Source organism: Camelus bactrianus, chromosome 21 (genome assembly GCF_048773025.1).
Source record: "Camelus bactrianus isolate YW-2024 breed Bactrian camel chromosome 21, ASM4877302v1, whole genome shotgun sequence".
NCBI lineage: Eukaryota > Metazoa > Chordata > Mammalia > Artiodactyla > Camelidae > Camelus > Camelus bactrianus.
In genome coordinates this window covers 4,268,353-4,546,772 of record NC_133559.1, presented here as the reverse complement: position 1 = coordinate 4,546,772, position 278,420 = coordinate 4,268,353, and the positions used below count along the sequence as shown (strand labels likewise).

The 278,420-nt window shown below is 45.5% G+C and overlaps 19 protein-coding genes, 2 long non-coding RNA genes and 25 other non-coding genes across 70 annotated transcripts in view; 23 read left to right on the top strand and 23 right to left on the bottom strand.

The window, feature by feature from the left end:
• OTUD7B (OTU deubiquitinase 7B) overlaps window positions 1–32,823 on the top strand; it is a 49,661-nt gene extending 16,838 nt beyond the window's left edge. For 5 of the 6 annotated variants that reach the window (XM_074349358.1, XM_074349357.1, XM_045519215.2 and 2 more), the window contains 11 exons: window positions 10,249–10,398; window positions 14,846–15,034; window positions 16,783–17,010; window positions 18,419–18,520; window positions 18,801–18,928; window positions 22,670–22,782; window positions 24,413–24,540; window positions 24,841–24,990; window positions 25,787–25,901; window positions 26,850–26,934; window positions 27,909–32,823. In XM_074349358.1, the coding sequence (XP_074205459.1) occupies window positions 10,314–10,398; window positions 14,846–15,034; window positions 16,783–17,010; window positions 18,419–18,520; window positions 18,801–18,928; window positions 22,670–22,782; window positions 24,413–24,540; window positions 24,841–24,990; window positions 25,787–25,901; window positions 26,850–26,934; window positions 27,909–29,111 (2,526 nt within the window). In that variant the 5' untranslated portion in view covers window positions 10,249–10,313 and the 3' untranslated portion in view covers window positions 29,112–32,823. Of the gene's footprint in view, window positions 1–10,248; window positions 10,399–14,845; window positions 15,035–16,782; window positions 17,011–18,418; window positions 18,521–18,800; window positions 18,929–22,669; window positions 22,783–24,412; window positions 24,541–24,840; window positions 24,991–25,786; window positions 25,902–26,849; window positions 26,935–27,908 lie in introns of those variants that run through there. The other variant, XM_045519216.2, reaches the window with a different exon arrangement.
• On the bottom strand, window positions 25,546–25,618 carry TRNAP-AGG (transfer RNA proline (anticodon AGG)). The gene has a single exon. It is a non-coding gene; the product is annotated as a tRNA-Pro (tRNA).
• Window positions 32,824–32,965: 142 nt separating the features above from the next.
• Window positions 32,966–42,900, top strand: MTMR11 (myotubularin related protein 11). Its single transcript, XM_010958516.3, is given in 18 exon segments — window positions 32,966–35,606; window positions 35,958–36,048; window positions 36,448–36,569; window positions 36,803–36,863; window positions 37,031–37,173; window positions 37,631–37,709; window positions 37,839–37,974; window positions 38,199–38,286; window positions 38,443–38,531; window positions 38,617–38,741; window positions 39,200–39,266; window positions 39,496–39,566; window positions 40,083–40,249; window positions 40,562–40,735; window positions 40,996–41,178; window positions 41,609–41,902; window positions 42,231–42,365; window positions 42,367–42,900. Coding segments are annotated over 18 exon segments (2,142 nt in total). The 5' UTR covers window positions 32,966–35,540; the 3' UTR covers window positions 42,418–42,900.
• LOC123617881 (uncharacterized) lies at window positions 40,571–43,678 on the bottom strand. 2 transcript variants are annotated; one of them, XR_012501271.1, is made up of 3 exons: window positions 43,577–43,678; window positions 43,285–43,412; window positions 40,571–40,707 (listed from the first exon to the last, which is right to left on the bottom strand). It is a non-coding gene; the product is annotated as an uncharacterized LOC123617881 (long non-coding RNA). The 2 variants fall into 2 exon arrangements; XR_006726166.2 differs by having other exon boundaries at window positions 43,569–43,672.
• SF3B4 (splicing factor 3b subunit 4) lies at window positions 43,667–47,938 on the top strand. 2 transcript variants are annotated; one of them, XM_074349360.1, is made up of 6 exons: window positions 43,667–43,810; window positions 44,284–44,412; window positions 44,672–45,214; window positions 45,525–45,731; window positions 47,183–47,356; window positions 47,543–47,938. In XM_074349360.1, the coding sequence occupies exons 1-6, from the start codon at window positions 43,777–43,779 to the stop codon at window positions 47,728–47,730; spliced, it is 1,275 nt and encodes a 424-aa protein (XP_074205461.1). In that variant the 5' UTR covers window positions 43,667–43,776; the 3' UTR covers window positions 47,731–47,938. The 2 variants fall into 2 exon arrangements, with proteins under 2 accessions (XP_074205461.1, XP_074205462.1); XM_074349361.1 differs by lacking the exon at window positions 43,667–43,810 and adding an exon at window positions 43,820–43,847.
• A 4,296-nt stretch (window positions 47,939–52,234) lies between these two features.
• On the bottom strand, window positions 52,235–66,875 carry LOC123617867 (uncharacterized). Its single transcript, XR_012501269.1, has 3 exons — window positions 55,468–66,875; window positions 54,693–54,805; window positions 52,235–52,469 (listed from the first exon to the last, which is right to left on the bottom strand). It is a non-coding gene; the product is annotated as an uncharacterized LOC123617867 (long non-coding RNA).
• A 204-nt stretch (window positions 66,876–67,079) lies between these two features.
• SV2A (synaptic vesicle glycoprotein 2A) lies at window positions 67,080–81,493 on the top strand. Of its 3 annotated transcripts, none has more exons than XM_074349352.1 (13): window positions 67,080–67,220; window positions 70,735–71,709; window positions 72,997–73,177; window positions 73,984–74,135; window positions 74,252–74,385; window positions 75,031–75,120; window positions 75,369–75,479; window positions 75,668–75,756; window positions 76,434–76,598; window positions 76,902–77,035; window positions 77,900–78,106; window positions 78,673–78,832; window positions 79,254–81,493. In XM_074349352.1, exons 2-13 carry the CDS (start codon window positions 71,088–71,090, stop codon window positions 79,435–79,437), a joined length of 2,229 nt encoding a protein of 742 aa, XP_074205453.1. In that variant the 5' UTR covers window positions 67,080–67,220; window positions 70,735–71,087; the 3' UTR covers window positions 79,438–81,493. The 3 variants fall into 3 exon arrangements, with proteins under 3 accessions (XP_074205453.1, XP_074205454.1, XP_010956821.2); XM_074349353.1 differs by lacking the exon at window positions 67,080–67,220 and adding an exon at window positions 68,969–70,117; XM_010958519.3 differs by lacking the exon at window positions 67,080–67,220 and having other exon boundaries at window positions 68,969–71,709.
• On the bottom strand, window positions 78,698–84,539 carry BOLA1 (bolA family member 1). Of its 3 annotated transcripts, XR_012501268.1 has the most exons (3): window positions 83,589–84,393; window positions 81,600–81,705; window positions 78,698–78,715 (listed from the first exon to the last, which is right to left on the bottom strand). XR_012501268.1 is itself a non-coding variant. In XM_045519219.2 (2 exons), the coding sequence occupies exon 1, from the start codon at window positions 84,040–84,042 to the stop codon at window positions 83,629–83,631; it is 414 nt and encodes a 137-aa protein (XP_045375175.2). In that variant the 5' UTR covers window positions 84,043–84,393; the 3' UTR covers window positions 81,529–81,705; window positions 83,589–83,628. The 3 variants fall into 3 exon arrangements, 2 of the variants coding, with proteins under 2 accessions (XP_045375175.2, XP_074205456.1); XM_045519219.2 differs by lacking the exon at window positions 78,698–78,715 and having other exon boundaries at window positions 81,529–81,705; XM_074349355.1 differs by lacking the exons at window positions 78,698–78,715; window positions 81,600–81,705 and adding an exon at window positions 84,416–84,539 and having other exon boundaries at window positions 83,564–84,045.
• A 6,184-nt stretch (window positions 84,540–90,723) lies between these two features.
• On the top strand, window positions 90,724–94,111 carry LOC105071769 (histone H2A type 2-B). The gene is made up of 2 exons (XM_045519220.2): window positions 90,724–92,325; window positions 92,469–94,111. The coding sequence occupies exon 2, from the start codon at window positions 93,685–93,687 to the stop codon at window positions 94,075–94,077; it is 393 nt and encodes a 130-aa protein (XP_045375176.1). The 5' UTR covers window positions 90,724–92,325; window positions 92,469–93,684; the 3' UTR covers window positions 94,078–94,111.
• A 77-nt stretch (window positions 94,112–94,188) lies between these two features.
• On the bottom strand, window positions 94,189–94,828 carry LOC105071770 (histone H2A type 2-C). The gene has a single exon (XM_010958522.3). The coding sequence runs from the start codon at window positions 94,626–94,628 to the stop codon at window positions 94,239–94,241; it is 390 nt and encodes a 129-aa protein (XP_010956824.1). The 5' UTR covers window positions 94,629–94,828; the 3' UTR covers window positions 94,189–94,238.
• Window positions 94,829–94,913: 85 nt separating this feature from the next.
• H2BC21 (H2B clustered histone 21) lies at window positions 94,914–97,346 on the top strand. The gene has a single exon (XM_010958524.3). The coding sequence runs from the start codon at window positions 94,957–94,959 to the stop codon at window positions 95,335–95,337; it is 381 nt and encodes a 126-aa protein (XP_010956826.1). The 5' UTR covers window positions 94,914–94,956; the 3' UTR covers window positions 95,338–97,346.
• A 5,623-nt stretch (window positions 97,347–102,969) lies between these two features.
• Window positions 102,970–103,898, bottom strand: LOC141574347 (histone H3). Its single transcript, XM_074349349.1, has one exon. The coding sequence runs from the start codon at window positions 103,722–103,724 to the stop codon at window positions 103,314–103,316; it is 411 nt and encodes a 136-aa protein (XP_074205450.1). The 5' UTR covers window positions 103,725–103,898; the 3' UTR covers window positions 102,970–103,313.
• Window positions 103,899–104,809: 911 nt separating this feature from the next.
• Window positions 104,810–105,318, bottom strand: LOC141574348 (histone H2A type 2-A). Its single transcript, XM_074349350.1, has one exon. The coding sequence runs from the start codon at window positions 105,316–105,318 to the stop codon at window positions 104,926–104,928; it is 393 nt and encodes a 130-aa protein (XP_074205451.1). The 3' UTR covers window positions 104,810–104,925.
• A 364-nt stretch (window positions 105,319–105,682) lies between these two features.
• On the top strand, window positions 105,683–106,137 carry LOC105071772 (histone H2B type 2-E). The gene has a single exon (XM_010958525.3). It carries the CDS (start codon window positions 105,683–105,685, stop codon window positions 106,061–106,063), a length of 381 nt encoding a protein of 126 aa, XP_010956827.1. The 3' UTR covers window positions 106,064–106,137.
• Window positions 106,138–114,448: 8,311 nt separating this feature from the next.
• Window positions 114,449–114,903, bottom strand: LOC105071773 (histone H2B type 2-E). The gene has a single exon (XM_010958526.3). The coding sequence runs from the start codon at window positions 114,901–114,903 to the stop codon at window positions 114,523–114,525; it is 381 nt and encodes a 126-aa protein (XP_010956828.1). The 3' UTR covers window positions 114,449–114,522.
• A 364-nt stretch (window positions 114,904–115,267) lies between these two features.
• On the top strand, window positions 115,268–115,776 carry LOC105071791 (histone H2A type 2-A). The gene has a single exon (XM_010958546.3). It carries the CDS (start codon window positions 115,268–115,270, stop codon window positions 115,658–115,660), a length of 393 nt encoding a protein of 130 aa, XP_010956848.2. The 3' UTR covers window positions 115,661–115,776.
• A 1,024-nt stretch (window positions 115,777–116,800) lies between these two features.
• Window positions 116,801–117,614, top strand: LOC141574307 (histone H3). The gene has a single exon (XM_074349077.1). It carries the CDS (start codon window positions 116,863–116,865, stop codon window positions 117,271–117,273), a length of 411 nt encoding a protein of 136 aa, XP_074205178.1. The 5' UTR covers window positions 116,801–116,862; the 3' UTR covers window positions 117,274–117,614.
• Window positions 117,615–130,712: 13,098 nt separating this feature from the next.
• H4C14 (H4 clustered histone 14) lies at window positions 130,713–131,657 on the bottom strand. The gene has a single exon (XM_045519225.2). The coding sequence runs from the start codon at window positions 131,644–131,646 to the stop codon at window positions 131,335–131,337; it is 312 nt and encodes a 103-aa protein (XP_045375181.1). The 5' UTR covers window positions 131,647–131,657; the 3' UTR covers window positions 130,713–131,334.
• Window positions 131,658–138,505: 6,848 nt separating this feature from the next.
• On the top strand, window positions 138,506–138,974 carry LOC105071775 (histone H3). Its single transcript, XM_010958528.3, has one exon. The coding sequence runs from the start codon at window positions 138,515–138,517 to the stop codon at window positions 138,923–138,925; it is 411 nt and encodes a 136-aa protein (XP_010956830.1). The 5' UTR covers window positions 138,506–138,514; the 3' UTR covers window positions 138,926–138,974.
• A 136-nt stretch (window positions 138,975–139,110) lies between these two features.
• Window positions 139,111–195,341, top strand: LOC105071778 (histone H2B type 2-F). 14 transcript variants are annotated; one of them, XM_010958533.3, is made up of 8 exons: window positions 140,197–140,328; window positions 175,498–175,648; window positions 186,252–186,484; window positions 187,599–187,650; window positions 188,471–188,658; window positions 192,226–192,459; window positions 193,749–193,880; window positions 195,157–195,341. In XM_010958533.3, the coding sequence occupies exons 2-8, from the start codon at window positions 175,527–175,529 to the stop codon at window positions 195,234–195,236; spliced, it is 1,041 nt and encodes a 346-aa protein (XP_010956835.1). In that variant the 5' UTR covers window positions 140,197–140,328; window positions 175,498–175,526; the 3' UTR covers window positions 195,237–195,341. The 14 variants fall into 14 exon arrangements, 6 of the variants coding, with proteins under 6 accessions (XP_045375178.1, XP_074205448.1, XP_045375179.1 ...); XR_006726167.2 differs by lacking the exons at window positions 175,498–175,648; window positions 186,252–186,484; window positions 187,599–187,650; ... (2 more) ...; window positions 193,749–193,880; window positions 195,157–195,341 and adding exons at window positions 154,364–154,558; window positions 157,566–157,989; window positions 158,635–160,690 and having other exon boundaries at window positions 139,111–140,328; XR_006726168.2 differs by lacking the exons at window positions 175,498–175,648; window positions 186,252–186,484; window positions 187,599–187,650; ... (2 more) ...; window positions 193,749–193,880; window positions 195,157–195,341 and adding exons at window positions 154,364–154,558; window positions 157,566–157,989; window positions 158,351–160,690 and having other exon boundaries at window positions 139,111–140,328.
• FCGR1A (Fc gamma receptor Ia) lies at window positions 158,401–166,845 on the bottom strand. The gene is given in 5 exon segments (XM_074349960.1): window positions 158,401–158,738; window positions 159,522–159,806; window positions 160,935–161,186; window positions 165,368–165,622; window positions 166,815–166,845. Coding segments are annotated over 5 exon segments (1,161 nt in total).
• Window positions 195,342–204,306: 8,965 nt separating the features above from the next.
• On the top strand, window positions 204,307–204,379 carry TRNAV-AAC (transfer RNA valine (anticodon AAC)). Its single transcript has one exon. It is a non-coding gene; the product is annotated as a tRNA-Val (tRNA).
• An 818-nt stretch (window positions 204,380–205,197) lies between these two features.
• On the top strand, window positions 205,198–205,269 carry TRNAE-UUC (transfer RNA glutamic acid (anticodon UUC)). Its single transcript has one exon. It is a non-coding gene; the product is annotated as a tRNA-Glu (tRNA).
• A 1,472-nt stretch (window positions 205,270–206,741) lies between these two features.
• Window positions 206,742–206,815, bottom strand: TRNAN-GUU (transfer RNA asparagine (anticodon GUU)). The gene has a single exon. It is a non-coding gene; the product is annotated as a tRNA-Asn (tRNA).
• A 3,676-nt stretch (window positions 206,816–210,491) lies between these two features.
• On the bottom strand, window positions 210,492–210,562 carry TRNAG-CCC (transfer RNA glycine (anticodon CCC)). The gene has a single exon. It is a non-coding gene; the product is annotated as a tRNA-Gly (tRNA).
• Window positions 210,563–211,546: 984 nt separating this feature from the next.
• Window positions 211,547–211,617, top strand: TRNAG-CCC (transfer RNA glycine (anticodon CCC)). The gene has a single exon. It is a non-coding gene; the product is annotated as a tRNA-Gly (tRNA).
• Window positions 211,618–214,312: 2,695 nt separating this feature from the next.
• Window positions 214,313–214,386, top strand: TRNAN-GUU (transfer RNA asparagine (anticodon GUU)). The gene has a single exon. It is a non-coding gene; the product is annotated as a tRNA-Asn (tRNA).
• Window positions 214,387–215,858: 1,472 nt separating this feature from the next.
• On the bottom strand, window positions 215,859–215,930 carry TRNAE-UUC (transfer RNA glutamic acid (anticodon UUC)). The gene has a single exon. It is a non-coding gene; the product is annotated as a tRNA-Glu (tRNA).
• Window positions 215,931–216,748: 818 nt separating this feature from the next.
• Window positions 216,749–216,821, bottom strand: TRNAV-AAC (transfer RNA valine (anticodon AAC)). Its single transcript has one exon. It is a non-coding gene; the product is annotated as a tRNA-Val (tRNA).
• Window positions 216,822–224,966: 8,145 nt separating this feature from the next.
• On the bottom strand, window positions 224,967–225,040 carry TRNAN-GUU (transfer RNA asparagine (anticodon GUU)). Its single transcript has one exon. It is a non-coding gene; the product is annotated as a tRNA-Asn (tRNA).
• Window positions 225,041–225,756: 716 nt separating this feature from the next.
• Window positions 225,757–225,828, top strand: TRNAH-GUG (transfer RNA histidin (anticodon GUG)). The gene has a single exon. It is a non-coding gene; the product is annotated as a tRNA-His (tRNA).
• A 3,694-nt stretch (window positions 225,829–229,522) lies between these two features.
• On the top strand, window positions 229,523–229,596 carry TRNAN-GUU (transfer RNA asparagine (anticodon GUU)). The gene has a single exon. It is a non-coding gene; the product is annotated as a tRNA-Asn (tRNA).
• Window positions 229,597–231,485: 1,889 nt separating this feature from the next.
• Window positions 231,486–231,558, bottom strand: TRNAV-CAC (transfer RNA valine (anticodon CAC)). Its single transcript has one exon. It is a non-coding gene; the product is annotated as a tRNA-Val (tRNA).
• Window positions 231,559–236,740: 5,182 nt separating this feature from the next.
• LOC141574408 (NBPF family member NBPF6-like protein) lies at window positions 236,741–246,977 on the bottom strand. The gene is made up of 6 exons (XM_074349968.1): window positions 246,800–246,977; window positions 244,771–244,873; window positions 243,954–244,189; window positions 240,405–240,456; window positions 239,395–239,558; window positions 236,741–236,751 (listed from the first exon to the last, which is right to left on the bottom strand). The coding sequence occupies exons 1-6, from the start codon at window positions 246,975–246,977 to the stop codon at window positions 236,741–236,743; spliced, it is 744 nt and encodes a 247-aa protein (XP_074206069.1).
• A 2,282-nt stretch (window positions 246,978–249,259) lies between these two features.
• Window positions 249,260–249,332, top strand: TRNAV-CAC (transfer RNA valine (anticodon CAC)). The gene has a single exon. It is a non-coding gene; the product is annotated as a tRNA-Val (tRNA).
• A 6,019-nt stretch (window positions 249,333–255,351) lies between these two features.
• Window positions 255,352–255,425, bottom strand: TRNAN-GUU (transfer RNA asparagine (anticodon GUU)). Its single transcript has one exon. It is a non-coding gene; the product is annotated as a tRNA-Asn (tRNA).
• A 548-nt stretch (window positions 255,426–255,973) lies between these two features.
• Window positions 255,974–256,045, top strand: TRNAH-GUG (transfer RNA histidin (anticodon GUG)). The gene has a single exon. It is a non-coding gene; the product is annotated as a tRNA-His (tRNA).
• Window positions 256,046–257,922: 1,877 nt separating this feature from the next.
• Window positions 257,923–257,994, top strand: TRNAE-UUC (transfer RNA glutamic acid (anticodon UUC)). The gene has a single exon. It is a non-coding gene; the product is annotated as a tRNA-Glu (tRNA).
• A 1,045-nt stretch (window positions 257,995–259,039) lies between these two features.
• On the top strand, window positions 259,040–259,201 carry LOC141574411 (U1 spliceosomal RNA). The gene has a single exon (XR_012501484.1). It is a non-coding gene; the product is annotated as a U1 spliceosomal RNA (small nuclear RNA).
• A 2,409-nt stretch (window positions 259,202–261,610) lies between these two features.
• Window positions 261,611–261,681, bottom strand: TRNAG-CCC (transfer RNA glycine (anticodon CCC)). Its single transcript has one exon. It is a non-coding gene; the product is annotated as a tRNA-Gly (tRNA).
• A 2,435-nt stretch (window positions 261,682–264,116) lies between these two features.
• On the top strand, window positions 264,117–264,187 carry TRNAG-CCC (transfer RNA glycine (anticodon CCC)). Its single transcript has one exon. It is a non-coding gene; the product is annotated as a tRNA-Gly (tRNA).
• Window positions 264,188–266,596: 2,409 nt separating this feature from the next.
• Window positions 266,597–266,758, bottom strand: LOC123612219 (U1 spliceosomal RNA). Its single transcript, XR_006719431.1, has one exon. It is a non-coding gene; the product is annotated as a U1 spliceosomal RNA (small nuclear RNA).
• A 1,045-nt stretch (window positions 266,759–267,803) lies between these two features.
• TRNAE-UUC (transfer RNA glutamic acid (anticodon UUC)) lies at window positions 267,804–267,875 on the bottom strand. The gene has a single exon. It is a non-coding gene; the product is annotated as a tRNA-Glu (tRNA).
• Window positions 267,876–269,752: 1,877 nt separating this feature from the next.
• On the bottom strand, window positions 269,753–269,824 carry TRNAH-GUG (transfer RNA histidin (anticodon GUG)). The gene has a single exon. It is a non-coding gene; the product is annotated as a tRNA-His (tRNA).
• Window positions 269,825–270,372: 548 nt separating this feature from the next.
• Window positions 270,373–270,446, top strand: TRNAN-GUU (transfer RNA asparagine (anticodon GUU)). Its single transcript has one exon. It is a non-coding gene; the product is annotated as a tRNA-Asn (tRNA).
• Window positions 270,447–276,464: 6,018 nt separating this feature from the next.
• TRNAV-CAC (transfer RNA valine (anticodon CAC)) lies at window positions 276,465–276,537 on the bottom strand. The gene has a single exon. It is a non-coding gene; the product is annotated as a tRNA-Val (tRNA).
• Between the last annotated feature and the right edge of the window lie 1,883 nt (window positions 276,538–278,420).

The following is a 278,420-nucleotide window of genomic DNA, read 5'->3' as shown; positions in this document are numbered from 1 at the left end:
ATAAGTGCTTATTGAATGACTGAGTCAGGAGGTTAAAGTTTCCATTGGGGAGAATTGCGGGACCTCGGTGCTACTGTGGTGTTGGTGGCCTGTCCTGAGAGGAAGAAGAAATGTAGCTTTCCCACAAGTAAACATGAGTAAATGTGAATGTGGGGAAGGTGACTGCTTTGATGCTTCTGGGCATTTTACACTTCGGACAACGAGAAGTCATATGCTAAAAGCTGGTGCTTTAGTTCTCTCTTGGTTTTTATTTTGTATTTTATTCTGTTCAAAATTTAGTTCTTACTATGATTTCTTGATAGCGTATGAGAAGTATATTATAGCTTCAAGCTATCAATAGAAAAGAAAAAGAGAAATCTCTCCTTGTCACCCATAATTTTATAATTTTATAAAACTTAAATTTTTCACAGAGAAAAAAATGTGACAATGAGTGTGTATATGTAAAAAAAAATAAAACTTAAATTTTATGAAACTTCAGACTTTAGAGATATGTCTAGAAAAATACAGTATTTTCAAATCCAGTTTATACGTTTAGTGGTGACAAGCAAAACAAAAGTGATTTGATTTGAACATGCCTTCAAGGTTTTTTTTTACAGATGATTTCCCTTCTTTACTGTGGTTTGGTTAGGTGATTAAATTTCCTAAGTATGCGTCTTTCTTTGATGCACCTCTGTAGAAGTAAGAGATGTGGCTGGGTATCAGGAGGAAAGGCAGTTTTCATAGCTAAATCCACAAAGTGGATTACGTGGAGAATTGAAGTTATCAATATATGTGAAGTCAAATGAAGATTACTGCAATGAGAGTTAACAGATTTCTGTTCTACAGACAGTTTTCTCACCAGTTAGCTCTGTGACTTTGGGCAAGTCACTTAATCTCACTCACCTGGTTCTCAGTGCTCTCATCTGTAACTTGAGGGTATGGAATAAAATGATCTCTGATGTCCTAGTTCTAAAGTCTGTAATTCTAAAGTGTCAAACAAGGAAAACTGACTGACTTTCTGTTCCTTACCAGCAGCCTTGTTCCACATAAGCCCCAAATGTGAAATGTTAATTATGTAAATAATAGAAGCATATCGCCTGTATTCCCAGGTAGACTGGGCTTGTCATTGTGTTATATGCTGGTAACTAATTTTATGTGCCTAAGTATAAGAGGCTTGGTTGGTTTTTAAAAGAGAAATTAATAACACAAAAGGCACAACATATACAAATGAAAGAGACACAAATAATACTCAGGATACCCTGGGTTGGAGTTTTTGCTTCTTAACTCTAACCTGAAAGTAGAAATTTTAGTGGGGTTGATGGAGGGTGGCGGGAGACTAGTGGTGGTTGGTAGACAGCGTGGGTGAACCTAGGTAGTATTTTAAAAAGCAAAATATTAAAGTGTTCTTCAGCCTGTGGACTTTGCACGGCTAGACTGGTTTTATTTTGCTATAAATTTCTAGAGAACTGATACGAACCCTATATTCAAATTCAGAATACATAGGTCCAAGCTCTTTGCTATCTGGGTATCATTTAAGCTTTGTAAGCTTCTGTGTATGTGTTTACCATCAGAAAAGAGGGGATTAAAACCTGAAAGGGTATTTAATTACTAAAATTTTTATTGAATGAGGCCATATTTGTGAAAAGTGCTTTAAAAACAAAACAAGACAAAATTATGGGAGAAGAGAAGCTATTCTTAGTGAACAAACACTGTACGAATATATTCATATAGACCTTGCTTATGCATATCTATGGGTTGAATGGTGGCATCTGAAATCCCTAAAAAATTCACAATCCTGTTTTAGGTACAGATTAGCTCTTAATTACCCACATACACAGACTACCATGAATAACTTAGAGCCATAGATATTTGCTAGGCATCTACTATGTGCCAAGCAGTTTGTTGTTTAGAATTTTTAAAGGTACAGAAGAAAGGTGCCAACCTCCAGGATCTTAATTCTACGTAGAATGCATCTTGTCCTCTAGCCTGTGAGCTCTTACACATCCTAAAGACTCAGTCTGAAAATAGACAAACAACAAGGTTCTACTGTACAGCACAGGGAACTGTATTCAATACCTTATAATGGCCTATAATGAAAAAGAATATGAAAAAGAATATACATATATGTATATAGATAAATAACATAATCACTGTGCTGTACACCAGAAATTAACACAACATTGTAAAGTGTCTATACTTTAATTAAAAAAAAATACATCAAAGTGCAAAGCATGAAAAAAAAAAGACTCAGTTTGAGTCTCTAACCCATCCAGGTTGGGTCCATTGCTCTTTACCCCTCTTCCTACCCGACTGGGCACTTAAAAGATGTTTAGATTTCTCCCACCAGACTGGAGTGCCTTGAAGGTAGGACCATGGCCTCTCTTCTTCATTGTATCCCCAGGCTGTGACGGACCCAGCTTGGTGAATTTTAAATGAATGACTCATAGTCATATTGGAAGGCCAACTAATATGACAAGGCAGTATATGATGACAGCAAGTGCCAGTGAATGTTCCATACACTGTGCCTGTGGAAGTTCAAATGAGGTATAGATGTAGCCAGGAAAGATGGAATAGTGGAATTTGCAGATGGAGAATTTTAAAAAAGTAATAGTAGTAATAAAAAAAATCTTTCTTTGAAATGGGTTATATCATTTTATTAAAGGCCGATTTCTTTTTCTAATTGAGGTTTTAAAAAAATTAGTAGTTGTATGCTGAAGAAAGTTAATTTATCAGAAGAAATTTACAAAGTGAATTAATTTCCTGTGGATAACTAATCACAGATAGTACAGTAATTGGAGTTTTTTCCCTTCCACTATTTCTTCCCTTGAATGGAAGTTCTGTAATTGACAGTGAAATGACCAATAGTTAAGGATCAAGAAGCGGAGAGAAGGTTGTCAGCTATTTGAATATTTGAGGGTTGATTCTAGAGAAGCAGCGTGTTTTGCTGTTAGACTAGCCTCTGTTGATCTGTAGTATTTATTTTTCTCTCATGTCAAATGTTCAGCAATCAGAATGTTTTTAAGGGCTCAAGTAGAACTTACGTTTTTACAGGCTGTTCTTTTAAAAGTTGAATTTGTTGAGAATCAAACCTTGAGCTATCCTTGACTCTAGTTGAAAGGAAAAAGGAAAAATTTGCTGTGTGTGGCAAATAAACATGCTGGTCTGGCTCTAAAAAACCAAAAAATTAACATGATTTCTGTTTCTATTCAAGTTACTCTTGTTGTGCCAATATTATAATAATAGACTTTCTCTGCTCTTATTTTTCCAAAGGTCACTTCCATTGTACAAGCCTTCCAAATTAATAAATTTCCCAAATAACTATAATTCAGGGTGCCTTTTTCAGTAGCACTGAAAAGACAAATGCCAGTTCTTAAGGAGTTCTCTGTGAGCTTCTTCCTCGTCTGCATGTTAGCATTTGGCTGTTAATGGGATTTGTCTCTTAGAAATTCATTTTGCTGTTTGTAGGCCTGATAAAAAAACTAGAAATTCTTGAAAAAATAGTTCACTATTGGTCTGACACATACACATCCCAGTGGTAGTGATGAAGCCGGGGGCCCATTCCTGAGTCCTTCCTAATGTGTATCCACAGTAACGTGAGGTTTACTAATCAGCTGTTTTGGGAATGGTAAGTTATGTGATTGGGTTGAGTTTTCTTCTCTTAAGTTTGTTTTAGGGGGAGAAAATAAAACATTCCTTGAGTGTATACTGTAATGAAGGTAGAAAATATCCTAAAATTATGCAGGGTGAGTAGGAATGGATGTAAACATTTCTTTCCAAATCCAAGAACTAGACATCATGCAAGAGATTAAGTGGATATTATAAAAAAAAACTTTGAATCTGGATTGAGTGAAGTAGTAAGGGATAAGGGTGGGGACGTAGGACTGGTAGATTAGGGCATTAGAATTTCGGTAAATATGTGTGAAATTGCTGTTCCTGGAGATTTGAGGATGAATGAGTTATTTAGCTGTGTCTGTACATCTTGGAGAAGACAGACATTTTTCTTTTGCTGTTGTTTTTGAGGGACCATCTGGTGGAAGATCCAATAAAGGGAGTCCCTTAATGATATTTTCTTGAGGGCTTAAGGAGTTGAAAGACACTGGAATGGGAATGCTAGACCAGGTACTGTGTGTACGTGTGAAGACTGTGTTTTGGAAATGGTTGTAGGACTGGAGGGTTTTTGTTGGGAGGAGTAGAGGGAGCTTCTGAAGGAAGGATACAGAGGTTGTGTTGGGGACCAGTGGAGTGAGGTGGAGCGTGTGGGAGGAAGTTAGGTACAAAGAAGGCAACTGACGTTTTTTGAGGACTTATTGTGTGCTAGGCACTGCCCTAAAGGCTTTTCATATCTTAGTTATTTAATCCTAACAAGAGGTCTGAAATGTCAATATTTCCCCCATTTTGTACATGAAGGAACAGAGGCACAAAATGGTTACATCACTTAGCCATGCTTGCACAGCTGCTAGTAGTAGACTGGGGATTTGAACCCAGATCTGGATGAACCCAGAGCCTATTCTCTGTCCAGGTGGAGCTGAAAGGAGTTGAGGCAGAGAGGGTGGACTTCCACGTGGGTGGACTGCCTGTGTTTCCTCAGTCCTCCTCCCTGGAGTAAGTGTGGTCGAGGGTGAGTGGTCTTGGGAGTCAGAGAGGCTGGACTCATAACAATCCTGGTTCTACCGCTTATTACTTGTGTGACCTTTGGGTAGATTATCTAACCTTTGTGAGCTTTTTCATCTGCATCTACAGTGTGGGGTTAACAATACAAACACACCTCTTAGAGTTGTTTGGAAGTTTAAATGAAATAATGTCTAATACTGTAACACATATTGCTTCCTTTTCCTTCTTTTCTTCCTTTTAGACCCATCTTATCTCTGGGTTGTAACATTTAGTGATATGTAGGTCTTTTTAGTATGGAATTTGGTCAATTCTCTTTTTTCTAAGGCTATATTTTGTTTCTTGGAAGGACGCATTTTAACTAAAAACAATCTGCCAAGACAGTCTTTCATCTCTCCCACCCACCAAATCAAAAATTGTGTGAAATTCTAAGGGTTTCTGTCCCTTGTCTTTCTCCTGTCTGGATTCCTTGGGACTGACATCATAGACGTGGAGGAGTCTCTGACCTTTGAAAATTCTTGACAGTCTTGAATGTTGTGGTTTTCCAATGAGTTTTGGGAGGAGTTGGAGAGCACTCAGACCCAGCTGTAATGCATCAGTGGAACTGGGAGAGTGGGGATAGTGTGAGAATGTGGACACTTTGGGGGATGATATAGACAAGAGAATGCAGGGTCAGTAGTTTCTCACGCATTTTAACATAGCTCTATTGTCTACAATCGATATTTAATTTTGAGTCACTTTTCTCTGTTACTAAATAATTGGGAACTCAGAGCACACAGAATGATTTTAATATTAATCTGAGCTTAACTCATTTAGGAAGAGAAATCTGTTGCAAATAAGATCATATAACAATCTTAAGCAGATGTCTTTGAGATGACCACTGTTTTAGACTTGCCTTAAAGAAAGAAGAAAGAAGAAATAAGAAATAAATAATAAGAAATAATGGCTGGAGAGAGGAAGGAGCCTGTGGAAGGTGTTGGATGAATTTGAGAATTTTTTAAGGTGAAATTAGTAAACCTTAGTCAGAGACTATTTGTGAGTAAGCATAAAGCAAGAGAGAAGTCCAGTGATGCTCCCAGGCTTGTGACTTGAGTGATAGGGGGGTGGGTGCTAGAACAGGCAGTACTGGAAGAACAGCTTGAAAGGGTGGGGGACAGAGATGAAGAAAGGGCTCATATTTTATGTGCTGAGTTTGAAGTGTCTGTGGGATGCCCAGGTGAGTTGGAAAGAGCTGGGGGCTGTGGATGCATTTTGACTCATCAGTGTTTGGGTGCTCAGGGGCGTAAATGAATTTCCTCACGGGGATGATATAAAATGAGAAGATGGAAGGCCTGAGGTTAGAAGTGTGGGTGAACTAAACTTTGGTGTAGGCACAGAAGGAGGAGCCCACAAACGTGACCAAGACCCAGAGCCAGAGAGGCAGGAAGAGTGGTCAGTATGTAACAAATGCTACAAAGAGGTGCTTTAGATAAGCAGTAAGGAGGAGGAGGATGATCTTGTCTGTAAGTCGGTGCCGTTGTCTTTCTGTAGAAGCCCATTTTGGTAGGTTGAGACTGCACGGAAGGTGAGAAAGCAGCAGACTGTGGTGTGTTGTGAGGAGCTTTTCAGGGAAGAAGAGAAGAGCAGCCAGCAGGTAGAACAGGGGAGGAAACCTGAAGGAACTCCTCTTGCTTTGTTTTGTAGTTTTTTCTGTGAAGTCAGAGGCAAGGTCATCTAACAGGAGTAAGGGAGGTGATAAGGGTTTAGTAGGAGGCTCAAGGAGAATGGTCAAAGTATGGCATAGTAGCTGAGGAGACCGGTTAGGTACCAAAGTCAAGCAAAAGACAGCAGTGTTTCATTGAAAGGAATGAGACAGGGTACCATGTATTACGTGAACTTGTCTTGCTCAGTAGCCCCATTTAGTAGCAGAGAAATTGAGTGCAGGGTTCATCCAGGCTGGGCAGATGAAACGGAAGGATAAAGGAACTAGGTTTTTACTGGAAAATAATTAACGTGATCACTCCCTGGGTTTATGTTCAGGTAGACAAGAAGGGACAAGGTGGAATCTATCCATTTTTCTCAGTCTTCTCAGCTCTCATCCTCATCCAGCTCACCATCATCTCTTATGCAGTAGTTTTCTAAACTTATCCCTAAATCGACTTGTGCTCCCTACAAACTATTCTCGCTGCAACCAGGGTGATCTTTCAATAATTTAAATCTGATCGTTCCCTATCCCTGCCTACAGCCCTTCAATGGCTTCTTACTACTTTTAGGATAAAATCTCAGTCTTTAATATAGGGTCCACTAGCCCCTCTCTTCATCTTCATCTTGCACCATTTTCACCTCTGTGTTCCTCTCTACCACGGAGTGTTGATGTTTCCTCTGCTCAGAGCATTCTTTCTTTCCCAATTTGTGTCTTCAATTCTTACTCATTCTTCAGTTCTTAGATGTAATATCGCTTCTTTGTGAAATCGTTTCCTGACTCCCTTTAAGATGTAACATTCCTCCCCCCAGTATTTCTTTATTATAATTATAATAAATTATAATTGTTGGTGAAATTTTGTGTTTTTTCCTCCATAATAGAAGCTTTGTGAGGAATAAGATTACGTCTAGTTCACAGTTGTGTTCCTAATCCTGACCACAGTGCCTCACCCACAGTAGGCACTCCATGAATTTTTGTTGAATTAATGAATAAGATAGTTAAGGAGTTGGATGCCTCAGTCTGAGTTGTGGATGCCTGAGGTGAGAGAACGAATTTAGTAGTAGAGATCAAAAGCTGGAAGGAGATGAGATTGTAGCCAGAGTAAGACGTTGGGAATTGAAGATTTAGAGGTGGATGGTTTCAGAGGATGGCAGGGTCCAGGGCTGAGTTGTTGGAGTGGAGAGAGGTCTTTTTGCATTTGACGAGATAATGAAACTCTAAGGCAGAAATGTTGATGGATTGTGCAGGTTGGTGCTTGGGAAGATGGTAGGGATTTGAACTGAGAAAAACATAAGGCAGGTCTTCAATAAACATCACAGGCACAGCCCTTTCCTATGATGAAAGAATTAAATGGGTGAGAGTCAGTGCAGTTCTGGGAACCAGTAATGACCTAGCCCCTAGGGAGGCAGTAGGATACAGTTGGGATGATGGTTTTCGTTGGCCTCTCTCACTCAGAAGCCTGTATCTGGCTGGGAAGTTGCCTGGATGCCTGTGGCTTAATCAGCTCTTCTCTCTTCTGCTGAGCACCTTTTTGTTGATTGCTGTTTGTGTGCTTATTGTGTATTTCCCACATTCTTTCAGTTATTAAAGCGGCTTTAAGTAACTCTGCATGTTTTTAAGAGAGAAGATTGAAATTCATTTTGCAGCTGTGCTCTTGGTTTTGGATTATTCATGTGTTAGGTTATTTGGGTTGCTACCATCTCCTGTGACCAAAGATGGTGACTAAAATGAGCTCGAGGAAGGCATTCTTGTCTGTATTAGAGGCAGAAGAAACTACTCATTCATCTCTGAGTTCTGAAGGAATTTAATTCTTAAGTATTGTATGCAAGGAACTAATTTATTTTATAACTTAACGTTCTGAATTTGAGGTATCTTAGGCCCAAAGTTCTTTATGTATTGGTAGTCTTTTCTGACAATTGTGATATTGAAATGGAAGTAAATTAGACTTTGATAATATGTACATGAAACGAGAATGTAAGGATCATAGTTAATGAGGCTGTAGTGAACGGAAGAAGTTCATGTTTTAAACCTGGAAAGGATCTTAGAAGTCATCAAATCCAAGTCTAGGATATACAGGAGGCAACTGAAACCCTGTAAGTAAGTTGACCAAAGTCACCCAGCTAATAAAATATAGAGGTGAAGGTAAAAATCATATGATATGAGGGTGGTAGAAGTAGTGATGATATGATTGATGTCTGTCTAGAAAGGAGAGTTTCTAAACTTCCAGAGGTGGATTGGGACCAGCACAGACCATTAGAAACAGAGGGCTGATGTGAGGTGTGAAGTACCTTTGAATTTCTGATCTGCTGAGTTAAGCCTCACACTGATTGGTCTGGTGGTGGGTGACATGGAGGTTCAGTTAGTCATTCAGTCATTTATTCATCAGGTGCTTATTGACTGGCTACGGTGCTGTGGATGCCGTGCTAGATACGGGGGCTACAAATGCGAGTAAAACAAGTCGCTATACTCACGACCTCTTATACTCCTGGAACAGTGCAAGGGAGAGTACTTTCTAATTTGCCGCCTCTCTTACACACACAAGAATTCTGTGAAGTTTTTAAGTTAGTGACTTACTGGTTTCATGACCCACAAACCACTGCTGTTTATTTGCCTTAATATTTTTAAAGACTGCAGAAAATCAGGATCTGATAATACCACTAAACAGCCTGTGTCCTGGGGCCAGGGGAGGTGTGATGGAAAAGTACCTGAGAGCCTCCCTTAGAGTCTATGTTGTTTAGGAGGAGATGTTTCTGAAGAGACAGTCACTTGAGCCACCCCATTACCTTTGAGAACTCTACTTTTGGCCTTCCCGCAAAGCTGGGCACTGATGGTTGTGGTGGGGCAGATGTGCCTGGTGACTTCATGAACAAGTCCTCTTCTGCAGAGAACTGTAAACCTGTCTGAAGTGGCAGATCTTGGTGAGAGATTGTTCCTCACTCCGTTACTGCTTCTTCAGCCGGGACTGCTAACTTCAGAGGAATGTGGATTGGTGCCAGGCTGACAGGTCAGGGACACAATTTCTGCCAGAGTCACGCCTGAAAGAAGAGATCTTTTTCAGGTGAACTTACTTGGCAAGTCATTTGTCCTGGGCGGAGAAAGCCAGGTTTCCTGGTTTCATGAAGTTGGCGGACAAAGATTGACCTTTGTTTTGAACCTTTGGGATCGTCACTTTGCTTTGCATAATAGCAGATTGTTTTATTTGAAGTCGTTTTAGCTATCAGTTTGCTCCTTCCATTTCCTCAGCTAGTGTCAGAATACTAGTCAACTCTAAAGTTATTCAGTTTATAGCATGCATTCATTCATTCATCAAATATTTACTAAGGGCCTGTGGGCCAAGCACTGTGCCAAGTGCCAAGGGATACATGCTGGGGATACATTAGTGAACAAGATGCACAAGCTTCCTACTTTCAAGAAACTTACATAATGAAGGAGGAGGCTAGACAGCAACTAATTGAAATAATTTCAGGATGTATCAAGTGCCAGGAAGGAAATAAACAGGGTGCTATGTTAGAGAGTAACCCTGGTAGGGAATTCTTCAGGGTGATATTCTGCTGCTTCCTTCCATTAGTTTAGATAAGCGAACTGATGGGTAGGAATGTAATACTCTAGAAGGGGAGAGGAAAAGCATTATTCAGAGTGGTATTACGGTTTTGTGGTTAATGCGGTAGCTGAGAAGTTAATACAGGTGAAATGGGTTGACCTTATGGTAATGGATGATAATTAGACTTGTGATGGTGCTCACTGCAGTGTGTACAGATGTTGAACTATAATGCTGGAAACCTGATACTTACATAGTAAAAGGGAAAAAAACTAATATTAATGAGAAACTAAGAAACTAAATGCTATTCTTCCTAATGAATTAAACTGAAATGAATGAGCTAGGATGAGTAGTTTCCCCATTTAGTTAGGAGGCTGCTGAAATGGCTATGATCACCTTGTTCCAGTGTAATTTGGGCCTTATGTGTTTATTTCCTCCTCAGGTGGAGGCCTAAATTTTGATCTATGTACTCCCTACATCAGCTGCTTGAAAGGACTTAATGATCACATGACCCTGGACATGGATGCTGTCCTGTCGGATTTTGTCCGTTCCACAGGCGCAGAGCCAGGGTTGGCTCGAGATCTCCTGGAAGGTAAGGAGCCTTTGGAGGAGAACGAGAAGAGACAAAGTAAAATGGGAGATGTGATATTTATTGTTAGGAAGGCTTGGAATATTTAAGGTGATCAGAAAGACACTTTGTGTGTGGTAGGCCTTACATTTAAGTTATTTCTAATAATCCACTTCGTGTATGACCCACCATAACTTTAAAATGCAAAATTCCCTTTTTACCTTGAATTTTTAGGTAGCTTTCACCACTGTCAATTTATGCTCAGGTAATGCAAGTGAAATTTTACATTAGTCCACTAAAAGCAGTTTTAGAGCTGTGAGACTTTGTTTTTATATGTAAGTGACTTGGATTTTCATATATGGGATCATCCATGGCTTTCTTCTTTCCTTCCCTAACTTGTGTGGGTCATTCTGTGTGAAGTGTACTGATTTAATGCTTTCATTTTGTTGCTTTTGTTTACTTATATCTGTGTATATCTGTATATACACATAAGTGTGTTCTAGATTTTAAGGTCCTTAAGGCTTGTTGGCATCATGTCATTAGCAATCTTTGGAGTCATAATTAATAGATACTTTTTAAAAAATACTTTTTAAATTGACATATATTTGATTTACAATATTGTGTTAATTTCTGGTATATAGCATAGTGATTCAGTTATATGTGTATATATTCCTTTTTATATTCTTTTTCATTATAGGCTATTACAAGGTATTGCATATAGTTCCCTGTGCTATACAGTAGGACCTTGTTGTTTATTTATTTTATATATAGTGGTTAGTAACTAAAAATCCCGGAGTCCCAATTTATACTGCCACCTTCTCTCTTTCCCCCCTGGTAACCATAAGTTTGTTTTCTTTGTCTGTGAGTCTGTCTTTGTTTTGTAAATAAATTCTTTTGTGTCATTTTTTAAGATTCTGCAATAAGTGATCACATGGTATCTTTCCGTCTCTTGCTGGCTTACTTCACTTAGTACGACAATCTCCAGGGCCAACCATTTTGCTGCAAATGACATTGTTTTATTCTTTTTTTATGCTGAGTAGTATTCCATTGTATATATATGTATACATATTGTATGTATATATATGTATATTATATGTGTGTGTGTGTGTGTATACACACCACATTGTATGTATATATACACCACAACTTCCTTATCCAATCAAGAGATGCTTTTTAATGATGAAAATATATAATGACACAAATAGGTAAGCCTGTGGGGGAAGGGGGAAGTTCTCAGCATACACAGGTAATTTTTTAGATTGTCAGCCCTTAGTAAGGTGTGACAGTTTGACATATACTTAGCTACCTGTGAGAATAGTGTTGGTTTGGAAACAGAAAATCAGGGTTTAAATTCCAGTTTGCTAATTCAGTATGGCTTTGCCCTTAACTTGCATTTTCAGTTTTATTTCCTATTACCTTCTCCCACAGTTCCCGTGCTCCAGCGAGGCCTGACTTGTTCCCTTTCCCTGATCATATTAAGTTGTCTCTTAAGTCTGCAGTGTCATTTGCTCTGTCACTCTCCTGAAATTCTCCTCCTCCTTCTCGATTCAGCTCAAGTGCGTTCTCTTCCTCTTGTAATGTGTGTTGAACACCTATATGTGTTAATGTGTTTGAGGTACTTGAGATATATTGTTTTATTCTCACAACCATTCTGCAAAATAGATTTTATTATCCTAGTATTACAATTAAAAAAAAACTAAGGTCTAGGAAGTTGAGTAGGTTTTGAACGTAGGCAACCTAGTTTCAGAGTCTGTCTCTTAACAATTATGCTACAAGTTAATGCTTGCATGCGCTCTCTCTTCCTCTTTCTCACATACACACCCATGTGCGCACACACCCATGCTATGAAAGAAGTTGAAGGTGCTATGAAAGTATAAGGAAGAAACCAAATTAAGATACAGAGTGCAGAACAGCCTTTTCTGAAGAAGTGACATATGAGCTGAACTCAGAAGGTTGCATAGAGTAGCAGGACAAAGGGATGTAGAAGAGAGTGTTATGCAGAAGAAGGTGAAAGAGTTTGGCACATTGGAGAAACTGACAGTGAGCCAGGTAGGAGGAGCGATGCCACAGTGGTAGACGCTGCTTAGGGAAGCAGGAGGCAGAATACCGGGGGCCTTGTAGGCCCTGGCAAGGGGTGTACGTTTCATTCTGTGTTCAGTGGGAAACTGTGAAGGACTTTAATCAGGGGAGTGAAATGATTGGATTTGAGTTTTTAAACAGTATACTGATTAAAGATGTGGAGCTGATTGGACGGTGGCCAGAGATGAAGTGGTAAAATCAGTTAAGAATATTGCCATAGTTTGGATGAGAGATGATGGTGATTTGGGAGACAGTAGTAGAAGTAGAGTGAGAAATAGGTGAGTTTAAGTTATAATTTAGAAGGGAAATCAAAGGGCCTGATCCTCACTTTCTGTCTCCGTCTTTCCCTCTGTCTGTCTTTCCCTCTGTCTCTGTTTTTCCCTGTGAAAGTTGACTCTGGTTGTAGGATAAGGAACGAATTGCAGAGGGGTGGGATGAGGAGTAGAGAGACTAGAGAGCCCCCTCCCAAAAGACCAAAAACCAGATGAAGGTATGAGGACCTGAACTGGGGCAGTGACAATAAAAATGGACAAGAAAGAATAGATTTGAAAGGTGTTTCACGGGTACAAAGAACCCTGAGAATTTAGTAGATAGTAAGGGGAGGTGGGGGGGAAACAGGAATAGAGAAGAGCTGGAATGACTGTAGGTTCTGGCCTGGAGGGATTGTGATGCTGATTTAGGGAATGTAGGTGGACATTCAGTTTGGGGCATGTTGATTGTTAGGAGGACCTGATTTTAAGGAGTTTGGCAGAAAATTGGAAGTACTGATAGAATGCTCAGGACAGATGTCATTCATTCATTCATTGGTTCAGGACAAAAGTCCTCCATTTTTTCAACAAATATTTTTTGAGTACCTACTATGTGCCAGATTCTAGATCCTTGACCAAAACAAAACAAACATAAATCTCTGCCCTTACATTCCAGTGTAAGAGATAGGCAATAAGCAGTAAACGTGATAATCAAGTAAACTGTAAAGTACTGTGTTACAAGGTGTTAGGTGCTATGGAAAACGGTAAGGGGAACGATGAGGTGGGTTGTGATTTTTAACTGTATAGTCAGGGTGGGCCTTATTAAGAATGTGACATTTGAACAAATACCTGAAGGAGGTGAGGAGTTGTCTGTGTAGATACATTGAGAAAAGAGCCGTCTAGGCAGTGGGAATAGTGAGTGGAAAGGCTGTAGGTGGGAGCAGTCTTAGCAAGTTTCCGGGAACTGCAGAGAGGCCAGTGTGACTGAAGCAGCGTGAGCAAAGGGAGTTGGAACAAATGGTGAATGTAATGGCTCAGAGGTAGATTCACCCGGCGTGGGTGATTAATACGGCTTAGCTGGAGAAGTGTAATTATGACAAGAAGCATAACAGCAATGGCAGTGAATACATATGTAAGGCTTTCTGTGTACCAGGCATTGTTCTAAGTGCTTTCAATTCATTTAATCTTCATAACAGTCCTGTCTGATATCATTTCCACTTTCATAGACAGGGAAATTGAAGCACAGACGAAAGGTTGGAAAAGTAGGCCGGGAAGGTCTGGATGTCAGGCAGAGGAGCCTAGGCTTTACTCTGTAGGCAGTGGTGAGCCACTAAAATTTTTGATGATGGAACTGAAATGATCAGAATTGTGCTTTAGAAGAATGAATCCCATAAGATCCTTTAGAGTGGATTGGAGGCAGGACATTAGGTGACAGGAATTGAATTAAGGTGGTGACATGAAACAGGACAGAAAGAAGTGTGAGCAGTTATGCCATATGTCATTTATTGACTAATTTAACTGGAGAAAGTAACAGAAAACTCTGTTGTGGCACATCTGTCATTTGGGTCTTTTCTTCAGTGAAGTAGTGATTCTTAAATTTGAGGGGAATTAACATTTCCCTTTGATAATCTGATGGCAGCTGTCAGCTCTTTCTTTAGAAAAATGCACACACCTATAACTTTGTATTCAACTTCAGGTGGTTTAGGGCACCCTAAGACACACTGAGGCAAAGAACTCTCTGGGTCTCAGAATTAGGGGACCTGGGCTTGTGTCCAGCCGAGCCCCGGTACGAACTAACTGTAACTTTGGGCAAGTAACTCTCCTTGTTGAGGTTTCATTTCCTTTATCTGTAAAATGAGGTTACTAGGCCTCCAACGGCCCTTTCAGTTCAGAGAGAGAAATTCTCTGTGCTCATGGGGCTTACTTAGGAAATAGATGGTAAGTAAATAAAGAAATTGTGATATTCCAGAATGAAGTATTATGAAGGACATTAAAGAAGGGAAGGAAAAAAGAATGACTGAGCTGTGTGTGAGTACACGCTTGCTGGTTTGCTGCTGAGGCGCTTAGAGTCATGGTTCTGTATCTTTCCTCAGTTTGCCCATACTCTGAGTGCCCAGTTTACTTTTTGCTTTGTCTCCTGATAGGAAAGAATTGGGATGTGAGCGCAGCCCTCAGCGATTTTGAACAGCTACGTCAGGTCCATGCTGGGAACCTGCCTCCACCCTTCAGTGAAGGGAGTGGTGGCTCCAGGACCCCTGAGAAAGGGTTTTCTGATAGAGAGTCTGCTCGCCCTCCCCGACCCACCCTACAGCGACAGGATGACATCGTTCAAGGTATTGGGGTACTGAGGGGTGTTAATGTATGAGGAGTAGAAAGGAAGGGAGGCGACTGCTAACCGGAGTGAGGGAGTTTAGCGATCCTTCGGAGATGTTTCTGTTCCTCCCCTACCTCCCCAGCCAAACCAATCAGAGGTGTCCTCAGTCTCTCCAGGTGCTGGAACCTGTCACTGTCTGCATCTTGAGTGCTATCCTGTATAAAAGCCTTCTTTAGGTATTGTGAAAGAGACAGAGGAAGGAAGATAACAATTTAATTGTTGAGATAAGACACACATAAAGATGGAATTCAAAGGATCGCTATCATCTACCCCTTTGGAGCATTTTGTTAGTATTTGTATCTATCAAAATTTAAAAATGCATGTATACTCTGATTCAGCAATTTCAGTTCTAGGAATTGTATCATATGCATGTTATGTGCATGTGTGTATATATCCTTTTAAATAGATACATACATGCATACATAAATAGACACAAATACATATGTAATGTAAAGCTTGAAAGTTAAAGCTTAAAAATAACTTTCAATGTCCATTAGTAGAGGAGTGGTTAAATAAATTGCAATCATCCATGTTTTGAAATACATCGCAGCCATTAGAAAGAATTAAGTAGAACTTGATGTACTGTTTTGGAAAAATCTCTAAAATCTATTGAGAAAAATAAGGTGTAGTACAGTATATGCAGTATGTTCCTGTTTGTGTTTTTAAAAAATATTTTAAAAGCTCTGCGTACTTCTATATGCAAAAGAAATTCTAGAAGGATACAAAAGGTCGCCTCTGGGAGGGGATCAGGAATTTTGAATGAGAGGGAGATTTCTTTGTAACACTTTAAACATTTTGATAGTATCTTGACTTTTTACCATGGGCATGTGGTACTTTTTAAACACCTAGAGTTTTAAAAAATAATATCACTATAAAATAACTTTAGACAACTCTTTACTTTGTGCATCATCTCTGGCAAATATTATATTGACTTGCTACCCAATGTGAGTTTTAGCTCTCTTGATGGGACTTCATATAACTCAAGCCATGCAAATAAATTGTAATACTGTACTGAACAAATTATGATCACAGTGAAATATCTGCTGAAGAATGACAAGTGCCATGTTTTCAAAACAAATGAAACAATTTGGGGCACTATCTACATTACTGTCTTCCTCTGCAGTATGTGAAGTAAGAATATACATTTTGACAAATATGAGTATCAAGAAAAGTTGTAGTAAATGATGTAAATAAATATTATTGATGATAGGTAAGAAAGTTCCCAATGCATAAGATTTGTCATGAATTTTCTGTAATGGAAATCCTTTTCTATATTCTCCAAGACCCTGAAAATTATCAGAGAGATTATCTGACTCAAGCTAGCTAAATGAAACCCCATGTCCCTTATTCTCTCTCCTTCTCACCAAACACTGACCACATTGCCAAATGAATGGGTCCCTATTATGTTGGGAAATGGAGGTGGAAGAAGACAGTGTCATGGCAGGAAGAAGTTTAAGACAAATTCCAAAAAGGGTAGAAAGAGGAGTGTATATTTGGTGCTAATGTGAGTGCCTGTGAAAATACCACTTTCTGTGTTTCTTCAGTTGTATTTGGCTTGAGAAAGAGGGTCGTGAAATTTGGTAGCCAGTTAGACTCACAGCTTTTCCCTGACCAGAAACCTTGTCTAGAGGTAACCGTCACCACGTGAGTGGAAAGTTCTCTGAGTGGGTTGTATATGTTCTAAGGTGACTCCATTTCTCATTGCAGAAAAACGCCTGTCTAGGGGCATCTCCCACGCCAGCTCCAGCATTGTTTCCCTGGCCCGGTCCCATGTCTCCTCCAGTGGTGGGGGTGGGGGGAGCAGTGAGCACCCCCTGGAAATGCCCATCTGTGCCTTCCAGCTTCCAGATCTCACTGTGTACAACGAAGACTTCCGCAGCTTCATAGAGAGAGACCTCATTGAGCAGTCCATGCTTGTTGCCTTGGAACAGGCAGGTCAGTGAGCACTTCCTTTCCCACGCTCTCCACCTATGCACAGCCATGCGGAGGGGCCGGGCGTGGCTGGCGGCTTCCAGTCCAAGCCTTTGGTCCGATCGCATCCAGACTCCACAGTCAGGCAGATAAACGTGCACTGAGCTAGGTGCTTCTTCAAGTTACAGAAAAGACATAAATTAGACGCTTTCCTCTGGAAATTTCCCATTTGTTAGAAGGAAAACCAGAAATACACCTAGGAATCAATACCTAAAAATCAATACATGAAGAAAAAATACAGATGAATTATAATTGGCTCTGGAAGACCCTTGGGAACAGAAAGAACCAGCGCTGTCAGTGATGTGCGGCGGTGGTTAATCCAAGTCATGTTTGTTTATTTGAACCTTTCCCAAAAGATTTATTTACTTTTACAGTTATATTTGTCTTAAGTTATTGTTATAATTAGTTAATATGATGGGGTGAGGCAGCTGGGATTTCTGGAAAAGCTCATAAGGTATTAAAAAATTCTTGTGGAAGGACTGAGGGGTGGGAGGTGGGGGCACGGAAGGAAGCTTTTATTTTTCATTTTGTACCCTTCTATTCTAACCATGTGCATCTGTTTATAATTTTTTAAGTAGTAAGCAGTTTATTTGGCAGGTATGATTACAGACCAGTTTTTGTTTCAGTAGACTTTTCAGTAATTCAAGAAAACTTTTAAGCATTCTTAAAATATTTTCCTTATGTAAATAATGGATTAGCAATTGTGGGATATCTACAGAATTGAGACTTACTTTCTTGGGTGTTTTAAGTGCTCTGTCTTACTGCTCATGTCTTTAAAGTCACACCAGATCCATGCTGACATGCTCACTGTTGCATATGCAGATGATACTTGCATGACCCTTTGAACACAGGCTTTGAGTTGTTTTTCTTTTACTGGTGATGGATTTATGCTGATTTTTGTTGCTACAGTATTTGCTGGTCTACTGACCAGAGTGAAGGAATCAGAGCCAGACCAAGTAGCCAACACAGATTTCAACCTACGACCTTGGCTTCATCATCCAACCCAGGGTTGTTCAAACTTAGTGCTGTTGACACCTAAGACCAGATCATTCTTTGTTGTGTAAGCTGCCTTCCTGGCTTCTACCCACTAGATGCCAGAAACATCCCCTCACCAGCTGTGACAACCAGACATAATTCCAGATGTTGCCAAGTGTTCCTTTGGGGACAAAATTGTCCCCACTTAAGGACCACTGATCTAAGCACTTGGGCTCCCCAGATTCTGATGAAGCAGATGTAAGTGAAGAAGATACATAGAGTAATAGAGTGATGGTTTTATTCCGAGGAGGTAAATTTGGAGTCTGTTTTAGAAATAGGGAAGTGGGAAGAGCTTTGTGGATAATATGCTTTTCTCCTTTTCCTCTTGTTTCTGTAGGGCGTTTGAACTGGTGGGTGAGTGTGGACCCCACCTGTCAGAGACTCCTTCCTTTGGCAACTACTGGAGATGGAAACTGCCTTCTGCATGCCGCCTCTCTTGGTGAGTCTTGCAAGTGGTCCTTTGTTCCCTCATAGAAAGGAAGCAATACGGTTAAATCTCATGTGCAGGACTTGATCCAGCCAACCTTGATCAGGAGGTTCTGAACCTCCCGAGTAGGAATGTCTTTTCTTTCTTAATTACCTTTCCCCCAGGTCACAGCAGGGAGTTTCTTTGAACCTGGGCTTCAGCCTGATTTCCTTCATGTCAGGGTGTGTATCATAATCAGTAAGTGGAACTGAGTCAAGGGAAGGTGTCTTATCATTATGTTTTCCTGCCACAGGGATGTGGGGTTTCCATGATCGGGACTTGATGCTGCGGAAAGCTCTGTATGCACTGATGGAGAAGGGGGCTGAGAAGGAAGCATTAAAACGGCGCTGGAGGTGGCAGCAAACTCAGCAGAATAAAGAGGTGAGGGAGCTTGGGTGGGAGCACCTTGCTTTCTCCAGTTACCCGGGAAAGTGGCCAGGGCTAGCGGTAGGAAGTGTCTCCTACTTAGGTGCTTAAGTCAGTGTTACTCCTTTTATAGTCCTGGAGGTTGTCTAAAATGCAGCTAGCACCACAGGGCACATGCCTCCTGAGACAGTTGTGAGAACGGGTGTGGGGAAGCCGAGAGCTGTAGAGGGGACATCTGACACTGTGCTTTTCCACCTGATAGGCTCTCACTAAGCCTTTAGTGGCAATCTTTTGCAAAACAAAGTATGTGTTCAAAGAATTTTTATATTGTTTTTTGCTTATAATAAGGCTAGGCCAGTTTTTAAGGACTTATTACATTTTTAACTCTTACAGAAATGCAAATGCTTAAAAATTTTTTGCCATATATACCATTTGTTTTTCATATATTCAGTTTGTTTGTAAAAAACTTTTAAAGGCATGAGTCTGAATGGTTAGCAAATGTTGAGGCTGCTTCTGTATAAGAAACTAACAATGAACTATTTGTACTTTCCATCTCTGTCCAGAGGCTGGACAAAATATGACTTGTGGGTAAAATCCCAACTGTTTTTGTTAAAAAAAAAAAAGTTTTATTGGAACACAGCACCCCCTTCATTCATTTACATGTTTATGTTTATGTAAGTGCTTTCCTGCTCCAGCAGCAGAATAGAGTTGCATGTGGCCCAAGAAAGTGTAAAAGATGTACTGCCTGGCCCTTCACAGAGAAAGTTTGCCGATTCCCTTCCCTTTAATAATGACATTATACAGTTACATAATGATAATGAGTCTCCCTGTTTCCTTTTGCCCTGGTTCTCTGTCTTCTCTGTTTCTCTCCTGCTCTTCGTGTATAGCTGCTCTTTGCCATGTGTATAGCTGGGCGTCTCTGGCATTAATGTGGGACTATCTCTTGAGAAACTTTCCTCTTTCTTCCCATCGTCCCCCCACCTTTTTATTGCTCTATAATAGCTGGCCATAATATAGAACTAAGAGATTTCTTTTTGTTTCAGTTATTAGAATTTTTTGCCTTGAAGATTTAAAATATGGAAGTAGAATGTGTTATATTTCTTTCTCAAAAACAAAGAACTCAGTTGTTAAAATAAGGATGATATTAAGATCAGAATCCTGTCTTTGATCAGCCAGTCTGCCCCAGAAGATTCCTGAGGGAAATAAATGCCCAGGGGCAAGGCCAAGTAAACAGCATTCTTTACTGACTTGCCAAACCCCCAGCTCCCTGGTGAGCTGAGCTGGACTGCGTGGAGAGCTTTTTTTGCCTGAGTGAGAGCCAGCCTAGAGTTTGCCTTCTTCTCTGTTGAATTCACACTGTACCTGAACCTTAGATTTGACCACTTCCGAGACAAGAAAAGGCCAGACCAGAGCGTGCCAGCCAGAAGTGACAGCAGCAGTCAGAGAATAGGTGGGCCCGATGCCAGCAGTCAGGCTACGATAGTTATTCTTTTAAAGGTGGGGTTAGGTTATGATGGTATTTAGCCTGGAGACCCAGAAATATCCAAGCTCTATTCTTGGTCAGCCACCTATTCCCTCTCAAAGTCCCCAAGGGGAAATACATGCATAGAGAATAGTCGCTGTGCAAGGAACAATCTTTTTACTCCTTTTGCTCAGCACATTGGAAGTTCTAAGTGGAAACCAGATAATTGTTTTAGCTCAGACCATTCATAGTATTATATCCCAGCGTGGGAGTCAGAGGAGGGGGTGAAGGACTGGACTGGTGCTGGTGGTGTTTGGTGCTCTTAGCCAGCACCAAACACCAAACTAAATTGGTTTTGATTTCTCAGGCCTCCTTTTGTTGTTGAAAATGGTGGTAAAACCTAGTAAGAGCACTTTCAGCCTAGAAGGGTGCACCACCTCGTGGCTGTGCTTGTAAAAATAGGAAGCAAACATTCGTGGGATGATGAGGGGGATGGATCCTCGTGAATGTGTATCATTTATCAGAGAGACCAGAGCACCTCATACGTAACCAGTGCATTGTTTTTATTTTTAGTTGAAAAAGTTTGTGATAGCATTTTACAAACTGAAAATAGCTGTCATTTTTTAAATGATTAAAGTAAAATGTGCTCACAGCAGCTCTTTAATTCCTGTTAAATTTGTTTCTGAAACTTCTCATGTTTCCAGTGTGTTTTTTTTCTACTCTGTCAGTGTGTGTTTTAAGTATAAACTCATTTTAACACTTATGTAGGTCAAATGTAAATAATAAGGTAGATTTTCTTCCAAATCATACACATCCTAAAGCCTATATGATATTATAAGATTGTTTGTACCACTTCTTCCTCTTTTTTGATAAAAACTATAGTTTCACTCAGTATGTGTGTTTTGATTACTGGTCACACAGCAGGTGCTGGGCGTAGTGCATAAGACACCGTGCTGGTTCTTAAGAGTAGTAGGAAGAGATGGACATGTAAATACATAATTGCCAAAACGGAACAGGTTGTGACTTCCGTGGTAGAAATCCATATAGCAGTTGAGGAGGGAGGACACAAAGAAAGGAGTGAGTGGTCGATCTATCAGGGAGATTTAGGAAGACCTTCATAGAGGAGTTGTCTTTCCTGACAGTTGAGAAATTATTCTCCAGGTGAATATGGAGTGGGCTGCTCTAAGCAGAAGGAACAACGTAGACAAGACTCAGAAGTATGAAACAACATGGTGCATTCAAGGAGCTACAGCTAATTAAATGTTGAATCAGAGAGGTGGGTTGGGGCCAGGAAGTGGACTCTGTATGCTATGCTTAAGGAGTTTGAACTGTATCTAATAGGCAATGACAATTCTTAAAAGAACTTGTATCAGGAAGCTAACATCATCAGATTTTAATTTTAGAAAAATCTTTGATAGCATAGTAGAAAATGGATCATAAGAATGTATGACTGGAAGTAGTAAAACCAGTTAAGGGTCCATTACAGTAGTTTGTGCTTAATAATTGTTGACTAAAGGGATCCAGATGTGGGATGGGTGAAAGGAGAGGAGTCTTAGATAAATCCCGGCTTCTAGTTGGGTGTTTGGTGATAGTGGTGTTCACTAAGGTAGAGATGTAGGAAGAGCGGGTTTTAGAAGAGGTGGAAGTCCAGTTTTGACCAGATCGAGTCTGAGGTAGTCATAGGCGGTGGCTGTCATCAGTAGGCAGCTGGATGTGAACACAGAAGTTCAGAGGAAGTCTGGGCAGAGAGGAAGATGTTAGAGTCCTGAGCATATAGACAGCAGTAGATGAGATGACAGTGGTAGAAGAGATAACCCAGACGGGACCAAGGCTAACATCACTGACACAGCTTCAGTATTTCTGAGGTCAACAGAGTTGAGAGAGGTAGGAGAAAGAAGGTTGTGCAGGCTGAAGGAGAAGAAAGTTTAAAGAGGAGATCAAACACCACATGGAAGCTAAGAAAGATAAGCACTGAAGAGTCCACTGAATTTGGCAATGACAAGGTCATTGTCTTTTGCTAGTTAGGTGAAGTGGTGTGTGGGGGTGGGGGCGAAGGCTAGAGGGCAGAGACGGAAGCTAGACTGCAACGGGTCAGAAAGGAGCGGGAAAAGGCCATAGACTCTTCTTTCATGGCTCTTGACTATAAAAGGGAGAGAGATTTGACTTTGTAGTGCAAGTTGTACGCCAGGTGCTAAGAGAGTAGGGAGTGGGGTAACGTGAATGAGTTGGAATGGCTATTGTCTCTTGAATCTAGCCTCTAATTGCTTGCTGTCCCCTGCTCGTCTTTCACACAGTCAGGACTGGTATACACAGAGGATGAGTGGCAGAAGGAATGGAATGAGCTGATCAAGCTTGCCTCAAGTGAACCCCGCATGCATCTCGGAACCAACGGAGCCAATTGTGGTGGGTAAGTATGTCTAAGTGGAGGAGCAGGAAATTATCTTTGCTGAGTCCTCAGTGTCCAAAGAGCTCTGTGCTAACAGGATATTAGAAAGAGAGAGAGAAGCCATGGCAAGGGCACAGAACGGGGTAACAGTGTGGCATGTTCTAGGAACTACGGGCAGTTCAGTTACTGCCAGAATACAGAGTGCATGGTGCACAATGATAGATGAGGCAGTGCAGACTTCTGGGGGCCACGCTAAGATTTCTCTTGTACAATGCTATGGAATTAAAATTGTATTCTCCAGACTTTGGGAAACTGCAGGACAAATGACCTGGTTTCCTCAATAAATAAAGGTAAGGATAATAAAAAGGAAAAGGACGCTTAAGAGACACATCAACCTGTTGGAATGTGTGGACATTTATAAGACAGTTGGGGAAATGTGAATGACGTCTACATGTTTGATTACTGTTAAGTTTTTAATGTGTGATATTGATGATATTGTAGTTGTTTTAAAAAGGGGTTCTTTATTTTTTAGAGATAGAAACAGATATTCATGATGTAATGATATGATATCTAGGATTTTCTTCAAAAATAATCTGGTGTGGTGGGAGCTGATCCCTAGGGAAATATATCAAGGTCTAGGTGAAACTAGATTGACCATGTGTTCATAATTGATGAGGCTGGGTGATGGATACATGAGAGGTAAGTATAATATTCTTTCTAGTTTTAGATATGTTTAAAATTTATAATTTTTCTATAGTAAAAAGTTAAAAATTATAACCTGTCCAAACTTTATTGTGTATAAGAATAATCTGGGAGATAGTTTAAAATGCAGACTCTGGACCTGCACCCTAAGGAAGTCCAGTTGAGTTGGACAGAGGTAAGGCCCAGAAATCTGCATTTGTGGCAAGCATCGAGGGTTGAATAACATTGGTTTAGGGGGCAGGAAGCCACTGAATCGTGAGTATGCGGGTGACAGGAGCACTGCTGTATTTGGACACACTGAAGTAGTAATCCGGGAAGGAGGGGCCGTGGGTGTGAGGAGTGGTGGTTCGCGATAGGCCAGAGGAGACAGGTGCAGGAGCCGCTTAAGAGAGGGACTTGGTCAAGCCAGGTGATTAACTGAAGATGAGACATAAAGAACAGTAAATACTTCAGGTTTCTGATCAGGCTGCGACGTAGACGGGTGAGGCTGTTCTTGAAGTAAGGGAACACAGAAGGAGGGATTTTTAGTTTCTCTTTTGGGAGGGGTAGGACATGATGCGTGTGGGGTGTGGGTGGTTGTGCTGGGTACAGTCAGCAGGATGAGGCTACACAGTTCTTGGGTGTTGAGCTACTGGATGAAGAGAAGGGGAAGATGGTTGAACATGATGAGTATGAAGAGAGGAATTACTTCCCAATTCCTGACGCTGCTTTATCCCCAGAGCCTTCACATTGCTATTCTTGGATTCCTCATCTGTGAAACGGGAGTAGGAACAGCCATGGTAGCATAAGATAATCAGCTACGTCGATGGCAGCCTTAAGACTGGAAAAAATGGAAAGGCATTTCTTTTTTTCCTCTTTGCAGAACTGGTCTTCAGGGGTCTCTTGTTTTGTTTTCTTCCCTCCCCCTTCCACTGCACCCCTTCCACTCTCTCCCCTCCTGCAACTCTAGGGTGGAGAGTTCAGAAGAGCCTGTGTACGAGAGCCTAGAAGAATTCCACGTCTTCGTCCTTGCTCATGTGCTCAGGAGGCCCATAGTCGTCGTGGCAGACACCATGCTGAGGGACTCCGGAGGGGAAGGTGAGTCAGTCCTCACTGTACCCTGAGCATCCCTGTCTGCAGAGCCTTGGGCTAAGCACTGGGAGGAGGGCAGGAAAGGGGATATGTAGACTCTTGGGGAAAAAACAAGGTATAAGTTAGAACAATGCAAAATTCTCAAGAGATTCAGAGTGAAGCAGCTGGGGTTACTGAACGAGACTTCTAGGAAGGAATTATTACACGTGGGTTGGAATGAAAGGGCTCCACTGGCAGAGTGGGGTGGGGCAGTGTCCTACTAGGCAAGAATATAACCTTAATAATCATCTCCATGGTTTCCTGCAGCATTTGCCCCTATTCCTTTTGGGGGAATCTATCTGCCCTTGGAGGCCCCAGCCAGCCAGTGTCACCGCTCCCCTCTGGTGCTCGCCTACGATCAGGCCCACTTTTCTGCACTGGTGTCCATGGAGCACAAGGAGAATGCCAAGGAACAAGGTGTGGGATGCAGTGTCTGTGTCTCTGGTGTCTTTTGGTCTGCTTTATTTTCACTTGGAAGAACTGAAATGAGGCAGAGTGTAGGAGGAAAGAATTAAGTGACATGGAAGCCCAGACAAGCATGTTGATACAGTTTTCCTAAGCTGTAAGATGATATACTGGGGTTTTAAAATTTTAAAAAATTGTGTTTGGGGATAACACAATAGCCTGTATTCCCTGTTCCCTGCTCTGCAATAAAAAGCTTATATATTAAGGTCATAGAAGCTTCCAAATGAAGGTCTTAATATATTTGTCTTAGTAATGACTTTAAATTCCCCGAATCTGCATTAACTGGCAAGAACATCATGGGTGCTGACTGGCCGGCTGGCTGACTGGTGGGAAGTTGTGGAGATCAGTGGCCTGAATTGTGTGCTGGTAGTAAGGGAAAACCTGCCTGTTAGTTTTTATTTGTTTTCTTTTCTTTTCTTTAAATTTTGTTGTTGTTTTGGGAGGAAACTAGGAACATTATTTATTTATTTATTTATTTATTTTTATTTTAATGTATTTATTTTTTAATGGAGGTACTGGGGCTTGAACCCAGGACCTTGTGCATCCTAAGCACGTGCTCTACCACTGAGCTATACCCTCCCCGTGCCTGTTAGTTTTTGATGCTGAGGTAATTCACGTGTAAGAATTGAGAAGTGGCTCTAGTTAGAGACCTTTGTTGTGGTTCAGCCTTCTTTTTAGTGAAGTCAGTCTGTTCAGTTGTGTTCCTCTCTCAAGAGATTCCTTGATCATGTGTTTTTTTCCTCCCCAGCTGTGATCCCACTTACAGATTCAGAGCATAAGCTGCTGCCCTTGCACTTTGCTGTGGACCCTGGAAAGGGCTGGGAGTGGGGCAAAGATGACAATGACAATGTCCGATTGGCCAGGTGAGGCAGGCCTAGCCTTTCGTCTGCTTTGTAGCTGTGGTCTCATCTCCCAGGGACTTTCCCTAGCCCGGAGGCAGAGACAGTCCCCTAACATCCCGGTGTCTCTGGGAAGGTGGAGAGGTGGGAGGCGGGCTGGGCAGCGGGACTCTGCAGCGCGCAGCTGCTGCTTCTCCCTGAGAAAGAGCCTGGAGTCCCGGGATCTCCTTACAACATGCAGGTGTTCTTGCAGGATCCCCAGACAGTGGTCAGAAAATCAAGATAATCAGATCACACTTCTTCTCCCAGCCCATGTAGAAGGGGTTTAAACAGTTGACCAAAATAGTGTGCTCTGGATTTTGCCTTGCTGGAATTTAAACAGCAAGAATAATGCGTTCTCCCCTCCTGCCACCTGCCTCCCAGAAGTTGGTTTCCTCCTGCCTCCTCAGCTTCCTGTGAAGATCTTATGAATATGAAAGCCCCTCCCTTACTGCTTACCTAGTGCCTCCTTCTTTGGGCTCTTGAAACTGATCCAACTGAGAGCATTTGATTAAAAAACCCAGAGTTTATGACTTTTTATGTAAGTTCTCACCTAATTGTCAAAAACTCCTTCCTTCCAAGTAATATTTACAACAACAACAACAACAACAACAATAATAGCTCCTGTTTAGTAAGTGTGTCCTATTTTCCAGACACTGTGCTGGGCCCTTCCCAAATACTATCTTAATCTTCACAATAGCCCTACAGGATAGATGTTACCCAGTGTCAACCCCAAGTGAGTTTCAGGAAGGTTGAAGTGAGTTGCTCAGAGTCATAAAGCTTAGTAATTGCTGGAGCTCTAATTCAAACCCGACCCCCTCTGAGGTCCCAGCTGGGTAGCCCTCTCCCAGCCTACCCCCAACTGGATCATGCTCCTTGGCTTTTTAAAGGTCCCAGTACAAGTTTAAATTCTCTTTCCCCTCCGTTTCCCAGTGTAATCCTGTCCCTAGAGGTCAAGCTGCATCTGCTGCACAGCTACATGAATGTCAGGTGGATCCCCGTGTCCTCAGACGCTCAGGTAAGGGCTTCTCCCCGCCCGCCCTTGCGTGTCCTCACTTTCCATGTTGGGGGAACAAGGAGATGTGGTGGTGGTCTCCTTCTGAGTCTCTGCTGAGCAGTGGCTTATGATTCAAGGTTAGGAATAACTGGGAAATACCAGGTAAGTTCCAAAAGACACTTTTCCCTGACTTTCTACCTGTTAGTGCCCTTTGTATCTTCTCTCCAACCAAGCTCTGCTTTCTGACACTAAAACACAGTCTTCAAGAAAAGTTTTCTGGACTTTCTGGTGAATTTGAGGTTGTCATTACTTTGCTCCAAGCCCTCTGTACATAGATCTCCGTGCTGGGGACCAGCGGAGACAGAATAGCTTAAAGAGCTCCTGATCTGGTAGGTTCTGATGGTGTCACTCTTAGCCGTTGAACAGGAACACAGGAGCAAAGGCAAACTGATGGACTCCAGTGCTGAATGTCTAAAAGTTGAGGGGATGCAGAATGGTTAGACTTGGGGTGATTATTTAAGACTTCCTTGAGATTAATTCTGGGCAGAATTGGGCATAGAGAAACTTATAGTAAAGGACATTCTAGTGTCTGTAGAATGTTCTCCCTCCTCACCCAGAAGCCATTTATTTGGGTAGTTGCGCATTGTTCTGGAAGAGCAGTCAGGCTTTGTTTTGATATCTCCTTATTACAAAAGGGAGTGAAATTGCAGGAAGTGAGGTAAAAGTTACATATTAGATACATCTTACCCAGTCCCACGGGAGAGCTGGCTGGAGTTGGGAAGGACAGTGTCCTCCTGGGGGACCCTTCTCCCATCATGACAGCAGCCCTTCTCTGGAACTAGGCAGTCACTCTGGGAAAGCATTTGCTACCACCCTCTTCCTCATGGCTAATTACAGGGAGCCCTGTGAGCCAGATGGATGGGCTGGAGGTTCCTGGGGGCTCCCCCCAACCCAGACTGTGGGATAACTGTCAGCCATGCTCTTGTCTCTTCCAGGCGCCCCTGGCCCAGCCGGAGTCCCCCACAGCCTCGGCTGGAGATGAGCCCCGGTCCACTCCCGAATCTGGGGAATCAGACAAGGAGTCAGTTGGCAGCAGTTCTGCCAGCAATGAGGGCAGCAAGCGGAAAGAGAAGTCGAAGCGAGATCGGGAAAAGGACAAGAAGAGAGCAGATTCTGTGGCTAACAAGCTGGGCAGCTTTGGCAAAACCTTGGGCAGCAAGCTCAAGAAGAACATGGGGGGCCTGATGCACAGCAAGGCTTCTAAGCCCTGCGGGGCGGGGGCGGGGGCTAGCGGTGGCACCGAGACACTGGAGAAGAAGAAGAAGAACTCACTGAAGAGCTGGAAGGGCGGCAAGGAGGAGGCAGCTGGGGATGGGCCTGTATCTGAGAAGCCCACGTCTGAGTCTGTTGGTAATGGAGGGAGCAAGTATAGCCAGGAGGTGATGCAAAGCCTGAGCTTTCTGAGGACTGCGATGCAAGGGGAGGGGAAGTTTATTTTTGTTGGAACCCTGAAGATGGGTCACCGTCACCAGTATCAGGAGGAGATGATCCAGCGCTACCTTTCTGATGCTGAGGAAAGATTCCTGGCAGAGCAGAAGCAGAAGGAGGCAGAGAGAAAGATCATGAATGGAGGGGTAGGGAGTGGGCCTCCTCCAGCCAAAAAGCCAGAGCCAGATGGTGGGGAGGAGCTGCTGGCTGCCCCTCCAGCAGAGTCCAAGGCAGTGGCATTTTCCACTGGCTACCCTGGTGGCTTTACTATCCCTCGGCCTTCGGGGGGTGGAGTCCACTGCCAGGAACCCCGGAGGCAGTTGGCAGGGGGGCCATGTGGGGGGAGCCTACCACCATATGCCACCTTCCCCAGACAGTGCCCTCCTGGGCGACCCCACCCCCATCAGGACAGCATCCCTTCTCTGGAGCCAGGCAGTCACTCCAAGGATGGCGTTCACAGGGGTGCCTTGTTACCACCCCACTTCCGCGTGGCTGATTCCTATAGCAATGGCTACAGAGAGCCCCCTGAGCCAGATGGATGGGCTGGAGGTCCCCGGGGGCTCCCCCCAACCCAGACCAAATGCAAACAACCGAACTGCAGCTTCTATGGACACCCTGAGACAAACAACTTCTGCTCCTGCTGTTACAGGGAAGAGCTGAGGAGAAGGGAGCGTGAACCGGCTGGGGAGCTGCTGGTGCACAGGTTCTGAATGGGGACACCTCGGTGGGCAAGGGGGCTACACAGAGTTAAGCTCAACTAATTGGCTCATAAGACCCAGCCCCATGTTGATGGGGCTAATGCAGTCATGTGTGTGGGAGCCTGGCTAGAGACTTTTAAGTGTGTATACTCTGGGGAGCTGCCAGGCTGGCAAGAGCAGGCCAGGGCTGGATGGTGCCTTGAGGGCTGCACTGGTCCTCTGCCGATCTTGACATGAAGGGACTGAGGAAGTACACGGGGGGGAAGGATGGTAATTCTGTGTCATAACCCCTCGAGTCCATCCCAGGACCTAAGAGAAAGTCGTCGGGGGGAGGGGGAAGCTTTGGTGTGTGAGGGTGGGGAGGTGGGTAGACGTGTTGGGGAGGAACAGGCAAAGGAGGTTCTCAGTCAATAAAAGAAAAAACAGACCAAAGTTCTTTTAGGTTGGAAAAAAGCACATGGTGGTGGAGTTGGGAATGTGGAGGGAAACTGGGAAATTAGACAGATTTGCTGTTGACTTGAATTAAGGCAGAAACTTAGGGTTGGATAAATTCTTCCTCCTGCAGGGTCTGGAAAGACAAGGCAATAATGTGTGCTCATGGGTGCTTATTAGGAGGGGGATAGCTTGAATCAGGTTAGTAAGATGGGAAAGGGAGGAACTTAAAAGGGGAATCTTTCCTCTTAAATTTTATGTCCTTCTGAACAGCCATCTGTCATCTGTTCTAGTTTGAGAGATGGCCGATTGATTGCCCCCTATCTTTTCCTCGTCCTTTTTGAGGGCTGAGCTCAGCTAAGAAGGTTGAGGGATTTTTAAGACTTTAATTTTATTAAAAAAAAAAAGGTCCCTCTGGGGAAGGGAAGAGAGTGGTGAGAAGAGCAGCCGTGTGTGTTTAATTTTCTCCAGGTGAATTGATGCAGAGGTGATCTTTTTTTAACTGCTTAGCAATAACCACACCTTAGGGTTTGAGGACGCCTTGGGAGGGGTGTAGGAGGACGGACTTTTGGCCAGACTGTTGGAAACAAAACCAAAAACCTAAATAGAGCACTACCATCCTCTGCTGCTGCGTTTCTGTAGAAAGCAACTTATTTTTTGGACTTTTTTTTTTTTTTAAAGGAAAAGGAACAAAAAGACCCCAGCAAGCAAAAACATTTTTAAAAATGATTTTTTTTCCCCTATTTAAGTGATTCTTTCTCCTTTCTCTCTACTTTTGGAGAATGAACTTAACATCCCGGCTTCTTTTGTTAAGCCATAGCTGACCTTAATCTGTGGTTAGTTTATTAAAATAATAAAAAATACTTTGTAAGCAGAGATATTTTTTATAATAGGACTGATGTTGAAACTTGGGGTGGGGGCTGGGGGCAATTTATAAAAAGGTAGTTAGAGAAATATATTTTAGTGAACTGTAACCACAGATCACAGACTACTCCCAATGAGCTGATCTGTTTTTGGACTTCCCCCTTTCCCTGACCCGTCCCTTCTCCCCAGGAGATGGGAGTGGGCTTGTGGACACAGCAGGGGGAGCTCCTTTGCATTTTGCACAAAGCCCAAGCCTGGACAGCCTGTGCTCTGGCCAGCACCATTTCTGAGAGCTTTAAACTGGAGGACCTATCCTGGGCCAATTTTCCCTTTTCTTTAAATTTTTTTTCCTGGGGGGAAAAAATCAACTATGCAATTGTATACACTCCTAGGTGCATATGAAGAAGGGGAATAAGTGTACTTAAGTGTCCAGAGTGTTAACTGGGGCTACCGTTCTGTATTTGGATTTCTCCTTTGAGGTATGTACTCATAACCCATCCTGTGGAATGTAGTCCCCACATCTGATCCAGGGCAGACCTGGGCTGGGTGTGTGTGTTGGGGGAGCTCATGTTTGCCATGTGTTGCTTCTGCCCAGTAAGGAAAGTTGTCATCCCCGTTGGTGACAAAGCCAGCCAAGGCTGTCCTGTTCATTGGAACTGCTCAGTTTAGAGTTTCCTTTCTCCTCAACAAACTTGAAAGTCACTTATTTTCTAAACCCGATTGTTGATTTAATCGCTTCCTGTGGCTGTTAATTTTTAGGCTTTTATTTGAAAATAGACTGGTGTTAAGGAAGCAACAAGGTCAAAGGAGACAGGTTCCAAAGGAGGGTACTTAAATATATTTCTGGGCAGGGCTGGGACTCATGAGACGAGGGCTCCCCTCAGGTTCAAAACTTAAGGGGGTACTGAAAAATTCAGTAATCAAGATAATACTGTTTTAATGCAGTGTTTTTAAAAATGATTGCAAAAAATATCCATAATGAACAAAATATCAAAGTCTTAAGACAGGATCCAACAGGACTGGGATAAGGGTAAAGAAAAGAAAAGCTGAATTGAGAAAGTGGGTTGAATCTTGTCTTTATTTAAAATTTTGATACTTTGTTCATTGTGGATTTTTTTTTTACATTAGTTTCGATTTTCAAAAAATACTGCATTAAAATAGTATCTTGGTTACTGGGGTTTTGTGCACCCCTTAAATTTTGTGCCCTAAGCGAGTGCCTTGCTCACCTCACCTTGTTTCTGGGGTTATAACAACACTGGTGAGACCAACACCTTATGAAGTTCTATCACCTAACATGCACCCAAACAACAGGTGGCTCAAACTCACACCTTGAATTTGCACAGCTCTCCTAGATTGCCCAGAGGCATCCATCTATATCATAGGATTTTGGCCTGGACCAATAGGAATGGAAACAGACCAGGAGTTTTCCCAGAGAATAAAACCAGGAAAGTTTTGATTCTCCACTGGACTGCTGTGTTTGGATATGATCTGTTGTTAGATTTTAGTTAATACTTTTGTTTTTAAAAACTGAGGACAAATGAACAAAACCGGAAGCCTTGTGTCATGTTTGTTTTTGTTTGATTTATAAAGTAACCAATCCCAATTCCTTTTGACTTCTTTTCAAATAAAAAAGGTGGAAATTCTGCAGGTGGCCTAGGGGTGAGTATGGTAAAATGGGGCTTTATTTAGGCCCTATAGCTTTTTATTAAGAAATATATATATATATATATATATATATATATTTTTTTTTTTTTTTTAATTTGGGAAGGTAACTATTGAGGCATCTTAAAAAAAAACTCTTCATTCTAAAGATGAGGGACCCTGAGTCAGTGGATGTTTTTCCGTAGGGATGAGTAAAGTCTGTTTTGCTTTACTCTTTGACAGGGTTGTGGCACGGGAGGGTGGTGAAAAAATAATGCCTGGGAAATGAAAACAGACCCTGGTTGGTTTGTGGTATTGGGGGAGGATGAGGGGGTGGAAGAGGAGAGCTTATAGAATTACTGTGCTGGGGAGAAGGGAGGACTGGTATGTGATGTGCACGCAGTGAGCCACAACTCCTTAGTTAAGGAGGGGTGTGTGGATGAAGAGGGAGGCAGACCCCATAGCCCTAGCTGAGGGGTGGTACCATCTCTCAGGCCGAAATAAGTGCACTTAGTTTCTTTAATCCAGGGCATTGGGATACCTACTGGGGTTTTTACTGGAGAGGGGAGATTTTCAGGGTTCCTAACTTTTCCCCTTTTGACTTAAGACAGTGCTCCCCCTCCACCCTCCACTCTCTACCCCACTGACGGAGCAGGTCTACTAGAGGTTAGGCCTCTACATTCCTCCCTTAATCTGTTCTGGTTTTATTGAGAGTTACAAGATTTAACCAAACGTTATCCCCTCATACTGGATTCTACCAACAAAATAAAAGAGTATATGAAGTTTTTTTTGTTTTGTTTTGTTTTGTTTTGTTTTGTTTTGTTTTTAAGATTCAGTCTCCCTTTTGAGTGCGGATGGTGTTAAACTCAGTGCTGTATAGGGCCTGGAGGGAAGCAACCTCCCTCTCCCTTTGGCTCAGTTTCTTCTCAAGTGAAACTAAAGCTCACAGGCCAATAAAGCAAGTTAGCAGACTGTATTGTACATTTGGGAGCTGATACTGAGCTGGTTCTGAATGACTTATGAGGACCTAGCTTTTGTTGTTCTTACTACTTTCTAAATAACGACATGTCTTAAGGTTCCAGTCACATTTTTTTTGTTCCCAATAAAGGAGATTCAAAGGTGACTGTCCCTGAGTTACTCGAACACCTCTGGACTCTGACCCCTTCTTTCTCCTAGGAGTCAGTGCCCCAGACACACAGCCACAGGTGAGAAGACAGAATTAGAAGTCCCTTCCTGGCCTGGAATCACTTGCACCCCAGGTTTTTCTAATTTCCTTTTCCCTCCAGGCCCTTCAACTGTAGCTCCAGTGAGGCATACAGGCAGTCTGTCTCTCTCACTTTGTTGATACCGGGTCTGCAAATCACAGTGTTTTACCCCCTGTATTTAAGTTGATTAACAAAATATTTATGACATTCCCCATTTAGACTTTCTCCATGCCACCTCCCTCTGCTGGCCACGTGGGTGAGGGGTGGTAGCAAACAGAACTGGAAGCTGGCTGACAGTGGCGCTGAGGGGCGGGGGTGGGGAGGACCTTGGCCTCTTTCTGTGCTTATAACTGGATCTGTGACTCATGTTGTGAGTCACTCAGCTCCACCTCCTTCCTCTAGCTGCCCCTCCCAGCAGCCTTCACTCTTGGCACAAACCTGCAACCAGACCAGGATCCTGAAAATGGAAAAATCTGACACAGCCTCTTGTCTATCCACCCTTCCTTTCATCCGTTAACCTCCACTGGGTGTGTGTGGGGCGGTGAGAGGTGGTCCTCCTGTTACTTAACCCCCAGCTGCTACCCACTTTGCACTCCTGGTTAGGTGCTGATCCAAGTCTCCCTTTTTTTCTGCCTCTGACTCCCCCATTCCCCAGATGTTTTTTCCTTCTGTATCTCTCTGCTGCTCCTACACCTCAAAGTATTAAAGAACACTTTTGAGTGAAGGGTGGAGGCGGGAAGAAAAGTGGATAATGGATTTTTAAATTGTGGTACACACCTCTTCCTATTGCCACAGACCTTGGGAAGAATTTTCTTCCCCCAAGTGATTGAGGCCCATGGAATGCAGGTGGGGGTGGGGGAGCTTGGTAGCTTTTAGAGTTTCTAGAATCAGGCTTCTGGGCCACGTTCCTAGCAGGTGTATGCTTCTTTGTTCCAGATCGACTCCCTGTCTCACAATATTTTCACTGTTTCCACAGCTGCAGCCAAGACAGGGAACTTTTAAAGCTGAGGCCGGAAGGGTGTATGTGTGCTGGGAGGAGAAAGTTGAGTGTCACTTTGGAAAACTGGGGCCCCCACCTAAGGACTGCTGCCTCTGTACAGACTCAAAATCAATAAAACCGCAGCTCATTAACTCTTACTTCGTATTTTATTTCCTATCTTGATCGTAGCTAAAAGTAGATGTTTGCATTCCTACCCCCAGTCACCGACAGCTACAGTTCCTTTCCTTCCCTCCTGGTGCCTCCTCACCCCCCTCTTTGCTTCTTGGGTTGCCCTCCTCACCCACCTTTGCTTCTTGGGGTGCAGTGTGCAGGGTGGGGGAATGGGACTGTTGCGCTGAGCAGAGGTTTCCAGCCCTCGGCTTTCAAAGTCCTTAACATGAATCATTAATCTGGAGATCTTGTGTCTGGGCTGGGAGAGCTCCGGTACCTGGAGTGGGCTCTAGTTTCCGCTTGGGTGGTGTGTGTATGTGTGTTTGATGGATTAAGTGGTAAGATCTTTTCCTGGGGCCTCCCGCCCCCGCCCCCAGAGCTTGCATGTAAACATACCTGTACCTGTGTCTGCATCCCGCAGGTATTTCCATTCCTCTCCTTACTTTTCCACGGCACCCTTCAGGATATACGGAAACACTAACTCGCCCCCACTCCCCAGTTTTTGGGCCTCCCCAGGCAAAAATTCCCTGAGGGCCAATTTCCATTTATTTCTTCACAACCACTTTTGTTAGGTCTGTCGGGGAGGCCTGAACTACTTTTACATTCCTCCTACCCCCTCCCCACCCCACCCCCTTTTTAGAAGATGTTAAAAAAAGCCCAGCTTCCCAGGGAAGCCAACTCTGAGAGAGCCCCGAGAAGTGGCCCAAATGACTCCAGTTTAGTACTTAGCATTACAGCTCCCCTCGGTCTTCAATGATCATGAACAGGCAGAGACCAGGATCTGGGGTTGGGGTAAAGAAGGGGATCTGGGTATTATCTCAGTTCCCCATTTTCCCTCACCTTTCTCAGGCTCCACTTTTCCAAAATTGTGTGCATTCTCCTTTAAGGGGCTGGGCATCTCTCCCGCCCTCTCCAGAGTCGACTGAAGTTTCCAGAGGAGCCTTCTCTAGCAGGCTGGGCACACCTTTTGAAAGACCCCAACTTGTGCTCTGTGCACCTCAAATGCTCCTTTTCCTTGAATCCTCCCCTTGCCCCTCTCCCTGACTTCCCTCCTCTCAACTACAGGATTCAGTCTCTCTCCCCGAGAGGCTTGAGCATCCTCGAGGCTTCCCACCCTTGACCGCTCCGTAACCGGATGGAGCCAGAGAAATGTGGTGGGGGGGCCGGGGCCAGAGTTTCAACATCGCCCCCCAGAAGGAGGAGCCAGAGATGGGGGTAAGGAGAAGCAGCTTGGGCTTGTGGGAGGGCGTTAGCAAGACGGTGTGAGTGGGGATGATGTGGAGGTGGAAAAGGGAAGAAAAGGATCTAGAAGAGAAGGAGGAGGGCGTGTCTCATCGACCTCGATTGAGGAGGCTTGGTCTTTTTCACAGTCTCAAGTTCATTGTCTCATTATCCATTAACCAGCCCCTCCCTTTAGTACCTGCCAACCCTGGTCCTGAGCTCCCTGCAGCCACTGATCTGTTTCCCCTGAGAGTCTATGAGGGTAGGCCTTCAAAGGTGGCTGCTGAAGTAACCCCAGACCCCAGGACTGGAGAGGCAAGGGGAATAACCCTACACCCTTTGCAGCTCTCTGGACCAAAGTCTGTCCAGGGGAGCGGGATGCCAGAGCCCGGGAGTCGTCAGCTTGGCAGTTGCCTGGCCTCTGGATGCCTCCCAGGTAATAATGCTCTTCCAATACTTCTGATCTCCAAAGACTTCAAACTTCGCCACGGATGCCTCTGTATTCTCCTCCTGGCTTAAGGTGCTTCAGCCTGAGGCTTGCTCTCTTCTCTGTCCAGGGCTGGCTGGGAGCTTGGACCCTGATGGTCCCTCTGCTTCTTTGACCTCGTTACTCCTTTTCTCATTTAGTTATTCAATAAATATTTGAGTGCCTACTACGTGCCAGGAGCCTTCTAGGCTCTGGAGCAAAAGAATACACATTCTCTCCTAAGCTTTCATTCTAGTGAGGTTAGGGCAGGATCTTAATCTTCCCCCTTTAGATCCTCCTGTCTGAGAGGAGTGGATGTGTGGGCAGCACTGCAGACAGTCAGACCTGACTTCCCTCCTTGCCCTGCAGGGGAGCAGATCCTAGCATGGGCCCCAGGGGTGAGGAAGGGGCTGGAACCCAAATTGCCTGGAACTCTGATCTGCACCAACTTGAGGGTCACCTTCCAGCCCTGTGGATGGCAGCGGAGTCAGGTGAGATGGTAGGACAGAGGAAAGGACAGCCAGCAGGAGGTGGGTAAGGGAGGCCAGAAGATTTAGACAAACATTACAGGAAGTGAGATAGTGAGAGTTATGCTTAAGGGCTGTCTTTTGTGAGTATCCGGGATAGTCCAGGGGGGGCTACCTCTAGGAAGGTGAGGGCTGCTGAACTAGGGCAACGAATGAGACTTCAGATGTCTTTGGCATCAGTCACGTGCTTCTTCTAGGAGACTCCCCTGAGCAGTGAGTATGATTTTTCCCTGGCCAACATTGGACGATTAGAGGCTGGTAAGTGTGGTGGTTTGGCAAAGGGGCTCACCGGGGGTGCTGGAACCCCTCCTTACCCTTCTACTCTCAGAGGACAGCCTGAGTGGATGGAGTGGGATGGGCTGGATGAGTTCCTCCCAGAGGGACCCAGATCCAGCGTTACACTGCTCTCTCACTCTTGACTTCAGTGAATGGCCTGTCTCGAGTCCAGCTCCTCCGTCCAGGGTCCCTGCTTAAATTTATCCCTGAGGAGATTCTGATCCATGGCCGAGACTTCCGGCTACTCAGAGTTGGCTTTGAGGCTGGAGGACTAGAGCCTCAGGCCTTTCAGGTAAGAGGCCTTCAACCCAAGGACCCCCTTCCCCTTAGAACCTTGGGATCTTTTCCCTGGCAATGCCCTGTAGCCCCCAATCTCCCAAGATCCCTCTCATCCATCGCTTCTCAAGGAGAGGCTAAAATGACAGTGTAATGAGAGTATTATGAGAGCAAGGGCCTGAATTCTAGCCCAGCTCTGCCAATCATCAGGAGATTAACTGCCAGCAAGTGCCTTCCTTTGAAAAACAGGGAGGGCTGGATAAGATTATTCCTAAGATTCCTCCTGGAATGAACATCCTGTGATTCTGTGGTTCCAGATGTGCTCCCCATGGCCCGTGGAAGTGCCTTTTGTTGGGCACTGTCTTCACTGTTCTCTGCTGGTGGCAAAGACAGTGGAACCACACCTGGGCCCCATTTCCCTCTTTTCACTTCTTCAGTCTGAGCCAAAGGATGGGGTGTTCTTTCTTCCACAGGTGACCATGGCCATTGTCCAAGCCAGAGCTCGGAGCAGCCAAGCCCAACAGTATGCAGGGATAACCCTGAGTAAGGCCGGTGAGCGAGGGTGCTTTAGGGTAAGGCAAGGGTAGAGTCTGAAAAAGCAGAGGCTGGCTGCAGACAAAAGAGCTGAGAAGCTGTCTCTGGCTCTTCTTTCTCCTCCTCTGTGCCTCCCTCCTGCTCTAGGCTGGAGTTCTGGCTCCAGGAAACCACCTATTCCCCTCCTGGAGACGTCAGAAGACTGGGAGACTGAGCGGAAAAAGCAGGGTGCCAGGGGCTGGAGGGTCAGCACTGTCAATGAGAGGTTCGACGTAGCCACCAGGTGACCCCCCGTCCACCCCCACCCCTGCTGCCCTCCCAATCTTCCCCTAGTTCTCTGATGCTCTAAAACTAGGACTTCCCACAAGCTCCAGTCTCCGAGGACATCCACAAAGCTATCCCCCTTACCTCAGAGAGATCCCTTCCTAAGTAGCTTCCTTGTAAGAACAGCTTTGCGTTATAATGAGGTCACTGAGCCAAGCTGTGACGTAACTCTCAATTTCACAGCCTCCCCCGTTACTTCTGGGTCCCTCACCGAACCCTGGACAGTGAGATCAGGAAAGCGTTTGGCCACTTCCATCAGGGCCGTGGACCGGTCAGTGTGAGGGTCAGGGTAACGGGTGGGTATTAGAGGGTCCTGGAAGTCAGGGGTCGATGTGGAGGGAGGGGATCCCCGTGAGGTCAGTGTAGGGGCAGGGGTAGGGTGAGGCTGGGTTTCTCCCACAGTGATCCTTCTCTCATCCATGTGAAGCGCCTGTCCTGGCATCACCCTGGGGGCAGTGACCTTCTCCGCTGTGGCGGCTTCTATACAGCCAGCGACCCGAACAAGGAGGATATCAGGTGAGGGGAGGGCGGGTGAGAAGAATCAAGGGCTAAATGTTCAAGGCAGACACCTTCCCTTACTTTCTGACTCCCTCCCCTCCAGAGCAGTGGAGTCGATGCTCCAGGCTGGGCATTCGGACGTTGTCCTGGTAGACACTGCGGACGAGCTGCCTGGTCTCGCAGATGTCCAGCTTGCCCACCTGAGGCTGAGGGCCCTCTGCCTGCCTGGTGAGATGAATTTTGGCCCCTTACCCCCACCCCTAGGCCTGCTGATCGTACCCTGCTTCACCCTCTTGCCTGCTATAGATGGTACCCCTTCAGGCCCATGATCCAGTTTTCTGCTCAACTCCCATCTCCCACAGACTCGCTGATTTCTTGCCTTCCTGACCCCAACACATTCTTTTTTTTAAACGGCTTTCTTGAGATATAATTTATATACCATAAAACTTACCCCTCACCCATCTTAAGTGTGCACTTCCATGTATTCTATTGTATTTACAGTGTGGTACAACCATCACCACAGCTTAATTGTAGAAATCTCATAGCCATCTACAGTTACTTCTCATTCCTATCCCGAGACCTACGCACCCACTACCCCACTGACTAGTAACCCTTCTTAACCCTGGATGCTGAATCCCCAGTTCTCCTGAGCTCTTTGCCCTCCTGACCCCTCTGCTCTCTCTCAGATTCATCTGTAGCTGAGGATAAATGGCTCTCAGCTCTGGAAGGAACACGATGGTTGGACTATGTCAGGTACTTCCTTTTTTTAGCCACGATTTATAATTCATCCCTCCCCATCCTTCTGTTAACTTGGATTCCTAAATGGTCTTCCATTAACTCTTCTCCTTGGTTTACCAAGAAGACTGTTCTTCGTTGCTCCTTAGAAGGAGAAGAGAATCTGCTTCTATTGTCTCCCATGACCCCTCACTCCCTTCCTCTGGGCTTCTTGTTCCCCTCTCCTCTTCCTCCCCTGCCCCTCCAGGTCTTGTCTTCGAAAGGCCAGTGACATCTCGGTCTTAGTGACATCCAGGGTTCGTTCTGTAGTACTTCAAGGTGAGTTTCTTGGGCCAATCTATTCCATTCCTTGTCTTTTTCCTTTACGCACCTGACTGGATTCTGCTCAGGGAGGGAGACCTATAAAGCTTCCCTGTCCCCTTCCAGTGCTAGCATCCTCCTCTTGTTTTGCTAGGAACTACCCATCAGCACCAACTCATCCTTCAGTGCTACCTCTGCCTCCCCACTAAGACTGTGGTCCCTCACAGAAGGGTTCTCAGCTCTCTGCTCCTGCTCTTCCATCAGTGGATGGGGATTGGGGTTGAGGTGGAAGCTGGTTTGACATTTATGATTCTGCTTCCTACATGTGAAGCTGGGGATTTCTACCAAGTGGACTGTATGAAGTGAATCATTCAAGGTCTTTGTTTTCTCTTCATTTCTATGTGCCCTCTCAATCCTACCTACCCGAAACTTTCTCTCTCTGTGCCCCTCACTTATTCTTTCCTTTTCTCACTCTCTTCTGTCCTAGTTTCTTGGCCCTTCCTTCTTTGTCCCTTCTCCCTCTTTATCACCCAGAGCGCGGTGATCGTGATTTCAATGGCCTCCTCTCTTCACTCGTCCAGCTGCTTTCAGCCCCTGAAGCCCGAACACTGCTCGGCTTCCAATCACTAGTGCAGCGAGAGTGGGTGGCAGCTGGACATCCCTTCTTGACCCGACTTGGGGGAACTGGGGCCAGTGAAGAGGTGAGAGTATTTGGGAAGGGTATTGGGGTGCAGGGAGCAGGTATTACTAAAGAAGTAAGCAGATGAGAAAATTATATATTATAACCCATTGGAGGTGAATTAGGTCCAAAGCGTTCTGACGTTGGGCTGAGCTTGAAGGGAGACCCAGATGAGTGAATGACCACAACCCCCTACCACCCTTAACTGGGATTTCTGTTCCCTGACCTCCTTAGTGTCCCCTGGTCCCTGTGTCCCTCATCCCCTGTCATTTTGTTACCCTCCCCATTTTGGTCCCCATAATCCCTTCCAACCTCTTAATTTCCATCTTCTCAGGCCCCAGTGTTTCTCCTTTTCCTTGATTGCGTCTGGCAGCTCCTCCAGCAGTTTCCAGCTGAGTTTGAGTTCTCTGAGTTTTTCCTTCTTGCTCTTCACGACAGCGTCAGGGTTCCTGACACCCTTACATTCTTGAGAGATACTCCCTGGGAGCGTGGAAAGCAGAGTGGACAGGTCAGTGACTTCCATTTTTGACTTGTCTTCCATGCCCCCCACACCCATTAAGAAGTACTCTTTGAAGTTTAGTCTTGATTATGAAAAGTGAGGTCTGTGCATGGGAAAGGGGGAAGTTGGTGCTCACTTTCAGGACTGGACTTTCATCCTACATCTGATTCTTGGAGTAAGAGATGAAAATTTCATGATTTCTTTCTAGACCTGGGAGAAAATTTTTATATTTTTGTTTAACCATCCTTTTTCTTGTTTCCTCCATTCAGTTCAACACTTACACACAAGTCTACAATGCAGGGTACTCCCAGCCCCCAGCTGGGAACTCTATTAACCTGCAGCTGTCTGTCTGGGACTGGAATTTACGCTACAGCAATGAACAGATACTACTATTCCATAATCCTGGCTATGACCCAGAACACTGCCCAGATTCCTGGCTCCCTAGACAACAGGTGAGGTGTTTAAGGTTCCTAAATTCCTTTGACTTTCTCATAGGCTCAAACTACTAGAATGGGGAGAAGTAGAAAGACACAGGGTCTGAGTTCCCCACTCCTCTTCTGTAGCTGTCACTTACAGTCCCTGACTGTCCCCAGGAAGACAGAAACCCTAGAAATCACAAGGGCATCTTTTCTGTCCTCCTCATTAGTCTTCCTGTCTCATGCACACATTTTTATGTTTCCCTAAAATCAACTTTTATCAGTCCTGAGGCCTAGTGTGAAGCCTAGTGAGCAGAGTAGATAGAGTTCTCAGGGGAAGGCTTGTGGTTTGATCACTCATGCAGTGCTGAGTGGGTGGCAGATGGACATACTCCTTCCTGACGGTTTGGGGAAACTAGGGTCATCCGGTTTCTAGGTTGCCAGTTGATTTCTCTTTCCCCCTCAGCCAAGCTTCATGGTTCCTGGACCCCCCAGTTCTGTGTGGCTCTTCTCCAGAGGGGCCCTGACCCCCCTGAATCAGCTTTGTCCTTGGCGGGACAGTCCTTCCCTGCTGGCAGTCTCTTCTCGTTGGCTCCCTCGACCTGCTATCTCCTCTGAAAGCCTGGCTGATCAGGAGTGGGGGCTCCCCTCACATTGGGGAGCTTGCCCTTTACCCCCGGGGCTGCTGCTGCCTGGATATCTGGGACCCCAGATCAGGCTCTGGAGACGCTGCTACCTGAGGGGAAGGCCTGAGATCCAGGTGAGAAGGGAAGACAGGGACTGGGAGTGGGAAAATGGGTTTGACTGCTGAACAAGATGTTCTAGGAGAAACGAGATGTTTCCAGAAGCTGGAAAGGCAAAGAACTGGGGTGGGGGTGGGGGTACTGGGAAGTGAGGTACCATTCCTGCTAGTATCAAAGTGGATAGGTTTGGGAGTGTGGGGAAACTGCTCACGGCTTATATCAAGTATAATCTAGGGCTGAGTTGGAGGGGGAAAAGAATTAAAGATGCCAGAAGTCATGGACAGATCTTAGAAGCAGACAGCAAGAGCTGCAATAATATTCCTCTGCCTCTCTTCACCTCCCCAGATGGGCCTCTCAGCTCCCACAATCTCTGACCTCCAGGATGAACTAGCCCATCTTCAGGAGTTATTAAAGAAATGGACACCAAGAATATCTCCAGAGGGTCACTCCAAGAAAAGAGACCCAGATACCATTCTCTCCCAATCCCGTTGAAATTCCTGCCTTTCTCATGGGCAAGGGTCGTCTCGGGTGAGGAAGTTCTGTCTGATCCTCCCATTTTTTAATTCTGGTCTTACTGCCTCAGCTTTTATACGCCAGCCCTTAAGCTCACGGACTTTCCATTACAGATGGGTGGTGCTAACCTTATCCAACTCTTACCCTGGCCTGTTCTGTTCCTCAGTATAGCTATATGGACAGCTTCTTGTGAGTTGAAGAATTAAGAAACAAAAACAATCCAGAATATGACTGCCTCTTTTTTTTAGGGCAGTTCCAGCCCTTTTGGATACTGAGCTGGTGAATTGTGAGATCAGAGATACCCTTTATCAGCGCCAACAAGATGGCCTACAGACCTCCTTCCTCCTCCTCTTGCTGCTTCTTTAATTCCAATTTCTATTTCTTCCCTTATAGTTTTCTATGGGTATGGAGTGGATATGGGCGACACTCTCTCTTCCAATTGTGTATTTTTGTTGTGACATTCCTATTTAAAGAGTTCATTAAAGCCCAGTATTTATACATAGTGCTGGCATTGTTTCTTGTGTCTGAATAAAGAAACCTAGGTAGGAGAGTGGTGGGCAGAGGGTGGGTGTGACCCAGGAGAGGGAAGTGCCCACCGTATTACTGCTAAGGAAATAAGGGATAGGTCTGCTGAGGCCCTGCAGAATTTGCAGGCAAACTGGGTTCTTTCCCGTGCAGATGGGGCAAAAGCAGACTGAAATTGTTGCTGGGGCCGAGGTGTGCCCTGGAGGCTGAGACCGAGACCTCTGGGCTTCACTGTCAGTCACCCTTCAGCTTTGGTCACAGACCACCTCTTGAGCCTCGGGTTCCTCTCAGCCCCATGTGCAGCGACGACTAGGCGAGCTCAGACATTCCGCAACCCCCTCCCTGAGGGAAAACGTAATACCTCAAAGCCCAGACCGGGGCTGTGAGGCCGCATCCATCCAAAACCCTGCGGGCCGAGGTGGACAGCTGTCTCCATGCCCGAGGGCAGCCCACGAGTCATTAGGTTGAGGATTTCTTCCCCGACCCTTCCTAGGGAACAAGGATACAAAATGTACGAAAAGTAAAGTTCTGTTCTCTTCGCTTTTGAATTTACATTTTTGGGAGCAGTGGGATCCTTTAACGTCTAGCATTGCGTTAGGAGGGTCCGAGCATTTCCGTTCCGCCCTCCCGGCCCAGGCCGCTCACAGCCGTACTCTTGGCACAAGACCAATAACCGAAGAACGCCGTCACCCCGACCACTTCAATTCTCCGCGGGCCCTAAGATGGCCGCGGCCGCTTCCGGCTCCTCCTCTGCCGCGGCCCCGCCCACGTCCGCCTTCGCCCCGGAAGTGGAAGAAGTGACTGAGGTCAGAGGGCGGAACAGCTGCCTGGAGACGGCGGGAGCTCTATCGCCATGGCTGCCGGGCCGATCTCTGAGCGGAACCAGGGTGACTGGAGGGGACTAGCCCGGAATGGGCCTAGGAGGTTTGGGGGGCCCCGACTAGGGCCAGCAGTGTTTCCGCCGGGGCGGGAGATTGGACCATCCCGGGGGGCGCGAGACCGGCTGTGATGCCGGCTGGGGACGGGATGGATGGGTGCAGGCTGAGGCCTGTAGGTGTAACTCTGTCTATCTCCCATCTGTCGCCTTCCCACTCCAAAAAAGAAAAAAATTAAACTACAAAGAGAGTTTGCACCAGAATTCTAAGTTAAACTTAAATCTGTTTTCTGTAAAGGAGGAGGTGTAAGGGTTTAACGTAATGTCTTTTTTTTTTTTTTTTTTTTTTCCTCGCCTTCTCTTTGCTCCTGTATCCCATCTCCACCCCCAATTTCCCTGCCTGGCTTTCATCTTCATGTTCCCATCATCTACTTCTTTCCTTTCATATTCTCATCCCTGCCCTAACCTCCTAATCCTGTCTTCCAGATGCCACTGTGTACGTGGGGGGCCTGGATGAGAAGGTTAGTGAACCGCTGCTGTGGGAGCTATTTCTCCAGGCAGGACCAGTAGTCAACACCCACATGCCAAAGGATAGAGTCACTGGTCAGCACCAAGGTGAGTACATGGCACGAAGTGCAATTATGTATATGGGGGGGGGGGCAGATTGCTTCTGGAGGGCCCCAGTGGTATTCATAACTTCTGGAATGAGCAAGCTTAAGATTTCTTTCTCTTAAGCCTAGCTCACAGTTTGTTTTTGGAACGATTTTCAGTTGAGTGAGATTATTATTTCTTGTTTTTTGCGCTACAGAAGGCGAAAACCCCATTTTGAGTCACTTCACTCAAATTCTTAACCTCTTCTCTTCCACTTCCTCAGGCTATGGCTTTGTGGAATTCTTGAGTGAGGAAGATGCTGACTATGCCATTAAGATCATGAACATGATCAAACTCTATGGGAAGCCAATACGAGTGAACAAGGCATCAGCTCACAACAAAAACCTGGATGTGGGGGCCAACATTTTCATTGGGAACCTGGACCCAGAGATTGATGAGAAGTTGCTTTATGATACTTTTAGCGCCTTTGGGGTCATCTTACAAACCCCCAAGATTATGCGGGACCCTGACACAGGCAACTCCAAAGGTTATGCCTTTATTAATTTTGCTTCATTTGATGCTTCGGATGCAGCAATTGAGGCCATGAATGGGCAGTACCTCTGTAACCGCCCAATCACTGTGTCCTATGCCTTCAAGAAGGACTCTAAGGGTGAGCGCCATGGTTCAGCAGCTGAGCGACTTCTGGCAGCACAGAACCCGCTCTCCCAGGCTGACCGCCCTCATCAGCTGTTTGCAGATGCACCCCCTCCACCCTCTGCTCCCAATCCTGTGGTATCATCACTGGGGTCCGGGCTACCCCCACCAGGTAAAGCTTTTGATTCAAAATATGTTTTGGGCTTGGGGGTGAGGGTGGAACCAGGAAGAAGGAAAAAGAACCTGGAAAAGGGAGGCACTGAGTGAGTAGGTAATGAGAAAGGGATTGAGGAATGATGATGGTGGTGTCGAGTTTCCCCAGAAGGCTGAAGTTGTTTGAGTTGTCTAACGTTGTTTCTGACTATAGAGAGTTGGGAGGAGGGGAAAGGAGCTCATCCTGCCTAGAGAGGCCAGGTTGGAACAAGCTCTCTAAAGACACTCTCTTCTCACTGTCATTAACTCTTTCTCCATTTTCTCTGTAGGGATGCCTCCTCCCGGCTCCTTCCCACCCCCAGTACCACCTCCTGGAGCACTTCCACCTGGGATACCCCCAGCCATGCCGCCGCCACCTATGCCTCCTGGGGCTGGAGGACATGGCCCCCCATCAGCAGGAACCCCAGGGGCTGGACATCCTGGACACGGACATTCACATCCTCACCCCTTTCCGCCGGGTGGGATGCCACATCCAGGTGGGTGTTCTTTGCTGGGAAGGAGAAGGATGAGCTTGGTAGAGGAGACACACTGCTTTCCTTTGTCCTTCAGCCGTAATAGATAGCCCCCAGGTCCTCGTGTCTTTCAGACATTATTTTATAAAAACAAACACTAAAAGCTTTGCTCTGTGTACTTTAACAACTACCACCCTATCGTCCTTTCTTATTTAAGTTTTACCAAAGAGTAAACTATACTTGCTGTTTTTTGTTTCCTTAGCTTTTACTTACATTCTCTTCTTTGACTTCTACCCCAGTGCCAAGTTGAGGGGACATCTCTGCTCCTTCTCTGGTTTGACCTTTGCTGTACTTGAAACTGGCCAGGTCCTCTTGTTTGAAAATCTTGTCTCTTTGGGTTTTTCTGGATTCTTCATCTATCTCTCTGACTCCTCAGTCTCAGCCACCTAAGTAGGCTCCCTTTTCTCTGCTTGTACTATGGTTTTGTGTTTGGTTCTCTTTTCTGCATGATTCCATTATTTCTGTGCCTCCCAGGTCTGTGTCTCTGTCCCATGGTTATTAACATCCCATACCCTTAATCTTGCTGTTTAATGGACAACTCCAGTTTTCTACCCTTTCCCTTCAAACTTACTCTTTCTCTAGTATTCTTTGTTTTTTGGTCTTGATTCAGAAATCTGGGAGCTATGTTTGACTGTTCCCTATCACCCCTTCTTAATACCAAGTCTCAATGTCTCTGGCCTCAGACCAGCCACCAGTGCCCTAGTTCAGGCTCTCATGTCCTCACTATTTCACACCTAAGGTATTGTAGTAATTTCCTAACTGACACTTTGACTCCAGTTATCTCTACCTTTGATCAACTTTCACAGAGTTTTTTTTCTAAAGTACACATGGTCACACACCCTTGCTCAGATTGTTCTGTTGCTCCCTTTCACCTACAGAGTAAAACCCAAACCTGGTACCATAGCATTCTAGGTTCTTCCTGACGTGCCTCCTGCCCGTGACCTGCTCCATATCACCGTGTTACTGGGTTTCCTATAACATACTTTGCTGTTGGACACACCTGTGCTTTGCACATGCTAATCTTTTCCTTCTGGAATGTTCTATTCCCACTCTGTTGTCCACCTGAAAAGTTCTTACTCATCCTTTAGAATTAGGTCTTTGCTCAGACAGTATCTCTGTTACCTTCCCAAGTCCTATGAACGGAATAATCACCCCACTTGTTACATACTTGCGCAGCACTGTTACAGGGCCTGAGCCGTGGAAGGGCCAGGGGAGGTGGGAGGGGTCGATTGGTTAGTTGGTTGTTTTGTTTCCTGGAATGGAGTCAAGGAAAGGGGTCCTTTTTGTCAGACTTATTTTCCAGTCTCTTCTTTCTGATGTTACTTCTTTCTCCATTTTCTTCTCTTCTTTGCTCATTTTCTTTGTCCTCTTGTCTAACTTTTTGTCTCCTTTTTGTGTCTGTTTTGTCCTCATAGGAATGTCTCAGATGCAGCTGGCCCACCATGGCCCTCATGGCTTAGGACACCCTCACGCCGGGCCCCCTGGCTCTGGGGGGCAGCCACCGCCCCGACCACCACCTGGAATGCCTCATCCTGGACCTCCTCCAATGGGCATGCCCCCCCGAGGGCCTCCGTTTGGATCTCCCATGGGTGAGTAGGCTCTGGCCACCTCCCTCATCCTGACACGTCTTATTCTTACAGCTTCTTGCGTCACACCTCCATCCCCTGCGCTTTCTTACATTTCTTTTCACTGTCTCCCTGTCTATCGTCTCCCTCCGTTGTCCCAATGTGAACTATCTCATTTGTTTTTAGTAAGTTTTCCTTCTCTCCCTGCAGGCCACCCAGGTCCTATGCCTCCGCATGGTATGCGTGGACCTCCTCCACTGATGCCCCCACACGGGTACACTGGCCCTCCTCGGCCTCCACCATACGGCTACCAGCGAGGGCCCCTCCCTCCACCCAGACCCACTCCCCGGCCTCCAGTTCCCCCTCGAGGCCCTCTTCGAGGCCCTCTTCCTCAGTGATTTCTCATTGTCTTTCCTCCTGTTATATTCTCCCAATATCTTTTCACGTCCTTGGACCAATCAGAGTTGCTGTAGTTCTCGGGGCTAAGGCACTAATCCCTCTCAGACCTGCTTTGTAAGTGTAACTTTTTTCACAGGAGGTTTTTTCCCCTATGTTGGTCCTAAGTGTTTTACAAGTGCGGAGATAATAAACTAAACTCCTTGTTTATTCTTTGTGGTGTTTTCCTTGGTATGGGGACTTTTTCTCTAAGAATAGATGTCAGTATATTGGGAGAAGAGTGGTAAGGTAGGAGTGAAGGTGTTTGTTCCACGTTTTACAGGCTTATTCTGTAATGTGCTGTTGCAGTCATGTTACTGAATGCGAGTGGGGCCAGAAAACACCAAAATGTCAGAGGTTGGAGCAGAGAAAGGTTTATTGCTGAGCTGAGCAAGGAGAATGATTGGCTCATGTCCCAGAAAACCGTGAACTCCCTGAAGGGTTTCAGCTGAGCATTTTTAAAGGCCAGCTGAGGCGGGGGGGGGGGGGTCCCAGGGTATGTGAACAGCTGTGCACAATTCTCTGGTTGAGGGTGAGCCATCCTTAGATGCCAGAAGGTCTGGGGGCCACATGCTCATGATCAAGTAGTTCATTTCTTCCATTTGCTGGTGGTTTTAGCATCTGAAAAACTCACTAAAGATGCATCAGGTACAATTATCTAGGTACTTCAGAGAGGAGCTAAATCAGAGGATATTGGCGGGGGGGTGGCCTGTCCCGGGGAGAGCTCCTAGGGGTCCTGCTCAGTTACAGTTCCCCCCTTTCTTTGATACTCCTCAATCTTGAGAACAGGTGTTGGACAAGAAGAGGAGTGATAGTTTGGATAGAGAGGTTCATCACAAACTCAGCAGAAGAACTCGGTTTCAGTCTCCAGTCCTGTTTCACCCCACACCCTGAGTCTCAGGGAATGGGGTGACGACTGCTCTGGCTACTTCCTGCTGAGACATGGTCTAGTCCAACCTCGATCTGGGGAATGGACACTGAATTGAAAATCCCTGAGTTCCAGGTCCTGGATCTGAGTCTTGTGTGATTAAGATCTCATTCCCTTGAGGAATTCAGGAGAACAAGCCTGAAAGCCAGTCTGCACGTGGCACTCTGGAGGAGACTTGCAGCCAGGTGGCCAGTTGTCTGCTTTTATCTGGGTAGGTTTTAACTTTTTTCCCCTCCTTTTTCAGTGTCATTAGGTGGAATTATTACAGTTTGACTGCACATACACATATTGCATGTAAATACATGTAGGTTTTAACTTTTGATGTGGTATTAACATATATATGTTCACTCATATATATGTAATTCACTCAGTCCTATGTAATTAATGCTTTTTACTAGCAGTTTTATGAAATCAGAGTTAAAAATATCTTACCCAGCTCGGCAATATGATTTAAAAGAAAACTATACCTCCCCTTTATGAATTTTCTTGAAGATGAAGCAGTTTTGCAAAGCATCAGCGTGACTGTCTATGAATGACAAAAGATTTAAAAGGGCAAAGTAAAAGATCTGATTATGTTTTTGACAGGATTAATCAAGTGGCTGTGACAGCATTGCAAGATAACAACCAGAATTATGACTGATAGCATTATACCAGGACATATCCAAGTTTCAGAAACTTTATGTAATTTCTAGAATATCTATATTAATAACATTTATCCACACTGCATAATCTGAGGAGGCTTACCACCATTTGACAATGCCTTGTGTGTAATCCGAAACTCCAACCAACACACCAACCAATCCTAGTAAATCATTTTTCTCTGAGATGCTTCAGGGGCCCTTGGAAGCATCCTAGTGTTAGTTGATGTCAAAAGAATGTTAATTAGAATTTGAAGGGGGAGGGAAATAGCTCAGTGATAGAGTGTATGCTTACCATGCATGAAGCCCTAGATTCAAAACCCATACCTCCATTAAAAAAAAGAAAGAAAAATATTAAGTTCGGTAGGAAATTTGTTAAAAATATCAAAAAGGTAAAGTTCTCTTAACAGAGAGGAAGCAAATCTAGTTCTACACCAGCTTATTTTAATAAAATCCACTTACCTATTAAGTGTAATCTAATCTCAGCCCCACCAATGCACAGAACTCCTTTTTTAGGATTCCCTTTACAAACTTTCCACAACTTTCTGTTTCCATATTAGTTTGTCCCTTATTTTTTTCTCATCTAGAAACAATCAGCTCTAGGTCCAGATCATTTTATTTTCCCTTAACAAAATGCAATTCCATACCTCATACCTTTCTTAACTCAAAACAGGTCCTACTGAAGTGGGAGGAAAGAGGGCAGGGCACAACCATTGAAGGAATGATACAGCAACTGAGGACAGAACAAACTGGTTAGAACCAAGATGGCGGAAGATTCGACTTCCAGTAGACCTTGAGCCTCATGGCGCACCCACAGTTCCTAGGCTGGCCTTAAAAGGTCAAAAAGTGGGCAGAGGGGGGCGTTTCTGGAAAACCCTCGCCCCTGCCTCAAAGTAGTTGGAATAATCCTCCTACTCACTAGCCTGTGAAGTTACGGAGCCCGTAAAACCTAACAACTCCGCACCTCGTGGGCGTTCACTCTCTTGCCTTCTGAGACTGCCCGCACTCTGTCAACGGAGTGTGTATCTACTTTTACTTTAAACTAAACGCCCCACCCCTCTCAGGCTCTCCCTCTCACCTTTCTGAGATGGCCCACGTTCTGCCTATGGAGTCTATCTCCTAAGCTGTTTTCCCTACTGAGTGAGAGTCACACTCCATGGAGTGGGGTCTCTCTCTCTAAATAAACTTGCTTTCACTTTACATGCCTTGCTCTTGAATTCTTTCCTGCAGGAGCCAAGACCCTATTCTCCCACAACATTACTTTCCTATTGTATACACTGAAATGTTTATTATTTTTAGTAGCTTTAATGCCATGTTTTAATTAGAATCCTCAACCTATTAAAAATCTCAATTTCGAGTGAAAAGCCAAGTAAGCAATTATGAGCTGTCCTTTACATTAGTATTCTGTATGATGGCAGGCAAATACCAATAATTTTCCAAACACATGTGCTTTTTATAGAAAATATTTTAGGGTGATACTAAACATATTCATCAATAATCCTAAATACCTTTAGTTTCTCTGTAAAGGGAAGCCAACATTCAGTAATTAATGCTTCAGTATCTTATTTTGTTTGGAAATGACCTAGCCAAACTTCCGTCATTTAACTTAATTTAGCACAACTCTAAAATTTCAAGTTACTAAATATTAGAAGAGATCATTTTTAAGTAGACATTCCTAAAATAATTATTTCTAAAGAACTCACCCAAAAGCTCTTATCTAATTTGCATTTAATTTGCTTACAAGAATTTCATCATACCAAGTTAATTTTTTTCTTTCTGCTGACAAACTGCAACAGAAACAAACTTACTGGCCTTCATGAAACCTGGGTACAATAGAAGACATGTCTATGTGGACTCTACCAACAAGCTTAAACTAACTTTAATATCCTAGATCACATGAATCTGAAATTTGTTCTGTAGCTTCTTTTATACTTAAAAGTAAGCATTTACAAATTAAACACTCCTAAGTCAATTAACAGAGCTCATTTACAAGTTAATTTTTACATAAAAACAGAACCAGAGATCTCAGTTTTTCCACCTACGTGGAAAAAATTTTTTTTCTTTTCCCCTTGAGAGCCCAGGTAGATAATCTACACCTCAAAGGCACAGGAAGAGAAATGCAAATTTCTTCTTTAACTGCTTTTACAAAACCCAAACATCTTGGCCATTTTCAGGGACTTTCAGTTCCCAAATACCCACTTCAGTTCAAAGAAATAACAGTAATAGGCAACAGACACATCGTTCACTTATATACACATGCCTCACTTTCAGCAAAACCAGGAAGAGAGAACAGGATTTGGACTCGGATACTGGGACACTCACATAGACAACTAAGGTAAAATCCAAAGCAATTGCAAAAGCACACTTTGATGTAACAGCTGAGTCACTAGGGGCCATCGCTCTCAGATCTCAGGAAGTATTGAGGCCACATGATGTTACAATAAAAACAGCATTTTCTTTCATTTATGGGAGCATCTCTAAAGATCTCCCAGTTTTGCAAAAATACCCCAAGGGACTATAAGATGGAAGAGCTCTGATCATCCATACTTAATTTGATAACATCTGCTGTGAATAATTATCAAGCAAAAAACAGCTCAAAATGTTCTCTCAGGGTCACAGTTCCCCAGCCCCCAAAGGGAGATTCCCAACCAATGCCACATGCATCCAAAAGGGGAGAGCCCCGACCAACACCCCGTCAGAGAGAAAGCCAGATGGGTGACCAAGCTAGGCCCAGAAGGGAAAATCACAGCCAGTGCTGTGCCACAGGGGAAGCTAATGTGCTAGCGGATAGAGACCGCAGATTGAAAAGCCCACCAAATGGGTGGGCAAGTCCCCCCACCTCCCAAATGTGGGGGTCCTTGCCTGCTGATTGAGAAAAAATTCTCAGAGGCAGAGGAGGGACAAAGTGAAAAAGAGCTGCTTTATTGCTCAGAGAAAGAAGGGGAAAAAGACAAAAAAGAAAGAGCTTGAGTGGGCAGTGTCAGCCAGGTGGCCGGCTGACAGAGCTCCAGCACCCATCGGGCCTCCGGGCCTTTTGTTGGAAGGCTCTGCCATGTTACTATCATTCTGGTGCTGCCAGGCACCTTCTATTACTGGCTCTTTCCTCTCATGCAGCTGAACTCTAAAACAGAAGCACCTGCGGGGGCAAAAGAGAACAAAGAAAGATACTGGGGTATGTCCTTGGGACCGATGCAGCATTTGTGGAGTGTTAAATACTTTGTCGTATGGCTACGTCCTTGGAACCAAGGAGCCAGCTGTGGGATAAGAGAAACAATCTGTTTTGTTTTTTTGTTTTTTAAACAGCCTGGCACTTTCTTTCCTTTGTCATTAATTAGTCAGGGTCAGTAAGCCTGCCTAATGAAATCTCTGAGCTCCCCCCCCCGTGACACTTCATACTCATGAATTTTCTTGGGGAAATGGATGGAGGTCTCTTATCGTCCATCGTTACTTCCTGCTGAAAAGGGGTATTGGCATGTCTGATTGAGTTGAAGTCTCTTTCTACCTTATCTAAATCTAGACAGTGTGACCCTGGGATAGGCTTCCAGTCGTGTAGTAGCAGAGTCTTATTTTGAAACTGCTGGAGATGATTTGAAATGAAGTGGGAAAGTATTTGAGTTAAAAATAGTCCCCAAATTAGGGCCAACAGGACGATTATGGCAGGGCCTAGGAAGAGCATTAACCAAGGCAAGACACAGCATTTGCCGGCTGAGTGCTTTACCATGTGTTTTGGGGTTTTCTGCTTGTTCTAATAGACCTCTGATCTTTTTGTACCTGGCCTGATCAATCGTAACAGAAACAGCATTCTTTCCTTAGACAGACATAGGTCCCTCCCTGGCTTGTGGTGAGATCTAAGGAGACTTGCAACCACAAGGTTGCAGATTCTTTGAGAGTGGCTAGAGGTGTCCTTGAGTCTGATACAGTCCGGAAAATTTAAGTTCTCAGCAAGACAGAAACTTGTCTGAAGTCATGTCCGTAATGGCCACCTAGTTTTGCCTTAGATGTCTAACCTACAGTTATATTCTAGTCTGACTTTTAAACTTTTTCTCCTTAATGGCTAAAGCAGATGTCACTATACATGATTTTAGTGTTTTTCTACACATGGGGAGATGCAAGAATTTGGGCTCATAAAATCTTCTCCTGAAAACATCCAATTATCTTAATGCCTGTTCTGCCAAATTTTCTCAGAGCACTGAGTGTCTTATTCCTGAATTCCACCCTGAATTCCTTTCAGGGTGTGTTGAAGGTCAGCAACTGCCTTGTGACTTAATCCCTGTAGAGGCAGACGGCAAGTGTCAATTTTAGTTGGTAGGGTCTCCTCGTGGTTATAAATTTGACCATGGCTTGGGAGGTATTTTATGACCATTTTGTCCCACAGTGCTGGGAATGCTCGTTCCTAGACCGGGTGAGAATTTTGTTGATAGGCCACTCATTGTGCTATTACTGAAACAGGCCTTATTAACAGTAGTAAGAAGTCTCTGGACCACCTGTCTTACTAGTCTGTTGTGGTCCAGGAAAATACGCCCTCTTGTTTCTTCCCACACCCATAGTCACATCATTGTAATCACATCTCCTATAGAATGATGTATCTGGTTAACTGCTTCACATTGCCCAGTCGTCGTTTTATTGGAGGCTCAGTCTCAGTCACACATTTGGTAATGTGAGAAACAGCAATCTTGTAAAACAGGCAATAAGCAAATAATATTAGCAGTATAGTAAGGTCAGAAGGAAGAAGTTAAGAATTTTCATTAGGTGCAGCTCAGTACATTCCCAGGGCATCTGACTTAGCCTGTTTTGTACCCATCTTCATCTTTAAGGGAAATTACATATTGGCATTGTCCATAGGGCAATGGCCCAATTTTTTAATCAGGCTAGTTGTTAGTATGGCTTAATTGTTCCCAACATAAGGAAGTCTTTAAATGACCATAGCCTGATGTTAATCATATAAATTTATCCTATAAATTGTGGGAGGCTATTTTCTTTGGCTGAAATTTTGCTTGTTGCTCTGATTGAGCTTGAGAAACTTTAGAAGAAAATTCATATTCATGGTCAGGATCAGAGCAGGTATTATTAATTGACCAGGTGAGGGGATCCCACCTAATAATGTCAAAGTGGCCTGAACTATAATTTCTTTCCTCTAAATTTTTTTAAGGGCTATCTAATTAGAGCCTTAGAGTAGAGAAATCCACCAAGGTAACCCAGAAGTACTAGACATAGGTAACTGACCATAAACTTAACAATTGGATTAACTTTAACTTTGCATAAGGTTGTGAGATACATTTAGTTCATAAGCAAAGGTGTGAGTGATTGTCAAAGTAATTGGTATACAGGCCTGGTCTGGTGTCTTGGGTCAGCTGTTTACCTAGATGTCATCTTTTCATCCTGGTCTAGTTAGTTCCTCCTCCACTTGAGCACTGTTGCAAGGTGATTTCGAGGTTAGCAATCCTCTCTATAGGCCAGTCCAGTGCAGAAGCCCTTTGTAAGTGGAAAGATTATTAAGAGTCAATTTCCTTCAGTTTTACTGTGTGTGAGATAGTCAGGAGGTCCTTCCACCTAGGTTGGAGACAGTCCTTCAATTATGTCTTTTTCAGTATGTATAATCCCATGGCTGCAGGCCATGGGCTGTCTGATCTTCATCCAGAAATAGATTACTAAGCTTCAGGAACAAATTTCTAGTGTCCTTTTAATAATTCAACTAAACTTTGCAACAATGTAACATAACAAGGAACTGTCTGGGAAGGGAGGCTTAGTAAATACAGACCTCAGTTAACAAAACTAGAATTTAATGTCCACTGAAATGTATTCTTTTTCTCTATAATTACCCTCATTTTAATCAAATACATCAAATCAAGTATAGTCAGCTACAATATATCAATTTCTGGTGTACAGCAAAATGCCCCAGTCATACATATGCATATATTCATTTGCATATACCTTTTCACTAAAGGTTATTACAGGATATTTAATATAGTTCCTTGTACTATACAGAAGAAATTTGTTTATCTATTTTTGTAGACAGTTAATATTTGCAAATCTCAAACTCCCAAATTTGTTCCTTCCCACTCCCTTTCCTCTCATAACTGTAAGATTGTTTACTATGTCTGTGAGTCTGAAATGTCCAAAAAAAAACGCCTCACCTTGGCCATCTTAGGGCTAGATAAGTCCTTGTAAGTACTGGCTCCATATCAACAGTGGAAGCCAGCTGGAGTTTCAGTGGGTGGCTGCCCGTCTGGGAGTTGGGAGGCTGTAGAGACATAATCTCCCACTTTTTTTAGTTTAGTTTTATTACAAAGTACAAGTCTAAAATTAAAGTTTCCAATTTTAAGCCACATTAACAAAAATATCAGCCAACCCAGTTTACTCCAAAATTCCCTCCAGGCCTGGGAATTCCCTTTAGGGTATAGGAGCAGAGCCAAATCATAAGAGATCCTGAGAGCAAGGATGGCAATTAAGTATCCAAGTCCACCAGAGCGTAATATTTAGCTGGATGATGGAAAAGAGAGAGTAGAGGGAGCCAGCTGAAGAGGGAGGGAAAGGAACAGGGAGTAGTGGCCTTGCAGACAGTTCTTGACACAACCTATAGGCTCCTCTGTGGGACTTGGACCCAGGAGCCTGATGTTCAGGCCTTACAGGACTCTTCCCCAGGCTCTTTTGAAGATGGACACGAACTCAACACATTTGGCCAGTGGGACTCGAACCCACTCACCTAAAATGAGTTCCCTGCCCACGGGAGTTATCAGGCCCTGGCTCCTGGGCTCTCGTGGGATTTGGACCCACAAATTTTCTGTGGACTTTCACTTGTGTCCTGCATCCAGGACTTTGAATTTCTGTGGGACTCGAACCCACAAAGAAAAAGAAAGAAGGGAAGCTGAAAGTAAAAAGAAGAAAATTGTAAAAAGTAGAAGGTTCAAAAAAAACTCTCTTCAGGGAAGGAACAGGGAAGAATAGCAGCACTAAGGAGGGGGCAGGTACAGGTGCGGCAAGAGATACAGAAGACTAAGACGAGAGCAAGAAGACAGCCAGAGGCTCACCAACCTGATCTTGATAGGTTTCGCTCCTGGGGAACATTGAGTACTCAGTATTCACAAAATATCTCCCATCTGGGGTGCCATGTTAGTAGATAGGAAGACCCCAAATTGCAAAGCTCACCAAATGGGTGGGCAAGCCCTTTCACCCCATGTGTGACTGAGAAAGAATTCTCAGTAGAAGCAGAGGGACAAAAGAGCTGCTTTATTGCTCAAAGAATGGGAAAAAGACAAAAAAGGAAACACTCAAGCAGGCAGCCGTCAGCCAGGTGGCCGGGTGAGACAGCTCCAGCCCCCATCGGGCAGTGGGCCCTTCTGTTGGAAGGCTCCGCCATGTTACCTTCAGGCTGGTGCTGCCAGGCATCTATTACTGGCTCTTTCCTCCGGTGGAGCTCAACCCTAAAGCAGAAACTTCATCGGGGTGGGGGTTGGGGAAGAAGAAAGATACTGGGGTATGTCCTTGTAACTGATGCAGCAGTTGTGGAACACAGAAAGTCTTGTATGGCATGTCCTTGGAACCAAGCAGCCAGCTGCGGGATAAGGGAAACAGCCTGTTTAACAGGCTGGCACTTTCTTTCTCTCATTGTTAATCTGCCAGGGTCAATAGCCTGCTTAATCGCCTCTCTGAAACACCATAGGGAAGGATACCCTGGTGTCATCATGCGTGAGCCCTGTTACTTACAGATGTCTCAGCGGGCCAATGTTAAGTACTGACATGAACACAAACAACAAACATGGGCCCACAAACAAAGGACCCAACAAGGTGTAGCCCCACAATTCCACTTCCACTCCCAGAGGCTTCCTGAGTGGCTTGGCTTCTGAAAGAGAAGGGATCCAGACTGGCCCCTGGGAGCCAAGAATGGCTCACTTCCTGAGGGGAATGAGCCCAGGTGGAGCAGGTGGAATTTGCCCATCCTGTGTAAGCCAGAGTGGCTCACCCTAAAATGACACAGACAAAAACACAAATAACAGATAAGCTGTGGTTGCACACACAGAAAATCAGACGAGGTGTAGTCTAAAAATTCCACTTCCACTCCCAGAAGGAGGCCTCCATACAGATGGGCCCAGTTCTCGAAAGAGAACGGACCCAGAGTGGCTCACTTCCCAGAAGGGAATGAACCCAGATGGAGTGGAGAGACTCCCCAGCTGCAGAAGCTGGAGCGACTCACCCCCAGGCGACACTGAATGTGAAGCATAGCTCCTGACGCCTCCCAGCTCCAGTCTGCCTTGAGGCGGCGGCTCCCGTCAGGAAGAGTCCCTCCCAGTTCCTCGGCAGCTGCTGGGGACCCAGGGAAGGGGCTGCCTCCAGCCAGGGTCGACCTGCTACGGGCAAAGATTCCTAGGCTGACTTTGCCAAAATGGTTATGGAACGCAAATTCGTGTGCCCAACACACAGTGAGGCAAAAAAACACCAAAATGTCGGAGGTTGGAGCAGAGAAAGGTTATTGCTGGGCTGAGCAAGGAGAATGATTGGCTCATGCCCCAGAAAACCATGAACTCCCTGAAGGGTTTCAGCTGAGCATTTTTAAAGCCAGCTGAGGGAGGGGCGGCCCAGCGTGTGTGATCAGCTGTGCACAATTCTCTGATTGAGGGTGAGCCATCCTTAGGCGCCAGAAGGTCTGGGGGCCACATGCTCATGATCATCGAGTAGTTCGTTTCTTCCATTTGCTGGTGGTTTTAGCATCTGAAAAACTCAGGAAAGATGCGTCAGATACAATTATCTAGGTACTTCAGAGAGGAGCTAAATCAGAGGATATTGGCGGGGGGGTGGCCTGTCCTGGGAAGAGCCCCTAAGGGTCCTGCTTGGTTACAACTGGACTGCTGTTTACTACAGCAGCTGTTCCCTTACATCAAGCTTATACAGAAGATGGAGACATAACATATACAGCATAGTTATTGCGAATATTAACTAAGAACAGAAGTAAAGTTCCTGGAGATATGCTGGCAAAAATATGAAGTAATGTGCACAAAACTATTCATTGCAGCATATGTGTAATAATAATAGATTGGAAACAGCTCACATATCCATCAGGGAGGGACTGGTTGAATAAACTGGTAAATCTATACAGTACTGCAGAGTACTGAGCGGCAGTAAAAAGGAATGGGGGAGACTACCTACAGTTTTGGAGAGCCCTCCAGCATATATTAAAGTGAGGAAACTAACATGCAGGACAGAGTGTGTGTGTTTCCTTGTCTAAGGGGTGGCACGTAATGTATACATTTGTTTATATTTTAAAAATGGAAGGCTAAACCAAAAACCAATGGAAATTGATGCCACTGGGGCAGGGCTGGGGGTGAGAAGGGAAGGGATACGGAGGGAAGTGGGATTCCTCTGAGCAAACTATGTTAATGTGGTTTTCTTTGGAACCAAGTGCAAGTCTCATATGATTGCAGAACAGTTGAAATTGGGACAGTAGGAACTCAGTAAACCTTCATTTTCTTTCATTCTTTACCACCAGATATCTTGGGTAAGGGGTTTGTATCTTATTCCTATTTTTTTTCTCATTCTCAGTCCTTCCAAACCTAATTTCCATTATATTTAATTCTGTGCTCAGACTTTTAGTAACTAGAGCAGCAACTAGACCAAATCCAATGGCCTATTCCGTTCTTTACCACATTTAATCCTGTTATATCACCCCCTTCTTGAAGCTCACTTTTTGGCTTATATAACCACATACTTTCCTAAACTCAAGGCAAGAAAAGGTGAGCCTGGCCCTCTTGTTCGCTTACATCACTCCCCTTCATATGGTACCTATGAGGGCTCTGTGCTGGTGGCAGCTGAAGACACAAAGATGAGCAAGGTGGTTTTGCTGTCCCATCATTACTAAGGGGACAGACTGACACATAAGAGAATATTAAGAAAGAAACTATTCTGAACATGAGGAAGGATATCTAACCTGGCATGAAAGTCCAAGAAAACGTCTGGGGAAAGAAAGTGACACAATATAATCTCAAAGGAAAGTTAGAAGCTTCCCAGGCAAAGATGAAGGGAAGCTCATTCCAGGTGGATGGGATGTTTCTGAGCAGAAGCAGAGATTGATAAACAGCCTGGTTTATAATGCACTAAAGTTGCTCGGTATCGGTTGCAGGATGAGGTCAGAGCCAGTCAGGGAGCTCCCACAATCAGTGCTTCTCAGCCCCTTTTCCACATCATGGCACAGAACCACTTGAAAAAGCACACTGAGGTGGAGGAGGATGCTTCAGGCTTGAGGCTATCGGCTTAAGAATTCCAGCTGTCCAGGCTCTGCCCAGCAGCACAAGGTGCTGAGGGAATTAATATCTGAGCATCATTGTCAAGGCATACTGGTTGGGAAGCTGCTGTCCATGATGGGAAGCCACAGCAGAGGTTTAAGCAAGGGAGTGGCAAATTGGTGTTTTAGAACTAAAGTTGCTGTGTATAGAATAGATTTGAGGGAGATGAAGACTGCGGGCAAGGCAACGAGCTATGCAACTGGCAATAACTGAGGTGAGAGGTGAAGTCATAATGAGGGCTATGACAGGAGCAGCGATGAAAAGAGAGAGAGGCAGCGGGCAGATAGATAAAAGGCAAATTAGGAGCTGGTACTAGATTGGATACAGTGAATGAAGGGGAGGGTGGAATCAAGGATGAGAATATGCAACAGGAAGAATTTGGGGGGAGGGTGGGGTAAAAATGATAAGTTCCATTTTGGATATGGTGGCTTTGAGGTGAGGTCCCCTAGTGGGTGTCTGATTATATGTGTCAAAAGCTTGGGGGAAGACTAGACCTGATATTTCACATCGTGAATGGCTGAGGATGCCAGGCTTCTTGGTTACAGCGGAAATAACTGACCTCTTAATTTCAAACAGAGCTCTGCTATAAATTTGCTTTGATGTGGTCATAGGCTGAGGTCCCAGGAACATTTGGAACTGCCACGGCTAGCAGCTGGATCCTGGCCCCAGATGCTGGAGGCCAGCACTGGAGGAGCCCAGTGGGAGGCTTTTTCTCAGTCTCTGTGTCCATCGGCCTCCAGGTCATCTATCAAACGAATTGCCTCTTCCAACTGAGCCTTGATGAGGACTTCAGTGACTGTTACCCTGATGCTGATGATGTTCACATTTCTAGCTTGTTTTTTCATATGAACTCCTGTGTGGTATTTTCGGCTGTTATCTGATGTCATGTTGATGAATTCACACCACCACAGAGTAAATCAGTGCCTTTACTGAATTCCCTACTTCTCCCTTTAGAACCACCATTCTCTCGGGCATTCATTTGCAGAATCTCTGAGCTTTTATTTATTCCACAGTTTCTGAGTGCCTCCTCTAGTCATTAAGTTTGACTCCCCCAGACTCTCCTTTATCCCCCTCTCCACCCTCCAGTTCTTTCAGACTACAGCTGCTCAGCAATTCCCTGAACAGAGCTAGTACTGCTAGCACACAGGTACTCAGTTCACACATCTGTTTGTTAGTCACGTACTAGGGTTTCTCAACCCGTTAAAAAAATTATTGCCTACCTCTGACACTTTTTCCTAATTGCCCTTCCCCCATGCATGAAATTATAATATCACTGACATGTTGTTTATCTGCTTATGTACTATGGCCCTTTGGAGGCACAATACCACTGTGATATCTAAGATTCCCACCTCCGAATCACTTTTTGACTTCTTGAGGGGCAAAACCACCCCTGCTGAGAATGCATGCTCTAGACCATGGGTCCTAAATATGTAGGCCATAGACAGTCCTTTCAGAATACGATAAAAACTGTGGACCCTATCCAAGAAAAAATATGTACATGCGTATATATCCAATATCCTGAAGCAAAAATTCCAGAAGTTTCATGGATCCCAATCTCAGTATCCCTGCACTAAACTGAATCTCTTAAGAACTCTTACTCTATTAACGAATCTTATTCTATTAATCTGTATCTCTCCAGAGTGTTGAAAGATACCTGACATATGCAATAATTATAAAAATAATTACAGCTAATATTTTCTAAGTCTTGTTATGTGCCAGGTACTGTACTAAGTATTTTATAAGCATTATCTCAGTTAATCCTCAAAATAACCCCTTAGATATGTTTTATTATTACCCCAACTTTAAGATCAGGAAGCTAATATTAAGTTCCTTGACCAAGGTTATCTGCTAAGAAGTAGTGGCTGCAGTAATTGAACCAAAATCTGTCTGAACTCCAAAGCCAAGTGCTCAGTCACATTATGCTGTTTTATATTTACTGGATAAATGCTTGTTGAATGAATGAATGTTTTAAACGCTTTGCTACTTACTGGCTTTCTAGATAAGATATCCCTTTTCTTTAACTGGATTATAAGCTCCTAAAGGAAGGAATTTTGATGCTTTACTTGTTAGCATCTTTCACTGGAACTCTACAGTATCTTAGAGGTGCTGTCATTGACCCTGTTTTGTCCCTCTTAACCCTCCCCATACTGACAGTCTTATGTGCTTGGAGTAGGGTGGGTAGAAGCAGTGATAGAATACAGGTGGGTGGCTGATGTTGGGGAGCAGGCAATTTGATGGGTAAGTGGGGAAGGAAGCTACACCAGGAAGTAGTATAAAGCAGTGGTTAAAAACCCTGGAAAGCTTACAACCAATACCACAGAAATACAAAAAACCATAAGAGAATACTGTTAACAATTATATGCCTACAAATTGGACCATCAAGAAGAAACAGACAAGCTTCTACAAACATACAATCCACCAAAACTGAATCAAGAAGAAACAGATCATTTGAGCAGGCCAATCACTAGAAGTGAGATAGAATCTGTAATTAAAAAAAAAAAAGCTCCCTGCAAACAAAAGTCCAGGACCGGATGGCTTTGCTGGGGAATTCTACCAAACATACAAAGAAGAACTTATACTGATCCTTCTTAAACTCTTCCAAAAGATTGAAGAGGAGGGAATGCTCCCAAACTCATGTAAAGCCACCGTCACCCTGATACCAAAACAAGACAAAGACACTACCAAAAAGGAAAATACAGGCCAATATCTCTGGTGAATATAGATACAAAAATTCTCAACAAAGAATTAGCAAACTGAATCCAACAAAACATAAAAAACTCATGGTTACCAAAGGGGAAAGGGGACGGGGAGGTATAAATTGGGAGTTTGGGATTTGCAGAACTAACTACTACACATAAAATAAACAACAAGGTCCTACTGTATGTATAGTACAGGGAACAATATTCAACATCTTGCAGGAGCCTATAATGAAAAAGCATATGGAAAAGGATTTATATGAAAAAAATAATGTGTGTGTGTGTGTGTGTGTGTGTGTGTGTGTGTGTGTATGTGTATAACTGAATCACTATGCTGTACACCGAGACAAGACTGTAAATCAACTATACTTCAATGAAAAAGAAAAAAAAAACCCAAAACTGGAAAGCTCTGAAACCCAGAGCTATGAAGTCAGAGACCTCGGTCTGTATGGATCTACTTGTATGAAACTCCAGAATAGACAAGTCTCATCTATGGAGACAGAAAGGAGACAGTGGTTGCCTAGGATGGGGAAGTTGACTGCAGAGGGGCACAAGGGAACTTTCAGGAACAATGTTCTATATCTTGATCAAGGGGGTGCTTACATGGGTGTAAACATCTGTTAAAACTCACAGACCGATACACTTAAAATGGATGAATTTAAAAAGAATAAGAGCTCTAAATCTATATTGCCTCCATTCAAATCCTAGTTTTGCCACTTCTGAGCTGTGTGATTTCATCAAGTTACTCCTTAACCAATCAGTGCCTCAGTCTCTTCATCTGCAAAAGGTAATCATCTCACAGGTTAATGGTGACATGGGGTAGGTTAGTCAATGTAAAGTAGCCAGAAAAGTGCCCAAGTCAGGTAAATTCTCTAACAATGTCAACCATCATTCCCATACACCCATTTATCATCTCCTGGGCCATGGTCTTACTTCCCACACCCAATATAAGCTATTTGTGGAGAAGAGATGAGTCTAGGGGATAAGAACAAGTCTAGACTGAAAAAAAAGTGACAATTCTCAACAGGCAATTAATTTATATTCTTTCAAGCCAATTCTTTACCTGCTAGTTCAGCACTCATATTTAGTGGGAGTAGGAAAAAATTTATCATATGCGGTACAGGTAATATTTAACTTAATTTGGAATAATCCTTCACTGAGTGTTTACTTAATGTATACTGAAGACATCACAGTAAATATGCCAGATGAGGTTCCTTTTCCCTTAGAACTGAAAAAAGGTAGAAGACAAAAAAATAAGAGAGTATAACAAATAAAAATAATTTTAGATAGAGGTATATCGTAAGAAAAGTAGTAATACTGGGTGACAGGACAGTGACGGGAGTGGGGAGGGATGTAGCTCTGTTAGACAGGGTGGTCTGATAAGGTGACTTCTGAGTAGAGACCTGAATGATAAGGCAAAGATCTGGGGGATGGGAGTTCCCGGCAGCAGGACCCCCAGTGCCCAGGTCCTCTGATGTGTACACGCTGGGCATGTAGGAGCCACAGCAGGGAGACCAGTGAAGCTAAAGCAGAACTGAAGCCTGGGACATGCGTAGGAAAGGAGGGGGCAGGCAGGGGCCAGACCACGCATGATTATTAGGTCTTGATTAGAAATTTGCATTTAATTCTTAGTATAATAGAAAGCCATTGGAGGATTTGAAGAAAAGAGAGTGATAAGACCTTTTTACAACTTATAGAAAAAATTGTGGTGTAAAATACATTCAGAAAAACACACAGATCTTCATTGTATTTTCATGTATGTATGCACCCTTTTGGCCACATTCCCACCAACCAGAAGGTCCTCTCGTGCCTTTTCACAGTCAATTTCCACCTCCCAGAGGTAATCGATATTTTCTCTCATAGATGAATTTGCTTTTTCTTGAACCTCGTGGAAGTGGAACCACAGGGCGTGTACTCCTTTTTTTGGTCTGGCTTCTTTTGCTTAGTATTTTCTTTGTGAGACATTTTTATGCAGTTGCATGTAGCAGTTTAGTCTGTTAAACATTTGTTACATAGTATTCCTGACATGAATATATCACAATTTGGTTATCTAAATTTAACTATTCTTTGGCTGATAAACACTTGAAGGTTTTAAATATTATGAATAAAGCTATGAAAATACTTGTCCTTGTCTCTTTTGTGGGACATATGCACTCAGTTCTCTTGGGAGCGTAGTTGTTGGATCAGATTTCATTTGTTCTTCGAGGATCACCCTGTCTGCTGAGAATAATGGGTTTTAAGGGAGCAAGACTGGAAGTAGGGAAGCCAGTTAGGAGGTTGCTGCAGTAGCTAAGGAGAGAGATGATGGTGGTGTAGACTGGGGGCCGGGGTGGAGAAGTAGGTCCAGAAGGTAATTTGAAGGTAAGGCTGACAAGACTTACTGATGTAGGGATAAGAGAAAGACAGGAAACAAGGATAACCGGAAGTTTTTGGCCTGAACACCCTGGTGAAGAGATGAGGAGGAAACTGGTTCAGAAGTTTGTTCATGGATCTGCTGAGTTTGAGATGCTTATTAGATATGCGTGTGGTGATGTTGAATTGACAGATGATGATTTGGAGACTTGGCTTAGTGGAAAGGTCTGGACTGGAGATATAAATGTGGGAATCATTAGCATACAGACAGCATTAAGATCATGGGACTACCTGAGGTGACTGAGGAGAATAGAGTAGGTGGAAGGGGGGAAAGACCCGGGAGTGAGCCCCGAGGAACCCTCATGTTAATGGGCCCAGAAAAGGGGACTGAGAGTGAGTGGCAGGTGAGGAGCATGGGTCTGTGGTTCCTGGGAAAAATGATGACGCCTTTCCTCAGAACTTGAAAAATTAAATGCACCCTTTCTAAGAGTACACAAGATTTCTATTTTAGCAAGTAATGGATAAGTAGAGAGCATGCAAAGTCAGCTTACAGAGAAGAAACGGCTCCCTGCCAGCAGGACTCAGGACTTGGCTATAACCTAATTGAAAATATTAACATACTTAAATAAAGAGTATGTCAACCTGAAGAGAGGTCAGCAATGAAAGCCCAGTAAAAGGAGAGTCCTGAAGCCCACGTGCGCACAGCCTTACCAAGCGCCATCCTGGAAAGAATGCTTTAACCAACAGAGTTCGAGTAGTCCAGGCGTATTGGCAAGGCTGCCCATGGTTAGAGATGTGGGTGGGGAATTGTAGCCAAGAAGAGTTTTCTGAACCCATTGGCAAGACTCCTTACTGGGCATGGCCAGATGCCATTAAAGATACAATGACTCCTGTCCAGTTATATCATTGTGCATTTATATGTTGACATCATTATTCTGATTTGGTTTAAGGGAGAGAAGGTGCTGGACATGCAGATATGAGTTTTCCTTCAGTCTGAGTGACAGTTAAATTTCTCACTGTAAATTAATGTTTATGTATTATGGCTTTATATTTCAGTAAATTGTAAATTTTGTTGGCACAAAAGAGTATTTCCAAGATGTAGCTTTGGAGTCTGCAAAACTCAGACCCACATCCCTGTCAGCACTAAATTCAACACCACAAATGCCACCTCTGAGGTTGCTTGGGACACAGCCTGCCAGCCCTCTCCATGTAACATCTCCCAGCATTCTGAAAGCTTCATGTTTAGGAGAACAGAATCACACACTATAAGATCTGACAGGGAGCTGATACAGCATCTAGTCCAGGTCCCCCATTTTCCAGATGAGAAAACTGAGGTTTAGAGAGGCAGAGAACTTATTAGAAGCAAGAATCAAAGTCAGAGCCCTGGTCAGTGCTGTGTTCAGATATCCTAAGGCCTTACCTAGAACAGGTAGAAACGTTCAATATGAACATCCCTAAATCACCCTGCTCCCCTCATCCCTGCAGCAGGGGTGTTCCCCAAGCGGCAGGCCTTGGATGTCCAAGCCCAGGCTATTGGTGTAGGGGCAAAGGAAAGAGAAAGGAAAGAACTGAAACCAATTCACTTTTCCCTCTTTTTTGCCCTGGAAGCAGAAGTGTGTGCGTGCGTGTGTGTATGTATGTGTGTGTGTGTGTGTGCGTGCGTGTGTGTGTATATGTGTGTGTGTGTGTGTTTGTGTGTGTGTGTGTGTGTGTAGTAAGAGAAAGTGGGGAAGAGTACAGAGGGAGTCCTTTTTTAAGTCACTAGGGCAAATGAATAGAAGGGGAGATGTCCACTTGGTCAGGCCTGGTAAATCCCTTCAGCTTCTCCAACCTCTGCTGTCACCAGCAGAATGGAGGACAGGGAGGTCTGCACTGGAAATAAATAATCTGGACTGTTTCTGGAAAGAGATGGCAGGCATCCGGGAGTCTCTGCCTCCAGCAGTTCAGGATAAAAACCACACCTTGTTATTCCTGCTTTCTCTAAAATAGCCAGGTGAATTGGAGTGTGAGCACTCCGGATTTGAGAGAGGGCTGTACAAAGGAGTTCAGCTGGGAACAGTGAGGAAGGGGAAGGGAGGCGATTTGAAGGCAGAGAGACTCCCTGACATTCGTTGGTCCGTCCTGCCATTCTGGGACTGGGGAGCTCAGAAAGGGGCTGCCTCGATCACCATCTCCCTTTCTGTCTTCCCCCTGGCCTCCCTGACATCAGTATTTCTTTCCTAGGGTCCTTTCGTCTTTAACTAGAAGGGGCTGGGAAGGGCTGTGTGTCATCTCCTGCTGCACCCGACAACACCCCTAGCCCCTTCACCGCTTCTCCGCGGAGACCTCAGTCCCTTCCCATCCTCTTTTCTTCTGCCACCCCCAATAATGGTCTCTCCCGATGCTCAGTGGCGGTGGGGGGGTGCGGGGGGGGGAGGGCGGAGGCGGGGCCGGAGCGTGGAAGTGGGGGGGTCAGGTCTGCAGTGCCGCTTCCCCTGGTACCCGAGCAGTCGCCGCTGCCGCCAGCCCCACGGCCGGGACCCCCGCCCTCACCCGGGACTCCCTTACCGGGGGGACCCAGCCCAGGTAAGACCCCTCTCTAAGTGTCTCACCTCCGCCCCGCCCTGGGCAGAAGCATCCTTGCCTTGCAGCCATTTTATCCTCCGATGCTTTGCTTGTGGGGAGGATGACCACCCCTCTTTAGGGGTGAGGGGATTGGTGGTGGTTTGAATGGACATTTATTTCAGTCGTTGTGCTTATCAGACTATGTATATACATATATATATATGGCGTTTTTCTCTGCATTAACCAAGTCCCAACTATCTTCCTCAGATATTAACTGGGTGGGGGGCTTGTAAGATTCCCTCAAACTCCAATGCCCTCCTCACCTTGCCGCGCCCCCCCACCCCGTGAATGATAAATGACCTTGGCTGGGGCCAGAGAATGGATGCTGCCTCTGTGCGCCTGGACTTGAGTTGGGAGGGGGGAGTGGAGGAAGGGCAGGTGAAGGAGGGAGGGAAGAGACGGAAGAACGGAAATGCTGGGTACCAAGAACTGATAAACGGCCAGGCTTGGGGGCAGGATGGCGGGGGCTGGAGGCAGTTGCTCCGGAGCAGGGGGGAGGGGGTGCTGAGTGATGGTGGGCACTTGTCCAGCAGCAGAATCCAAGGTGAGGGGAGGCTCTCAGGGAATGGGTTCAGTCAGTTCTAGGGGCTCGTGCCTTAGACCGTAGCAGGGGCGGGATGGGGTGGGGGTCGCGGTAAACGCTGGCGGGGAGCGGTCTCTATGCCTGTGCGTGTCGTGGTTTCTGCCGGCGTCCTGTCTCTCTGTATTTCTCCTTGCGCGTTCTCGGCTGACAACTTGGTCTTTTTCCTCAGAACTGTGGGTGCTCCATCCTCCTAACCCTAGGGGAGGGTACAGGGAGGAGAGGTGCAGCCCTGACTGTCCTGGGGTGGGGACCGAGGCTCAGTCACCCAGCTGTAATGGGAAATGGTGCCCCAGCACCTCCCCCTCCGTGGATGTTTTGATAAGTGATTGCTTCTTAATGACCTTGTCACCTGTGCTAGGGTGGGTTAGTGAACCTGGTGGCTCCCAAAGTCACAGGCTTTGATGGGGGTGCTTCTAGACTCCCCTCTTACCCAGGGCTGAGTGAATTGTCCTGAAAGGAAGCATTTGCTCAGTCTCCCCCCTTCCCCCATCCTCCGCAGAAAATCTCCTGGGCACATTTTCCGGTCAGGTGAAGCCAGCCAACCTTAAAGGGCCCTGTAACCCTGCATCTTGTCTCCTTTAACCTCCACCTCTCCAAGTGCTGTCTCTCTCCCGCAGGCTTAGCCACCCTGTGCTGCTTTTGGGGCTAAAAATAGCACTACTTCCTCATGAGCTGAAAGAATTTGTCTTTTTTCTCTCCCTCCTGACCTCCTGGGCTTGTTGGCCCTGCGGGAGCTGGCTGTTGAGCCATCATATCCTGCTGTGGCTCTGAGGGCCTTCGTACCCTTCCCGGACCTCTCAGGGGTGAAGAGTGTTAACAAACACAGGGCATGGCTCCTGGTGGGTCCATCTGCCTCCTTCAGGGTTTGGGGGAGAGCCTAGTTGGGAAAGAAAGGAGAGGAAAGCAAATTGCATGCAGTAAGGGGATTCCACAGTCCCTTCTCTTACATGGGGGATGCTTTGGGCCCTGAACCACAAAGAAAAGAAGGTGACATAGGGGTCACTGGTTCTGGTCATTGTGGTCCACTGCTCACATTTGACCTGAGGGCGGGGTAGGGCTCTACTTGCCAGTGCTTCTTTTTGAACCACATAGCATTACTCATCCCCTTCTGCCAGGGGTGGGGTGGGATGGGGTGTGTGTGCGTGTGCGCGCGCGCGCGCGCGCGCGCGTGTGCATTTAATGAAGGCCCTGGATGGGTGGGAGCAGAAGGAGACCGGATATTTTTAGGGGAATGATCTCTGATCAGAATCTAGTCCTGCTTCCTCTGCTTCTATGAAGGAAGAGGGGGTTCTCCTATACCTCCCTGCGGGGAGGCCCAAGGCCCCCTTCATTCTACATCAGCCTCCTACGCAATGCGGTATTTGTGGACTCCCTTTTCCTTGACTCCTGGAGGAGGAGCAGGGGGATTAAGGGGGGTTAGGAAGGGAGGCCATGGAGAAATGAGGTGCAACTATAGACCTGAGACCCCCATGTTGGAAATATATGAGCCTGATCAGTCACTGCCGTTCCCACCCCCACTAGTGAAGAGGGCCCACTCACGCTGTCCTGAAGGAAGGTGGCAAAAACCAGTCATCACTTCTTTCTTAGACTTTGATCTGCCCTCTTCCCTGTGGTCTCAGGTTCCAGACCTCCCTTTTTGTGAGCCTTAAATATTGTTTGTCTGTAGGAAGACAGTGTGGGTCCAGCTGCTGGAATTAGTTTGAACACAGAGGGGTCTTGGGACTGTTTTGGGAGGATATGACAGCATCTAAGTATGACCCCCACCCTGCTTGCCCTTCACTGCTTGCTGCTGCTTTCACATTTTTCAATCTAATAGGAAGGAAGGAAACTAATAGAATATCTTTTGTGAGACTGAATTCTCACATCAACTCAGAGAATAGAGATTATTATTCCCAATTTAAATATAAGAACTCTGAGGTTTAGAGAAGTACGCTGCCCAGATCAGTTAGTAAGTAAGTGGCAGAGCTGGGATTTCAACTTAGGTTGTATAACTGTCATGTGTTCTGCACAGACCCAGCTTTCTCCTTGCCAGTGTCCCTTTCTGCTGCTCACCTTAAAGGGCATCCACAGGTGGCTTTTGTTCTGGGATCTTGTGAAGTACTGGGCATCTCATTACATTATTACCACCACAAAGAGTAATAACCAATATTTATCAATTTTTATGTGCCGGGTACTATGGTAAGGAGTTTATATGCAGTTTGTCATTTAATCCTTACTTTCCTCTTCTTAGATAAGAGGAAACTGAATCTTGGAGGTGCCTATGGTCACTTAGCTGGTAAGTGCTGAAGCAGGAAGTCAGGCTCCAGTCTGTTTGACTCTGGAAGCTGCGTTTTCACCTGCTGAGCTATGTTAGGAGAAGACCTCTGTCTGTGAGGCCTATAAACATGGAACCTGAGGGAAGGACTGTGGAAGCCCCACCTTCAAAGCCATCAGTGGACTGAAGGCAACAGGTTGGAGGACTCAGTGCCTTCTGTACATTCTCCTCAAGCTCCACCCACAGTAAGGAACCCAGACCAGACGAGCAGGGAGTCCTAGTTTGTTTCCTCTTCTGTGCTTCGCAGATTGGTGGTAGAGCAAAGGGTCTGATCTTGATGTGGGGCAAGAGGTTAGGAAAAGGGCTCTGGGCAGGTGACCATGACTCTGGAGCAAATCACATGGGTCTAGTCTCCAAGGTCAAAGTAAGGGGGCTTGTACACTTGAATGGCCCACAGTTGGCCCAGATAGTCATCCCTTTTTACTGTGTGCCAGCCTGAGGCAAAGAGACCATCTCTATACAACGTGGCCAGGTGGGACTCTGGGTTGGCAGGAACTCTATATTGGCCCTCTTCAGTGTCTTAGCCCTCACAACCTCCTTTTTCTCCCTCTTATTATTATATTTTTCTTTCTTTCTAGATCTCCAGAATCTCCTGGAAGAGAAGTAGCAGCCTTTTCTGAGTTACCCTGGCTCCCCAGCTTAGCCTCCCCAACCTGGCTTCCCCTCCCTTTCCTGTTCCCCCGCTCCCCCTCTCCCTTCCCAATGCACCCAACTGAGCTGGCTGTGGGCCAGAGCGCCTCTCCCGCCTTTCCTCCCCTAGACACTGGTCTATTAGGCCAGGTCCTGTTTCCTCCTATTCTGTGCCCAGAGATACTCGAACACATTTCATCTAAGTAACTGGGAGAAGAGGTCTTTCTGACTCCACGAGTCCTTGCACAAACTCTGAATAAGGAGTTGGGAAGCTCCTGTGAAGCATTCCCAAAGCCCCATCATGGAAGAGGGCTTCAGAGACCGGGCGGCTTTCATCCGTGGGGCCAAAGACATTGCCAAGGAAGTCAAAAAGCATGCAGCCAAGAAGGTGGTGAAGGGCCTGGACAGAGTCCAGGACGAATATTCCCGGAGATCCTACTCCCGCTTTGAGGAGGAGGAGGATGATGATGACTTCCCCGCCGCTGCTGACGGCTATTACCGCGGGGAAGGGGCTCAGGATGAGGAGGAAGGTGGCGCATCTAGTGATGCCACCGAGGGCCATGATGAGGATGATGAGATCTACGAAGGGGAATATCAGGGCATCCCTCGGGCAGAGTCTGGGGGCAAAGGCGAGCGGATGGCAGACGGGGCACCCCTGGCAGGAGGGAGGGGCGGCTTGGGTGATGGGGAAGGCCCCCCTGGGGGACGAGGAGAGGCACAGCGGCGGAAAGAGCGGGAAGAACTAGCCCAGCAGTACGAAGCCATCCTGCGGGAGTGTGGCCATGGCCGCTTCCAGTGGACACTCTATTTCGTGCTTGGTCTGGCGCTGATGGCTGATGGCGTCGAGGTCTTCGTGGTGGGCTTCGTGCTGCCCAGTGCTGAGAAGGACATGTGCCTGTCTGACTCCAACAAAGGCATGCTGGGTAAGACATTGGGGGGCACTCCAGCCCTGTCCCGCCCCAAACTGTGGAAACACTCCTGTTCCAGAGAGTTGCTCCTGTCCTCACTACTGAGCTCCTAAGGACCCTGCTTCCAGGATGTCCCTAGAGGGCTCAAGGTTCCTCTGCATACTCTCCCCAGAACACAGCCTCCTCTGGTGGTTGGGTCATAGCGAGGCTGCTTGTGCAAGAGGGGCCTGAGGGCGGGCAGCTGGGGTTTGAGCCAGTGGTTGACTGGTGGTCTGCTTAGTTCTGCAGGAGGTGGCCATGGTGGGACGGGCCCCCATTTAATGTTTCTTCAGAGCCTTCCCTCCTGTTATCCTGATTCCTTTCTTTTTTGGGGGGGAACAAGAAGTCAGTATTCAAACTCTGGTTTAAATGAGAAGGGTCAGTTTGAGGTGGTGGGGGGTGGGAGGGGAAGGATCCTGGGTCTTCAGCCAGAGAAACTGGACACACTTGCTCTTGGTCAGCCGTGGGAGTGCTCAGGGGTCAGCAGGTGGTCTCTCATGACCCTTGCTGATGGGGACCTGGAGGGAGGAAAGCCCCTAGATTCACTCGGAAAGATACCTGGTCTTGTCCTGCCACCAAGTTGCTGTAAGATCTCGGGCAGTTGCCCTCTCCCTGGGGCTTGGCTTTGGCATGGGTAAAGGGCGGAGTTTGTAGTAGATGACTTTTAAGATCAATTCCACGTCTGATTTTACGAAGGAAGTAAGAGACAGGAGAGTTTTAGGACCAGAAGTATTGGACCTGAAAGGAGTAAAGGATGGATTTTGTGTGTGGGATTTCCTGGGAGGATTGAAGGAATGGTGCCTCTTTCCCAGGGAACATGAGAGACACCTCCTGCTGCTTTGAGGGCATCATGGCAGGGAGGGTCGAGGGGACCCTGGGAGGGTCTGGGAATCGAGGCAGATCCATTCCTCATTCCATGTAAGCCAGATATGGGGGTGTCTTGTATGTGTGTGTGTTTATGTGTTCATGTGTGTGTGACAGCAAGAGTGAGAACTGAGAGCGAGCAAGAGGGAATGAGAGGGAGAGAAAGAATTCTGGGGGTCTCCAATATCTGCATCCCTGCCTTGACCCCCCGGCCTGCACAGACATCTTTGCTCACGCAGTTCTCTCACTTGCTCTCATCTCTGGGTAGACTTAGCTCCTGGAAGCCCTTCAGCAACTCCATCCATTCTGCTGCAATTTCAGCTCATTTACTGTTCAGGGGGTGGGAGAATTGAAGTGTGTCTGCTTATATCCCTTCTGCCTCTGCTTTCCTCATTCCAGGCCTCATTGTCTACCTGGGCATGATGGTGGGAGCCTTCCTCTGGGGAGGTCTGGCTGATCGGCTGGGTCGAAGACAGTGTCTGCTCATCTCACTCTCAGTCAACAGCGTCTTCGCCTTCTTCTCATCCTTTGTCCAGGGTTATGGCACTTTCCTCTTCTGCCGCCTCCTTTCTGGAGTTGGGTGAGTGTCCACCTCCCAAGCCCCTGGAGGGCAGGACTGTGTCTTGTCACTGTTGTGTCTCTAGAGTCCAGCACAGTGCCAGGCACACCAGATGGACCTGAAGTATGTATGAGCTGAATGAATGAATTCCTTTCTCCCACTGTCTTCAGGCCAGCTTCTCCCTGTCCAGGACCTGTCTGCTGCCTGTGCAGAATGCTATTCCATGTCTGGTTCACTGCAGAGTCCTCCACCCCATCCGCTAGTTCCATTCTGAACCTGACTCCATGAAGAGGCCTAGTGGGTCTCAGACTCACCCCTGGGCACCTGTGGAGCCTTGAGTTATCCCCTTCCCAGAGTCGACACATCTCCTGCATTCAGTAACAGACCTTGCTGGTACCCACATCTGCCGGAACTTTGAAGCCTCGGCCTGCGCAACTCCTACACTTCCTCAGCCACCTGGGTGCATTCTCTGCATTGTCCCCAAGCTCTTTTCTGGCCTGCTCCCACACACATGCCCTTAGACTCCTCGGTTCTTTTTCCTTTGGGGATTTCCCCTCTTTTCTAGAATTATCGCCCCTCCCTTTCCGCTCTGCAGTCATCTTCAAGATTCATGTTCATTTCTTCCCTTTCCCCGAGACCTGCCTGCTTGTTTCCCAGAGTCCCAAGGATGGGTGCTTATGGCTGTGATGAGGGAGCCCACAGGGTATGTGTGAGGAGTCTCTTTAAAAGGTTTGTAAGATGGAAGGGACTTGGGGATTCAGAGCACTGGGGCAGGGGGCCAGGAATACGGCCAGTTTCCAACACGGACTTCTTCCAATGCCCTCCAGGATTGGAGGGTCCATCCCCATTGTCTTCTCCTATTTCTCGGAGTTCCTGGCCCAGGAGAAACGCGGGGAGCACTTGAGCTGGCTCTGCATGTTTTGGATGATCGGTGGAGTGTACGCAGCTGCTATGGCCTGGGCCATCATCCCGCACTACGGTGAGCAGCCCCCTGGGAGCGCACCCCAGACTCTCTCCCTCCTCTCCTGTGCTGCCAGTGGTAGGACCTTCCATCCTCTGGCCTCTCTGCTGATTCTGTGCCTCTGTCCCTGCCAGGGTGGAGCTTTCAGATGGGGTCCGCTTACCAGTTCCACAGCTGGAGGGTCTTTGTCCTCGTCTGCGCCTTTCCTTCTGTGTTTGCCATTGGGGCTCTGACCACACAGCCTGAGAGCCCCCGTTTCTTCCTGGAGGTGAATGGGGATGGGGCTGGGCTGCGGGTAGGGCAGCAGAGGCTCCTGTGTTCAAACACCCACTGTGGGTCTGGTTTGGTCCTTTGTGGCTGCCTTCCTTCCTCACAGGGTCCATGCTCTGGGGGACTTTATCTTGCTTCCTTTGTTTTGGAATGTACCTCCAGAGGAGTTCCATGGGTGGAGAAACCAGGGTATCTGCTCAGCCATGGGTGGCTTAGGGATTTGCGGGCAGGGGTCCTGGCCCTGGCCCTCGCCCTGACTTTACAGTTCAAGAGAAGATCCTGCTGCGTACTCTTTCCCCCTCCAACTTTATCTTGGTCCAGCAGGGTTAGGATGCTGCCCCTTCCCCGACTACATACTTGCCCACCATCGTCATTTCCTGTTTTCTGTTTTCTCTTTCCGTTGTAACAGGGGATGCCTAGGACCTGGGTTAGGACCCTGGACTCCCCCAAGTCTGATGATATCTTGCTGTACTCCCACTGGGGCTCTTTCAGAGTGGATGATGGATGTGTCCATACGTCAGGGGTTGTGGGAGGAGCCTTTTTGGGTCCTGTGACTCCAGAAGCCAGTTTGGAGGGAGGGGGTCCCCAACCCTGGGTCAGGAAGGGGCTAACCTAGATGTGGGGATTGTGTCTGTGGCTCTAGAATGGGAAGCATGATGAGGCCTGGATGGTGCTGAAGCAGGTTCATGACACCAACATGCGAGCCAAGGGGCATCCTGAGCGAGTCTTCTCAGTAAGTCCTCCCCCTCAGTCCTCCAAGCCCCTGCAGCCCCAGCCCCACCCTGGCCCCTCTCTAGTCACCCACCTTCCTTATCCCCACCACTTCCTAGGCCACTCCAGCCACACTCCCTCAATGAAATCTCTTGGGGTTTCATGTCCACCAACCTCCCATTTTGCTGCTGCAAGAGAAACTGAGGTACTTGGAAGGGGTGGAAAATACAGACTATGTGACTGCTCGCTCACTCCTTCTCTTGACCCCAGGTCACCCACATTAAGACAATTCACCAGGAGGATGAGTTGATTGAAATCCAGTCAGACACAGGGACCTGGTACCAGCGCTGGGGGGTCCGAGCCTTGAGCCTAGGAGGGCAGGTAATGGGGGATGGGATGGTGGAGAGAGAGAAGGGAGCGGGGGAGGTGGAGAGGAAGGCAGGGCTCCAGCCTGGGTGTGGGGGTGATGCATGAACTGAAGGGAGGTGGCTGGGCTGAAGAACTGGGACCTGCAGGTGCTAGAACTACTGTCTGTCAGCCACTGCCTGACTTTGTTCTATTATGCCCAGGTTTGGGGGAACTTCCTCTCCTGTTTCGGTCCAGAATATCGACGCATCACTCTGATGATGATGGGCGTGTGGTTCACCATGTCGTTCAGGTGAGGAGGTGGGTGGGGCAGGTGTTATGTGGTGGTTTGTGGGTTGGGAGAGAGGTGGAAGAAATGGAAATGAAAGGGATGAAAATGAGGGAAGGTGCTGTTCAGATCCCCTCTGATCCTCCACCAGCTCCTCTACTTCATTCATTAATCCAACAAACTTACGTTACAGGCTGAACAGTACTGTTTCTATTCTGTGCCAGGTACTCTGCTGGGCTGGAACAGATGTGGTCCCAGTCCTCATGGGGTTTAAATTTTGTTTAGAGAGCTAGACAAAACTAGCTACAAGGTAGTGTGATGAGTGTCACAGCAGGGGAGGTGCTCTGGGAGCACATGATCGAGCGGGCTTCCCAGCCCAGGTCTGGGGTGGGCAGGAGAGGGGATCTAAGTCCTGAAGGATGAACAGGAGTTAGACAGGCTAAGGGTGGGCTAGGGAGACTTTTAAAGGGTGGACTAGGGAAGAGCAAATGCCTGGAAGGTAAGAAAGAGTATGGTGGGAAGGTCAGAAGAGCCTGAAGTTCCCCTAGAACCAAGCAACTGGTGAAAGATGAGGTGAGGTGAGAGATGAGGCTGGGAGGTAGGCAAGGTCCTGGCATGGACTGACTCCTCTATTCCCCCTCCTGGACTATGTGGTTCTAATCCTTGAGCCCTGTCTGACTCCACTGCCCTTCACTCTTCAGCTACTATGGCCTGACTGTCTGGTTTCCTGACATGATCCGCCATCTCCAAGCAGTGGACTATGCAGCCCGCACCAAAGTGTTCCCAGGGGAGCGTGTAGAGCATGTGACTTTTAACTTCACCCTGGAGAATCAGATCCACCGAGGGGGACAGTACTTCAATGACAAGTATGTGGGGACCTTTACACTTCACTCCTCCTGTCCCTTCTACCCCTTGTCTCTTTTGTGAGTCTAGGAGTTCGGAGACAAGGTATTTGGGGGGCAAAGACCTGTGGGTTTGTTTGTTTGTAGACTAGAAAAAGAGTTTATCAAGGTACACTGCCATAGACAACAGAGGGCCACACAAACGAGAGGTGCCTGTGTGAGCCAAAGACCTGTGGTTCTCCTTGGTGCTGCCGCTTTCTGTAACTGCACTAAAGGAGTGGGTCCTGGCGGAGACAATGGGGATCTCTCATCATCTTGGCCTTACAGGTTCATTGGGCTGCGTCTGAAGTCAGTGTCCTTTGAGGATTCCCTATTTGAGGAGTGTTATTTTGAGGATGTCACGTCCAGCAACACTTTTTTCCGCAACTGCACATTCATCAACACCGTGTTCTATAACACTGGTAAGGTGGGGCGGCCAGTGGCTGTCTGACTGAAGGGCTGGGTGGACCCTGAAGAGGCGGGGAGGGCACCTTCCTCATTCCCTAGCTCAGGGTCTGCAAGCTGAGCTCTCCGGAGCCTTGAAGGCTGGTACAGGGGCCTGTGAGCTACCGCCAATAATTCGAAAAATCTAATGGAAATTGAAAACTTTTCTGTAATAGTTAAAATATCTGACAAAAACATCAAGTTTCTTTGCCTTTGGTTAGAATTGAAACAACTCAGTGTGGTGATGTTAATGCACCTTTGAAGAGGGCAAAAACCATTCAAAACAGGGTCATTGGGAGAAAGAAAAACAATAAAAAGGTCACTTGGTAGAGGAAAGGTTGGGGGCCATGGCCTTAATCCATTTCTTTAAGAGTGATTCTCAAACTGCATATGCATGAAATGATGGTTTTGGAAACCAGACTGAGGTTTCCCACCTCTAAGTGGAGGACTGGGTGAGCTTTCCCATCTTGCAGGAAAAAATAATGATGGGGCTTTTAATGATTTTTAATATTTTGCTCAGTATTTTTTCCTAAACTTATGGCACCGCTACTGCTTACAGTCAGCTCGAGCAGGCAAAAAGTATGAATGGGAAAGAAGCAGGCACTACTAATGAGAAAACTTGGAAACAGCCAGTCACCGTTTCATTCCGTAGATTACGGTCACTTTGTGCCATAGAGTCCAGTTCCCATAGTCATGTGTCGGATGCTTGGCAGTGAGCGCCCTGAATGATCCTGAGTGCCCTCCCTGCCAAACCCCATAAAGGCAGAGCCCTGAGCACAGGCTGCAGCTCCTCCCTCTCACATCGGCCATGACTGTCTGCCTGTCTCGGCCCTCGCCCCCAGACCTGTTTGAGTACAAGTTCGTGAACAGCCGTCTGGTGAACAGCACATTCCTGCACAACAAGGAGGGCTGCCCCCTAGACGTGACAGGGACGGGCGAAGGCGCCTACATGGTGTATTTCGTCAGCTTCCTGGGGACGCTGGCTGTGCTTCCTGGGAACATTGTGTCTGCTCTGCTCATGGACAAGATCGGCAGGCTCCGAATGCTCGGTGAGGGGACAGGCTGGGTGGTGGTGCGTCAGGACTGATGAGGGGTTTGGCGAAGGGGAAGGCTGTCAATGGGCTTCTCACCTTAGTCTGTGGAAGAGCTTAGCCAGAGAAGGTTCTATCTCTTCTGCTTGGGGGTGGCTGCAGGATGGCGAGGGGTCTGGCAGGGAAGCTCCCCTGGGGGTAGGAGGTATGCGGAATAGCAAGTGCAGGGCACAGGCTTTGAGGTGATGGATTTTGAATCTCAGCTCCATCGCCTACCTTGGGCAAGTTACTTTCCCTCTATGAGCCTAGCTGTCTCACCTGCAGCATGGGGGTGATGACAGTACCTGCCTCATGAAGCTACATATTAGATCAGTGCACGTAAAGCATCGAGTTGCTTGGCCCATAACTGGCACTGAAGAAATGGCTGGCACGGGTATTATTAACAAAAGGACAATTATGAGGGAGGCTGGGGTACCTTGGCAAGAGGACAGTCTCATCTCAACGCTGGCTGACAGGGCAGGGTGGGCTGCGGATGGTTTCCCCCGTGGCCAGGCTCATGCTGCCTCCTCCTTCCCCGGCTCTAGCTGGCTCCAGCGTCATGTCCTGTGTCTCCTGCTTCTTCCTGTCCTTTGGGAACAGCGAGTCGGCCATGATCGCTTTGCTCTGCCTTTTTGGGGGGGTCAGCATTGCATCCTGGAACTCGCTGGACGTGCTGACTGTTGAACTCTACCCCTCGGACAAGAGGTAGCTGGAGTGTGGTGGCGGCAGGGCAGCAGGGTTCGGGCCCAGAGGGCAGGGCAGAAGTAGGGTGAGGAAGGGGGCTGACTGGGAAAGGCATCTTCAGGGGTAAAAGGGTACACATTCCCCTTTAGTTTCTCCTCTAAAAGCTGGTAGCTTTTGTATTCACTCCTTGAAGTCTTAACTATTAACCTAGTTTTTTGGTGTCCTTTCCCCTTGCCTCCCAATTTATCCTTATTTCCTGATGTGCATCCCTCACCTCTCATCTCTCCATCCTTCCTCTCCCTCTTGGACACTGCCTGCCATCTTTCCTTCACTTTCCCACCTACCTGCCCTTCCCCCACCAACCCTCCCACTGCTCTTCCTTCGTCTCCCTCCTGGGCCGGCCCGTCCCTGCTGCGTGCTGTGCTGGGGGACTCCTGAGCAGGACCACAGCCTTCGGCTTCCTGAATGCCCTGTGTAAGCTGGCAGCTGTGCTGGGGATCAGCATCTTCACATCCTTTGTGGGAATCACCAAGGCTGCCCCCATCCTCTTTGCCTCAGCTGCCCTTGCCCTTGGTAGTTCTCTGGCCCTGAAGCTGCCTGAGACCCGGGGGCAGGTGCTGCAGTGAGGGAGCTTCTGGGGCTTTGGGGGTGGCAGGCACACTGTGAGACCAACAACTCCTTCTTTCCCCTCCCTGCCCTGCCATCATGGCTCCCAGAGCCCTCTTTCCCCACTCGCCCGTGTTTGGTGTCTTAGCTGTGTGTGTGTATGTGTGTGTGTGTGTGTGTGTGTGAGAGAGAGAGCGAGAGAGCGAGAGAGCGAGAGAGCGAGAGAGCGAGAGAGCGAGAGAGCGAGAGAGCGAGAGAGAGAGAGAGAGAGAGAGAGCGCGAGCGAGCGCGTTCGCGCACATGTGTGTGACCCCGTGGGCAGGGACTACAGGGAAGGCGCCTCCATCCCAGTGTTGGGATGCAGATCTACTCCCCACCTCCTACCACCCTCCACTTTGCACAAGAGAAGGCTCGGCCCCACCCTTCTCCCCCAGTGTTAGTGAGAGGCCCCTGCGCTTCCTGGCTCCTGGGGCTATGGATCAGGCTTCCTGCCTTCCCCTCATCCCCTCTGCCTGTGCCCTAGCGAAACCACAGGCATATGACCATGGGGGGCTGGGGCTTTGTGTAGACCACGGACCAAAAGAACTTCTTAGAGTCGGAGGGGCCTCCGGTGTCCCCTCACACCTGCTGGATGCTGGGGGAGCAGCAGTAAATCTCAGTGCCCTGGCCTCTGCTTCCTCAGTTTGGGCTCCAAGTAAGAAACCTGAATTTTATGAAATTAGCTTTCTGATTCTTATTTATTTATATATTAGGTTCTGAGGCAGCTCAGCAGGACTGTGTGTGTGTGTGTGAACATGAACACGTGTGTACACTTTTGTATGCATGTGTATGTGCCGTGGGCCGGGGGTGTGACTATACTGTCCTGAAATACAAGCCAAGGATAATTTCAGTGGACCCACACACAGCCCTGCTTCCCACAGTATCTCCTCTCATCTTGTTTCTGGGCCGGGCCTGGGAGGGAGGAGCCCTAGGCCAGGCTGGGATAAGAGTCCCACAGTGTAGGAAAATCTGAGGACACCTGACAAGGTTACCTCCTCCCCTCCTCTCAGGAAGCACAGGCCTCCTCTGGAGTGAGAGGCTTGACCCACTACAGCACAGACAGGAACAGCACAGCAGCCCTCCCACCCCCACCCCCGTCCCCTCACAGGCAGGGTAGCAGGGGAGGGAAAGAAACTAGGCATATGGTCAAACCAGCAGATCAAAAAGCACAAGGGGCAGGGCCAGGAACCAGGGGCCTTCCCAGCAACCCCTCTAAAGTGGGAAGAGGTCAGACAGTAAGCCAGGGGCCCCTAATGCAGGGACCAGAAGCCTCAGCTTCCCCATCTCACCCTCTTCACAGGATAGCCCCTGTAGGTAAAGCTGCTCCTGCCCTACCCCACTCCACATGGCTGCTTTCTTTGGTGCCCCCTTTCCCCCCACTGTAGCTGTGATGTGTTGTAGTTTTTAGCTGTTTGTAAATGTTAAAAAAAAATTTAAAAGGAAAAAAGTGAAAACAACAAAAAAAGAAAATCCAAATTCACCCTCCTCATGCTGCGTCTGGCGGTGCCCCCTCCCTGTGGTCACTCCCATTTTGTAACACTGAACCAGGTGGTGACTGTTTAACTCTTTGGTGTCTGTGCTCAAAGGACTGCTTTCCCCTCCAGTGCCCAGTGTACGAGTGTGTGCCCTTTCCTCACCCTTCACTTGCTGGACGCAGCCCTCTTCCCTGCACCCCCCTGGAGGGACCCATCCATCTCCCTTACTCTCCTGGGGAACCCTAAACCCAACTATGTTGATGTGAAAAATGAAATGAAAACATTGATGAAAAATAAAAAGGAAACAAATCCTTAAAACCCAAAATGGCTGTATCTGCTTCTTTGCCTCCACCTATATCCAACTCTGACCTGCCTCCTAAGAGGGTCCTGGGAGGCCAGAAAAACATGATTTCCTGTCAGTCTCTCTCTCCTGACCTTTCCACTTTTACAGGTGGAGTGTCCCCTCTGTCTCCCAGATTTGAAAACTTGGGATAATGTTCTATAACTCAACAGCAAAAAAACAAATAACCTGATTAAAAAATGGGCTAAGGACTTGGATAGATATTTTTCCAAAGAAGACATACAACAGCCAATAGGTAAATATGAAAAAACGCTCTATGTCACTGATCATCAGGGAGGTGCAAATCAAAACCACAATGAGATATTACCTCACACTTGTCAGGATAGCGATTATCAAAAAAAAGTGTTGGCAAAATGTGGAGAAACTGGAACCCTTGCACATTGTTGATGGGACGGCAGAATGGTACAGCCACCCTGGAAAAGAATATGGAGGTTCCTCAGAAATTAAAAGTAGGAGTACCATATGATTCAGCAATCTCACTTCTGGGTATTTATCCGCAAGAATTAAAATCAAGATCTTGGAGAGGCATTAGCATGTTCACTGTAGCATTATTCACAATAGCTAAGATGTAGAGTGGAAGAATGGATAAAGAACAGATAGTTTATACATACAATGGAGTATCTGCCAGCCTTAAAAAAGAAGGAAATTCTGCAATATGTGACAACATGTATAAATCATGAGGCCATTACACTAAGTGAAATAAGTCACAGAAAGACAGATACTGGATGATTCTGTTTATATATTAATTATCTAAAATAGTCAAATTCATAGACTCAGACTAGAATGTTGGTTGCCACGGGCTTGGGGGAGAAGCAGCTACCAATCAACAGGCATAAAATTTCAGTGACGCAAGATAAATAAGCTCTAGAGACCTGCTGTACGACACTGTGCTTACAGTCAGTGATAATATATTGTGCACTTAAACATTTGAGAAGGTAGATCTCATATTTAGAGTTTTTGCTGCAATGTTACAAAATAATTTTTTAAAAATCTAAAATCTCCAAAAATGAAAACAAACAACTTGGAGTAATATTTCTTAAGAACAGAATCAATTTTCCTCCAAACCCTCTTGTGTCTTTTAAAAATACAGATTCCAGATTCCATTCTCAACTTGCGGAGCTGAATCCTTTTTTTAGAAGAGAGGAGACCTAGACTGTACATGTTAAACAAGTTCCCTTGGGAACTCTTATTTGTGAGGAAATCTGAAAACCACTGCCGAGAGGTTACCATTAATCCCCTCTCTCTGGTTCACTACTGTTTGAATCAAGCCCTTTTCTGACTTTTTAAGTGGGAGCTCTCAAATCAACCCCTTCCTCTCCATTTCCACAGCTGACCTCTTGGTCAGGGTTCCACCTTCACCATCAGTTGATCTCTGTGCCTCCAATCTCCTACATCACGGTCAGATCAATCTATCCCAAAATGTTCTTTGAAATGCCTTTCCTCAAAACTCTTCAGTGACTCCCTGCTGCCCAACCAGATGCAGTCTATACTCTTTAGCAAGAAATGGTCGACACGTGTTAATCAAGCTTTTTCTTTATAAAGTTCCATCTCTACGTTGAGATCACTGCAAAGTTGCTTATTTAGGTATCACTTGAGTTCCCCTCAGAAATAAGACATTTGGAAGGCTCAAAGGAAAAAGTGCTATATAAAGTTTTCTCCATCTTCTATATTCATTTCCTAGGTTATCATCTTTTTGTTGCTTTAGTGATTTTTTTAAAAAGATTTTTCTCACGAACAAACGCAAATCCTTTTGGAAATGGGCATGTTGTTAGAAAGCCAAACACTCCCAAGTCTGAAGTTCAAATGTGTCTGTAACTGCTGTCTTGTCCAATAACTCGCTGCCTAGTCCAGCTTCTGTGCCTTTGCTTGGGCTCTTCCCTCTGCCTGCAACAGCTTTCCTCTCCTTTCTGATTGAATAAAGCCCTTCCTGACTGCCCTACACTTCAAGTATCTATTTTCTCCCAAGAACATCTGTAGCACTGATCCAACAGGCCACTAATAACACAGCAATTCAACTCATATGATAATTTCTCTTTTAGTGTACAGGATTATCTGCGACTCATAAGGTCTAGTGGTTCTTTAGTCACAATTTAATTCGAAATAACTGCGTACTTTTCCCTGAATAGTCCATGGCAAGAGCAGGAGAGACTACTCTTTCCCTGGGTTAGCTATGAGGTGAAATGAGTTGCTGTCTGCAGAGTATGTGTATATGCCGGTTGAATGGGCCCCAGGGTCCTCATCCCTTACAAATACCAGACTGTACAGAGGAAAGAAGGCCCCAGTAGTTTATTCTCACCCAACCCATTTGGATCCTGGTTCTCCCTCTCTCTCAGGATTCAAGGAGTTCCTCGAGTTTTCTTGCTCCCGCCCAGGCAGGGGGGGCTCGTGTCCAGTTGAGGGTTCTCCCTCCACTGGGCAGGGGTCCGCGCTTGTATGGCCAGCGCGTGGACTGGCCCAGCCAGCTCTTCCGACAGCGCCGCGTGGACCAGCCGATGCCTTTGGAGGGGACTCAGTCCCTCAAAGCGCGAGCTGACCACTGCCACGCGGAAATGGGTCTCACTGCCTGGTGGGACCGCGTGGCCGCCGCTCTCGTTACGCAGCTCCAGCACCTCGGGGTTCAAGGCCTGCTCCAACTTCGCGCGAATGGCGGCCTCAACGGGACCGACGGTCTCCGATCCCGCGCTGCTCCGGGACAGACAGACGCGGCCGGCCATGGAGAAGAAGCGTCCGACCAGCTGCCCACTCAGCATCGGCTACCACAGGGAGAAGGACGGGAACAGTGAAGGACAGGGCCTCGCGCTAGGTGAGACACCAGTCTCCCAGCTACCCCAGCCCCCGCCCGCGGCGAACGTCCACACTCGGCTCCTGCTTGGACCCGCCTCAACGCGAGAGACGCAAGGCACCGCCCCTTCCCTCCGTGTGACGGACGGGAATCTAGCCTCCGCGGGCGGCGGAGCGGCGACGGGGTTTAAGACAGGGCCTGCGCGCGAGGCACGTTCGTTACCACGGGGATTCATAAGGAATAGGCTGGAGGCTGCAAAGGTAGAGTATGTGAAGCTCCGGGCTTTTAGTTGAGCCAGTGTCCACACGTCCCCTCTGAACCCCAGACTGGGCCCTCACTACCTTGCACTCAGTCTTGGCTGCAGCAGTTACCCCTCAGGGCCAGAACTCCCGACGTTCTGAGCGGAATGCAGACCTCGCGTCCGGAGGCACGCTGGGAAATGGAGTCCTCGCAACGCGATTAGAACCGGCATCGGTCACGTGGTACCCCGAGGGCTCACGGGAACTGTAGTCTCCACTTGGCCCGACTCGGGACGTCGATGGAGGTGCCGAATTGGAGGAATTGCGAAGAAAATGGGAGTTCGGCGCAGTTGGGTTTGGGATTATTCTACCCATTTTATTGCCAATATAGATCTTATAGGTCATGTAGCCCAACTCCTTTATTTTACATAAGAGAAAATACAGTCTATTTCATTTATTGAATACATAATTATTGCGCACCAGACCAGTTCTGGAGGCTAGGGAGGGAAGACAGGCCCTGTCCTCAGGCAGTTTACAGAACGCTGGAGAAGATGGATAAATGAGGGGACAGGTGCAATACTATGTGCTGAGTGCTGTGATGGGACTAAGAACAGGATGCTAAGGAGGCACGCCATCCAGACTTTGGGGAGCAGAGAAAGTTTAGGGGAACAGTTTAGAAGAGACGAAAATCCTTTCTCAGTGCTTATAGTGTGGTAGATTTCGTACAAAGGCCAGGAGGAGAGTACTTTCCTCTTGGTGGTTCCTTTGGGTGTAGTTAGGCATGGTTGGAACCGACAGGGCAGAGATGATGGTGTTGGGAGCTGGGGTGAGTGCATAGGCCTGTGGCGAGAAGAGGAAGGGGCCAAACCAGGCTGGGCCCTGTAGGTCTTGTTAGGCAGTTTTGTCTTTATCCTAGGAGCAGTAGGAAGGAAGGGAAAGTTTTAAGCAGGGATGAGATTTTTCCAAGATGATAGATAACTTGTCAATTCAATCTATATTTTATCTTGCATCCTTCATATTTTATAGATTTCTCCATATATGTATTTCCCCCAACTTCTAATTCTGAAAAATTTCAAACCTGCAGAAAAGTTGGAAAGTACAAAGCAATATCCTCTACTTCCACTATTTTTTTACATATTATATTTTAAATACTTATATACTTTTATATTTAAGTCCTTTATGTATCCTATATGCTTTAGAAATATATTTATATACTTTTTTGAAAGGAAGTTGCAGATAGCATGACATTTCATCCCTAGGTACTCCAATAAGTATCTCCTAAGAACAAGGATATTCTCCTAAATAACCACGATATCCTTATCACATTCAAGAAGCTTAATGTCAGTTGCAAGGTTAGTAGTGAGCACCCAATTTATTCTCTACTGATATTTTGTGAGATTTGCTTTTTAATCTTTGAATATGTGTGTGTATAATAAAAATAAAATGTACCACTTCTGCTGAATCATTTGAGAGTTAGCTGTAAAAAAAGTTTTGCATTTCACTACTGTATACTTCAGCATGTGCCTCCTAAGACAAGGACATTTTTCTGCATAACCACAATGCCACTACCACACCTAAGACATTTAATATTCATACCAGTACCTAATATACAGTTGATATTCAGATTTCCCCAGTTGTCTCATTAGTGTCCTTTATAACTTTTTATTTTTAGAAAGCTAGTGGAGGATCATGTATTGCATTTAGCCCTCTTTCAATGTGTATTTTGCAAAGATCACTAGCTGCAGTGTGGAAAACTGTAGAGGAGGTAGGAGTGCAAGAAGGGAGACCAGCTGGGAGGTTATTGTAGTAGTCTAGATGAAAGATGATGGTGACTTGGACCAAGGTGGTGGTGGTGGAGGTGGAGATTGAGATGGGAAGAAATTGTGGCTACAAGATAATATATTAGGAGGGTAAAATTCATGGATGTGGTAATGAGCCAGTTACGGGAGGGAAAGTGTGAAGGATAACTATCAGGTTTCTGCATCTCGATGGATTGCATTTATTCCCTAAGATGAATACTGGAAGAGGACCAGGTTTGGAAGAATGGGGAAGTGGACGATTAGGTGTCCGGTACTGTTTTGGACTTAAATCTGAAGTATCTTTATGATATTCAAGAAGAGATGTCAAGTTGGATATATGGCTCTATGTATGTGTGAATTGTATTTTTAACTTTTTCTTAAGTGTTTTCAGAGTTACAGAAATTGCAAAAATAGTACAAATAATTCTTGTCTATCCCTCACCCTGATACCCAGATTATCCATATATTAACATTTTATTGTACTTGCTTTATTTCTATGTATCAATCTTCACATATATAATTTTTTTCCCTGAACTGTTTGAGAGTAAGTTTCAGAGATAAAGTCCATTTACCTCTAACTATCTGTGATGGTTATTTTATGTGTCAACTTGACTAGGCCACGGGATGCTCAGATATTTGGTCAAACATTATCCTGGGGTTTCTGTGAGTGTGTTTTGGTTAAGATTAACATTTACATTGGTAGACTGAGTAAAGCTGGTTGCCCTCCCTGGTTGTGGCCCGTTTCATCCAATTAGTTGAAGGCCTGAAGAGAATAAAAAGGTTAACCCTCCCTGAGAGAGAGAGAAAGTTCTTTCCTGTCTGATTGCCTTTGAACTGAGACATTGGCTTTTTTACTGCCTTCAAACTCAACTGAAACACTGGCTCTTCCTGGGTCCCCAGCCTTCTAGCCTTTGGCTGGGACTACAGCATTGGTTCTGTTGGTTCTCAGGCCTTCAGGCTTGGACTGCAACTACACCATCAGCGCTCCTAGGTTTCCAGCTTGCTGACTCACCCTGCAGATCTCGGGATTTGTCAGCTTCCATTATCATGTGAGTCAATTCCTTATAATAAATCTCTCTCTCTCTTGCTCTGTCTCACTTTCTCTCTCTCACTTGCTCTTTCTCTCTCCATATACATCCTATTCTGTTTCTTTGAAGAACTCTAATATATATTTACTAATGTATATTTACTAAAGAAAAGACATTTTCTCACATAACCAACAGTATAATTGTCAAACTCTGAAAATGAACATTGATACAGTATTATAATCTACAGATCTCACTCAAAATTTGCCCACTGTCCCACTCATGTCCTCTATAAACAATGAAAAAAAAAATTCTGGGCCAGGAGCCAATCTAGGGGCACATGCTGTGTTCGGCTGTTACGCCTCTGTAGTCTCCATTAGTCTGGAATAGTTCCTTGGTCTTTGTCTTCCATGACTTTGACATTTTTGAGGAGTACAGACTGTGTATTTTGTTGAATATCCCTCAGTTTGGGTTTGTCTAGTGTTTCCCTCTGATTCAGATTTAGGATATGCATTTTTGGCAGGAATACTGCAGAAGTGATATTGAGTCCTCACTGAACCATATGGGGGCATATAATTTGATTTGTCCTTTTGCTAGTGATAATTCTGATCAGTTGATCCAGGTGGTATCTCTCAGGTTTCTCCACTGTAAAATTATTCTTTTTCCATTTGTAGTTGTAGGAGATACTTCGAGTCTTCTTTATATTCTATTTCTCATTAAGCTTTTGTCTACTAATTTTTGCATTTGAGAAGTGTATCTGAAGAGTTATTGAAGGTGAAATGAAGTCATGGGTGGGGGGTTAGGTGGGGAAGTGGGTGAGGGGAGTAAAATTACCATGGGGAAGATACATGGTGAGAAAAGAATCGGATTTTCTATTAGAAGAGCACTCTGGCTAGTGTGTGAAGAATCTGTTAGTGGAATGGGAAGAGTGGAAGCAGAGAGAAGAGTAGAAAAGGCTTTGGCAATAGTCTGGTGAAAGATAATCTGAGTGGAGGCAGGAGATGGGCTGGAGAGAAGCCAATTGACCAGAAAGCTATTAAAGAGATGGCATCTACAGGATCTGTAATTTGCTAATCCAGTAACTGGGGTGGGGTGGGGGGACTGGTGGGAGGCTGTGGTCAGAGAAGGCCTTGCTGTGGAGGGGACATATAAACAGCGATGTGAATGACTAGTGGGAACTAATCATGTGAAAAGAGAGATCTGGCCGGAGGGAATGTATTCACTACATTCTAGATGTGTTATGTCAAGCTCATTGTTGGCATACTTGTGGGTGTTCAGTAAAATGTGTTGGATGGATAAGTGAACTCATACATGTATAGGAAGGGCTGACATCATTATTATTCCCGTTGCAAAAACAAATGAAAGCTTTGTAAGTTTCAGGCTCCATAGGGCAAGTTTAGTGTCTTTGTTTCTGATAAAAACATAATCATAGTATCTGCTATTTAGTGAAGGTGTGTCATGGACAGATTAAGACTTTTAGAGGTTTTAAGCACTGAGAGATTATGGTGGTGGCTGCCTCATGTGTAATTAAACAAAACAAAAAAACAGTAAACACTAATCTGTAACATGACGATTAAGATGCCCAGCAAAGTATTCATTCTTTTCCCCATAATGATTAATTACTTCAGTATTTGTTCATTAAAAAAATTAATTTGTGCTTATTGACATATAATTTCCACATAAGAAATGTACAAATCTTAAGTATACAGCTTAATTTTACATACAAATACACCCATATCAAGATACAGAAATTTCTAGCACCTTGGAAGGCTCCCAGGGAAGTCAGTACTACCCTGACACTGGTAATCATTACTGTACCCTTGAGCACCATAGATTAGTTTTGCCTGATTTTGAACTTCTTATAAATAGAACACATGAATTCATTTGTGTTTGTCTCTTCCTCAACATCGTGAGATTTATCCATGTGTGTGGCAGTAATTTGTGCATTTTCCTTGTTGTGTAGTATTATAGTATATGAATATACTACATTCTTGTACATGCGTTTTGTTGGATGTAAACACTTATTTCTGTTTGGTGTATATCCAGGAGTGGAATTGCTAGGTCATAGGATAAACACAATGTTTATTTCTGAAATGACAAACTCATTCAAAGAATTTTTGAGATGACACAGCTTTATTGGTGCCAAGTCTATTGTAAATGTTTGAGATTTATGAACTCTTTTAATTCAGTGTGACAAGTCCATGAAGTAGCTACTGTTATTACTCTTGGTTTACGATGAGGAAGTAGAGACCCTAAGAGGTTAGGTAAGTTGCCCATGGTCACAGATGGTAAACAAACCCAGAGAATTTGGGCTCTTAACCACTGTTAAGCTGTTCTGCTTCCTAATCCAGCATTGGGGCATCTCAGGTTCCAGGTTCCATACTAGGTTCTTTACATTTATTCTCATGACTCTATTATGGTAGGGTATATTATTTTTATTTAATTAATTAGCTTCTATCATATCTTCCATCACTCTGGTTACTACAGTCTACTGTTTATAGTTGGCATTTGGTGAGTGGTTTGTTGACTAAAGAGAAACATTTTAGAAAAGAAGACACTAATTCTCTAAGAGTATAGTTTCACTTACTCATGCCAGAACATGTCATTACCCTATTAAGAGACAGGTAGAAGAAATCAAGGACTCCTGATTCAAAGGTGAAGAAGATATGGTCTCTCCCTTGAGGTGGTCACAGAAATGAATTGAGACCAAGGTCAAAACACAGGACAGATCGGTTAACTTCTGACACCAGGATGTGAACAAAGAGATGTGGTGCATTGAGGCTGTGTGTGTGTGGGAGTAGGGAGGGCCTCATGAAAGAGGAGGTGATATCTGGGTGGAAACTGGAAGGATGAGGATTTTGCAGGTCAAGAGGAGGCTGAAGCATCCTAGACAGAGGCAACTGTATGTGCAATGGCAGGGAGCTATAGAAAGGCCTTGCTCATCTCATGAATGGTGTGCAGCTCAGTATGGAGAGGACTGGGGATGGAGTTGGGGAGAGGCAGAAGAAAAAGGGAAGGGGGAAGAGTATGACTGGAACAGTAGAATGGATGTAGAATGCAAACTAAATGTTTGTTTCACTAGATTGCCTGGAAAGGAACTCAGTTACCTTTGGTTAAAAATCCCAGAGGTGTTAAGGAAGAAAAGCTGCAGCCCGTTTGTCTGCGATGGTATACTACTTTTCCAAATGGCCTGCTCTATTTTATTTTTTAATAGCTCTGGTAGGAATGCTGGAAAAGGAGCTCTGGGGAGCAATAGATAGTAATTGAGCCTGTAATTTGTAGGATATTGGCCTATCTGGACTTATCTAATAAGGTTTTACAGCTGGATAGACTCTTAAGTATTAAGTCAGATTTTGTCTCCTAGTCTCTCCTTCTCTGTAACAGAGGGAGAAAGCAAGACTCGGCAAGTTAAGTGACTTCATGAAGCCCATAATGTAGTTAGTGGGACAGTGTGCACAAAGTGATCACGAACAGTCTTTGAGGCAGGCAGCCCTTGGTTCTAATCCTGTCTTTGTAAGTAGTGGTGTGACCTTCAGCAAGTGCTTTAACTCCAAAACCTCAGTTTCCTTATCTGTGAAACAATTACAGATGGCCTTCTGTATCCGTGGGTTTCACATCCGAGGATTCAACCAACCGTGGATAGAAAATATTCAGAAAAATGATTCCAGAAAGTTCCAAAAAGCAAAGCTTGAATTTGCCCTGCACTGGCAACTATTTATATAGTATTTACATTGTATTTAGAACTATTTACATTGTATTAGGTATTGTAAGTTATCTAGAGACGATTTAAAGTATCTGAGAGGATGTGGGTAGGTTATATGCAAATACTATACCATTTTCTATAAGGGACTTGAACATCTTCAGATTATGGTATCCACTGTGGGTCCTGGAACCAGTCTCTGTTGGTACTGAGGGACAACTATGTGTCTTCTTCATCGATAGCCCCTAGCATAGGGCTTACCACATAACAAGTGTTCAGTATAATCTCTTTTCCCTTCACCCTTCCTAACAGAATAGGGTCACTGTTATAGACGTAAAAAAAGACATCAGAGGTCAAAAAGAGTGGGAGGTCAGCTGGCCCTTTAAGCAGGTCCTCGAAGAGTACTAGGGTTGTCACAGGTTCCCCACAATCTGTATTTTGTTCTATGCCCAGTAGGACTGAAAAGTTGACACTATCAGAACTTCCAGAGCCAACTGGGAAGAGACAGTAACAAAATACACAAGAAATTTATGAATAGCTCAGAATGCAAATTGACTTAACTTTTAGTGATAGATGTACCTTCCCATACTAGCTCTCCCATCTCATACTTTTTAACCTTGAAACAGAAATGGAAAGTTAATTGAACACAGAACCTGAGGTAGAGTTGGATAATCTTAAATATTTCACCCAGGCTATGAGAACAATCTGACCCTTTCACAACCAAGAAAACTTCTTTTAACAGTCCAAACCTTTGTGTGTAGCACATACTCTTAGTGATAGAGAAACAGCACAGTCTGTAATTGCCCCACTTAGACACTACATAGACTATGCCTATTAACATGTGCATCTTCTGAGATGTTAGTCAGTTGGGTTAGAATCATCTTCAGTTACATCCTATTATTGAGGAAACACTTCACTATTTTTGATTAATTCAGTATTTCACAAATCAGCTCCTGCATTCTCATCGGGGTAACTTCTAGAAAGAGCTGATACTGCTTCAACTTCCAGGCATTTCAGCACAGACCCCTCTGTATTAGTCTCTGTTAATAATCAGAAAGAGAGCATCAGGCACTACACAACAGCACAAGCTGCTCCACCACGAAAAATCCACAAAGGAAAATCCCCAAACTGTATCTGGCTTCTCCGTGCGCAGGCTTGGGTATTTATACCCAAGGGTAGGAGCTGATTGGTGGGTTCGTATGCAAATAGGGGATACTGAAAGTGACAAATGAGGGATGCTGAAAGTGAGAAGGGCGTGTCCAAAAGAAGGGCATGTAGGATGAACGCTCCCGCCAGTAGTTCTCACTCAGGTCCGGGGAGGATTTTACACAGGCAGAAGGTAGATGTTGTTGCTTGTTGTCAGCTCGGGCTTGTCCTGAAATGGCGCCGGATTGCCGAAATGAAGTTGGTCGTGTCTATCGGTCTCAATCATACGTATATCCACTGCCTGACGGGTAGCATGTACTCAATAAACGTCCGTTCAACAAAGGTGAGGATAAGAGAGGAACACCAGGAAAGTACTCAAAGAATAGAATTTAAGTCTGTTCTTTTCTCTATACTCAGGAAAGGGTGAAAATGGTGTGGGGATGTAGAACTCTCAGGGATGGGAAGCTAAGGAGATTTTACTTTCAGGAAAGATCTATGGAAGGTAGGCGGAGGATTATTACTCAAAGGGGTCTGCAGGGGCTGCTGAAGTCTGAGCGAGCGATGATTGCAGACAAGAGGATCGTGGAGGAAACGTGAAGATATGTTAAGAAGGTAATATTGGATATGCTGTTGAGACGCAGGGAAAAGTAGATTTCTGGCTTAGGTATCTGGAAGATTGTTGGTGCAATTCAGGGTAAGAGAGTAAAGAAAGGGTAGGGGTTGTTTGGATGAGTTCGCGGTTGGTTTGGTCGAGTTGTTGGGACAAGCAGGTTGAAGTATCCAGTAAGTAGATGGGTATAAGGGTCTGAGCTGGAATGAATCTGGATGTTAGTTGAAAGCATGGATGTGGGTAAGGCTTTCGGAAAAGTGAACAATGGAGGAATGTGGGGGAGGGGCCAGTAGGGAGGCACAGCCCAGGTGGACACGCGGATTTAGGGACAGGCAGAGGAATAGGAGAATGAGGAAAGACGGAGGGCGACATTTTGAAAGCCAAGTTTCAAGGCAGTATCGGACGCCTCCTGGAGGTCAAAAGGAGAATGACAAGTCTAATCTAGCCCTGGGTCCAACTAGACCCCGAAGAGCGGAGGCGGGTGGGGATGGGGCAAAGCCACACCGCGGGCAACAACTACGTTGAAAGCCTATGGCCTTAGTACTATACTCTTTAATGGAGTTTGGCTTTGAGGTAGACAGAAAGGGAAAGACTTGGAGGGTAATTTATGGCTCAAGGGGATAATCATTTTCAGAATCCGGTACCCTTGACTGGTAGTAACTCGTCTGCTGGAGGCTCTCCGCAGTCCTTTTGGGCCCTTCTTGGGATTTCCCTCGCTGTAAGCTGGTGGGTGGGTGGGTGGGGAACCTACCACCCTAAACTGGAAAAAAAAATTACCAATTAAAAAAAACAACAGAACAGCGTTTCGTTTGAAAACCTCTTTAAAAATCCTGGCATGCAAATAAGGGGCTTTAATGTGGCTCCCAGCGATTGGTAGGCACTTAAAAAATCCGTCATTTCCTCGTAGTGTAAGATGCAAACGAAGAGTCTGCTTTCAGCTTTCCTATTGGTTGTTTGATCGGGCTCCGCTTTTAGCCAATCAAACGACTTCCCTTCACCCCTCCCGGTAGCTCTTATAAATCACATCAAACTCATTATCCTTTTCATATCCTTCTCCTTGAAAAACCAGCTGTAACTGCATATTTACCCGTAATGTCAGGACGCGGAAAGCAGGGGGGCAAAGCTCGCGCCAAGGCCAAGTCGCGCTCATCCCGCGCTGGCCTTCAGTTCCCGGTGGGGAGAGTGCACCGCCTGCTGCGCAAAGGCAACTATGCCGAGCGGGTGGGGGCCGGCGCGCCTGTGTACCTGGCGGCCGTGCTCGAGTACCTGACCGCAGAAATTCTGGAGCTGGCGGGCAACGCAGCTCGAGACAACAAGAAGACGCGCATCATTCCTCGCCATTTGCAGCTAGCCGTAAGAAATGACGAAGAGCTCAACAAGTTACTTGGAGGTGTCACTATTGCCCAGGGCGGCGTCCTGCCCAATATCCAGGCAGTCTTGTTGCCCAAGAAAACGGAGAGTCACAAACCTGGCAAGAATAAGTAACTAGGGAGCTTGACACCACCCCTACTCACCCCAAAGGCTCTTTTAAGAGCCACTAAAGTATCAAGTAAAGGGCTGATCACGAAATAGCGCATTAGCTCTTTTTTTGAGAACTTGGGTGGCTCTAAAAAGAGCCTTTGGTCTTTGGTCTACTTTGTTAGGACTTATTTGCTTTTGGCTTTGTGGCTTTCAGTTTTCTTTGGTAACAAAACGGCCTGAATGTTGGGCAGAACGCCACCCTGGGCGATGGTGACTTTACCCAACAGCTTGTTCAGCTCCTCGTCATTGCGGATGGCCAGCTGTAGGTGACGAGGAATGATGCGCGTCTTCTTGTTGTCTCGCGCCGCGTTACCCGCCAGTTCCAGGATTTCCGCCGTCAGGTACTCCAGAACTGCCGCCATGTAGACTGGGGCGCCGGCCCCCACCCGCTCCGCGTAATTGCCTTTGCGCAGCAGGCGGTGCACTCGCCCCACCGGGAACTGCAAGCCCGCACGAGAGGAGCGGGACTTGGCCTTAGCGCGAGCCTTGCCTCCTTGTTTTCCACGACCTGACATGATTTTAAAACAAGGCTAAAAATCCCTAAAGCAGAGACTTTCGCAACAAACAGGGTTGAAAGAGCAGCAATTGGAGAGCCTTTATAAGCTTTCCTAGGGGTGGGGTCAGGAACGAGGTTTTCATTGGTCCTAAATTGTCTCCAGAAACAGCCAATAAGGTCAGGAGTCGGTGTTGTTACGTAGCTATTACTGATAACGCAAGGTCTCTACAAGGCCCAATAGAAACGAAAGACTTTTGGAGCCTTAATTTGCATACGATGGTTATAAAAGGATCATGCCCGCCCATTCTCACACATCTTTTCTCTGCTAACCCGCCGTGTTTTCTACAATGCCGGAGCCGGCAAAATCCGCCCCCGCGCCCAAGAAGGGCTCGAAGAAAGCCGTCACTAAAGCCCAGAAGAAGGACGGCAAGAAGCGCAAGCGCAGTCGCAAGGAGAGCTACTCCATCTACGTGTACAAGGTGCTGAAGCAGGTGCACCCAGACACTGGTATCTCGTCCAAGGCCATGGGCATCATGAACTCGTTCGTCAACGACATCTTCGAGCGCATCGCGGGCGAAGCGTCCCGCCTGGCGCACTACAACAAGCGCTCGACCATCACGTCCCGGGAGATCCAGACGGCCGTGCGCCTGCTGCTGCCCGGCGAGCTGGCCAAGCACGCCGTGTCCGAGGGTACCAAGGCCGTCACCAAGTACACCAGCTCCAAGTGAGCCCCTGCCAGGACGTGGCGCTCGCATGAGTCGCCGGGCCGCTTGCCTCCAAAGGCTCTTTTCAGAGCCACCCACCTAATCAGAAAAGAGCTTTGTTCACTTGTTTTCCCTCTCAATTCTTTCTCACAAAGTAAGTTACTCTAGTTGGCTAAAGGTCACGGAAGATGTATACGTAGCTTTTTAATCCCATCTGACGAGGTTTCTGGAGCGTGACTGGCTTTGCTTTTTAATCTAGGGCGCGTCTTAACCCCTCACTGTGCTGCTTAGCTTTCCTATGAGTCAGTTCTAAATTAGGATATCAAGACTGCTTGTCCCCACCCTCCGCTCCCGGACTTCTTGTCCTGGTGGCTCTGTTCGGTATGTTTCATCGGCGTTCTAAAACGAAGTGAGTGATTTCAACGAGGAAGGACCCCAAGACACAACTAAGCCCGGGTCCTGAGAACACTGCGTCACTGTCCTGAGGAATTGTCCGTAGTTCGACAGCTGCTTGGGTGCCGGATCACCAGTTCTACCCTGCGATGTGGCCTTCTGTGGATACCAGCCGTTCGGAGTACTTCGGGTGGAGCCCGCGCTGCATGGTTTCATCTTTCCCGTGATTGGACGACATGAATATTCAAAATCACGCGCGGCTCCAGAATGGATAGATTGTGGTTTCCGCCGCTCACTTTGGCGCTTTGAAGTCCCTATTATTTCTCGGTTTGTGGATCGTTTTTTGCATTTAATTCTTTTCTTGGAACGCTCCGGCCTCGGGTCACTGCAAGGCACTAGTCATTTTAGTCTGGGTTTAAAAATCCTCTGAGATCCTTTCAAGTCATCCACTCAGGAATTTGCGCCTCTCGTTCCTGCCTGTCCTGGCCCCTCACTGTGTTTTGTCTTCCTCCTGGCGGGTGTCAGAAATTGTCTTGTTCTTTTATTTTCTTTATCGTCTTTCTTCTCAAGTCCTTAACAGAAACTGCTGGTCTGGTTTTCCAATGTATCGTCAGCGCCAACCAGTACTTGGCACACAATGGACACTTGAATTAATTCGTTGAATTTATTTTCCTGTCCCACCCCTTTCTTAATGGATGGGTGAGGTATACTTTAGATGTATGTGAAGACACGATGAAAATGGAAATGTTTTTGGAGCTCCTTCCCAAGTCTGTCCGTGGTCACCTCACCTCAGGTCAATAGCTCGGAGGAGGCCTGTTTTTTGGTTTTTGTTTTTTGGTTTTTTTTTTGTTTGTGTTTTTTTGGTTTGTTTTTATTTTGTTTTGTTTTTTGCGCCAAAAAGGAAGGGGATGGCAATTTGAAGTCCTCCCTTTATGCTTCTCACTTTGGCCTAATCTCTCGGATTTTCATTAAATTCAGAACGTTGGTCACTGGAAAGATCCTTTTCCTTTCTCCTTTTCTGACGCCCCTTCCCCATCCTGATACCTTGTTCCCCCACCTAGATGAGCTTTAATTTACACTCACCATATCTCACTTGCAGGGTGGAGGGTAAACTCAGTGGTAGAGTGCATGCACTAGGTCTTGGGTTCAACCCCCAGTATCCCCATTAAAAAATTAAGCAAATATAGATAACCTAATTACTCCCCCTCCACCAAAAAAACAAAACAAAACGAAAAAACAACGCTATCTCAGGAGACCCTGTAAGGTAAACTAGGTTAGTATCTCTTTAAAAACAAGATTGCAAGAAGTAAAGTTATTGGTCCACTGGTCGTGCAGGTAACATTGTTCACCTTTGTATCCTCAAATGTGAGGACAATTGCATTTTAGTTTTATTTCATGTAATTACAGAATGTTGAATCTTTCTGTCCAAGCCTTGATTTTGCTAATAAAGACACTGACAATCTAATCAGTTATTCAGTTCTGCTTTTGGTTAAGAGGTCCTGGAGTTGATTGCAGGGGTTTCATGAATCCAAATGGACTCCAGACATTATCAGAGACTGAATAAATCTGTTTCCTACATGTGTGTTTTCAAATGTGTGTAGATGCTATTATTATTAATAAAGTTATCAGTTAATTTAAAAGTTTGGCTGGATTCTTCTGCAATATATTTTCTAAGTTAAATGAGTGGATACAACCACTACTGGATCTGTGGAAAAGCTGGGTGCCTCTGATTTGGAGGATGAATATTTATAAACCATTGGTGAAATGTACTTCTACCTCAGAGGTGTAATGGGGCTGAAATAGTCTGTTATCGTCATACTGTCAATGCTTAGAATTGAAAAATACACGACCACCAAAAAACCAAAAAAACCCAAACAAACAAAATGATCTCCAACAAGAAGCATTATAAACAAGTTAGAAGAAATAAAGTCCTTCAGAAAGTTTAGCTAACACTTGCAGAGTACCTAGAACCCAATGAAGTAGTCACTATTATCTCCCATTTTACAGATGAGGCAACTAAGACACAGAGAGGCTTCTCAGAAACTCTCCAGAGAATAAACTCTTAATTTAGAGCTAAAGGGACTTAAGAAAGTAAGATTCCTCTTCTCTCCCAAAACCTGGGCTTTAGGGGGAAAGATCTATACCTTAAAATTAAAATAAATACCCCCTGTTTTATTCTCAGGATGCACCCTGGATGTAAGTCTACGGTGGTGGTGGTGGCTGAAAGCCTTGAGGGAGGGGTTGGGGGTGCTCTCATTCTCCATCCCAGAGGATGTAGCTCCACTCCGTTTAGTTTGTCCTAGAGTCGTAAGGTTCCCCAGTGGAAATACCTTTACAAATGTGAGAGACTTCTGGTTATGGGTTGTGGGCTCCTCCTGGGCATGATGTTTGCTAGGAAGTAAGTTACAGAGTGAGGAAGGAAGAAGTGTTAGAATTTGGAATTTTAACTCTTTCTTTCAAGCCAGGGCTATAATCTTCCACCTCAAAGGATACGTCTCAATTAATTTCTCTACCATCCTCACCTCTGCTTAAAAAAAAAAAAACAAGCAAAAGAACAAAACTTTACTGAGGTATAATTAGCATACAATAAAATGTACATGTTTAAAGTACAATTTGCTAAATGTAGACAGACATATAGACCTATGAAAACATTACTTCAATCAAAATAACGATCCTATCCATCATATCCACCCCCGCCAGACTTTCCTAGTGCCCCTTTATAATTCTTCCCTCCTGCCCCCTTTACCAGTGTCCTCCTCTGCCCCCAGACTTTTCCTCCATCAACCACTTGCCTTACGTCATTATAGATTTTATAAATAATTGTTAAGTATCTATTAGCATTAGTAAGTTCCATAAGAAAGGCTCTCTAGGTCCACTCTGACTCCTAAGCATTGTTAGGTATGATCTAATTAATTCATCTTTCATTCAATGATTTATTGAATATCTATTAGATATCAGGAAATCTGCTAGGCAGTGAGGATATAAGGTAAAACAGAATAGAGTAGCTTCTGCCTTCCTAGATTTTTGGTGGTTAGAAGGAAAGACAGATATTAAACCAGTGACTATAATAAAATGTGACAAGGGTTAAGATGGAGAAGTACAGATCCAGAGAGTGTAATGGAAGAAGGCCTCACTTAAGGGGTTAAGGAAGGCCTCTCTGAGGAAGGACTTTCAGGATGACACCGGAAGAGCTCGGAAGGTGGAGTGTTCCAGGCAGAGGGTGGCATGGCAGAGGCCTGGAGGAGAGTGGAGGACAGCAAATGTGGGGAGACAGGAGGCACTACAAGAAGTCAAGTGTGGGTAGTGTTTAGATGGCAAGGAGGTAAAGTGCAAAATCTGGAGGTCACACAAGGATGCAGAGCCAGACCCTGCAGGATTAGACCAGGTATATGGAAACGGACTTTAAAGAACCTGATTAGTTTCTAGGCTGACATAACTATGGAAACAGAAAGGAGCTGAATGGCACTGGAAACAGAAAACTCAGTCTCAGAGGCCAGATGGTCTGTGTCCATTCAAGCACCCTCGGCTGCAGATGCACCCTGACCCTCAAAGGAGTGTCCATTCACTTCAGTGGGGTTTCTTTTAATGTAGAAATGGCCCTTCGTGCTCGACTCCCACAAAATTCAACCTGCATCTCTCTTTGCTTTCCACATTGTGATGTGAACATGCACTTTGCTGATTGAAGTGCTGTGAATACCTTCAGGATGTGCAGACCCTAAATTTGATCTTCTGGCTCTCCCAGTGATACACATCCAGGTTTGCTGCAAGTCTCCATCAACACAAAAAATGCTGTTATAAACATCATTGTACATCTCCCTTATGGACCTATGTAAGAATATCTTTTGGATAAAAACTCAGGACCAGAACTCCGATTACTAGGGTCTATTTATTCTTTATTGAATGAAGGAGTACCAGGCTCCCCTCCAGAATGGTTGGCCCAAACTTCCAACACCAAGGCATCAGGGCTCCTAGAAGCCCACTTCCAGGCTAACACTTGGGTCAGCTGACTTTCTAAGATTTGCCAGACTGTCTGGTGTAGGGCAATATCGTTGTTTTCACTTTCATTTCTTTGATTATTAATGAGTTCAAGCATCTCCACATGAGTGACTGCTTTTGTGTTTGCTCTCCTGTATATTGCTTACCCATCTCATTTTCCCCAACATTGTTTATGGAGTAAAACCTAGGCCCTCCTAGTTTGGCAGGCCCCTAAAACTGGTCCCCAATACTAACGGCTCACGTCTCATTACTGCCTTTGTCCATGCTATACGTGGCCCAACAACAATTCTTCTGTCTTTGTTTTCACTGTCCCCTCTGGATTATATCACCTTCTCCAAGCCCCCAGTCTAAACATGTCTCACAGCCTAAGCATTCTTGAGAACCCACCTCAAATATCACCTCCTGTAGGAAGGATTCCCTTATTTGTTAAGCTGGAAATGGGCTTTCATTCTCAGCTCCCACAGAGCTGAACCTGCATTTCTCTTTGTCATCTGTCACAAGAGGCCTTCTACTCTAGCTATTGATGTGGACATCACCTCCCCACAAAGACAGGCATTAGGTTGTGTATGCAAACAGAGATTCAGAAGGCATGTTCAGAGAAATAGTAAGACTTTAAAAAATAAGTAAAATGACTTTTACTTTACTCTTTGTAGTTTCCTCTAGCCAGTGTTTTTCTAACTACAGGTTGTAATTCATTAGTGGGGTATGAAATTGGTTTACTTGATAGAGAGCGCCCTTTTTTAAGAAGCAGAAGAGAAAATACCAGAGTGTATCACAAATAGCAAGTATCATTTTGTGAAATCTGTTGCAACTTGTATTCTTGTGTGATTGTGTCTAGGAGGCAATGTAAAATGTGTTTCTTACTGTGGGTTGAGGTCAGAAGTCTATTCTACTGTACTGAAAGGGTCACAGAACATGCCACCCCAAAATATGCCACTTTTGCATATTGGTAATTTTGAGAAGTAGGTACTTGAAAAACAGCAAATACAGGGACAGACTTTCTCTGAACTTCCCTTATCTGCCTAAGGACAGACTCTCCAAAAGGAACCCAATTGTCATAATGCCCTTCCTGGGGGGTGGGGTTCATTGAGCAGGGAAGACTGATTCTTATCACAGGAGAGGCGACTAGAAGTCAATATCACACCCAGACAAACTCTGTCACAAACTATCATACTTCACATCTGTTCTTCTAGGGCCCATTCATTTTCCTCCAAAGTCATTTACTCGCCCCTTAGAGGCCAATCCTCCCTCCTCTTTCCCTATTAAGATGGTATTTAAGTCTGAATCTAACTCACCTCAGGGAGTTACTTATTTTCCCAAGTATTTCCCATGTGTACATGTTAGTAAACTTCTGTTTTTTTTTTTTTCTTGTTAATCTCTCTTATTATGGGGGTCCCATCTAAGAACTCAAAAGGGCAGAGGGGAAATTATTTTTCCTTCCCTACAGGACACATACTGATATTATTTGTATCTATTGTGTGTATCCCTTTCCCCTGAAGCCTTGAATCTAAAAAAAAAAAAAAAAAAAAAAAAAAAAGAAAGAAACACAGAATTTAGGCTCAGATTTCATCTTGGCCATGTTTTTGCTGGGTGACTCACATTCCCAGTCATCTCTTCTTTACCAGAAATCTCCTTACCTGTAAAATAAAAAACCTTTTTCCTTTCCTGGGTTATTGTGGAATCAAATGAGAGGACATAGTGGATGGCTTTTGTGATTCATAAGACACCCAGGAACCCAAATATTCTTAATGTCTGGGCCACAATCTAGCAGAATCTCTACGTGCTAATCATCTAGAGATTAGATAATGTAACGTTTCCAATGTATTTTTCTTTCCACAACATGATTGTAATGTTCCTAAAGGAAAGATTTAGGACTTTCATCAATTAGTGTTTAACATGTTAATTACATTGACTGACAATTATTAATTTATTGCCATGTTGAGACTTTGCTCTAAGTATTTTGCATGGACTGTATTTATCTCCTTTTATCCCTATGGTAATTCTCTGGGGTGTTTACATTTATTGTCACCATTTTACAGATATTGAAATAGACATTCAGCCCCTATTCTAGCTCCATGCCTTTTCTATTCCACCTTTTCCCAGACAAGTGAATCCGGGGAACAGACAGTTCAGGCTTTCTCATAGTTACCAGAGGCATCTAGCCAAGGGACAGAGACATCTCCCTGTACTGCCCCTGAAGCCTAGACTTTCCCAAGAGGAGACGCAGCTTCCCCTCCAGCCTCCACACTCATGGACATGGGGATCACCGGGAAAAAGGCAAAGCTGTCGATCTTAGTTTTCTACTCAGGTGTAAGCAACTCTATTGAGGGCCTTTCGAGATAGAGACTTCATAGTCCCCTAGAAAGGGAAAACCAGTCTTCCAGAGGGCCCTGAGGCGAAGGGCCCAGCATCTATAGTGGGTTGAACAGGGTCCTCCCCAAATTCATGTCCACCCAGAAGCTCAGAATGTGACTTTATTTGGAAATACGGTCTTTGCAGATGTAACTAAGTGTCTTCAGATGAAATCATCCTGCATTGAGGGTGGGATAAGAGCAAGGAGAGGGTGATTTGGATAGAGACACAAGGAGGAAGGCCATATGAAGACAAAGGTAGAAATTGGAATTATGCTGCCAGAAGCCAAGAAACGCCAGGAGTCACTGGAAGCTGAGAGGCAAGGAAGGATTCTTCCCTTCTTCCCTACCAGCCCCTTCCTATCAAAGACCCTGTACGGCCACCCACGTTGTACAGTCACCTCTCATCTTTGTGGCAAGACGTTGCCTATGACGGTGTAACGTAATAAACTACTTTCCTATTCTGATTCTTTGTCTTTGGTTAAAAAAAAAGACTAGGAAAATCGTTCAGGCCTGCAGGGGACTTTTGAGAGAGAGTGTAAGCAAGGTGATGAGTGGCATCTGCTAAATTTCCCGCTGAGAAGCCCGAACATTACCAACAACCAATTAGCAGCTAGGGCGCTGGAATCTCGCACTTTACTGGGCAGAAACTAGGACAGCCAGGGGGGGCGACCTCCCTCCCAAGCCGGAGGGCCCCGCAGGGTGGGGCCCTTTCTCGCGTGGGTGAGGAGGTAGCGGGCTCTCACCCATCCCCTGCTCTCAGCTGCCTAATCTAAAAGGCCAGCCCCTACGCGCTCTGGCCCGCGAATCCCGAGCGTCCCCTAGTGACTCTCCGTGGTCTCAGCGTGTCACTCCCCCCTCCCCCCCACCTCCCAGCGCGATTACAGCTCTGGCCCACCTTCGAGTGCGGAGACGCCCCGGAAAAGCCCGACCAAAGTGCGCAAAGCCCGCTCTTCCAGGATGGCCCGCGGCCGCCTCCAAGAAGCGAAGAGTGGGTGCCCTGGCCGCGCCCAAGAAAGCAGCGGCGACCTCGCCCGCCCAGATAAGGCGGCTAGCAGGCAGGGACTAGGCTCGATACCTGGCCCCTAGCCTACTTGCTGCACACCCAATTCTTTGCCCACTCTAGCGCCCTCTCCTCCCGGATTATAAGGTCTGCCGGAAGAACACTGACGAGTGGCACAGCTTCTTCCAAGTGCAGTTGTGAGTGGCTCTGAAAAGAGCCTTTGGATGTGATGGAACCTTGAGCCGAGCGCGCGCTTCTTAGGCCCGCTCCCCGCGGATGCGGCGGGCCAGCTGGATGTCTTTGGGCATGATGGTCACGCGCTTGGCGTGGATGGCGCACAGGTTCGTGTCTTCAAACAGCCCCACCAGGTAGGCCTCGCTCGCCTCCTGCAGCGCCATCACCGCCGAGCTCTGGAAGCGCAGGTCCGTCTTGAAGTCCTGCGCGATCTCGCGCACCAGCCGCTGGAACGGCAGCTTGCGGATCAGCAGCTCGGTCGACTTCTGGTAGCGCCGGATCTCCCGCAGGGCCACGGTGCCCGGTCGGTAGCGGTGCGGCTTCTTCACGCCGCCCGTGGCCGGCGCGCTCTTGCGGGCCGCCTTAGTGGCCAGCTGCTTCCGCGGGGCCTTGCCACCGGTCGACTTGCGGGCGGTCTGCTTTGTACGGGCCATAGCGAGCCAAAACACAAGATTACCAGCACAGCGCTACGCAGGGAGAGTAAGCGGGTCCCGGGCTGCGGCAGCACTCTTTATAGGCACTGTCTTTTACCCCCCCCATTGGGCGGGACCAGAATTGAAAAGTCCCGCGCTGGCTGCCCATTGGCTGTGACGCCACCCACCTTCGAGCCACTCATTGGCTTGGGCAGAACCCTCCCTACCCTCGACCGCCCCTCCCCCTTCTACTTTCCAGTTTGCCAACAGTCTTCCGTGCCTTGTCTTTCTTCCGGCCGGAGAGTCGTCTTTGAGAGCAGCTAGGTCAGTGTTCCTCAGCCCTTCTCTCCCTAGAACACACTACCCGCGATACCCTCTTCCTTTCCGCGCTTTCTGGCTCCCGAACTGAACCGCAATCTCCCGTTTGTTCCCCCGCCCCGTGAACACCTGTTACCTTCTCTGAGCCCTCTAGTTGGTCTAACGGGTCGTTTTTTCCCTGCCTTTCCAGGGGAAAGTTACCTGCGCCCCGCCCCCACTCCGGGCGCAAGGCTCCGCCTGTGAAAGCCTAGAGTGGGGACCTGTATCTGCGTCGGGGAGGCACGTCTCTGACCAACCTCCCGCCTCCCCAAGACAGTAGGCTCACTTAAGCCAAAGCCCAGGTGTGCCACACCCCCGAAACTGCCCGCTCCCCTAACCGGCAGGGGTGTTCAGGGTGGGCTGTACGCGTGCGGGAACGTCCCCCTACTATGAGACCTCAAGTGTTGGTCAAGGGCCTCGGGAACAGCTACAAGTGCGCCATGGGCACCTGACTCCCAGTTAAGAGAGCGGAGGCGAGGGGTGGGGAAGAGGAGTAGAAATCTGACAGGATACTTGAACCGAGCCCACCGTAGTGCCCCAAACTTTCTACCTCCACGTGCGTTAAGCCTTAGGCCTTAACGACTCCTCCACTCCCCGCCCCAGCAAGAGTACGGGGATAGTTTAAGCACTCGAACTCGACAGGCGAGGAACGGTTGGGAGGAACAGGCAAGTAGCACTCCCTCCCCCCCGCCAGTCTTCCTATCCCTGGGCTCCGCATTTACCACTGGAGCAGGGTGGAACTGAAAACATTTGTTATGGCTACTGCAACAACTCTTTATTTGAGAGAGTGAGTGGCTCTGAAAAGAGCCTTTGATTTCGCGGGTGCCCCTTCGAGACGAGGACTGCAGGGGGCTTCTTGCCGGCCTTACTTCCCCTTGGCTTTGTGGTGGCTCTCGGTCTTCTTGGGAAGCAACACGGCCTGGATGTTTGGCAGGACACCACCCTGGGCGATGGTGACTTTGCCCAGCAGCTTGTTCAGCTCCTCATCGTTGCGGATAGCCAGCTGCAAATGGCGAGGGATGATGCGCGTCTTCTTGTTGTCTCGCGCCGCGTTGCCCGCCAGCTCCAGAATTTCAGCCGTCAGGTACTCGAGAACCGCCGCCATGTAGACTGGGGCGCCAGCTCCCACTCGCTCGGCGTAGTTGCCTTTCCGCAGCAGGCGGTGCACTCGCCCCACCGGAAACTGCAGACCAGCGCGGGACGAGCGAGACTTGGCCTTAGCGCGGGCCTTGCCTCCTTGCTTGCCACGACCAGACATGACAGCAGTAGTTTCTGTGAAGTAGCTCTCACTTGACAACCGGGAATAGTCGCCCTGAATGCAACCCCGCTTCAACCTTTTATAGGCAGAACGGCGATTGTCTACGGAGCACTCTGATTGGCTGTCGCACAGCTTTGACCTGGTAACCAATAGGATAGCTCAACCAGAATCCACTCATTTACATAACCTCGTCGCCCTCGCAGGAGCGCCACTGAAAACTCGCCAATCGCAACGCGGCGTAGTCAGAACCCTAATTTGCGTACCGCCTGTGTAAGTACCGAGTCGCTTCCGGTAGCCTCTGTGCTGCCGTTGGGTTTGCGTTCCTGGTTGTTCCCGGTTGTCCCTGCAGCTTGTGCTCGCCGTTATGCCTGAGCCGGCAAAGTCTGCTCCGGCGCCCAAGAAGGGCTCGAAGAAAGCCGTCACCAAAGCTCAGAAGAAGGACGGTAAGAAGCGCAAGCGCAGCCGCAAGGAGAGCTACTCCATCTACGTGTACAAGGTGCTGAAGCAGGTGCACCCGGACACCGGCATCTCGTCCAAGGCCATGGGCATCATGAACTCGTTCGTCAACGATATCTTCGAGCGCATCGCGGGCGAAGCGTCCCGCCTGGCGCACTACAACAAGCGCTCGACCATCACGTCCCGGGAGATCCAGACGGCCGTGCGCCTGCTGCTGCCCGGCGAGCTGGCCAAGCACGCCGTGTCCGAGGGCACCAAGGCCGTCACCAAGTACACCAGCTCCAAGTGAGCCCCTGCCAGGACGTGGCGCTCGCACGAGTCGCCGGGCCGCTTGCCGCCAAAGGCTCTTTTCAGAGCCACCCACCTTCTCAGTCGAAGAAGCTGTCATCTTTCTAAATTCATTTTCATTTTCTGTTAACTGGTTCTTCCTGTACCACCTATTCGTTTACCTAGTGCAAAGCTGCGTTTATTTTACGAGGCAGGTAAAGAACTCAAGGTAGGACAAGACTTGTAGATTGGTCGACAGCTAGTTAGTGTGTGTTCATTCACATACAAATAATTGGCCTCTTCACAGTGAAAAGGTTAGCAAGGGTGGTGATCAATGTAAATCTGTTCAGGGGGATAGGGGGCGGGTAGTTAAGCAGTGGTTACTCTATAGCAGTTAGATTGGGTCAATATTTTGTAAATGCATTTTTCTTGAGCCCAGAAAACCAAACGTAATGTTACTGTAAAAATGCAAAGCAATACTTTGAGACCACGCCCGAGCACCTATAGTGTCCTGTTTTGTTTCTATAGTGAATCCCTTTGCAGTGCACAGTCGGGGTGGCTGCAGTGTCTGATGCCTTGATTGTCACAACATCCTTTGTTTACTGATATGGCAGGCCACGTTTTCTGACCATATGTAATTGAAGTAATTTTAGTCTACACACTCCTTGTCTCTTTCCTGTTCTTTTCAGAGCCACCCATCTTGTCAGTCGAAGAAGCTGTCATCTTTCTAAATTGATTTGCAGATGCGTATACTGAAGCAATATACCTTGCTCAAATTCAAGACATTAAACAACACCATCAGAGTAAGATAATACAAAGGCCATTGTTATGTAAACATTTTTCCCAGGTCTTGATATCTACACAATTCCCTGAAGTTGTACTTTTGCTATTTTATAATCTGGGTAAGGAAGGAAGGATTTATAGATGTTCAGGAATTTCAAGAACTTGGGCCTGCTAACCGTAAAATGTCCTCCAGAGACTTTATCCAGCAGCTTTCATTGTTTTTTTAAAAAAAATTTTTAATTGAAGTATGGTTGATTTACAGTGTTAGTTTCATGTGCACAGCAAATTGATTCAAATATATATATATATATATATATATATATATATATATATATATTTAGATTCTTTTCCATTATAGTTTATTATAAAATATTGAATATAGTCACCTGGACTATACAGTAGGTCTTTGCTATTTATTTTACGTATAGTAGTACGTATATGTTGATCCCAAACTCCTAATTTATCACTTCACTCCTTTCCCCTTTGGTAAGCATAGTTTGTTTTCTGTCTGTGAGTCTTTTTCTAGTTTGTAAATACAGCAGCTTTTATTAAAACTATTTACCCTTAAAAATATTTGTCCCTCCCTGGAACAATTCATTCTTTCTCTCTGAAAAAGAGGAAGTAAAAATTAGATAATAATAAAGGCCCTCTGTGTTTTTGAGACTAGAAAGTTTAAAAAGCAGATTTCCTGAAACAGTTCAAAGGCTGTTTGATCAATTTATCTATCTATCCCTAATGCCCCATATACTTCCACTGAATCCAAATCACTGGGGCACTGAGGGTGAGAGTCAAGGATAAACAGTCTATAAAACACACCGGGTGATTCAAATTTTGGTAACTACTGACATATTGGTTATGTAGTTCCCATAGTCCTTGGTCAGAACCTGTTCTGTTTGGTGTGACCACCCCAGATATTAGGTGTGAAAGCAAAACTGACACCCTGTTTAGGTTCTGTTAGGAATATTTGTGCATATTGCTTCTCACAATAAGGGAGAGGGAAAATAATTACACTTAAATAACACATGCTGGAAATACAGCAGTAAACAGAATAGAAAATGTCCCTGTCCACTTAAAGCTACATTTTAGTTGATGGATTCTGAAAATAAGAAAAATGTATAATAGTATAGTATTCAGAAGGTGATATGTGCTATTGTGTAAAGTAGAATATGGAGTGGAGTGTGGATGACAGGTCTAATCAGTTAATATGTGAAAAGAGGCCTGAATGAAGTAAGAAAGTGAGCCTTAGAATATCTTGGAGAAGAGTATTCTAAGAACAAAAAACAGCAAGTGCAAAGGCCCTGAGGCAGGCACAGGTTTGGGGAGTGCAAGCAATAAGCAAGGCCATTGTGGCTGAAGCACTGCAAGCAAAGGAAAGATCTGAAGGGAGATGCAATCAGAAAGGTAGTGGAGAGTCAGATCATGTAGGCTATTGAGGGGCCTCACAGGCCAATTTGAAATTTTTGTCTTTCATTCTAAATAATTTGCAGTGCCTTTGGAGAGTCTGATCAGAGTAATGACATTATTTTACTTATGTTAAAGCTCATCCAGGATACTATGCTGAAAAATAGACTGTAGGAGAGCAAGAGTACAGGCAGGGAGAATATCAAAGAGGCTACAGTAACAGCTCAGGAGACAGATGGATGGTAGCAGTGGAGATGGTGAGAAGTAATCAAAATATTTTAAATGAAATTGATGAATTGAATGTAGGTTATGACGGAGAGGAATCAAGGATTAATTGTAGGTTCTTGGACTGAGCACTTGGAAAGAGCTGCAATTTACTGATATGAGGGGCAGTTAGGTTTGTGGGGGGAAAGCCTAGAGTACTATCTTAGACAAAATTTTGAGACTCCTGGTAGCTATCCAAGTAGAAATATCGAATAGGAACTATCAAATTCCCCATGTTGGGAACACGCAATATGAGAATCCGGAGTTCAGGGAGGAGACAGAAGTTAGATTCTAACACCTTGATTCTTGCTCTTTTGTAGGTGGTCTATCCTTTCTTTATGGAAGCTTTTAGAATAACTGTAACATATCTAGATAAGGCTTTTTTCCATATCTAGCCTTGGCCTCAGTATTTGATTAAAATCCCCTATCTAACTTCAGTTTCAAAGTCCAACTTCAGAAGGCAGAACAACCAATTGTCTAAATCAATGTTAATTGCATATCCCTGGACTAGTGCAATCACACAAGTCACCGTTACCTCTAAGTATAGCAAAGTGTGATGAACAAAGGATATCATTCAGAGTTCTAGTTAACATATAGATGATCACTCAAACATACATAAAAGCCTTTTAAACATAATGGAGTGAAAAATCTTTTATGTTCATATGTTGAAATTCAATCAGTTAACATTACTTTACTCTAAAAATAAAATGGAACAATAATGTCTTTAAAACTGGTTTTTTTTTTTTTTTTACTAGTTTTTAAAGTCTGATTACAAGTTTTTAAATATTTTTCAATTTTTTGTTTTGGAAAATTTGAACCTATAGAAAAATTGAAAAAATAGTACAATGATCATAATAGGTGGTATTCATCTAGATTCACCAATTACTATTTGCTGCATTTGCTTTATCTTTTTCTTTTTACACACACACACTTATTTTCTGAGCCATTTCCCTAAGTACTTCAGCATGTCTTTCTTACAAATAAGGACATTCTCCTATACAACTACAATACCATTATTACATCCAACACATTTAATATTGATTTAATAATATTAACCAATGTACGATCCATATTCAAATCTTAAATTGTCAAAAAAAATCCTATAAAGGTGTTGTATAATTTCCTGTGGCTTCTGTAACAAATTACTATAAATGTGGTGGCTTGAAACACATTTATTTTCTTACAGATCCAAAGATCAGAAGCACAAAAATCAGTTTCACCAGGTAGATCTCAAGATTGTGCTCCCCCCCAAGGTTATAGGAAAGAATCCTCTTCCATGAATTTTCCAGGTTCTAGAGGGGCATTCCTTGGCTCATAGTCCGTTCTTGCATCATCAAAGCCAGTATCATACCATCTTCAAATCTCTCTCTGCTTCCATCTCTTTCTCCCTTGACTTTTTGCCTTTCATAATAACCCTGGTGATTGCATTTGGGTCCACTCAAATAATCCAGGGTAATCTCCATATATTGAAATCACATCACGAAAATCCCCCTTGGCATTTAAGGTAATATTCACAGATTCTAGGGATTGAAATGTGGACATATTTGGGAGCCATACTCAGCTTACCACAGCTGTTGACTACAATTATGGGTTGAATTGTGTCCCCCCCAAAAGATATGAAGTCTACCTCCTCAGTGCCTTAGAATGTGGCCTTATTTGGAAATAGGGTCTTTGCAGATGTAATCAAGTTAAAATGAGGTCATTAGGGTGGGCTCTAATCCAATAATGACAGATTTCCTTTATAATAAGATGTAGAAAATGCACAGGAAGAAAACTGAAGCAGATATCAGATTTATACTGTCATAAATCAAAAAATACCTGGGGCTACCAGAAGCTGAAAGACAAGGAAGGATCCTAGCTGAGAGCCTCTGGAGGGACAGGGCCCTGCCAACACCTTGACTTCAGACTTCTAGCCTCCTAGAACTATGACAGAATAAATTTCTTTTAAGCCACTCAGTCTGTAGGGCTTTGTTACGGCAGCCCTAAGAAACTATTGCAACTACTAAAAATTTTAATGATAGAATTACATTGTTCATTTTTTTTTCCTTTTCACCTCAGTCTCCATGACAATTTTTTGTATTTTATAAAGGAATGTGATTTTGTTTGTAGTATTTTTTTACCCGGTACTGATTAATGCTTGTCACGACGTCTATCTAAACATAATATTCAGAGCTAATGATCTGACATGCCCTGTGCTTTTAATCTGGCCACATAAAGGACAGGTGCCTAGGAAATCTACAGTCCACATATTGTTTTATAGTTGCATTGGGAATCAAGTTTTAGTGGATTTATCATATCAATTCTCTTCAAATCTTAAGTCTTTTGAACTTTTCATGACACACCCTGATACTACTAAAAGTAGTGACAATACATGCTTAGGATTCATAGTGTTGTTTTTCCCCCAGCGGATGTTAAATTCTGCTTTTACTTTTACTTATTTTTTTGATTTACAATGTTGTATTAGTTTCTGGTGTACAGCACAGTGATTCAGTTATACATACATATTCTTTTTCATTACAGATTACTACAAGCCATTGAATATAGCTTCCTTTGTTGCCTATTCTGTACATAGTAGTTTGGATCTGCAGATGCCAAACTCCCAGTTTATCCCTCCTCCTTCCCCCCTCCTCCTACTTTCCCCTCCCTCCCCTTACACTTCCCTGTCCCCTTTCCTCCCTTCTCTCCCCTCCTCCCTCTTCCCTCCCTTCCCTCCCCTCTCCTCTTTCCCTTCCGGCAACCATTTTAAATTTTTTTAAAAAATTTCAGATTTTGAAATATTCCAGGCATTCCTTTTTTTAAAATTGAAATATCTTTGATTTACAATGTTGTTTCTGGTGTACAGCAGACATTCCTTCTTAATGGTAATATTAATCTCTGGTCCTAGTCAAATACTGATTTTAATACTTAGATATTTAGTCCAAATATGTAGTTAGAGCACCTCTCTCTCTCGTTATCTACCCTGTTTGGTCTCTTTGAGACTTTCCAAGATAAAAGGCTATCATTTTTTTTTTTCTGGGAAATTATTTCTCAAATATTTCAAGATCCAAACTAGTTTAAATAAAAGTATGTTAGGCAAACTGACTTAACTGGATGTCTGAAAGTATAGCAGGGCTCTGAGGTTGGCTGAGTTCCATGAATGGCTCAGTCCTCAGATTCTTCCCCTTAGCAGTTGCCCTCATCAGTGTTGCTTATAATCATTCTTGCCTTCACACCCACATAACACTCCATCCTGCTGCTGCCTCTTGAAAGCAAAAGAAACTTTACCAAAAGATAAGAGCAATCTACAGTCTCCTTCTCAGTTCAATTTCTGAAATGTTTGTGCTAATTAGATTGGTCTAGATTTCTGAACTAATTGATGTGGGAAGGGGGTTGGAACTACATTTAAACCGATGAGGCCAACCCTAAGAACTGTGGATAAGACCTGTTTTCTGGGAAACACATGTGTCAGTGGTTCTCAAACTTTACTGCTCTTTAGAGTCACCTGAGTACCTTTTAAAAATTTCAAGTGAAGGCTGTATGCCAGATCACCTAAATCAGAATTTCTGGGGATGACACACAGGCATATTTTAAAAAGTTCTCCAGGTAGTTACAGTGGGCAGTCAAGTTTGAGAACTACCTAAGGGATTAGGTGGGTTCCTCAGTGAAAATCAGGATACAATTAGAGAAAGAGAAGAAAAATGCTACCTAGTCAATAGTATACATTAAGAGATATCAACTACTAAGTTAATACTTCATAACAAACACATAAGAAATCAAGTCTTAAAGAATGCTTTAAGGACACATAAGGAAAAATAAAGTCTAGAAGAATACTTACAGGTGATAGCCTTCATCCCCACTGCTGTGTTCAGAGTGTGGACAGAGTCACTTGCCATTTCAGTAAACAAAAGATGCTGTGGCCATCAGACAGCTGCTATCAGGAACCCCCCCACCCCCGCCCCCACCAGTGCACCCTGAGGGGACTCAGGATGGAGAAAAACAAGATACTGGCTGTACATAGTTAAGGTGCATATCAAAGGAATGGTTTTAATAGCCCAGACTCTTGCACCTTCCCACACACAGAAAAGCACTAAAATTATTAACTTGAGATGCCTGTTTTTATGATTAGCAGTAATCTTTTGATGTTCGACTACATGTTTGGGGGGTTTTTGTCTGTTTTAGCAAAAACTCCTACATATCCTGACTCCTTCCTTACCTCTCTGAGTCCCTCAGAACTGACAGACTGTGTCCCGGGATTAAGTCCCCAGTAAATCTGCCAAATAAAACAAAATTTTCAGCTTTCAGGTTGCGCTTTTTCTTCCCATTCAGTCAACAAGAGGTAGTCCTTAAAGGCAGGATTGTGTTCTCTTTGCTGAACCCTAGATACATCTCTCAAATTGCCAACTCCATACATCCACTTGAATGTCAGAAAGCTTCTCAATCTTAAAGCAGAATTCTGGATCTCCCTTCACCGTCCCAATCCATACCTTCTTCCAGTGTTCAATCCTAAGTAAACCACTGTTTACCCAGTTACTCAAGACAAAAATGTAGTGGTTTTGCTTCTGCTCAAATCCTATCCCTCAGCAAGATCTGCCAGTTCTACCTCCAAAATACAATTCTAATGCCAACATTTCTCACTATCACCATACTATCACTGTACTCCAAATCTAGACTACAGAGTGGTTCTCACACTTCAGCATGCATCAAAATCACCCAGGGAACTTGTTATCACATATTACAGTCTGAAGAGTCCATCTTTAGTAAGTTCTCAGGTAATGCTAATGCTGGTCTGGAGACCAGATTTTAAGAATCACTGCTCTAGCCCACAACCTCCTAATTGGTTTCCTTTCTACTGTGGACAACCAAGGATCTATGATCCACAAAGCAATCAGAGTAATCTATTTTAAGGTTAATGAAGTTATGTAGTCATATCCCCACCAAAAACAATCCAAAGGTTTCCAAAGCACTGAGGCTAAACTCTGAAGACTATCTCCTTTACACTCCAAACCACATTGGGGCTTTCTGCTCTATGAACATTATAAACTTTTTCTTGGTTCAGCAATTACGCATATTTTGTTCCCATTAAATGGGCATGTCCTTTAAATTGCTTTTGTGAGTGGTAATTCTTTGAGGAGAACACTATCACCAAATATTAGGCAAATAGTATATGATTTAAGAAGAGGCAGAGAGAAGGAACCAGCATTAATGGTTAATTCCTGGATACCAAAATCAGGCTTCAATTTCCCTAGCCGGGGAAGCTACATTTAGATAGGGTAGGCAGGTGCTTGAGAATACAGGATACACAAACTCAATGAGTTTGTTAGTACCAAAGGTAACGAGTTTCTTTTTTTGTGGGACTTTTTAAATTGCACTACAGTCAGTTTATAATGTGTCAATTTCTGGTGTACAGCATAACGTTCTAGTCATATATATGTATATATACACATATAATCGTTTTCATATTGTTTCATTATAGGTAACTACAAAATACTGAATGTAGTTCCCTGTGCTATACAGAAGAAATTTATTTTATTCAGAGTAGTTGTTATTCCTTTTTTTTGTACACAAAACAGCACATAACGCAAAAAAGATTAAGCACCACCACTTAACCGCTTGGGAACCAGTTGCACCTTTGTTACACAGACAACTTTTTTTTAAAATCATACCTGGTCTTCATAAACTTAGCACAGTATTTCACTAGGAAACTATTTCGATATGGGCATATTCACCTGCGTGCAAGCAAGCCTAAGCCAGTTTCATGAGCAGCTCTGACCAAACACAGCAAGTCTATACCTACCATTAGATCTTTCCCAAACCAGAGAAAATAATACTTATTCGGTCGCTTATCTGAAAAACTAAAAATGGATATTTATACCTACGAGTATGACCTTTCAAGGTTAACTAGGAAAGGAAACAAAAGAGCGAAGCAAGGCATAACAGAAGACCCACGTAAACAAGATGACAGCTTCTTCGACTGAGAAGGTGGGTGGCTCTGAAAAGAGCCTTTGGCGGCAAGCGGCCCGGCGACTCGTGCGAGCGCCACGTCCTGGCAGGGGCTCACTTGGAGCTGGTGTACTTGGTGACGGCCTTGGTGCCCTCGGACACGGCGTGCTTGGCCAGCTCGCCGGGCAGCAGCAGGCGCACGGCCGTCTGGATCTCCCGGGACGTGATGGTCGAGCGCTTGTTGTAGTGCGCCAGGCGGGACGCTTCGCCCGCGATGCGCTCGAAGATATCGTTGACGAACGAGTTCATGATGCCCATGGCCTTGGACGAGATGCCGGTGTCCGGGTGCACCTGCTTCAGCACCTTGTACACGTAGATGGAGTAGCTCTCCTTGCGGCTGCGCTTGCGCTTCTTACCGTCCTTCTTCTGAGCTTTGGTGACGGCTTTCTTCGAGCCCTTCTTGGGCGCCGGAGCAGACTTTGCCGGCTCAGGCATAACGGCGAGCACAAGCTGCAGGGACAACCGGGAACAACCAGGAACGCAAACCCAACGGCAGCACAGAGGCTACCGGAAGCGACTCGGTACTTACACAGGCGGTACGCAAATTAGGGTTCTGACTACGCCGCGTTGCGATTGGCGAGTTTTCAGTGGCGCTCCTGCGAGGGCGACGAGGTTATGTAAATGAGTGGATTCTGGTTGAGCTATCCTATTGGTTACCAGGTCAAAGCTGTGCGACAGCCAATCAGAGTGCTCCGTAGACAATCGCCGTTCTGCCTATAAAAGGTTGAAGCGGGGTTGCATTCAGGGCGACTATTCCCGGTTGTCAAGTGAGAGCTACTTCACAGAAACTACTGCTGTCATGTCTGGTCGTGGCAAGCAAGGAGGCAAGGCCCGCGCTAAGGCCAAGTCTCGCTCGTCCCGCGCTGGTCTGCAGTTTCCGGTGGGGCGAGTGCACCGCCTGCTGCGGAAAGGCAACTACGCCGAGCGAGTGGGAGCTGGCGCCCCAGTCTACATGGCGGCGGTTCTCGAGTACCTGACGGCTGAAATTCTGGAGCTGGCGGGCAACGCGGCGCGAGACAACAAGAAGACGCGCATCATCCCTCGCCATTTGCAGCTGGCTATCCGCAACGATGAGGAGCTGAACAAGCTGCTGGGCAAAGTCACCATCGCCCAGGGTGGTGTCCTGCCAAACATCCAGGCCGTGTTGCTTCCCAAGAAGACCGAGAGCCACCACAAAGCCAAGGGGAAGTAAGGCCGGCAAGAAGCCCCCTGCAGTCCTCGTCTCGAAGGGGCACCCGCGAAATCAAAGGCTCTTTTCAGAGCCACTCACTCTCTCAAATAAAGAGTTGTTGCAGTAGCCATAACAAATGTTTTCAGTTCCACCCTGCTCCAGTGGTAAATGCGGAGCCCAGGGATAGGAAGACTGGCGGGGGGGAGGGAGTGCTACTTGCCTGTTCCTCCCAACCGTTCCTCGCCTGTCGAGTTCGAGTGCTTAAACTATCCCCGTACTCTTGCTGGGGCGGGGAGTGGAGGAGTCGTTAAGGCCTAAGGCTTAACGCACGTGGAGGTAGAAAGTTTGGGGCACTACGGTGGGCTCGGTTCAAGTATCCTGTCAGATTTCTACTCCTCTTCCCCACCCCTCGCCTCCGCTCTCTTAACTGGGAGTCAGGTGCCCATGGCGCACTTGTAGCTGTTCCCGAGGCCCTTGACCAACACTTGAGGTCTCATAGTAGGGGGACGTTCCCGCACGCGTACAGCCCACCCTGAACACCCCTGCCGGTTAGGGGAGCGGGCAGTTTCGGGGGTGTGGCACACCTGGGCTTTGGCTTAAGTGAGCCTACTGTCTTGGGGAGGCGGGAGGTTGGTCAGAGACGTGCCTCCCCGACGCAGATACAGGTCCCCACTCTAGGCTTTCACAGGCGGAGCCTTGCGCCCGGAGTGGGGGCGGGGCGCAGGTAACTTTCCCCTGGAAAGGCAGGGAAAAAACGACCCGTTAGACCAACTAGAGGGCTCAGAGAAGGTAACAGGTGTTCACGGGGCGGGGGAACAAACGGGAGATTGCGGTTCAGTTCGGGAGCCAGAAAGCGCGGAAAGGAAGAGGGTATCGCGGGTAGTGTGTTCTAGGGAGAGAAGGGCTGAGGAACACTGACCTAGCTGCTCTCAAAGACGACTCTCCGGCCGGAAGAAAGACAAGGCACGGAAGACTGTTGGCAAACTGGAAAGTAGAAGGGGGAGGGGCGGTCGAGGGTAGGGAGGGTTCTGCCCAAGCCAATGAGTGGCTCGAAGGTGGGTGGCGTCACAGCCAATGGGCAGCCAGCGCGGGACTTTTCAATTCTGGTCCCGCCCAATGGGGGGGGGTAAAAGACAGTGCCTATAAAGAGTGCTGCCGCAGCCCGGGACCCGCTTACTCTCCCTGCGTAGCGCTGTGCTGGTAATCTTGTGTTTTGGCTCGCTATGGCCCGTACAAAGCAGACCGCCCGCAAGTCGACCGGTGGCAAGGCCCCGCGGAAGCAGCTGGCCACTAAGGCGGCCCGCAAGAGCGCGCCGGCCACGGGCGGCGTGAAGAAGCCGCACCGCTACCGACCGGGCACCGTGGCCCTGCGGGAGATCCGGCGCTACCAGAAGTCGACCGAGCTGCTGATCCGCAAGCTGCCGTTCCAGCGGCTGGTGCGCGAGATCGCGCAGGACTTCAAGACGGACCTGCGCTTCCAGAGCTCGGCGGTGATGGCGCTGCAGGAGGCGAGCGAGGCCTACCTGGTGGGGCTGTTTGAAGACACGAACCTGTGCGCCATCCACGCCAAGCGCGTGACCATCATGCCCAAAGACATCCAGCTGGCCCGCCGCATCCGCGGGGAGCGGGCCTAAGAAGCGCGCGCTCGGCTCAAGGTTCCATCACATCCAAAGGCTCTTTTCAGAGCCACTCACAACTGCACTTGGAAGAAGCTGTGCCACTCGTCAGTGTTCTTCCGGCAGACCTTATAATCCGGGAGGAGAGGGCGCTAGAGTGGGCAAAGAATTGGGTGTGCAGCAAGTAGGCTAGGGGCCAGGTATCGAGCCTAGTCCCTGCCTGCTAGCCGCCTTATCTGGGCGGGCGAGGTCGCCGCTGCTTTCTTGGGCGCGGCCAGGGCACCCACTCTTCGCTTCTTGGAGGCGGCCGCGGGCCATCCTGGAAGAGCGGGCTTTGCGCACTTTGGTCGGGCTTTTCCGGGGCGTCTCCGCACTCGAAGGTGGGCCAGAGCTGTAATCGCGCTGGGAGGTGGGGGGGAGGGGGGAGTGACACGCTGAGACCACGGAGAGTCACTAGGGGACGCTCGGGATTCGCGGGCCAGAGCGCGTAGGGGCTGGCCTTTTAGATTAGGCAGCTGAGAGCAGGGGATGGGTGAGAGCCCGCTACCTCCTCACCCACGCGAGAAAGGGCCCCACCCTGCGGGGCCCTCCGGCTTGGGAGGGAGGTCGCCCCCCCTGGCTGTCCCAGTCTGCCCAGTAAGTACGGGTTTCCTGCTCTTAAAGTATCGATAATTTAGGGCCTCGCTAGACAGGATAATGTCTCCCATCTTCGTTCCTCATCAAAATCCATTCAGGGTGTATGTATAGACCCTAAGGCCACTTTCTTGTGAGCTGGGCCTTCAACAGACTATTTCCCTGCCCAGTTCGAGTGAGAATCACTGTACTCCGTGATGTAGTCTCTAAAAACTTGAACCTGTGTCAGCGTTGTCTTCCAACTTGGAGATGTCCTTGCATGTTTTTTTCAGACATGTGTGTAGCCTGTCTTCAGGGATTTTTAGAAATATAAAAAGTCTTTGTTCAGGTTTAATTCTTAGAGTAGTGGGGGACAGGTGCATTTGTGTGTGTTGAGGGAAACTACAGGGGTATTACAGCCCTTTTGACACCACCTTTGTTTCCTTGGAAGAGGACTTGGTCCTTCGGTCACTCTTTCCTGATCACACTTATCCTTCTCTAGGTCCCCATCTCCGCATTCTCATGTCCTCTTTGTTTGCCAGGCCCCATCAGTATTCCTGGTTTCACTCATGCTGCCCTTGGCTGTTATTTTTTCCTCTTTGAAACTCAAGAGAGGTCATGGATTCCCTGCCTTTCCATACCTACTCTGCCAAGTGCTCCTAGATTGGTATCTTGTCTTGGGACTCCAGTCCTGAGCTCTACAAGAATATTTCTAACTGCCTGGTGGCCAGGTCCTGAATGGATAACAGTTACTTCAAACTCAGCTTATTTCCAAAATTGCATCATCTTGCTTCCCAAAGCTATCTTTTCCCTTCCATATTCTCCATCTTACTGAAAAACACCTTTACCCTCCCTCCCCCATCTCTTCAGGTCAGCAGTTCCTTTCTCTTGTCATTTGTCCCAGTCTCATGAGTCACCAGATGTCAAATCTACTATCTGACTTTTAATTCTGTCACGCTCTGTCTATCCATCTGTGGTAGACAGACGCCCTTACCAGCCCTGTTCTAGAGGATTAAATGTTGTCTTGATACTCTGCCTTGCGACTAAGCATCCACTCCGCATGAGAGCTGTCTTTTTTAAAACGCATTTTTTTGAGACTGTCACAGTCATTCTTTAAAAATTTCTACCTTCTTCCCATTTCCTTCAGAATAAAGTTCACCTTCCTTTGCATGGCAGTCAGAGCAGTGGAGGTTGATAATTGGTAGGGACTCTGGAGTTAAACAAACCTGAATTTGAATCCTGGTCTTGCCCATATAACAGGCATGTGACTTCAGCAAGTAAATCTCTGTAAGCCTCACTTGTCCCCTTTGTAAAATGGTGACAACAGTATCTTGCTAATAGTGTTGTCAGAAATGTTAAGTGACAGTTTCTATAAATTACCTAGCACAGTGTCTGGTCCAGAATAAGTATTCAATTATTTTTAGGTGCTCTATTAATAGTTATTAAATTTAAAAATAAAAGTCATTTTAATATACAATTTATCTCTGATATTTCCCAGAGTCTCCTCGGGCTCCAAGCACTCTGCCAGCTGAAGAGGTAGGTTCTAGCCCCTCAGAACATCCTCAGTCCCGAAGTATACAATGCTTCAGTTTCCATTTCTCCTCTCCAGAATGTCCTTCTCTTTTTTGTAGCCCTGAGAATCCCTGCTCATTCTTCAAGATTCAGCCCTCTGTGACCTTCCTTCCCTTTCTCCTCTTTGCCCTCCTCCTCGCCTCTCCCCATCCTATCCTACATCCCTTCCTATCCCCTACCCTCAGCATTAGGCTGGCATCATTCCTCAGGCTGAGGATTTGTCCTTATTGGGTGGCATGAGCATCCAATAGTGCCTGGCACACCATAGGTGGATAGGAGATGCTTGATGAAGGACCCAATTCCCCTGATCTTCAACTCTGCCTTATATGAAGGAGCTGAGCATAAGATGCCCCCAGTTCTTGGGTCCTCGAAGTTACAGATCAAGAGCAGGCCTGTACTGGACCTCTGGGAAGAACTTCCAAGGTCCTTGAGGGAGTCCCACAATACAGAAGCAGGAAACTGCCCATCTGGAAATTCCAGATGCCCCTTACCTATGAATGGCCATAGTCCTAGACAGCCTGCTCCTGGTGACAGGAACTGAGAGAGGAGTTCACTGAGCTACACACCCACCAGCGCCCTCAGTCTATTCCTGGATGCAGGAGCTCTGGGGAGGAGTGTCTGGTTTTATATCCACAAAGACATCAGATTCAGCCCTGCTGACAGGACTTTTTGGGGATTTGATATGAAATTGAGATGTGATCAGGAACATAGAGGGACGTATACATAAAGAGAGACAGAAAGGGGAGAAAGGATGGTAGAGGAGAGAAAGGGGTTGGGAGACAGAAGTCTAGGGTCCTTACTACAATGAACTGGGGCTGAGCCCTGAGACCTCTTGGTGGGTAGGGCCAGGGCTGTAGGCCCCCGCCTGAAGGCTCTAGAGAATAAGCCATGGGCTGAACTGATAAACAAGCTGTGAGAAATGTCACGTAGCTGGCTGGATAAGAGATGGCCTATTTAATGTATCCAGTATGGACGGCTGCAAAGCCAACGACGGGTAAGAGCCTCAGATGAGGACAACCTAAGACAAGCACAGCCGGCTGGACAAGAGATGGCCTACTTAATGAAGTCTTGTGACAAACTTTAAAACAATCTGTCCTTGATCATGTAACATCCTGTGCTTACTGCAGGAGCCTGGGAACCTAACTAGCTTAAAATTATTAACATTGTTATAACTTAGATGCTATGCGAGGCACCATGCATGTTCTATATAAATCCTTTTCTAAGAATCAATAAATAGAGAACTTTTTGCTTCTCTCTGCATGGTGTTTGTGTGTACATGATGTCGCACCACCGACAAGGGATCCTGACCCTTAACCAAGAAAGGGCTCCAAAGAGAAGAATATCTCCACTTCGTCATGTGTAAAGCAGGATCATAATTGCACCCACTTCAGGATTGCTGTGAGGATGAACAGAGATAATGTAGCCCACACAAAGTGCTTAGAACAGAGCCTTACTTACAGTCATAAAGCAATATTGGTAGCATGATTGCTATATCGATGATGTAAATATTAGTGACATTAATATGAATTGATGTAAGTCTCAATTAAAATCATGTCATGGAAAAAAAAAGAATGACACACACACACACACACACACACACAAATTGGTGAATAATTTTCAACACATGCCCAGCTTCTAGACTGTGTGGTCCAGGCAGTAAGAATACCCAGGTTCCTAGATGGCTTATGGCTCATCTTTTACTCACCTTCTTGCATCCAGTTTCACAATAGCCCTGAAAGGGAGGAAGGGCTTTTAAAATTTCTGTTGAAAATAGACTCACAGACATAGAAAACAATCTTAAGGTTACCAAAGGGGAAATGGGGCAGGGAGGGATAAATTAGCAGTTTGGGGTTAAAGATATACACTGCTATATATAAAATAGATAAACAACAAGGACCTATTGTATGGCACAGGGAACTGTATTCAATATTTGTAATAAACTATAATGGAAAAGAATCTGAAAAAGAATATATATTCAGTTATATAGCTATATATATATTCAGTTATATATATATACACACACACATGTATGTATATATATATAAAATGGAATCAGTATGCTGTATACCTGAAACTAACACATGATAAATCAGCTATATGTCAATAAAAAAATAAATTTCTGTTGAATAGTTGAGAAATTAAACCTGCTGAGGGTGAGACGCCTGGGGATTTGGGTTACATAAGCAGAAGACAGCAGAGGTAGAGCTTGAGCCTGGGTCTTGTGTTTTGCTTTTCTTTTTGTATTAGATTCACTACTTCAGAAGAAAACAATACACACAATAGTTACACACAGAGATACAGTATCACTATATCTGTATAACAGCTCTGATTTCTTCTGTCTCCAAACTATAGTAAGATATAATTTTACATTACTACCTGCTGCACATTCACAGGTATCTAAAATGAAACAAGTTATACAAAAGGATTTTTTTTCACTTGGGTTGCACCTTGGATATTTTCAATCCTTCTCTATTTCATTAATAAAAGATACTGGCTCCCATTCTTTAAGTTGATTTTACCACCTGCTCATGGGTTACAACCTGCAAATGAAAACCACTGCAGTAGAGAAAATTACAAAGAATAAAGTAAAATCACCTCACAATTAAAAATTCTTTGTTTTGTTCAAAGAAGCCTGGCAATTCTTCACAGCTGGAGACATGTATATGAGTTTGCAGAAATGGGAACCAGGTCTTCAGGCTCTGTGAGAAGACATGCACTATAATGAAGGCACATGTGAAAGGTGGCAGAGAAAGGTGCAGATGAATTATCTGGAAGTTCAGAGGGAAAGGACAATTCTAACTGAGGGACTCAAGAGCTCTTCTTGTAGGAGAACTTGGGATGGGGCAGGGAACCAGAAAAAGGTAAGGAGAATTATGAGTGGTGGCCAGGCCACAGGGAGGACCAAGACCAGGAATGGCAAATGACTTTTCAGTGGTGGGGCCTTTGAGGCCAGCTTACTGGGGGACTTAAAATGCCAAATTGGAGAGGGGTAGATTTTAATCTGTGAAGAGTGTAGGGGAAAGGATTAAAGAAGAGGAAGAAAAAAACATTTGTAGAAATGCTCATAAATACTAGTACTAAAAGGAAAGCAATAAGGAGGTACCACTTTATGCTGGGTACTCTGGCAAATCATGGAAAGCCGAATAATGCTAAGTGTGTGAAGGAAAAGCCGGGCTGGGCTAACAAGCTAACTCGTAAATCTAAGTGTAATAAGTGTCGGTTTACTGATCGAAGTTCTGCTGGGCTAACTCGTAAATCTGAAGTTTAGTGTCAGTTTACTGGGCTAACAAGCTAACTCGTAAATCCAAGCTCAACAAGTGTCAGTAATGTGATCTGTTCCTAATAGATAAGTTCCAGTGTGCTGATTCCTTGGTTTTGCTGTTCGAGCCTTATTGGCTAACAGCCCCCAGGCTTGTAATTAACCCTATAAAACCCCATGCACACATCTTGGAGGTGCTCAGAGCTTCGGAGCAGAAGCCCCTCTGAGCCTGCCAGGGTAATAAATCTGAGTACTCCAACCATCCGAGAGGTGCTTGTTTCTTGGCTGGCTTGTCATTTCCATAACAAGTGTTGGTCAGGTTGGAGGGCTTAGAAGGTTGGTGCACAGCTGGTGGGGTGTGGCCTAGGGCAGCAATTCTGGAGAGAAGCCTGGTACTTCTGACGCCAGTTAAGGTTACACATCATAGGAACCAGCAATTCTGTTTCTGGGTATTTATCCAAAAGAAATTCTCACATGTTCTCTCAGGGAACCTGACAAGTATGATGGAGCATTAGAAACAATGTGGGCATTCATCACTGAGAGTGTGAGCAGAGAAAATGTGGTGAATACGCTCCACAGTGTCCTCTGCAGCAATGAGAGACAGTGGATTACATGGACACGTAACTATAAGGACAGAACTTAAACACATAATTCTGAGGGAAATGAGGCAATAAAGGGAATGAGATTTAAAAATATTATTTATGAAAATTCAAAACACATGAATGTATTTTGCAATCATATACAGAAATAAAGAGACTTTAAACATACCAGAATGGTTTTCTGTGAGGGAGAATGGGGAAAAGATAGGGAAATGAGAATAAAAGAAAATTAGAAAAGCGAGGAAAACCAAAACTGGACAGGGCCTGAAGCAGGTGGGTAACATAATCAGAGCTGTGTGTAAAGGAGGCTAATCTCGGGGAGGAAAGGAGTGAGAAGTGAGCAGCATCCGAGGCAGGAGGCCGAGTCCCAGGCCTCAGGGACGTAGCAGGTGAGAGCGGCTGAGGGTTGAGCATGAAGGAAGCAGCCACAGCAACGAGCTGGGGGGGAGGTTTTGACGTCATGGCGTGTGGAAGACCCCCTGAACCTGGGTGGGGGAAGGGGTAGGAGGTTGTTGCAGCCGAAAGCAATCAAAGGTGTCTCGAGCCCTTCTTGCTGAGTGACTGGGAGACGATGCCACTCTCACAGGAAAGGCAGCCTGGGAGGGACTGCTGCTGAGGAGTTCAGGCCACACTGGGACAGAGGTATCGAAGCGGAGAGGCCAATGGCCATGGCCTTCAGGCAGCTGGGAGTGTAGAGACCCAGCTGGATTTCCTTGTTTGCCCAGAAGAGCTAGAGGAACCCCTGGGAGTCCCTGGGAAGAGCTTATAAAGGGATGGCCCAAAGGACAGGCCTCTGAGGAACATCTACACCACTTAGGGAGGGATCTGGTGGGGAAGGGAAGCTAGAGTTTTGTCCTGAAACCAGAAGGAACATTATGAGGAAATTGGACTACATGATTTCCTGGGTCCTTTTCAGCACCGATATTGTATAGTTCTATTAAACAAGTATAGCAAATGTATTAAAGATCCTCAGATTATTTGTGATTTAAAAAATTTAGACCAGTATTTTAGTAAGATTCTGGAGACTCATAGTGTATCAGAGAACGCCAAGTTATTTAAACTGTATGAACATCAGTTTCTTGCTTTGTAACATGGTGCTAATTACCTTTTGGGGCTGTTCTGAAGATTTGTAAACTATGCAAACTATATTAAGTTGTACATAGTAGATATTCAACAGATGGGAACTATTCCTCATTACTCTTTAGTTTCAAAATTGCCTCAAATTGAAGGGAGACATCTAAATTCAGCCCCAGTGACCATTTCAAGTTTAGAGAAACCAGAGATTTCTGTGCCTCCTTCCATCTCCATCGATTTTTCCAACCTTCAGTCCTGCTGCCACCATTTTTTTATTATTATTTTTTAAAATTTTTGTTTGTATGTTTGTTTGCTTTTTGCTGCCACCATTCTTGTTCAGGGCCCTATATAGCTCATAGCAGCCCCCCAACTGGTTTTAGTTTTAATTCTTTGGCGTTCAGTCCTCTGTGCACAGCTCAGCCAGACTAACCTTCTCAAAATATCAGTCTCAGCTTGCTTCGGGATCAACCAACAACTCCAGGTTTTATTCTGTTGTGTCCAGTCTCTGCCTAGTTTCAAGGTTCTCCAAGGTTCAGCCCTTTAGGGTGTGGGTAGCCCAGCGGAGAAGCAACCTATCATCAGGCCTCATTAACAAACAAGGCAAAACAAACACACACACACCAAGATGGGCGTGGGATTTCACCCAGGGGAACGCCTGCTGAAACAGAGACACCTGTTTAGTGAATTCTTTTCTTTTTCAATTTATAAAACTCTCTTTTTAAAGACTTACCTAATATGTGTTGTCTACCATGTGCCAGGCACCAGGCTAGGCGTTTTGAGATGGTTTATCCACCCTCCTATGTTTTTAAAACATTGAGCATTTTTTATAATAAAGATTTAAAATGGAAAAACAAAATGGCTCATAATCCTACTGTCTAGATTACTTCTGTTGATGCACACATACAATAAAAGTGAGACTTGACTTGAGAGCAAATCCAACAGAACTGAAAGGAATAAAAAGAAAAGCAAAATCCTCTTCTTCCCAGGCTCCTACTTCATTTCCTCTTCATAATGGTAACAACTGTTACAAGTTTCTTATGTACTTCCAGAAAAATGTTCTATTTATTTACCAATGTTTTTATATGACAATTTACATGGAAGACACACTGTCCTGCCTTTTGTTTTTAATTCACTTAATATACATATTTTATATATAAGTGAAATATATAAGTAAAAAATGTATACATATATTTTATATAAAAGTAAAAAAGCAAAGGGGGGGATCTTTATATACATGTATATTTATATTTATATATGAAGTCACTCTATATCAACTTTATAGATATAAAAATGCCTCTGTATCAATCTTCTTTGTTCTTTTTAAGGAATACACAGTTTACATTTAATGGATGTGTCTTTATTTACATAAAGTCATATTGATATGTTTTCCAGATTTTTGCTACTGAAAACACCGTCACGAGTTATTATCCTTGTACGTATAACTTGGGGCTCATTTTCCATATATCTGAATGGTTATTTTGATAGGTATTACTAAATTGGCCTCCCAGAGTTTTGGTACAACTGGCTCTGGACATTGGGAAACTTTTAAATTTGGTTGGTTTATTATTTAGTTCTGAATCTCATGCTCCCTCCTAGACCAGGTGAGCAAAATGTGAAGTGTTTTCTGATCTTGCAAACTTTCTTTCTTAAGGCAGTGGGCCCTCTCCGGCCCATAGGAGTCCCTGCTCAGAGCTAAACTTTGAGCTCCTGACTGAATTTTCCTCAGCCAGGTTTTGATTTGGGGTTTGTGTTTCTTTGGTTGATCTTTCCCCCCTTTTCTCTTCCTTTGCTACCTGGATTTTGTGTTTAATGGTTGGGAAATTGTTGCATTCAGTCTTATTGCATCGTGAAGCAGCAGTGAAGGAAATGAATTGCTGGCCACTCACACAGGACATTGTACCCATGCTCACTCCCTTCCAGCCTCTGGTCCTTGGCTCTGTAGGCTCAGAAATTTCATTTTGTTGATAAGCCAGGGGTGGTGAGCTCTGAGGGACTAGATCCCACTGACCAGACTCTCAAGGGACAGATTCATAACCCCCAGTAATAATTGCTATCATTCATAGGAATTAGCATTTATTGAATTTCACAGTGCTTATTGCTTTATAAATATTAATACATGTTACTCGCATAAAAGCTTGATACAATAGGTATTCTTTTCATCGTAATGCTTCTGATAAAGAAAATGAGGCTCAGAGATTAAGGAATTTCCCCCAGGTTTCACTGTTAGTAAATGGGATGTTAAGATCCTAACCTGAATAGTCTGGTTCCAGAACTCATGCTCTTAATTTCCAACGAGAAATGTAACTCATCAGCCCATTAACTCCCTGCAGGCAAATCTATCTGGGAAGCCAAACTGCTGTCAGAAAGCTGGGAAAAGCATGGAAGAAGATGACCTCAGTGGCTGCCATTATTCAGCCAGGATACCATTTCACTTTAAAGGCTGCCTCATTGCAAGAACTAGATATGCTTAGGGTACCATCTGGTACCTGGATGGTCACAACCCCATGTTCTCTCCTCCCCCAACCCCCTCACCTTATTTCCAGCCCTCTTCTATAATAAGGTTGTTGTGATAAGAAAGTACGTTGTTGTAATCATAGTCTTCTATCACCAGATAAGAAATCCCAGAGTTCACTGAACAGAAAGGCTCATAGGCCAAATGAAGATGTTCAAATCACACAGTTAACTGAGTCCATTTAAAACATAAAACAAGGATCAAGGCGAAAGTGGTGAGTGAAGTTAACACACTTAGAACAGAGTGTGGTGATGGGGGAAGTACAACACAGAATCCACTCCTGGGTTACATGGTGTTCTGTCATGTCTTGCTCTAGGGCATTAGCCTTCCCCACTGATGCTGCACTTAAAAGGACTAGAAATGGAAGTGGGCAAGGGGACTCAGCAGATAGAAGGTGCCTGAAGCCAGTTTACACTTGCTTGATCAGTGAGACACAGGGGCAAGTATGCCTGGCCATAGTTGTAATTCACCAATAACCTGCTGAATAGCTATGGATTTCTCTGTGTTTAGCATGCAGAGGACAATATAGGCAACAGTGGTTGTCACCAATGGATGACTGATAGAAGACGTAAACACTGGGTACCTCAGGTACCTCACGTGTATTTGACATGGTGCTTACTTGGTCCTCCACCCCTTCCTATATCTATGTTGGAAGATGCTCTGTTTAGTTAAGTCTACCCTCTCTCACAGGCTGTGCTTACTTATTATCTACAAGGAACTTCTCTTTATTTGTCTATTCCTCCTATTTTCTATAGAATAATTGAATATTCTTAAATAATACATTTAACACATTATAACAGTCAAGTCAGCTGGGGAGTCTCTTTGGTTCTTGAAGATTTTACATTTTTCTGGTCTAATTCTGAAAAAATCTGGCCCTGCCAACCTGTTCATAGTCACCTTTACCCACTGTCTCCTTTGTTCTCTAAATTTTGGCTATACTGACTCCCTCTCTTCCCCAGGGACTATGGAGCATGGAAGAGCTAGATTGGGTGAAATAGGCAATAAATACATCAACTTTGGTTTCTTTGTCACTATAAAGCTTTCACATAGAAAGATTTTACTTTAGTCTTACACAGAGTCTTTTTCTTTGATCCTTGAAGTACTCCTGTGAGAAAGGCAGGAATTCTCAGCCACACTAAAGATGAGAAAATTGAACTTTGACAAAGTTAAGATTTTCCATGGTTCATATAGCCCAGATTATCTCCCTATGTCTGTCTGTCTATCTATCTATCTATCTATCTGTCTATCACCTTTTTGGGGGAAATTGTACATGCTTATTTTTAAACTTCTGAACAGTTCAAAAGTACTCTATAAATGTAACAAAAATCAACACCTATAAATCACTCTTAAATTTTTGTGAACGTTCTTGTTGATAATTCTCTATACATCCATATATATTTGTATATACTAGTAGTATTCTGCATTAATGACAATTCAATTCTTTTGGCTCAAGTAGAGAAATAATATGTATATCAATAGCTACAATATAAAGTTCAGAGTAAAAGATTTCAAAGGAAGAAAATAAGAATGTCCCGAAAGATGACAGGAGCATCTAGCCTTCAAGAGGATAATGCTGTTATTCAGAGAAGTAGGGAGCCTGGAGAGGAAAGATAAGGCTTCAGACTGGTCTACTGTGAAGCCTGATTAGTCAGTGGGACACTTAAGTGCCTCTATGACCGGAGTAATGGAAGTAGATGTGCAGACTGGATGAGAACAATTTGTACACGTGTATTCTAGTGGAAGTCCTGAATTCACCCATGGAGGGAAAGTGTTGGCAACCAGGGCTGGCTTACAGAGAGCACGTGAGTGACTTATGGGTAGAAATGGGAAGGAAAGTATTTTGTTAGCAAATCAGAGATGAAATAGCATTATATTCCTCACTGTTACAGATAGTTAAGAACAACAACAACAAAAGCCATTTATTAACACAAAAATGCACAATGCGTATTCTATAATTTGGCAATATTCAGAGGCTGGATATGGCTATCAGAGGATTCAGTCATGCCCTATGATAAAAGTATTTTGTGGAGTAGACAAGGTGGGAATATGGATCACTGTTAAAGTCACTATAAAGAAGATGAATAATTAATAGTTAAAGGACAAGATCTTGGAGAAATTTAGGAAGAGAAAAGAAACATATCCATTGACTATGAAATTCAATATTGTTAAAAATACAAAACAATAATATTTAGTTAAACAAGCTGACGATATTTTTTATTCATACATCCTTTTTTTTTTTTTTGCCCTAGATGCTTTGAGGAAATAAGCTATTTTACCTTTTTCCTCCTGTAATATTTTATCCTACAAAAAATTTATTAGAATCATTCACCTAATTTTTTTTCCATAAAGAAAGCAAAACTTAACATTACGGTAGATAAGTTAGGGCATATGTATTCAGATTCCAAATAGTTTTGATTAAAAAAACACTGTTACTGAGACCATTCTCAAACTTTAATGTGTATCAGAACCAAGTGGAGGGTTTGTTAAAACACAAATTTCTAGGTCTCACCCCTGTGAGCTTCTCATGCAATAGGTCTGGAGTAGGTTCAAGATTTTGCTTTTCTAACAAGTTCCTAGGTGATCTAATGCTCCTGGATTAGAGACTACACTTTGAGAACCACTAATTTAGACAATGGACATGTTCCCTCCCCCCTTCCATTATTCTTTGGTTTCTCTTCCAACTTTTGATATCTCCTTCTCCAGAGTGTCTCATTAAGGATCAAATATATACAATCTGCATTGCCTTTAATTTTAAAAAAAAAAATGGTATTTGAAATCTAAATGCCATCAGTTGCAGGTGATATTTTAATTTAAAGGGAAGATGAAACACCTTGAACATCCTCTTATTTCTCACCTTGCACATCCTCACAAATGTACTCTTGCCGCTCCCTTCCGGATCCTCCCGCTCCCCTTTACTGTACGTCTTACTAGGAGGCCAGGTGTTCTGCTCCTTCACAGCCTGACACAAGCCTCTCGACTGCCAAGCTTGCCCACTTCCCAGCAGCCAGTGACTTCCGTGGTGTTAGGATTCATAGTAATTCTCATCTGCATTTCTCATACTGAATATGTGCCACCATGTACTACTGAGCTGTGCATATAAGTATGTACGCATGCACGCATGTATTTTAGACATTATTTTCCTCCCCATTCTGATAGCAAGCTCCTAGAGGGCAAGTCTCACAACCTTTGACTTTCTAGGGTCTCCATTGCTAAGCACCATGTTTTAAACCTAGTTCACCCTCAAGTATTTGATAATAATGAGAGCCTCCAAGTGTGGAGACCGATAAAGCAACAGCTGACTTATCTCTTGGGAGCTGAATTTCTTCTCTAGAATTTCTTCTTGGCTACATACACAGCCAGATTTAGCTGTAAAATCCTAAGCCTGCAAAACTATAATTGGTTCAAAGATGAGAGGTACAGACCTACATTTCAACCCTCATCAGGGCAATTTAGAAATGGTAGCATAGAGAATGGCTTACTATAAATTTTTTTTACCATGGTGTTATAGGATGATTTGCTTCTGCCTTGTCAAAAACTAAACTGTGCTTTCTGTACTGATGGTGGGTATGTTTCTGCCAGTCTCTTATTCTTAATTACAGCAGGACCTAACAGAACAGTGACATGCCTGAGCTGTTTCTTGAAGACTTGCTTGCTTTCATGACAGTAAGATTCTAGTTTGCTCAGCTTTTATAGAAGGTTCATACTTGTTTCTTCTGCATCGGTTATCTTTGCAATGTTGTCACTGAAAGACGGATCTCATGTCTCATAGGTCCTTGACTAAATTCTCCCTTGAAGCTGGTACACACACACACACAATACTCTCAACAGGTAATTGTGAAGGGCCTTTTAATTTAGCATGAAAAAGGGAACCAAGAGTACTTTTCATACATTGGCCAAATAATTCATCAGGCATATTTTAAATCAGCATCAATGAGCTCACCTCTGACCTAATTTACCTCATTTTTGAATAGTTGGTGGCTGGACTTGGTTTTACTAGTGCTCTTGCACCTTTTCAGGTGGGGCTCTTAATGTCAGAACATCCAATGTGAACTCAGCCATCAAGCTGCCCAGCTAACCCCTCCCCTCCCCTCCTTTGCAAGGGTGGGAAGTGAAGCCCAGAGTACTTCCCACAGCCTGGTCCAACGGCCACAAATGACAGCACACTCAAAAGCAAACCAAGAAGTGACTTATATCTGGAGTATGATAGCCCTTCAGGTTGGTAACAGTGAAGGCCGACTGGTGAAAGGCAGCTTTTGGTAACTGGCATTGGTCTTCAAGGCTCTCAGCGGTTTGGGGAATCACTGCCTCCCAAACTTCTGACCCCTACTCCAGCCAACAGCCAAACAGAAATTTACCTCTACTTTCAGCAGGTGTCCAGCTCCTCTAATGACTGTGTGGTTGGCCCTAAGAAGGGCCTTTGAGATTGTCACACGTAGCTCAGAAGGGGCAGCTTAGCCTCCGAAGCCATACAGGGTGCGTCCCTGCCGCTTGAGGGCGTACACCACGTCCATGGCAGTGACCGTCTTGCGCTTGGCATGCTCAGTGTAGGTGACGGCGTCCCGAATGACGTTCTCCAGGAACACCTTCAGCACACCCCGGGTCTCCTCGTAGATAAGGCCGGAGATCCGCTTGACCCCGCCACGCCGAGCAAGCCGCCGGATGGCAGGCTTGGTGATGCCCTGAATGTTGTCTCGCAAGACTTTGCGGTGGCGCTTAGCGCCACCCTTGCCTAAGCCTTTCCCACCCTTTCCCCTCCCAGACATGACTAGCTGTGATCTGGAGGCAAGTCTGGGGACTGTGAAGGCGGCTTTTCCTCTGATATACAAGAGTATCGGACCAGATTGAAAACCGAAAGCGCGCGGGCGGGAAGCTTCTAAATTGTCCCCGCCCGATAGGCATTTCGTCATTTCTTTTCTGCTGCTTCCCCAACACTTTTCCACCTCCGCAGCTCCCTCTAACGGACTCTCACCTTTTATTTGTATTTTATTTACTTATTTATTTTTTGAAGTATAGTTGATCTGCAATTTTATATTAGTTTCAGGTGTACAACAGTGAGTCAACATTTTTTATAGATTAGACTCCATTTAAAGTTATAAAATATTGGCTATGTTCTCTGTGCTGTATAATCATCCTTGTAGCTTATTTATTTTATACATAGTAGTTTGTACCTCTTGATCCCCTACCCCTGTCTTGCCCCTTCCCCCTCGTACTCTTACCTTAAAAAAAAAAAAAATCTATTTGCCAGAGTCCCGGGGAGAATTCGGATCCAAACTTCTGGATTCTGCCGCTGTTTCTGCCTCTGTCTCTCTCCATCTGTGGATGGAGAAAACATTAAATTTAGATTAATAAGAAAGGTCTTAGTGGGGAAGACCAGAAGAGCAAGTAGAATCCAGAGACGGGAAGAAGAGAGCGTGCCGCCGGCTCTAACCCCCACAGAAGGATCCCAGGCTTCGGGGCGATGGTTACATACAACTGCAGCAATGGAGTTCCCATAATTAGACTGACAGACCCAGGAGGCGAATTCAAGAGCAGCGGCAGCTGGGATGTGTGTGGAGAGGGAAGAGGGGAGACCGCCACGATTCCCGAGTCTCGTCTCTGTTTTAATTGCTCCTCACCCAGGAGAAACCATATCCTAGGAGAGCTGTTCTCACGGTACTGCCAAGCCTTCCCACGGAGGGCAGTGGGTCCAGTGCACGGTCATGTAGAGCTCTGCTGAAGGAAGCAATACGTACAGAAAGAAGACTGAAGCGTATTCGCCGTTTCTACAGATCCTCTAAATTAGACCATGTTTTCAGCCAGGATTCAGTGCCCAGATTAGTGTCCCCATTGAGGCCCACGTGGAGCTAACAAAGTTTGCTGAGTTGGGTTTCACAAGAGGACATCTGCTTCATACTGAGAGTCATTACCAGAAGCTGCCTTATGAAATTGGTTGGAGTCCTTACTGATATCATGTTCATTACCTGGGCCTTCTGCAGAAGAATACAGGAGATGTGGTTTCTGCATCAAAAAAAATTATATTTTTTCTGAGACATGTTTATTATTTTTAAAAAATCTTATGTGCCTTCTTTCATCTCTCCTTTAGCTCTACTTTCTATATGGTAATAATCCTAAATCTATAGCTTTATCCAGACTTCTGGGCTCCAGACATGTAGCTCCTCCTGGGTGTTCTTTGGACATTTTAAACTCAAAATTCAGAATCTCCAAAGATTAAACTTAAAATCTCCAAGGTATGGCTCTCCTGGGGGCCGAGGGAATACATTCTCCTCCCTCCCACTCCATAAACACAGGGGTTCTCTCTCTGCTCACTGAATGCTGTCATCATGATCACATACCTAAATCAACGCCCTGGAATTCACAATAGTTTCTGGAGGGTAGGAGCATAAGCCGCCTCAAAATACGCTGCCTTGGTGTATTGGTTATTTTGAGCTGTAGTACTTTGAAAAACAGCAAATGCAGGGGCAGGCTTTCTTTGAAGTCCTCTGCCTAAAGACAGATCCTCAGAAAGGAACTCTATTGACAGGAATCCCGTTCCCAGGTGGTTTCATCAACCAGGGAAGATTGACTCTTGTCACAGGAGAGGAGGCTAGAAGTCAACACCACACTCAGACAAACTTTGTCACAAACTGTCATACCTTTCATCTTTTCTAAGGGCCCATTCATCTTTCCTAAAAATCATTTACTCTCCCCAAGAGGCCTACATGATCTCTCCCCTTTCCCCATTAAGATGGTATTTAAGTCTGAATTCTAAGCCACTTTGAGGAGCTACTCATTTTTCGCCAATATCTCCCATGTATGCATAAGGTATACATGTTAATAAACTTCTGTTTGCTTTTCTCTTGTTGCTCTGTCTTTTACTACAAGAATTTCAGCTCAGAACTCGGAAGGGTAGAGGGAAATTTTTTTTTCCTCTCCTGTAATGTCTTCCTCTCCTTCGGTTGCTTCAGGGCAGAAAAACACATTTGCTCTTTTCTGACCCTTTAGCGACTCTTACCAGAATCTATCATATTAATTTAAATGCCTTTGGCATCTTACATAACCCCTCCCCCCCCCACGACTATCTGGCAGTGATTTTTTGCTTATTTTTCTTTGTAAATTGACATGTTCAATGTCTAGCATAAGCTCAGTAATTATAGAATGAACAGTTCCTGCATTTGACTGCTTTTAAACACTAGTAGAAAGGAAAGGCACAACCAAATCACAACATGATAAGACAACCACAAGCCAAGGCTGACAGAAGGGATGGTTTTTGGTGTCAGAGGGAACAGAACCCTAGGCAGAATCCAAATATCTACAAACTTCCCTTTCAATACTTTTCATCCTCCTCCCAGGAGCCTAATCACGCATTACCTAAACAAAATTCTCTCCAAAATAAACTCTCCCCTTCCCAGTTGCAAGAAGTTCAGACTGAGAAAGCAATTCACATGTAGCTGTGAATATTAAATGAAATAATATATACATGCTGGTGATTACAAAAATTAAATGAAAGAAATATTGAGGAAGAAGGTATGTTAAAAAATACTTTTTTTTTTTTTTTTTTTTGCAGACAGGCTATGTGTCATTTGAGTTGTGACCATTCTGTCTTAATTTTCCCCACAGACCAAAAGTAGTGTCATGCTAACGTCTGTGGCCTGAACATTAAAAAAAAAAAAAAAAAAAAAAAAAAAAAAAGTCCAATTTATTTCTATTATAAACAAACAAACATAGACCTTAAAATTCCCACAAAATGTAGCTTAAATCTCATGAGGATGGTTAATGGAACAACAACAACAAAAATCCTCATTTGTATAACTTTGAAATACTGTGTAACATTAGTTTAACCTACTGCAGTCCACAGGGATCTGTTACGTTGGAAAGTCAGAAATTGTAAACTTGTAGCAGAGGGAAAAATTTTTCTTCTACATCTTAGATCATGTGATTGGGCCTGAGAATTAAACTGACATAAGTCTGGTTAAAAGGGAAAAAGCATACCAATTTAAATACTTTTCTGTGTACACAAGAATCTTCAGAAGGAAGCTGAAGACCTATATAGGCCCCAACACTTATTTATATCTTTTAAAACAAAGTACAATAAATTCTGGGGATATGACAAGACCAAAGGGCTTGGGTGGTTAACTAGGTGCAGTTAACTAGGGGAGTTAACTAGGTGGAGAAGTAAATAGGAAGATATGGGTTAGTTTAATAAGGTTTGTTTGTACAGATTTCTCTTGGCTTTGATTCCCCATCCTGGTTACGCTCCTGGTAGCGGGAAGACCTCTTCCAAGTGGGGGTTTTATCTCCTGTTTTAAGGAAGAAAAGGGGAGGTCAGAGTGCCCTTCTTGCATCTGCTGTTTTTCAAGTGTCTTTAGCTCAAAATAATCCTTCTACCAAAGTGGCATATTTTAGGGGTGACGTATACTGCCACTGAGGGGGTTCAGGACACGCCACTCCAAAATGTGTCAGCTTAGCATGTTGAATATTTTAAGCTGAAGAAATTTTGAGAAAATGACAGAAGCAGGAGGGTCACCGACTTTCTCACCCAAAACAGGTCATAAAACCCTCTTGTGAGAGGTGCCCTCCCTACATCCAGAGGACAGGAGCAGCGTTTTCTCTAAAAAACAAAGGGATACAAAGAAGAACCCTAACTGACAGGCCTTGCTGTTTCCCCCAGGTTACTACACTAACCCACACTCATCATCTCACTGCTCATATCTCTACACGACTGCCCACTTTTCACCAAACCTGGCATAAAAACATTCAGGCCTGTTTCTTCAGATCTTGGTTTCCTTATGAATATTCCTGTGTCATGAAAAACTCAAATTCAGTTGTGTGTTTTTCTCCTGTTAATCTGTCTTTGTCAGTTTAATGTTCAGATCCAGCCAGGGACCCTAAGAGGGTCAAGGATAATTTTTGCCTCCCCTGCATGACCCCTCACTGTACAGTAGAGGCAGTAGTGTTAAGGACAGGGTTGGGGGGGGTGTTATCCAATGAGCAGGATGTTAAGAGAATGAGTATAGCTCAAAATGGAGTAAGAAAAAAAAGCTCAAAATCCGATGGCTTTTCAATTTGGTCCAGGGCTGCAGGCCACTCAAAATGAAAGGCAAGCAGGCACATGGCCCGACTAGCCCACAAACCAAAGATTCAGTCTCACAATAGGGATACTTGAAGCCCTGGGTATACTTGAAGTCAAAAACTAAACACAAATTGTCTTCCTGGAATATGTATTTTAATTTAGTCCATTACTTTTGTATTAAAACAAACACATGCACCTACAAAACATATGCCTCATAATTCACTTATTAACATTTTGCCCATTTCCCACGGTAAAATTTAAGCTTCTCATGCCTGTTCCCCACCCTGCCCCCCAGTGCTAAATAATGAAATTTCAGTGCTCAGTCTTAAAACTGCAGATTCTTAATATTTCTGATGAAAGAAACTTCAGAGATATTAAAGGAGAAAACCATCCCTCTTCCCCACAGCTTCAGCAAAGCAGAGGCTCTTCTGCATTCTCAACTTGTTTCTGATAACGTGGTCTTTTGAGACCCTCACGGGACTAGCGCTCTATTGTCCAGTGCGGAGACCAGGTGAAATTGAACTAATAGGAATCTGAATTCTGTTTTGAAAGGTGACTTCTAAGGCAACCATCCATCACAGATTGTTATAGTCACAGGGATGTTTCCTGTAACACCTCAAAATGTACATTCTGATCATTTTATTTGATTGGTTTCCTTGGAATTAATATTTAAATTGGTATCACTGTGTTTCTGAGAAGTAGAAATTCTTAATATTTCTTTATTAAGCCAGAGGAGGACTCTTGGAATGTTTTATATGATATGATATAAAGGTAAAACAAATCCCATGACTCTTGGATTCTATATAAGTAGACAGTTTGAGAATCTCTTTCTTGTTTAAATGAACACATCTATACATCATGGCCGAGAGTTGCATAGATTAAAAAAAAAATTTTTTTTAAAGAACATTTCAAAGAAATGTGACATTGGGGTGGGCTGCTTTGGGCTGTCATACAGATGCCCGCCCTGAGCAGTTTCCTCTTCTGATGGGAATAGTTCAGTTGAGTAATTTGATTGTATGGTGAGAAAATTCTTCAGTGCTTTAAAATATACCAAGCCTGATGAAACTGGAAATCCATTGTAATTTCATTCTTTTGCTTTATAATATTATGCAGTCCCTGTTAGTTGTCCAGGATGAGTCATAGTTTCTCTGAGACTCAGTTTCTTTATCTATAAAATGAGGAAAATATCATCTATTTCACAGAGTTGGGATTAAATGAGAAACTGTATGTAGAGAATTTTTAAATACTGAGTAGTGCTCTCTATATGTAAGGCATTATTACAAAACCATCACAGGAAAGGGTGACAGTTGTTCACAACAGTTACACATTTGCATGACATTTTAGATCTTCTCCCTAAAGCAGGAGATTGCAGCTGCCCAAGTAGACTTGAATATATAATATAAATTTCTACCTTGTGTTTAATGTTCAGGAAATCCCCTCAGAATCACTTTTATTTTATTTTGACTTCAGGAAGATGATCATTCTTACTGACACTATCAAGGTAAGTTTTGAGACTCTTGGGCCTGTTTTTGTTCTCAGGTTTGAGTTTTCATAAGGTTTAAATGAAATAATGCTTTTTCAATCAAATAAGCATTACAAGTTTTAATAGTAACTATTATAATTTTAAGCATTGGTAACCTTACATGACTGTTGTTTTATTATATGCAATTTTCGGAGCAATTCTTCAAAGCATATGAAAAAACTAAAAGGCAAAGGATTTTCAATTTCCTTTTAGAGAATAGAAAAGATATAAATCTTTAAAGCATCAGAAAACAATTTATTGAAGAAAATATGCTAGCAACTCAGTAATCAACTAATACTTTATTTGCTTTGACATTTCAACTTTCAATCTGACTGATAAGCAGCTGGACTACTTAAAACTACTGAACATTGTAAAGGAGAAATGAGTATTTCCAGCTTATCTTCCCTGACTTAGAAGCGTTCGTCCATAGGATCTAATTAGCCATGGATGGATTGAGGAGAAAACAGCATTCCAGGGGGAAAAGGCAAAAGAAAGGCAGAAGGCTCTACTATGTAAGTTGGTACCGGTCAGCACACAGCTTTGGCGGAGTTCCGAATCAGGTAAACATTAAGTTCAATTTTTGGTTCCTTAAGCTGCATATTGTTTTGTTGAACATAGTCATTATGAAACGCATCTAACGCGCTTAGCACAGTGTCAGGATCTAAATAAAATGTTAGCTTTGGGAGAGGAGTTACAATAACTAGTAACCGGAAATGCAGTCTGAAACCTAGGGCACGTTTGTATTTGTAAAGAACTTGTTAAAACATACATCCCAAGCGTGCAAAAACACTGCATAGATTGCTCTTACAAAAGTTAAAGCTTTAAAGGAAAAGGCCAAAAAAGAAAAAAATCTTTGATCGATAAAATTATAGAAGAGCACGGGGAAGGGAAAGTAATAAGGGAAGAGAGAAAAACGATTGAATTTTGCCCCGATAAATAGGATTGAATTCTAACCAATGAGATACAATTCTGGAAACTCCTAGCTTTTCTGGCCCAATCAAGGCGAGGCTATGTCTATAAATAAGGCTGCCGAGGGGTTGGTGAGCAAAGCTGGTGAAACATGGCGCGGACGAAGCAGACCGCCCGCAAGTCGACCGGTGGCAAGGCCCCGCGGAAGCAGCTGGCCACTAAGGCGGCCCGCAAGAGCGCGCCGGCCACGGGCGGCGTGAAGAAGCCGCACCGCTACCGACCGGGCACCGTGGCCCTGCGGGAGATCCGGCGCTACCAGAAGTCGACCGAGCTGCTGATCCGCAAGCTGCCGTTCCAGCGGCTGGTGCGCGAGATCGCGCAGGACTTCAAGACGGACCTGCGCTTCCAGAGCTCGGCGGTGATGGCGCTGCAGGAGGCGAGCGAGGCCTACCTGGTGGGGCTGTTTGAAGACACGAACCTGTGCGCCATCCACGCCAAGCGCGTGACCATCATGCCCAAAGACATCCAGCTGGCCCGCCGCATCCGCGGGGAGCGGGCCTAAGGCTTTATGTCTAGGTAGACGACCTAAAGGCTCTTTTCAGAGCCACCCACGTCTTTCATAAAGAGTGGCTGTACTAGCTTTCAGTTCGGTCGGTTTCTGTTGTGCACAGCTGAAGAGGGTTGGCGGAACTCCCAGGTGTTTGGGTGTGGAATTAACATTGTCCAATGCCAGAGGGACCTCTAGGGATCTAGGTCGTTTTCGGCCAAGACCGCTCTTACATTGTGACTTAACTCTAGAGAGCTTGCCTTGCTATTTCTGTGACGAGAGTTTAGTGAGGATACCGTGCTCTACCAGTCGTTTGTAATGCTTAGCAAGCTGCTGTATAACGTAAACTTTAGCACGTCTTAATACAGAAATTAAATGACACGGTAGTCATGAGTGATAAGGGGTTGTGAAAATGGGTTTTCGGCTCAATTATACAGTCACTAAAACTAGGCTGGCAAAATCCTCGATCCCCAAATTTTTGGTTGGGATTAAAACTGATAAAAAGGACTGGGGGCAAGGGACATTGTGCTGAGTCCCGAGTATGTAAGATCCCATCTTACTGCATAAGACAGGCTGCACAAACCGTTAAAAAAAAGGGGGGGGGGGGAGCTGAGGTATTGTTTCAAGAACCAAAACAAAGCAAACTTCCACAAAGTATAGAGTAAAATGACGCAAAAATAGAATGTTAACTTATCTTTAGCTGGCGCTTCAGATTTACATCGTATGCAAGTTAACAAAAATGAAAGTTAGCAAAAGACCCCAAACATGAAACTACACTTTACATAATTTACTGGTCAGTGTGAAATGGAACGTTTTGATTGGTTAACATGACTTTTGTTCTAATGACCACTAAGGAAGCGCGAACAGAACCTTATTTGCATGGACTCCACCCCTATGACGACACTATTGGATTTTAACCAATAAAAACGCAGTACTGTGCTAGTCTTCATTTGCATGCAGGCTCTATAAGTAGCGCGTAACCAAGCCATTTGCCGCAGTTGGGATTGCTTCTAGTAGAGTGTTGGTTATCTTCGTGCAAAAATGCCGGATCCAGCGAAATCTGCTCCTGCTCCCAAGAAAGGCTCCAAGAAAGCTGTCACGAAAGTGCAGAAGAAGGACGGTAAAAAACGCAAGCGCAGCCGCAAGGAGAGCTATTCCGTTTACGTGTACAAGGTGCTGAAGCAGGTGCATCCGGACACCGGCATCTCGTCCAAGGCCATGGGCATCATGAACTCGTTCGTCAACGACATCTTCGAGCGCATCGCGGGCGAAGCGTCCCGCCTGGCGCACTACAACAAGCGCTCGACCATCACGTCCCGGGAGATCCAGACGGCCGTGCGCCTGCTGCTGCCCGGCGAGCTGGCCAAGCACGCCGTGTCCGAGGGTACCAAGGCCGTCACCAAGTACACCAGTTCGAAGTAAGAGCGCGCAAGGGACGAAATAGATTATTTACTTAACCCCAAAGGCTCTTTTCAGAGCCACTTAAGTTATCAGAGAAAGTGGCTGTAAACACTTGGTAGAAGGTTGGTTAGCTTTTGGTTAGGTGGGGTGGGCCTGTGGTCGTAAGTGGACTTGAATTTGGTTTTCGTTTGGGGCCGTGATGAATATTGCGGTGGCTGTTAAAATTTGGATCCTCCTACAGTCTGGTAGTGTCGCCTAGCAGTACAACTCTTGCTGGTATAAATGAGTAACTAGTTCTCAATGTGGCTCCTACCTAGTCTGAGCCCTCAATGGGAGCCTAGGTACAGATAGCAGGGATAAGCGACCCCCTTTTGCAGAAGTTTGGTTTTTTGTTTTTTGATGTGGGGGAGGATGACTAGCCTGTCCTACTGTTTCATCTGTTTGTCCTTAAATGTTTCCAGAGTCTTACATTTTTATTACTATTAAGGTAGTAAACAAACTAGGATTTACTTTATTCTAGAGCACAGAGCTCTTAGTTCCCTAGTCCCTGCCGTTTATTAAAGTCTATATATTCTTAACATATACCTCTAGGTGTCTGTCACAAACTTTTCTCAGTGTAGCCAGGTGATGTATGTTGGCCTGTCTGTAAATCTCAACTTAGCCTCCCCTAACTTCTTTTGAGTCCAGCAATCCTCAACTATATTTTGCCCCTCAACTCTGTGGGACATTTGGCAATATCTGGAGACAATTTTAATTGTCATGTGGGGGGAGGAGCGCTACTGGTACCTGGTGGGTAGAGGCCACAGAGGCTGCATAGGACAGTCCTCACAGCCAAGAATTATCTGGTCCATAACGTCAACTGTGGCGCCAAGGTTGAAAGACCCAGCGCCCAAAGACTTCCCTTACCTTCAGGGTTTTTGGGTTTTTTTGTTTTTGTTTTTGGCCCTTCAGGATTTAATCTTTATTTAGGTCAAACCTTTCCCCAGTCCCTACCCAGCCAGTGTTGTTGCCCTTGGTGAAGCTGAGCAGTTCATAATTTACTGTGATTATTTAAATTCCACAGGAAAATTACCTCCTCCAGGGCAAGGACCTTGTCTTGGTTCTGTAACAAACTTTCCTGGTTGTGAGAATCACTCCATGCTTTCTAAACATACTTCAGTTGCCTCTCCTAAAGCTTTCTGATAAGGTCGCGTCTAGGGGAAGTGGGTTTTAGTGTTTTCAGGTGTATTTTTAAAAAACAGATTTGGGGGTCATATATACAAAAGAGCACAATTAACAAGTATAAATTTCTGAAGCCCTCTCAGTTCAAATCTTGCATAACTCAAGACTAATCCTGACAAAGGCTGGATTTTTTTTTTTTTTAATAATAGACTTTTTTTTTTTTTTTTTTAAGAGCAGTATCAAGTTCACAAAAGGCTGGATATTTTTACCAAATAAAATATACTCTTGAGGAAATCTAGAAAATCTTAGTTTCTAATTCACTTGACAGTCAAACTTGGAAATTAAGCCATTCTTTGTAAATTTGGGGGAATTTACATCACTTTGTGCTTAAAATGAAGTTTAGTAATTTATAATGTAGGAGTTCAAATTTACATCCAATTAAAAGTTGTATAAAGTGGGCTGTATCTGATTTCTTTTTTTCACTGGGAAATTGAGATTCTCTGTGAGTCATCTTTCCCTGGAGGCTACCAGAGATGACTCAGCTGAGAACCTAAAATTTCCAGTTGAAAGAAGATAAACCATTATACAGTACAGTTTATGATAGGGAAAAAAAAAAATCACCCTAAGAATGAGAAGGCCAGGGTGGTGTGTCCTGTAGCCAGTCAACCTGTCAGTCTGTTGTTCCCCTTAGCTAGGATCCTAAAGGCCAGGGACTCTTCTCCCTGAGGACTAGGGACCATGTTTCTCACCATCTTTCAGATTTATTAAAGCATTGTCAGTTGGCCCATTTATCCACTCACTAAAGGATTAAGCCTCAACTCCTTATCCTGAAACTAAAAGCCTTCTACCAACTGGCCAAAATGTACCTTCTTCAATTACTCATTTCCCCCAGACCTCTAGCTAGCTAAAGCGGCCTTTAATGCATCTTAAAGGATTTCTCTTCCTTTGTGCTTTGGTTGTGTCAGTCTTCTGCGCTGTACAGTTTGTCATTCTCTAGGCTCCTCAGAGCCTATCATCCTGCCAGTTCTTTAAACTCTTGCTCAGATCTCACCCTGTGAAGCCTTCCCATCCTATCTTTGTTCATGGGGGAGTCTTTTTCATTTTAAATCTTAAGGCTCTATTCTCTGCACAATGAATTTAAAGTTAATAGTGTAGCTTTGTGAATTCTGTAGCCTTGTTCCTAAATTTCATTTTCATTGGCTTTATGTTTTCTTATGTTTGTCTTCTAGAGGGTAGGGTCCAGCTTTTTATACTACTTGAGATCTTTCACAAAGGCTATCCCAGTGCCTGATACAAAATAGCTCTCAAAGTTTGTTGACGATTCCCCAGAGCATAGAACACTAGAAAACTGGTGTGAGGATGGCAGGTTCAAATACTCCAATGAGATTTTTTTTTTCCTCCGGTTTTTCCTAATTTTTTTCTTGCTCCTTTAACCTGGAATGCTTTTAGTTGCTCTTAATAATTATTGGCCCAGTTACAATAACTGTTAGACATTCAAAAATTCTGAGAGGAGCAGATAAAGTACTGCACTTGACAGCTTCCCTTGAGCCAATGAATGTTATATTTGTGACCAAAACAATGAGATTAGAGCTTTTTCAGCCTAGTTTGAAGTACTGCTTTTCCAGTGTTGCAAACAAGGAAGTGGTTGGATTGGGGGGAGGGTGCATCCCAGAAGTGTGTGATATTAAGATAAGGAGCCTTAAATATCAGATCCTGGGAGTGCTGCAGCTGTAGAAATGGGCGTGGCCTGGGTCAGGTCAAATGTCATTGACATTGATTGTCTTTTTTTCCATCTTTTCAAGGGCTGGTGAATGGACTGTGATATGCATAGAAACCTATAAAAATGACAGTTTAATCTTCTGTCATGACTTTCAGACAAATATCTCATTTTTAAACTAGTGCCCTTCCTAAAATTGATCTAAAAGGCAAATTTATCACATTTGGCATGTCTCCTTACTCAAGACTCCTAACAGGTAGAGTAACAAGCAGGAGAAGGGCAGACTGATGAACTTGTACCCGTATCCACTACAGGATCACTCCCCGCCGGGGAGCGCGTGCTTGCTTTCCTGGGCTGCTTCACTCCTCTCCCTGCTGCACTGGGAACATGGAGTAAGAGGGACTTTGCTTATCTAAGCATCTTTGTTGGGGACTCTTCCTATCAATCCCAACCAAGATAGCAAATCTAAACCAATACTGTATACTAGGGTTGATGGCAGAGAGTAATCACATCCGTTAAAGATCCACACTGTCCAATCGAAGTTTGCACAATGATGGAAACATTCTGTATCTGTGCTGTCAGTACAGCAGCCACAAGCCACATGTGGTTACTGAGCACTTTAAATACAGCTAGTGTGACAAGAGCTGAATTTTTAACTTTAATTAATTTGAATTTAAATCACCACATGTAGCTAGAGGTTACCATGCTAGACAGTGCAAGTCTAAAGGAGGGAAGTGGCCCCCATAATGCCTGTATTTTATTAAACAGCCTGGCCCTTGAATTTAGGTGGACCCTGGAGGTGACTGCAAGCTCAGCTCATTAGTGGCCACAGTTGTAAGCTGCCATGCCAGACACGGGAGCTTTACTAGAGCAAGCTGACACGGCCTTAGGTATGTGGTATGTGACTGATGATTTGGTGGGTACACTCATTTCTATCTGAATCGCGAACAGTTTACATTCACATGGGACAGGTAACATACATTACACAGCTTTGCCCCAGAGCTATCTTCAAAATTATTTTCCCTAGATTTAAAAGAATATGGATTCATTGTCTTCTATCCAATGTTGTCCAAATGAGAAGTCTGACATAAATTTGACTCCTATATCTTTGTAAGAATTTTCTGAGTGTTTTTAGAATTTTCTCCTTAACTCTTGTGTTTTGGAATTTTATCACCATGTCTCTAGGTAAAGGTACTTTTAATTCATCTCTATATGAGCTGCATTTAATGAGACCTTGCCGTCTGCAGATACATATTCTGTGAAGTAGTCTCCTTTCATTCGCTCAGGAGCCCCATGTATGACAGCTGGGCTGTGCACTGCACAGCTGCAGGGGACACTGTTCACAAAGATTATAATTGAAACGGTGCTCCTGAGGCTGTGCAGTGCACAAGCAGTGAGCTTTATTTGGTAGACCTATATTTTATTTTTTACATTATTTCTATTCTCTCCTCAAACTCCTAGTGGGTGAATTTTGGAACATCTGAATCTATCATCCATGTCATATAACTTTTTTCATATTTTCTATCTTTGTATCTTTTATTTGACATTGTGGGGGAATCTCTGGGCTTCATCTTTCAGCTCCCACATTTTTTCCAGCTATACTGATTCTATTCTGGACTTAGTCCTACTGTTGAATTTTTGCATTAGTAACCAAATTTAAAATTTCCAAGATGTTTATTGTACTTTTTTTTTTTATTGAAGTATAGTCAGTTCACAATGTGTCAATTTCTGGTATTCAGCATAACAGTTCAGTCACACATACGCATACCTATATTCGTTTTCATATTCTTTTTCATTATAGGTTATACAAGATACTGAACATAGTTCCCTGTTCTTACACTCTTCACCCTTATTCCATCTGCCATTTTTTTGGTCAATTTTCTATCACTTCTAGGAATTTGGGGTGGAAGATGGGAAAAATGCAACATATGTTCAGTAAACTAGATTGAATTAGTAGGTATTTCCACTGTACGTTAGAGATGAAAAAGTTCCATAGCCCTCAACAGGCATTCCCTACTTCCAACATCAACTAACATTGTGTCAAGCAATAATCTAAGAATTTTATATGTATTTACTCATTTACCTTTCAAAAAACCATTATGAAGTAAGCATTACTATTACTCTCAATCTAAAGCTGAGAAAACTGAAGCATAGAAAGTTCAAAAACCTTGCCCTAGTGGCAGTGCTGACAAAGAGCAGGGCTGGGAGACGATCTGTCTTAAGAGCCTGCACCCTTTCCTAACACACTATACAGTGTCTTACTCAGAAGACTTTAAGAACCCAACACCCTTCTGCACCACCAGGAAGGGTCAAATGCGTTTACTTGGACATCTCTGTGCTGCTGTGGGGTGATTGTATATGGTTGTATTTCTGTCCGCCAACTCAATCTAAAAGACTCAGGCCTGTAAGTCCGTGTATGTAGAATAATTTCCTCCTGCCAGGAAGAATAGTCACAGTCGTTTTACTCTTATAATCATTGGAACTTTAGTATTTCCCACTATAAATGATTTGCACATGCTAGTCCAGAAAGGTTGGTTGTCCTCAAAGTCACAGCCAGACTCCAGATGATTGCTGTTTCACTGGAGAGCATGCCATTTCTTCCTCAAAATGAAAGTATCTTTTCAGAGAACACATGTGTGGGGAACTTCTCCAAAATGTGTAAATCAATTATCCTAGCCTTTCTTGGAGAGTTTCTATCTCCATGAACTCACATACCATGTTTGGGAATCTCTCCCTTTACCACATGCTTCTCAAGTTATTCTCTTCCATCCTAAGTCAAAGGGTTAAGGAATAACATGTGCTTAGTGTGATATGGAGATGAGAGGCCAAGGCAGAAAGATGAACTTCTTACCCTTTGGGGGGGTTTGACTCCATACTTAGAAACATACAAAGATATGAGGAATAAAGGACAGCAAACAATTCTTTGGCTCCAATTTCACTGCCAGTGTGCACTAACAAAGGCGTCTATACCTAAAAGAACTTGTGGAAGCCCAAATTTTCAACTTACTTGTGTTTTCTTTTTGACATCCTGCTTTCCATTGTCAACCTTAATGTACAGCTTGCTTAGGGTCTTTCAGTTTTTATACAGTTGTAACTATGACATTGGTGGTAATCACTTAAGATTCTAATACCATTTACAATAACTCACAAAAATGAAGGACCTAGGAATAAATCTAAAAAGATGAATAAGACTTCTAGAGAGAAAAGTGTGACGTTGTTGAGAGTGACAGCATGTTCATGAGTTAGAGAAGTCAACATTGTAATGATGTCAGAATTGGCACCACCACCACCACCCACGCCTCCAAAAGATCTACGGATTTAATGCAATCCTACTCCAAATCTAATAGTCTTCTCAGGAGGATCTGACATAATTGATCACTCTTTCTTGAGATGCTTTCTTTCCTGTTATTTCTTTAACCTTACTGGCTACTCCTTGTTAACATCCTTTACTACCAGCTCTGGGGCCTTGTTCTCCAGGATAGGATAGGCCTCGGACCCTTAAGGGTGGAGCTCCACAGTTCCTAAGTGAATTTCAGAACATCCCTTGAGGAGCCAGGAGGCTTCCTGCCCACTGGCCTGCTGGTTCTACCAGCCGGGGATTCCTTGCTGGCTCTGATGGTGGTGGAACTGAGACAAGAGGGAAGGGGTAGGGCACAACCATTAAAAGAATGACATAGCAGTTACCACCAAGGTGACAGGAGATTCAACCCCCAGTAGACCTTGAGGCCCAAGATGGTAGAAAATTTGACTTCCAGTAGACCCTGAGCTTCGTTATATGCTCATTATAATATATTAGCATGCTAAATGACACTCCTGCAGGTGCCATAAAGTTTCCAAGGCTAATCATAAAAGGTCAACAAGTGGGTGATGGCTCAATTCCTGGGAATCCCAGCCCCTTCCCCAGAGGGGTATTTGGAATAATCCTCCCACTTGTTAGCATATGAAATTACTGAGCCAATGACAACTATCAAGCCTGCACCTCATGGTCACTCTCATGCTTTCTGAGCCGGCCTGCAGTCTATGGAGCATCTACTTTTGCTTTAACCACCCCCACACCTTGGTGCCAATCTCATTTTCCTAGAGGACCCCATGCTCTGAGGCTGCTCGCCTCTCTAGATGGCCTGCATCCTGCTGTCACCTGAAATAAAACGCACAACCTGTAAGCTGAGAGTTATGTTTCATTCAGCGGACTTTCTGAGGACTCGAACCCAGGAGGCAGCCTCTCAGATCACTTTAAGAGACTGTTCCACCTAGGGAAGAGAGGAGCCAGGATATATGGGAGTTTTTGCAGCCAAGACCAGGTACTCAGAATATCAAAAGATTACTGTTAATTAAAGAAACCCAGACATCTCCAGTTAAGGAATTTAGTGCTTTTTCTATGTCTGGGAAGGTGCAAAAGTCTGGGCTTGTTGAAATCATTCCTTTGACAATCACCTAGCTATCTAGGGCCAGGGTCCTGTTTTTCCACATCGTAAGTTCCCCCAGGAGGCACCGTTGTGGGTGGCAGCAGAGGCCCAGCTGCCTGCTTGTCTGCATCTTGAGTTCCCTCCGATCACTGTCGAGGGAGGCAGTAGCGGCTGGTGACTTGATGGCCACAGCACCCTTTGCTGATACGGCTGGCAGTATTTTTTGTCCACACTGCCTATGGAACGTGCATCTCCTAGGCCTCTTGCTCTCTCACCTTTGGAGATGGCCTGCACTCTGTTTATCTACTTTTACTTTAAACTAAATACCCCCCCACCCACCCCTCACCCCCCAACACACACACACACACACACACACACACACACACACACACACACACACACACACACACGCACACACACCTCGTGGCCTCCCTGGCCTTCTGAGGCAGCCTGCACTCTGTCTATAGAGTATGTATCTCTCTGAATAAATCTACTTTTACTCAGCTGTGGCCCGCTCTTGGATTCTTTCCTGCATGAAGCCAAGGACCTTCACTTGGCAGGGCTCGTCCCAGGGACTCGCCCGAGACCTGGGACAAGACCATCCTTGTGCCCCATTTTTCTTGTATCAGAACCAGCAGGGAATCATCCACTTGACTAGAGGGCCGTCTGGCAGTCTCCACCTGCTCCCTCTCTGCTGCCGCCTCCTGCTGCCTTTTTCTTGACTCTCGTGGGGACAGCTAGTGCCGGTTGAAACATCGAGACCCTGTGGACTCCTCCCTAGTGCAGATTCTTTCCTTGTCCCCTGTTTCTCTGTTGTAGGAAATAGGCTTCATCCAGCCTCCTTGACCTTCCCTGAGTTCCAAAGGGCAGTTTTAAACAGTAGCTAATCAGGGAAGGGAGGGGAGTCAGACCAGGGAGGAACAGTCAGGAAACTAGAGCAGGGGGGAGGGCAGAGCTCAGAGGTAGAGTGCCTGCTTAGCGAGATTGCTGGAACTCCGCCCTGTTACCTCACCACCAACCAATCAGGAGGTCACACACCCTGCAGCAATCGCTGCAAATTTTGCCTGTAAATGCTTTTCTCCAAAACCATCCGATTCCTGGTTTTTGGAGCATAAGCCGCCTGTCCGCCTTGCTTGGCCCTGCAATAAGCATTTCTCTGCTCCAAACTCCAACGTCTCAGTTTGTTTCGCCTCACGGTGCGTGGGGCACATGAACTTTTCGGTAACACCTTCCCCTTCCTTTGGTCCCTCAGTGCGGGTCTCCCTGGAGGCCGCAGCCCTGGGCAAAGTCCCTTCGGCTTCGCGCCTCCCAGCAGCCCCTGCGCCATTCGGCTGCCCAGGCTGCAGGTGCACTGGGCCGCCAGCGGGTGGCGCCGTCACCCGGTCCACAGGCAGGATCTGGCTCCCAGCCGCTCCCCGCCGCTCCCCGCCCCTCCACGCCCGCTGGCCTACAAATTGGTAAAAAGCTCCGCGGTTCCGGGAGGCCGCCGACCAACACCAAAGCTTTGGCTTCACGTGATGCTTGCTTCCTGCAGCTGCCTGCGGGGCCCACTCGGGAGTCTGATTCTCACTTGGCGACCCCCAGCAATTACGTCGGGATTTAGGCGAAGCAGCCCAAGAGTTGGGCGCTCTTTTGGGTACCGGGGTGAATCAGACACGCATGATTCCTTGCTCTCCTCTACCCGCCGGTCGCCGCTGCCGCCTACGTGACCAGACCTAATTTCTTGCCCCTGCCAGCTCTGGGGAAGCAAATGCTTCTCACAGGATTTTGGGGGGAAGTTGCAGGAAGCGTGCGGCTGCTAGCCTCCACGATGCTGTGACCCCACGCACCGGCGGGGGCGGCGACTAGGGTCGCAATGTGCACAGGTGACCACAAGGTGGCGCCAGCGGCCTTCTGCGAGATACGCTCGGAGCACAACGCCTCCGCCCAGTCGGGTTCGAGAGCTACCACCTTGGTCTGTCCATCCAGGAGCCAAATTCCACCAGGTAAGTGTGGAGCTATAAGTAAGTGTATTAATGACAGTTGTTAAATAGCTGTTTACAATAGAATCTACTATCACAACTCAGGAATAGGAATGATTCATGAGCGACAGCAAGCAGATTTGAAACCAAGTAAAAATACAAATATGGATTTACAGTATCTAGTACTTTTTTTTCTTGGTAAAAGTTAATGAAACAATTTCTTCTAAATTGATCAAGAAACTGTAAAACACCAACTTACCTTCAATACATTCCTTTTACATGAAGATGTAATGTTGATCTGTTAGAAGTGAAAGAACTTTCCACTCCTTTTTGAAATCATGCAGAATATTTAACTGAGGAACAGTCTGAGTCGCGGGTGAATGAGATCAGCTCTTTCCTTTTACTGAGGATGGTGAAAATGCAGGAAGACTGCTCTTTGAAGTCAGTGGATATTTCCCAGCATGCTTTTTACATATGTTAAATACTCTCTGTGATAACATTTATGCTATATGCACAGTGTTGCCAGCTTCTTGCCTTAGTTTACTTTAGGATTTTACATCCTCGCTGGGGTTGGGTGGAGCTATGCAACTGTTCTGACCAATGAGTTGGAAGTAGAGTGCTGTGTGTCATTTCTCCGCTGAGCATTTAATTCCTGGTTTTGAGATGCTCCTGATCTCTCACTCTGGCACAGCAGCTGGCCGCCTTCAGCCCCATCAGTTGACCCTAGTCCAATATGAATGAATAACAAAACTTTGTTGATTGAAGGTGCTAGGATTTTGGAGTTGTTCGATCCTTAACATACTCTGGCCTATTCTTATACAGCCCAAGTTGCAGATGTGTATTTCAGGTACAGAGCTGTGGATAAGTTTGTTGCTCTAGGTGAGATAAGGTGTGGTTAAATACAAATTGTCATAAAATTTGCCCTACTTCTCTACAATATACTAGGATTGGCCAACATGGGCCAACGTATCCCTTGCTAATACCTGGCTTTGCCCCTAACACCCATAAGTAAAAGATAAAGACACAAAAACTTACCTCTGGTTTATAGTTCCTTTGTCTCTTTGGTACACTCAAGAGATTTTTTTTATCCCCAGGGCAATGTATGATGATTTGGGATAGGTGAGAGATATGCCTTTCTTTTGTAAATTGGGAGACGGGTAAGTAGGGAAAAGGAGGTAGAAAAGATGAACCAGCTTCAAACAGAGCAGGCATGTTTGTAGTCAGTGCAACATAACGAAAAGGTGTGTATGGAAACTGGGCGCTGGGAGCTGACTCCCTTAAACTAAATCGCCAGTGTACCCATCAGAACATCGTTACGTATCCCTGTGGGTTCATGTCCTCCTACAGGACACCCGTGTTGGTGAGCGAAGCAATCCACATGTATGACATTAGTGAGTGGCAGTGACTCCAGAATAAACGGTTGTATGATCCATGTTTTACCAGTATTGAGTAAAATCCTGTTGACGCATTCCTTGATTTCAGCAAATAAAATTAGCAGGTTTGTATTTTGCTTCTAACTAGTGAAATTCCAAAGCCTGACCTTAAAATGGAAGCCTTCATAATTCCTAAAGGTATAATGAGAAATAAATGAAGATGGTCCCTCTCCCTTACAGCTGGAGGGAGAGAGGACACTTTGCATCATAGACCAGCTCACAAAATCAAATCTAATAAAGTATTAAACCAAGAACATTCACAGGAACACCAAGCTTATTCTCCTGTGCAAAACGGAGCCTGCTGCATATTTTTAATGTTACCAACTTGTTTGTTAAAATAAATGTGTCCCTAGAAGTGTTTTTTGAACAAACAAGCCTTATAAGACTCCAGAGATTTTACAGATTGTTGTAATGGCATGCAAAATGCTCAGGCTGTACTTTCTGGAAGCAGAGGCTGAGACAGAGCTTGGGGTGCAAGACAATTATTAGGCAGGAACCGTTGTGAAAGGAAGAGTGAGGACGTAGGATTGGGCAGAGGGGGAACTCAGACTGAGGTGAAAGCCTGACAGCCTCGCCTGACCCGCTGGGGTGCTCTGGAGCAGCACTGCTCATGACAATAGCCTGCTTTATTCCTGCAGGATGTGCAGGGGGCTCCAGGAAGGGTGTGACCTTAGAGGCGGCAGGGCAGCCCCCAGAAAGGCAAGGCATTAACTACAGCGGGGGGCTGCCTGCAGCGCACTCCCTGCCGCTGGCTGTCGAGCCCTTTCCTGTTGGGGGTTTGGGCAGCACACCTCCATGTCCCCATCGTCCACCCCATGCCATCTGGATCCACCAGGGGAGGAGTGCTAGCTCTTATTAGAGAAGAGTGGACTACTTTTGGAGGCTCAAAAGGTTTAGAAGCATTGGGGGTCAAAATTTGGGGGAATCTGCCAAGATGCCTCATTTGTTAGGTTCCCAGGTCTCCCAAATGGGGCCTTGGCCTCAGACTTTCTTTGAAGTTTGCGCCCCTGGACTTTGGCCTGGCCTTAGTGCTTGGCTTTCCTTGGCATTCCACTTCACAGGAGATGAGAGCTCCTTCCATGCCGGCAGCCAAAGAAGTTCTCTGGTTTTCAATTGCTTGTTTCCCTTAGCTGCTCATTGTCTCTCTGTAGAGCATCAATGGTGCTTTACTGGAGTCACTGAATTCCATTATCCTCCTGTCCACTGTTTCCTCCAGAGACCTCAAATACCTGGTCCATGGCAATTGCTGGTGCATTCCCTTCCACAAGGACAATTCCCAGTTTACCACTGGGGACAGTTTTAACAACTGAACTGCCACTTTGTGCCAAGGGCTCTCTGCGCCTCATTGCCCACTGCCTGGGTGAATTTTCCATCTCTAAAACCTTATCCTACTATCTGCTTTCTCAGACCACTCACTATAAGAAGCATTGCATATTGGGCTCTCAGGGAGCAGAGCTGAGATGGAGCTTAGGGTGCAAGATTTGTATAAAGGATCAACATCTATCAAAGAATAGAATGGGAAAGGGATTGGAAAGGGAAGGAAGCCGGATTGGGCAGCTGAATTGCAATGCAGACCCAACAAAACCTTAGCCAACACAGTGAGTCGGGTTCTCTGGAATGAGTCAGAGTCCCATGCTGGCTGAGGTGCTGTGTATCCGTGCCTCGCTTGGGTACCACGTGCGGGCTGCCCTGGGCTGGGCGCTTGGGCAGGGCTGCCCTCCGCAGCTGAGGGGGGCCCTGGCCCTGCCACACGTGGTCACTGTGGCCTGTCTGCTGGCCGGGTCCCTGCAGCTGGCAGCAAGTCAAAAGCTTGGGAGTGGGGGTTAGGCAGTAAGTCTCTACATCTCCAGTAGAAAATAACCTTTAAAGAAAAACATGAAATTGCAGTCTGTTGTCAATAGGCAATTTGTTGCCTTGGAAATAATGCCAAAAATGACATTTGACTTCTCAACATAGATCTTCGCAAGCTTTGTGAGTCAGATTAGGATTAGGTCAGCTGTATTCTCTTTTTTGGGCATGATGGAAAAATAAAAGCCAGTGACTGTCAGATTATTTAACAAATAATTTAAGAGAATATTGTTTCAGTTAAATTAATAGGAAGACTCTGGGGCCATGGTTGGTCACACCGACCCTGTGTCTGCTGTGGAAGAAGCCCCACTCCCTGTAATTTTTTACTTTTTAAAGACAAAGCTTCTCTTATCTATTGGAAAATTAATATTATTATTCTATAATTAGGCTTTACTTAAGTAAATTGTGGCACACACAGCCATAATTTTAAAAAGTAGAGGCTCTTTATTTTTACCTCTTGATGTGTTATTTGAAAAATGCGAGGTGTAATGGTGTATATGTTATGCTACCATTTGTGTACAAAGGGAGAAAGAAGGATGTCTCTATTTTCCTATAAAAGCACAAAAATCTCTGGATGACAGAAAACAACCAATGGTAACTATCTTTTGGAAAGGGCATCAGAAGGTGCAGCAGACTGTGTGTCCTCCCCACCCCAAGTCACATGGTGTAATCGAATCCCCAAAGGGGTGATTTTAGGAGGTGGAGGACTTTGGGAGGCGGCGGGATCATGAGGGTGGAGCCCTCTTGAGTGGAATTCTCTTAAAAAAAGAGACCCCAGGTCGCTTTCTCACCCGCTCCCCACGTGAGGACAGAGGGTGAAGGTAGCCGTGTATGAACCAGGAATTGGGCTCCCACCAGACACCAGATCTGCAGGCACCTTGATCTGGGACTTCCCCGCCACCAGAACTATGAGAAATAAATTTCTTTTAGCATCAAATAGTCTATTTTTAATAACTTGTTTTTATTTTTGAATATATGGCCAAATCCAAAATGTACAAAAAAAAAAAACAAAACACAGTTAAAAATCTCCTTCCCTCACTGACCCCTAGCTCCCTGTCTTAGTCTGCTTGGGCGAATGCGGCATCCGTGCACGGCCACGGGGAAGCGGTGGCGGCAGCCATGGCTGTCAGATGATACCAGGGCTCCCCTGCTGCTGCATGGAAACTAGAATTTAAAATTCTTTTGAACTGCATAATTGCCAAGGATTCTTTCAAGATCCAGAGGGAGGGAGGGAGGGAGGAAGTTCCGCGAGGATGATTCTGTACTTCCTGCTAGTCCTATGTTAAGGGCTTGAACTGGTTTGTCTTAATTTGGAGAAATAAAGAGATGTGACCGTATCTGCACCCCAAACAATGAAGAGCAGTTCACACCAGTCCTGTGTAACAGTCACCTGCTCTTAGCTGTTGTACGTGTGAACATGAAGTCATCCACCTGTGATCAAAAAGGCCAAACCTTATCACAGGGAGGCGGTCATGAAAGTGCTAAGTGATTATGAAAACTGAAACAATTCATTATATTCCTTTCAGATTCTGGTCAGGATTTAGAACTTTTAAAATCTACTGTCAGTGCACCTTCAACCAAAGATCACCAGGAAGACACTCGTGGTTGAACAAGTTGGGTTTATTGCTCCGCAGTGGGGGGCGCACACATCACGGAGGACTGTGGGGTTCTCAGCAAGAGCCGGTTTGCCTTCTGCTGGGTCTGCATGTCTATCCCTTCTGGTAAGATCCCCACTGTCCCGAGGAGCCTCAGCCTCCACTGCCCTCCCAGGCACTCAGAGAGTCAGCAAAAGACCAGGTAACTCAGCCTGAGCTGCTATTTGCTGTTCTGCTTTTTGTCTTTTTCTGAGGAAGTGTTTTGGAGAAACATTTGTGGAAGCATATAGATCAAGACCTACTCATTGATTTCTCTCTGCAGGTCAGGACACTTTTAGTGGGGAGCAGTAGTTCTAGGTTTACGTAAATAACTCATGGGGGGAGTAGCTTAGGTTGAAAAGATACTGGAAGTAAATGCAGAGTAAGAAGAGAATGTAGTTCTATAGCACTGGGATCTTCTCAGGGGCTTCCTGCTTCTGGCTTCTCGAAGGCTGCCCTTCGGTCCTACATGCTCTCCCGTATTCCTCCCATGGGTTCTTTTTTTTTGTTCAAGGAGCCAGAGTTCGCTTCTGTTGCTCACAACTTGGAAGATTCTTAACTGACCCACATGAAGAGTGAAACACTAAACAGTAACTAGTTACGATTTCACTCCCCAAGACCTATTTAATCCCATTCTGACAAGATAGATGTGTCAAAATGGAATTTTTACCTTAAAAATATAATGCAAAAAATGTTATATATAAAATACATAATTAGTGTATATGTAATGTGTTATATATTATATATAAACATATTTTTAAAAATTACAAACAAAACTAAGAACAGGTTAAAAAAAAATGATCCTACCACTCCAGAAAAAAAAAAAGTGCCTAGTATTGTAGGCTACGAGATCTGTTTGAAAGGTTGTTACATGAGTGTGCGGAGCAAAGGGGTGCTGGAAAAAGGGGGAGGGAGAGCACCGTCCTTCCTGGAAGACTCAGAACAGTTGGAAAGAAGAGCTATTTAAAGAATGAGCAGGAATTCACTAGCTAACGACGGCCACCCATTTGTCTCATTTTACCACACAAGACTGATGCTTAGTGCATAAAAGCTGAAGTTAAATGAAAGCAACAGACAAAAGATGATTTCAGTGCCAGTCATTGGTATCCCGGCATGGGCCTGGTTACAGCAATCAAGTTGGTTCCCCTCAAAGAGGATCCTGAAACCAAGGCCGGGTGTAAGTACACATTTGGTCATCTCAGGAAGCACAGTGATGGGAGTGGAGAAATGAAACATGGAAGGGAGGAGAGTCCGTAAAGGAGGCACCGATGGCGAGCAGGTTGCCACTGTGAGGACTGGGGTTCCATCCCGCAGGGGGCCCTCTGAGACTGTGTGAGACGCACCCCACTCCCAGAGGAGGTACACAATGGGGCTATTGACCGGCTAACTTCCATCCTCCCTGGTTGAGGCTCCATTCTGGGTCTTTAATTTTTTTGCACTTGTGGTTTTCCCTGGATGCCAGTTCACACAGTAGAGGAGCCTTCAAGAATCAGAGGCATTCTGAAGAACGGCCTGCAGGTGGCATCTGGAGTACGTGGAGGGGCATGGGACTGACCAGTGGTGGCACGCAAACCACAAGAAACAGAAGGGCTCTTTTCCAGTTAGAATGCCAAGAGTCCTACTCCAAAGGCTGGAGTGAGCAACCATCTCTGACTTTTTTCAGCTGTGCCCTCCCTGCAAATTGAAAAGCTGGTGTGCAGATTCAAATTAATCAGTGCATTTGTTTTTACGTCTGAAGCAAATTGGATTTAGTGATTCAAAAAATGAGACCATGGGTTAAAGTTTCCCTGTGGGCACCTGTTAATTTGTCTCTAGAGCAGACCTAGAGAACCTTTTACTCTCCTGCCCATGGTTTCCTGGTCCCCAGTGGCACTGACCACCCCCACGCCCTGGTCATACACAGAGGCTTTCCCCAAAGGTGGAGGATGGTTAGGAAAGACAGGATCTAGGGTCCTTTGGGCCTCTCTCCCCAACAGGATCCGGTGATTTCTCTGTGTGTCTCTAGTACTGGATGGAATAAAAATGAAGAGAAGTAAGCTCTTAGACAGATAAGGTTAAGTGCCAGGGAGAGGGCACTCAACCACCGAGGGAAACTGGAGGGCTGGACACCCACCTGGAGAAAGTAGGAGGTGGTACCAGGCCTTGACCAGACCCAGCACCAAGGCTTGGGAACATGCAGGTAGGCCACAATTTGGGGGGGACCAAGAACCTGTTTCTGCACAGCTTATACACCAAAAATAAGGATAGACTGAGGTGCAAATCGTTCAATCAGGAAATTATTAAAGTACATATGAGAAAACACTGGCGAAGACACAAGTGTGGAAGGATGTGGAGAGGAAGCGCAGAGAGCGGGGAAGGAGGAGGCACTTGCTGCTTTAGCAATGACTGGCCCCGCTCCGGCTCCTCGCCTCTTCCCGGGTCACAGTGCTGTCTGTGTCCATTTCTGCCCCCAACCTTCTGTCTCCAGGGAGCCCTTTCCTTAAAATCCTTGCCACCCAGTGAGGGTAGAATAGAGCTCTCTCCTCTGAGTGTGCCTGTCACTTCCTGCTTCAGTTCCTGGGTCCTCGGGCTAGAATCGTCAACAGACAGTCCCGCTACAGAGGGTCTTTGGGCCTCTTTCCTTTGGAACTCATTCCCTGCGGTTCTCATCTCTCTGTCTCCCCAGTCCCTAAGGCCAAGCATTACGTGCAATCAGTAAAGCTCCTGCTACACATGACCATTTCTTTTAATACAAATGTTGGAGTTGTCACACTTCTAATGAGATGATAATTAGTGAACTTTTTCTGAAAGTGAAGGGGAGAAGAACATTCTCACCGTCCACAGACTAGGAAAGCAGTGGGCTGAGGCGCCTCCCGTCTACTTCGTGTCCCGGGTTGCTTGAGGGCGCGTCTAGATGGTGGCTGTCACAGGTGAGTCCTGCCATATGGAACCAGGACAGAGGCCAGGCGGGGATGCATCCTTCTTGGGCAGATAAGTAACATTTTTTTTAATCAGATAATTTAGCATTATGTTGCTAGGTTTGTTTGTACCATTTTTGGGTTTTTTTCCCTAAGCTTTAGCAAAGTCTTATCCACATATTTCATTTTTTTCTCAGCTGTGCTATGAAGTAGCAGGAAAATATTTTGTCTCCAAACTGGAGCCCAAGTGGGAGAGTAATGTATCCTGAATCATCTAGGAAGTCAGAAGGGTGACGTGGACCTCCGGAAGCAGGAGCTGCGGCCTTGGGACATCATGGCCTCTCCCCAGTTGCAGGCTCCCCTTGGGGTGCAGCGCTTGGAGAGCCGGGTTTACTTTATTCAGCAAAGCAGCAGCTACACTCCCCCTTCCTACAGGGAGGGGGACTGGGTCAGACAAGCAGGACCCCTGGTGTCTCTGGACACAGAGGTTATGAGAAAACTTCAAATGAAAAGGCAAAAACAACACACCCATTTCTCATCATGAGCTACTCGCTGCATCTCTGTAAGATGTATGGACGGAAAAGGGAAGAGCTTTGAAGTCACCATCCTGAGCACCGGGAGGTGCGAGCGCTCTCGTTCTCACAGTCACTCAGAGTCACCTGTAAATTCTGTTTCCTTCTTCTTGGTCTATACGATTCCCTCGTCTTCCTCATATTCTGCCCCCCACCTCTCTCTGTCCACCCCGTCCTCTCATTGTCTCTCTCTGCATTAATCTCTTACCTATGCACGCACTTACCTTTTCACCCTGTCCCCAGAAAGAAATTACTGCTCAGAATACCCTAATAGGATAATCAGGCTCGACTCAACTTCCAAGTTTCTAAAGATTTCTTTAGAGTAGGTCTCACTTCAAATCATCCCTGATTACCAAATGTCCAAGTTTGCTTCCACTGAAGTCACCTCATTTATTTGCTTTTTATTTAAGAGTCAGATGTCATGGGATTCACAGTTCGAGTATCTTTCAACTTCTGGGTGTCAGTGCCCGGCACTAACACAGAGAGGAAGGTGTGCGGCTGTCACGTCTGTGGACGCTGAGTTGCCGCCCTCCTCCCGGAGGGTCTCCTGGTGCGTCCTTTCTTGCTGCTGCTCTTCTCAGTCCTGACATTTCAGCTCTTCTAAGTGACTATCTTTTTGAAGGTAGGAAGTTAGCTTCTTCTCATGACCAGAGTCCAAAGAGATTTCTAAATTCCACTTTTTCTTTCTTTGCAGTTCCTTATGTATCATCATACAGAAGGCAGTGTCCACCAAAAATATTACTCCTACTGTCAGATAGAAAAGGACATGAAACCAGACAGGAGCTGGCAACTGGGGGCCTGTAAAGGAAAATGGCAGAGAAGAAACGCTGTGTAGAAACCAGAGGGACCTGACGGAGTTACGTTTGGAAGAGAAGGCTGGCTGAGACCTGCTGTGTCTGTACCCAGTGGAGGCACCGGGGATTTCAGGGGCTGGAGGGAGCTCCAGTGGGCCCTGCAGTGGACGGGCACGGGGCAGGCTCCTCATAAGAGCTTAACTGCCAGGGTCTTGCCAGTGGACTTGCTTTCTAGTTTCACAGAGAACTGCTGTTTCTATGCCATTTAATGCTTAGAATGAATTTAGGTTGAAGATGAACTTTCTTTCTGCAAAGAGTCTTTGTTCTGCAGCTCATGGTCCCTCCACCTCAGCCATGTATAGACACTTGGGCAGGTACTTACGTGCAGTCCCCCAAACCCCTATCTCGCCAGCCTACCATGTTGAGCCCCTTGAGGTAAAAGCCGCCCCCAGTGTCTTTATACCCCATTTCTGTGACAGTAGAGAGGAGAACTCAGTATGTTGTTGATTAGGTTATTGGTGGGGGGGGGGGAGGGGGAGAAAATGAAGAAAAGGAAAGAAGGAAGGAGGGACAAAGGGAAGGAAATAAGTGGAAGAAGGAAAGAAAAAGAAAGGGAAGGCAAGTTAAGGAAGTTTACGAGAAGTGTGAAGTTTCCAGTCAAGAGTGGAGAGGCCTGTTCAGGCGTTTCCCCGGCTGGGCCATGAACTCCCCTGGACAGACCTCAGCCCCACAGGAGAAAAGGGAGCACCCCCTCGTGTGCTGGGCAGTTCCCACGTTCCTCACTCACCGACCACCTGAAGCTTCAACTCAGGGCTGCGCTTGACGACGCTGCCATCTTCTGTGGCAGCCTCACACCAGTGCAACCCGGAATCTTCTCTTTTAGCAGTAAGTATCTGGTATTCAGAGGATGTGTTCCTGCTCCTCAGGGTCCTGCTGCCCATGTGGAAGGAGAAGTAAAGCCGCAGACCAGGCCTCCGCAGGAGCAACTCTGTTTCACAGCTCAGGTTGACCGTATTCCCCTCGAGGAGGGGGAATGGCAAGGATGCTCTCAGCACTGGCTCTGTAAATAGCTCTAAAGAAAAAGTGGGTGCGGATAGGGTTGCCTGCTTCAGTGTCAAGGTTTCTTTGTTTTTAAATACAAGATATACCCCCACCTCCTTTGGGAAATCTGCCCCTAGAGAATGCATCTGTACAACATAATTTTCCCCACTTCCGGCAGAGCCATTCTTGGGGTTTTTTTCATAAACATACTTACGGTTGCCAGCTTGCCTACACCTACTGGGGAGAGCACCTCTACACAGCCCGTGCTTCCCTGAATAGCCATGCTATTTACTATACGAACTTGCCCTTTTGTAATGGTTGACCAGGAGTGGACACTGACTTACACACTAGCCAGTTCAGTGACTCATTGTGTTTCTGCCTCAAAAGATAATCTAGGACAATAATTTCTTTCCCATAGGAATGAACTATTTTTCAGACAGAAAAAAGTTGCTAATGGTTATGAGCACTAAGATAAAAGGCCATGAAAGAATCACAACAGCTACACACAAACTTAACAGAAGAAGCTGCTTAGTTAGCAGAGGTTCAGAGAGAAGTGGGACCAGAGGCCACGTGGCCCCTGAGAGCCAGACGGAAAGTATAACCACATCCTGGTGTCTTCCTGGCTGGGGAGCTTTTATGAGATTCCACTGAGTCATTTTCTTGTCTTTTGTTTCTGTTTCTGTATTGGGGGGGGGTTTTTTTTGGCCATGGGGGGCAGGTAATTAGGTTTTGTCTATTTTTAGAGGAGGTACTGGGGACTGAACACAGGACCTCGTGCGTGCTAAGCACGTGCTCTACTGCTTGAGCTATACCCTCCCCACCCCGCATTGAGTCATTTTCTAATAACTCTCCTCCTTATCTTGAGTGAGTCTCTATTCCCTGCAACTAAAATAAAAGTGATGAAATGGATCCTCACTATGGCCTGGCCTTGACATTAGCTCCTGGAATTGCTGATGGGGAAAAAGCAATGGATGGGGTGGGTGGGGACCCAGAAGACCTCAGTTCTGATCCCAGCTAGCCACTGGTCTCTGTGTGGCCTTCAGTAAGGCAATTTACCTCTCTGGAGCTCAGTTTCTTCACCTGCAAATTGAACTGGTAATTCATGATGTTTTCCTCTGGTCCTTAAAATGACAGCTCTACGACTATTCAGATACGATACCTTTTACAGTGATAGATACTCCTGCTGATACGAAGCGATGCCTTCCCATGCCTGAGCAGTGATAGACGCCACTGTGACTCAGGTTGGTTTTCAGAATGGTGAATTCAGAATCTCGAGGAGAAAACTTAAAGGCTTTGCCGTCTCGGTAGAAAAGTACATTGTACACCAGCTTATTCTTCCATCCATGACACCTCAAGGCCAGAGGCTCCCCCTCGGTGAAGATTCTGCTAGACACCTGGAGTAGTAGCCAATCTGGAAAATGTGGACCCAAAAATGTGTTTATACAATGGTAGAGGAACAAAGAGGCCAAAGCTGGGCCCTTGGGGCTTTTAAAAATCTTTTTTCTCTGCAACATTCAAACCTCAGAGCTCTGCTGAATTTGAGGCCTCTCTCCCATTCCTCAAATATCTTTAGCTTTTCTGGGAAGAAAAGTAATCCTTACCAGCAACCATGCACTTGGCCCTTTCTTATCTTCCCTTTCCAGATCTCAGAAGTTGGTAGGGACAAAAACAGCTCCCTGCACGTGATAGGCAGCATTCTAAGACGCCTCCAATGAGCCACATGCTTGTATAATCCCCATGAGCACGGCTGGAACCTATGACTTGCTTCTAGCTAACAGAATATGATGAAGGTTATGGGTTTCACTCCCATGATGATGTTACACTATATGAGACTAAGCTGACTGGACTGAGAGAGACTCCTGCTGCCCTTAAAGAAGTGAGCTGACATGTTGTGAGAGGGCCTGTGTGAGGGCCACATGGGAGGGGTCTCCAGGGACTGAGGCTGACCTCCAGCCAGCAAAAAGTCGGGACCTCAGTCCTACAACCACGAGGAGCTGAATTCTGCCAGTGACCATGGGGGCTTGGAAGAGCTGCAGGAAGCAGCACAGCCCAGTCAGCACCCTGACTACCCTGAGCAGAGCACCCAGCTAAGCTGAGCCAAGACTTCTGACCCATGGGAAGATAATAAATGTATGTTGTTTTAAGCTGCTAAATTTGTGGTAATTTGTTACACAGCAATAGAAAACTAATACACTCTAACTGCTGACTAATTTGTTAATAGGATCACACATACTAAGACAAATACACATAATGGCAAACATATCCAGAAATAAAAATGGTTCTAAATTGACAGGAATACTCACATATGTGAAATCAGTGATAGAGTTGGTGAAAACAAGCTACAAGTCAGATGGGCCCTCCCTTTAATGTACACCTCGGCACATACCCTCAAGAGGTCGCCTTTATTTTTTTGTTTTGTTTTGTTTTGACTAAATGAAGGTGAGGTTCTTAAAGGACCAAAGAGAAGAGATACAGTGCTTTTTGCCCATCCAGAACTCATCTAAGAATGGAAGGCAGGCATCCAGCGTTGAATATAGCATGGTTCTCACAGTCTTGGTGCTGCCATAGTTCTTCTAAACAGAATGAATACTCTTCCTTCATTTATTCCTGCTCCTAACCAAAAGGTGCTCGCAGACTGCACTGCCCCAACACACAGACCCATTTGCTTTATAAAGTCACAAATATAGTGGGAAATTTTAATACTTCCATCAGAAACTGTCAAAAATACTGGTAATGATATAAAATATTTGAATGACACTATTAATAGGCCTGATTTCATGGATTTATATAGAATGCTGTACCTGAGGAAAATAAAATTTTCCAAATGCATATACAAAAAAAATGAGCATGAACTAGGCCACAAAGCAATTTTCAACAAACATCAAGGAACTCATGTATTTAACACAAATTCTGATCAAAATGCCACCCTCTAAAAACACTTCTAAATATTCATGAGTAAAAGAAAGAAACCAATTATAATGGAAATTAAAAATATTTAGTCTTAAATAATAATGGGGTTATTACATTTCAAAACTTGCGGGCTGCAGCTTTTAGCAGACATCATTAATTTCATACTTAAAACCTATTCTCATCTTCACTTTGGAGTAGGATGGGGACTCGTTGTAAGTCACATGATTAGGACTCGGGTCCATGAACCAGCTGTCTTTTCCTGGTTTCAGCACACACAGACTTAACTGAAGTGACTGAGAGCTAGTGTAACTGCAGTTAGATCCTCCACTGCTGACCAACTGGGCCAAAACTTTTTAAAATGGGACACAGAAAGCACCAACCAAAAACCTTCATGTATTGCACTGTAGTAAAATTAAGAACTTTTGTTCATTGAAAAAAAGAAAACAACAATGAGATAGCAAAAAGACAAGTCCAGAGTGGAAGATAATTACAACACTTAAAAAAGACCTTATATCCAGAACATATCAAGAGCTCCTACAAGTCCGTAAGGAAAAGGCGGACAACAATTTTAAAAATTGGCAAAAAACCTAGACAGGTACTTTACAAAAGAGGATGTTCAAATAGGTAATAAACATATGAAAAATGCTCAATATCACTAGTCATAAGGGAAACGCAAATTCAAACCACAATGTGATGCTACTGCATGTGCACCAGAATGACTAAAATGAAAAATACAGAAAACACCTAGTGTTAATAAGGACAAGGAGCTTCCAGGGCTATCACACTCTGCTGGGGGGAGTGTAATGCGGTATAACCGCTTTGGAAAACTAAAGCTGAATATATGCATATTTTGTGATCTAGTAATTCCACGCCTATATATATTCCAACATATATGTGCACTGAAAGGCATGTACAAAAATGGCCACAGAAGTACTATTTGTCAGAGGCCCAAATTGGAAACGACCCAAGATTCCATCAACAGAGCGAGCAAACATGGAATACCATACAGTAATGAGAACCAGGGAACTGCAACTTGACAACATGTGCAAGTCTCACAGTCAACATGAGAAAAAGCACACAACATTGTAAAATGATTATAAATCAATGAAAAATGTTAAAAAAAAAAAAACATGAGAAAAAGCAGCCGGACACAGAGCACATACCATGTCGTATTGTGTCCGTTTATATGAAGTTAAAAACCAGGTGAAAACCCGTGGTGTTAGCAGTCAGTGCTGGGGGCGGGGACGAGAGATGAGCAAGGGGAGTTTCTGTGATTCTGGGAATGTTCTACTTCTTGACATGGGTGCTGTTTACTTTGTGAAAATTCACGGGCGTACGTAGTTTTCTTGTATGTTATACTCCCATAGAAGTTCACATTAAAATATAATATAAAAAGGTATATCATGTAAAATATAATACAATGTAAAATAAAGTAAAAGACACTACTCTCAGTAGGCCACTGGTGCTCGGGGTGCCAGCGTCTGCGCAGCAGCGAGGCAGGCGGCCCCTCGCAGGCCGGGCTCACGCTTTGTTGCCAGGACCACCAAACACTTCTGCTGCTCCTTGAACTACATGGTCTCTTGAAACAGGGGTCTGCCCCCCTCGCCTCTCGGGCCTAGGAACTGATTCTCAGAGTCTTGAGAGACATATGAGGAGCACCCAGCATTTCTTCCTCCGACACTCTCAACATATCCTTGATTAAAACACATTTTCCCTAACAGCAACCTAGTCCACATAAATCTGCTTCTGCCTCCAGGATGGATTAACTTTTGATTAATCAATTACAAAGAAGTTTTAACCTATTGCTTTTGAATAACTAAACTACTGAATTCAATTATTTGTCCTGAATAATGACACATTTTGCCCTAATGAGTCCTGCAGTCTCCATCTCTTGATAAACAGAAACCTCTGACACATTTAAGTGGGGAGTGATGTTTTTCTTTGCTTCTATTCATCAAAGTTTAAAATACTTGAAAGTCTCACAGTATTTCCATGTCTAGAATATTATATTGCAGGTATACTATGAAATGTCCCCCTAGACTATGTGTATAAAGATGTTTACTACAGCATTGATTGTAAAAGCAAAAGAATGGAAACACACTAGAAGTTTACTAATAGAATGGTTACACCAGTTACAGCACAGCCACATAGCGCAGCAGACGTAAGAAAGTTAGGGGTTGGTCTCCACTGATATAAACAGACCTCCAAAGTATTTTAAGTAATAAAAGTACGGTGTAAGACAGTATATAGAGTATTCAACCAACCACTTAAAAAAGTTTTTATATATTAATGGTTTTGTTTTTGTGGAAGGTGACTACAGGACTTGGGGTTTGGGGTAGGAGAGACTTCATTGTTCACTTCTCTGAATTATTATTATTTACTATGTGCAGGCATTACTTTTTTCACCAAAACTAGATAATTTTGAATAATAAAATCTTAGGGTCTAAGTTTTAATCTAGATACCCTACTCACAGCTGCCCTAGTTGGGGTGTTCTGGGGGCACAACGTAAGACCTTAATGTGATGTTTTAAGTATCTTTATTGTACCTGGTAGACACATAGAGCTGAGACTAATACTCAGGTAAATGAAAACACACACACACACACATCTGGCATCTAGAAAGGAGGAAACACAAAGGAAGACCTTGTGATTTCCAGTTCTCCTTTTCCATGCTACACTTACCTCTGTGGATTTCCAGCTGTACAGGGTCACTTGGCACTGAGAGACCTGTCTGGCACCTGTATTCACCACTGTCATTGACACTGGCAGCAGCAATTCTGTATCTAGGGGTCAAGGTCTCAATGGCTGTGCCGTTGAGAAACCACTGTGTAGAGCTGTCCCCAGACAGACGGGGTCCCTCACACCATAAGGTTACATCCTCTTCTTCGAACATACTGACCCATGGAGGTTGCAGTGTGATCACTGCCTTTGTGGGATCTGCTTTGGGATTAAAAAGCAAAGACCAAGTGGAGTAAAAGAAAAATCTGAGCAATTGGCAAGGTTTGTGGCTAGCACAAGGGGAAAAGGTATAGTGTTTAGATTAGATTGAAAATAGGCAAGTGGAAAAGTACAAAAGCTAGCCACGAAGAGTGCCCAGGCCCTGCTGCAGAGAGTCCTGTTCCTGTTATTAAATCTGCTTCTAGCTGTTGGAGATTTTGGGGTCCTAAGAAATAAATGACTAGCTTAGGTCTCCTTGTTGGTAAGCAGGAAGCAGGGTTTTAAACGAGGGCAAACTGACTAGAGCAGATTCTCTTATCCTCTGTAGTATACTGTCTCTAAGGGTTAATCTCAGGCCTTATTAGCATCGAACTCCATACTCTGAAGCCTTCAGTACTGCTTGGTTCTCTCTGAGAAGGAAAAAAATACACTCAGTTTTCTTCTAAGGGAGACTGGTGTGGGGGGTGTTGGAAAACCCAGCAGAGCTACTTCCATGGTTTTGCAATTTTGGGCACTTTCTTGTTATTACACATACATTTATTTAGGCATTTAACCAGGAGGTCAGAGCTCATTCAGAAAATCTTAGAGAGAAACCTTAAAAACCAGGATTTGATAAAAATCATTCTCTGAATATAGAGCATTTTACATAATTTATACATCTTTCTCCTTTGTATCCTCTCTCTTTACTAACTTCTTCAGGATAAGGGGACCCATTCTTCAGAAGCAGGAATGTGGCAGAGGAAGAGAAGTTAAGTTAGAGATGACTTACCCACTTGCCCACCAACTGGAACTGTAAGAGACCAAAGAACAGAGACATCAGTTGGTCAGTGGGAGATGACAAGGACGGGAGAGCTGGGGAGACAATTAACGTGGACTCGGATGAGCCAGCTTAGGCCTCTTGAGTTTCTCTCTACTCCTTTTCCAAAATCAGGTACCATTGGTACAGAACAGCCTACAGATGGTTGTTGATGAGGCTTTACTGTGACATGCTGCTTCCAGGCTTAATGTTACCTTGGAGTCTCCCTTCCCATTCTTTTGATATAATAAGCACCAATAAGCCATGGGAGCACAGATACAACCGTCTCCATACTCATGAGTTCTAGTCTAGGACACCAAAACAAGACAAAAAGTCCTGAGTTCCCTTAGCCAGAGCCTGTACCCCTCTAGCTACCCACCTCGAAGCCCAACTTACCCCAAAGGAGCAGAGCTATTAAGAGCCACATGTTATCTCCAAGCTGACAGCAGCAGTGAGACCTGTAGCACACAAGACACTGAAGATTTTGTGCTGGGGGGCTGTGGAGCCAAGATGAGAAAAGAGGAAGGAAATTGTCTCTTCTAACTATTTTTATCATGTTCCTTTTCTGGGAAATACATCCCTAATTCTTTTTTTCTAAACATTTTTACAAATTGAAGTATAGTCAATTTACAATGTTGTATTAATTTCTGGTGTGCTGCATAGTGATTCAGTGATAGATATGTATTCCTGTGCTTCCCTCTTCCCTCCTGGTAACCGTAAGTTTGTTTTCTATGTCTGTGAATCTATTTCTGTTTTGTAAATAAGTTCATTTGTGTCATTTTTAATTGGATAAACTCCCTATTTGCCACCAGTGGATAGGTCAAAATTCAACATGAGTGCCTGTACCCTCTGATGTCCAAAGTTTCTCCAGTGAATAATATCCTGTTGTTTGGCAAGTCAAAAATTTTAATATCAACAGCTCTGACTGCAGTGTTATGAGACCTCTACTAGCAAAAGTGACTAATAAACCCCAATAAGCAAGTAGGTTTCTTGCCAAGTAAAGTTTCTTGGTACTATGTAGATCAATCCCTCCGGCAGCCAAAAGAAAAGCAAACTGCTTTCTCTCACAAGGTAAAGATCTCTGTATTTCTGATATAGAAGCCACCACTGCATGCTAGATTTATAACTCCTGCCAAGGTTTGATCTGTTTGCTTCACAGTAAAAATTGTCATCCTACTGTCTTCTAGCCTCCATACTTTTTGATGAGAAATCCCCATTATGGTTAAAATTTGAAAAATAGAGGAATAACATTAAAGTAATAATCTCCACTGCCTCCAAACTGGACTTTCCAAAATAAACAGTATTTAAAATATGGTGGGTGTAATATCAGAAAATGGTGAAATTAGAGCACTTAACTGGTGGCGTTTGGCCAGAGGACCAAAGAACTCCCAAGTCCCGTTCTGCCAGTAACTTAGGTTCCCTGGCAGGTGTGGGGGTTCCTGAGGGAGATATGTACACAAAGAAGTGGCAAAGTGTATGGTTATTACCAATAACACAATTTGTTATTAGTGCGGCTTGTGTCACAGTAGCAGGAATTCCAGTAAACTAGATCAGAACATAAGGTTCAGTTCAGGGTCTTAGAGGTTTTTCCTTCTGTCTAAGCACAAAACAACCTTTACTGAACTTCCCCAAATGAACCTGATGGTCCAAGTCCTATGAGAGAAGAGGGCCCGTAAGAAAGGTTGGAAGCTCCCCTTGACACCAGTCAGGTTGGAACTTTTGATGCTCAGTTAGAAAGCGGGCAGTAGTAATCACACTCCTTTCTATGATGTTTTAATATACTGTGATCTCAACGGTCAGAAAAGGAAGCTCAACATATGTCCTGGATTGTGAAGAATGAGAAGAGTATTTGCTCTCCCACTGAGCGTTAACGGTTAGAGAAGAAAAGGAGAATTTCCCTTTCTACGTAAATATTCCCCTTTGATTTTCTGATGTCATTCCAAGTAATAGTAAGACAGAGATGAGGTAAGTCCATCAAAAGGCCATTGTCTTCCCATTGTCACTCCTCCTGTGTTTCATGCTGAGCCAGGAAATGGGCAATATAACCAGACAAGGAATGCCGTTTTAATATTATAGCATAGCCTTCTGAAGTTTGTGAGAACACGGCACAAGTTCAGTAAATTTCAGGGCTACATTAAAGGGTCACCAACACCTTCCCATTATATTTCCCTTCTAGAGTTATAAATAGTTGCATTATCTATCTATATGTAAAATATATACAAAATGGTAGGTATTACTACATATTTGAACATACTCATGAGGTAAATTATATAGTGGGTAATACATGACAGCATAAGCCAGCTACATCAATGTGAATAATGTAAGATGTGAAATTTTATTATTATTATTTTATTACATTTCTTTTAGGGAAATAAAAATTAATGATCCAATAAAGAAATTTCCCTCCACTAATGTCCTCATCAAAATAAATAAAGTGTCCAACAAAATGAAAATTAAATTATGAAAACAACTCCTCTCTGGTTTAAAAGAAAAAATCTGTTATGGTTCCAACCAGTCTTTGGTCTTAGAAGCTGTTACTTTTATTTCTGGTGCTTATTTATTTCTGCCAAAACTTCCCAAGATGGATTTAGGAACCCACTCATGTCCTATGTTTCTGAAGTTCCTAAAGGTCAAGTATATCCATGAAACTATCCAAGCAACAGCTCCCATATTCACAAAATTTAGAACCAGTGAGAACACTGCAAGCAAAAAAAGTCAGACTTACATTTTTATCACAACTCATCTTACCTGAAGAAAATGGTGAACACTAAAACAGAAGAGAACACAGAGTCTTGAATCCAAGTTTGCTTAATTACTAGGCAGTTCTTCTAGTTAGTCTCTTGCAGACATAGAAGTCCATGGGGACTCTTACCAAAGTGAGTATAGAGGGAACATATCTCAATATAATAAAAGCTATTTATGACAAATCCACAGCCAATATAATACTCAATGGTAAAAAGCTAAAAGCCTTCTCACTAAAATCTGGAACAAGACAAGGATTCCCAGACTCATCACTTCTATTCTACATAGTATTGGAAGTCCTAGCCACAGCAATCAGACAAGAAAAAGAAATAAAAGGTATCCAAATTGGAAGGGAAGAGGCAAAATTGTTACTATATGCAGATGACATGATACTATAAGACTCTACATAAAAATTACTAAAACTGATGAACAAATTCAACAAGATAGCAGGATACAAGACTAACATATAGAAATCGGTTGCATTTCTTTACACTAACAATGAAATATCAGAAAAGTAAAATTTAAAAATCCCTTTCAAAATTACATCAAAGAATACTTAGGAATAAACCTGACCAAGGAGGAGAAAGACTTATACACAGGGAACTATAAAACATTGATTAAAGAAATTAAAGATGATTTAAAGAAATGGAAAGATATCCCAATGCTCTTGGATTGGAAGAATTAATATTGTTAAAATGGCCATACTGCCCAAAGCAATCTACAGATTTAATGCAATCCCTATCAAATTAGCCATGACATTTTTTACAGAACTAGAACAAATAATCCTAAAACTTATATGGAATCACAGAAGACCCAGAATTGCCAAAGCAATACTCAGGGAAAAGAATGAAGCTGAAGGCATAACCCTCCCAGACAATACTACAAAGCTACAGTAATCAAAAACAGTGTGGTACTGGCACAAAAACAGACATATGGATCAATGAAACAGAATAGAGAGCCCAGAAATAAACCCATACACCTTCGACAAAGGAGGCAAGAATATACAAGGGAGAAAAGACAGTCTCTTTGGCAAGTCTCTTTGGGAAAGCTGGACAGCAGCATGTAAATCAATGAAGTTAGAACACTCCCTCATACCATACACAAAAACTCAAAATGGCTTAAAGACTTAAACATAAGACAGAACACCATAAATCTCCCAGAAAAGAACACAGGCAAAATATTCTCTAATATAAATTATCCTAGGTTAGTCTCCCAAGGCAATAGAAATAGAAGCAAAAATAAACAAATGGGACCTAGTCAAACTTACAAGCTTTTGCACAGCAAAGGAAACCATAAACAAAACAAAAAGACAACCTATGGACTGGGAGAAAATATTTGCAAATGATGCAAGTGACAAGGGCTCAATTTCCAGAATATACAAACAGCTCATACACCTCAATAGCAAAAAAAAAAAAACCCGTTTGAAAAATGGACAGAAGACCTAAATAGACATTTCTCCAAAGAAGATGTACAGATGGCCAACAGACACACGAGAAGATGCTCAGTATCTCTAATTAACAGAGAAATGCAAATCAAAACCAGTGAGGTATCACCTCACACCAGTCAGAATGGCCATCATTAAAATGTCCACAAACAATAAATGCTGAAGAGGGTATGGAAAAAAGGGAACCTCCTACATTGTTCATGGGAATGTAATTTGGTGCAGCCACTATGGAAAATGTTAGGTAGATTCCTTAAAAAACTAAAAATAGAGTTATCATATGATCCAGTAATCCCACTCCAGGGCATATACCCAGAGAAGACTCCAACTTGAAAAGATCCATGCACCCCAATGTTCATAGCTGCACTATTTATAATAGCTAAGACATGGAAGCAACCTAAATGTCCATTGACAGATGACTGGATAAGTATGTGATACACACACACACACACACACACACACACACACACACACACACACAATGGAATACTACTCAGCCATAAATAAGAATGAAATAATAACATTTGCAGCAACATGGATGGAACTAGAGATTATTATACTAAGTGAGGTAAGCCAAAAAGAGAAAGACAAGTATCATATGATATCACTTATATGTGGACTCTAAAAAAAATGATACAAAGGAACTTATTTACAAAACAGAAACAGACTCACAAACGCAGACAACAAACGATGGTTACCAAAGGGGAAGGAAGGGAAAGGGATAAATTCGGAGTTTGGGACTGGCAGATACAAACTACTATACATAAAATAGATAAACAACAAGATCCTAATATATAGCACAAGGAACTACATTCCATATCTGGTAATAATCTATACTGGAAAAAGAATATGAAAAGGTATATATATAACTAAATCACTGTGCTGCACACCAGAAACTAATGCAACACTGTAAATCAACTAAGCTTCAATTTAAAAAAAAAAGAGTCAAGGAGACACCGAGGCTCCCAGATTATTTTTCTCTTCCACTCCTCTCCAGTTATTTGACAGCTGGCTGGCTACTTGCAGAAATATATTACTGCCTCTGAGATTGGTGAACTGGAAAAGGATCAGCAGAAACACTGAGTCAATTGTGTTGCCAGGCCAGAAGAAACAATATTATCTCCTAGTGGGAATAGTTTATTTTCACAGTACTTTGATTTAAGTTTACAAGGAAAAATGGCCAGTTACAGAGTAAGTTCCCTGAATATTCTGTTTTAGTTGCCTGGCCTTCCTTAGAGTAAATGGTAATGGCCCACATCTTGAGAAGCCTAGTGGGGTCTCCCTCGACATCTGGGCTATCTGGTGTCAATCAAAGGGTCTTATTAGTCTTACAAGGGCTTTCAAATGCAGGAATAAATCTGTGAAGACAAAAAAAAAAAAAAAAGGCCTGTGAGAAAAATTGGCTATGAAGAGATTGGTTGATGGTCAGTAAAATTCAAAATTATATCTAAAAGTTTGATAATTTCTAGTGTTGGTTTTAAATGTGGGGGAGAAAAATTAAGTCTCATACTGTATGGGACATGTAATTGTTACTTACACGTTGGTGGTCAGTGCATATGGGAGTTTTAAATTCATATTACATTTCACCTAGCCGTTCCCCCTTTTGGCATGTATCCTCGATAAATAGTTAAAGCCATTTCTCCACCAGTCGTGGGGAAAATGAACCACAGCAGTTAGAAAATGCCAAACTTGGTAGTAAAATAGGGATAAGGAAAATACACAGCGAGGTGAGGTATCTTCCCCCACCGGGAATCAAACCCAGGCCGCGGAGCTTTGAAGCCTAGCCACTAGCCTACTTGAAAGCCCCTGGCTTTTCTCCCGACTTCGGGCCAGAATGACCTTTTTTCCCTTTGCTCTAGGAGGCCTTGGGCCTTCCGAGCGGTTACCCGTCGTTCCTGAAACCCTTTTCCAAGGCCGTTCCCTCCCTGCTTCCTCCAAAAAAGGAGCTCGAAGGTGACGCACGCAGCGCGCACGAGGCCCGCCAGGCCTGCAAGACCCGAGTCGCCTCCTCACGGCCGCACCTCGGATCGGCCCTGGAGACGCGCCTCTGCGGGGCGGCCGCGTGCGGAGAGAAGGACGCTGGGGCCGGGGAAGGGACAGGGTGCAGGGAGGAGGCAGAAGGGGAGGGGCCCGGGGTGACACCCCAGGATCTCCAACATCATAAAGGACCCCTGCGGATGCAGGAATGGGGATAGCAAGAATGGAAAACGCTTTCAAGTAGACTGGGCGTGGGGAGGCCTAAACTGGATTCCGGATCTTCCGCCTACCATCTGCTGCACCCGCAGTTTTTTTTACCTTGTTGACGGCAATTCTGTCCTTCATACACTCACGCCGAAAATCTTAACGGGCTTCCTCTCACCATCCATCATCTAGTCTGTTAAGAGATCGTTTTTCCTCTCTGGTTAATTGCGCACTTTGATTCACACAATCTTTCTTGGTCTCTGATTTGGGTCCACGACTCTCCTCATAAGGGTATGGAAACTCATTTAACACGTTACCCTCAGTCCGCTGAGACTTTGGGGTTTGAGACCTTTAAACTCGGTACGGTTGGTCTGGGCCGCGGTTGAGACTTTTCTTGGCTCTGCTGGTTCAAATCAGCCTCTTCCCAGCCTATCTTCGAGGGCCAGGAGCAGGGCTGCGCCGCCTCCCCGCGGCCGCTCTCGCGGGGTGGGCAGCCCCACACCTCCCGTGGCGCCGGCAGAGAAGCTGCGGGAGGCATTGATTCAATTCGCCAAGAGCCCGCAAGGCGCATGTGCGCGGTGCGCGCGGGCGCACGCGGCGAGCTTGCGGTTCCCGCGCACGCGCTGCCCTTCCGGCTCCTCTGGTCTCGTCCGCGGGCAGTAACGTCCAGGGAGAGACCGGTAGAAGGGCAGCCTCTCTTTTAAGTCCTGTCCAGTAAGGATCCAAAAAACGGTCTTGAAGACAGAGGGAGAGGTGGAAATAAATTAAGGGAAAAGAAGAAATCCAGTGCTATTTCCTCATCTAAAGCACCATGAAGATGAAGTCGGCGTCCGCAGGGAGCCAGTCTTCCAGTCGCTGGTGAAGGTGAGTCAAGTTCCTCTCAGTAGTTGGAGTCAAAGCAAACTTGGCCCGGCTACCAGTTAGCAAGTAGCCCCTCTTCCTCCCCAACTGGGTAGCACTTGAACACATCTCTCCCTGGACTTTTTATGGATTCCAAGGATGCAATAGATACGTCTATTTTTAATGCACTTACTTGGGGTAAGAGTACTTTAAAATCTTTTAGCGACGGAAACGGTTTATGACGGGTTTTAAATGACGACTTTCAGGTGTAGGGGAAATGTTCAACCAATACACTAGGGAAAGCAACTACTGTTAATGACACACACCAAGGAAGGGCACTTCAGCCAGGTAGGTTTGCCTCCTAGGTTGGGCCCATTTTATTTCAAGTGCACTGTTGGTGGAACGTAAGATAAATCCGGGACGTTAACGATGAATATTTTAATTTTAATAGTTTTAAATGGAAATACACGTTCCAAAAGTTATACACAAACACATGAGGCCTGCTTTATGCCAACTTTAGAAAAACGAAAAGGAAAGATGATACATAAATAAATGACAAAGCCAAAAAAATGCCTTTAAATATTATTCTTTTCCAACAAAAATCTTTCCCAACTAACTTTTTCCCCTTGGATAGGCATGTATTACTCTTTCAATTAAAAAAACTTTAATAAAGAAGTTGTGGTATATTTCTGCAATGGAATACTACTCAGCCATAAAAAAGAATAAAATAATGCCATTTGCAGCAATATGGATGGGCCTGGAAATGATCATACTAAGTGAAGTAAGCAGAGAGAAAGACAAATCGTGATATCACCTATATGTGGGATCTAAAGAAAATGATACAAAGGAACTTATTTACAAACAGAAACAGACTCACAGAAAGAACAAACTTACGGTTACCAGGAGGAAAGGGGGTGGGAAGGGATGAATTGCAAGTTCAAAATTTGCACATACTAACTACTACATATAAAACAGGTAAACAACAAGTTTATACTGTATAGCACAGGGAACTATATTCAATATCTTGTAGTAACCTATAAAAAAAAGAGTATGAAAAGGAATATATGCGTGTATATGTATGACTGAAACATTATGCTGTACCCCAGAAATTGACACAACATTGTAAACTGACTATACTTCAATTAAAAGAAAGAAAGAAAGAACTGGCTGGTAAGAGAGGTATTCTTTATTGATAGAGATATCCATGGAAAAACAGGTAGCCTTGTGTTGAGTGTGACAGGCCATCAGAAGGCAGGGCTTCCTTAGGTTCTGTAGCTCCCTCTACGTCCTGATTCTGTGATTACACCTTGAAAGTACACTCCCTGAGTCCTTCCCATGGCACTACTGTTGATGTCCAGTGACCTGGGGTTTGAAGGCTGGCATCTCAAACTTTGTTTCTGCCTTCATGACTCTCAAAACTTGATGGAATGACAAAAAGGCTTTCTGATTTCTGAAGGGACACTCTCAGGAAACTATCTCAACTGTAAGAATAAAAAATACTCATCCTTTAGCCCAGTTTGTTTTCATTTGTTTACTTTATTATTTGCTTGTTTTTACTTCTAACACTTCTCTGGACCCCCACCCCCTCCTCATAGCAGCAGCTCCCACTACTTGCGGCATCTTTCCTTCAACCCAGTGGATCAGCAGGGTCCTCATAGCGGGGGAAGAACTCTCCAAGGGGGCACATTGTAAGCGTCACGATTTACTAACCTGTAGGTTCTGCTTTTTGTGATTTTTATGCTCCTAGGGGATCCTTCGTAGTAATCCAACTTCTTTAAATCATTATTTTGTTTTGATTCCTCTAGGTAGCTTTGGAGGAAAATCTAGCCATTATGGAGACCCAGATGCATTTCTTTTCTATCTTTCCTTTTAAAGGATGCAGTAAGAGGGTTCTTCATGACAAAATGCTCCAACTGAAGTCTGGAATGCATAAGCCCTTAGAGAAGAAGGGACCTGCTGAGAGGGGAGTGAATGAGCAGAAGACTCAGCCTGAGGAAGCAGGATTCTCCTCTGTGTCCCACAGTAGGTAAGAGACTCTGTTCAGAGGCTTCCACTGTCAGAATTAAGTCACTGCTGTCATAGCAGCTTTCAGGATCTGCATCCAGGCTCTGTGCCTTAATTGAAGGGCTTTCTCTTAAGATTTTCCTGGAAATTCTTTAGAGAAAAGCCTATAGCGTTTTTATTATTAATTATTTTTATATTATTCAGAGTAGTTTGGTTTTATTCAAACTAACAATGCATGTATGCACCAAATACATGATCTTCCTGGGGCTTGAGACTTCATGGAATTCTTCCCGTCACGTGAGTAATGTCTCTTTTCTGCACTGATGGGCGCACATGAGACTCTCCTGTTACCTCAGATGTTTCGCTGGTGAAAGCTGACCCGTCTCAGCACCTGAGGCGGCGGACTTTTGCAGAGGCTCGTCCATCGCCACTCAGTTCTCTACAGGTGCTCACGTCCCTGGTTTCTAAAGTGGCAATTTTGATAAGCTGAATTTTTAAAAATTAACTTTTATTGAGGTAACATTGACTTATAATATTATATGTTTCATGTGTACAATCTGATATTTCTATTTCTGTATATTCTACAGCATGATAAGCTCAATTTTTAAAATAAGCTTATAAAATTGGCAAATAATGGCCTGATGGCTAAATTTATCAAGTCTGTCTTTAATGACTGTTTCGCTATAGCTTTTTGAACACATTCAAATAATGTGGGGTTAATCCAGTACGCATTACCTGTGAGCACCAGTTACTGAAATACTAAATCATCACCAACTTGCTTAGTGGTTGGGGCACAGATTTGGAGGTGATTAAGATTCTGCTTCATGCTCCATTAGGTCACTGTCAGTATGTGCCACTTAAATTTCACTGACCCAGAGAATAATGTTAGAGCTGAAATAATCTTAGAGTTATTTTGTAATTGAGAATACTCAGGCCCAAAGATATAGCTGCTTGATCGAAGCTACACAATAGCCTTCAACAGAAATATTATAAGAATCCTGGGCTCTCAATTCACAAAGCCTACCCACTTTGTCAAATACATTTTTAAAATTTATGTTCCCATGATCATTCTTTTTTTTTATTTTACAAATAGACTTAATTTTAGAACAGTTTTAAATTCAGAGCAAAATTGAGTGGAAAGTACAGAGACCGCATACACCCTGTCTCCACACATGTGTGGCCTCCTCCCCCACTAGCAACATCCTGCACCAGACTGGTATATTTGTCACACTTGATAAATGTCATTGTCACTCAAAGTCCATGGTTTGTATTAAGATTCATTCTTGGTACTGTACATCCTATGGATATTGACAAAAGTATAATGACAAGCATCACCATTAATAGTATCGTATAGAATGACTATTCAGTGCCCTAAAAAAGTACTCTGTGCTCCACCCAGTCATCCTTCCCTCCCTTCTAATCCTTGGCAACCACTAATCTTTTTACTGCTGCCATAGTTTTGCCTTTTCCAGAATGTCATGTAGTTGCAATCATACACTATGTAGCTTTTTCCAATGGCTTCTTTCACATAGTAATATGCATTTAAGTTTCCTCCATGTCTTTTAATAGCTTGATTGCTCATTTTTTAAAAAGAATTGAGTATTTTCCATTTTCTGGATGTACCACAGTTAATTTATTCATTTACCTACTGAAGGACATCTTGGTTTCTTCCAAATTTTGGCAGTTATGAATTAAGCTTCTGTAAACATTGTGTGGAAAATTTCATAGGGACACAAGTTTTCAGCTCATTTGGGCAAATAGTGAGGAGTGTGATTGTTGGGTCATATGGTAAGAATATGGTTAGTTTTGTAAGAAACTGCCTTCAAAAGTGGCTGTAGCATTTTGCATTCCCATCAGCAATGAATGAGAGTATTTTTTGTGCCACATCCTTACCAGCATTTGGTATTGTCAGCGTTCTGGATTTTCACCATTCTGACAGATGCGAAGTGGTATCTTGTTGTCTTAATTGGCAATTCCATGATGACATTGATGTTGAGCATCTTTTCATATGCTTACGTGCCCTCTGTATACCTTTGGTGTCTGTTCAGATCTTTTGCCTGTTATTTAATTGGATTGTTCATTTTCTTATTGTTGAGTTTTGAGAGTTCTTTGTATATTTTGGATAATAGTCCTTTATCGGGTATATATTTTGCAAATATTTCTCCATGTCTGTGATTTATCTTCTTACTCTTGTGAACATATCTTTTGCAAAACAAAAGTTTTTTATTTCAATCAAGTCCAGATTATCAATTATTTCTTTTATGGATGATGCCTTTGGAGTTATATCTAAAAAGTCATCATCAAACTCAAGATTATCTAGATTTTCTGCTACATTACCTTCTAGGAGTTTCATAGTTTTTTTTTTTTAACATTTAGGTTTATGATCTATTCTGAATTAATTTTTATGACGGTTGTAAAGTCTGCAACTAGATTCAGTTTTTTGCATGTGGATGTCTAGTTCTCCAGCACTATTTGCTGGAAAGACTGTCTTTTCTCAATTGTATTGCCTTTACTCCTTTGTCAAAGATCAGTCAACTATATTTTTGTGCATCTGTTTCTGGGCTCTTCTGTTCTCTTCCATTGGTTTGTCTGTTCTTTCACCAATACCACACTTTCTTGATTACTATAGCTTTATGGTAAATCTTAAAGTTGGTAGTGTCAGTACTCTGACTTTGTTCTTATCTTTCAATATTGTGTTCACTATTCTGGTTCTTTTGTCTCTCCATGTAAACCTTAGAATCAGTTTGCCAATATCCACCAAATAACTTGCTGGGATTTAGATTGGGATTGCTTTGAATCTTTAGTTGGGAAGAACTGACATCTTGACAATATTGCATCTTCCTATCCACAAATATGAAATATCTCTTCATTTATTTAATTCTTCTTTGATTTCCTTCCTCAGAGTTTTGTAGTTTGCCTCATATAGATCTTGTACATATTTTGTTAGATTTATACCTAAGTGTATCATTTTGAGGGGTGTTAATGTAAATGGTATTGTTTCAACTTCAAATTCCACTTTTTCATTGCCTGGCATATAGGAAAACAACTGGCTTTGGCTAACAGTCCTTTATCAAGTCCTAATACAACATGTATTAACCTTGTATTCTGCAACCTTACTATAATCACTTATTAGTTCTAAGAGTTTTTTTGTTGATTCTTTCAGATTTTCTACATAGACGAGAATGTCATTTGCAAATAATGACAGTTTTATTTCATCTTTTCCAATCTATAAACCTTTTATTTCCTTATCTTGTCTTATTGCATTAGCTAGGAATTCCAATATGATGTTGAAAAGGAGTGGTGAGAAAGGGTATCCTATAAGGTAAACAGAAGGACCTACTGTGTAGCACAGGGAACTATATTCAATATCTTGTAATAACCTATAATGGAAAAGAATCTGACTTATACCTATATCTATATCACTTTTCTGTACACCTGAAACTAACACAACATTGTAAATCACCTATACTGCAATAAGGGGAAAAAAAAAGGAGGGGGTGAGTATCCTTACCTTGTCTCGGACCTGAGTAGAAAAGCCTCTAGTTTCCTATCACTAGGTGTAATGTTAGCTGTATATTTTTTGTAGATATTCTTTATCAAATTGAGAAAGTTTCTCTTTATTCCCATTTTACTGGGAGGTTTGTTTTTTTTCCAATCATGAATGGGTGTTGGATTTTGTCAAGTGCTGTTTCTGCATCTATGTATATATAATCACATGATTTTTCTTCATTAGCCTGTTGATGTGATGAATTACATCAACTGATTTTCAAATGCTCAAACCAGCTTTGCATGCCTGGGATAAATCTCACTTCATGATGTGTTGTATGATTCTTTTTTTTTTTATTGTTGGATTGCCGATATTTTCCTGAGAATTTTTGCATCTATGTTATGAGAGATATTGGTCTGTAGTTTGTTTTTTATAATGCCTTTGCCAGGTTTTGATATTAGTGTAATGTTAGCTTAAGAATGTTAGAATGAGTTAGAAAGTATCCCCTCTGCTTCTGTCTTCTGAAAGAGACTGTAGAAAATTGGTATAATTTTTTCCTTAATGTTTGGTAGAATTCACTAGTGAACTCATCTGGGCCTGGTGCTTTCTGTTTTGGAAGATTATTCATTATTGAATCTTTAATAGATATAGGTCTATAAAAATTATCTATTTCTTCTTGTGTGGATTTTGGCAGATTGTGTTTTCCAAGAAATTGGCCCATTTTATCTAGGTTATCAAATTTATGGGAATAGAGTTGTTAATAGTATTCCTTTATTGTCCTTTTAATGCCCATGGGATCTATAATGATGTCCTCTTTTTCATTTCTTCTATTAGTAATTTGTGTCTTCTCTCTTTTTCTTAGTTAATCTGTCTAGAGGCTTATTGATTTTATTGATTCTTTCCAACAATCAGCTTTTATTTAAAAAAATTACCCAAGTACACTTTAATTGTCATTGTGATAAGACCTATTTATTATTTGGAAATTGCCTGAGAATAAATGATAGACCTATAGAATCCAAACAATGAATGCTTCAATAATTGGCCTTGTCCTGGAAGTAGAAATAGTCTTACTTATCTCAGAGACCCTTGAAAGTCAGAACAGGAGGATGCATGGCACTGATAAAGAATACTAGATTCTGAGTTTGAAGCCAAAATTTTAAATAATGGCTCTTCCACCAACCAGTTGTGGTAGGTCAGGTATATTGCCTCCCCTGGCTTTATTGAGATACTATTGACATATATCAAATATTTTTCTTATTCTTTGTAAGCCTCAATGTCTTCATCCATAAAATAAGATGAGGTTCCTTCCCGCACTAGTATTTTCTACGTCTTGACATACTGGGCTGTTGAAGGGTCTGTAATCTTGGTAAATGCAGCCAGGACCAGGCCGTGGCCCCTGGTGCATATCTGTGTGTTGTGTGTGTGTTTCTTGCAAGGAGCACTGCGCTAATACTGCATCCTGAGATCTCAGAGCTGAAAGAGCAGATGAGAGAAGAACATCTTCTTAGCTGGAGAAAGAGAGTAAGATGATGGAGGGGAGGTGGGCAGTGACAGTTGTTGTGAATGAGAAAGCAGAAACTGAATGTCAAAAATCTGGAAACAGGAAAATTGAAACCTTTGGATCATTAAAATAGTGATTAGTAAGAGTTTATTGTGCATATAAAAACAGTCCAAAAACTGGGAGCTCTTAAACTGACAGTAGAATGAGGCTCAGAGGTGTGTTGTTATAAGGTAGCCTGTACAGGAGAATGCAGAGGCTTTTTATTATTTACAATGACTTGTTGCAGCATTAGAGCTTTCCAAGCAATAGAGGATTGGTTAAAAGTGGCCACCTCGTGCCAATTTAGGGGAACAGCTAAAGTTTCATTTATGATTTTCAGGGGCATTTACAAGATGCAGCCCAAGGTAATTTTTGCTTGTTTTGCAGAATAAGCTAAATTAAGTTTAGCTTCAGTGATTTTCTTAATAACATAATCAAAAGTATTGTTGTCATTATCTGTTTTAAAATATGTCGTTATATATAGTAGTTCAGTTTCCAACATCTGAGTCAAACCAAAGAGTATGTTTACAGAGTGAGTCCAGAACATGACCTAAATCAAGTCTAGTACCATTAAGGTGTTCTATGCATATGGACCGATTGCCAGCAATGAAGTTTACAGTGGTTATGGGCTGTCCTTTTGTTTCCACAGCTTCCTCTCAATACCAGATTAATTGACCGTAAGTTTTAGTTGAATGGTCAAGGGATGGATACCAAATCTTTCTGTCCTCCAAGCATGTGTAAACTCTGGTCATAATATTAACTGAGAGTCTTCCTGAGCATTTAAGTGGCTCCATAACCAACAATTGTTTTAATTAGTAAAGGAGGGTGTGTATTGAATGGTGGAACTTTGTGAGTGGAGAAAATCCTTAACAGAAAAAGGAACATGAGTTTGAAGGTTTTGTGTTTGTCAAACAGTAATACACAATTTTTATTGTTATAAAAATAAGTCCTGGGAAAGATGGAGGAGCCAGCAGAATCATGTCTTGGATGTAAACTGTCTACCTTGTGTTGTCATCTGCTTCAAAGGAAGATCTTTTTCCTGGAGCTCCTTCATTTTAAGTCAACCATAGGTTGACAAGTCCAGGAGTCCAGGAGTCCAGGAGTCTGATGGTGGAAGTGAGGGTGGGGAGGCTCTCTTTAGTTGAAAGACATGGACCCAAGCTTCAATATCTTGTAATTTAAGTGCTGTGTGAGAAATGAAAAGAACCTGGTAGGGCTCTTTCCATCGAAGTTCAAGTGCACTGTTTTTCACTGATAGCTCTTTCAGAGTACTCAGTCTCCAGGTTCCAGTGTATGGATACAAAGTCCTTATCAGACTGAGGGTCTTGGAATGCCTCCTTGACCTGTTGAATATAAGCTTCTGAGTATTGTATTAGTGCTTTACAGTACTGGCTCATATGAGAATTTACAAGGGCAGGATATGCATGGAGTTCTCTCATCAAAGGCATGGGCTGCCCAGTGATGATTTCATAAGGTGTTAAATTTGTGTTTCCCAAAAGGTGTTGACCTCGTCATGAGGGCTAAGATGAACACTTTAGGACAAGGTATTCTTGTATTTTCAGTAACTTTTACCAATTTTAATTTTAGAATATCACTGGAACATTCAACTTTCCCTGAAGACTGAGGATGACAGGGGCAATGACAGTGCCAGAATGTTTGAATAACCTTTGTTATACAACCTTTGTTTTATAACCTGTCCAGTAAAATGAGTCCCTCTATCACTTGAAATTTCGTTTGGGATTCCCCATAGTAGAAAAACACTTTCTAATCATTTCTTTGCTGCTGTGGTGGCATCAGCTTTCCAACATGGGAAAGCTTCTGTTCCTCTAGAAATAGACATACCGTTACAAGTACATATTGATAGCCCATAAAGGAGACAGTTGAAAAAGTCTTATTTTAAATGTTCAAATGTTCCAGCTGGTGGGGAAGCAGCCACTGGAGTTACCTTAATGATTTTACCTAGGTTATCTGACTCGTAAGTTAAACATTGATTATAAACCTGTCTTGCTAATTTAGAACAATCACTCCACTAATATTTTTTTCATAATTTGAGTCATTTTGTCAATTCTGTAATAGGTAGTCACATGAAGTGCTTGTTAGAGTGGTAATTTGAGGAATCCAGGAAGCATCAGACAGCCATTTGGGGCTTCCCAAAGTCCTCTTTTTAATTAAATATGCATCCTTCTTGGGTGCTACTTTTGTGTCTTTCAGCATCAGATACAATTTCGTATCTATTATACAAACTGTCTTAAGTAATCTGATTTGACTCTACAGTGGACCATAGGTTATGGAAACTGAGAAAAATGGCTATACAGAAAGTTTGGTTTCTGTTCCCTTGGCCATTTTATGGAGTCCATTTACATTACAAAGTTTTGGTACATTAGGAATTTCTTTGCATAAAAGTCAGTCATCGCATTTCCCTGGTATTCAGGGTCTCATCAGTGGGTATGAGCCTCAATTTTTATGACAGCAACTTGTGAGGGCAGTAATAGTGCAGAGAGGTCAGTAACCTGAAGTTCATTTTTATAGATGTACCACAAAGAAGAAAAATCTCTGTTCCCAGAGCATACCAAAGTCATGGACCACTCTGAAGGCATACCTGCTAACAGTGTAAACATTTGCGGTTTTTTTCTTTTGCCAATTCAAAGGCTCAAGTGAGATCAAACTGTTCTGCAGGTTGGGCTGAGTTAAACTGAGGAAGAGACTCCTCAATTCTAATTGAATAGTGATAGCACATCCAGTGTGATATTTTCTTTCAGAATTTTTGGCACAGGAGCCATCTGCAGAGAGTACTAAATCTGGATTGGCTAGTAGAGTTTCTTGGAAATCTAATCTAGGAGTTAGATTTGGGGAGCCCAATTCAACACAATTATGCGTCTCTCTCCTTCGCTGGGTAAGGGTAGCAGGGTTTAAAGAGCTGCAGCAAAGAATGCTCAGATTAGGAGACAAGTAGAATCTCGTAAGATGTTAGTCTACTAAGAAATGGTGTGTATGCTCAGTGTTTAGCAAACTTTGTACAACATAAGGAACCTGTAAATTTAATTCACTTCCCTGAACAAGTTTCAAGGAGGATTCTATAACTTTAGTGGCTGCAGCTACTGCCTTTAAACAATTGGGGTGTGCTCTGGCCGCTGGACCTGTAAACTGGAATAGCTGTATGTCTATGTTTAACTCCATGTTTTTAAGGAAGTCCTCCCACAGCCTGATTTTACATTCCTAAACAAACAACATAAAAGGTTTAGTATAGCTGGGGAGTCCCAATGCAGGAGGATTTTGTAAAGCCCATTTAATTTCAGTAAAGTCTTCCTATTTTGTTTCCCAAGGAAGAGGTCCTTGAGTGTTATTTTTAGGCAGTTCATACATAGAGTGGAGAAGCTAACAAGCAAAAGTTAGGGACCCTGGCTTGGCAATATCCTGCTGGTGTGAGGAAGCCTCTAAGTTCTTTCTCAGTCGTGGGTTGGGGTTACTTGGGGTGGTACTTATTCCTTCTGGAGACAGAAAGTTTCCTTTTGCAGATAAATAATGACCTGGGTATCGTACCTTTCCTTGTAAAAACTGAAGCTTATCACGAGAGACCTTATGGCCTTTATAGGCCAGTTGTTGAAACATATTTTGAATTAACTTCTGAGTTCTCTCTAGATGAGGAACAAAAAAGTAAGTCATCTGCATTTGGAATCAAAGTAGATTTTCTGAGATTTTTGCATTGTATTTAAATCCTAATGCATCTGAAGCAGCAGTAATAATAATATCTTTCTGTACTTATATTACATTTGAGAAAGGCTTTTATACATAATAGCTCATAAATATTTACTAAATGTATCATTTTCTGGATATCATGTTGGGCATTTGGAATCAATAAGATCTGGTCTCCTCCATGAAGAAGTTCAAACTGGTGGGGAAGAAAAATATACAAATAGATAGGTTCAACAGAATATTCTAACCGTCCTAGCCTCTGAGAGTTTCAGAAGCCCAGCTGCAAGGAGTGTAGGGCAAGGCCATCTTTTGCTAAGGTGTCACCCACTTCTGTATGTATTTCTGAGGACATTCCCATTTCACAGAACTCCCCACAAGTGAGTGTAGGGTCCTTCTTAGAGGAAGGGTTTTCTGCATCAGTAGAGAATCCGTAGGCTCCCTGAGAGGACGCTAGGGCAGGGACCTGAGAGGACGCTAGGGCAGGGACGCAGTGAGGGATGAGCGGAGGTTTGCAAGCGCTTCTCTTTTCCATTGTTGAAGAAATGTTTGCTGAGAGCCTCCTCTGTGTTTGCCTATATGCATAAGATGGACAAAACCCTCCCAGTTCTGAAAGAACTCTTAGTCTAGTAACCAGTAGCTGCCTAATGGCATGGGAAATGTTGGACAGAAATATGAATAAAGGACAGTGTAGTTTAAAGGTTCAAAGGGAGGTTTATGCTACCTGGGGGGATGACCTGCCCTGATCCCCATTCTTGTTCCTTCCAACACCTGGATTACCTGTTCCAGACCAGTGACTCTGGGCTTCAGGCAAAGTTCAGCTTCTCAGAAAACAAACAGCACCTGTGCCCCTGCTGGCACAATACAGGCGACACTGCCAAGGTCTCCAAGAGAAAGTGCTGAAGTCAGAAGTCACTGGTTCTGCTCTGGTACACCTGTAGAAACACAGAGGACATTAAGTTCACCATTACTTACCAAATTAATGAATTAAAAGCTGTCTTCTTTTTGATAAGATAAATGCTTTACAGGCTCTGCTCTACTCATCCCAACATTTAAAATAAATTTCAATCCCACTCATATTTCTAAAAAGGCAAAGAAGCTATATTACTCTCACTTTGCAGATGAAGAAACTAAGGCACCAAATAGTACAGTGACTCCCCAGGTTTGCAGTGGGAGGGTAGAGTGCACTGGGGCTAAAACCCAGACCGGCTGATTCGTGCTCCTACATCTGATTGCTTTGCCTCCCTCAGAAACAAGATAAACTAAAACCTTCTCTTCTATTCTTTTTTGTAGCAAATTGTGGTTATGTTGGCCAGAATATCATGGGATTCTAAATTAGTTAAGATCATTTTTTGGAGATCATTTACCTGATGGGTAAAACACCATATTAGATACACTGAAAAATACAGAAGCAATAATGTATAGTGTTAAATTAAAGGCTTAAAGATGTCTTGCTAATTGAGTCTTAGCTGTCTTTGGAAAAGACACAGGTAGGTCCATCCTGGTGAGAGAAGAATTCTGCTGCCTAGGCCAAGTGGTCTCTTCTATCACATGATGATTTTCTTTTCAACTTTTCAATTAACACCTGGCTTTGTTTACTGTATTGACATGAATTAAAAGCTAAAGAGAGGGCCTGGGAACAGATTTTAAAGTAGAACTAGAGAGGGAAACCTGGTTCCATTTTCAGAAGTATGGACAGGGGGAAAGATGATCTTAGAAGGGGTCTTTTACAAAGAGGAACCCTTTTCATTTCCTTCTTTTATTCCCTTTACCACATGCAGGTCACTAAACATGAGCTAGAATTCAGTGTGGGGGCTCTTTTGGAGAAATTTTCAAAGCACTTTCTGCTGAAGCACCATAACCTATCAGTTACCCCTTTCCACCCTTATTGTTTCTTTTCTGCTTTAGGAAATATTCCTTGATCCAGGATCAGGCTCGAGAATTGACCCACCTGCGGCAAAAGATGAGAATCGGGGGGGCTATCTCTTCCCTCCTCATCCAGCACGTCAAGAACACAGTGAAGACCTTTGAGGAGCTCCTCCGCAGTAACAGCATTGACTACTACATGGAGCAGCATTTCCGTGAGCAGCTGGCCAAGGGCAGCCAGCTGGCGGAGAGCCTTGCCAGCAAATTCAGTACAGGTAAGTGGGCCCCAGGGATCGGGAGGGCCTTTAGTCCTTCCCAAGGACCTAGGCTCATACAGGCTCACACCCATCCACAAGTGACTTTTCAGTCTGGTGTCCTGCTTTGTATCACCATTTTGGGGCCACGGCAGAGTCAGGAACAACAACAGTGAGGCACACAGGGTTGGGGTGCCATGATGATTACCTATTCCTCCATCTCCCACAGAGTATGGGTGCTAGGGCAGGAGGCGTCACTAGGGGTGATAGTGTTTATCTGAGACTAACTGGCAGAAAGAGGTGGCACAGGGGCAGCTGGTTGTTGTGAAAAGAACCCTAAACTAGGAATCTGAAGATGCTTGCTCTCGCCTATGTGTGTTCACTACTAACTCTGTACATGTTCATATTTCTTTTGATATCTATTTCCTTTACCTAAAAAATTAGGTCAAATAATATCAGCCCCTAAATGCCACATGATTATTCTAAAAATCAAACAACAATATTAATCAGTGCACTTCAAAAAGTGATAAAAAGAATCATGATGATTTGGAAATGGTTTAGGCACTGCATGTACTAGTACCTGGCTGTGGGAATATTTCTTATTTCAGGAGCCTTTTACATAGAATATTCCCTAGAGACCTGAGGGCACAAAGTAAGAGCAGGCTTGAGGCCACTGTGGGGGCTCGTGATGGCAGATGAAGAGGTGAGACAGGGCTGTCTGTCACCTCTACAGAGACAGGAGTAGGTTGTGCATGAAAGTGTGATATAACACACAGACACAGGACTAGGGACCAGCCTTGCGGCAGGACTTGGAGGCTCTGGCCAGTGTGGTCCAGAGGCCAGTTAGACAAGAATCTCATGATCTTTGGAAAAAAAGACACTTTCAGCTTTTTATTGTGACTCAGAGCAGAGCAAGCAGAGGTAATGATCTTCGTGGTGGGTTCGGGAAAGCCTGCCTAGCAAGTTCCGTAAATACTCAACCCAAGTTCTTCTGAAAAAATTCAGAGTATCCCAGACTCAAGCGACAAGCAATTCTGTGTCTCTCATCCCAGAGAGAAAAGCCAGTGTTCATTTGTATTCTGGGAAATGAGAGCTGCTTAAATTTTGACTGGTCCTCTTTGAATCTGGTTTTCAGATGACTGTATGAGTAAGAAGAATCAAACAGGACAGACGCTGCGGAACCTCAGGTAACTCCAAATTTTCAAGGGCTATGAAAGATACGATCTGGAGGAGGATCCAGAAGCGAGAGCCAGAAGGTCAAAGGAGAAGGGGCTCTCACACCCTGTAAAAAAACAAACGGTTGATTATACCATCAAACCATTATGGATCCTTAGTGATAAAGTGGTCTCATTTCCTGTTTTTAAAATGTATTATTCTTTTGGCCTCCACTCTTACATCAATTCACTGATTTAATAATATAGAGCTGCTCTAACCTAACTGCCCAGTCCTCAGGGTTTCCTGTACTCCCATGGTCCCCTCTGATTTCCCCTGGATCCGTAAAGACTGGAGTGAGATTATGCCTGGTATCTTCAAGAGTGACCCAGTGGGTGCCGGCAAATGTTAAATGCCTTCAAATTTTCTTTGAAAAAAGAGATTTACACTGTATGACTATAGCTAGGGAGGGGGGTCTAGAAATTACAAGACACCTGGAAGGCAACATCGTCTCAGGAAGCAGTTTTAAATGGGCCACTGCAAATACTATTTAATGGATCATTCGCAGAGATTGTTGAACTCTTACAGACCTTTGGGTGTCTTGTGAAGGAACCGTAAGTGTTTAGAGGGCCTGATGGGTCTTCTGTCTTTCTCAGAATGTTTGTGGCCAAGGCATTGGACAACTGTTGTTCTCTCCTGCCCCCAGCTCTCTACCCCAAACAGAAACGAATTGTTTGGCTTCTCTAACGGAACAGTCTCCTTGACTTCTGGGTCCTCTCCTGTGAGCTCCCAGATCAGTATAGCTGTGGCATTCAGGTGACCTTCATTTTTCCTTCTGTCTTTCTTACCCACCAGTATCTTAAGGGAGATGCATAAGAAGGGTAAAGTGATGGAAGTCCTAGAGACCAAGCAGGACGCGCGGCCCCAGACTTGGCCCCAGACCCGCTCCAGCAGCCACGCCCAGCCCGCCGCCCATCGCCCCCCCAGCAGCACCTCCCGGCTGCTTGGTGAGCAGGAAGTGCGCCCTGCAATGAATGTGGCCAGTGAGTACCAGAGAGCCTCCAGTTTCTGGGTGCTTGCTCATCTGTCTAGACCAAGAGGAGGCATCCTGGCAGCCAGGCCCAGCAGATTCACTGTGATGTACCTGGTTGAGCACAGGTCTGGGACTCAGTGCCAAGCCAGACTCCAGGGGTGTCAGATAGCTTTTCCCCATTCCTAGTCCCGCATGTCATCAGCCACGAGACCCCCTCTGGCACATACATAGGGTCAGACTTGAGGGGAAGGGTCTGAGTTGGGAAAGGGAGGGGACAAATGCTCCATCATCACTGCAAACACAATCTTTCAGACCACAGATGCGAATGTCACTAACATTGGGCCTCTGCTCTTGGAATCCTTTGGGTAAACAGCCACAGTTCCTGTTTTCTATTCACCACTAAATATTCTTTATCATTTGTGGATTTACAGATCCCACCCATCATTCTTCTTCTTCTTCATCATCATCATCATCATCATCATCATTATTATTATTATTATTATTATTATTATTATTATTATTATTATTATTATTATTATTATTATTATTATTATTCAGCTGTAATATCCTCTAAACCATCAATACCTGGGCCAGGCTGAATCTGTCACCAGCATGCCTTTCCCCAGAATTCCCCGAGGAGGGCCCTTGGGTAGCCATGGTGGGGGTAGGAGGAGGAGAGTAAGTTTAAAACCAAACCTTCATGTTCTCCTGCTCAGCCTTCTCTTTATTTTCCCTCCTTAGACAAGCATTTGTAGACAACCATATGAGTCAAATTCTGGTGTTAAAAACCAGGGACCAGGAAATCATCCTTAGCCCCTGGCTATATCTGATTTTTTTTTTTTCTGAATTGACTATTTCAGGTATGAATAAGCTATAATGGGTTTTGACCTGGTACTATTCCTGTTTTTCATTTTACCCTGAGGAGCAAAGCAGCATAATGTTTCCCCCGCGAGTATACCAGCCAAGGGAAGACAGGAGATGCACGTTTATTGAGCACTTACATGCTTACATTATTGACCACGACACATATGTTGCCCCTGTTACTGAGGATAGCCATCCTCTCAAACGGGTGGTGTCCTGATTTTACAGCACAGCCGAGGACACTGAGGCCTAGCAAAGTCAGGGAGCATACTGAAGACAGTCCAGCTTGGGGTGACGTCGTGGCGAGCCTGCCTGCCTCTGACGCCGAGACTGTCCACTGCACTGCAGCCTGGGCAGTCAGGGACCAAGCAGGGAGGGAGCCGCCCGTTTGCACACCTCTTTTACTAGGCTTCTGAAGCCAGTTTCCCCATTCCGCTCTTTCTGCCCCTATGCCCAGCACAAAGGTCTAGCCTCTGAAAATGAGGCAAGACGCCATACACATTGCACTTCCATCCATGAACTTATAAATGGATGGGCTGCCCTGGATATGTCTGTGATATCTTCCAAGGAGCCAGTGGGAGTTTTGTGTGTATCCTTGAACTCAGTTGCCCAGAGGCACTTGGTTGGTTCCACCTCAACGATGCCCTGAGAGACAGCAGGAGAAGGGCAAACACATCTTCCCCTCACCTGCAGTTCCTGCCACCACTTGTAAGAATGGCCACACTTGAGATGTGGCCTCTGGAGTGGCACTCCCAGAATGCATCAGCCTTGTTCTCTGCTACCTCTGTCTCTCCTGAGGGAGACTGAAGCCCCTCTTCTTCCCATCTGAAGTCATCATTCTCTCAGAGGGGCAATGGCTTATCACTGCTCCTTTGATTTGGGGGCCAGAACTTCTAGGGTAGTTAGCAATGGTGTGTGGCGGGTGCGGCAGCTTCACTGTGAGGCTGAATTCCCCTCACAGGAGGCTGTTCTTTGCCGCTTTCCGCGTGTGGTGTAGGGCATGTTGCCTGTGTTGTGTGGCCGGGGGAGACTGGGACAAGAAAGTGCTGATCACTGTTACTAACAGACTTGGAACCTCCCATGGCCTTGGCTGAGAATAAGCTGATTTTCTGCGGTGGGGAATAAAGAAGCTTTGGAAGGGGTTGGGAATCACATTTTGATTGCGTTCCTACCTTAAGTGAGGCTTTGAAGTAAAGTAGTTTACCTTACTCTTTATTTCACAGTGATGCTAATTACATCTGGTATTATGTAAACCGGGGGAGGAGCAATCTGCTGGATACTGATTTAAGCATGCAGTTCCCTAGAGGAACTTGGCTTGGTGGAGGGAAACAGGACCACACTCTACCTGCTCGGTGGAAAAATGTGACTACCCTGTGGCCCTTGATGATAATCCTTGTAATCCTTGAAAGGTTCAGACTCTTAAACTTTTCTCTGAATTATGGCCCTGCCATGCAGCTGGGTTTTTCTCTAAAGGGAGACAGCAAAGGACAGGGCCATGTTCTCATAGCATCCTCGAGCTGTAAGGATGCTATGTATTTTTGGATTCTACAATCCCCCATGTAGAAGTACCCCAGTCACTCTTTGGGCAGGAGCCAGACAATCTGAGCTATATTTAAGAGTTATTTTTTGCCGTCTCATGAGCCATCTGGGTGGGATGCAAATCGCCACTTCCCTGTCTCAGTCACTCCCTCAGCCTCATCGGCGTCCAGAGTCAGCTGAGGCAGGAGTGAGAAAACCCTGTCTAGGTTTTCTGCGCATCGGCCAGAAGTGGAAGCCGTTTCCCCTTCCTCTTCCAACAACCCCAATACAGGACAGTCTCAGGAAGGAGCAGCCGCTGTGCTGCTGGCAAGGGCCTCGACTGCGGGTGAGTAGATCACCGGTTCTCAGACCAGCAGATTGCTTCACGTCCTTCCTCTCAGGACTTCGCAGATTGGCAATGAGTCCTGCTGTTGGAGGACACATTTCTGAAGTACCTCCCTGGGATCACTCCAGCACGGGGGACCATGGAGGGAGCTAGGAGGGGGCCCCACTCCTCTTCCTGTGTGTGCACTGTGACCCTCAGACACCACATCTAATAGCTACTTCTTGGTATCATAGGCCGGGAATGCCAGTAACCTTGGGGTGAAACTTACAGTCCTTGGAAAATAAGTTTTTAGCTAATACTCAGCAGTAGGCGGGGGTCACTGGTACCCGCCTTAGTCTTCATTCCATGGATTCCTTTATTCGTTTTCTAAGGGTGCTGGAACGAAGAATCACTAACTGGATGTTTTAAAACAACAGAAACTTGTTCTCTCACAGTTCTGGAGGCTAGGAGTCTGAAATCAAGGTGTGAGCAGAGCCAGCTCCCTTTTGCTCGCCTCTTCCTGACCTCTGGTGGTTGCTGGGAGCACTCCTTGGCGTGCAGATGCATCACTCCAGTCTCTGCCTCCATTGTCACATAGTCTTCTCCCTCCATGTGTCTCTTTATCTGTGTGTCTCCTCGCTTCTTGTAAGGACATTAGTCATGTTGGATTTAGGATCCACTCTCATCCAGTATCATCTCATCTTAACTGATTACATCTGCAGAGACCCTACTTTCAAGTAAGGTCACCATGGTCTGAGGTTCCAGGTAGACGTGGATTTTGGGGGGACGCTATTCAGCCCAGCATAATTATTTGTAAAGCACTTCGTTTCTGACTCTCCCATTTGTTTCTCATTCATATTCCCTCCTGGACAGATGTCAGCCCAGCCACTCCTGCTGATTCAGCTTTATTGCACAGCAACCATTCAGAAGCCGTGTCTGCCCAGCCCTTCTCTCCTTTGAGTGCCGCCACACAGCCGAGCGGGACACCAGACCCTGGGCTTCATGGCAGCAGTGGCCCATGGGATGAGATGAGGCCTCAGAAGATGAATGCATCTGGGAACCTGTCCTCCTCCTCCTCTCTGTACCGGCCTGACTCTAAGCCCTCTGGTAAAACACGATGAGCAGGTGGTGAAGCGGAGTCCGTTGGCAGGAATGACACATTCCTTTCCTGGCCAGACGGTTGTTTGTTTCTCTGTTAGACCCTGGCTCACAGAAGTGGGTGAGAAGGTGAAGGGGCAGTGTTCTGCCAGAGAGTGAAGTCCCAGCCCAGTCCTGGTGCTTCTGTCTGCCTCTCCCACTTCCTTAGCTAGGCATTCACTCTGGGCAGGAGAGTAAAGGAAGTCAGGGGCATCCTGAGGCCTTCTGCAGGGAGGATGAGTTGCCTCACATTGTGTGCTCCCTTTTCTCGGTGCTACAACCTTCTTAAGCCTACGTTTAGACTGTTCTGGAATTCCAAGCGTTGACTTCCTTGGGGAGGTCTTTCTTAGATCAAGAGCTATTGCAGGATAGGAGACTATTTCTGTGCGTGTGCGCACATGCACACATACACACACATTTTGTATACAACTATAAGCCAATCTTGCCTCTCAAACTTTGCTATTGGATTTGGAGCCAGGCATCCTGGCTCCCAGAGGTTTGGGCCACAGCCATGTAGAGGAATGGCTTGAAGCAGCCCAGGTTCTGAGATGCAGGTAGTATAACAATACAACGCTTGAAATTCTCAGAGAAAAAGCTGGCCCTAATCAAGATGTCTTGGGGGATGAAACCTATTTTTGGTCTCTTTCCCGTTCCCTTTGGGCATCTTTTTCCTCCTTGAAGGTGTTCCCTTCTCTCTTGTTCCTCTTCCACATCCTGACACCTCCCCAGGCTCTTCCTTGTCACTTTTCACCATATCACTCATTATTCATAGCCTGATCTGATTTCCTGTGCATTTAGCTCAGTCTTTCTGTTAGTGGGTGAATTGTAAAGGCTGTTGAGCAGTGGGTCGTCAGGTAGGAGAGGTATGAGATAGAAAGGGAGGCCCTCTGGTTGCTGCGGAAGGAGGCGGATGGGCTTGCCCATCGTTAGGCCAGCCCCACCTAGAGGGCTTTACCAGTTTCTCACCCTTGTTCTCCAGTCCAGCGTCCGTCTCCCTCAGGTGTGCACAGCCTCTGTCTGGGAGGAGGTCCTGGGGAGTTTCCTTAGAGGGCTAGCTTGTGACTGAAAGCCCGGGAGCTCTTTAAACACAGTTTCCTTGTGCTTCCTGGGTGCCCAGGTGAGAGGAGGAAGTTGACAGAAGTATAGCTTTGGGCAGGAATCTGACAGAGTCTGGGTAGGTCCCCCACCCTCCCACCTGCCCATGAGTGACCAGCCTTCCCCATTTCCTATCTCTCCCGTGTCTTGGTGGTGTGCAACAGGGGCCGCCCTGCTGGAAAAGAATCTGGTTGAGATCCAGAACCTGCGCCAGCGCCTGGAGGAATCTGTATTCGTCAATGACCGCCTGCGAGAGAGGCTGGAACACGTGCTCAGCAATGCTGACCAAGGAAAGGGTAGGAAAGGCACCAAAACTTCCTGGTTCTGTCCACATCTAGAGAGTCCCACAAGGGCGTAGAGGTTTGCAGTTATAAGGCACATTGGTGTGCACTACTTCACCCTTCCTCACAATCAGCCCAGAGAGGGAAGCAGGGCAGACACTATTGTCCTTAATTTGTAAATAAAGACACCAAGTGGCTTACCAGGCAGGGCTAGTTCTCACCCTCAGGGCTGTCTGATGTGATCCCCATTCTTGCAACTCCCTGTACCACCGGGTGCTGGCTCTGGGCTTGTGGCCTGACTGGCAGGCGGTAAAGCTGAGGCTTCCATGGTGCCCGCTTCAGCAGAGGGAGGACCACGTCTCACCATCACGTTACTACCATGTGCCCTGGATACCACCTGCCGCTTCCCCTATGTGAAGGGCCCATACTCCCACACTTGCCACCCAGATGCTCTCACTTAGAAACCAGTACTTCCACATTCCTTCTCCCTTGTCAGGATCAGAAGGATGGGGACTAGGGCCCCTAATACATCACAGCAGCAACCTGCGGGGAGGGGGAAGGCCCTGTTCCACAGCCGCAGCCATTGCCCATGAGTGTGTAGCCCATCGTGGTGTGACTCAGCCACAATACACTCCTGTCCTGGTGCATGAGGCTCTCAGATTTCTTGCTTGGCTGGGGCTGACGCTTTGGTGGATTCAGGAAAGTATATCTTTGAAAGCATCTGTTACCCAAATGTGTGACTTGTCTAGGTTGTTTTTATTCCCTGAGACAATATCCACTTTTGTTTTCCATGGATAGAACCCAGAGTCCATGCCTCAGCTCAACAACAAGAAAAGAGCCTTTAGGGAAGCAAGCTGGAGTTTTCGGGCTTACAGAGGGCAAAACCCGAGCTTGGTCACTTCCATATCCCTCCTTTCCACAGCAATACCCAGCTGCAGAAGCAAAGAAAAGAGGGTGGCAAGTACAAAAATTGCCCAGACCCATGTGGCCCAGTCTAGATGAGGCTGCTGCTTATGAGGTTCCACCTATAGGCCCTTAGACCCCAAGCTCTACAGGTGAATAGCACTGGGAAATTCACATTTCTTGTATAAGTCCCTTCCCCCATCTTTGCAGCTAACCACTGGCTGTGAGCTGAATACCAGCTTGGTGTCTCTCTCCGTCTGCCTTCCCCACTTCCAGCTGAGTGTGAATAAGGAAGGGGAGGGATGTCGGTTTCTTTTTGGAGCGACTGGTGAAGAGAGTTCCCCAGATCTCTCCAGGCTTCATCGCTGCTCTGTCTCTCCCTCCCTAGACACCGCGCCGTCACCTCCAGGTGTCTCCCTCGCACACACTCAGCGTCACTCCTCCAGCTCTGATCAGGTCATCTTCTGACATGCCACCTGGAGGGTCCAGAGCAGTGTTCTCCAGATTTCCCAGCCCTACCCAACAGCATTTGTGGGTATAAACTTGGAGGCATCAAACATTACCTTTAAACAAATGGATCAAAATTAATAAATTATTATTTGAAAATTGTTTACATCTGTTTTTTAACTGTCTATAAAAATAAAGATTGTGCAGGGAAAAATAAAATTCAGAATGACCTGAAATTTATAGAAAAGGTTAAAGGAAAAATGACTTTTCTCTATTAGCTATCTCTATTTCAGAGAACTAGACTCAAAAGGCTAAAGCTGGGAGAAGGTCAGAGCTATTGAGAGTGGGGCTGTGGGACTCCTTAATCCCTATTTCATGCTTAGAACAGAAAAACTATCACATGTGAAAATATAGTAGGATAAAATCTGAATGTTTTAAATGAAGACCATTTGCCAGACCCAAGTAAACTCCATTCAAGGGAATGAGAGAAACTTCTTCTCAAAGTCATGAAGATCAGAGTTGCCTCAAGCCTGAAAAATAGCCATTGTCAAGATTTTAAATGATGTATTTTAATATATATATGAGTAAATTTTATTTTGATCTTTTTCAAACTAAGAATGGATTGGTGTTAAATAGATGGTATGTGAGTACGTAGAAAAGGTGGGCACTGATAACCCAAATGGGCTTATCAGGACTAAATTAAGCCACGTTAATGACTCAGCAGTCAGAGGAACTGCCCAGAGAGCTGAGTCAAGGGTAAAAATTAGGCCCTTGTGCTCTTCATTGGTCATGGCATAGCTTAGATTTAAGAGACTTTCTGGATGCAAACTTTTTTCTAAGAGACATAGTTTTGCTAGAGTTTTCAGAGGATGATGGAGTAGTTCATGAAAAAAGGTACCTGAGGGGGAAAAAAGACTATAAATACAGTATCATCAAATATTGGAACAGCTGCCATGTTCTATGGGAATGAAATTAGGTTATCTATGGAGTTAGAGGGCAGAACGGACCCCGGTGGGTGAAAGCAGCATGGAGGCCTATATGGGCTTGATGGAGAGAGTGATTTCTACCACACAGAACTGTCCAGGGACAGAAGCAGCACGCCTCGCGGTGGAGAGACCTCTCTGTCCTTGGAAGCGTTCAGGACCAGAGCAGGTGTATTGTCATGAAGAGAAAGTTCCTGAAAAGAGAGCTTGCTAACTGGGTACCTTAGGCACAGGCCAACTGCAGGGTGCTATGATTCTCTGGTACCCATGGCTTAGTCTTAAATAGTTTATTGCGAAGTTTTTGTGTGCTTATCTTTACTGGATGTGACCTTTATCAGTAGATCATAGAGGCACCCATACCATCTCAACAGCTCCCTGCAACCCCCGTCAACTTCCCACAGATATACCTGTCACATCCCCCTGATGCCTGAGTACTAAGCTTAGTTTCCTAGAATTCATGTGTCACTCTTACTGCACTGAACCCAGGTAAGTGCAGGTCACCCCAAGGACCATTATATGGCCCTCATGGTCAGCTCCACCCCAGATACCAATAGTGAGCCTTCCCTCCACCTTTGCTTCAGATCTCAGTGCCACTGTGGGTGTGACTGGGCTCATCTTCCAGCTGATAGCACTGCAATACAGAGGACCCAAATTCCCCCTCTTTTATCCCTGTCCCAACCCGGGCTCATCCAAACACTCCAAGGAGATGGAATTCCTGAGGAGGCTCTGCTATTGTCTCAGCCCCAGCCTCAAGAGGTCAAACTGAAGGTAGAGCAAAATAAAGAGTGATAGTAGCTTTCACAGAACCAGAAAGAGAAACAGCAGGAGAACTTGTATTTCCGGGATGAATGTTTGTCCTTCTAAATAACGACTTCAGATGAAGTTGTCCTCGTTTCATGAGCTCGAAGTGACTAGGGCAAGACAAGTGATGCCTACATTTTTAGAATCCAATATATGGACTTGATTATGGGATACGATCCCAGTCCTCACTGGAGGGGTTATATAACATAAAGGTTGTGCTTTATATTATTTTCTTAAAAGAATAACAAATTTTGACATTTTAAAAACATCTGGCCCCAAAGACTCAATAAGGTGTCATAAGCCTTTGTTATTTATAGCTTCTTGCTCCCCACTATCTGCAGAAGGTTCTAGTTTATCACTACTTTTTTGATTTTTGCTTTAGGCAAACAATGTAGGCTTTCAGGCATTTAAGCCAGTCTCATATTCCTCATCTGTAACAGTATAATTTTTTAAAATCTACATCATATGGTTGTTGGAAAGAAGCATTCAGTGAGATAGTGAGCTAATGTCAAGCAACATAAGAATCAGTGAATTAATAATGGTAATGCATATTCATTATTTGTAAGATCTATCTCTTGTGTTTTGGGGTGCTTTGAAATGTACAAATGACTCACATGCATTATTATTCCATTTGATGTGCATCTTTTTTTTTTTTTTTTTGCATTCTCCCATCACTCTGGACTCAATCTTCCTTGCTTTCTTGAGAGGGCATTCTTAGCCCTTCTCTTATTCTCTGAGTATTCCTTCTCAGTCTACTCTCCCCTGTCTTCAAGGGAAGCATGGATCTGCCCACAGCAACTCAATCCTCATACATATAGCTTTATTAAAAGAAACAAAGAAGTGTTTGGTCATGTCTTCCCTCTATCCACTCTTCCTACTTTCCTTGCCTTCCACAACATGAGCCAGCCCTCTGTCTCAGCCACTGTTGTACATGCTCACATTCCATGCAGCCTTCAGCAAGAAACAATGCCATACTTATCAGAAAAAGAATAGTTTTAATCAAGATGCTGTCAACAAGATGACTTCTCTCGTGAGATCAGCTCAGGGCACAGAGGTAATCACATCTCTGGCTCTTTGGGTCTACTTATTCCTTATTGCCACTTACAGCTCAAACTGAAGGTAGAGCAAAAGAAGGTGGAGTGACAGTAGCCTTCACAGAACTGGAAGGAAAAGCAACAGTTCTACCATTGTTCTTATTTCTATTTGCCATACTTGCCAATCAATGATACTTATGTGTAGTATCAATGATACTTACATCTATTCTGGGTTTGGCTGCTATTATGGCCATGATAATTTGCCTTACGGACCTTCCTAATACATAGAGTTTAACTGACTGAAGGACTTAACTACGCTTTAAAATCTATCTCTGAGGCCACAAATCTCATGGGCTGCTCCCTGCCAATAGCTGAGTGCAGTGGGGATGCTAAGGCAGACCCACTCCTCGGAGACCTGGGACTCTTTTTTGGCTGACTTTGGCTTGGTGACTCCACAATGACTTTGATAAATTTAGACTTCATGGACACCTCCATCCAACCTTCCCTCCTGTCTTCCTTACTCAGGGTCAGATTCCAATAATGGCCTAAGAGGTCTCCCATCCTTCCTGACTACCCTCCAGTTTCCTTTCATCCAAGTATTTTCCCTAATAAAGTCCTTGAATATTTTATCCTTCTCAGCATTTCCTTTTTGGAGAATCTGGAGTAACATAGCTATCATCCCAGCAGCCCCTTCCATGGCTATGTGCTCTGTGCACTTTTAATTCTGCTTTGTTTCAGATATAACTGTATTGATATTTCTTCTCTTTCCTCACCCTGCCTCACAGGCACAAGGGCTGAACTGTCATTAATAGCACATTTATTAAGGCCATAAACATGCAGGGTGCTGTGTTGATCACCATTTATTAGCTTAGTCACCTAGCATACGCTCATGATCATAGGAAATTCAGAGAGCAGAACAAAATCATTAAATCAGAAAGAAATGAAGGTATTTCATCCTTATGAATCACAATATGGAAAAGAAAGACAAAAACCATATGATTTCACTCACATGTGGACTTTTTAAAAAAAAAAAAGTTTAAATAAGTGTAAAAATCAAACCATACAAAAAGACAGTGGGGAGGAAGGAAGGAGGGAGATGCAAGTAAAGGAAGTTGACTGTATGGCAGGGATGGAAATTTAAACTTTGATGGTGAGAGTACTGTAATATATACAGAAATCAAATATAATACTATACATATAAAAATGTAATGCTATAAACCAAAAAATAGAAAAGTCTAGCAGGGCACAGAGAGGCAAGAGTCAAGAGGGCAGCTGTCCTTCACTAAAGGGTCTCTCCCAAGCGGAGCAGTTCTAGCCTTCAGGCTGACTCAAGACCCACTGCCCACCACAAACCAAGGTGAGTCTGGAGGGCAAATAGTGCTGGGGGAATGACAACCTAGTCGTGTTCCTGCAAGCACAGGGAGTGCCTTGCCTGCACCATTGAGGAAGGCCAAATAAATCTCCTGAAGCTTCTTCACAGCCTGAAGAACACCGGGCAATAGGGACCTCCACACGAGGACAAAACCTTCCGATGACCTTGGAGGACAGCTCATGCAGAAACTGGTTTTGAGGGACTCGCCAAAGGAAAGGAGCAACAGTCCCCTAACCAGTGATCTTGAGTTGAGATGTCTGCAAGTTACTCTCAAACGGTAGAGTAACTCATGTATATGGAGACAGTGAGAAAACAAATCTGGGAAGATGTTAATTGGTGCATTTAGGTGAAGAATATAATGCTGTATGTTTCAGTTTTTTGTTTTTGAGAGGTACTCAAGTCCCAATTAAGTGGACACTCAGAAGAAGATGCTAGGTTTCCAGAATGAAGGGAAGGAGAGGGTGCCAGTGGCTGGCCAGGCTGCTTATCACACGTCACCTACTCCTATTCCCAGGCTGGGAGAGGTCTTAGACCCTGAGACCTAGACTCACCAGCTTGAGGATTCCATGGATAGACTTCTGCAGTGGGCCTTGAGAAACATCACACTCTAGAAACGAAATGAGACCTGCTGGGTGAGGAAACCTCTGCAATACTAGGAACTTACCCGACGGGTCGCGGCGGTGAAAGCGCCGAACCCTAGCCACTAGACCACCAGCGGGCTGAGAGCCAAATTTTTTAAATGAACAAGGTCATCTGAAATGAGTATGTGCTACTTCCGCCGCCGGTTCGGAGACCCCCCCCCCACACACACACAGAACGGTACCCGAAGAACGTTCCCTCCTTGCTTTCTCCAAAAGCTGAGCCCGACACGAAAGGCCGAGCGCGCTCCGGGACAGTGGACGCTCCCGCGAGGCCCGCCATGTCCGACAAGTCCCGAGTCCCAGTCGCACCTGAGATCTGCCCTGGAGTCGCGCCCTTGCGGGGCGGGCCGCGCGTGCAGAGAAGGTCGTCAGGGCCGAAGCAGTAGAGACGGCACGGGAGGCGCCTGGGGTCAGATCTCGGGATCCCCAACATCATAAAAGACTCCTGGTGAATGCAGAAACTGGGACGGCTGGATGGAAAATGCTTTGAAACAAGGATTCGCGCCCACACCTGGATCCCGGGTCTTCCCCCCTACCACCTGCTGCGCCGCCTGCCCTTTCCCCGCCTTAGGTCGTGCCAGCTCCCGCCTTCCCTCTGCTCGGGCCCAGAGATGGCTCTGGCACAGCGTTTTCCTCAGACCCCACATCCAATTACTTAGAACTTCGTGTTTTCGTCTCGGTGAAATGTGGACTTTTCCTACACAATCCCTCCTTTTCGCGACTCTGAATTTGGGCAAACGAGTCTCCCGATAAAGGCGGGGAAATCAGTTTAACGCGCGACTCCCTCACCTTGAACCTCGGATCGTGGGGGTGGGCCGCCGTTGCGCTTTCTCCTGGGCTCCGTCCCTCTTCCGGGCGCGTCCTCCAGGGCAGGCGCAGGGCCGGGGCCCCTGGGCGCGCTCCTCTCGCCGGGTCTGGAGCCCCGCGCGCCTTCCGCTGGGGCTGCAGGGAAGCTCCGTGGGCCGCCTTGTAGGGTTTGCGGAGCCCAGCGCAGCGCGCCTGTGTGTTTGTGGCCCCTCCCTCGGGCGCCGCTGTCCTTCCGCCCCTGTCGGAGAAAGGACCACTGCCCCCTCGTCCTGCCCACGTGGGACCGCGGCGGGCCGGACGCGACCGAAAGACAGAGGATCCCTTCCTCTGACTCGGCGTGGGAGGTGAAAACTCGTACTTAGAGGGAGGAAAGAAGAGGGGTGGAATCTCATGAAATGTCCTGACCCAAAGCTCTTTGGGGACTCAGTCCTCCGGCGCCGGGGAGGATGGCGCCGTCCAGTCGCACCCTCGATGCATCTCGAGCCAAAGCAGGACAAGGCAGAGCACCGCCTTGGGGGTCTCGCGAGCGAGCTGCCCGCGTCTTCCTCAGGGTCGGAGCGCTTGAACTTCAGGTGTGAAGGAAACGCGGTGAGCACCTCACCAAGACAGGAAGAAAAGCATCCGCAGGAGACAATGGCACGTCTTCCTCCAAACTTACAAAGTTTTACTTCTAAAGGAAATGAGAGGGAGAGGGAGGGAGAGGGAGAGGGAGAGGGACAGGGAGAGGGACAGAGACAGAGACAGAGACAGAGACAGAGACAGAGACAGAGAACTGCATTAAAGTCTCTCAGCAAAGAGAATCGCTTTCTGCCGGCGGGCCGTGGGCTGCGAGGTTGATCTCAAAACCCCTCCAGGCACCGGCCTTCTGTGAAAACCGCCTTTACCTCCTCGTCCGCGTCCTAGGTTAAGCCTCGCACTCCACCACCTGTTAAACAGGAAAATTACACAAGGCAAATGAAAGAAGTTTCGGGCGTTGTAAAAGCTAACACAAAACTGTCCTTCAAGCAGAATCTCAACGGAGGAGGGAGGGATGAGCAACGGCGAGGTGTGCGCGGCCTGCGCCTGGGTGGTCCACGGATTTCCGTCCACGGATTTCCGCGGGGCCTGATGTCCAGACGAATTCAGGACAGACCGGGAAGCATGGCTTGGACGCGCTGATGTTCGATATTTTCTAACAGCCAAACGGCCTGAGACGTCAGCCTGTGCTACGCTTCCTGCTGAACGTGAAAGTGGAGTGAAACTATTGGGCTTAAATTAGACGAGTAGAACCAGCGGCGGCGGCAGGAGCGCGAGGAAACCCCTCTGCCCGCGAGGACGCGCGGGAGGCGCGGCGAGGAAAGTGCTTGAGAGGTAGGAGCTCTCGGGTCAGGCGCACTCGGAGCGGAGCGGAGGGCGGGCCCTAGGGTTCCGGGGTGGATTCGAAGCACTGCTCAGTTCCCAGAGCCGAGACGCTGACCGCCGGCGGTGGGAAAAGAGAGAGCGAGGTTCGCAGACCAGAGGTGCGGCGTCTGCGCTGCTGGGCGGCGGGGTCACCTGCGGCTTAGACGCACCTACCCACCCCCCCCCCCCCCCCGATCCCGCGGCTTCCGGCAGCTGTGGAGTCAGCGGGGCAGACCCCTGGACTAGGGCGCTTAGTTGTGGAACTGGAGACCCGGCGTTGGGTGTGGGGTCCCGAAGCCAGAGTGTAGGGGGCCCCAGGGACCTCGCTTTCCGGGAGGAGCTGAACCCTAAGCCAGGGCCTCTCCGAAGTCGCAGCCTCCTTGCCTGAGGGATCGCCTGTGCTCCCTGAGTCCGTTTTCTTTCAAAAATGTTGGTGGCCTTCTTGAACAAACTGATGTACCTAAACAGCTTCTCCATTCACTTGTAAAAATAGATCTGTCTGTGTACCATCTTGGTCTCCCCCCCCCCCCCCCCCCGATTTTACTAAATTTCAGAACAGCACTCTAGGCCGCTTTAGTCTCAGTGTGAGATTCCCTGTGACTATCTGGAAGGAAAACAGAGCCAAGACCTCTGGTCTTAAATATATAGGAATTTCCTTTCTTTAGTCTTCAGGAGTAATATGTAAAAACAAGTAGGGGTCTAATCTCCTAGAAGGTAGGCATTTCTATCCTTGAAGAGAATATGTCCTCAGAGTACTAGCACTTTTAGAGGAAAAGCCAAGGTATATAGGGTGTGTGGCCATCCCATCAGTGGAGCATGAGAGAATGGCATATCATTGTGGGAAGAAAAAAAGAGTTTGGGGAACTCCCATTGCTACAGCTTTTTGTGAGATGTTGATCTGTGCTCCCTGAGCTTGACTTTTAAAAGAATTACTCCGGCAGCTCAAGTAGTATTCTTGGATGGTCTTGCTGTTCTTATTTCTCCTTATGTGTGTGTGTGTGTGTGTGTGTGTGTGTGTGTGTGTGTGTGTGTGTGTGAGAGAGAGAGAGAGAGAGAGAGTGGCCATGGGTTTTCATTTGTAACTCCATCTGTTTAGGAGAGTGGGCTCTCCACAAGGGAACCTGCTGTGAACTTCACTGCAGCAAGAATGTAGAGAGAAATGGGACTTACTCCACTAAGGCTCTCATCTCACACCTTAAGGAGAAGAAGGAGATTTCTAGGAAAACTGGGCTAAATTTTCTTTGTTCTCCATCGTTTTAATAAGACAAGTTGTTTGGCTTTCCTATTCTGACCTATGTTATGTTCTGTTATAATGTGCCCCCAAAGAAAAGAGGCCAATCAGTGTCTGTATATTTTATTCCTTGATTCCTCTCAGTTTCTTCTTGATTTTCGGCATTTGTCAAATTCCTAATTTGAATATGGGTTAGCAAATTTAAACTTCATGTTTGTACCTACCCAGGGGACTCCCCAGATTTTGAACTTGAGTTAGACTAAGAGGAATCCATGAGTTGTTATCTGGCCAGACTTAAGTAGATTCTATTTTCTTGGTTCTCCCTCTACGTAGGACCTCTTATTTTATTGTCCCCTCTTCTAGATCAATTCTCCTTTGATTTGGATATATTGAAGTTTTGTTGAGAAGGAGGTTGAAGAGTAGATTAGTAAAATTCCAAGATCAAAATTACAGTGTGTTAGAGAGTGTGTGTGTGTGTGGGGGGGGGGGGAATTAGTCTCTTTTTCCCCCTACATGGGATAAAACACTGTGAAATTTAATCTTCAGCTGAAGGTCCTGCAATTCTCCTAAAATATCGTTATTTGTTTCTTTCTTTAACAAAGTTTAAGCTAGTGTCAATAAATTAAAAAGAGAAATTGCTTGCTTGTCCATTTCAGCTTTGTTTTATGCCCGTTTCATACTGTTCTCTGTGTTGTAATTTATGCTTTCAAAAGCATAAAGAGTTCAATTTAAGTAAACTGTTTAAGAATAAAGCTTTTTTTTTTTTTTTTAAACGTTGGTGGCCAGTTGTGGCAGGAACTCAGTTTTTAATATATCTGTAGCGAAAAACAAGCAGGCGTGTGGTTTCCGTAGTGTAGTGGTTATCACGTTCGCCTAACACGCGAAAGGTCCCCGGTTCGAAACCGGGCGGAAACAAGCTTTTTCCCTGAAACCTACCTTCATGAGAAAGGGTGAATGGAATGCGTTGTGGCAGCATACGCAGCTGCATGCATTTTTATCTCCCCAAAACATAGAACTTCTTTTACTACCTGAAAGCCTACTCAGTATTAGGAACCAGGCCTCCATTCTAGGTCACTTTGGACACTAGGACTCACTTTCTCTTCTGGAGCCTAAATCTCCTCTCTGACTCACACTATGTCTTTGAAAATTGACTTTCCCTCACCTCAGCACACCTACAAAATACGCTGATTTGCCTGACAGAATAAAAGAAAACGAACCGAATTCTGCACTGGGGTGGGAGGGTTCGACCCAAAGACATGTAGATGAAGAATTTCAGGCTCTACAAATTGAGATTGTTGCGGAGGAAAAGGAGCCAGTATCCCTGCCACTATCAGAAGAGCCCCTGGACTCAGAGCAGAGATCGGACAGTAGGCAAATCAGCTCAACATTCGCTGAGAGCCAAGTCCTCACCTGACGTCAAAGGAAACCTCACCTGAGGTTCGGAAAGAGCGCATGCCTTCGGCTCTGCTGCACACAGAGCTAAAGCTAGAATAGGATGGAACACATGCCGGTTAATGTGGCCTGGCCTCAGAGCCCAAAGCGTAGCCCAGGCCAGGGGAGGGGAAGGGTGATGAGCAGCAGGCCAAGCACTGGGAGCCTCGCACAGCTGCATTCAGCCCAGGGGTGCTGGGAATCCTTTCCTTTTCTGCTCTGTCCGTCTCTGAAATCTAAGCTTTACTGTCACAATTTTCACCTGGAGGCGCCAACTTTGCAGGGGAAGAGACTCCTGCGTGTCCCTGGTGGTCTAGTGGCTAGGATTCGGCGCTTTCACCGCCGCGGCCCGGGTTCGATTCCCGGTCAGGGAAATCCCTTTTCGATGTGTCTGTCTTTTCCGGACCACTGGCGATTTACTTACTGTAAGGTCCACCTGCAGAAGATCCTCTGTGCTAAGTCCCTATTACTGGGTTGCATCAGGCTTGGTGGCTGCTGCAGGGGAAGGATAGATGTGATAAGCCCCCAGGCTGGCAGCCTTCTCCTACCCTCCACTCTTTTCTCTCTTCATCTCACAAACCTGCTCTCTCACGCTTGGAGTCTTCATTCAAAGAGAATCTGAGAGTTCTAAAAACGCATTAAGAAAAGGAAAACGTAAAGCCTTTGAAACATACACAAACTTTGAAATACGAATATCATATATCCTGTTCCTAACCACACAATGAACATTTCCCCACCTTTGCTTTCTCACTCCCTCTCCGTATGTGTGAAATGCCACACCATCTGAGAGTAACTTGCCTACATCTCAACTCAAGATCACTCGCTGCTTGGGCCTGTCGCTGTGGCTCCTTTCCTTTGGCGAGTCCCTCCAAATCAGATTCTGCGGGACTTGTCCTCCAAGGCCACAGGAAGGCTTTGTCCTCGTGAGGAGCCCCCTTGTGTCCCTTCAGGAACCTGAGATCCCATCTCTTCAGGCTGCAGAAAAGCTTCAGGAGGAGTTTTATTCAGCTCTCCCCGGACTGCAGGCCAGGAGCACCTCGTAGGAACACGACTGGGTTGTCATCCCCCAGCTGCCGCTGCCTCCGGACCCCTCCTGGCTGCCTCCGTGGGCAGCGGGGTCTTGGGTCAGCCTGAGCGCTAGAACCACCCACCTGGGGAGAGGCCCTTCAGGGAAGTGCGGCCGCCCCCTTGGCTCTTGCCTGGCTCCGTGTGCCCTGCAGGGAGCATGAAGGGTTCTGACCTGACAGAGAGCAGAACCTTTCCTGTGGTGGGAGGATGAGGGGAGTAGGTAGCAAATGCGTCAGAGGGTGGGGGAAAGTTCTCAAGGGCTTTTCAGAATTGTCGGCAAATCGGTGCTGTCACCTGGGTGACTACCCCTGTGGTAATGGTGCTTGTCTGGACCTGAGTCCAAGCAGACAGAGGCATCCTGATTTGCAGTGTAGGTTCCGTTGTGCCTTCCTCCAAAGTGGGGTAGTAACCCAGCTTCTAGTTCCAGGATCCCATTGCATGGTATCCATGTGTCCCTACCCACCCCCACCACGACCACCCCTGAAGTTTCTTTCTTGGTGATATGTAAATCAAGGGGGAAAAATTTAGCTCTAGGTAAATTGGTGGTCTTCAGTGCTAGGTTAAAGAAAATAATACTTCTAAAGACTATAGAGAATTCTAATCATTGACATGGCATAGACAGTGGGTCACGTCGCACTTCTAAAGATAACTCTTTGTATGCGTCGTCAGTTTAACAACTTATATCCTCCTGTTGCGCGTAAGACTCGAGAGACAAGAAAGTGCATGTGCAGAGTAGAAATAACCGCAAAACAGTTTTTACACGCTAGTAACTGAGACGCGTCCCTGGGTGGGCTCGAACCACCAACCTTTCGGTTAACAGCCGAACGCGCTAACCGATTGCGCCACAGAGACAGCTACAGAGTGCTCACTGTTCCTCCCTCCCCCACCACACCCCCCACAGAGAGCAAGCACTCCTTCCGCGCTAAGCGGAGCCACTCGCCCTTAGCAGGACAGCTGCACGGGCTCCAAAGACTAGGAAAAGCAGAGAAATCCGCTGGAAACGCGTACATTGGTCGAGCCGGAAGGTAGAAAAGCAGCCGAAGGTCCCGGCTGAGCTTTGTTCCGCATCCGCCTCCTTGCCAGCGCCCCGGAGAGGTCTGGACCCTCGACGCCCTGGGCCTGAACCAAGCGGGCTCCCAGGGAAGCTGAATGCCGTTTGGGCTCCGCGATGGCCCCCGGTTTGCTCCACCTTCATCTGATGGTCTGCGTCGCTACCGCTGCCCTCCCCTTGCTTGCCGCGGGAGCCAAAAAGAGGGGTTTGGGAAGACTGATTGAAGGAGGAAATATACAGAGGCGGGAATGAAGCAGGAGAGGTAAGAATAGAGCAAAGATAATTATCTGGAACTGTGCAGAAAGAAGTGCTGGCTGCTGGGGAGATGAGAAATGCATCAGAATGGGGAGGACATAAAGGAAGGAAGACATGAGGGAAAGGAACGAGAACCTGCAGCTGTTTAACAACAAAGCAATTCAACAATTGAAATCGTTTTAGGTCAAAACTGGTATAGCAAGAGAGCAGTCTACCGCCTGCAGTGTGGCGCGCCGTGATCGTATGATGGTTAGTACTCTGCGTTGTGGCTAAAGTAAACTTGGTTCGAGTCTGAGTCAGGGCAGGTCTGTGGTTTAGGTTGTATTTACCGGAAATGCCCACGAAACGCAGCAAGGTCGAAACCGCATTAGGCCTGAAACGTCTCAGTAAGAATAAATATCTAAAAATCAGGTTTGAACCTTGTGAGTAGGCTTCCACGAAGGAAATAGTCTCGTCATAGGGATTTGGTTTTGTTTTGTTTTATTTTGTTTTTTTAGTGGAAATATTTTAAACATCAGTCATGCTTCTTTACACAAAACAGAACAAATTTTTAAAGAGTTTACAATATACTCCAAATCGGTCTTGGTCTACACTGGATTTTCTGACATATGACCCCCAATTTTTCTCCTACAAGGAAATTAATGTGTGTTTACAGAACAAAATGTGCAAATCATTAATGGGCAGCTATTTGAATATTGAAATGTGTGATCATCACCAGGATCAAGGCATAGACATTTTTTAGCATCCAAGCATGGCCCTTTGATACACTTTTCAGGTGCCCATCCACCCCCTGCTGCTTTAAACTGTTCTGATGTTTACCCCACAAATTAGGCTTGTCCTTTCTTCAAGTTCCTATGAATGAGTGTATAACTTTTCTATCTAGCTGTTATTATCGAGCAACTTAATGTTTTTTATATTTGTACGTTATTGCATTTCTCACACTTTACTTTTGGTGTTTATAATAGTAAGCATTACACTAATGTAAAACTACACCACAAGTGATGGATATTTGGGTCATTCCAAACTACAGCACTAGGGAAATTGGCAAGAAAAGCAAGACCAGCAGCTTTCTATCCTATAGGTTTTAGTATGGAGGAGTGGAGGGGAGAAGTGAGGCAAGTCATAGAAAAGTGGAATTTTTACTGCCACTAAAGAGCATCAAAAAGGTAATTTGAAACTAGACTATGGCTGCCAACCACAGGTGTATCTAAACACTGATGGTTCCATAACCTTACTTGCCACCAGCAATAACTGCAGAAAATGCCTCTTCTCATTTCTGCAACTTCTCTTGAGTGGATCTGTTAGCATAACATAATTTCTATGCAGAAGCCAAGCTGTAAGGGTATGTCAGACAAATCTAGACACCGACATTACATTTTCACAAAATGTAACTCAAAATAGTTCATAGAACTAAAAGTAATGTGCAAAACTATAGAAGTACCAGAGACAGCATGGTGGAAAATCTATGTGACCTTGGGCTTGACACTAAGTATTCTGGGTCCAAAAACAAAAGCACCATTCATGAAAGAAAAAGATTTATTAGTTGGGCTTCATGAAAATGAAAATCTGCTCTGCAAAAGACATTTCAGGGAATGAAAAGACAAGCTACAGACTGGGAGAAAATATTTGCAAAACACATATCTCTTAAAGGACTTGTACCTAAAATATACAAAGAACTCTTAAATCTCAAAGATAAGAAAAACATTTTGATTCCAATCTAAAAAAATTGCAAAAGATCTAAACAGACACCTCACCAAAGAATATATACAAGTGGCAACTAAGCATAAGAAAAAGATGTTCAACATCATGTGTAATTAGGGAATTGCAAATGAAAATAACAGTGGGATACCACTGCACACTCATCAGAATAGTTAAATCCAAAAAATTAACCATACCAAATGCTAGTGAAGATGTGGAGCAACAGAAATCATTATTCATTGCTTGTGGGAGTGCAGAATGATACAGCCACTTAGGGTCAGAGTTTGGCAGTTTCTTACAAAGCTAGACATGGCCTTACAATATGATCTAGCAATCGTGCTCCTACTAGGCACTTACAGAAATTTGTTGAAAACTTATGTCCACACAGAAATTCACACATGAAAGTTTAAAGTAGCTTTATTAATAATTGTCCCAAACTGGAAACAACCAAGATGCCCTTCAATAGGGAATGAATTGAACAAATGAAATGGGCTGTAATCAAAAGGTATGAAAGAACCTTAAATTCACATTACAAAGTGAAAGAAGCCAGTCTGAAAAGAGCACATACTGTGCGATTCCAATTCTAGGACATTGGAAAGGCAAAACTATACAGACAGTAAAAAGGATAAGTGGTTGCCAGGGTTTGGATAGGAAGGGGAGAAGGATGATTAGGTGGAGCACAGGGGGTTTTTAAGGCATCCAAAGTATTCTCTATGACACAATAATGGTGGATACGTGGCATTATGGATTTGTCAAACCTCATAGAGTTAACTTTAATGCAAACCATGAACTTTAGTTAATAATAATGTATCAATATTGGTTTGTTAATTGTAACAAACGTATCACATAAATGAAAGATGTTAATAATAGAGGAAACTGTGCAAGGAAGGAGTGACTATGAGAACTTTGGCTGCTATGTGTAATCCCAGAACAGTTCTATAGAGTATTAATAATACAAAACAAAGATCTACTGACCAGAAGATTAGATTGGTGGAATGTAAAACCAAAAGACAAGATAAAAATGATTTTCATGTGGGTGCACCTCTCCACTAGGGGTTCATCTTTGCCCTTACTTTTACCAAGACTAGCAAACTAGGGTCTACCTCCCCAGGAAGGTCAGAGACTAGGCAACTTCTTTCTTCTCCATTCGAATTCCTTCCCACAAGCGTCCCCTTTCCCTCATCCCTTGACATTTCTTCCGACGCAGCTGCTGTCCTTCAATAACCTTTTTTTTTTTTTTTTTTTTTTTTTTTTTGATGACCTTCTTTTCTTGCTCCTCAATAGTGCGATGTAGGCTAGGAGAAAGGATAATAGTAACAGTGGTTTCGGTTTCAAGTATTCCAAACCGCAGAGACCCGCCAGAACACATGTAGGGCTTCAAAAACATGCTTTAGCCAAGTAGTGGTGCTCAGCCGGTCTAGCACTGAAGTATGAGTGATCGCTTCATGGCCTGGGGGGCTGCAAAACGAGTTCACCCTGACATCAATTTCTTCCCAGAAGGAAAAAAATGTGTGGGCAACTTGGTGCATTGGCCGGGAATCGAACCCGGATCACTCGCGTGGGAAGCGAGAATTCTACCATTGAACCACCAATGCTCTGGTTTCATGTAATATACTAGGTCTGACTAGATAGAGTGTTGGGAAGCACTTTGAAAAGAGTTTTAAAAACAAGTTTAAACTGGCCTCTTTGGTAGACATGCAGAACAAATGGAAAAAAACACCCAGAGCAAAGGCTTACTTACATGGAAGGCTGACATCAGGCAACACTATCAAATTGTGGCGTTTAAATCAAAACACCAGACTTAATTTCCTCACTGAAGATGCATTCCTCAGTGCACAACTACTCTTTGGGAAACACTGTGCCTGGGTCTGATCATAGAGTGCTGAGGTGGAGGTGGGTGTGGCATGCTGACAGGGAACTCACCCGTGTGTTGAGTTTTAGCATTTGTGACTCTGAGACGCATATGAGGCACTGACGTGAATTCCGAGGTGTGAGTTGAAAGTACAGGTTTGTCGTTTAGAAAGAGATGTGGGAATAAATGTAAATCTTTTTGATGTAAGTGGTAACTGAAAGCGTGCTGGCTAGAGCTGGTGCGTGTGTTGGCTGATGGGCAGAGGGCAGATAGAACCAAAGCTCTTGGAGGTCCAAGGTGATGGTCGTTTTCTTTGTTGAGCTTCAGTTTACGACTCAGCCTCCAGCTAGCTGGGCTTCTCAGGGAGAGAAACATGGCTGCAGCTCTGCAGCTCCTATCTTTGCAAGGGTTACTCAAGATGCAGTGTGACAAATGGATTGGTGTAGACTAGACTGGGTGTAGGGAGACTGACTTTTTATCTGGTTGTATTAATGCAGGTAAGAGTTGATGGATGGAAGGTGCAGGCATAAAGTGGTGCACCCAATAAAGTAAAGCATTACCTGTTGATTATTCTGGACATAAATTTCTGTGTTGGGAGGATGAGAGCTCTGTCTGCCCAAGACAGTGGTGTAAACCCAACTGGGAAATTTCTTGTCTCTCCATTGCAGGGCCGTTCGTCTCTGTGGAGATTCTTGCTAGAGATAAAGAGCAGAGGCCAATGAAGGGAGCATTGGTGGTTCAGTGGTAGAATTCTCGCCTCCCACGCGGGATACCCGGGTTAGATTCCCGGCCAATGCAACATAGTATGATGCCTTCCCTTTTCGCTCTGCTTTTGCCCGCTGTCTCATATTGTGGTTTGGACCACAAGCAGTAAGAAAATGAGCTAAAATCCATAAGGCAGTTCTGAGCAGAAGATATTAAGGAGTTGATGTAAACTGGGACTTTGCAGAGCCCTGTGGCCGTGAGGTTCTTCCCATGCTTTAACAAGTAATAACTTTCTACCTCATCCCCCAATCCCACTTTCTTCTCTTCTTCCTCTTTCTTCCTATGCTCCTCCTCCCCACCCCCTCTCCTCCCCACACTCCTTCTCCTCCTTCTCTCCCTCCTTCTCCTGTTTCTTAATCTTGGAGACTGATCAATTTTACTACAGAAAAAACCTCTGTTCATCAAAACACAGAATAAAGAATAAAAAGACAAACCACAAATTGGGTGAATGTACCTGAAATCGGCGTGATCAACTAGTAGTGAAGATATTTCATGAATTCTTCCAAAACAAGATCAGACAGATAGACCTATAGGAAGTTCACCAAGATCCTGGGGTGAGGGTGGGGGAACCCTTATAAGAGGAGGTCCAAGTGACTAATAAACATGTATTGGTGTTCAGATTCATTACCAATAAAAGATATTAAAAGGGAAATCTCAATGAGATAACATTACAGTATGGTGAAGAAGTCCAAGATGCACGTCCAACACACCCATGCTGCATCCACTAGCTTTCCCTAAAAAGCAGTCTCTTGAAGCCACATTGTCCACAAGCCCTAGGTCTGACTACAAACAAACAAGCAAGCAAGCAAACAAACAAACAAAAGTATCTTTTGCCCTCAGTTTGACAATGCAAGAAAGATTCAAAGTCTGTATACATGGGCTAAAAGACACTTGTGTGAAGGATTTGGGGATTCTTTGTTCATTGGATAGGTCTATGGGGAAGGGAGGACATGGGTTTCATGTGGGAATGTCCTCTTTGCTCCACATGATCCTGCCTAATGGAACAAGGTGCAGCCAGAAGAGGGCCAGAGTGGGGCCCATGGCAGATCTCTTCTTCCTTGGCTCCAAGCACAGCACTGGGTAGACCAGCATGTGAACAATGGAAGTACTAACATTCTCCAAGCAACAGTGATCTGCTTCCATTGTGTTGACAACTATTGTATTGGGAGATTGTGACACAAGAACACAAAATTACCCCAATAATACCAAAATTAAGAAGTGACATACAAAAATATGGATGTCTAATGAGCATAATATTGTATGAAAAAAGCCAGATACAAAAAAAAACTGTATTCATTCATTTGAATTTGAATAGCAGGCAGTAATAAACTATGGCGATAGCTCTCAGAATGGTAACTAAACCAGTTAGGGTAGGAATTGCCTGGAAAGGGGTTCAACATATATTTCTGGAATGTGGCAATTTTCTCTAACTTGATCTGGGTAATGATTACATTTGCTAAAATTCAACAAATCGTGCATTAAAGATGTGTGTTTTTTCCCCTATGTGAACTAGAGTTCAATGATTTGCTGTTCCCATTAAAAAAAAATAGTAGTTGGTGGATGGAGACAAGCTGATATAGACCATGACAACTAGTTTGCATTTTATTGTAAACTTATTCAAAACTTGTTCTCCTTTAGTGTGAAAACCCTCCCTGATAGCTGAATTATCTCTACTAGAAAAATGGCTATGACCACACTATTTCTTTAGAGGAAGCTACAGACAAGGCTCCTTGAGAGGTGGTATTTCACCCTTAGGGACTTTCTCTGCTCAATAGTGAGACAAGGAACCGACCTAGATTTTGCTTTGAACGGCTGCCCACAGATTTGTGCACTGTGGGAGTCATTTCTCTTCTGACTGCATCATGCTGTGGGGCCAGAGGTAAACTCTGCTCTGACTGCTGCTAAGGGGAGTAGCTTGTGCTGGCATTAAAAGCAAGTCAGATGACCAATTAGAGACAGTACCCTGCTGTAAACTGGGTTTGAACCAAGGCTGGTGCAGCCTCAACTCAATTTTTTTTTTACCTACAGCTACACAGTCACGATGCACCACAGGCCTGGGGATAATTTTTTTTTTACATAAATATATTCACACTATTTTTGTTGTTTAATTCTTGGACACCTACAGACGTTCCTGCTTTTCTCTTTCATACTCTTCTCCGATTCTCCTTCTCTACTCAGCTATACGATAACAATTTTCATCTCTCATGATCTGGCCCAAACCTCCTCACAGACTTTCTAGGAGGTCGCCTTCTCTCATCCATCCATGGCTCTCCTTTCTTTTGCTCCTTTTCATGTTTCCTGTTTTGACCTGATCTCTTTCCTGGTGTAGTCAACCGACCACACCTACTAAACCACAGCCCAGAGGCCCAATGGGTCCCTGGTGAAGGCAGAACAAAGAATAGGAAGAGCGATCGAGAAGCCAGTCTCGGGTCCAGCTTCCTTGGGGCCGACTCGACTCAGGCCCGGGGCGTCGTGGGCACAGGCGTCTCCTGGGCGCTGGCATATACGGCAGGTGTGGAGCAAGGCTCAGCCGGGACCTTCGGCTGCTTTTCTACCTTCCGGCTCGACCAATGTACGCGTTTCCAGCGGATTTCTCTGCTTTTCCTAGTCTTTGGAGCCCGTGCAGCTGTCCTGCTAAGGGCGAGTGGCTCCGCTTAGCGCGGAAGGAGTGCTTGCTCTCTGTGGGGGGTGTGGTGGGGGAGGGAGGAACAGTGAGCACTCTGTAGCTGTCTCTGTGGCGCAATCGGTTAGCGCGTTCGGCTGTTAACCGAAAGGTTGGTGGTTCGAGCCCACCCAGGGACGCGTCTCAGTTACTAGCGTGTAAAAACTGTTTTGCGGTTATTTCTACTCTGCACATGCACTTTCTTGTCTCTCGAGTCTTACGCGCAACAGGAGGATATAAGTTGTTAAACTGACGACGCATACAAAGAGTTATCTTTAGAAGTGCGACGTGACCCACTGTCTATGCCATGTCAATGATTAGAATTCTCTATAGTCTTTAGAAGTATTATTTTCTTTAACCTAGCACTGAAGACCACCAATTTACCTAGAGCTAAATTTTTCCCCCTTGATTTACATATCACCAAGAAAGAAACTTCAGGGGTGGTCGTGGTGGGGGTGGGTAGGGACACATGGATACCATGCAATGGGATCCTGGAACTAGAAGCTGGGTTACTACCCCACTTTGGAGGAAGGCACAACGGAACCTACACTGCAAATCAGGATGCCTCTGTCTGCTTGGACTCAGGTCCAGACAAGCACCATTACCACAGGGGTAGTCACCCAGGTGACAGCACCGATTTGCCGACAATTCTGAAAAGCCCTTGAGAACTTTCCCCCACCCTCTGACGCATTTGCTACCTACTCCCCTCATCCTCCCACCACAGGAAAGGTTCTGCTCTCTGTCAGGTCAGAACCCTTCATGCTCCCTGCAGGGCACACGGAGCCAGGCAAGAGCCAAGGGGGCGGCCGCACTTCCCTGAAGGGCCTCTCCCCAGGTGGGTGGTTCTAGCGCTCAGGCTGACCCAAGACCCCGCTGCCCACGGAGGCAGCCAGGAGGGGTCCGGAGGCAGCGGCAGCTGGGGGATGACAACCCAGTCGTGTTCCTACGAGGTGCTCCTGGCCTGCAGTCCGGGGAGAGCTGAATAAAACTCCTCCTGAAGCTTTTCTGCAGCCTGAAGAGATGGGATCTCAGGTTCCTGAAGGGACACAAGGGGGCTCCTCACGAGGACAAAGCCTTCCTGTGGCCTTGGAGGACAAGTCCCGCAGAATCTGATTTGGAGGGACTCGCCAAAGGAAAGGAGCCACAGCGACAGGCCCAAGCAGCGAGTGATCTTGAGTTGAGATGTAGGCAAGTTACTCTCAGATGGTGTGGCATTTCACACATACGGAGAGGGAGTGAGAAAGCAAAGGTGGGGAAATGTTCATTGTGTGGTTAGGAACAGGATATATGATATTCGTATTTCAAAGTTTGTGTATGTTTCAAAGGCTTTACGTTTTCCTTTTCTTAATGCGTTTTTAGAACTCTCAGATTCTCTTTGAATGAAGACTCCAAGCGTGAGAGAGCAGGTTTGTGAGATGAAGAGAGAAAAGAGTGGAGGGTAGGAGAAGGCTGCCAGCCTGGGGGCTTATCACATCTATCCTTCCCCTGCAGCAGCCACCAAGCCTGATGCAACCCAGTAATAGGGACTTAGCACAGAGGATCTTCTGCAGGTGGACCTTACAGTAAGTAAATCGCCAGTGGTCCGGAAAAGACAGACACATCGAAAAGGGATTTCCCTGACCGGGAATCGAACCCGGGCCGCGGCGGTGAAAGCGCCGAATCCTAGCCACTAGACCACCAGGGACACGCAGGAGTCTCTTCCCCTGCAAAGTTGGCGCCTCCAGGTGAAAATTGTGACAGTAAAGCTTAGATTTCAGAGACGGACAGAGCAGAAAAGGAAAGGATTCCCAGCACCCCTGGGCTGAATGCAGCTGTGCGAGGCTCCCAGTGCTTGGCCTGCTGCTCATCACCCTTCCCCTCCCCTGGCCTGGGCTACGCTTTGGGCTCTGAGGCCAGGCCACATTAACCGGCATGTGTTCCATCCTATTCTAGCTTTAGCTCTGTGTGCAGCAGAGCCGAAGGCATGCGCTCTTTCCGAACCTCAGGTGAGGTTTCCTTTGACGTCAGGTGAGGACTTGGCTCTCAGCGAATGTTGAGCTGATTTGCCTACTGTCCGATCTCTGCTCTGAGTCCAGGGGCTCTTCTGATAGTGGCAGGGATACTGGCTCCTTTTCCTCCGCAACAATCTCAATTTGTAGAGCCTGAAATTCTTCATCTACATGTCTTTGGGTCGAACCCTCCCACCCCAGTGCAGAATTCGGTTCGTTTTCTTTTATTCTGTCAGGCAAATCAGCGTATTTTGTAGGTGTGCTGAGGTGAGGGAAAGTCAATTTTCAAAGACATAGTGTGAGTCAGAGAGGAGATTTAGGCTCCAGAAGAGAAAGTGAGTCCTAGTGTCCAAAGTGACCTAGAATGGAGGCCTGGTTCCTAATACTGAGTAGGCTTTCAGGTAGTAAAAGAAGTTCTATGTTTTGGGGAGATAAAAATGCATGCAGCTGCGTATGCTGCCACAACGCATTCCATTCACCCTTTCTCATGAAGGTAGGTTTCAGGGAAAAAGCTTGTTTCCGCCCGGTTTCGAACCGGGGACCTTTCGCGTGTTAGGCGAACGTGATAACCACTACACTACGGAAACCACACGCCTGCTTGTTTTTCGCTACAGATATATTAAAAACTGAGTTCCTGCCACAACTGGCCACCAACGTTTAAAAAAAAAAAAAAAAGCTTTATTCTTAAACAGTTTACTTAAATTGAACTCTTTATGCTTTTGAAAGCATAAATTACAACACAGAGAACAGTATGAAACGGGCATAAAACAAAGCTGAAATGGACAAGCAAGCAATTTCTCTTTTTAATTTATTGACACTAGCTTAAACTTTGTTAAAGAAAGAAACAAATAACGATATTTTAGGAGAATTGCAGGACCTTCAGCTGAAGATTAAATTTCACAGTGTTTTATCCCATGTAGGGGGAAAAAGAGACTAATTCCCCCCCCCCACACACACACACACTCTCTAACACACTGTAATTTTGATCTTGGAATTTTACTAATCTACTCTTCAACCTCCTTCTCAACAAAACTTCAATATATCCAAATCAAAGGAGAATTGATCTAGAAGAGGGGACAATAAAATAAGAGGTCCTACGTAGAGGGAGAACCAAGAAAATAGAATCTACTTAAGTCTGGCCAGATAACAACTCATGGATTCCTCTTAGTCTAACTCAAGTTCAAAATCTGGGGAGTCCCCTGGGTAGGTACAAACATGAAGTTTAAATTTGCTAACCCATATTCAAATTAGGAATTTGACAAATGCCGAAAATCAAGAAGAAACTGAGAGGAATCAAGGAATAAAATATACAGACACTGATTGGCCTCTTTTCTTTGGGGGCACATTATAACAGAACATAACATAGGTCAGAATAGGAAAGCCAAACAACTTGTCTTATTAAAACGATGGAGAACAAAGAAAATTTAGCCCAGTTTTCCTAGAAATCTCCTTCTTCTCCTTAAGGTGTGAGATGAGAGCCTTAGTGGAGTAAGTCCCATTTCTCTCTACATTCTTGCTGCAGTGAAGTTCACAGCAGGTTCCCTTGTGGAGAGCCCACTCTCCTAAACAGATGGAGTTACAAATGAAAACCCATGGCCACTCTCTCTCTCTCTCTCTCTCTCTCACACACACACACACACACACACACACACACACACACACACACACACACACAATAAGGAGAAATAAGAACAGCAAGACCATCCAAGAATACTACTTGAGCTGCCGGAGTAATTCTTTTAAAAGTCAAGCTCAGGGAGCACAGATCAACATCTCACAAAAAGCTGTAGCAATGGGAGTTCCCCAAACTCTTTTTTTCTTCCCACAATGATATGCCATTCTCTCATGCTCCACTGATGGGATGGCCACACACCCTATATACCTTGGCTTTTCCTCTAAAAGTGCTAGTACTCTGAGGACATATTCTCTTCAAGGATAGAAATGCCTACCTTCTAGGAGATTAGACCCCTACTTGTTTTTACATATTACTCCTGAAGACTAAAGAAAGGAAATTCCTATATATTTAAGACCAGAGGTCTTGGCTCTGTTTTCCTTCCAGATAGTCACAGGGAATCTCACACTGAGACTAAAGCGGCCTAGAGTGCTGTTCTGAAATTTAGTAAAATCGGGGGGGGGGGGGGGGAGACCAAGATGGTACACAGACAGATCTATTTTTACAAGTGAATGGAGAAGCTGTTTAGGTACATCAGTTTGTTCAAGAAGGCCACCAACATTTTTGAAAGAAAACGGACTCAGGGAGCACAGGCGATCCCTCAGGCAAGGAGGCTGCGACTTCGGAGAGGCCCTGGCTTAGGGTTCAGCTCCTCCCGGAAAGCGAGGTCCCTGGGGCCCCCTACACTCTGGCTTCGGGACCCCACACCCAACGCCGGGTCTCCAGTTCCACAACTAAGCGCCCTAGTCCAGGGGTCTGCCCCGCTGACTCCACAGCTGCCGGAAGCCGCGGGATCGGGGGGGGGGGGGGGGGGTGGGTAGGTGCGTCTAAGCCGCAGGTGACCCCGCCGCCCAGCAGCGCAGACGCCGCACCTCTGGTCTGCGAACCTCGCTCTCTCTTTTCCCACCGCCGGCGGTCAGCGTCTCGGCTCTGGGAACTGAGCAGTGCTTCGAATCCACCCCGGAACCCTAGGGCCCGCCCTCCGCTCCGCTCCGAGTGCGCCTGACCCGAGAGCTCCTACCTCTCAAGCACTTTCCTCGCCGCGCCTCCCGCGCGTCCTCGCGGGCAGAGGGGTTTCCTCGCGCTCCTGCCGCCGCCGCTGGTTCTACTCGTCTAATTTAAGCCCAATAGTTTCACTCCACTTTCACGTTCAGCAGGAAGCGTAGCACAGGCTGACGTCTCAGGCCGTTTGGCTGTTAGAAAATATCGAACATCAGCGCGTCCAAGCCATGCTTCCCGGTCTGTCCTGAATTCGTCTGGACATCAGGCCCCGCGGAAATCCGTGGACGGAAATCCGTGGACCACCCAGGCGCAGGCCGCGCACACCTCGCCGTTGCTCATCCCTCCCTCCTCCGTTGAGATTCTGCTTGAAGGACAGTTTTGTGTTAGCTTTTACAACGCCCGAAACTTCTTTCATTTGCCTTGTGTAATTTTCCTGTTTAACAGGTGGTGGAGTGCGAGGCTTAACCTAGGACGCGGACGAGGAGGTAAAGGCGGTTTTCACAGAAGGCCGGTGCCTGGAGGGGTTTTGAGATCAACCTCGCAGCCCACGGCCCGCCGGCAGAAAGCGATTCTCTTTGCTGAGAGACTTTAATGCAGTTCTCTGTCTCTGTCTCTGTCTCTGTCTCTGTCTCTGTCTCTGTCTCTGTCCCTCTCCCTGTCCCTCTCCCTCTCCCTCTCCCTCCCTCTCCCTCTCATTTCCTTTAGAAGTAAAACTTTGTAAGTTTGGAGGAAGACGTGCCATTGTCTCCTGCGGATGCTTTTCTTCCTGTCTTGGTGAGGTGCTCACCGCGTTTCCTTCACACCTGAAGTTCAAGCGCTCCGACCCTGAGGAAGACGCGGGCAGCTCGCTCGCGAGACCCCCAAGGCGGTGCTCTGCCTTGTCCTGCTTTGGCTCGAGATGCATCGAGGGTGCGACTGGACGGCGCCATCCTCCCCGGCGCCGGAGGACTGAGTCCCCAAAGAGCTTTGGGTCAGGACATTTCATGAGATTCCACCCCTCTTCTTTCCTCCCTCTAAGTACGAGTTTTCACCTCCCACGCCGAGTCAGAGGAAGGGATCCTCTGTCTTTCGGTCGCGTCCGGCCCGCCGCGGTCCCACGTGGGCAGGACGAGGGGGCAGTGGTCCTTTCTCCGACAGGGGCGGAAGGACAGCGGCGCCCGAGGGAGGGGCCACAAACACACAGGCGCGCTGCGCTGGGCTCCGCAAACCCTACAAGGCGGCCCACGGAGCTTCCCTGCAGCCCCAGCGGAAGGCGCGCGGGGCTCCAGACCCGGCGAGAGGAGCGCGCCCAGGGGCCCCGGCCCTGCGCCTGCCCTGGAGGACGCGCCCGGAAGAGGGACGGAGCCCAGGAGAAAGCGCAACGGCGGCCCACCCCCACGATCCGAGGTTCAAGGTGAGGGAGTCGCGCGTTAAACTGATTTCCCCGCCTTTATCGGGAGACTCGTTTGCCCAAATTCAGAGTCGCGAAAAGGAGGGATTGTGTAGGAAAAGTCCACATTTCACCGAGACGAAAACACGAAGTTCTAAGTAATTGGATGTGGGGTCTGAGGAAAACGCTGTGCCAGAGCCATCTCTGGGCCCGAGCAGAGGGAAGGCGGGAGCTGGCACGACCTAAGGCGGGGAAAGGGCAGGCGGCGCAGCAGGTGGTAGGGGGGAAGACCCGGGATCCAGGTGTGGGCGCGAATCCTTGTTTCAAAGCATTTTCCATCCAGCCGTCCCAGTTTCTGCATTCACCAGGAGTCTTTTATGATGTTGGGGATCCCGAGATCTGACCCCAGGCGCCTCCCGTGCCGTCTCTACTGCTTCGGCCCTGACGACCTTCTCTGCACGCGCGGCCCGCCCCGCAAGGGCGCGACTCCAGGGCAGATCTCAGGTGCGACTGGGACTCGGGACTTGTCGGACATGGCGGGCCTCGCGGGAGCGTCCACTGTCCCGGAGCGCGCTCGGCCTTTCGTGTCGGGCTCAGTTGTAGGACAAAGCAGGGAGGGATCGTTCTTCGGGCAAAATTCTGTTTGAGGTTTGTGTGTCGGCTACTCGGAACAGGCCGGCGGGTGTAGCACATACTTATTTCAGGATTTCCTTGTGCCTATTTAAAAAAAAAGGCCCGCAGCTCCCTGGTAGTCTAGTGGCTAGCATTTGGCGCTTTCACCTCTGCGACCTAAGTTCGATTCCTGGTCAGGGAAGTATGAATATTTCCGGATCTCTGCACCCCGGTAACTTCACTTCATCTCTAGAACTGTGATGTTCAGATGCAGAAGATTCTCTGCACTGAATTCTTAAACTGGTGAGGTGAGGCCCCAGGGTCCAAGGCCTCTCCCAGACTGGAAGAGATGAGATGTGATGAGATGTGATGAACATATTGGCCAGCCACCGGCTTCCTCTCCTCTCTTCTCCCGGAAACCTATCGTCTCCCTCTCAGAGTGCCCATCTAAAGAGAATTTAGGACTTCAGTAACAATTACACCATTAAAAAACAGAAACAAAACAGAAACATACAAAAATTAGTAACAGCATATATTCTTCACCTAAGCGCACTAGTTAACATCTTCCCATATTTACTTTCTCACTGTCTCCATATACATGAGTTACTCTACATTTTGAGAGTAACTTGCAGACATCTCAACTCAAGATCACTGGTTAGGGGACTGTTGCTCCTTTCCTTTGGCAAGTCCCTCAAAACCAGCTTCTGCAGGACCTGTCCTCCAAGGTCATCAGAAGGTTTGTCCCCAAGTGAAGGTCCATTATCGCCTGGTTCTCTTCAGGCTGTGAAGAAGTTTCAGAAGGAGATTAATTTGGCCTTCCTCAATGGTGCAGGCAAGGCGCTCCCTGTGCTTGCAGGAACACGACTAGGTTGTCATTCCCCCAGCACTGGTTGCCCTCCAGACTCAGCTTGGTTTGTGGTGGGCAGTGAGTCTTGAGTCAGCCTGAGGGCTAGAACTGCTCAGCTTGGGAGAGACCCTTCAGTGAAGGACAACCGCCTCCTTGGTTTTGCCTAGCTCTCTGTGTCCTGCTAGCAACAAAAGAAAATTATTCACAACAAATAACTTTATTCACTTCCCCCTCCTGTCTCCCCTCTTCTCCTCTGGTAATCATTACTCTGTTCTCTGTATCTATGTGTTTGTTTTTGTATGGTTGGTTTGTTCATTCGTTTAAAAACATTTTTAGAGAATATTTCATGCATAGTGAAATCACATGTTATTTGTCTTTATTTATCTTATTTCACTTAGCAAAATACCCTCAAGTCTATCCATGGTGTAGGAAATGGCAAGATACTCCATTGTATATACATGCCACATCTTCTTTATCCTTTTATCTGTTGATCGGCACTTGGGTTGTTTCTGTATCTTGGCTATTATAAATTATGCTGATCAGTACAATGGAAATGTTACTTCCCTTTGGTGGAAGTGATGTACCTTATGGAATCAGAAGCGTCCTTCCAGCCAGTTTTGACTGCCATTTCTCCTCAGCCCCATGGTGAATGCAAGGGCTTTCAATTTTTACTACTCAGAGCTAACTTCACAGACACCAGCAGTGTCACTTCAAATTTCTCTTTGTAGGAAAAGCAAATATTCAAGTGTTAGTTTTCTAAGATTGTTTTCTACAAACAAACAAACAAACAAACAAAAACACAAACCTGGAGTGGACAACAAATGCTCTTCTTTGGGTTGATTTGTATCCAGGGAACAAGCCTGCCGTAATTTAAACGATAGCACAATTCTCCATCTAGCTCCTGTATCTGAGAGAGAGGGCCAGGGGCTTGAAGAAGGACATACTCCAGGAGGGCAGGAATAAATGAAAATCTGATGAGAGGAAGCAGAAGGATGGTGAGGCAAGTGGGACAGAAAACTGTGGCCTCCAAGGTGATTCAAGTCTAGTTTTGTTGAGAAACCAGGAAGTACAACTACTTTACCTAATATGTGCAGGAGGGAGTAAAATGTGTGTTTGTGTGTAGGGGCACAAGAAAGTGGGATGGTAGCAGAGACCCAGTATGCTGAAGTCCCCAGTCATAAGTCTTTGTGGGGTGCCATTGTTCTACTGTGTTTAGCATTGTTGTAGTGACACCCTCGGTTAGCATTCAGATCATAAATGGAATGGTTACAGATTATCTGGAATTGGATCTTGGACTCGATTATAGTTGAAATTATTAATGACCCTAGTGTCGGTGAACACTGTCAGTCCATGACATGCAGCAGCAAAACATTTTCCCGAATCACCTTCTGTATATACCTGTATATAGGTTTCCACAGAAGGCAAGGGTTAGAATGGCCAAATAGTTGCTGACATAGAACATTTTAGTCAAGATATGAGTATGATGGGTTGAATAACTGCATGTAAACAGGAGGAATTGGGGAAACAAAATGATGAGCTCAAAGTTCTAAGATCCTAGCTCAAGATTTAGGTTAGGGAACTGAAAGCTTCTATTTTTATCTTATTTTTTAAAAAAACAAACAGACACAAACTTAATACCTTGTTTAATAGTATAAGTCTAGACCTGCATTCTGCAAAGGAAATCTAAATTGAATTCTCAACATCACAGGATCTGTTATGTTCAAGTCAGGACATTTATTAAGAAGGACTGGTATCATTGGGATGGGGTTGTATGGGCAGATTCTGATGAAACTGGGGCTCTTGAAATCCTAAACTGCACCGAGCCTCAGGTTACTTGAGAAGCAGCCCTTCCTCCCTTGTTTGAAGAGGTTACCTGAAGTAGGTTACCTCCACTTACCTAAAGAAGCTCTAAGGTCTCCCTCTGAGGTTAAAGTAGTTGACTTACATGGGTCTGCTGATCCTCCTCAGGACCTCCTGCTACCATGTACCACAGCTTTAGACCCACAAGCAGACTCATTTGGGGGAAACAATGACAGAAAACTTTCCGTTTATAATGAAGAGTATAAACCACTGACCCAAGGAGTCAAACGAACCCCAAGCACGGTAAATATGAAGAAAACCGCACCTAGTCACATAATAATTAAATTGCTCATATCAATTGGAGAAAAAAAATCACAAAAGCAGCCAGAGGAATAAGACATAAGATTTAAGAAATATCAGATTTCTCATCTGAAGCACTGCAAGTGAAAAGGACAGTGGAGAAACATCTTTAAAGGACTGAGGGAATAAAAGTTAACATAGAATTCTATGCCTCTTCCCCTCAAAAAAGTCTTTGAAGAAATGTTGAAAGACTTAGTTACCGGGAGACCCACACCACAAGAAAGGTTAAAGGAGTCCTCCCCACAAAAGAAAACTCACACCAGATGGAATTCTGGATGCACAAAAAGGAATGAAGGGCAGGGGACATGGAATCTACATGAGATAATATGTAAGATTTTTTCTTGTTAATTAAATCTCTTTTAAAACATGGGACACTAAGCAAAAGTAATAACCTTGGATTGTGGGGTTTATAACACGCAAAATAAAATGCATGACAATAGCATAAAGGCAGGCAGGGGAGACATGTGAACACCTATGGCATTGCTTGAAGGCAGATTGTGAGTTACAGACGTGTGCTACAAAGGCTAAAGCAGTCGCTGAAATAACAGAGAATTCCATCGACTGCTGAAAACCTTCATTGGCATATTATAGCTAATAAGCCAACCAAGGTGAGAAAATGGACCATATGTACAAAACCATGTAAACTCCTTCATAGAATGAACAATTGCCCTTTGGGCACGCTACCCAGAGACATGTGTACAAGAATCATGACTGTAGTATTATTTGTAGTAACAAAGGTATAGAAGTCAATTAATTTCATATATATAAAGGGTTAAACAATGGATGAAACTTCACTGAAACTCGTTTCTAGTCGAAAGTTGAAGCTTCAACTGGGGTTGAAGCCGGAGGTAACACTCCATTCTTTCGAGGAATCCTGGACCGCAAGTGCCTGTTTCCCTGCAGAGCTCTCCTGGGAGGATCAGCGATGGTCTCGGCTTAGGTTCTCTTGTTGTGGACAAGACACAGATGACAAGGCAGGCAATGGAGGCTTCCATTCAGGGTTAGATGAAAGGACGTGCAGCCCAGAAACATAGCAAACCGTTGAATCAGGTCCTAAAAAAGCCGAGGCACGTCCCTGGGTGGGCTCGAACCACCAACCTTTCGGTTAACAGCCGAACGCGCTAACCGATTGCGCCACAGAGACACACAAGGACAGTCCCCCCTCCCCTCCCCCTTCGCAATGAAGAGCAAGCTCTCCTTCCACGCTGGGCTGAGCCACTCGTCCTTCTCAGGACCGCGGCGCCCTTTCCAAAGCCTCGGAAAACCGGAGAAGTGGAGTCGACGCGGCCTGTTGGTCCGGTGGGAACGTGCTTTGGGCGATTCCGAAGGCAGAGGGGCAGCCGAGCGTCCCCGAAGCGCCTGGCTCCACATCTGCTTCAGATGCCAGCGCCCGGGAGACGCCCGGGACCGCGACCTCCAGACCTGAGACGAGTGGGGCCGGAGGGAAGCCGAGCGCCGGGTGGGCTCCATGATGCTCCTCTGGGTTCTTTGCTCCACCTTCACCCGACTGTCCGCGCCGCAGGCGCTGCCCTTACTCTACACAGCAGCGGTCGGTGGGGCGGGAAGGGAAAGGGGATGGGGAAGGTTGGTCAAAAGAGGAAATATTAAGAGGAGGAGGGAAAGCAGGGGCGAACAGGACAAAGCAAAGATAATTCCCAGGAGACCTGTGCAGAGAGGCACAGCCTGGATGCAGGGGAGATGAGAAATACATCAGAATGAGGAGGGAATAACGAAGGGAGGACCTAAAAGAAACGGACTCCTACCTGCTGTTGTCCAGCAAGAAAGCAACGCAGTAACTGGAATGGGTTTCTGTCAAAATTAGTAGAGCAAAGCAATTTCCTGTCGCCGGGTCGGTGGCGCGCCGTGATCGTATAGTGGTTAGTACTCTGCGTTGTGGCCGCAGCAACCTCGGTTCGAATCCGAGTCACGGCAGTGTTTCCCTTTTGCACTTACAACCGCATAGACTGCGCAGCACCTCTCGCTGGCCATGAAGTGCAGTAAGCTCAGGAGGAGGGAGGGCAACCCAACGGAGCACTAGGTTGAAGCTCTCTGCACGTGCTCTAGGTCCCACCATTTAAGAGAGAATATCTCAAGGTCAGGTTCAATCTCTAAATGAGCGTTGTGTGTACCTTCCACAAAGGAAATGGTTATCATATAAGGATCTTTTTTTTTTTTTTTTTCTCTTCTGGGTGGATATATTTCAAACATCAGTGAGGCCTTTTTACACAAAAATAGAACAGACTTTAAATAGTTGATAGTGTACTCCAGTCTGGTCATTGTCTAAACCAGACTCTCGGACATCCGACTGCCAATTTTTAAACTAAAAGCAAATTATTACGGTGTGTTTACCAGAACAAAATGCACAAATCATTAATGGGTGGCTATTTGAATATTGAAATGTGTGATCATCACCAGGATCAAGGTATAGATCAAGGCATTTTTGGCATCCAAGCTTGGCCCTTTGATACACTTTCCAGGTAATGCCCATCCATGCCCTGCTACTTTACACTATTCTGATGTTTACCCCGCAAATTAGGCTTATCCTTTCCTCAAGTTCATGTGAAAGAATACACAATTTTCTATCTAGCTGTTATCAAGCAACATTGTATTTTTGATATATATGTATGTACATATATGTACGTATCGCACTAAAGTAAAACTACACTACAAATGATGGACATTTGGATAATTTCAAACTACAGCATTGGGAAAGGCTCATATGAATACCTTTCTACTATAATTTGTGGATATGAGACGACTGTCCATTAAAAGTAAGGGCGCCATGGATAGGAATTTGGCAAGGAAAGCAAAAGCAGTGTCCTTCTATCCTAAAGACGCTAAAGAGGAGGCGTAGGGGAGCAGTGAGACAAGTCAGAAGAAAGTAGAGTTTTTACTGCCACTGAAGGACATATCCTCTTTCATCATTTCTCTGCTCTCCAAGGTTCCCTGAGGGAAGGATGGGTCAATGGAAACATCACTCCAAAGTGGTTCAGTGTATAAATTCTGGGCTCTACTGGAGCACTTTCTGGGCATCTCCTCTGGGTAATATTCAACCCTGCAGGATTTCCTTTTGTTCCCTGAGGAGCAGTGGGAGAGATGCCAACTTGGCCAGTGACTCAGGGCCCTCGAGGAGAAGTGATAATTCCAGGCCCTCATTTCTGCCAAGAGAACCAACAAAGCAAGGGGTTGCTTCCGGCCACCACAAGTTCTCTGTCCTCCAGTTGTTAGAAAACATTGATTCAACTCCCTCCCCAAGCACTTGAGAGGTGTTGGGACATTTCTGCTTGTTGGGAGGGGGACATACTATCTTGAAGGACACCACTGGGATGCAAGAGGGGAAGCCAGATGAGAGGCCATGGAGCTGGCTAGGCCTGGAACAGAAAGGGCATGCTTGCCCCAGGAGCCTCCTTGTGAAGGCAGGGTCTCGGGGCCCATGTTCCTGGAAGGGGTGCCTCCTTCAGACCTGGCCCCAAAGGGACAGTGGAGCTCAAGGGTTGAGCATGAGGCCTTTGGGTGACATCCCTTATGTTTTCCCACCATCCCAGTCCTGCGGCTTCTCTCCTGCTGGTGCTTGTCAGCCAGCCTGCAGGGCTCCCCAGACCAGTGCCTAATCCAATGAGCAGATACTGCGCCCAAACACAAACTGATAAACTGGAGGTATGGCAAAAAAAAAAAAAAAAAAAAAAAAAAAAAAAAAAAAGTGTGACCCATCCATACTTTGGTCAGGAATAGGAGGGCCAGGATATGCGGGTGTACACCCAAATTCCCAAGCATTGGAGCCAGAGATGTGGCGGGCCTCTCACCCTGAGCAGGCAGAGCACAGCTGAGACATCACGCAAGAGATGTCGTCACCACGAACCGAGGAATATCATGAGAGAGTGGGAACCCAAACCCCACTGACACCAATTCCGCAGTCGAATTTCCCTCTCAAACGTGGAGAAATTGCAGGGGTCAGCACTTCACAAGTGTGATGGACAAGCCTGATGCCCTGGGGAATGCACCTTCAAGATCATGGCATCTCTCCTGCCAGGCAACTGTGAACACGTACCCACCCAGGCACAGTGCAGCCTCTTAGCCCACCAAGGTTCACTCAAGGTCACCACCCTCCACTCCACTCATCCTTCGCCATTTTTAAACCACGCTCCCCAAAGGAATTAAAGCAAATACCCTCCAGATCGCTCCCTCCGCAACACAAATGTCTGTTAATTCATTTGAATCTCAATAGCAGGCAATAGTAATCTATGGCAATAGATCTCAGAATAGTAATTAACTAAGCAGGATAGGGCACGAAATGCCTGGAAAGGGATTCAACAGACATTTCTGGGAGGATGGCAGTTTTCTCTAACTCGATCTGGGTAATGATTGCATTTGCCCAGACTCAACAAACTGTGCATTAAAGATGTGTGCTTTTAACTATGTGAACTAGAGTTCAATGATTTGCTATTCCCATAAAAAAAAAAAAATCACTGGACGGTGGATGGAGACAAGCTGATATAGACCATGACAACTAGTTCGCATTTTATTGTAAACGCATTAAAAACTCATTCTCCTTTAGTGTAAAAAACTCTCCCTGATACTTGAATTATCTCTACTAGAAAAACGGCTATGACCCCACTATTTCTTTAGAGGAAGCTACAGACAAGGCTCCTTGAGAGACTGTATTTCACCCTTAGGGACTTTTTCTGCTCAATAGCGAGACAAGGAATCGACCTAGATTTCGCTTTGAACGGCTGTCCACAGATTTGTGCACTGTGGGGGTCATTTCTCTTTTGACTGCATCGTGCTGTGGGGCCAGAGGTACGCTCTGCTCTCTGACCGCTGCTAGGGGGAGTAGCTCCTGCTGGCATTAAAAGCAGTCGAATGACCGATCAGAGACCTAAGTACCCTGCTGTGGTTTGGGTCTGACCCAAGTTGCGGTAGCCGCAACGCACCAATAACCACTGTCCGCTCACGATGCATCGCGGTCCTGGGAGTAATTTATATATATATATATTCACAGTATTTTTGCCGTTTAATTCTTGGCCATCTACATGCTCGTGCTTTACTCTCTTCCGTGCTATTTTCCGATTCTTCCTCCTCATTCTGCTACATAATAAAAACAATTTTCATCTCTCAGGATCTGGCCCGAGCTTCCTCACAGGCTTCCAGTAAGGTCTCTCCTCCATGCCTCTGCTTTCTCTCGCTCTTTTTCACGTTTCCTTTTTTGACTTGATCTCTTTCCCGCTGCAGCCAACCGACCACACCTACTAAACTGTTGCCCCGCTGCACAGGCGGTCGGGTCGAAGGCGGAGCAAACCTGGAGGCATTACGGAGCCCACTGGGAGTTCAACTTCCCTTGGGTTCCGCTGGGCTCAGGCCCAGGTGATCGCGGTCCCGGGCGTCTCCGGGCGCTGGCATCTGAAGCAGGCGTGGAGCAAGGCGCGGTGGCGACCCTCGGCTGCCCTTCTGCCTTCGGAATCGCCCAACTCACGGCTTTCCCACCGGACGAACACGCTGAGTCGACTCCGCCTCTCGGATTTTGTGGGCTTTAGAGCCGGCACCGCGGTCCTGAGAAAGACGAGTGGCTCCGCCTCGCGTGGAAGGAGAGCTTGCTCTCCGCGGGGATGAAGAGAAGCACTCCGTGTGTGTCTCTGTGGCGCAATCGGTTAGCGCGTTCGGCTGTTAACCGAAAGGTTGGTGGTTCGAGCCCACCCAGGGACGTCCACGGCCGGCCTTTTTAGCGCTGAAAGGATTCGCGATTATTTCTGTCTTCATTACTCATAATCACCTATGTCTTGTCCACGAGGGAACCTATGCCAAGAGAACTCTGAAGGAATCTAGGGTTCCTCGAAAGAGTGGAGGCATGATGGTGCTCCTTACCCTCTGGGTCCATTTTAGTGATACTCAAGATGACCCAAGACCCCACAGCCCACTCCTCCAGACTCCTCTGGAGGGCCGCTGGGGCTTGGGGATGACAGCCTGGTCGTGTTCCTAAAAGCATAAGGGGTGCCTCGCTTGCTTTATCGGGAAGAGCCGAATAAAACTCCTCCGGAGGCTTCTTTACAGCCTGAAGAGGACGACTGTCAGGTTCCTGAAGGGTCAAGAGGGGCCTCCTCGCGAGGACAAAGCCTTCCCGTGTTCTTGGAGGACAGGTCCCGCCGAAGCTGGTTTGGAGGGACACGCCAAAGAAAGGAGCAACGACAGTCGCCTAATCAGTGATCTTGAGTTGTGAGATGTCTGCGCTTACCCTCAAGGAGTGTCGCAATTCTTACACAAAAGGAGAGGAGAGAGTGAGAAAACAAACGCGGGAAAATGTTAACTGTGCTTTCGGTACAGACTATACGACGTTAGTACATTAAAAATTTTGTATGTTGCAAATATTTTATGGTTTTGTTTTCTTACCGAGTTTTTGGAACGAAAGTCCCAGGTTACAGGTGGATGAAAGCTCTGTAAACGAGACATCAGGTTTCTGAGATGAAGGCAGAAAGACGGGAGGCCACCCCCCGCTCTGGCTGTTCATCACACTTCCGTTCCTCCAGCCTGGGCGATGCCAAGGATCTTGAGGCAAGACCTCAACTACCTTTAGGGAATCAGTGCAGAGATTCATCTGCATCTGAATCTTGCGGCAAAAGCCAACTATGCGGTTGGAAAGTCCCGCAAGCAAAGACCCACTGTGAAAAAGACTTCCCTGACCGGGCCGTGGCGGTGAAAGCGCCGAATCCTAGCCACTAGACCACCAGGGAAACACGCCGGAACCCCGCTTGGCCTCTACATGTGAAAATTATGAAAGATCAGCTTTCAGAGAAAGGCAAACTAGAAAAAGAGGCAATTCCTAGCGGCCCAGGGCTGAATGCTGCTGTGCAGTGCTCCCAGTCCTTGCCCTGTTGCTCACCACCCTTACCTCTCCCGGCATGAGCGACACTTCGGGCTCTGAGGCCAGGCCACAAGGTAACCGGCCTGAATGCCATCCTGGTCTAGCTTTAGTCCTGCGTGCGGCAGAGCCAAGGACAAACTCCCATTGCCCTTATAAGTCAGGTGCCAAATGGACTCTCAGCGGGTGATGAACGGATCCGTTTACTTGCTAATCTCTGACCTGAATCCACGGTCTCTCCTCCTAATGGCACGGGTACCGGCTCTTTTTCCTGCCATGTCAGCTCAATTCGAGGAGCCTAAGTTCTTTCTCTACCTGTCTTTGGCTCCAGCCCCAGGTGCGGAATCGGGTTCGTTCTCTTGTTAGGCAAATCAACGTGTTCTGCAGGTGTGCTGAGGTGTGGGAAAGCCAGCTGTGCTTCAAAGGGATGAAGTTCTTGGTTTTCGGAGACATAACACGTGTCAGCGTGTAGAGGGATTTAGAAAAGAAGCTAAGAGGATTTGCGGGTGTAAACGTAACCTGAAGACTTGTCCTGAGCCCTCAGAGTAACTGCTTGTGTCCCGGTGTCCAAAGTGACTCAGGCAAAGGAGGCCTAGTTCCTAGTGCTGAGAAGGCCCTTTTTCAGGTAGTAACGGAACTCCTCCTGTGTATATCGGAGATCGACAAGGCAGCTGCGCCCCCTGCCACACCCCGTTTTGGTTTTTTAAATGTATATGTGTAACTCAGAAAAACTTCAGAATGTTCCCGCCCGGCTTCGAACCGGGGACCTTTCGCGTGTGAGGCGAACGTGATAACCACTACACTACGGAAACCAGCCGCGAAGCCCAGCTTGACGGTATGTCCAGGAAACCGTAGGTCCTGCTGTCACTAATCTGGCCACCGACTCTTTAAACTGAATAACCCTAGCAACACCAGCGATGGATCCGTCAGGGAAGGAGACGGCGGCTCCTGAGAGGCCCTGGCGTTGGGTTCTGAGTCTCCCTCAAAGCGAGGACCGTGGAGCTCCCCAGAGTTTGACTTCAGGACCCGCCACAGCTTGACTTGGGGACCCGCGTCCTACGCAGGGTCTCCAGGTCCAAAGCTAAGCGCCGGAGGGCAAGGGTCGCCTCCGCTGACTCCCCAGCTCACAGAGGCTGCGGGAGCCGGAGGGTTAGGTGCGTCTGAGCCCCAGGAGACGCCGCACCCAGCAGTGTGGACGCCGCCCCTACCTGGCTGCGGACCCGCGCTGCGGTGGCCCTTTTCACCGCACCAGCGGTCAGAGCTCTCGGCTCTCGGAAATGATCTGTGCTTTGAATCCACGGAACTGTAGGACCCGTTCTCCTCCTTCCTCCCCTCTGCGCTGGACCTTCGCCTTCTTTCCTCGCAAGCCCTTTTGCCTCAGGTATCAAAGGGGATCGTTCTGATGTCCACTAGGCAAAAGGACTTCCTCTGGTTTCCGCCTCTGTCGCTTCATCTTTTCGAATCAATTTCAGTCCAATATTTTAATCACGTATTTATGTTTTAGCCAGTATCGTAGCAAAGGCTATGTCATAGGCATTTGGCAGTTTTAAAATATCCGATGAACATACAACGTATAAAAACTTGTGAGAAACACCTAAATCAGTGCTGACAGGGGAGTTTAAAGCCCTAAGTTAAATTTCTAATACATTAGAAAAGAAGAGAATTTTTAAATCAGTAACTCAAGTTCCCACAGCAAGAAACAAAACAAAACAAAACAAAACAGAACAAAAGAAGGAAAGAAATAAAAATGAAAAGTGAAAGAAATCCAAAGCAAACAGAAGAAAGAAAATAATACAAAGCAGAAATTAATGACATTGAAAACAAAAAGCAATGGATGAAATCAATAAAATAAAAGCCGATTCGTTGAAGAGGTCAATAATCCTGACAAAGGACAAAAGACACACAAGTAATTAGTATCAGGAATGAACAGAGACTACAGTCACCACAGATTTTTCAGATATCAAAAGGATAAGGGAATATTAGGAAAAACTCTACACAAATAAATTTGACTGCTTAGACGAAATGGACAAATTCCTTAGAAGTACAAACCACTACAACTCACTAAATATGAAGTTGATACTTTGAATAACTCTATAACTGTTCAGGAAAGTCTACTTGTAACTTAAATATCCCAAGGAAAGAAATTCTGGACCCAGATGGTTGCACTGGAAAATTCTACAAAAAGTTAAAAGAAGAATGAATATCAATTCTACATAATCTCTTCTAGAAATCAGAAGAGTACGGAACACTTCTCAATTCATTCTATGAAGCATCTACTACCCTGACACCAGAACCAGGGGCAAAAATTTTCAAAAAGAAAGCTACAGCTATCTTACATAAATATAAAAATATTCTAATATCCTACACATTCCGCATGAACGTAGATGAAAAAAATCTTAACAAATATTAACAAATAGAATTCAGCAATATGTTCAGAGAACCAGGCACCATGATCAAGAGGGGTTTACACTAGAGCTACAAGACTGGTTCAATATTCAAAGAAAATCAAAGCGTTTCAATGCTCACAGCTATCATCATACTCAGTGGTGCAAACATGAAAACTTTTCCTCCAAGATTAGGAACAAGATGAGGATACCCACTCTCACCACTTTTATTCAACGTGTTATTGGAAGTCCTTGCCATAGCAATTAGACAAGGAAAAGAAATACAATCTTCCAAATTGGAAAGGAAAAAATAAAACTGTCATTGTTTGCAGACAAGATGATATTTTATATTTAAAAAACCCTAAAGACTCTATTAAAAAGCCGTTAGAACGAATCAATGAATTCAGTAAAGTTGCAACATACAATCACAACACAAATAATACAATACAATTTTAAAAATCTGTTGTGTTTCTATACACTAGCAGCAAAAAATCAGGAAGAGACATTGAGAAAATAATCTCATTTATAATTGTATCAAAAATACTAAAATACCCAGGAATAAATTTAACCAAAGAGGGGAAAGACCTGTGCACTGAAAACTATAAGACACTGATGAGAGAAACTGAAGAAAACAAATAAGTGAAAAGATATTCATGCTCATGGACTGGAAGAATTAATATTGTTAAAATATCAATATCATCCAAAGCAATCTACAAATTCAATGCAAACCCTTTAAAAATTCCAATGGCATGTTTTTGTTTTTGTTTTCTTTTTCTTTTTTTTCTTTTTCTTTTTTTTTACAGAAACAGAACAAACAAAACTAAAATTTGTATGGAACCACAAAAGCACCCAAATACCCAAAGCAATCTTAGAGTAGTAAGAACAAAGCTGGAGGCATCTTGCCCTCTGATTTCAAACCATGTTACAAAACTATGGTAATCAAAATGGTATGGTACTGGCATAAAAACAGAAATATAGATCAACGGAACAAAATAGAGAGCCCAGAAATAAACCCACAGATATATGGTCAATTAATTGATGACAAAACAGCCAAAAATATACAATGGAGAAAGGACAGTCTCCTCAATAAATGATGTTGGGAAAATTGAAAAGCCACATGCAAAAGAATGAAACTGGACCACTCTCTTAAATCACTCACGAAAATTAATTCAAAAGGAATTAAACACTTGAAAGGAAGACCTGAAACCATAAAATTCCTTAAAAGAAAACATAGATGGCAAGCTCCTTGACATCAGCCTTGGCAATAATTTTTTGAATTTGACACCAAAAGCGATGGCAACATAAGCAAAAATAAACAAGTGAAACTACAGCACACTAAAAAGCTTCTGCACAGCAAAGGAAACCATCGATAAAATCAAAAGATAACTTACCAAACAGAGAAAATATTTGAAAATCATGTATCGGATGAGATTAATATCCACAATATATAAACAGCTTATATAATTCAATAGCAAAAAAGAAATCCAAGTAATAATAGGCAGAGAATATGAATGGACATTTTTCCAGAGAAGACATATAGATGGCCAACAAGTGCATGAAACGGTGCTCAATATCACTAATCATCAGCGAAATGCAAATTAAAATCACAATCGGGTATTACCTCACACCTGTTAGAATGGCTGTTATCAAGAAGACAAGAAATAACGGCTTGCTTCCTGATAGGATGCACAAGTACTATGTGCTCGTCTTTCCAAAAATGTTTAGTTGGATCAGCACGTAGGACCCTGAGCAAGATGACTAGCCTGTCCTCTTCAGAAATTCAATGACATCAAAAGTGACAAAAACAAAGAAGTTGGGAGAGAGTTCCAGGTAATGAGGACTAAAGTACAACTCAGGAATTTTAATTGGAACATGGGGAAACATCAGTACCACAACACAAACACTTAATTCTTAATCTCTCTCCCATATGTATGTATAATATGGATGTGTATGTTAAAGGCATCTATATTTACATACCTACACATGTATATATGCATTATAGACATGATGTTTTTTAAACAATGGGGGAATTTACATATGGAGCTTATGTTAGATAATACTGTTGAATTAAGAGTACTGTCCTTAGATTCAACAATTGAATTGTATTCTGGTTATACAGGCTAATGCCCTTAATATCAGGAAATAGACGCTGAAGTGTTTAGGGCTGAAGTGGGCTTTTTGTCTTCATTTACTAAAGCAAAATGAATGGTGTGTGGGTGCCTGCAGACAGAGGAAAGGAGCAAATGTATGTTAATTGTTGAATTGAGATGAACAGAATCGAGGTGTTCATTGTGTAGTTCTTTCAAATTTTCTGTAGGTTTGAAAATTTTCAAATTAAATAATTGTCACGGGAAATTACTGTAAAACACAGGAAGCTGTGAAGAGCTGAGTCTTGCATCAAAAATTAGCTCTCAATGAATCTGTCCCTTGCAGAGGGGTGTGACCGTCCTCAATGCCACCCACCCATACAAGAAAGGGTGCATCACTAGTCTGCTGTACAAACCCACCTAGAGGTTCTGCCACCCAGGATTTGTCCTCCTTCCATGAAGCAGCCCTCTAACCTGGAACTCTGGTAAGTTGGAGGCTACTTTATATATTTCAAAGCTTCTGAATAAGATGTCCTGCTTTTATGTTTGATTGCAAAAGACAAATTAAGAGTAAAGAAATTTATTTTCAGGAAAAAACCCAGATGAGAGTGGAGTTATTTGGAAGCTACCAGTTCCATCTAGGTACATTCTCTCTCTCTGTGGGTCCTAAACAGAGACCCCCTAGGATGGAACTTCTGCGGGAGTGTACTGAAACCACACGACTGAACAGCAAACTCTCACGACCCTTCTCCGGCAGAGGTCCTATCACTGTGAACCGGGGGCCCCATCAGGTGCGTGTGCATGAGACCGCTGCTCTGCTTCTAGTTGCCCAACTGCGGGGGCAGAAATTTTTGCCTGAATATCTTGGTTCCCTGAGGGTGAGATGAAATGAATATTCTCTGGGTAATACCAGGCACTTGATAACATTTCATTTTGGAATGAAGTGATGCATTCAGACTATCACTCTGGGGTATAAAGGTAGGGGACACATCAATGTTTGATTTTCCTGCTTTACACTGAAGAAAGAAGTCTTTATAATTTTGATTTGTACAAAAAGACGATAGCCAACAGAATGTATATAAAATTAACTCTATTCTCAGAGACTTCTAAACCCTCGTCCTTCAAGGAAAAGAGACACGTGCTGAAGAGCTGGTGAATAGTCTGCAGTGACAGTACTCTGAGTTGTTCTTGACCCAAGTCCTCGCCGTCTTCCCCCAGCTGCTGCTGACTCCAGTTATCCACAGGCTGGGGGTGGGGAGGGAAAATGTTACGGCCTCTCCAGCTGATCTGTGAGTCTGGGTATCGATGTGCCCTTGGCAGTTGTCACATTAGCAGGCTGGAGGGATGATTTCTGCAAACTATTTATTTGGAGTAAAAATCTGGAGTGGCTCTGAAATCTTGCTCTTCTTTCATATTTAGAATTTTGCTTGTTTTGTTTTCATTTCGCTCATCAGCTGGGAAACTGTTTGTGACTATGCGTTATTGAAGTAAAGCATAATTCGAGCACTTTCATAATCTGAGCATTAGTTGTTACCTGAAACATAACACAAAAACTCAACTGAGGATCTTCTGTCAGGTTCTGCTGGTAGCTAACTGAGGCTGGAGTGAGAGCTGAGAGAGGAAAGAGGCCATGTGCTACCTGAATGCAGGTAACTGGATAAGCTAGGGGGTAAACTACAGTCTGGAAAGAGGAAGCTGTAGTAGCAGATTAGAGGGAAAGTCCTCTGAAATATGCCATCTGCCCTGCGGTGTGGAACAGAGGGCCCCACCACCGCATGATGCTGAGAGCCCTGCTCACAGCTGCCGCAGGGGGGTTAGCCAGATCCCCACCACCTCCCCCTCAGTATCACTTTACTCTCTATTCCACTCTTTTGGAGAAAAACAAAGGCCTTTCACATCTCCTGGGTGCCTAGCTTCAAACATGCACATTCAGAAACAGTCTGTTTCCTAGAACAGTTCCAGGAAAAAGAGGATATTTTGCATGGAAATCTGGCTCCCAAATCCATGTGCTAGTCCTTTTAAATAGGAGGGCAGCACCAAGGGAACAGCCCTAGAATGTGAAAACCAGCAGAATCTTCAGACATCATCTACGATATTGTGATTTATAATAAGAAATACATATTTGGTCTTCATCCCCATTTCTGGCACAGAGCTCCTAAAACCCCTGGAATTCCTAAGTGATGGAGGCATAAAATTCATTTGTTACGTTAATGAGGAAACTTTGGGAAAGCGCCTTATCTTGAGGGCTGATTGCCTGGAAGTTCAGCCTTGTGATTGGAGGGTTGGAACTTCCAGTCTCTGACCTCCTGGGAGGGTGAGGGCTGGCAGCTGAGTTCAATCACCAATGATAAATGATTTAATCAATCGTGCCCGTGTAAGGAAGTCTCCGTAAAAACCCAAAAGGTTTTTAAGGTTCTGAGAGCTTCTGGCTTCTGGGTTGCTGAATGCATGTTGGCGCTAGGAGAGCGGCTTTCTCTGAGGGGCCGTTAAAGCCCCACACCCTTTCCCCACGCCTTGCTTATGTATCTCTTCCATCTGCTGTTCCTGACTTATACCCTTTTATTTAAAAAAAAAAAAAAGGTAACCTGGTGAGTGAAATGTCTCTCTGAGTTCCGTGGGCTGTTCTAGCAAACTCATCAAAGCTGACAAGGGGGTGTGTTACCCTCTGATTTGGGGCCAGTCAGAAGTATGGGTAACAACCTGGGCTTTCCACTGGCATCTGAAAGGGTGTGGGAGAGCGGGCAACCTTGTAGAATTGAAGCGTGGCCCAGTGCTAAGCTCCCTCCACAGGGCCACCTCCTACACAAGGATATGGGAAGTTTAAAGGATGTTGACACAAGGAGGGAAAATACTGAAGGCCTCTGAGTAGGGCTAGTCTAGCTCTGGGAGAGGAGTGGCCACCTCTTTGGTATGAAGTTGTGGGTACTAGAAAGGTATTCCTCCCTGCTGAATACTTCTCCCACTTGATTTGTGACCGAACGTCTTTAAGAGGTGTCAAATACTCCCTCTGCTCCTCAGGGGGAAGGGGAAACAGGACTGAAGATGCCTTTGTAAAGGAACAGAATGAGGAACAAAACGCACGTACTTACGCCCGCCTGGGGCAAAAGGGTAAAACAGGACATGGTTTATACCGCTATAAGAACCTCAGCTAACAGTGATCAAATTAAGATAGCCTCTTTCTCTTGCCTAGAAGAGAATACACACCATATTGTCCTCTAGTGATCCAAACTTTTGTCCCCAAAGGAAAGTCAGTCAGTTAAGGGAAAGGAGACGAAAGTTGAGGTCTTAACCTGCACACACACACACACTTCGCACACACCAGTGAGTCGGCTAGCTCAGGGGCTCCTACACCTGGAGGAGCTTCACTGGCTAGATTGGGTGGTTTTTTTTGGAAAGTGGCATGTGAGTGGCCTTGCTGCTAGCTTCAGCCTCTCCTCCAGTTGCTGGTTGTTGGTTTAGATTCCATTACTGCACTGAGACTAAACCCACAAACAAAGAAAACCCACCAGCTTCGGTGTTGCACAAAGAATGGGAACCCTGGCCACTTACTCAAGGGTTGCCAAGATCAGAGCCTTGTCTTTAGGGAAACCGCTTGATGTTCCAGAGCTAACATGGAACCACACGGGGAGACAAGCCGCCTGACGGGAAATGGAGACTGGTGCTTGAACTCAGGAAGTGTGATCACTGGACTTCCAAATATGGTCAAGACTGCCGATATTGTGGACAGCTAGAAAAACCCAGGGGACAACATTCAGGAACCAGAATTAGCAAGGACATTTCAGGAAAGCTAAGATGCTTCATCTTAAAGAAGGAGGTTCATTAGACAGATTCTGTACATGTGCTGAAGGGGAGCAGAAAGCCTGCCACGATCCCTTCACTGTCTCCACGCTGGCTTGTCTCGGGTTCCTCGGCTTGCCTATGCCAATGGAGGCCAGATGGATGGCAATGCGGTGTGCGCCAGGAACGATGCAAGTTACTGACCCACCAGGGACCCGTACTTGATCCCAAAACTGTATGCAGCCTAATCACTTTTGCAAGGCGCGTTTTGGGGGCCTGCCTACAGAGATGATCTCAATCACCCGAGACAGAGGCGGTGAGCGTGGAGAAGCCGCCAGAGCTTCATTTCTCAGTCCTCTGGGTGTTGGAGCTTTCTTCTCTTTATACTGGGGGTACTCACCGGCCACATCCACGGCAGAGCTGGCTTCCTGCCCGTCACACGCAAAGGCGTTGGTGTTGGGAGGCTGGTGGGAGTCCTGGTAGCTGGAATGAGTCAGATACATTTCATCTAGTGAGTCCTCCTGGACTTCATTCTCTTCTTCCGCCTGGAGCCCCCTGCTGAAGCTGGGGTGGGGGTGGGTGGGCAGGAAAGACAGGAGATTAGACTAAGGCAACCTGGAACCACAGCCTCACAGCTGGTCCTGATCTGAAGCTCATGGCAGAGGCACCAGAAATCAGAGGGGCCATCTTATGTGAGAGGAAGCATGACAATCCCCTTCTGACTGGTGTCACAGTGAGGCTAGAGCTGGGGTGGGAGAGCGAGCAGCAGGTGTGCAGCGTAGTGATCTCCTAACACGAGGAACGACACAACTACTCTGCTAGAACACACTATGACAGGCAGGACGCGCAGAGACCTAAAATATTGGCTTTTAAATGCTCTGGACAAATTTTAGGGAATACTATATGAAGGGGTCCATTGAATACTGGCTCCCGAGGCAATGTAACCTCCTTAGGGCTCTTGCAGCTTTTAGACCTCTTTTTTCCCCTAAATATTTGATATGGTTGATTTTATTTTTCAAGATAGATTTCTGGTGATGAAACACCTGCAAACACACCTCAGGACAACTGTGCAGAAAGCAGAGAGGCGTCTCATTTTGGCTTTTAACCACATGGGTTTTTAGGAAACAGGAACCAGGGATCTCTGGCTGGCATGCCTTTAGGTCAGACTGATTCTAGTCAACTAGACTTGAGGAATTACTAGGGAATGGTAGCCAACGCAAGAACTGCAAAGAGAACCAATAACACTGTTTAAAATGACACATCATTGGATGATGAATAAATGCAGTGGGTACAGTCAGCAGTTTCTGGTTTCTCCTGGATCAGCGACCTCTGGCCTCTTGGTCTCTTGCTTCTGGAATCCTCTCCAGATTTCACCATTCCATCATCAGCCCTTTCATCATTCAGAGTTACCTGGGTGCCAGTGGCTCCTGTCCATCTTCACCTTCCCTATCCTGATGATCTTCTGTGAACCAAAAATACGAAGAGCTAGCAGGAAATTAAGCAGGTCCCGCTTCACACATCACAAGTACAAGGGCCTATGTGACCAGGGACGCAATACTCTACATATTTGTTCAGACGCTCTGGGAGAATGATTCCAGGAGGCGCGGGTGTGTCTTTAGAGGAGCAGCCTGGCAGGCTTTTCTGAGCAACACTGGGCGGTATGTCGCTGGCATGATGAATCATCACCATGAGGTCTGCTCCTAAGTCAAGGCAAAGGGTTTAAAATGTTTGGTCCCCAGCCTGCAGGGTACTGGCACACTGCCTTCTGTACTTCCTCAGCTGTAACCTTCATTTTGCCACAAGGCTGGCTGCTAGACCATGGATGTGTGTCCCATTACTGTTCTCACGTGGAGCCTGCAGCAGCATCTGAGCTGTAAGACCTTCAGGAGAAGCCACCTCTTTCTGACCAAATGACCGGACAGAGGGCCCTCTGTATGCCAATGAGTGTAAAGAGAATCTTCCCTTCCTTTCCATTTCTTCTTTTTCTCTTTTTCCTCCTGACCCGGCCCAGAGACCAGCCCAGTTGCAGAACTGCATTGTCACGGCAGCTGAGCAGGGCCGTAAAGCACAAATGAGAATCTAGCCCTCTAGTCAAACAGGGACCTCTTGTCTGAAGAGTGTGAAGAGTGTCCCCCCCTTCTTTTTCGTTCTCAATTTTCTTGCCTCCTTGCTCTAACAGTAGCCCCAGTCATGTGGAACTGCAGCACAGTGTGATAGGACAAGTGACTGAAAGAACCCAATCTCTCTGTAGACGGACTTGGAAAAGGGACCCTTGGGAACTGGGACGTATGAAAGAAATGCTAGAGAGGGGAGAGGCTGGAACACTGTCCATAAACTGACAGAAATCCCCGGGCTCATCCCCAAAATGAACACGTGTGGAACAGACCCAAAGAATCATGGCAAAGGGTTACAGAAATGAATGACCATAAAACCAGCAGCTAGTTCAGACTAAACCTGAGTGACTTATTTGCTCGACTGACTTAAACAATACATCAAGTACACTGAACACTAAACTGACATTGGAGCTACTGCCCATAGTACTCGCAAGTCTGAGCCTAGCAGGGGTTGATTGCCTGCTAAGAAATTCTTTTCAGAGGACTTTAACAGGACCCAGGGTCTCACAACATAATATTCAAAATGTCCAGAGTACAATCTGAAAGTATTCAACATAATAAAAACTTAACAATTATCTCAACAGATGAATAAAAAGCATTTCACAAAGCTCAACATCTATTCAAAATAAAACTCTTGGCAAATAAAGAACAAAAATGAACTTCTTCACATAAATTGGAAACTTCAGTTAGTTAGACCATGCCTGCGCATGTTTCGTTAGGAGACGTAATTCCTTCTCTGTTGTCAGCAGTCAACATCATAAGACAAAAAACAGAAGCTTTGTTTGTTCACTCAAATATGAATAAATAAAACAAGCAAAAGCTGCCTCAACCTGATGAAAGTCACCATGATCATTAATTGGAAAACTCAATATTATTAAAATGGTCAATTCTCCTCAAACTCTTCGTAGATTCAAAGCAATGCCACTCAAAATCCTAGCAGGACTTTTAATAGCTAATGACAAGCTGATTGTAAAACTTATATGGAAAGGCAAAGGATCTTGTTTCAGGCAAAGAGTTTTTAGATATAACTGCAAAACCATGATGCATAAGTTGGACTTTATCAATACCAGGAAATTCTTCTCCCTGAAAGACAGTTAAGAGAATGAAAAGGTAAGCCGCAGACTGGGAGACAATACTGGCAAATCAAATATGTGATACAGGACTTGTACCCGGAAATATAAAGAACTCTCAAGACTCAATGATAAGGAAAGAGCAACTCAACTGTCAAATGCACATCGTAGTTGAACACTCACTTTACCGAAGATACATGGATGGTCAATAGGCATATGAAAAGACCCTCAGAATCATCAGTCATTAGGAAATGCAAATTAAAACCACAGTGATAGGCCACCACACACCTACTAAAATTGCCAAAATGACAAAAAGCAAAAGAACAACCACCTGAAAATATCAGGATCTGGTACTGGGGAAGAGTTGGAACTCTACTCATTGCTGGGGGGCATGCGGAATGGTAGAGCCACACTGGAAAACGGTTTGGCAGTTTTGTATAAATTAAACGTACACTGACCCAGTGTACCCAGCAACCCCATGCCTGGGTGTTTAGCCAAGTGAAGTGAAAACATTTTTCACACAAAAATCTGTGTATGACTCTTAGCAGCGATTATTCGTAAGTGCCCCAGACTGAAAACAATCCAAATGGCCTCCGGTGGATGAAAGGGTAAACAAAAAGTGATACGTCTCTATAATGGAATAGAAGTCAGCACGAAAGCGGGAAATCTATGGGGACAAAAACCAAACACAGCGGTTGCCAGCGCCTGGCGTTGGGGAAAAACGGTTGACTACAGAGAGGCAGAAGGGAATTTTAGGAGGGATGGAACTGTTATATACCTTGATTGTGGGAGTGCTTATAACACTGTATATAACACTTATGTACACATTTTTATTGTGTATCAATACAATATGGGTCATTTTATTGTATATCAAAGTCCTTAAAAATGATTGGATGGCTGCTGCCTCCTGCTCCAAAAGCCTGTGATGAAGGAGGCAGTTGTCATAATGTGGCCTCCAGACCCGTGTAGTCTCCACTGTACTCACCCCCAGCCAGCCCTGTGTTGCCATGGTCCCCAGAGTGTGAGGTGTACCAGCAGGTGTAGTGTAAGCACCTGACAGTCCCTTTTTAAAAAAAAAAACGTAACCCAAGTGCCTGATATTAAGCTATTGATTCCCAAGGCATCCACTTCAAAGACGAGGATCTCAAATAACACACTGGCAACTACGTGACTAGACAGAGTCAGGTTGCCTCATCCTTGAAGTTTTTTGCTTTAGAAATTCCTGGTTGATTTAGATAACTGATGCTTGACCACTTCCTGCACTGTTTAAAAACTGACGTTTTTTCCTTCTTGCACTTTAATTCCCCTCTTCTGTTTTAAATTCAGCAGTAAAGAGTGAACCCACGGAACCCTAGGTGCCCCATCACAGAACCACAGGACTCTGCTCTCTCTCTCCCTGTGACCTCGCTGTGTGGCCCTGGGTGTGTGTGCGCCGCGTAGCCCTCAGGACTTGGGATTAATACACCTTGTGTTTTTCGAAATGTCCTGATGGTTGTTGCTGAGGTGTATCGTGCAATCCTAATAAGAAGCACAAGGGTCTGTCCAGCCACAACATTGGCTCCAGAAGGGGAAATGTCTGCGGGGGCTCGCCTCCAGCCCAGGAGAATACTCTCAGGTATGTCTAGACAGTAGCATCACCATCCTTTGGCTGAGACCGACACGAAACAGCAGGGCATCCGGATAAAGTCACTGGAGGGTCGTGGAGGCAGGGGGTCTCGTGTGAGGCTAGGACCTTGGCAGGAGCTAAGGGTCTTCAGGCCCTGTAGCCGACTTACCGGTGGTGAGTTGGCTGGCAAGTCTCTCTGCCAGCTGGCTTCCTTGGGTCAGTAGCTCACAGAATCTCTGCCTCTGGTAGTAGGCGATGTCAGTGCTCCTGAGGAGACTCTCAAAAGACTTGACTGTGTTCCTTGCATGCTGGGTGAAAAGGTAACAGGCACCTTTTCCTTCCTGTATCTTCTGTCGTAAGTGGGTCAGTTCTTGGGCTTGAGCCTGAATTAGGGGGTCATATTTCCTAAGGTGGGAAGGGAAAGTAAAATTTAAAAATGAATGTAGTGAGTGATAAATTATGGGAGATTTAGCAGAGATACTTCTTAGATTGCCCCTAAGGAATTCCTCATGCTGAATTCTTTATATATATACACACAGACACACAGACACACACACACATATATATACATATACATACATATATTCGTTTTCATAATTTTTTCACCAAAGATTATTATAAGATATTGACTATAGTTCCCTGTGCTATATAGAAGAAATTTGGTTTTTCTCTACTTTTATATACACCTCATGCTGAGTTCTTGTACAAGTTGTGTGACTTGCCTGTGGCAGAGGGAATGAGGAAATAGCACTGGGTTTGTTTCTTTTTCTTTTTTTTTTTTAATTACCTTTCTTTTAAAAAGAAATTCCTTCAGCTCCTCACTTCAGCCCCCATCCATTTCAATAAAATATACATCATCAAGCATTATGCAGAACGTAGGGGGTGGAAAGCCAGATACAGAAGTGCTAGACTGGCATTAATTGAAAGGATGAAAAGCAAAACCAATAACAGGGTCAAGATTTCCCACACCTTCCCAGTCTCCTTACCCAAGCCTTGCAGCTGATCTCATCTTCTCTGCCAGCTCCCCCTCCTCAAATGGCACTCCCTCCTCCAGCACAAATTCAATAAGTTCTTTGTACTCTTCACAGTCTGAGAAAACAGAGACGCTGCCTCAGGGGAAAGCTGGGCATGCTGCTGTGGTCACTGCCTTCAAGGGAGGAGGCAGGATCCATCCCAGGGGCAGATGTAACCATGGTACCAGGCCCTACGCTGGGATTTCCACACCTTATTCCTCAGCCTCCCAACTACGTGGCATTTGATTACTCCCCACTGTAGAGATGAGGAAAGAGAAGCTCATAGACGGGCAGATTAACTTGCTCAAGATGATTCAGCTGGAATGAGGCAATGTCTGGATCCACACACCCTGAGTTCTGACTCCAAATCTGAGCCACTTTCGCAGCCTCTTAAGTGAAACACTCATCTGGGCATGAAGTAGGACTCTCTGTGTGTTTGGGAAAGCTCCAAGGACTGTAGGGCTGACGGTCTCCCACAATGAGGGTTTCAACGATCCCTCCGTATTTCAAAGATGTAAAAGTTTATCTGGATAAAATCGTGTAAAAAGGTATCTGAAGATGAAAATGTCTGAAAGACAGATGTTCAAATGCTAACAGGTGTGTTAGGTTGGAGGGAGAACTAATGTCTGCCAAGGCACTGTTCTAGCAGATTTTTAAGAATTATCATCACGCAATCATCACCACTACCTGAAGAGGTAGCCACTATTCTTATTACCATTACAGATGCGGAAACAGAGGCATGGAGAAGGTGAGCAACTTGGATTTGAACCCAGGAAGCCTGGCTCTTAATCACAGCACTGTAGTAGTACCCTGACAGGAAGATAGTGGGTGATATCTTTCTTCTTCTCTAGCTTCAAAAAAAGTTGTATTATGATTATAATAAATTAAGTTCAAAAAAAAAAATACAAAAAAAACAAAAAAAACAAAAACCCTTATATTCGCACACCCCAAAGCTGGTCTTTTCACGTCATTGATAAATAGGCTTTAATTTTTACTTTTTTGTCCACGTCAGTAAGTTGGATAGCAAATTTTATCCCTCACTGATTTACGAAAAAATGATTGTAGAAATTTGAAAGCCAACTCAAATTCAATAATCAGTAAGAATCCTCCCGTTTTTTCCCTGTCCCCTCAGGCACTTGCTCCCATGGTCCTTCAGCCACTATGGCTCCACCCTCCCTTCGATGGTGAACAGGTTTGAAATGGTCCAGTGGATTTCCAGATGTGAAAGCTGATGGTGGAGAGGGAAGGGCCATCCCCTGCCCTGCCCTGCCCTGCCTGCTACGAGGCCTGGAGGTCTCCTCCACTTGGCTTCAGTCTCATTTTGCCATTTGTCTCAAAGCCCAGATCCTGGATTTGCTTGCTCTCTGTGAACTTCACATTCAGAGAGAGGTAGCAAAGGTGCTGTAGAGTCTCTGGTTTTCCTGGAAATACCCTCCATCTCACCAGAGGCTGAGGAATGGCTTCTCAGACTTTATGTGCGAAAAGAATCTTGCCCCAGGCATCAGGACTTCCCTCTGTGTCTGCCAGTCACACTCTCACCTCCAGACATCTGTGGCTCAGCTGGGAACAGACAGATTTAAGCTCTTTTAAGGTAGGGTGTCCTATCACTTCTTTCTCCCCAGGGCAGCCGGCACAGTGCTCTGCAAGTGGCTGCTCAGTCAAAGACTGAATTTAATCCTGAGATATTTAAGCCTACAACGAGATTATAGGTTTGTAGAATCTGCCACATGTTCCTGGGAGAGAAAAGAAAGTTGAGTGCCTGAACCAAGATCTTAGCTCAATTCCTCCCATACTCTCACTGCAAACTTTACTCCTTTGTGACTCAGTGTTTCCATCCTCTGCAAACTGAAGGTAAAATACCCATTTCTACCTTTCTAGGAGTACAATCAGGTTTGTTTTGATGGAAGAGAGAGAAGAATGAAGTCTGGAGGGTATTTCATTTCTTGTAGGGAAGATGGGCAATCATTTATCACTTTGGTGACTATGACCCCATAAGGCTTACTGTATTTCTGCAGCTGGTTGGCCAGGGAGTAAACAGTAGCTTTGGATGTGAGGAATTTCTCTGTGAGGTCTCGAAAGTCCTGTTTGACTTTTTCCAGCTGGGAGCGCAAGTTCTGGTTGATTTCCAGGATGCTCATTTCTGTCCTTGAGCCAGAGAAAGAGGTGAGAGATACTGCCATGCTGAAGCTTGTGGTGGAAGAAACAGAGCCAGACCCTGCAGAGAAGAAACCCAAACAAATAATAAATTCAAAACAAGTGAATGGATTATGGTGATGGTTGCACTGCCTGGTAAACTACTAAAAATCATTGAAGTGTACAAGTGGGTTAGTTTTATAGTATGTAAATTATACTTCAATAAAGTTTCTTTAAGTGAAAAGAAAAGTATTTAAACATATCTAAAGAATGCAGATGTAATTCATTACTTACTTTTGGGCCAGACTTCGTCAGCATTCCACCGCTCTGAGGGGCTTTCACCACGGAGGTAAGGCACAAGACGCCAGAGCTCCGAGGTCAGGCTATGCTGAGCGCGCCAGAGAGAGGACCCAGCCGGCCAGGTAACCATGCGGAGGCCCAGAACAGAATTGGAAGGTGGAGCGTGTCGTGGAATCTTGGGGGCCCCTGTCTTCCAGCTGCCTAGGCCACGCCGATACACAAGGCCGCCTGGGCTGTTCTGAAGGTCGCCACTGATGGGGACACCCCCTCCGCAGCCAGTCTCAGTCTGTCTGTATCCACGTGCTGATACCACAGACCTATCTCTTCCTAAAACGTAAAAAACTATTTGTTATTGTTTATTCTTGCAAGCATATAAATCATCAAGGAATTGATATTTCTCAAATTCTTTCATTGTCTTAAACACTGTCATAAAGTCACTTTTCCTCATGGAAAATTTAAGACTTTTAGATACTCTTGGAGTTTTTGGTTTGCTAGTTTTTTTTCCACCCCGTTTTACTATTTTGAGGAAAATATCCCAAATGTAATACTGTGTTCCATGTATGAATAATTAATTTATAAGGGTTACTGGCAAGACTGTGTCTTAATTAACTTCTTACTGCAGACTGACGTTATGATGGCTTCTTTTTCCTCAACGGGAAAGCAACTAGGCTTTTCGTTAAACTTGAAGTCGGCTTTGACATTCCCTACCTCCCAGCCCCACCCTCCTCCTCTATGTGTGGGTTCCTTTGTGTTTTAATCTGTATATGCATATTCCACGCTTATCCCTTATGGATGTCATTCTAGTGCGAAAGGCTTTCTTCCCCACTTGTCAAAGTCATTGAAGTAGATTTTATATGTTTCTTTGAACACTTGTAGTGGCCACATAATTTGGGGTGCTTTGTAAACTAGTGCTATTCTTTATGTCCAGAGCAGTTTTTATAGAACACTGAGCGATGGCTTGTGTTGACCCAAACTTATTGACCTGTTCTTGTTTTCTCAGAGTGTGGTAAACATCCAGATCTTGGGTCTATGGTAGTTAGTGGTGACCCACAGTATTCCTGTGCAGTGGGATTTAGTGGCATAGAAGCTGAGGTTTTAAAGAGAGGCATAGGCAGGCAGGAGAAATAATCCCCTGACCTCTCCTAACTTCCTACCTATCAATTTCTTCCTGGTTTTGTGAGCCAAGACGAGGGAAATTCCCTGAAATATCTCTCTCTTCCCTTCAGCTGCCTAGCTTTTCCAAGCTAGTGGACTCCACATATATGACCACGGCCACCTCCATATGTGCCACTGAACATTCATGACAAAGTGAGGGTGGAGGACAAACTACCTACACTACTTGCCAACCTGCTTCTAGACTATAGTTCTGGTCTGTGAGATGTCCCAAACTGTATGCAATTCAAGTCCTTCGAAATGTTTTGGGGCATATTATACGGCTTAGTGTACGGTCTATCCTGGAGAAAGTTGGGGAAGAGGGTGAACAATCTTGAGAGAAAGAGATCATGAAACCGGCCACCATTTTTCACACAATAGGTTCCTCCTCCAGTCACAGTAGTCTAGGACTACAAAGGAATAGAAGCAGAAGGGGAAAAAAGGATCCCGCAGAGACTGACTCACAGGGGATTGAGCTATTGAGGTTGTCAGATAGGAGCTTAATGTGGTATGTTTTAGCCGTTCAGAAAATAGATGACATGATAAATCTTTTCCAGCAGAGAAAGAGAATCTATTTTGAAAAAGCAAATGGAAGTTCTGGGAGCTGGGGAGTTAGCAGGGCGACCCCTGAGCCCGGGCGCTTAGTTGTGGAAGGAGAGACCCTGCGTTGGATGCGGGAACCCGAAACCAAACTGTCCTGGCTGCGGCGGGGTGGGGCAGGGGGGAGGTGCGGAGCCCCAAGCCAGGGCCTCTGTGGGACTGCAGTCTTCTTGCTGGAGGTATTGCTGGCGCTTCGAGCGTTTTACTCTCAGTTTAAAGGGTTGGTGGGCAGGATAGGGTTTTCCTGGACGTACTGTGAAGCGCCAGCACCAGTTCGGTTTCCGTAGTGTAGTGGTTATCACGTTCGCCTCACACGCGAAAGGTCCCCGGTTCGAAACCGGGCGGAAACACGTCAGCTTTCTTTTTCCGCCCCTCCGATATTTACATTCCCATTGGAAAAACTAAAAGGAGGCAAGGAGGGGTGGGACGTGCTGGCGTGCACAGCTGTGCTCTCTTTCCCCAGGATACATGGGAGGAGTTCCCTTGCTACCGGGAAGCCTACTCCGCACTAGGAACCGGGCCTCCTTTCTCCGCTCTCGGTCACTTTGGACACCGCTTAGCTCAAGGAGGGCACAGGACAAGGCCCCCTTCAAGTTACCTTTACATCCGGAAATCCCCTCACTTTCTCATTTAGAGACTTTTCCCCTCTACACGCTGACACCTATTAAGTCTCGGAAAACCACGAAGTTCACCCCTGTGAAGCACACTTGGCTTTCCCGCACCTCAGCACACCTGCGGAACACGTTGATTTGCCTGACAGAACAAAAGAGAAGTAACCCTGCACCGAGGGTTCGAGTCAAAGACGCGTAGTTGAGAATTTCAGGCTCCACGAATTGAGCTGGTCGGGGAGGAAAAGGAGCCAGTACCCCTGCCGTCATCGGGAGCGCCCCTGGACTGAGGACAGAGGTCAGCAAGGAGACCCATCCGCTCATCTCCCGCTGAGAGCCAGGTCTGCGCCTGACTTAAAAGGAAACCGAGGTTCAGAAAGAGAGAATGACCTCGGCTCTGCCGCGGACAGAGACGTAGCTGGACTAGGAGGCAACCCAGCCGGTTACCACGTGCGGCCTGGCCTGGCCTGGCCTCGGAGCAGAGAGCGTCGCCCACAGCGGGAGAGGGGAAGGGTGACGAGCAGCGGGCCAAGGGCCGGGAGCCTTGCACAGCTGCATTCAGCCCAGAGGGGCTGGGAATGGCCTCTTTTTCTGCTCTGTCCTTAGAAACCCAACATTTATTGTCACGAGTTTCGACTAGACATGGCAAATTCGAGCGGGATGGTGAGTGGGCTTTGTTTCCTATGACTCCCTGGTGGTCTCTTGGTTAGGATTTGAAGCCTCCGCAGCCCGGGTTCGATTCCCGGCCAGAGAAATTTCTTTTCTCACCGTCTTGGCTCCCAGGAACCCTGCGGTTTGCCTCAAGGTCCCTACGCCGAGGGAAGGTGCGATGATCCGCCGGGGGATGGGCGGCCTTCTTTCTACCCTCTGCGCCTTCATCTCACAGACCTAATGGCGCACAGAGTTTTCATCCAAAGAGAACCTAGGACTTGTGTTCCAAGAACTCATCGAAAATCAGAAACATTGGAAACACACACAACATTTGAAATACTAACATCGCATATTCTGTCCCTATCCGCACACCGAGCCCTTTACCATCTTTGATTCGGCGCTCCCTCGCCAATGTATCAACTGCGACACCATTTGAGAGTAACTGCCGTCATCTCAATTCAAGATCACTGCTTGGGCCGCTGTTGCTCCTTTCCTTTGTCGAGTCCCTCCAAACCGGCTTCTGCGGGACCCGTCCGCCAAGGCCACAGGAAGGCTTTGCCCTCGCGAGCAGGCCCCTTGTGCCCCTTCAGGAACCCGAAATCTCGTCTCTTCAGGCTGCCGGAGTGCAGGCCAGACGCGCCCTGTGCTTGTGGGAACACGACTGGGTTGTCATCCCCCAGCTGCCGCTGCCTCCGGACCCCTCCTGGCTGCCTCCGTGGGCGGCGGGGTCTTGGGTCAGCCTGAGCGCTGGAGCCGCCCACCTGGGGAGAGGCCCTTTCAGGGAAGTGCGGCCGCCCCCTTGGCTCTTGCCTGGCTCCGTGTGCCCTGCAGGGAACATGAAGGGTTCTGACCTGACAGAAAGCAGAAGAACCTTTCCCGTGATGGGAGGATGAGGGGAGCGGGTAGGAAATGCGTCAGAGGGTGGGGGAAAGTTCTCAAGGGCTTTCCAGAATTGTCGGCCTCGGTGCTGTCAGGTGGGCGACTGCCCTGTGATAATGGTGCTTGGTCTTCTCTTGTCCGGACCTTGACGTGGTGCTGGGTCCAGTCTGAGTTTAAGCAGACAGAGGCAGCCTGATTTGCAGTACAGATTCCAGTGCGTCTGTCTCCAAAGAGGGGTAGTCACCCAGCTTGTGGTTGTAGGATCCCAGGGGATGACATGCATGGGAAAGTTTTCTTGAACTTTCCTTCTTGGTCACATGTAACTCAGGGGGTAAAAACGAAGTTTAGCTCTAGACAAATGAATGGACTTTGGAGCTAGGTTAAAAAAAAAAAAGATACTTTTACAGACTTTAAAGAATTCTAGTAATTGACGTGTAACAGCGTAGACAGCATTTGCGTCATGTCATACTGCTGAAGGTGAACCCTTGTATGCATCACATCACTTTGAGAACTTCTGTCTGAAAGGTACTTTGTGCTGTCTTCCAGATTTTCGAATAATGTGGAAGCGCAGTGTTGGGAGCACAGTGTTCTAGGTTGTATACGTCCTGAAATTATTTTCCCTTCAAAATCCTAAGGATACTGAATGGCCTAAATGTCCTCATCTGGTTTTACTGGTCCAGTATGCAAACTTGAATTCCGATAAATATTTAAGTTTATAAAATTTAAAATTTTGAGTTCCAGCAAAATAAACACACCACATACCATACAATGTCTTTGAAATAAAGTCTCATAATTCTAGAAATCATAGCGACTTAGTTATTTCACTTACAATTTTGAGGTAGACTTTTTAGGCATCATGCGATATTTGAACCAACATGCATTTCTCCATTATGATTCGGCTCAAGTTGTGATTTTAAGATCCATTTTTCCCTTTTAAGTTCTTTAACTGATAATAAATTGGATTAATTAATTATAATCTTTGCCTGGAGGAATTCTAATTAACACAGGAATAACAAAAATACTGTTCTGATACAATGCTGCTGCATATTTTTATACGTTGATGAGTGGCCGAAGGTTAACAGGTTAAGAGGAGGTGTGGGCACCTTGAGCGGATGTCAGTGAATGGCCAGCTACTGTCAAGGAGCCATATAGAGACAGTGACAGTCATGTTACTGCAGGCTTGGTGGTATAGGAGGGAGCCTAGTCATTAGAGTGTGTGCCTCCAACCAAAGCGAAAACACACAGAGAAAAGAGGAGAAGAACAAATGTCTTGGACGGGTGTGTATTTCCCCCTCCAATCGAGAAGCTACTTGGCAGGAAGGAATCTGGAGTCATTCTGGCCAGTCTTCTCGAGACTCGATCAAGCAGGTCACCACCAAAAACAATGACAATTGTTGAAAGGCTTTCTAAACACCTTGGAAGTTTAGCGGCTGAGCACATGCAATGGGGTGTCTTTGGGTCACATCCACATCGTCCCTGTATGGTACCTCCCACTTACGTGATTCAGGAGGGCACCACTCCCCTTGTTAGAGTATTGGATAGATATATAGGAACTTGGTTGTGATGACAGGAGTGTGAAGAAAAGGCTCGTTCTTTGAGTTAAAAAAAAAAGTGCATCGGAGTAGAAATTGGCACACCTTCTATTGAAATCAAACTGGGGAAACATGAAGATACGCTTTCAGCTTCTGGTGGAGGTGGGGTGAGACGAATCAGATTTACCACCCTGCCTGAAATCTCACCCTACCTCCCAACCCCACCCCCAACCACCGCCCCCAGGAAAAAGAAAAAGAGGAAAGACACGAAACACCGGTTTTCAAGACACTGGAAATCAGGCAGCAAAACCCAGCAACCCCTGAGACATGAGCAGCAACCAACATGAGTCCTGTCATTGGCCTGGCTTACTGCTTCCAGACTTTCCAGGCTAGGCACCAGGAGGGGGATCTGAGGCCAACTCCTTGGGCTGTGGAGATGAAGCTGAGTTTTGATTGGAGGGCAAGGCAGCTAGAGTGCACAGGACAGAGATCCAGTGATGAGAGAGAGAGAGAGAGGAAGAGAACCCTGGGATATGAAAAGGCTCTCCCTCAAGGACTCAGCAGAGCAATGATCGCGAACAGGGTATGCTTATGCAGAAACTACCCGAGGCCAAGGAAGGAAACTTGAAAAGATCAATGCACAGTGTGCCTGCTGCTCACGCAGGACAGGCAATTGCACTCGCTCCCCCAAGCCAGCCTGGACTACTCATAATTCACAGGCCTTTGGGAAGAACACTCAGGAAGATTTTTTTCAGTAGTGAGAGTAATCAGCCCTAGAATGACCTACCTAAACTATCACAAAAGCAAGGCCCAAAGGGATCAAACTGTTTACAAGTCACTTAACTGTGCCACAGAACGAAACTCAAGACGATTTCTAGGAATACCAAAATAGCGAGCGCCCAAGAAGGGAAACTTTGACGATGTCTGGCATCCAATCAAAGGTGCCAGGCATGCAAAGAGGCAGGAGAAAATGACAAGGAGGAGAACAATCAATCAATCAACCGAAACTGAACCATAACTGACAAGACGTTAAAATTCCCAGGGAGGACTTCAAGACAGTTATGATGACTGTGTTGCCCATGTGCCAAGAGTTAAGTAGAAATATGGAACATTTTCCAGTGGCCTGAATCAAACTGTAGACGTGGAAACTATCACATCTGAGATAATAAGTTCACCAGGTGGAAATGACATCAGTTTGACATCACAGGAAAAAAAGATTAGGGAACATAAAGGCATGAACAACCGACAATATCCAAAATGAACCTACAGTAAAAAAGAAAAAGAAAGAAAAAGAAAAAGAAAAAAGAAAAAATTCTTTTTTTTTTTTTTTTAATGAACAGAGCATTATTGAGTGGTAGAGTGACTTTAAAAGGCCTAATATATGAGTAATTTGGAATCTCTGGAAAGACTCCGGGAGAAGGGAAAAATTTGGAAGAAATATTGACGGAAAATTTTCCGATCATAATAAAAATTATAAACCCACTGATCCAAGGAGCCAAATGAACAGCAGCAGCACATGAAACATGAAGAAAACCACATCTAGTCACATCATACTTAACTTGCTCAACTCCACTGAAAAAGAAAAGAAAAATATCTCCAAAGCAGCCAGAGGAAAAAGACATGGTACATTAAAAAAAAAAAAAATATATGCCAGACTCCTCATCAGAAACAGTGCCAGTGAGAAGACAGTGGAGCAACATCTTTAAGGGACTGAAGGGTTCGGGGGAGTGAATGTGTAATTGCATACCTCCTCCCCAAGAAATGTCTTTCAAAAATGAAGGTGCATAATGACATCTACAGACATATAAACGCTGAAGGAATTCATCACCAGCAGACCCACACTATGAGAAATGTGAAAGGAGTCCACTGATACCGGATGGAAATCTGGATGTACACAAAGGGATGAAGGACAACAGAAAAGGTACTTGCATGGGGAACTATGTAACATTTTTCATATTACTTAAATCTCTTTTTTAAAAAAGTGAGATTAAACCAAAGTAATAACGATGGATTGTGGGGTTTATAACCTATGTAAAGTGAAATGCCTGCCAACAACAGCATAAAGGCCAGCGGGGGGAATGTGAAGAGGTGTGGCATGACTTGAAGAAAGACTGTCCTGTGGTTAGCTACCGACGTATGCTATAAAGCTGAAAGCAATAGCCGAAATAACCAAACCAAAGAGTTACAGCTAATAAGCCAACAAAGGAGTGGAAATGGAATCATCCAGAAACCATGTAAACACTGTGATAGAGCAATGGCTCTCCGGGGGCTCTTCGCTAGAGAAGCACTCGTACAAGGGGCCAAAGATACGTGTTCAGGAATGAGGACTACAGCATTACTTGTAACCATGAAATCATAGAACCAGATTAATCTCAAAAGTATATGGAAATGGTTAAATCAACACTAGTAAGTACAAAGACGGAAGAAACTCCGTTGTTAAAAAGGAATTCAGAGTAACGATGACTCAAGTGAGCTGACATTTTCAGCCAGCCAGCGAGCGACCTAGTTTTCCTGGTGCGGTTCTGGGCCAGCCTCAAGTGATGAATTGAGGAGCTTAGGTTCTCCTGTCGTACACAAGACGACGCAGAGGTCAGGAGCGTAGTGGTGGGGGCATCGCTCTTTGGCCGTGAGGGGAGAGGATGCACAGAGTAGAGAGAGAACCTCAAGATCTTAGCTCTCTCAAAAGGGCAGGCTGAACACGTCCCTGGGTGGGCTCGAACCACCAACCTTTCGGTTAACAGCCGAACGCGCTGACCGATTGCGCCACAGAGACGCTTGGGCGACGCCTTCTCTCAGGGTCAGAGAGAGCAAGTTCGGCTTCCGCGCTCGGCTCAGTCACTCGCCTTTCTCAGCACCGCGGTGCCGGCTCCAAAGCCTCAGAAAACCCGGGAAGTGGAGTCGACGCGGCGTGTTCGTCCGGTGGGAAAGCCGTGCGTCGGGCGATTCCGAAGGCAGAAGGGACAGCCGAGCGGGAAGCCGGAACCCAGGTGGTGGGGAGGGTCGGTCAGAAGGGACGAGCGGGAAGAGGCGGGGAAGAAGCCCGCGAGGCGGGGAGGAGGACAAGGAGACTTCCTAGGAGGCCTGTGCAGAGACACGTGCGGATCTGGGGAGACGAGGATTGGTTTGGGGCTTGGTTTGGTTTGGTTTGATCATGAGGTATCAAACTTGAGGGGAAGAGAGTGCAGAATGGAGAGCGGGCGTGAAAGAGAGAAGAGTGCAAATACCCGAGGTTGTCCAAGAACCAAAGAGCGCGGTAATCGGAAAGGTTTGACGTCAACAGTGCTCCAGCAAGACGCAGGCCCGTCGCAGCGAGCGTGGTGCGCCGTGATCGTATAGTGGTTAGTACTCTGCGTTGTGGCCGCAGCAACCTCGGTTCGAATCCGAGTCACGGCACTGTCCCTGCCTCCCGCGGGGAAGGCGGTTGCTTCTCTTTTGATTTGGGGTTAAGCTTGACAGGGGCCTGGGGGCCACAGGGCACTGCTTTTTCCCTGGCCACCGGGCGCGATGAGGTCAGGAGAAGGCAAGGAAACGCTACAGACCGCTGACCTGGGGACCTTCTCTACTCCGTGTCTGAGCAGAAGGGAACCGAAGGAAGCCTTTTATCTTCTACCCCAAACTGGGGAAATCTTTCATGCCCTAGCTGCCCAGCGAGGAGCCTCCTGTGCTATCACCGGCGGGAAATGTTGTTTCTGGCTTACTCAAAATCTACAGGATCTTAAAGACCACAGACAAAATTTTTTATCACATAAGGGACTCCTCCTCCCTAGACCTGTTTAGCTGGTTTAACCTTGGCTGCTGGGAATCTCTGCTCTGAGGACTTTCTCAATCCTTGCCTATCGTTTCCCCTTATAGTCATCATAGTAACCTCTCCAGTGCCCGTCTACTCTCAAGGATTTTAAAGGCCTGTCGGCAGCCACTCGCGAGACAAACAGTATCCATCAGGACTGGACAACTGGAAGAACTTAACAAGAACCACATACATGGTGATCGCGGTGATTACCTGACCCTCCGGCCTGAGGACTCAACTAGTGGAAACAGCGAATGCCTGATTCTTCCGCCTGACTACATCCATGCTGGTAACCGAGGGTCACATTATACTGAGAGCATGACCGGAGGTGGGGGGGGGGGGGAGCGGAATTGTTCAAATCAAACACAAATAGAGATCAGACTTGACAATTCCCTGAGCAGATGACCCAGTTTAGTCATACAAACAAACGTTAATTGAGCTTATTTTACCGAACAAGTGAAACTTCTCTTGCGCCACTTCTTGTTTAGGCCTCTGAAAATCATAAACAAAACTTTAAAGCATTCAGCAAAGTTGGTATGAGACACTACTTTTAACCAGTTCCCTACCACTAGGAAAACTCTAACGATATAACCAATCACTGTGAAAATAAACAGCCATGCCTCCTCACTATATATAAGCTGCTTTTTAATTCTATCTCCGAGCCCCGTTCCGTATTCTGTGTGCGTGCTCCCAGTTCCCAGACTGTCTTTGTGCACGGTAAACTTTTATTAAGTACTGTTTCGGTGATCCAGTGGTTTTACTGCTGCTGGCTGAACTCTAAGAGTACCTCAACATTTTCATCTATCGATTGGGCCAACGAGGGAACCCCGCTTCATACTGTTGTGGTCATATGTGCCTGGATTTAGTGACCACTCAATCAATAATACAGAATCACAGTAAGTCACAGTAAGTCTTCAGGTCAGGCAGTGCAGGTCTTCTGTTCTGTTCTTCCTCGGGGATGCCCGAATAAAATGATCCCTAAAGCTGCTGTGAAAAGCTTCACCCAAAGAGGCGTGAAGTTCCAGGAGGGAAGAGAGGAACCTCACGTCGCAGACCCAGCCTGGCTGGTCCTCGAGGGCAGAACCAAAGAAGAGGCTAACCGGCAGAAAGCCCACCCCCATGATCTCGATGAAAGTCTTAAATCCTAACGTCCAATTGAGCAGGGGGCCGAGCTGAATCCACTCCTGCGCCCTGATCCGGAGAGTCGTCTGCACGAGTTCAGTGACCAGGAACAGGAGGAGAGACGGTGCACATCGCTGGTTCTCAATTGGGGCGCGATTTGGGCTCCCACCCTCCCCCTCCCCGGCCCCCCACTGACACTTTGTGCGTCACCTGCGGGCTCCTTTTTTGGAGGAAGCAGAGAGGGAACGGCCTTGGAAAAGGGTGTCTGGAATGCCGGGTGGCCTCTCGGAAGGCCCTCGGAGAGTGAAGGGTAAAGGTCACGCTGGTCCGAAGGAAGGAGATAAAGTAAGCGACGTGCAGCTCCCTGGTGGTCTAGTGGCTAGGATTCGGCGCTTTCACCGCCGCGGCCCGGGTTCGATTCCCGGTCAGGGAACTTCTTTTGTGCCGCCTGCTTTCCCCGCAGCACCGAGTCTTCAACTCCCGCCGAGGTAAGGGAAACAGAAGCGGCCGATTCTCAGGGCACCCAGGTCTTGCTTAGCTCCGTGTCAGCCCTCCCCGCCGCCGCGCCAAGTGGCTTTAGAGGGCTTCTGAGCTTCTTGCTCAGCTTTCCATAGCCCTGCAGAGCTTCCACAGCCCCTGTGGGGCTGCACCCGAGCCCGCGCCCCTTGCCACCTCAGGCGCGCAGGTCAGGCTGAGCTCTGAAGAAGCCTCTGAGAGAAGCCAAGCCCAGTCATGGTGTTACTAGGTACCCTCGAAACGGGCGCGTCTGGCTGAGACGCCTCAGCTCAGTTCGCGGATGAAACGCTCCGGAAGAGGTGCCTGGAGGCAACATCCGCGAGGGTTGAGAGGAAGGTGAGCGCTGGGCCAGGTCCTCCAGGGCTGTCCCGTTTGCAGATGAAGCGGTGGAGGGAGTTAACATCAGTTAACTGACCCAACGAAGGCAGCATGTGGAAAGCATGCGAAAAATGGAAAACTGTTGCCATAAGCAGAAGGTAAGAGTAGAAATCAACACCAGTCAGTATATCAAAACGATGCCACCCTCCACGGTCAAATCCCGCAGTTTCTACAACGGCTGTTGCATTTAAACCCTGTACACTCTACCAGGCCCTGGGCGCGTTTTCCCTTTTCCCGTGGAGGCTCACTCCGAAGACCTGTTGGAATCAATGTTGCGTCCACTGGAAGGCAAGAGGAGAGCGAGCGAGAGCCAGGGGAGATGCTGTGGACCGAGCCTGCAGAGGCTGTAGGTGGAGTGTGGAGATGAGAGCGCAGCGGCTGCGAATCAGTGGGTCGGGAGCTGAAAAGCGGTCAGTCTTGCGGGCCGGGCAGCGGGATCTCCTGAGTGTTGGGCGGGGTGGGTGAAGGAGGGGGCGGCGGTGGCGTCCGTTGGATTCCTTTGTGGAGAGCGGTTTGGAAGAACAGCGAGGGCCGGGGGGAGGGGAGGGGTGGGAGGCTGCCCTGTGCCTGCGGGGTGTGTGCTCATACTTACCGGGCACAGGAGAGACTGTGATCACCAAGATGGTTTTCTCAGGGCGGGGCTCTTCTGTTGCTCTCGGGACGTGCTGACCCCTGCGATTTCCCCGTGTGTGGGAAACTACCGCAGAGTTTGTGCTAATGGGGGACTACCTTCGTGCTCTTCCCCTGTTACCCTTCGGTTCATGAAGACTACTCTCTTCCGTGGTGCCTCCCTGCGCTCGGCTCCCCAGGTGCCCCACAACCGGCGCTCCACTGCTAGGGAAATCGGGTCTGCAGGCCCCATCCTCCTGGCTTTCCTATTTTGTGACCAAAGCGTATGGATGGGTCCTGCTCCTTGCGCCAGGCCTCCTGTCTGTCCGTGAGCGCCGGCCCGCTTCTGGCCACGCGCGTGTGTGCGCGCGCGCCGGGCTCCAGCCCACCGGGCTCGGCGCTGGTCTGGGCAGCCGGTGCAGGCTGGCTGGCAGGCATCAGCAGGAGAAAGGCCACTCGGCTGGGGTGGTGCGGAGGCGTGGGAACGTCGCCTCGCCCGAAGGCCTCGCGCCCCACCGTCCCTTTGGGACCAGGTCGGAACGAGGCACCCCTTCCAGGAACATGAGGGCCCGAGGCCTCCTTTCGCAGGGAGGCTCCCGGGGCCAGCCCGCCCTTCCCCTGCCCGGGCTAGATGACTCTTCTGGCCTCTCACCCGGCCTCCCCTTCTCCGTTTTCCTCTTCCACCCCGGGGGCTGTGTCCCTGGGGAGACTAAACGCTCCCCGCCCACCCCCTAATCCTCAGAAATGACCCAGCCCCCTCTCCAGTGCTGACGGAGGGAGTTGGATCCGTGTTTTCCTACAACGGGAGGAGAGAGAACCTTTGGCGGCAGGAAGCAACCTGTTCCCTTGCTGGGTCTCTTGGCTCAGCCCATCGAGGGGCCTGGCTCAGGGACCCGGAATCTTCGCTCCTCCTTGAGGGGCCTGGGTCGCGCGCGGCCCACGGAGGTGGCCGGGTTGGCTTCTCTCCCACTGCTCCTCAAGGAAGAGCAGGAGCATCCTGTGGGGCCCACTCTTATCCAGAAGAGGCACCCGGGAAATGATCCAGCAGAAGCCGGGACTCTGCGCAACGGACCACTTCGGAGCGACGCTTTGGTTGGCGGGTCGTTGCCCCCGAGGGCCTCGGAGAGGGCAGAAATCATCCAGGACGATGCGTTCTTCAGCGCCTTGACTGAGACAAACGGAAAGGAGGGTGTCTCCCAAGAGGGCTGCCGCCCCGAAGCCTCTGGTAGCAGAGGGGCTTCTGGAGCCAGAGGGCCCCCTCTCCGCCAGGGTTATCAGTCGGCTGCTGCAGAGATCTCACCTGGCTGAGGTCTCCTCTTCCTCCTCCCCTCCTCCCCTCCTCCCCCACCTCCTTTTCTTCCCCTTCTTCCCCCTCCTCCACCTCACCCCTCTTCGTTTTCTATCCTGATGTTCCTTGAGTGCCTGTCTTCCTTTTGTGCCACGGGACATGTCACCTCTGCCGAAGATCACACAATTCCTTAGGTTGCTCTGAGCTTCAAATAAGGAAATGTAGGCAAAGGTGCCAAAAATTCTCAATAATTGTGATCTCTTCTTGTTTCTATCAGTAACATCATCTGAATCATCAGGACTGTCCTTTTTTTTTTTTTTTTAACAATTGCATTTTCATTTTTGGAATATATTAGCATACATTTAAACATTACAATAAACAAATATATACAAAAATAAATAAATAAAATAAATTGTAATATATATACACCAAAAAGATAAATAAATAAAATAAACTGAAAAAATTACACAATTGCTGAGTAATAAATTGGTTCTGCGATTTTATTATGAAAAATAGTGTGTAGAGAATATTATTACACATATAACCTTGGCAATTCTGCAGGGTAGAGGCTGTCTTTCAGCCACCCTGTAGACAACCTGTCAAGTGTTAAACACCTTTAATGAAATTTTGCCAGCAGTCAAATGTGAATGTACTTGTAAGGCAACATAATCAACGGGTACTGAAGATATTTAATAAATTCTTACAAAACAAGAAGAAAAAGACAGACCTGTAGGAAAATCACCAAGGTCTTGGGGCGGGGGTGGCAGGGATCCTATAAGAGAAAGTCCAGATGGCTACCAAATACGCAATGGTGCTCAAATTTATCACCAATAAGGGATATTAGAAGCGAAATCCCCACGATTACAGATTGGTGCAGGAGAAAGAGGAGAGGTGGGCGGAGGGGGAGGGATGCAAGAGGAAGAGGGAGAGGAAGGAAGAAGAGGAGGAGGACAGAGAAGGAAAGAAGTAGAAGAGAGAGGGAGAAGGAAGAGGGGGAGAAGCAGGTGGAGGACACTTGCAGGTAGAAAAGTATGGAGTGGTGAGCGAGGTGAACCTCAGGGCCTCAGGACTCTGCGAAGTCCCCATTTACATCGACTCTTTATTGTCTTCTGCTCAGAACTGCCTTGCAGATTTTAGCTCTCATTTTTACTGCTTGTGGTCAGAACCACGATATAATGGGTTGTTCTGCACAGGCAAAACAAGGAGGCGTCGAAAGAAAAAAAGGGAGGGGAGAAAGGAAAACAGACCACAGGTGTCCTGCATTGGCCGGGAATCGAACCCGGGTCTCCCGCATGGGAGGCGAGAATTCTACCACTGAACCACCAATGCTCCCTTTACTGCTTGCCCCACTCTAGATCCCTAGCAAGGATCTCCAGAGTGACTGAAGGCCCGGCAACGGGGAAACTAGAACGTTCCCAAACAGGCTTACACCATTGTCTTTGGCAGACAGAGCTAACGGACTGACAGGCACTCCAAGCAAAGGCTGGCGAAGAAGATGTACAATCAGGCGACAGCAAAAAGTGGGAACATTCCAATGAAGATATCAAAATATCGGTCTTGTCAGCTCACACCACACCTCTGAAAAAGGCTCTTTCCAGCCGTAGAACAGACCCCTGCAGAAAAACTTCGGAAACTCATCCAGATCCCTTGTTTAGGACCCTATACCTTCAACTGTCAACCTCAGACTCTAACCTTAGAAAATAATCTAACTTTCTAGATTAGGCAAGTAAAATTCTAACCCAGAGAAGAAATAAGAAGCAGAAGCAGAAGTAGACTGGAATTAGAAGAAGGAAAGGGCCAGAATCAAAATAGAGATAATGGAGAGACACACCTTGGCCATGCATTCCCGGCCAATGCACGCTTTGCCTCGGGTGGCTCTCCCCCGTTTCCTATGGGCAAGACGTGTGTGTTGGTCCTTTCTGGGTTGTACTTGGCCTCTAGGAGTGGCCATACCGCCCTCGAGTTAATTCCACAGCAGAAGATTCTGAGGACTTGGTATCAGCTGGGCCGGGTGATGGGTAAGGGTTGTTTTTGTTTTTGTTTTTGTTTACAGTCCTTCGAGGCCGTGCAGCGATTGTGCATGCTTCAGTGATAGACCTGCAGTGCCACAACCACCTGGGCAGAGGTTGTCTTTGAAGCCTCATGCGTCGCCGGGCGGTTTTCTTCCGTTTCGAATACTTGAAATAGAAACCATTGTGACTATTATTCTTTCTCCTATTTTATTGTGGTTACATAGCAGTATGGCCTGGGAATCAAGGAATGAAGGTCACCGAAGGACAGCAGCTGCAGCGCGAGAAGAATCATGGCCCAAGGAAGGGGAACGCTTGTGGGAAGGAATTTCCAAAATGTTACATAGCTGGAATCATTCAGTTTCAGTTTTATCAGACTGGATTCTTTCACTTAGTGAGTATATTTAAGGTATTTTCATCTTTTTTCACAATTCCCCAACTTGCCTAAACTCCAAGGATGGGGCAGATGCCTGAGAATTTCCAATGAAGAAAAAAAAGCTTCCATTCGCCGAGAATCGAACCCGGGTCTCCCTCATGGGAAGGGAGAATTCTACCATTGAACCACCAATGCCCTGTCTGCTCACGAATCTGGTTGATGTATGTGGTAATTGAAAGCGTGCTGGCCAGAGTTGGTGTGTGTGTTGGCTGTTGGGCAGAGGGCAGATAGAACCAAATCTCTTGGAGGTCCAAGGTGATGGTCGTTTCCCTTGCTGAGCTCCAGTTTATGACTCAGCCTCCACCTAGCTGGGCTTCTCAGCTTCTCAGCAAGAGTAGCACGACTGCAGGTCTGCAGCTCTCATCTTTCAAAAAATCATAATGATTCTTAAGTCCCAACATGTGAGGCAGGCTTCCAGGCTACTTACTTCAGTGTACTTTCCCCAGGGAAATTTTGGGAAAGAAATCTCTCTATAGTTCAATTCATTCAGAGGACCAATGTTTCACCCGCTGCAAATTTTCTGAAGATTAGTCTGTTCCTTATGTAATCCAAACACCGAAGCCTATACCTCAATGTATCTCACAGTCACAAATGCAACAAGGAGTCCAATTTAGATTAGCGTCTCCTGTATAACCAAATACTGATTGCAAACTTAATATTAATTAATATCTTGATAAGTATGATATATCACAAATCCGTCCAAATGCTTCGAACACCTTAAAAAGTGAACACATAGTATTGTTGTAATGGTTACAAGACCGACTCACTGCTCTTGTACATAAAAAATGGTTACAGAGAACTGATTCCCTTGGCCAAGGTGTGTCTCTCCATTATCTCTATTTTGATTCTGGCCCTTTCCTTCTTCTAATTCCAGTCTACTTCTGCTTCTGCTTCTTATTTCTTCTCTGGGTTAGAATTTTACTTGCCTAATCTAGAAAGTTAGATTATTTTCTAAGGTTAGAGTCTGAGGTTGACAGTTGAAGGTATAGGGTCCTAAACAAGGGATCTGGATGAGTTTCCGAAGTTTTTCTGCAGGGGTCTGTTCTACGGCTGGAAAGAGCCTTTTTCAGAGGTGTGGTGTGAGCTGACAAGACCGATATTTTGATATCTTCATTGGAATGTTCCCACTTTTTGCTGTCGCCTGATTGTACATCTTCTTCGCCAGCCTTTGCTTGGAGTGCCTGTCAGTCCGTTAGCTCTGTCTGCCAAAGACAATGGTGTAAGCCTGTTTGGGAACGTTCTAGTTTCCCCGTTGCCGGGCCTTCAGTCACTCTGGAGATCCTTGCTAGGGATCTAGAGTGGGGCAAGCAGTAAAGGGAGCATTGGTGGTTCAGTGGTAGAATTCTCGCCTCCCATGCGGGAGACCCGGGTTCGATTCCCGGCCAATGCAGGACACCTGTGGTCTGCTTTCCTTTCTCCCCTCCCTTTTTTTCTTTCGACGCCTCCTTGTTTTGCCTGTGCAGAACAACCCATTATATCGTGGTTCTGACCACAAGCAGTAAAAATGAGAGCTAAAATCTGCAAGGCAGTTCTGAGCAGAAGACAATAAGGAGTCGATGTAAATGGGGACTTCGCAGAGTCCTGAGGCCCTGAGGTTCACCTCGCTCACCACTCCATACTTTTCTACCTGCAAGTGTCCTCCACCTGCTTCTCCCCCTCTTCCTTCTCCCTCTCTCTTCTACTTCTTTCCTTCTCTGTCCTCCTCCTCTTCTTCCTTCCTCTCCCTCTTCCTCTTGCATCCCTCCCCCTCCGCCCACCTCTCCTCTTTCTCCTGCACCAATCTGTAATCGTGGGGATTTCGCTTCTAATATCCCTTATTGGTGATAAATTTGAGCACCATTGCGTATTTGGTAGCCATCTGGACTTTCTCTTATAGGATCCCTGCCACCCCCGCCCCAAGACCTTGGTGATTTTCCTACAGGTCTGTCTTTTTCTTCTTGTTTTGTAAGAATTTATTAAATATCTTCAGTACCCGTTGATTATGTTGCCTTACAAGTACATTCACATTTGACTGCTGGCAAAATTTCATTAAAGGTGTTTAACACTTGACAGGTTGTCTACAGGGTGGCTGAAAGACAGCCTCTACCCTGCAGAATTGCCAAGGTTATATGTGTAATAATATTCTCTACACACTATTTTTCATAATAAAATCGCAGAACCAATTTATTACTCAGCAATTGTGTAATTTTTTCAGTTTATTTTATTTATTTATCTTTTTGGTGTATATATATTACAATTTATTTTATTTATTTATTTTTGTATATATTTGTTTATTGTAATGTTTAAATGTATGCTAATATATTCCAAAAATGAAAATGCAATTGTTAAAAAAAAAAAAAAAAGGACAGTCCTGATGATTCAGATGATGTTACTGATAGAAACAAGAAGAGATCACAATTATTGAGAATTTTTGGCACCTTTGCCTACATTTCCTTATTTGAAGCTCAGAGCAACCTAAGGAATTGTGTGATCTTCGGCAGAGGTGACATGTCCCGTGGCACAAAAGGAAGACAGGCACTCAAGGAACATCAGGATAGAAAACGAAGAGGGGTGAGGTGGAGGAGGGGGAAGAAGGGGAAGAAAAGGAGGTGGGGGAGGAGGGGAGGAGGGGAGGAGGAAGAGGAGACCTCAGCCAGGTGAGATCTCTGCAGCAGCCGACTGATAACCCTGGCGGAGAGGGGGCCCTCTGGCTCCAGAAGCCCCTCTGCTACCAGAGGCTTCGGGGCGGCAGCCCTCTTGGGAGACACCCTCCTTTCCGTTTGTCTCAGTCAAGGCGCTGAAGAACGCATCGTCCTGGATGATTTCTGCCCTCTCCGAGGCCCTCGGGGGCAACGACCCGCCAACCAAAGCGTCGCTCCGAAGTGGTCCGTTGCGCAGAGTCCCGGCTTCTGCTGGATCATTTCCCGGGTGCCTCTTCTGGATAAGAGTGGGCCCCACAGGATGCTCCTGCTCTTCCTTGAGGAGCAGTGGGAGAGAAGCCAACCCGGCCACCTCCGTGGGCCGCGCGCGACCCAGGCCCCTCAAGGAGGAGCGAAGATTCCGGGTCCCTGAGCCAGGCCCCTCGATGGGCTGAGCCAAGAGACCCAGCAAGGGAACAGGTTGCTTCCTGCCGCCAAAGGTTCTCTCTCCTCCCGTTGTAGGAAAACACGGATCCAACTCCCTCCGTCAGCACTGGAGAGGGGGCTGGGTCATTTCTGAGGATTAGGGGGTGGGCGGGGAGCGTTTAGTCTCCCCAGGGACACAGCCCCCGGGGTGGAAGAGGAAAACGGAGAAGGGGAGGCCGGGTGAGAGGCCAGAAGAGTCATCTAGCCCGGGCAGGGGAAGGGCGGGCTGGCCCCGGGAGCCTCCCTGCGAAAGGAGGCCTCGGGCCCTCATGTTCCTGGAAGGGGTGCCTCGTTCCGACCTGGTCCCAAAGGGACGGTGGGGCGCGAGGCCTTCGGGCGAGGCGACGTTCCCACGCCTCCGCACCACCCCAGCCGAGTGGCCTTTCTCCTGCTGATGCCTGCCAGCCAGCCTGCACCGGCTGCCCAGACCAGCGCCGAGCCCGGTGGGCTGGAGCCCGGCGCGCGCGCACACACGCGCGTGGCCAGAAGCGGGCCGGCGCTCACGGACAGACAGGAGGCCTGGCGCAAGGAGCAGGACCCATCCATACGCTTTGGTCACAAAATAGGAAAGCCAGGAGGATGGGGCCTGCAGACCCGATTTCCCTAGCAGTGGAGCGCCGGTTGTGGGGCACCTGGGGAGCCGAGCGCAGGGAGGCACCACGGAAGAGAGTAGTCTTCATGAACCGAAGGGTAACAGGGGAAGAGCACGAAGGTAGTCCCCCATTAGCACAAACTCTGCGGTAGTTTCCCACACACGGGGAAATCGCAGGGGTCAGCACGTCCCGAGAGCAACAGAAGAGCCCCGCCCTGAGAAAACCATCTTGGTGATCACAGTCTCTCCTGTGCCCGGTAAGTATGAGCACACACCCCGCAGGCACAGGGCAGCCTCCCACCCCTCCCCTCCCCCCGGCCCTCGCTGTTCTTCCAAACCGCTCTCCACAAAGGAATCCAACGGACGCCACCGCCGCCCCCTCCTTCACCCACCCCGCCCAACACTCAGGAGATCCCGCTGCCCGGCCCGCAAGACTGACCGCTTTTCAGCTCCCGACCCACTGATTCGCAGCCGCTGCGCTCTCATCTCCACACTCCACCTACAGCCTCTGCAGGCTCGGTCCACAGCATCTCCCCTGGCTCTCGCTCGCTCTCCTCTTGCCTTCCAGTGGACGCAACATTGATTCCAACAGGTCTTCGGAGTGAGCCTCCACGGGAAAAGGGAAAACGCGCCCAGGGCCTGGTAGAGTGTACAGGGTTTAAATGCAACAGCCGTTGTAGAAACTGCGGGATTTGACCGTGGAGGGTGGCATCGTTTTGATATACTGACTGGTGTTGATTTCTACTCTTACCTTCTGCTTATGGCAACAGTTTTCCATTTTTCGCATGCTTTCCACATGCTGCCTTCGTTGGGTCAGTTAACTGATGTTAACTCCCTCCACCGCTTCATCTGCAAACGGGACAGCCCTGGAGGACCTGGCCCAGCGCTCACCTTCCTCTCAACCCTCGCGGATGTTGCCTCCAGGCACCTCTTCCGGAGCGTTTCATCCGCGAACTGAGCTGAGGCGTCTCAGCCAGACGCGCCCGTTTCGAGGGTACCTAGTAACACCATGACTGGGCTTGGCTTCTCTCAGAGGCTTCTTCAGAGCTCAGCCTGACCTGCGCGCCTGAGGTGGCAAGGGGCGCGGGCTCGGGTGCAGCCCCACAGGGGCTGTGGAAGCTCTGCAGGGCTATGGAAAGCTGAGCAAGAAGCTCAGAAGCCCTCTAAAGCCACTTGGCGCGGCGGCGGGGAGGGCTGACACGGAGCTAAGCAAGACCTGGGTGCCCTGAGAATCGGCCGCTTCTGTTTCCCTTACCTCGGCGGGAGTTGAAGACTCGGTGCTGCGGGGAAAGCAGGCGGCACAAAAGAAGTTCCCTGACCGGGAATCGAACCCGGGCCGCGGCGGTGAAAGCGCCGAATCCTAGCCACTAGACCACCAGGGAGCTGCACGTCGCTTACTTTATCTCCTTCCTTCGGACCAGCGTGACCTTTACCCTTCACTCTCCGAGGGCCTTCCGAGAGGCCACCCGGCATTCCAGACACCCTTTTCCAAGGCCGTTCCCTCTCTGCTTCCTCCAAAAAAGGAGCCCGCAGGTGACGCACAAAGTGTCAGTGGGGGGCCGGGGAGGGGGAGGGTGGGAGCCCAAATCGCGCCCCAATTGAGAACCAGCGATGTGCACCGTCTCTCCTCCTGTTCCTGGTCACTGAACTCGTGCAGACGACTCTCCGGATCAGGGCGCAGGAGTGGATTCAGCTCGGCCCCCTGCTCAATTGGACGTTAGGATTTAAGACTTTCATCGAGATCATGGGGGTGGGCTTTCTGCCGGTTAGCCTCTTCTTTGGTTCTGCCCTCGAGGACCAGCCAGGCTGGGTCTGCGACGTGAGGTTCCTCTCTTCCCTCCTGGAACTTCACGCCTCTTTGGGTGAAGCTTTTCACAGCAGCTTTAGGGATCATTTTATTCGGGCATCCCCGAGGAAGAACAGAACAGAAGACCTGCACTGCCTGACCTGAAGACTTACTGTGACTTACTGTGATTCTGTATTATTGATTGAGTGGTCACTAAATCCAGGCACATATGACCACAACAGTATGAAGCGGGGTTCCCTCGTTGGCCCAATCGATAGATGAAAATGTTGAGGTACTCTTAGAGTTCAGCCAGCAGCAGTAAAACCACTGGATCACCGAAACAGTACTTAATAAAAGTTTACCGTGCACAAAGACAGTCTGGGAACTGGGAGCACGCACACAGAATACGGAACGGGGCTCGGAGATAGAATTAAAAAGCAGCTTATATATAGTGAGGAGGCATGGCTGTTTATTTTCACAGTGATTGGTTATATCGTTAGAGTTTTCCTAGTGGTAGGGAACTGGTTAAAAGTAGTGTCTCATACCAACTTTGCTGAATGCTTTAAAGTTTTGTTTATGATTTTCAGAGGCCTAAACAAGAAGTGGCGCAAGAGAAGTTTCACTTGTTCGGTAAAATAAGCTCAATTAACGTTTGTTTGTATGACTAAACTGGGTCATCTGCTCAGGGAATTGTCAAGTCTGATCTCTATTTGTGTTTGATTTGAACAATTCCGCTCCCCCCCCCCCCCACCTCCGGTCATGCTCTCAGTATAATGTGACCCTCGGTTACCAGCATGGATGTAGTCAGGCGGAAGAATCAGGCATTCGCTGTTTCCACTAGTTGAGTCCTCAGGCCGGAGGGTCAGGTAATCACCGCGATCACCATGTATGTGGTTCTTGTTAAGTTCTTCCAGTTGTCCAGTCCTGATGGATACTGTTTGTCTCGCGAGTGGCTGCCGACAGGCCTTTAAAATCCTTGAGAGTAGACGGGCACTGGAGAGGTTACTATGATGACTATAAGGGGAAACGATAGGCAAGGATTGAGAAAGTCCTCAGAGCAGAGATTCCCAGCAGCCAAGGTTAAACCAGCTAAACAGGTCTAGGGAGGAGGAGTCCCTTATGTGATAAAAAATTTTGTCTGTGGTCTTTAAGATCCTGTAGATTTTGAGTAAGCCAGAAACAACATTTCCCGCCGGTGATAGCACAGGAGGCTCCTCGCTGGGCAGCTAGGGCATGAAAGATTTCCCCAGTTTGGGGTAGAAGATAAAAGGCTTCCTTCGGTTCCCTTCTGCTCAGACACGGAGTAGAGAAGGTCCCCAGGTCAGCGGTCTGTAGCGTTTCCTTGCCTTCTCCTGACCTCATCGCGCCCGGTGGCCAGGGAAAAAGCAGTGCCCTGTGGCCCCCAGGCCCCTGTCAAGCTTAACCCCAAATCAAAAGAGAAGCAACCGCCTTCCCCGCGGGAGGCAGGGACAGTGCCGTGACTCGGATTCGAACCGAGGTTGCTGCGGCCACAACGCAGAGTACTAACCACTATACGATCACGGCGCACCACGCTCGCTGCGATGGGCCTGCGTCTTGCTGGAGCACTGTTGACGTCAAACCTTTCCGATTACCGCGCTCTTTGGTTCTTGGACAACCTCGGGTATTTGCACTCTTCTCTCTTTCACGCCCGCTCTCCATTCTGCACTCTCTTCCCCTCAAGTTTGATACCTCATGATCAAACCAAACCAAACCAAGCCCCAAACCAATCCTCGTCTCCCCAGATCCGCACGTGTCTCTGCACAGGCCTCCTAGGAAGTCTCCTTGTCCTCCTCCCCGCCTCGCGGGCTTCTTCCCCGCCTCTTCCCGCTCGTCCCTTCTGACCGACCCTCCCCACCACCTGGGTTCCGGCTTCCCGCTCGGCTGTCCCTTCTGCCTTCGGAATCGCCCGACGCACGGCTTTCCCACCGGACGAACACGCCGCGTCGACTCCACTTCCCGGGTTTTCTGAGGCTTTGGAGCCGGCACCGCGGTGCTGAGAAAGGCGAGTGACTGAGCCGAGCGCGGAAGCCGAACTTGCTCTCTCTGACCCTGAGAGAAGGCGTCGCCCAAGCGTCTCTGTGGCGCAATCGGTCAGCGCGTTCGGCTGTTAACCGAAAGGTTGGTGGTTCGAGCCCACCCAGGGACGTGTTCAGCCTGCCCTTTTGAGAGAGCTAAGATCTTGAGGTTCTCTCTCTACTCTGTGCATCCTCTCCCCTCACGGCCAAAGAGCGATGCCCCCACCACTACGCTCCTGACCTCTGCGTCGTCTTGTGTACGACAGGAGAACCTAAGCTCCTCAATTCATCACTTGAGGCTGGCCCAGAACCGCACCAGGAAAACTAGGTCGCTCGCTGGCTGGCTGAAAATGTCAGCTCACTTGAGTCATCGTTACTCTGAATTCCTTTTTAACAACGGAGTTTCTTCCGTCTTTGTACTTACTAGTGTTGATTTAACCATTTCCATATACTTTTGAGATTAATCTGGTTCTATGATTTCATGGTTACAAGTAATGCTGTAGTCCTCATTCCTGAACACGTATCTTTGGCCCCTTGTACGAGTGCTTCTCTAGCGAAGAGCCCCCGGAGAGCCATTGCTCTATCACAGTGTTTACATGGTTTCTGGATGATTCCATTTCCACTCCTTTGTTGGCTTATTAGCTGTAACTCTTTGGTTTGGTTATTTCGGCTATTGCTTTCAGCTTTATAGCATACGTCGGTAGCTAACCACAGGACAGTCTTTCTTCAAGTCATGCCACACCTCTTCACATTCCCCCCGCTGGCCTTTATGCTGTTGTTGGCAGGCATTTCACTTTACATAGGTTATAAACCCCACAATCCATCGTTATTACTTTGGTTTAATCTCACTTTTTTAAAAAAGAGATTTAAGTAATATGAAAAATGTTACATAGTTCCCCATGCAAGTACCTTTTCTGTTGTCCTTCATCCCTTTGTGTACATCCAGATTTCCATCCGGTATCAGTGGACTCCTTTCACATTTCTCATAGTGTGGGTCTGCTGGTGATGAATTCCTTCAGCGTTTATATGTCTGTAGATGTCATTATGCACCTTCATTTTTGAAAGACATTTCTTGGGGAGGAGGTATGCAATTACACATTCACTCCCCCGAACCCTTCAGTCCCTTAAAGATGTTGCTCCACTGTCTTCTCACTGGCACTGTTTCTGATGAGGAGTCTGGCATATATTTTTTTTTTTTTTAATGTACCATGTCTTTTTCCTCTGGCTGCTTTGGAGATATTTTTCTTTTCTTTTTCAGTGGAGTTGAGCAAGTTAAGTATGATGTGACTAGATGTGGTTTTCTTCATGTTTCATGTGCTGCTGCTGTTCATTTGGCTCCTTGGATCAGTGGGTTTATAATTTTTATTATGATCGGAAAATTTTCCGTCAATATTTCTTCCAAATTTTTCCCTTCTCCCGGAGTCTTTCCAGAGATTCCAAATTACTCATATATTAGGCCTTTTAAAGTCACTCTACCACTCAATAATGCTCTGTTCATTAAAAAAAAAAAAAAAGAATTTTTTCTTTTTTCTTTTTCTTTTTCTTTCTTTTTCTTTTTTACTGTAGGTTCATTTTGGATATTGTCGGTTGTTCATGCCTTTATGTTCCCTAATCTTTTTTTCCTGTGATGTCAAACTGATGTCATTTCCACCTGGTGAACTTATTATCTCAGATGTGATAGTTTCCACGTCTACAGTTTGATTCAGGCCACTGGAAAATGTTCCATATTTCTACTTAACTCTTGGCACATGGGCAACACAGTCATCATAACTGTCTTGAAGTCCTCCCTGGGAATTTTAACGTCTTGTCAGTTATGGTTCAGTTTCGGTTGATTGATTGATTGTTCTCCTCCTTGTCATTTTCTCCTGCCTCTTTGCATGCCTGGCACCTTTGATTGGATGCCAGACATCGTCAAAGTTTCCCTTCTTGGGCGCTCGCTATTTTGGTATTCCTAGAAATCGTCTTGAGTTTCGTTCTGTGGCACAGTTAAGTGACTTGTAAACAGTTTGATCCCTTTGGGCCTTGCTTTTGTGATAGTTTAGGTAGGTCATTCTAGGGCTGATTACTCTCACTACTGAAAAAAATCTTCCTGAGTGTTCTTCCCAAAGGCCTGTGAATTATGAGTAGTCCAGGCTGGCTTGGGGGAGCGAGTGCAATTGCCTGTCCTGCGTGAGCAGCAGGCACACTGTGCATTGATCTTTTCAAGTTTCCTTCCTTGGCCTCGGGTAGTTTCTGCATAAGCATACCCTGTTCGCGATCATTGCTCTGCTGAGTCCTTGAGGGAGAGCCTTTTCATATCCCAGGGTTCTCTTCCTCTCTCTCTCTCTCTCATCACTGGATCTCTGTCCTGTGCACTCTAGCTGCCTTGCCCTCCAATCAAAACTCAGCTTCATCTCCACAGCCCAAGGAGTTGGCCTCAGATCCCCCTCCTGGTGCCTAGCCTGGAAAGTCTGGAAGCAGTAAGCCAGGCCAATGACAGGACTCATGTTGGTTGCTGCTCATGTCTCAGGGGTTGCTGGGTTTTGCTGCCTGATTTCCAGTGTCTTGAAAACCGGTGTTTCGTGTCTTTCCTCTTTTTCTTTTTCCTGGGGGCGGTGGTTGGGGGTGGGGTTGGGAGGTAGGGTGAGATTTCAGGCAGGGTGGTAAATCTGATTCGTCTCACCCCACCTCCACCAGAAGCTGAAAGCGTATCTTCATGTTTCCCCAGTTTGATTTCAATAGAAGGTGTGCCAATTTCTACTCCGATGCACTTTTTTTTTTAACTCAAAGAACGAGCCTTTTCTTCACACTCCTGTCATCACAACCAAGTTCCTATATATCTATCCAATACTCTAACAAGGGGAGTGGTGCCCTCCTGAATCACGTAAGTGGGAGGTACCATACAGGGACGATGTGGATGTGACCCAAAGACACCCCATTGCATGTGCTCAGCCGCTAAACTTCCAAGGTGTTTAGAAAGCCTTTCAACAATTGTCATTGTTTTTGGTGGTGACCTGCTTGATCGAGTCTCGAGAAGACTGGCCAGAATGACTCCAGATTCCTTCCTGCCAAGTAGCTTCTCGATTGGAGGGGGAAATACACACCCGTCCAAGACATTTGTTCTTCTCCTCTTTTCTCTGTGTGTTTTCGCTTTGGTTGGAGGCACACACTCTAATGACTAGGCTCCCTCCTATACCACCAAGCCTGCAGTAACATGACTGTCACTGTCTCTATATGGCTCCTTGACAGTAGCTGGCCATTCACTGACATCCGCTCAAGGTGCCCACACCTCCTCTTAACCTGTTAACCTTCGGCCACTCATCAACGTATAAAAATATGCAGCAGCATTGTATCAGAACAGTATTTTTGTTATTCCTGTGTTAATTAGAATTCCTCCAGGCAAAGATTATAATTAATTAATCCAATTTATTATCAGTTAAAGAACTTAAAAGGGAAAAATGGATCTTAAAATCACAACTTGAGCCGAATCATAATGGAGAAATGCATGTTGGTTCAAATATCGCATGATGCCTAAAAAGTCTACCTCAAAATTGTAAGTGAAATAACTAAGTCGCTATGATTTCTAGAATTATGAGACTTTATTTCAAAGACATTGTATGGTATGTGGTGTGTTTATTTTGCTGGAACTCAAAATTTTAAATTTTATAAACTTAAATATTTATCGGAATTCAAGTTTGCATACTGGACCAGTAAAACCAGATGAGGACATTTAGGCCATTCAGTATCCTTAGGATTTTGAAGGGAAAATAATTTCAGGACGTATACAACCTAGAACACTGTGCTCCCAACACTGCGCTTCCACATTATTCGAAAATCTGGAAGACAGCACAAAGTACCTTTCAGACAGAAGTTCTCAAAGTGATGTGATGCATACAAGGGTTCACCTTCAGCAGTATGACATGACGCAAATGCTGTCTACGCTGTTACACGTCAATTACTAGAATTCTTTAAAGTCTGTAAAAGTATCTTTTTTTTTTTTAACCTAGCTCCAAAGTCCATTCATTTGTCTAGAGCTAAACTTCGTTTTTACCCCCTGAGTTACATGTGACCAAGAAGGAAAGTTCAAGAAAACTTTCCCATGCATGTCATCCCCTGGGATCCTACAACCACAAGCTGGGTGACTACCCCTCTTTGGAGACAGACGCACTGGAATCTGTACTGCAAATCAGGCTGCCTCTGTCTGCTTAAACTCAGACTGGACCCAGCACCACGTCAAGGTCCGGACAAGAGAAGACCAAGCACCATTATCACAGGGCAGTCGCCCACCTGACAGCACCGAGGCCGACAATTCTGGAAAGCCCTTGAGAACTTTCCCCCACCCTCTGACGCATTTCCTACCCGCTCCCCTCATCCTCCCATCACGGGAAAGGTTCTTCTGCTTTCTGTCAGGTCAGAACCCTTCATGTTCCCTGCAGGGCACACGGAGCCAGGCAAGAGCCAAGGGGGCGGCCGCACTTCCCTGAAAGGGCCTCTCCCCAGGTGGGCGGCTCCAGCGCTCAGGCTGACCCAAGACCCCGCCGCCCACGGAGGCAGCCAGGAGGGGTCCGGAGGCAGCGGCAGCTGGGGGATGACAACCCAGTCGTGTTCCCACAAGCACAGGGCGCGTCTGGCCTGCACTCCGGCAGCCTGAAGAGACGAGATTTCGGGTTCCTGAAGGGGCACAAGGGGCCTGCTCGCGAGGGCAAAGCCTTCCTGTGGCCTTGGCGGACGGGTCCCGCAGAAGCCGGTTTGGAGGGACTCGACAAAGGAAAGGAGCAACAGCGGCCCAAGCAGTGATCTTGAATTGAGATGACGGCAGTTACTCTCAAATGGTGTCGCAGTTGATACATTGGCGAGGGAGCGCCGAATCAAAGATGGTAAAGGGCTCGGTGTGCGGATAGGGACAGAATATGCGATGTTAGTATTTCAAATGTTGTGTGTGTTTCCAATGTTTCTGATTTTCGATGAGTTCTTGGAACACAAGTCCTAGGTTCTCTTTGGATGAAAACTCTGTGCGCCATTAGGTCTGTGAGATGAAGGCGCAGAGGGTAGAAAGAAGGCCGCCCATCCCCCGGCGGATCATCGCACCTTCCCTCGGCGTAGGGACCTTGAGGCAAACCGCAGGGTTCCTGGGAGCCAAGACGGTGAGAAAAGAAATTTCTCTGGCCGGGAATCGAACCCGGGCTGCGGAGGCTTCAAATCCTAACCAAGAGACCACCAGGGAGTCATAGGAAACAAAGCCCACTCACCATCCCGCTCGAATTTGCCATGTCTAGTCGAAACTCGTGACAATAAATGTTGGGTTTCTAAGGACAGAGCAGAAAAAGAGGCCATTCCCAGCCCCTCTGGGCTGAATGCAGCTGTGCAAGGCTCCCGGCCCTTGGCCCGCTGCTCGTCACCCTTCCCCTCTCCCGCTGTGGGCGACGCTCTCTGCTCCGAGGCCAGGCCAGGCCAGGCCGCACGTGGTAACCGGCTGGGTTGCCTCCTAGTCCAGCTACGTCTCTGTCCGCGGCAGAGCCGAGGTCATTCTCTCTTTCTGAACCTCGGTTTCCTTTTAAGTCAGGCGCAGACCTGGCTCTCAGCGGGAGATGAGCGGATGGGTCTCCTTGCTGACCTCTGTCCTCAGTCCAGGGGCGCTCCCGATGACGGCAGGGGTACTGGCTCCTTTTCCTCCCCGACCAGCTCAATTCGTGGAGCCTGAAATTCTCAACTACGCGTCTTTGACTCGAACCCTCGGTGCAGGGTTACTTCTCTTTTGTTCTGTCAGGCAAATCAACGTGTTCCGCAGGTGTGCTGAGGTGCGGGAAAGCCAAGTGTGCTTCACAGGGGTGAACTTCGTGGTTTTCCGAGACTTAATAGGTGTCAGCGTGTAGAGGGGAAAAGTCTCTAAATGAGAAAGTGAGGGGATTTCCGGATGTAAAGGTAACTTGAAGGGGGCCTTGTCCTGTGCCCTCCTTGAGCTAAGCGGTGTCCAAAGTGACCGAGAGCGGAGAAAGGAGGCCCGGTTCCTAGTGCGGAGTAGGCTTCCCGGTAGCAAGGGAACTCCTCCCATGTATCCTGGGGAAAGAGAGCACAGCTGTGCACGCCAGCACGTCCCACCCCTCCTTGCCTCCTTTTAGTTTTTCCAATGGGAATGTAAATATCGGAGGGGCGGAAAAAGAAAGCTGACGTGTTTCCGCCCGGTTTCGAACCGGGGACCTTTCGCGTGTGAGGCGAACGTGATAACCACTACACTACGGAAACCGAACTGGTGCTGGCGCTTCACAGTACGTCCAGGAAAACCCTATCCTGCCCACCAACCCTTTAAACTGAGAGTAAAACGCTCGAAGCGCCAGCAATACCTCCAGCAAGAAGACTGCAGTCCCACAGAGGCCCTGGCTTGGGGCTCCGCACCTCCCCCCTGCCCCACCCCGCCGCAGCCAGGACAGTTTGGTTTCGGGTTCCCGCATCCAACGCAGGGTCTCTCCTTCCACAACTAAGCGCCCGGGCTCAGGGGTCGCCCTGCTAACTCCCCAGCTCCCAGAACTTCCATTTGCTTTTTCAAAATAGATTCTCTTTCTCTGCTGGAAAAGATTTATCATGTCATCTATTTTCTGAACGGCTAAAACATACCACATTAAGCTCCTATCTGACAACCTCAATAGCTCAATCCCCTGTGAGTCAGTCTCTGCGGGATCCTTTTTTCCCCTTCTGCTTCTATTCCTTTGTAGTCCTAGACTACTGTGACTGGAGGAGGAACCTATTGTGTGAAAAATGGTGGCCGGTTTCATGATCTCTTTCTCTCAAGATTGTTCACCCTCTTCCCCAACTTTCTCCAGGATAGACCGTACACTAAGCCGTATAATATGCCCCAAAACATTTCGAAGGACTTGAATTGCATACAGTTTGGGACATCTCACAGACCAGAACTATAGTCTAGAAGCAGGTTGGCAAGTAGTGTAGGTAGTTTGTCCTCCACCCTCACTTTGTCATGAATGTTCAGTGGCACATATGGAGGTGGCCGTGGTCATATATGTGGAGTCCACTAGCTTGGAAAAGCTAGGCAGCTGAAGGGAAGAGAGAGATATTTCAGGGAATTTCCCTCGTCTTGGCTCACAAAACCAGGAAGAAATTGATAGGTAGGAAGTTAGGAGAGGTCAGGGGATTATTTCTCCTGCCTGCCTATGCCTCTCTTTAAAACCTCAGCTTCTATGCCACTAAATCCCACTGCACAGGAATACTGTGGGTCACCACTAACTACCATAGACCCAAGATCTGGATGTTTACCACACTCTGAGAAAACAAGAACAGGTCAATAAGTTTGGGTCAACACAAGCCATCGCTCAGTGTTCTATAAAAACTGCTCTGGACATAAAGAATAGCACTAGTTTACAAAGCACCCCAAATTATGTGGCCACTACAAGTGTTCAAAGAAACATATAAAATCTACTTCAATGACTTTGACAAGTGGGGAAGAAAGCCTTTCGCACTAGAATGACATCCATAAGGGATAAGCGTGGAATATGCATATACAGATTAAAACACAAAGGAACCCACACATAGAGGAGGAGGGTGGGGCTGGGAGGTAGGGAATGTCAAAGCCGACTTCAAGTTTAACGAAAAGCCTAGTTGCTTTCCCGTTGAGGAAAAAGAAGCCATCATAACGTCAGTCTGCAGTAAGAAGTTAATTAAGACACAGTCTTGCCAGTAACCCTTATAAATTAATTATTCATACATGGAACACAGTATTACATTTGGGATATTTTCCTCAAAATAGTAAAACGGGGTGGAAAAAAAACTAGCAAACCAAAAACTCCAAGAGTATCTAAAAGTCTTAAATTTTCCATGAGGAAAAGTGACTTTATGACAGTGTTTAAGACAATGAAAGAATTTGAGAAATATCAATTCCTTGATGATTTATATGCTTGCAAGAATAAACAATAACAAATAGTTTTTTACGTTTTAGGAAGAGATAGGTCTGTGGTATCAGCACGTGGATACAGACAGACTGAGACTGGCTGCGGAGGGGGTGTCCCCATCAGTGGCGACCTTCAGAACAGCCCAGGCGGCCTTGTGTATCGGCGTGGCCTAGGCAGCTGGAAGACAGGGGCCCCCAAGATTCCACGACACGCTCCACCTTCCAATTC

Coding starts and splice junctions, on each gene's coding strand:
- LOC105071772 (XM_010958525.3), top strand. CDS start 105,683: ATGCCTGAGCCGGCAAAGTCTGCTCCGGCGCCCAAGAAGGGCTCGAAG.
- H4C14 (XM_045519225.2), bottom strand. CDS start 131,646: ATGTCTGGGAGGGGAAAGGGTGGGAAAGGCTTAGGCAAGGGTGGCGCT.
- LOC141574307 (XM_074349077.1), top strand. CDS start 116,863: ATGGCCCGTACAAAGCAGACCGCCCGCAAGTCGACCGGTGGCAAGGCC.
- SF3B4 (XM_074349360.1), top strand. CDS start 43,777: ATGGCTGCCGGGCCGATCTCTGAGCGGAACCAGG. Junction 43,811..44,283: donor GATCTCTGAGCGGAACCAGG/GTGACTGGAGGG, acceptor CCTGTCTTCCAG/ATGCCACTGTGTACGTGGGG. Junction 45,732..47,182: donor GGGTGGGATGCCACATCCAG/GTGGGTGTTCTT, acceptor TTGTCCTCATAG/GAATGTCTCAGATGCAGCTG.
- SV2A (XM_074349352.1), top strand. CDS start 71,088: ATGGAAGAGGGCTTCAGAGACCGGGCGGCTTTCATCCGTGGGGCCAAA. Junction 74,136..74,251: donor GGCCATCATCCCGCACTACG/GTGAGCAGCCCC, acceptor TGTCCCTGCCAG/GGTGGAGCTTTCAGATGGGG. Junction 75,480..75,667: donor CCTTGAGCCTAGGAGGGCAG/GTAATGGGGGAT, acceptor TATTATGCCCAG/GTTTGGGGGAACTTCCTCTC.
- LOC105071791 (XM_010958546.3), top strand. CDS start 115,268: ATGTCTGGTCGTGGCAAGCAAGGAGGCAAGGCCCGCGCTAAGGCCAAG.
- LOC105071769 (XM_045519220.2), top strand. CDS start 93,685: ATGTCAGGACGCGGAAAGCAGGGGGGCAAAGCTCGCGCCAAGGCCAAG.
- H2BC21 (XM_010958524.3), top strand. CDS start 94,957: ATGCCGGAGCCGGCAAAATCCGCCCCCGCGCCCAAGAAGGGCTCGAAG.
- LOC141574408 (XM_074349968.1), bottom strand. CDS start 246,977: ATGGCAGTATCTCTCACCTCTTTCTCTGGCTCAAGGACAGAAATGAGC. Junction 244,190..244,770: donor AGATCAGCTGCAAGGCTTGG/GTAAGGAGACTG, acceptor TTCCCACCTTAG/GAAATATGACCCCCTAATTC. Junction 239,559..240,404: donor CAGGAGCCACTGGCACCCAG/GTAACTCTGAAT, acceptor CCCCCACCCCAG/CTTCAGCAGGGGGCTCCAGG.
- LOC141574348 (XM_074349350.1), bottom strand. CDS start 105,318: ATGTCTGGTCGTGGCAAGCAAGGAGGCAAGGCCCGCGCTAAGGCCAAG.
- LOC141574347 (XM_074349349.1), bottom strand. CDS start 103,724: ATGGCCCGTACAAAGCAGACCGCCCGCAAGTCGACCGGTGGCAAGGCC.
- LOC105071775 (XM_010958528.3), top strand. CDS start 138,515: ATGGCGCGGACGAAGCAGACCGCCCGCAAGTCGACCGGTGGCAAGGCC.
- BOLA1 (XM_074349355.1), bottom strand. CDS start 84,042: ATGCTGAGTGGGCAGCTGGTCGGACGCTTCTTCTCCATGGCCGGCCGC.
- LOC105071778 (XM_010958533.3), top strand. CDS start 175,527: ATGCTCCAACTGAAGTCTGGAATGCATAAGCCCTTAGAGAAGAAGGGA. Junction 175,649..186,251: donor TCCTCTGTGTCCCACAGTAG/GTAAGAGACTCT, acceptor TTTCTGCTTTAG/GAAATATTCCTTGATCCAGG. Junction 188,659..192,225: donor CCCTGCAATGAATGTGGCCA/GTGAGTACCAGA, acceptor CCTCCTGGACAG/ATGTCAGCCCAGCCACTCCT.
- LOC105071770 (XM_010958522.3), bottom strand. CDS start 94,628: ATGTCAGGTCGTGGAAAACAAGGAGGCAAGGCTCGCGCTAAGGCCAAG.
- LOC105071773 (XM_010958526.3), bottom strand. CDS start 114,903: ATGCCTGAGCCGGCAAAGTCTGCTCCGGCGCCCAAGAAGGGCTCGAAG.